General features: G+C 44.4%; 13 protein-coding genes and 1 long non-coding RNA gene across 17 annotated transcripts; 9 read left to right on the forward strand and 5 right to left on the reverse strand.

Annotated features, from left to right (window-relative positions):
* Positions 1 to 983: 983 nt before the first annotated feature.
* Positions 984 to 35,552, reverse strand: ptprq (protein tyrosine phosphatase receptor type Q). The gene is made up of 43 exons (XM_086163701.1): positions 35,477 to 35,552; positions 34,391 to 34,488; positions 33,837 to 34,005; positions 33,495 to 33,691; positions 30,843 to 30,954; positions 30,716 to 30,728; positions 28,753 to 28,872; positions 27,318 to 27,511; positions 27,107 to 27,235; positions 26,849 to 26,995; positions 26,573 to 26,736; positions 26,428 to 26,518; positions 25,591 to 25,752; positions 25,312 to 25,491; positions 24,615 to 24,722; positions 23,982 to 24,263; positions 23,596 to 23,877; positions 23,128 to 23,248; positions 22,883 to 23,037; positions 22,623 to 22,768; positions 22,464 to 22,479; positions 19,824 to 20,114; positions 19,458 to 19,733; positions 19,201 to 19,307; positions 14,316 to 14,450; positions 13,347 to 13,533; positions 13,032 to 13,270; positions 12,879 to 12,948; positions 10,439 to 10,597; positions 9,987 to 10,275; positions 9,835 to 9,908; positions 9,628 to 9,727; positions 8,613 to 8,741; positions 6,962 to 6,988; positions 6,746 to 6,827; positions 6,579 to 6,669; positions 4,847 to 4,923; positions 4,498 to 4,632; positions 4,291 to 4,416; positions 3,169 to 3,314; positions 2,942 to 3,077; positions 1,634 to 1,757; positions 984 to 1,555 (listed from the first exon to the last, which is right to left on the reverse strand). The coding sequence occupies exons 1-43, from the start codon at positions 35,550 to 35,552 to the stop codon at positions 1,518 to 1,520; spliced, it is 6,000 nt and encodes a 1,999-aa protein (XP_086019827.1). The 3' UTR covers positions 984 to 1,517.
* Positions 35,553 to 41,755: 6,203 nt separating this feature from the next.
* otogl (otogelin-like) lies at positions 41,756 to 59,696 on the reverse strand. The gene is made up of 46 exons (XM_086163703.1): positions 59,650 to 59,696; positions 59,435 to 59,580; positions 59,233 to 59,359; positions 58,978 to 59,155; positions 58,767 to 58,891; positions 58,443 to 58,652; positions 58,098 to 58,266; positions 57,593 to 57,667; positions 57,366 to 57,409; positions 57,046 to 57,211; positions 56,456 to 56,563; positions 56,070 to 56,208; positions 55,385 to 55,519; positions 55,090 to 55,236; positions 54,855 to 54,974; positions 54,585 to 54,701; positions 53,146 to 53,302; positions 52,922 to 52,948; positions 52,650 to 52,829; positions 52,285 to 52,563; positions 52,089 to 52,206; positions 51,929 to 52,008; positions 51,734 to 51,816; positions 51,201 to 51,347; positions 50,945 to 51,142; positions 50,480 to 50,657; positions 50,252 to 50,394; positions 50,142 to 50,165; positions 49,951 to 50,043; positions 49,684 to 49,873; positions 49,249 to 49,466; positions 48,864 to 49,005; positions 48,595 to 48,780; positions 48,273 to 48,485; positions 48,051 to 48,155; positions 47,819 to 47,926; positions 47,584 to 47,685; positions 47,399 to 47,503; positions 45,623 to 45,663; positions 45,457 to 45,520; positions 45,182 to 45,360; positions 44,959 to 45,063; positions 44,762 to 44,881; positions 44,593 to 44,638; positions 42,049 to 42,128; positions 41,756 to 41,956 (listed from the first exon to the last, which is right to left on the reverse strand). The coding sequence occupies exons 1-46, from the start codon at positions 59,687 to 59,689 to the stop codon at positions 41,756 to 41,758; spliced, it is 5,958 nt and encodes a 1,985-aa protein (XP_086019829.1). The 5' UTR covers positions 59,690 to 59,696.
* Positions 59,697 to 61,737: 2,041 nt separating this feature from the next.
* LOC147225346 (uncharacterized) lies at positions 61,738 to 65,547 on the forward strand. The gene is made up of 4 exons (XR_015107405.1): positions 61,738 to 61,852; positions 62,175 to 62,434; positions 62,575 to 62,729; positions 65,165 to 65,547. It is a non-coding gene; the product is annotated as an uncharacterized LOC147225346 (long non-coding RNA).
* Positions 65,548 to 66,512: 965 nt separating this feature from the next.
* LOC147225347 (synaptotagmin-1-like) lies at positions 66,513 to 72,189 on the reverse strand. The gene is made up of 9 exons (XM_086163741.1): positions 72,127 to 72,189; positions 70,726 to 70,874; positions 69,471 to 69,643; positions 68,972 to 69,085; positions 68,717 to 68,884; positions 68,208 to 68,375; positions 67,995 to 68,112; positions 67,568 to 67,701; positions 66,513 to 66,936 (listed from the first exon to the last, which is right to left on the reverse strand). Exons 2-9 carry the CDS (start codon positions 70,862 to 70,864, stop codon positions 66,730 to 66,732), a joined length of 1,221 nt encoding a protein of 406 aa, XP_086019867.1. The 5' UTR covers positions 70,865 to 70,874; positions 72,127 to 72,189; the 3' UTR covers positions 66,513 to 66,729.
* A 1,810-nt stretch (positions 72,190 to 73,999) lies between these two features.
* bbs10 (Bardet-Biedl syndrome 10) lies at positions 74,000 to 77,251 on the forward strand. Of its 2 annotated transcripts, XM_086163439.1 has the most exons (4): positions 74,000 to 74,051; positions 74,583 to 74,789; positions 74,899 to 75,870; positions 75,968 to 77,251. In XM_086163439.1, exons 2-4 carry the CDS (start codon positions 74,599 to 74,601, stop codon positions 76,692 to 76,694), a joined length of 1,890 nt encoding a protein of 629 aa, XP_086019565.1. In that variant the 5' UTR covers positions 74,000 to 74,051; positions 74,583 to 74,598; the 3' UTR covers positions 76,695 to 77,251. The 2 variants fall into 2 exon arrangements, with proteins under 2 accessions (XP_086019565.1, XP_086019566.1); XM_086163440.1 differs by having other exon boundaries at positions 74,899 to 75,987.
* A 1,087-nt stretch (positions 77,252 to 78,338) lies between these two features.
* Positions 78,339 to 85,833, reverse strand: cd9a (CD9 molecule a). Of its 2 annotated transcripts, none has more exons than XM_086163441.1 (8): positions 85,621 to 85,833; positions 83,734 to 83,836; positions 82,552 to 82,649; positions 82,074 to 82,148; positions 81,775 to 81,876; positions 79,694 to 79,783; positions 79,291 to 79,374; positions 78,339 to 79,193 (listed from the first exon to the last, which is right to left on the reverse strand). In XM_086163441.1, exons 1-8 carry the CDS (start codon positions 85,687 to 85,689, stop codon positions 79,128 to 79,130), a joined length of 687 nt encoding a protein of 228 aa, XP_086019567.1. In that variant the 5' UTR covers positions 85,690 to 85,833; the 3' UTR covers positions 78,339 to 79,127. The 2 variants fall into 2 exon arrangements, with proteins under 2 accessions (XP_086019567.1, XP_086019568.1); XM_086163442.1 differs by lacking the exon at positions 85,621 to 85,833 and adding an exon at positions 84,308 to 84,541.
* Positions 85,834 to 90,773: 4,940 nt separating this feature from the next.
* Positions 90,774 to 112,944, forward strand: vwf (von Willebrand factor). Its single transcript, XM_086163742.1, has 53 exons — positions 90,774 to 90,915; positions 90,993 to 91,035; positions 91,133 to 91,279; positions 91,427 to 91,529; positions 93,226 to 93,434; positions 93,691 to 93,812; positions 95,109 to 95,328; positions 95,395 to 95,517; positions 95,629 to 95,740; positions 96,158 to 96,204; positions 96,288 to 96,424; positions 96,504 to 96,642; positions 97,716 to 97,816; positions 97,902 to 98,097; positions 98,171 to 98,386; positions 98,594 to 98,840; positions 98,933 to 99,027; positions 99,688 to 99,839; positions 99,930 to 100,033; positions 100,150 to 100,288; positions 100,377 to 100,511; positions 100,720 to 100,866; positions 100,958 to 101,098; positions 101,301 to 101,399; positions 101,494 to 101,650; positions 101,966 to 102,133; positions 102,222 to 102,357; positions 102,472 to 102,781; positions 103,097 to 104,249; positions 104,336 to 104,440; positions 104,550 to 104,693; positions 104,768 to 104,911; positions 105,033 to 105,191; positions 105,320 to 105,366; positions 105,462 to 105,639; positions 105,823 to 106,064; positions 106,140 to 106,329; positions 106,449 to 106,790; positions 106,887 to 107,125; positions 107,310 to 107,412; positions 107,560 to 107,631; positions 108,025 to 108,129; positions 108,257 to 108,462; positions 108,542 to 108,691; positions 108,775 to 108,891; positions 109,054 to 109,234; positions 110,385 to 110,425; positions 110,502 to 110,618; positions 110,894 to 110,992; positions 111,365 to 111,493; positions 111,584 to 111,623; positions 111,707 to 111,804; positions 112,624 to 112,944. Exons 1-53 carry the CDS (start codon positions 90,910 to 90,912, stop codon positions 112,807 to 112,809), a joined length of 8,538 nt encoding a protein of 2,845 aa, XP_086019868.1. The 5' UTR covers positions 90,774 to 90,909; the 3' UTR covers positions 112,810 to 112,944.
* An 817-nt stretch (positions 112,945 to 113,761) lies between these two features.
* Positions 113,762 to 131,511, forward strand: ano2a (anoctamin 2a). Its single transcript, XM_086163743.1, has 29 exons — positions 113,762 to 114,101; positions 117,170 to 117,251; positions 117,353 to 117,525; positions 117,644 to 117,946; positions 119,106 to 119,201; positions 119,299 to 119,471; positions 119,570 to 119,624; positions 119,714 to 119,765; positions 119,906 to 119,961; positions 120,071 to 120,118; positions 120,432 to 120,496; positions 121,323 to 121,457; positions 122,238 to 122,398; positions 122,767 to 122,849; positions 123,293 to 123,304; positions 123,673 to 123,747; positions 123,867 to 123,923; positions 124,775 to 124,849; positions 125,705 to 125,906; positions 126,831 to 126,942; positions 127,052 to 127,109; positions 127,201 to 127,301; positions 127,406 to 127,569; positions 127,705 to 127,857; positions 128,072 to 128,124; positions 128,586 to 128,764; positions 128,911 to 129,016; positions 129,707 to 130,259; positions 130,409 to 131,511. The coding sequence occupies exons 3-29, from the start codon at positions 117,376 to 117,378 to the stop codon at positions 131,044 to 131,046; spliced, it is 3,915 nt and encodes a 1,304-aa protein (XP_086019869.1). The 5' UTR covers positions 113,762 to 114,101; positions 117,170 to 117,251; positions 117,353 to 117,375; the 3' UTR covers positions 131,047 to 131,511.
* Positions 131,512 to 132,345: 834 nt separating this feature from the next.
* On the forward strand, positions 132,346 to 137,010 carry cers3b (ceramide synthase 3b). Its single transcript, XM_086163262.1, has 12 exons — positions 132,346 to 132,389; positions 132,515 to 132,567; positions 133,439 to 133,612; positions 133,784 to 133,901; positions 134,260 to 134,378; positions 134,454 to 134,511; positions 134,675 to 134,725; positions 134,832 to 134,924; positions 135,069 to 135,197; positions 135,954 to 136,060; positions 136,137 to 136,290; positions 136,447 to 137,010. Exons 3-12 carry the CDS (start codon positions 133,440 to 133,442, stop codon positions 136,564 to 136,566), a joined length of 1,122 nt encoding a protein of 373 aa, XP_086019388.1. The 5' UTR covers positions 132,346 to 132,389; positions 132,515 to 132,567; position 133,439; the 3' UTR covers positions 136,567 to 137,010.
* Positions 137,011 to 137,014: 4 nt separating this feature from the next.
* cfap161 (cilia and flagella associated protein 161) lies at positions 137,015 to 141,432 on the forward strand. Its single transcript, XM_086163263.1, has 8 exons — positions 137,015 to 137,686; positions 138,547 to 138,636; positions 138,720 to 138,937; positions 139,016 to 139,097; positions 139,486 to 139,521; positions 140,186 to 140,308; positions 140,447 to 140,520; positions 140,911 to 141,432. Exons 1-8 carry the CDS (start codon positions 137,564 to 137,566, stop codon positions 141,095 to 141,097), a joined length of 933 nt encoding a protein of 310 aa, XP_086019389.1. The 5' UTR covers positions 137,015 to 137,563; the 3' UTR covers positions 141,098 to 141,432.
* A 631-nt stretch (positions 141,433 to 142,063) lies between these two features.
* On the forward strand, positions 142,064 to 155,863 carry LOC147225354 (high affinity choline transporter 1-like). 2 transcript variants are annotated; one of them, XM_086163744.1, is made up of 9 exons: positions 142,064 to 142,252; positions 145,641 to 145,844; positions 145,936 to 146,049; positions 148,585 to 148,740; positions 150,170 to 150,318; positions 150,443 to 150,583; positions 150,840 to 150,993; positions 151,557 to 151,774; positions 151,857 to 155,863. In XM_086163744.1, the coding sequence occupies exons 2-9, from the start codon at positions 145,661 to 145,663 to the stop codon at positions 152,370 to 152,372; spliced, it is 1,632 nt and encodes a 543-aa protein (XP_086019870.1). In that variant the 5' UTR covers positions 142,064 to 142,252; positions 145,641 to 145,660; the 3' UTR covers positions 152,373 to 155,863. The 2 variants fall into 2 exon arrangements, with proteins under 2 accessions (XP_086019870.1, XP_086019871.1); XM_086163745.1 differs by lacking the exon at positions 148,585 to 148,740.
* A 1,753-nt stretch (positions 155,864 to 157,616) lies between these two features.
* On the forward strand, positions 157,617 to 237,678 carry igf1ra (insulin-like growth factor 1a receptor). The gene is made up of 21 exons (XM_086163746.1): positions 157,617 to 158,543; positions 166,567 to 167,130; positions 211,693 to 211,993; positions 213,609 to 213,745; positions 214,868 to 215,012; positions 215,653 to 215,861; positions 215,935 to 216,061; positions 217,354 to 217,589; positions 217,675 to 217,842; positions 218,117 to 218,324; positions 223,049 to 223,326; positions 223,443 to 223,585; positions 224,657 to 224,822; positions 224,941 to 225,043; positions 225,134 to 225,204; positions 225,292 to 225,521; positions 226,155 to 226,259; positions 226,338 to 226,497; positions 226,578 to 226,707; positions 230,061 to 230,195; positions 235,934 to 237,678. Exons 1-21 carry the CDS (start codon positions 158,438 to 158,440, stop codon positions 236,463 to 236,465), a joined length of 4,254 nt encoding a protein of 1,417 aa, XP_086019872.1. The 5' UTR covers positions 157,617 to 158,437; the 3' UTR covers positions 236,466 to 237,678.
* A 13,201-nt stretch (positions 237,679 to 250,879) lies between these two features.
* Positions 250,880 to 258,620, forward strand: synm (synemin, intermediate filament protein). The gene is made up of 4 exons (XM_086163747.1): positions 250,880 to 251,765; positions 253,220 to 253,344; positions 254,467 to 254,540; positions 254,624 to 258,620. The coding sequence occupies exons 1-4, from the start codon at positions 250,977 to 250,979 to the stop codon at positions 256,618 to 256,620; spliced, it is 2,985 nt and encodes a 994-aa protein (XP_086019873.1). The 5' UTR covers positions 250,880 to 250,976; the 3' UTR covers positions 256,621 to 258,620.
* Positions 257,166 to 274,792, reverse strand: ttc23 (tetratricopeptide repeat domain 23). The gene is made up of 11 exons (XM_086163748.1): positions 274,622 to 274,792; positions 274,215 to 274,377; positions 271,285 to 271,408; positions 270,714 to 270,861; positions 270,466 to 270,591; positions 262,924 to 263,095; positions 262,679 to 262,784; positions 262,214 to 262,341; positions 261,167 to 261,316; positions 258,895 to 258,977; positions 257,166 to 258,760 (listed from the first exon to the last, which is right to left on the reverse strand). Exons 1-11 carry the CDS (start codon positions 274,666 to 274,668, stop codon positions 258,685 to 258,687), a joined length of 1,323 nt encoding a protein of 440 aa, XP_086019874.1. The 5' UTR covers positions 274,669 to 274,792; the 3' UTR covers positions 257,166 to 258,684.
* Positions 274,793 to 283,493: the final 8,701 nt, after the last annotated feature.

Genomic DNA, 283,493 nt, shown 5'->3' on the forward strand with positions numbered 1-283,493 from the left:
GCACAGCTCCTTAAAAACTGGGCTACACGGCATGTAATTGTGCCTGTTTCGCAGCATGTTGCAAAGATCATATTTGTAGAAATATATTTTTTAATATAAAGCTGCGACATAATTATTCTTGCTGATCTACAGATAAACTGCAGCGAAAAGTCACGGGGAGGCAGAAAGTACTGTGCCTCACCTGAAGGGGGCGTATGTGAGTCAACAGGTGCTACTAAAGTATCAAATATTTAAGTTAAATACAACAAAATGAGGGTGACTTTTTCCACAAAGCAACAGAGATTTTTGTTAAGAACAATTAGCTCATGGACTTTGTATGTAAATAATGGTAGGACCCCGATATTTTTGGTTTTCTAAAAAAACAAGAGATAAGATAAAGTAGGGTATGGGATACAGTATTCCTATAGGTCATTAAAACTTAGGAGGCCTCTTAGATGTACGGTGAAACGTCTTCAAGTGAAGGAATTTAAGTCCAGCTGCGAAGACAAGAAGATTTGAGCCAAAGTACAAAAAAAAAAGGATTTGAGAAAAACAACATATTATTACCATCATTATTATCATTCTCTTATTTCTCTTGAGGATCTTGTTGTTGATCCTCTCGATGAGCAACCGGTATTAAAATCGATTCAAGCACCACAATGTGAAGTTTTAAACACAACTAGAACTTTAACCAAGGGTCAAAACTGAATTGGTGGTTTTACACCACTCACCACTAGCATTTGTTAAATGACAATGAACTACTTAGAACTCAACCGCTATTCATTGTCTCTTCTCACCATAAAAAAATGTTCTTTCTGGCAAAATACTATATGTTCCTATGTACCGTATGTGTTGCCCTGCGTGAGAGAGAGTGAAGAATGATGATTAGATGGGAAATACCAGTAGTAAATATGCTTGCTGCCAACTGAGTAGGAAATAAGATACTTGGTTGAGTTCTTACAACTTGCGAATTCCACTCCGAGAGTCAGCGCCTCATCGGCCGTGAACCTCGCCGCACGCCACCGCATCATACAGCTACACAGATCAATACTACAAAAACACAAAAGATGCTTTTATTTTCGCTAATCACTCTCGAGAAAGGCTAAACAGGTCTGAAGGTCGGTCCACTCCTCAGTAAAGTCGGGGATACAAAGGGGAAGGTCACCGTTTTGGCCCAACAAGATATCTCACAAAAAAAATAAAAAAAATACATGGAAGATTTGAATAAAAGTAATTACAAAACACGCTGATCTCAGCTTGTGGGAAGTATCTGTCGGCTCATCGGTGTGATACACTTAGATGCTTCTCTGTTATTGTTTCTGAGTTGCTTAGACCCAGGCGTTCCAAAGCGCCCCAAGACGCCGTGGAAGGGAGGAATGCTCGGGCAAGTGGGCAGAAGCGGAGCAACATAGTTTCGCTCGACTGATCGGCCATTCAGTTCAGACGTCGCTGTTCATCTCCTGTTGGTCCTCCTGGGTGGGGGAGGCCAATCCCACTGACCCCAACTTATACTTCGTCCGTAGCCAATCATTTGGGCCTTACATGGTTGTCTCTTCCCATTCCAGTTCAACATCACCTGGAGACCAGTATAAAAAAATGCGGTGAGTCCCAGTTTTTTTTTTTTTGAGGGAGTGTCGAGTAGGATATTGTTTACCTTCCATGGCATCCAGGGAGTCCATCTTCTCCAGTGCAGAGTAGCTGACAAACCAGATGGATTGACTGTTTCCTTTATTATTTAGCAGCTCCAGCATGCTTTGGTGCAGAAAGATGTACTGGGCCTGGGACAAATATGCACATATGATCAAATCCCTAACAAAATCAACTATGAAGAAATTATCTTAAAAGTATCTTAAAAGCATGCTTACATTTGCAAGACATGACTTTCAAATGTACCGCACTTTGTGTGAAAATAAACTATAAATTACCCGAAACAATATCATTGAGACAAAAAAAAAAATTGTAAATATATAAATGGCTTCATAAATATCAAAATCATTCAGGAAAAAAAGGTTCTGAATTTTTTATCAATTTTTATTATAATTTTTTAAAATTATTTATTAATTATCTATCTGTGTGTGTCTTGTGACTGTTATCACTCAATCCTGGGACCTTAAGATACACACACACACACACACACACACACACACACACCCACGAGTATATCGTATGTATTTTATGTATGTGAGTGATTTATGGCAATAGCTTTTATTTTACTGTACAACAATTTATCTGAAAAACATTATTGAGCCAAAAATTAAAATAACATATATAAATGCCTTTTTAAATGTCAAAATAATTTTGGAAAACATTTTATTAACCAATCTGTGTGTGATGTCTTGTGATTGTTCCCACTCAATCTTGGGAGCTTGAGGCACACACACATATACACACACACACACACACACACTAAAGGACTCCATCCTTGCAGTCTTGAAAATGATCCCTCCGTTTAGAGAAATATTTTGCATAAAATAGCAAAGTTCAGTTTGAACTTTTAAGTTTACCCAACTGTTTTGACAGATTGCAAAAAAAGCTGATTTGGGCCTGAACGTCAGCGATGACCCTCGTATCAGCGGCGTGCTTTCTGAGGAGGGTGATCTCAGGCTGGGCTTTTTCAAGAGACGGGGAAATCCTTCACATCACGTAACTTTAATCCACTGCCAGATAACTTTCTTTGTCAAAATGAGACTTTTTCAAATATTTCTGACTGGGGTGAAAATAGGACAGCTACACTACCATTTTTCAAGTCTTTGAAGATTCTTTAATGCATTGGAATAACTTAACCCTCATATTATGTTAAGGGTCAATTTGACCCATTGGGTCATTGGGTGAAATGGGTCAAATTGACCCTTAACATAATATGAGGGTTAAGAAAAAACATTTTACTAAACCACTTTTGTTCATTCTCTCAAAGGGGGGAAAATTAACCGAAGAAGATTATGATGTTTTTACTCGTACTAACCATGTTCTGTACCATACACATCCTCTCGCTGCGCAGTTCTGCCACCAGGCCGTAAATATCTACAAAGTCGTGATCTCGGACGTGCTGAACGAGGTGGTCGAGAGCGATGAACACGCCGGTTCGGCCCACACCGGCGCTGGGGAGACCGAGAGAAAGAACCGTCGAATTTTCACAGCAAACGTTCGCTTTATTCGCGCCGTTTACGGATCGACGAGGTAAAGTTGTACCTGCAGTGCACGGCTATCGTGGCGTTGTCATGCCTGTGCGCTCGGACAGCTTTGACAAACTTGATGAAAGTGCTGCAGGACTCTGGGACGCCGTGTTCGGGCCATGAGGTGTAGTTGAAGTGGCGAACCAAGATGTAGTGGCCATGCTGTGCGGAGGAAGTCACAAAAATGCTCTGTTAATATTTCAAATACACATAAATACTCTTCAACTGCATGTTAATCATAAGACATTTTCATATTTACATGTGTACAGTAGTTCTAGCCTTACTGTCCTTGCTGCTGTTAACAGAATGCATTTCCTGAAACAGTGGGCCGAAATATGATAAAATATAATTATAATAATAAAAAAGTAAACAATAAACAGACTTTAAACAGAGATGCCTCTCAAAAATGCTCGTTATTTGACCCAGTACATCACCTGGGCTCGGGGTTCACCCTGGATCACGGGGGCTCATATCATCCCGAATCTCGAATTAAAAACCTGCTTTTTCTTGGATTGCATGAGGAAACCAGAGAGGAGCATGCAAACTCCACACAATAAACACCCTCTTGCAGAATCTAACCTTCTGGCTATGAGACAGAAACACTCACGACTTCACCACCTTGTACCTTATTTATACAGAACAGCCAAAGCAATAGTAGTATTTTAGTACCTTCTAATGTGTCTGGAGGCTCTCAATCATCCAGGTTATGGTGAAGTCTTGTCGAAATCCTCTCATCGTGGCAGCCGGACTTTAATTTCTTCACTTGAAGACGCTTCACCCTTCATCCAAGAGGCTTCTTCAGTTCAGCTCACAACGCCGGCAGTTATATTTGGAAACTCCCCACAGGTCATTAGAACTGAAGAAGCCTCTCGATTGAGGAGTGAAACATCTTCAAGTGAAGAGAGTCAAGTGCAGTTGCCACAACGAGGAGATTTCAACATTATCTTCTAACTTTTGTCTGAATGTCGACTTGTTCTGTATATCATATTTCAGACACCTCTGAAATCATAAAAACACGCAGCCAACATCTCTATTCGCTTTGCATTTAAAAGCAAGAAACTACACAAGACTTCTAAAAGAGACGTCTTACTCCGCTCTGTAAAGTACGCTGTGCGTGGGTGCGCGGCTTCGTGCATACCTTTTCTACCTTCAAGGTTCTGACGGTCCAATCGGGCAGGATTTCTTCCGACACTTTTGAGATAAGGATGTCGCTGAACACCGACATTGGCTTGTTGTCCTCCGGCCAGTACTTGTGACACCGGATCTGAAAGGAAACCCCAAACGGTTAGACGTTGGTGATGTTGGAGCAGCGGAAGAATCTGACAATTCGTGCGTCCTGACTCACCCTGCCTTTCTCATAACACTGCGTCAGCATGGCGATGGTCCGGGTTCCCGTTTCCCAGATCATCCTCCAGAAATCTGCCACCGTGCCGGGCAGAGGACCCTGGGTGGCGATGAATTCATTGGGGCAAAGGTAACCCTTTGCAAACAGAAGATTAAAAATACCATTTATCACGGGTTATCGCGTGCGCTTGGAAACGAGGCCTCGGTGAATGTCAAGGGGAATCGGCGGATTTGAAGATAACCGCATCGATCTATTTTGGGCCAAACAATGAAAAAGAACAGAGAAGCATCCGGCGCACGGCAATTTTTTTTCTTAATCTGATAATGACTTATAATGTTACGGTACTCACCGAGACAAAGCTGGCGTTGATGTAGTCGGACCCAGCGGTGCCGGCCTCCGACAGCAGCTTCACTCGGTTGTTATTATCTGGACGTAACAGAATGAGAAGACGGTGGCGAAATGTGCGACGTGCAGCTGTGCGTTGGGTTTGTACAAGCGCAATGGCCGAATGATCCCTTTTTAATCTGTTATTCAGATGCACGAGGGGAGGGGGGGGGGCATGTTCAATATTCTTTGCACTATTTTGCAAAAAACAAACGGCTTACTGATATTTCAAAAATTTTTGTCCGTTATATTCAAAAGTTGATTATTGTAGTTTAGAGAGTTTGATGAATCCAGATGTTTTTACAAGCCCTTTTCAGGAACAGCAGACGGCAACGACACCGAAATACTTAAATATGACTTTAAGATTTGTCTTTATTACAGCGGCAGAATATTCAAAATAGTTTTACAGTCTGCTGGTTTTTCAATTATTTGATTTGGTAAAGATACATTTTGGTTTATTAAAGAGTTGTGGTAAATATACAAAAGGGAAAGGTCGATAAGTTTCTCACAATTGCTACTTTTTTATTTTCAGTTATGCTCAATTTAATTTTGGGGGGAAAAAGATTCAAACACACACACTCACACACACTCACACACACAGACACACACACACACGCTGTCAACCTATTCTAAATGCTAATGTCGTTCTTCGAATGCTTAACTGATCATTTCAATTGGCCATTTTGGATTGCAATGTTGCCTGTTTTTGGGAAGTTTTGACAGAAAACTGGAAAATGTTTGTTGGAATTTACAGGTTTTCCAAAATTTAAGGCACACCAACTTATCGCGCAGTTGATTTTTAGACAATCCCTTTGCAATTCAATGCAGATTTGCAAGTGATTTCATAACAATCACAAAAGATGCAATTTACCATTTGGAGAATGATGTTTGTGTGATTTATCTATAATGGACAATTTATCAATCTATTCCAGTGGTTGAAATCCTCATGCCTTAGTGCCGGGCAAAACCGATATTTAGAAATCCTCGCATTTCTGCACTTTTTTAAATCAGGCCAGCGAAGACGTATGGTTTAGAGTCAGTGACGAGAGATGAGAGACGTTGAGGTTTTCTTTGGGAGTGAAGAAGATGGATAGGATCGGGAGCGAGGCCATCAGAAGGACAGCCTGTGTCAGATGTTTTGGAGATAAAATCAGAGCCTTGTACAGCAGAGGGATATCGAAGGTCGGAGGCTGAGCGGAAGAGCCAAGAGGAGATTTATGGATGAAGTTAGTGGGTGTGAGAGAAGAGGATGCAGTGAAAATGATTTGTTGTGATTGGAACAGCAGAGGGGAAAAGAAGATGATATCTGAAATAAAAATCATGCGGATTTGGTGTTACAGATTGACTAATGATGTGGTTTAAAAAACTAAAAGTTTGCCACATGAATATTGTGAATTGTTGTGAATTAGGTGGAGTTTATTTGCAGTTTAACAGGACATGAGCAAGGTGGGAACGACGCTATTGGCCAATGTTTTTTGTTTCGAGCTCGGCACCCATGCTTTTAATTTGAAGGGTGAAAAAGGAAGTAGCCCTGTGTTTTTTTTTACGCTTTTTTTTTGTTTTCCTCTTTAAGTTGCTCTATGCTGAGCTAAGCTACTCATACATAGAGAGAAGCTTCCTCTGGACAAATCAATGAGTAGCTGTATCAGATTTTGAAAGATTTGCTTGCTCCATCTTTTCCGCTCAGTTTTGCTCACATGGTTTGATGTTGGGGAAGCGGTTCTTCGATTTATTCCAGGGAAGATCAGCATCCGTGGTAGCCATGTCCTGCAGCAGCTTCGGGAGCTCCTTAAGAGGTAAGAGGGGAAATGTTTGTATTCACATCAGCTCACAAACCAATGCGTCACACTTCGAGGTCACTCACAGCAAACTCCTCCTGGAACTTTGAGTTGTCATTTGCGCACAGATCCTCCACATGCTGCAGAAAAGACTTCTTGTTGACGGGCCTGATGAAGAAAGCGAGACATACGGACACTGAATATCTTGGGGCTGATGAAAAAAACATATAATTAGCGGTAGAGTGCATATATTTTATATCACGACAACGTGGTGAATTTGTCATTCGCGCAGGACGACTTACTTTAGTGATTTCCTGTAACTGAGGAGCCTGAGTGAAAACAGACACACGTATCAAACAAAACAAAAAAGTTAAATGGGAAGTCACAGCTCGCTGGTATTTCTGTACATCAGAACTCCTTCAATCAGAGAATGGAAAGTATATTGTATTGTCACTTTAACCAAAGGAGGTCTGACCTTTTCTAAAACGATCCCGGTGAATTAAATGTGACAGCGTAACAGTGAGCTTTGTTTCAGAAACAACAGCAGCAAACTTAAATGGATCCTATAGATATTCTTTCTGCATTGCTGATGGAAAGTTATTGATAAAGCATATATTTCACAACCCTCACAATACCAGGCCCTCCATACCAATTTGGAGATAGTCTGCGAGCGAACAAATATAAAAATTCCAAAAAAGCTGCATCCGCTCCCAAAGAAGCTGCCAGGTATGGAGGAATACGAGATGTAAAGTTAAAAAAAAAAACAACCAAAAAACGTAACCCCGCTGATTAAATCAACTGCCAAGCGCCACTTAAAGTTCAATAAACAAAACGGATGATTTATCGCGAGTCTAGGGGGGTTAATCTGATAATCATGCACCATGTGATGCATGTTAAGCGGAAAAGAGCATGCAGCCAAAAAGAAGCACAGCAACCACATGATCTCAACTTACTGGATGACATATATCTCTTTGCGTCTGAAGAAGAAAGAAGAATACCTGATGGGAGAAAAGTGCTCATTGAGAGAAAATCTATGCCTTGCAAAAAAAAAAAAAAAAAAAAAAAGTAAAACGTGCAAATCGATTAATCAAAAGAAAGTGAATACAGCCATTTGGTGACACGTGACAAGCACAAGTGTGTTATTTTATTCGTATTTACCGAAGTCTGAAGTGTGACGAAGGATTACAAAGGGGGTGCGAGCTTACAAAACAGGGATTCAGGCAACATGCAAAATAAACACGGCAGGTAAAATGATCGGAAATCCTTTATGAGGGATCAGTAAAAAAAGACGAAAATCACTTTTGGTATTGAAACCGAATACGTTTTCATACGTTAGAGACAGCTGGAGTCACGTTGAAGCTCTTTCATGTGTTTGGCTCTTTTCTTATGGGCTGCTGTATTTGAGATAATCTTCTTGTTCCTTCAGTTTCATTTTAATATCTGCACTGACCCTTTATTCAGTGGGTGATGGCATTTTTTTGGCATAAAACCCTTCTGTTCTTCTTAAACAAGAATAATAAATGTTGTGGAGATAACATTTATCGTTTTAAAATGACATCGTGTTTTTGAGCCAAGACGAAAAGAATTTGAAATCATACTATTTTCCAGATTTGTACCAGCCAGCAATGACCTTGATGCATAAAACTAGTGAAAAAAAAATTCCAAACAAAGTTTGGAAATGGAGAAACTGCATGATAAGCACTCCGGCAGAACTGTTTAACAACAACAACAACAACATTAAAACCGTAAGAACATGATGAGACACCCGATTTTGTTGATGACATAGGCAAGGAACTGAAAACGAAGGGGAAACCAAGGAACAGAATTTCTGCAACTTCTGTTTTCCGCACTAACTATCCCAACACGAGACAATGAAAGGGCCGACCGGAGCAGATTTGTATTCGTGTCAGGTGACAACTTATAACGACCAAAAAATGAAGAAAGAGAACCAACCGGTTGAGTTTTTCTTGTCTCAACTCCAGATCGGCGACAGCAATCAGCTGATCCAGCTTACACTTGGTCTCTATGATCTCCGCCTCTCTGGGTGAATACGTACCTCCCTCCTTCTTGCGTTGATGGATCCTGAATAGGATGACAAACATTCATCCTCACTACCTCGCCCCGTTCACATGTCACGCCCCAACTCCGCTGTCTATCTTATCTTTGCCGGTCCCAGCCTGCACGCATCCTGCCTATTTTTGTTTGTTTATTTTATTCTTGTCATCGCTATTGTCACTCTGTTTATATTGTACTTTAGTTCTTGTTGCCTATTTTTCACTCTCACTGTCCATTCTTATCGCTGATGTTATTGCTGTTGCTGTTTTCCCTGCTGTCTATTTATTCGTGGATGTCTTGCAGTCTTTGTCTTCTAACCCTCTCTCTATATTTATATTCATATTTATTTTTGACACTATAACTGTTATGCTGATGTGACAAAGGAATTTCTCACTTATCTTATCGTATCTTATCTTATCTTATCTTATCTTATCTTATCTTATCTTATCTTATCTTATGCTTTATTTTGTCTAAAATCCTTTAAAATGCAGTGCGTATTAATCCGTATGTGAATTTGAGTGAATGCTGGGCACGGCGTAGAAATAAGTCAGAAAAGAATGTTAACAAAAACACAAAGAAATTATGTCAACATGGAAACAATTTCAGCTCCACTTTTTTTTCTAATTATTAAAATTTTTTTTTTTTTGGGCCTGTTTAAATATTTGAGTTCAAACATTCATTCATTATCCATTCATCTTATCCCGCACGATCACAGGGACACATATAGAAACATCTCTCATTCTGATGTCGGGGGAAATTTAGGATCTCCAATGAACTTACTGCATGTTATTGGGATTGTGGGAGGAAAGCGCAGACTCGGGGGAGAACGTGCAAATGCAACGCAGCAAAGATCTCCTGGTGGAATCGAACCAACGGCCTCAATATTCATCGCACAAAAAATACAAAGTCTTACTTTACTGATCCGCAAATGACGATGATGAGCAGCACGGCCAAGAAAAAGGAGAGGAGAACACCCAGAATGATCTGCTCGTCTCGAGTCAACAGTCCTTCCGCTAAAGACGATGAAATGTTGCAAATTTGCAAAAAAAGGAGATAATCAGGAAGGGCGGATTATATATAGTATGGGAGTCTTAAGTACCACAGGGTTAAGTTTAGGTACCTGCAGTTTTGACATGGTCGGAGTAGTCCGAGTCCGTGTATTGACCGATGATGTTTGTGGCTCGGAACTTAAACCTGTTTGAGGAACAACGTCAGTCCCCTTTCCCAATTCAATGAGTTGCCGCGTTATCGAATTCCGTGCGATTCACTCACACGTAGACGGTATTGGGTCTGAGCGGTCCGTTGCAGAGAGGCTTCGTCCGATTCTCTTCCGTACAGTCATCCTGTTCTCCGATCACGTACGTCTGTGCCGAGGTGTGATCGCCTTTCACCGCAGGCCGGCGTTCCCCAGACGCGCTGCGACCTTCTCTGATGTGCGTGTCCGAGCGCGACACCTCGTCCGACGCACATGTCGGGTTTGGAAACCCCCCGTCGGTCAGGTAAGGGGCAGGGTGGTCAAAATATGCATTCTTCCAGGTGGTCACATTCATGATGTCCTTCACTGTGACAAAATGAAGGTTGGGCGGAAACAGGAGGCGTGTGATTGCTGAGCAAGTGTAACATTAAGATCGTGCCTGAGGTTTAAAGCTTAAAGCTAAACTCTGACCAATGACTGAGTGTATTCAACGAAAAGTGACAGTGTCAATGTTTTTGAGGCGTCATACCCCCTGACTCGGCCACGATGACCTGAATTTTTGCGATTGGTCCGTTGTCGTCACTATAGAAACAGGCAGGCATGCGGATGGTGATACTCCTGTGGGTAACCATGGCAACCCCTCTATGGCCCAGCACTGCCTGGGGTCTTTGAGTTGGCTTGGCTGGGGCTGAAACACACACGCACACATATACGCGTGCGGATGTAGAGGTGTGCGCACGTGCATGCACATGGATGGAGTCTTTTACATTTGTAAAACCGGTCCGGATGGCGGCAGAGGAGCTGCTCCTCCATAACGTCAAGAGAGATCTGACAAATTTGTCGAGTTTCATTTGCAGCATCAAAACAAGTCCGGGTCACGTATTGCTTTTTCACCGAGCACTCGGACTCCGCAGCGCTCTGTCTTGCGTCCACAGTAGAGGAGCTCTTGAGACGACCACGTCCGCACAAGCCTATGATTGTAATAATGATCCTGTCCTTTGTGATGACTTCATAGGTCAAATGTAGAGGACCAAGCAAAGAATCTTATTATATTAAGACAAGGTTGCCAGAGTGCTACATCAGGAAGAATTAGCTGCCACTCTGGAGCGTCCTACTCTGTGACATTTAGCACAAAGAAGACCTGAAGACTGCGCTGACTGTTTTATAGATCTGTAGTTGACGGACGGGTTGTCAATGTTAGGGGTTGCTCACAACTAAAACAGCTGTAGCTGGCAGTTGATGGGATTACCCAAGAAAGAATTAGAGTTAAAAAAAAAAAAAATTTTCCTTTTGGCTACTCCCTTCTCTCTAGCCTTCTCCTCTGCATCCTTGTCTCTCAGAGTAAAACTAAATTCATGTCCACGTCATCGGTTAAAGTCCTCTTTGGCCTTCCTCTAGGTTTCTTGCCTGGCGGTTCCAACCTCAGCATCCTTCTACCAATTTATTCACTACCCCTCCTATGTACATGTCCAAATCGCCTCAGTTTAACTTTATCTCCGAATCATCTGACATGTGCCGTCCCTCTGATGGACCCGTTCCTTCTCCTATCCATCCTCCTCATCATTTTCGCCCTCTTGTCTTTTTCTTGCCGTCAAAGTCTCCAAACATCGCCGGTCTCACAACTGTCTTCCACACCTCACCTGCCAGTCGGGCTGATGATCTTTTGTCTAAATTACCCCTGACACGCCACTCATTTTAATCTCCTTGAACACATTTTTTCACCTCTTTTCCACCCTCTACACAGCTTTAGATTGTTGACCCTGAGTACTTAAAATCCTCCTCCTTCTTTATATGCACTTCCTGTCGCCTCACCGTTCCACTTGAGTCCCTCTCATTCACATAGGCGTATCCTTTTTCCAGGGCATACCCTCATCTCCATGATATTCCTCCATCTGCTCCCCGTTCTCACAACAGATCACAATGTCATCTGCAAACGTCATAGCCCGTTGTGATTGGTGTATAACCCCATCAGCCCGTCCAATCACCGTTACAAACCGGAAGGGACTCAGAGCTGATCCTTGATTGGGTCCCAACTCCACGTCGAACTCCCCTGTCACCCCGAACGGCACATATCACCCCTGCCGCGCAGCACTCCTTGTTGAGATGCATTTTGTAATAACAGTGCATTTTGTAGTAAACGTCCAAAACGTAATAACTTTTTCATTTCATTTTATAATAAAGTCGCATTTTGTAATAAACTGCCCCAACGCATTTTGTAATAAATTTTGCCGCATTATGTAATAAGTTATTACATTTTGTGAAGATTATTACAAAATGCACTTGCAACTTTTTTATTCTCTAGGAAATGTAATAACATGGAATTTATAGAATATTCTGTTGATGCAACCTTTGAATAGTGTACTGATAGTAATTGCTAAGTACTGCTTCTAGGCTAATACAGTGATACTAATAATAGGCCTAGCTTTTATAAATACTTTAAAGTAAAATGAAATACAATTAACAAACAAATAAACTATGCTTTAGAATTGTTATTACATTACATTACATCACATTACATTTGGCAGACGCTTTTATCCAAAGCGACTTACAATCGAGGACTAGCAAATACAAGATGCACAGGAAATATACAGAACAGTAAGCTGGGGTTAGTTTTTTTTTTTTTACATAATGCACCATGTTATTACATTTCCTAGAGAATAAAAAAGTTGCTTGTAATAATCTTCTCAATATGTTATTACATAATGCGGCAAAATTTATCACAAAATGCGTTGGGGCAGTTTATTACAAAATGCGACAGTTTATTACAAAATGCGTCTTTATTACAAAATGAAATGAAAAAGTTTTTACATTTTGGACGTTTATTACAAAATGCACCGTTATTACAAAATGCGGCTCAACACTCCTGCATGTCCTGCACCACTCTTTACATGCTTCTCTACCATTCCAGGCTTCCTCACATGGCGTCGCGGTTCCAGTTTGAAGGTTTATTACGATATCAGAATTTGTACCTTTGATCCCTGTCGTGATCTGGATCTGTGGGCTGGGTGGACTCCTGCCGGCCCCGTTCTTTGCCGAAATCTAAAAACAGAAGAATAACAAAAAGGGGTTAAAAGTATGAAAAGTCTGACGTGCGCCTCTTTTAGTCACCTTATGCAGCTCACCTGTATGCTGTAGCTGTGACCTCCCTTCAGGCCCTCGATGACGGCGCTCAGCACATTGTGGTCTTTCTCGGTGATGTTGAGGCTGGCATTCTTCACAAAAGTGTCCTTTTCATAGATGTGTACATAATAAGCAGTGATTTGTCCATTGGGCTCCTCTGGCGGGGTGAAGGTCACATGCAAACGGTTGACCTCGTCCGGAATGATGGATATCACCACGTTCTTGGGTGGATCTTTTGGTTCTGAGGATGAAGAAATAAGTATTGATAACCGAGAAAAAAAGTAGTTCGATCATCGATATCAACAGATGTTGCATACCTTCCTCAAGGGTTTGAAACTCAATCGGACCGATGGCCTTCCCATCCCTTTCAGCATATTCCACGTGACCAGTAAAGGCAGTGATGGTTACCAGGTAACGGGTAAAAGCGGTCAAGTTGGTCAAAATGACAGCAGTCATCTCCCCCGGAGCCCGGACAAATGTATGATTCATACCCGGACCTTCCACCTGTACGGCATATAGACTAGAATGTGATTTTTTTTTTTTTATACAGTAATTCTAAGGCCAAAAAAAAAAAAACATCCGCCTCCAGTTCAGCTATTTGTTAAATGTGATCAGTGTGAGGACCTGCACGAGATACGACGTTGGTCCAGCAAGAACAGCCGGGGAGTCCCACGCAATGTGAAAACTACTGGAGGTGGAGGTCACCTTCAGGTTCTGCGGAGGATCATCGGGGTCTGGAGGAATGACGTCAAATATGATGTTTAAACATCTTCACACACCACCAGTGTCGTGACTCGTATGAGGCTGATCACGGACAGAAGCTCAAACAGACCACTTGCTGAATTTCATGTATATAAGTAGCAGCGTCGAATAACGCAAAGCCGCACTTTTTACATGTGTTATTTGAGCAAGCACCATTTTTAGTAAACAAAAAACGCTGCATTAAAAGAAAATATGTGGAACAAATGTAACACTCCCACTGTGTGCACCACTGGAAAAGGTGTTATTTTCAGCTTCCTGCTAGATTTCAATGAAATATGGCTATCATCATTAGATGCTCTAAAAATAAATTAATGAAATGAACCTTTCCTTTTTTTTAGACTGGAAATAACAATGAAATGTCTCGACTTGATTATTGAATATCACACTTGGAGGGGGTCTAACTAATTGGTAGATCCACAGAAACATATTGCAACACACGATGTCATATTCGTGCTGTTCTTACGGCCAGCAAGGGTGCGCGTGTATTCCCACGCCGTATATTCTCCCATTCCAGCCTTTGTCACAGCGGCCACTCTGAAGCGGTAGTATCTGTATTTAAGCAGGGAGTGGAGTGTCACTCCGAGGTTCTCCTCAGCGCCGTACGAAGCATTGACTGACACCGTGATGTTGGAGTCGACACAGTCATCATTTTGGTCCGGCTGCGCGGTTGTTAAAGCGTCTGTCTCACAGACAGTTGAAAGCAGCTGTGCAAAGACGTGGTATTCTTTCAGCACCCCTGGAATGGAAAGCGGCGGGGCCCACCCAAGTGTCACATTGGTAGGTGTGACCTCGGCGATTGTAAGGGAGTGAGGGGCAGATGGGACTGGAAAGAGATACAAGGACGATTTGGATTCATGGAATTTAGCATCGCAAGCACAGTAACCTGTGACTAAAAGATAGGACTCATATATACTGCTCAAAAAAATAAAGGGAACACTTGAACAACACAATGTAACACCAAGTCAATCACACTTCTGTGAAATCATAGTGTCCACTCAGGAAGCAACACAGATTCATTTTGACTTGTTTTAAGGACATTACATCAAAGTTGGATCAGCCTGGAGTTTGTTTTTACACTTTAATTTTGAGTGTGATTCCTAATCAGACCTCCATGGGTTGATACAATTGATTTCCATTGATCATTTTTGTGTGATTTTGTTGTCAGCACATTCAACTGTGTAAAGAGCAAAGTATTTCATAAGAATATTTCATTCATTTAGATCTAGGATGTGTTTTTTAAGTGTTCCCTTTATTTTTTCGAGCAGTGTACATAAGACTGATTACCTGATTCAGATAAAGTGGAAGCAGAGCAGTTTATTCGTTCTCCTGCTCCTGCAGAGTTGATTGCAGCCACGGTAAATGTGTATTCCTGCTCTGGGATGAGCCCCATCACGGTATACTTTGATGTGTTGGCCTGGTGCTCCCTGGATTGCGAGTCTACATCAACTAGAATCTCATAAAAAAGGATCTGTCCATTAGGGTTGGCAGGAAGATCCCAAGACAACTGAACTGAATCCCAGCTCACTCCTAAGCAGGATAGGTTCCCCACAGCATCAGACACTGCATACAAATAGAGAACGGGAGACAGTTATATTGCGGCGCTAAAATTAGCTTCATCTTCTTTCACTCTGGTTCAAGAGCATAAAAACAAATCGAAACAAACTCCTATGGTTATCATTTGTACAAAGGCTGTTGAATTATTTTTACGAGGATTATTGTTTTTTTATTTTTAAATGACGTTATAACAATATAAGTTGGAATAAAATGTCTGTTGAATTATTGGTCACTACTGAGAGAGTAAAAATGGGGATGTGTTATTTTGTTGATATACAGGAAACCCTTCTTTCATCTAATCCACAGACTTTCCAAGTGCTTTTTTCTGGCAGATCGTGCTGTAAAATCAGTTCTTGTAAGACATTTTTGTTGTTTTGGAATTGTCTTGATCTAGTGTGCACATTAGATATTATTGTCACATCTATCGGTCCCTGGAGGACGGTCATAAAGAGATCTATGGAGTCATCTATTTCTATCCCCCATTTAAAGGCTTTTGGGAAAAAATTTTCTCATTTAAAAACAAGGGAATGAGTGCATACGTAGACTTAGGTTGGCTATTGGGTTGATTTTCTGATTTCATTCATTTAATTTCTTTATGCATTTTTTAGGGGACCGTGTACAAAATCATTAGGCATGCGATCAACTTGTCTGGTATGAAAGTTATATGTGACACAAAAAAGGTTGGGGACCACTGATTTAGACTATCCTTTCTAATCAATATAAATACATATTAGTTTATTAATTTGTACTCGTATCATTCACAAGGAAAGGTTAAGCATGGAATTTAAAAATTCATAATATGATCTTCCAGTAGAGTGAGCGATGTCACATGTGGAGTATTGGAGAAACAGCTGCTACTAAAAGTAATAGTCATGGAAGCTATTTTGTGGATATTTGTTTATCGCGGAAAAAGAAAAAGGAGTCCAACACTGATAAATCCTAAAATGATTCTCTTACTGATTCATATGAGAATTATATGAGTTAAGTAACTGTAGTTGCGCTGGGTTTATGTATCACGCTAGCTACTAGCATATCAATATAGCAAGAGTTGTCTCGATGCTAACTCCAAAGTTAGCATCTAGTTGGATTGGTATCTGATGTCGACCACGAAGTTTTATTTTCTGCCTTTTTTTACCCAGATAAACAGACATAAATTCTCATAGAGAAGCAAAAGCCACTTGGGTTTTCTCAATATTTGTTATTTTGACAAAAGTATGATGTTATATTACATTATAGTTATGTAACAATGACATGAACTATCATCAGGTCCAGAAACGAAAACAGCTATTCAGTTACCGTGTCAGAATTGTGTGTTTATGACAGGAATATAATTTAATGTTAAGCTAAAAATGTTGATTCTGAATGCAACACCTCTTTGAAAATACGTTTGTTTGCTGTGACATGCCGCAGATGATAATATTTTGTTTGTGTAATGTTATTTTCTTTTGCTAATGTTGAATAAACATGGCGCCCTAAGTTGGACCCACATTAATAAAATGTTTCTTCCCACCCCACAGCCACTGCAGCGTCGCAGGACAAATTGCTATGGACTCGTATCTTTGGACCTGAGGTAGGTCTGACTATAGTCCTCGCTCGAATGTTGCATTTCTCAGTTGAGAACCGCAGTAAAAGAAATCATTGTTTCAACGTCAAGAGCCATATCACAATTTAAAAAGCTTTCCTTTTGCGGGACTGAAAATACTGAACAAATAAAGAGACAATCAACTTGCTAGCCTTTTCTATCATCCCAGTAACAGACTCAAACGTCACTGAAAATGTACCCTTTTTTGTGGGATTAATGAGTCATAATCACAAACTACTTATTGTGTTAGACTATAGAAAATGAGTTAAGAGGACTATTTCCTCAGCCTGGGTGGGAAAAAAAACTGCCTTGTCGTTTTTTCGACAGGGTAATGGCTAATTGTTAGGGTGGCTGGTGGCTTAAGGATTTTTTGGGTCCGGGCACAGGCACCTCATTTCACTGATGCCACTATCAATCTGTCTGCAGGTACCGGCAATGTTATGTAATGGTGCCGCTAGAACAGTCTTTATCAGTCTGTTTTTTTTCATTCGCTTTATCTGTATGAGTTGCCCTCTTTGCTGCCACAAAAGTGCCATCTGTGATAATCTATTGAAAATATCTTATTCTTTCTTATGTTATTCACCAAAAGCGTTCTCATTATCCACAGTGTGGCCTCAAACAAACCCTGCGGTGCTTCTACATGGCCCTGTCTCTGTAAAATTGATTTAAACAAAATACAGTGTTAAATCCAATCCCCCACAGGGGAATTTTGCGCCTGCATTAGATTGCTGCAGACCTGTTGACAGCACTTTCAGGACCACTGTTATGACAAGTCGTTCTACCGACTGATAACGGTTAGACAAAGTATTTGGTGAGGTTAAAGCAAAAACACTTTTAGTTATCTTTATGAAAACATTAACGGCACGCATCAATGCTATGGTGGTTGCTTGTTTTGAAAAAGGGGCACAAAACCAAACCAAACAAAGCATTTAGTGAAAAAAAATAAAACCTTGGAGGTGTAATCCCATATTGGCAATTGCCCTCTCTGCTCGCAAAGACGAGGGGCTAAGAAGACCGATTTGACTGCTCTTGCCTGGTATTTTTTGTCTCCGTCTTTGCTCCCATTTGATGAAAATGACAAAATGTGTTAACGGGGTATTGCTACGGACTATGAATCGAAGATTCCTTGGGAAATATATCAATTTCTGAATCTCTCTGGAATCGCAATTGCATATGCTGCGGTGTTCGGATTCCCAGACACCTACGACAAAGCCATTCAGCCGCTGCACCTCAGCTCTGCTGCAGCCAGGAGTGTGTTCTGGTGTCTCATTTATTTTAAATCATCAATCAGCTCTTGGCTTTGTTCACATCAAGCAGTTTTTTTTCTATTCCCCTCTCTACAAGACTGATGATTGCTGTGTTCCTAACATTTCTCTCCGTATTAGGGACTGCTGTCATGGGCATGCAGCGTGAGCAAAAAGGCGCTGATCATGACTGTTGAAAATGACTCTCAAGAGATATGAAGACTCATCTTAACCGTACGTAGTTTTTTTCTTTTTCTTTTTGTGCCGTTATCACGTAATTAGCAAAACTGGATCGTATGATACATAGTGGGTGATTCAGCCAGGTCTGGGCGACGGGCTAAAAATAGATGTACCCTAGTTCTCAAGGTTGGTGTTTGTGCAATTGACAAATAACCCGTCTGCATTAAATCAAATAATTCTACAGAAGCCAAGAATTAAACCGCAACGGCACAGACAGAGCTGCAAGAACAGTTCCGAAAAACGCCGGCCCGAGATTTCTCGATAATGTCCTCCGCACCCTCTGGTGTTTTCAATACTACTTGCCTTGTTGAGGGAATCCCTATCCGCATTATGTGTTGTGTAAAGACAGTTGTATTTACCCGATTCGTTTGTTGTGAACGTCACAGGGATGCTGAACTGATTCCCGTGGCCCACTCTGGTGTAACTGCAGACACTGATCTCATAGGAGCTGTGTGGCCTGAACCCCGGAAGATACTCCGTCGTTGACAAACCAGAGGAATTCTACATTTCAGCACACACAAAAATAAATCCCTCCTACATATGAGAAGATGACACATTGGAAATTGGATAATCTAATCCTGATAACAAGTGAATAATGTCATTGTATCAGCGCACATATGTGTGAGTGTGTATGTGAGTGTGATGTTACCGCAGAGTGGTATGTGGAGTGTGAAATTGGAGCCACCATCGGTGTGACAGTATGAATGTTTACCGAGTGGATCTGTGGAGTGTGCTTAAGTGTGTTGCTGTTCTTGTGTAGTAGCTTTTGGTGTGTGAAATTGACGGTACCCGGTGTGTGATGGTGTGTGTGATGAGGTCTTGGATCCTAAAACCATACTGTATCACCACTCCATTGGGCTCCAGCGGAGGCTCCCAGCTCAGCCACACAGACACAGCTGTGTAATTGTATATCGTCAGGTTACGGGGAGGGGACATTGGCCCTAGTGCACAAAGTCGGGCGGATAGAAAAGATGATGGATTAAAACAGATATGGTTCCATAAACAAGTAGCATCTCATAAAACTCTCGCTGAGTTTCCAAACTTACCTCCTTCGTCGGTGTGCAGCTGCAGCTGCAGAACAGGCCCTGCGCCTTTACGTGTTGCAGCGCTAATGGTGAGGTTATACGATGTGTAAGGAAGTAGGTTCATGAGGTTAAACGAGGTGTTCGGGGTATGCGTCGCGTCGATGCCCCCGGGGCCGTACAGCATGAGTATATACTCTGTTATCTCCCCGTTGGCCTCTAGAGGGCGCTGCCAGTCCACCGCGATGGAGGTAGACGACAGGTTCCTGGTGGACACCAGCAGAGGCGTCGAACCCGGGACTAAAGACAAACGCACGTACATCTCGTTGACATGAAATACTTGAGCCGCGTTCCTGCGGCGATTGTAGATCTGTGGATGTGCGGACTCACCGTCGTCGTCCGTTCTTAGGTACATCGTGCTTGTGTGGTTGTAGGCGGGACCGGCTCCAGTTGCCGGGGTAACAGTCAGCACGTAGGGAAAGAACTTCCTGAGTTTGGTGAATAGAAAGACGTTGTCGGTGGTGGTTTGTCTGATTGTCTTGTTGACGACATGTGGCCCTTGGTTGGGTGTTTGCGGGGGGATGCCGGCCTCCTGCAGGGTGAGCAGGTAGTAAGGACGGCCGTTGGGCTCTAAGGGTGGGTCCCAACTTATGATGATGACAGTGGAGCTGAAGATCTGTGCTGTCAGATTGTGTACTGAGTCATTCGGCACTGAAGAGGGAAATAAATGGAATAATGTTACCCTAAATAATCCAACGTTGGATGTAACACATTACTGCGATCATCCTACACTTGTCTGTAACTCAGTTATGTAACACTTTATGGCCGATAATGTGTTATAATGCCAGTGCAGTTAACGATTTTAAAAAAAGCAATCAGTTGCTTTGCTTCGCAACAACTTCTTCTGATATTTATATTGCTTGGTATATTATCCACTGGCTGAGTATTTGTTTGAACTTATGCTACTAGAAATGGCAACATTTGTTAAAAGTTTAAATTTGATTTATGTATATAATATGCAGCAAAATGACACAAGGTTATATTTCAGTATAACTGTCATTTTAATGCATTTAGATCGTTTTAGCGGATATAGACCTCTCTCATTATTGCCACTCTGAAAGATCTTGTTCCAACCTTGGTTTGTTTTATCATCATTATCATTTTTCATTGATAAACGTCCGAATATAAGAGTGGTTGCAAAGTAATCTCATGGTAATGTGAGCTCATTAAAAATGCCTTTCTCAAACAGTGCCTAAACACAGTGACGCTTTACTTGAAGAGTTTTCGCAACTGATTACTTTTTTGAATAATGAACCGACACTTTTAACAACCACTGCCAAATTGATTGAGCACTGAGAGACGTTTTCGCTGTGAGATTAATCAAGCATTAATGTTTGAAACAAGCGAAAAAGGAACAGTGCAGCGGTCGTCGTCATTATTTTCACCAGTCTTGCGGACCAACGAAATCAGTGGCGTTATTGTTCGTCAACATGTAAATAAACACAGCATGAAAACAAAACAGTGGAAGTTGAAGGGTTAAAACGCAGATAAAGAGCATCCGATAGAAGTGTGAAGAAGCAGTCAGAGGGAAAGTCACATAATGATCACTTAAAGGCTTGAACAGGTACTGGAGAAATAGCCAGTCATGTCTCACTCCTCTTTTGCTTTCACTGTTAATATACTGTACATCCTGTGAGAGGGAAACAAGCGGCATTGAATATGGTAGGAGGGAGGGAAAAGAAAAGGGGCAAGGGGAACGTTGATAAATCCATAAGATTGATGAGTGGAAGTGAGGGGCCAGGTGTGTGGGGGTCTGAGCCCAGGGGACTGACCCCCAGCTGGGCTTGGCTGTGCGGAAGAGACAACATGCCCCGGAGGATCCGTAGCTTGGCTGAGAGTGGAGCGGCTAGAGTACAGACAGAGATACAGAATCAATATGAGCAGTAATCAATCAGAAAACGAGAATTCATAACAACACACTTACGAAAACAAAAACCACTACGTTCAAATGTGTCTGAATCTCTGGCAACAGCCTGCGCCATTTTCAGCGAGAATTGTATATGGAGTCTTTCCCTGTCAGTGTCTGACTAAATATTAGATAAAAGCAGGAAAACGTTGGTAGCCATGGCAACAATTCAATTGTGGCAAGAACATGGCAGATATTCCTTCTACGCATGTCATGCGTTACTTCTTTCTCCGTCATCGAATGGTAACTCTTTGTCCGTCCCTTTTCTGTTTGCAATCCCTCAGAACTTGTGTCCTGTTAAGGAAAAAGGAAACCCCAAACTGGTTGCTTCCAAAGCAAAGCTTCACTGACTAAAAAAAAAACAAACTTTGGGCCCTTATTTGCTCGGCTGGCAGTTTTCTCCATTCACTAACAAGCATAACGTTAAAAAATACCGTCTGCTTATGTAATTCCATTTTGTTTTTCTTCATATATAAGCAGGAATCTACAGGGAAGGGGAACAATTTGTATCAATTTAATCTTGCTTCAGCAGCCACAACGCTATTGTTCATCATATGTATGTACAGTATACATATATATATATATATATATATATACAATATCGGGGATATTATTCATCACTGCTATGGGTTATTAAATTCCAAAAAAATGAAATGTATAAATAAGCCAAACATAGCAGAGTGGGAGAAAAAAATAGAAAAGCAAAAAAACTAAAATTACCATGTTTATTTCATTTTCTTATTGAATTTGATTGAATTTCCATAAAAAAATATTCTTCTCCGTAAAACCGAGTACACCATCCATTCTTTTAAATAGCAATCCAGAGTTTTGACCCTTCTTATATGCATGTAAGCACATTTCATCTCATCCCTTTCATTTGTATGCAGCTGTGTGTGTGTCTAACTGACCGTCTTCGGGTAAGAGCAAGGTATGCGGCGTACTCCGGACCCCTCCGTCCCCCTGTGCAGTGCTGGACGTCATCCAAATGCTGTAGTTTGTGCCCCCAATAAGCCCAGTCAGTGTGAAGGAGAGGGCTGAGTTTGCTGTTGTAGACATCGATAAACCTGCAATGGGAACCTTCTGCAGAGAGCGAAGAACGGCGGTGTTTTACAAACACGGTTTCAAACAGACCTGTGACCGACTCTTCGGATGCGTCACAAATCACGAGATGCTGTCATTTAACCGAATGTCTTTACTCTCATCTGTAATTCTGCCCGTCTTACCTGCTCAGTCACGGTGTTATTATGAGAGTAGTAAATGGTGTAATGTATAATCGCGCCGTTGGGTTCGGTCGGTGGGTGCCACAGCACGGTGACAGACGAGGCAGTCAGGTTAGCAAAAGACACGTTCTGCGGGGGGTCGTAGGGCTCTAAGTGACGGGAAAAAAAATGAAAACAATACACAGAGGGATATAAATCTTTTTTTCGGCATGGGGGTGAATGATGATATTAGCAAACACAAAGTCGGTCACATTTATCAGCACCTGCGTCGGCGGTGGTGAAGGTGATACGTGTCCGCATTCCACCATCTCCAAATTTAGTCCAGCTGGCAACTGAGGCTTTGTAATGGCTTTCTGGGTCCACGTTAACGATCATCGACGTCTCAGTTACGTTCTGCCACACATCTGTTGTTTCATTCCTAACAAATAGAACAGCTGCTTATGCTACAAAAAAAGAAAAAAAAACATTTCCTCAAACATGGATGGGAGAGGAAACTCTTTAAACTCACCACACTCTGACAACGTAGTACAGTATGTCTGAATTGCCTTCGAGTGGGGGTTGCCATGACAACTCCACCTCGTAGTCTGACAACTTCCTGGCCAGCAGGAACTGAGGAGGTGTATCTGGAGCTGAGATTCGGGAGAGAAAACTTTCCAGTGACGCAATAGGGGAACGCAAAACTGATTTATCGGGAAACCGAGAAGCCCACCAGGAACGAAAAAAATAAAAGATCCTGCTGCAATGAAAAATAGTTATTTGGTGTTTCTTCCTCCCGCTAAATAGGGGGGAACAAAGTATGTGGCATCAAACACCTGTGATATAAAGCTGTTAGCATGAGATGAGACATGGAAGCTGAAGAGGAAAACACAAAGGGAAAGTATTCAGTATTCCTTTCACCAGTCATGATGTAATCACAGTCTCCTGTCAGGGGCAAAGGAATATGCTTTGTTTTTCTGCCCCTCCCCGTCCCGCTCACCGTCCTCTAGTGTGGTGATGTTGAGCGGCTCACTGCTATAATTTCCCGGCCCGGCTCGCGTGTGCGACTGCACGGTGACCCTGTAGGTAGCGTACTTCCTCAGATGTGCGATGTGGACGGAGTTGGTCGAGGAGGTGAGGTTCAGGTAGTGGGTTGAATTCCAGAGCTGCAAGCTGTAGTAGATAATGACCCCATTAGGCACTGCAGGAGGCAGCCAGGTCACATTCACCTCACTGGGACTGACTGATTCATAAGTGAGGTCGTGCGGAGGACCGCCGGGGACTGGAGTTGAAACAAAAACACGGAGAAGCACGTTTAATCATTTTGAAATTGACCGTAAAATCTATTTGATTTTTTTTTAGCGGTAGTTGCACACTTGAACCCACCGTCCTCTCCGGATAAGAGGTAAAGAGTTTCAGATACTTGGTTGCCGTGGCCGTAACGCGTGTATGCCATCACAGACACGCTGTAGTACGTGAAAGGCTTTAGCTTCGTCAGCGTGGCTCTGGTGACAGAGGTATTCACTGAAGCAGAATATGATTCATTGACATAGAGCACCGTGTAATGCTGGATCACACCATTTGCTTTTTCGGGTGCAGACCAGACCAGCGTGGCGGTGGAGGGGCTGACGTCTTCCACGGTCAGGTTTACAGGTGGGGAGTCTGGCTCTGGAGGGAAGATGGGCAGATATTGATGGCAAGGTCTCATTTTGACTAAAGCTTAGTAAACATCACATTCTATTTTATGGACTTCAGTGAGATTCGGCGTTATATTGATATAAAGCACTAAACAAATGTTAACTGGTTGAACAATAAAGGTTTTTTCACAGCCATATTTCATATCAGTCAGGCAGTCACTGATAAAAGCGATCGTTGCCCACAAAGCGCTCCATCGAACACTACTTCGATCAGTTGAACACATAATAAAACCGATCTCTTATTTTCATTTAAAATATCCAGGAACAGTTAATATGTCTTTGATTGCTGTTTTTATTTGCAGAAATCACGAGCACGACTCACCGTCCTCTAATGTGAAAACGAAGATGTCATCCTTCTCTGACAGCGAGCTCTCACCCACAGCTGTGGATGCAGCCACGCGGACCTTATAACAGGTATATTTGTCCAAGTCTTCATATAAGGACAGAGAAACATATTTTTTTCAGAAAATATGTCTATGCATATTTGTGTTTCATCTTAGAAAAAATGTAAATAACACGATGTGAAATCTGGTGTCTGAGGTATTGATGTGAATAAACCGATATCCGGGAACCAAGTATATCTTTGCAAAGAAAATATAAATAAAATATGTTGATTTTTTTTTTTTTGTTGTACATTTTGATAAAGCTGGTTAATAACTATTTCATTGTAGATCTTTAGAAGATTTATTTTGTTTTATTTCCCAAGGGTGAATCTAGAATTGCTGCAGCTATTCTCATAAATCACAGAACACTATTAGGTGTTCCTTCAGCGACTCTTCAGCCACCCAAGGTTAACAGTGATCTTGCTCTTGCAGAATCATGTCCCCAGAAATCCCCTTATTCACATGAAACCCATTATTTCTTTGATTTAAAATCAATGAGATGCAGTAGAATTTGTTAGCAAACAAAAAAAAAAAAAGCTGTCCTTGATCGTAAATCATCCCTCACGCGTGCACAGTCACACTAAGTGGTTCACTGAGGTCATGAAATGAGATGTGCATGTAAGAGGAGAGTGTTACCCGATATCAGTATGCTGGTAGAGTTAGTAACCCACTTCAGGGTCCGTTCACTGTGCAGTTCGAGGCCATAGACAGTGTAATGCGTGATCCGTCCATTGGGGTTAAGAGGTGGTTCCCAACGCAAAAGGACGGAGGTGGAGCTGATGTTTTGGTAAGAAACGCCACTCACCGAACCAGGAGCTAACGGACAGCACAAAGAACGCAACATTTTCCAGCATCTATAACACAAAGTGTGCCACATTAGCAAGGGGTAATTGCAACCGCAATGTGATCACTCACCCTGCTCTCTGGTCTTCTCAGTGATATCGGTGGCAGGACCTTCTCCCACCGTCGTGGAAGCACTGACCCTAAGTGTGTACTCCGTGAAGGGATTCAGGTCCGACACCAGGTAGGACAAGTCCTTAGACAAAGCATCCAGCACCTCCTCGCGCACTGCTATGTCTGCGGCACACAAGCAAACACACAGCAATCAATATTAATCAATATAGGCTCAGGATTTATACGAAAATGTCCTCCTATCTGTTGTGGTAAGTAAAGCACAAGCCGGAGCTGGAATATTTAAGAGAGGGAGCATTTTCACTTTCCCACCTGTAGTATTGAAAGCCGTGCTACGTGTGGAAAACAACCCTGTAACCAATGCGTGACGTGTGGAGAAGCGGAGCTGGTTTGGGGTCAGAGAAGAACGGGGTGGATCCGATGTTATATCCTTGCTTTTTGAATCCTTTGTTAGCCAGGGTGGAAGTGTAGCAGGGGGCAAAGTGGTCGGAATAAAATCAGGGGTCTCAGACGCCGCAGGAGCAGACCATCGGATTTCGTCAGAATCCGTTACGGTGGGTTTTTCAGCAATTGTGGGGTCAACAGTAGACTTTAGATGCAAGTGGTTGCTGTTAGTGGGATGGTTAACGCTGCTAAGTCCAGAATCTGTGAGGTCGGAGGCAGTTGTGCCAGGATAGTGTGTGGCATCAGAGACGGCGGTGACGAAAGTTGGCAAGGATGCGATCGGACTGAGCTCCGCATTTCTCTTACGCCGCCCTGGGCTATCGTGTTGATCCGGAGGAGGCGTCTCATCCACGTCCAAACCAGTAGCAGTAGTGATGTTCTGATGAGAGAAAATACTTTCGTCACTGCAGGACTTTGTCGATTCCGGTCGGAAATGGACCCTGAAGTTTCTTGCGGGGCAGGTATTGAGGGACAATACGTCTATGACCTAATGAGCATACGTAAGTGTTAAAGGAGTTCAAGTCCAATTGAATAAACTCACCGCTTCTACGGTGAGAATGATGTCCTGCAGTAAGGACTCCTCCTCCAGGACTTGGACTCTATACTGGGTGATCGGACCATTAGGCTGGGCAGGTCTTCTCCAACTGACACGAATCGAAAACGAATCCTCTGAGAGTGCCATCAGGTTCTGAACTGCACCGGGAGCTTCGTAAGCGAACAAACAGTGTTAGGCAAAGATACGCAACAGATGAGTTTGTTGCAGGTGAATTAATGTCATGCATTATTATATTTGCAGATTATTTACAAAAAATTTCACCCTCAGCAGGTGTTATTATGTCATTCTGCGCCGCCGGACCCACTTCTCCTGCAGCTTTTGCCCGCACAGCGACCATGTACTTTGTGTAAGGGGTCAATCCGGTGAAAGAAAATCTCATGTCCCCGGTGTTTTCCTCATACAAATATCCTGAACAAAAGGAAAAGCGCAACGTTTTTGTCCATTTCTGTCAACCGGGAGCATAAGGCTACTCAGCAGAACATGGAAGCGCTCGCTGTTTTGAGGCAATATCTAACAAACCTTTGGGACCATAGAGGTAGACCATGTAGGTGAATTTTCCTGTGATGATCTTTGGAGAATTCCAGGATATGGATATTGATCTTGACGTCATATTTGCTATTGAGAAGTTTTGCGGTGGGTCTTCTGGTGCTAAACACGCAGTCACATAAAAAATAAGTTTTTTACACATGGGTTAGATTACAAGCATACAAATTATGCATCCTTTCCACACCTGATTCGGGCATGCGAACCATAGTGGAAGCTATCTGCCCCTCCCCGTCGGAGGTGAAGGCAGACACTTCGAAGAGATAAGATGTGAAAGGTCTCAGCTGATCAACCCCCACTGATATGGGGACGCTCCACGAGGCTGCAGGGGGCACTGCAGATAGGGTGATGGGCGTGGACGATGCCGTTATCTCCAGAGGACTGAGAGTTGCACGGGAGAGAATATCAGCTGCATCCTGGACACCGCCCGCCCCCCCGCCAAAAAAAAAAAGAAAAAAAAATTGGATAAAAATATTATTTTTACATTTTTTTTTTTTAAATAATGGTGGTTGTAGTATACGGCAGTACATTGCAGTGAGGGAGTGCTCCAGTCATTATATCTTCTGCATTGACCTGAAGAATGCGGACTGTTTGCACCGGGCTAAGGTGTTTAACCTTGATGGCAAACTTTGTGATTAGCCCATTGGTGCGATGGGGTAAGAACCACGTGACCTGGACAAATGTGTGATTCTGCGCCGTGGCAGTCAGAGTGGTCACCAGGCCCGGTGCTGCAAGAGAGCACAAATAAACCCACAAAAAAAAGCATAGAATATTAAAGTACCTGTATAATAATTGAAAACCCAGCTTTCTACATCACTGCTTTCATCGCAGTGTTTGGCTTTGTATACATGGATACCTACGGGACTCAGCAGTCTTTATGTATACGGCTTTACTGAATGCTCCTAAGCCGGCGGGGGAAAAGGCTGCTACCTGACAGGCAAAGGAAAGAGGAAGTTTCAAATGATTGTTTATAATGAGGAAATCATGTCTTTGCACATTGCAGAGACTGTGTGTGATCTCCTACAATTTTCTGAGCGGTAAAAGAACAACGATTTCATGGTTCGCAAATAATATTTGATTACACACAGAATACGCTATCGTTATTTCGGATACTAATAACGAGGCAATATGAAGCAGGGTATCTGTGTGGTGAGTTGCAACATGAGTACTTTGTTATGAGTAACACAAATACATGAAAATTTGTGAGCAAGCAGGATAGAAATGATGTTTCTATTTTAACTATTTCTGAGAAAACATATCACACTTTGCTCATGTACATACAATCAAAGAGCATGTCAGTTTCTTTATATGAAGGCCTTTGAGATATAATGAATCCAAAAACCATTTACCACGATCACATTCATCAGACTCAAAAACAACAGACCATCAGTCTGGGGCCGTGGTTGATCCATAGATCTGTTTACCCGATTAATAATGCAATAAGGATCAATTACCAGAATTTAGAGGGACCAGGTGAATAGTCGGATCCTGAGGGAAGTGACTCTGCCGAAACCCTTTACACGATACGGAAGGGTGACTTTCAGGGATATTTAAGATAGAATGTTTATCGTTTGGCGTGCAGCAACTAAACAGTTTGGAGAGTACAAAACATACATGTGTACGCTACCTGAATGTGGTACGTGGAGCCCGAGGTGAGGTCCGTGAGCAGAGTCTCAGGCGTATCCAGGTGCCTGGTCACCTGTTTGAACTTGGGATCCGGATAGGGACACATTTCTTTGTACCTAAACAAAAAGGGTATAACATCAAAACGTCATTATCTCAAAACATATTAAAGCAGGGGTGGGCAATTATTTTGGCTGGCGAGCTACATTTCTTATTTAATTTGTATGCGTGGGCCAATGAAACTATCATATAAATTGAAGAAAATGAAAACTTCAATTTAAATTTTTTTTTTTTTTTTGCCATTTTATTTCAACTTTAAAACCGTTTATGATCATATAAATGTACCAGCATTATTTTGTATGTAATCATCCATACAAAATTGAGCAAAAGGAAAAAATAAGGAGTTTCTAAATTCAATGTTGATTGAAAATACTTTAAGATATTCAAAGAAAATAGTTTGGCGGGCCGGATAAAAAAGCAAACAGGCTAATCATTAGAAACCAAGAGCACACAGTTTCAAAAAATATTCTAGCTAACAATATTAATCCTAACAAGGAGAAGACAGCATGTAATGTGAGGTTGAAGAATGAATTGCGAAATTAAGTCACTTCAGTTGGGCTACAGTTGGTGTTGCAGAATTACAATTTTGAGCTTGCTGAATCAAATGTTCATTAAAAAGGCAAAACAAAAATATTTAACATTGGTAGACAAAACTGTACTACCTTGAACTTTAGGTGCTCTCTCACACGTTTATTGAAACTATATTTTAGGTCTTGCTTTCATTCATTTTGTAGTTAGAATCTATTTGCGGGATGCAACTATCTAGAATGAAAAAAAACAAAAAATCTGATTATTTAAAAAAAAAAAAAAAAAACAATTCTGAAAAATACCTGATGATATATCTGTCAATATTGTTGAGATCAGGCGGCATGGTCCAGGAGAGCACAATACCGTTTGAGCCCACAGACTTTCCTTTTAATCCTAAAGGTGGACCTGGAACTGTAAAGGAAAGATTATCCTTAGTAACTTGACAGAAAATAATGTCAGTGGTGTTAGCAAAACATTCTTATCTACAGAACTCTGCTTGATTACTAAAATACAAATGGCTGTTACTGATACAGGTGGAAAATGAATGGCGGTCACTACTTTTGGTGGATTCACTCAAAAATTGATCTAATAATGCCTTAAAAAACAATGATTGTGTGTTGTTTGTATATACAGGACTGTCTCAGAAAATTAGAATATTGTGATAAAGTTCTTTATCTTCTGTAGTGTAATTAACAAAACAAAAATTACCTTTTCATGATATTCTAATTTTTTAAGATAGGATTTTTGAGTTTTCTTAAGATACAAGCCATAATCAGCAATATTAAAATAATAAAAGGCTTGCAATATTTCACTTGATTTGTACTGAATCCAGAATGTATGACATTTTTGTGAACTTTATCACAATATTCTAATTTTCTGAGACAGTCCTGTATGTGTGTGTGTGTGTGTGTGTGTGTGTGTGCGTGTGTGCGTGTGTGCATGCACTTGTGATAGTGTCCAATTCAATCTGTCGGCAAACTGTTTCACATCCTTTGATGGAAGATAACCACTGAACATTATAAGACAAAACGACACAGTAGAGGGAGTTGGGGAACAGGGCTGCCGTGCACCGTCCATCCTGCGCACTTTAGTGTGTGTGTGTGTGTGTGTGTGTGTGTGCATGTGCGTCCGCATTTGTCCGCAGGCCAGCCTCTATTACTGTGTTTTAGCCGAGCTGATGAATAAGGCCTCACACAAAAGTGGCATTTCACTGGTATTTGGTGCAAAGCCATTCAGTCTACGATTTCAAAAGCCAAGCCTCAAGTTACCTTAGAGGAATTAAACAGGAAAGGGAGTGTATTCACACACACACACACACACACACACACACACACACACACACACACACACACACACACACACACACACACACACTTGTTCTTCAGTTCTGCAAGTGTTACAGGGAATATGTTAACAGCAGGGGGCACGAGAGAACCTGATGGTAAATAAGTAGTTAACCCAAACCATCAGCAACAACAGACGGTGCATGGACACATCTCACCGCTCTCATTAGTGCTGATTGTGCGGCTGACTCCGGGGCTGAAGTGGGAAGAAGACACGGCTGTGACACTTAGAGTGTACTGTGTCCCCGGGCTGACATTTACAACATCGGCCTGTGAAAAAGCGAAAATACAGGTGTCTTTTAATAACAAACACATTGCATATTCAGGCTCATAAACAATGCACTTTAGCTCGTTTGTTGTACAATGTGGTACTCAGCCTCGGTTATCTTTTGACGTAGAGGAAGAACCCACACGGTGACAAGATCCTTTAAGTTCCAAATCTGTGCTATAAATATAACTCAAATGTAGATTTTTTTTCCCCATGAATATTACATTCACCATCCTAAGTGCATTGTATGGGACTCGGTAAGGTTGGGATAAGTGAATTCCCCTGTCTGTTTTATATATTTTATGTTTATTTTACATATCTTAATATCTAAATCGAATTTCAATAGTGACATTCTTTTTTGGCCAAACAGAAAATCAACAAATGCTTGGAATAATTTACAGATTCATCCATCATTTCAAAAACCCTTGAGATCAGGATGTTACATACAAGTGGTTTTTTAAATTCATGATTTAATACTATTAAAATATACATGTCTTTTTTATAATCGCTGTTACTCCTGAATCTCTGTTGGCTCTCTTTCCTGCCATGTTTTTTCTTGAACTCAAAGGAGCTATATCAAAATAAATAAATAAGGATGAAGGTGCCTGGGATGCATTTATCTTTCTTCAACCAGTGAAAACAACACAGCATGATGGTAAAGATCCCTGTCTAATGGAGCCGGGTACGTTTTGAAATTGGCTTTTAACTTTCTGTTTCAACCTCTTTGCTGAACTGATTTTAAATAGGTCTCAATTTGTTGCAGTTGGTGGTGATTTTTTTTTTCCCGTCCATCTTATAAGCTGAAGCCTTTTGTGAATGTTTAAAAATTTCTCGGTCGCTCCAAAAGTTTTATTGATTGCCAAAAATTCCCTCACATTCCTTTACCACCTTCACAGAGGTTAGAAAAATCCTGTTTTCTAAAATAAAGCACGACAAACTTTATTTAATTTTCGCCCTATCATTTTTATGTATCTGAGCTGGTATAAATATGGTTTTGTTCCGCTAGTTCCTCATATTTATTTTTAGCCCTGCAATTATTAGTCATATTTGTGTAAGCGTTGCAATCTACAATGTCATTGTGCTGTAATTGTTAAACAGAAACTTTCACAGCTTAGCATTTAATATATAGAAGTTACTACAGGTCCACCATCAGAGCTATCAAGGTCATCATTTTGTAACTCAATAACAATTAAACACTATGTGTGCTCAGCATTATATGTCAATACCCTCAATAATTTATTAAATACATCAATGCCATGTGAAAATATATAAAAGCAAAGCAAATATCCCCAAGGTCGCATTTTTTGGTGGGTGACCAAATACTGAAAATGGGATGCAAAAAAATTATATCCAACTCTTGATGGGAAGCGTAAGGCAGATAAAGGTATGGCTGACAAGGGAAGATCCATCTGTGATCAACAAACCCAACAAATCTGGAACCAACGCAATAACTTCGGGGAACCATCTAGTTAATCATTGGAGCTTCAGCATGCTGGGTCCGAATGCAATCGCAAAGACAATGCCCGATTGTCTGTCCACTTCTTACCTGTTCCATACAGAGGGAGAGCAGCAGGATGAGTGAGAAGGCGGCCATGCTCTGTTGCAGGATTAGCAGTTTCGAGGCAACACCAGTATAGTTGCATCCAGGGTTAGCACTCAAGTGTTAGCCAAAGTTCAGCAAGCCACTACAATGCGGTGGTACGACTAATATCCAGCATGATCGAAGGTCATCGGGTTAGTATTCATGCAAAAACTGGAAATCATATCTCGGTCTGGAAGTATTCCAAATATGTTAACGGTTATCCGCCAAGGTCAGCGGTCGCTTTCATTAGCACAAAGCTAACGCTCTTGCTCTCTAGGGAGAGCTGCTTAGGCAAATGAATGATTCAGAGTTGAGCTCATGAGGCCAATTTAATAAATAATGAGATCTATTACTCAAGTCTTTGTTCTGTGTGGCATCTACGTGCATGCGTGCGGTGTGTAAGGTTACATTTCGGGGGTAACTGACACCTGGAAACCGGGAAGAGCTGGGAGAAGGTGGAGCATGCTTGAATGGGAGGAGATATACCGACATCTTGTTTTATTCATTTAATGTAGACCTATGTATCTGATCTTAATAGTACTACATGAATATATTAAGAGGAATGGTCCTCATCTACAGTTGGCTGGATTATTGTTTTTGATTTGGATATACCTGAATATATCCTTCATTTTCAGTGTACATTGTGATGTTTCCATGGTTCGGGAGAAGGTCCACTTGGTAATGATCCACGCACCCCGCCGTCTTCTGCCACCGTATGGAAAAAGCCCGTGCAGACACATTGAAAACACGAACTCCCCGTACACGGGCCGGCACTCGTGAAGAAAAGGAAAGAAATAAATAAAGTCGGGTGGGGCGCCAGGTTCTCCGATTTATTGGAAAGGAGCTCAGAACGGTTGATAACATTAGACCTCTGCAGCTCCCGAAATCGTGTCTACCTGTTGTTATAGCCAAGAAGGCGGCGCTCCCCACTGTCACCCCTCTCACTCTCTCAGCGCTCACGTTGTAACTGCAACCATCCACCAGCCCTGTAACCATGGCAACTCGGTCCTCCTTGGGCACGGTGAGTGTGATTGTGACTGAAATGTTGGTCACGGTGACTCTGTGGAAGTCAAACTCACCAACTGCGTCGCCCCAACTCACCGAGACAGAGGTGGTGTTGATGTGGTCCAAACGCAGGAAACACAATCCCGCTGGGCCTGGAGAATAACGGGGAATAACGGGGAACGTTCGGATCAGTTGGGCCACAGTCAAATAGCATCAGTCGATTGTGACTCGGGAGGCCTAATTGTTCTTTCTACAGAAGCCTTAAATATGAATGTGTCATTTGTGAATAGGTCTTACGAGTGCTGAACACTTTGTGGACCGCTTGACTGGTGCCTGAGCCCCTCACACTCTGAATGTCGACGCCGTAGTCCGATCCGGGGATCAAACCCCTGACGTCAAAACTGGTGCCTTGCGCAATCATCTCTCTCCACGACTTCCTGTCCGAGGACAGACGCCCAAAGACAAGCTGAAGAAAAAAGACACATGAACCTTTAGGTCTTTTCAAAAAACCCCATTACTGCAGTGATTGCATGAACCAGGTCATTGTTTTACCCGCCCTGCTAGTGTTTCACATTTGTGCAAGAATCTGGGTTTGTGACTGAGCAAGTATGTAATGCGTCAGTTCGTTCCTCCTGGCTATGGAACCACAGAGATCATTCATATTTAAAGGGCTAGAAACTGAATCCGTCAAGTGCTGACCGTGGTTTCTAAGTAACCGGCGAGACCAGAAATGTTTTAACATTTTTGTTATTTTTGGCCACCAGAAACACTTGTTTTCATGTAATTTTTGTTTCATATAATCCATTTTGCTGTTAACTCTCACTGGACGGAAAGGCAGAAATACTACTTACCTTATACCCGTCCACTTGTCCTTGTGGTGGTTTCCAGGTGACAAACACGGACGTCACGATGTCCTCTGCAAGGGTAACTTCCCTTGGTATTTCAGGGACTGTAGAGAATATACCGTATTAGCACTAAAGTACAATTGTGGAAACTTTTAGTAACAAGTCTTTTAAGGGCTCATCTAGAAACATTTAAGTGACTTTCAGGAGGAGAGTAATGACATGTAAACAACTGTAGCTTGTTGTACTTTCTCACTGGGATGAAGGATATATAGCGCTGACCTAATGAGTGTTGTATGTGAGTGTTGTACTAAAAAAACATAGATGAATTATTGGATGGACTAGGAATTACTGGAATTATCATATCGTTATGATTACAGTGCACGTGTTATTCCGAAAGGGTGCGACATCAGCTTTACCTAAAATGTGGTGTAAACTGGAAGGTTTTGCACCAATATCTTTCCTACCCACATGTCATTTCCATCCACATGGCTGACAGGATGCATTCAGATGCAAGGGATTTTATAATACCGTAATGAAGGCCAGCGAAAAATATGAAGCCTCTCTTGCTCGAGCACTTGGGCTATAGTTTTCTGTAAATCAATATTTTTCATTTACTCACTGGTACAAGGGTTGATAGATGCAGGTTTACTCCTCCTTTCCCCGCTGGCGCTGATCACTTCAATTGTATATTGGCGTCCCGGAGCGAGGCCATGGAAAGCGTAAGATCTGCGAAGTGACAAAGTATTAGCGTTCGGCCGATCGCAATCCAGGGTGAAGGTCGAAAGTTTTGACCGACGGACCGACTGCGATCTTCGTCTCAAAATTGTCACTGGTTTCTCGACTTTCAAGGATGATACTGACCTGACTTCTGGTTGACAAATGATCCGCTCTTGATACGATGTCATGTTTTGGATCTTCAGGATGAATCCGCTGATTTCCCCCCTCACCACGTTCCACCGGATACATATGGATGATGCGGTTTTATTGAGAAGGGCCACCACTACCGGGCTGGGAGCTGCACATAAAACCCATACGCACCCAGACAAATTAACAATAACAGTTAAAAAATGAGGCAGGTATGTGCCTGTTTACCTGCTGTGATGTTTATGGTGACGGGAGAACTGTCCGCAAAGGACTCCTTCTCCGTTCGTACGGCGAAGTAGAACATCCGGCCTGCAATCAGTCTGGAAAACACCGCACTTTGACCCCGCACCTTCTGCACCTTTAGGATGTAAATACAGCAGCAATAAGCTGACTAGCAATGACCCTTGTGTAACGGCTGCAGTAATAGAGGCGTGTATATGTGATTAGCATAAGTCGTTAGTGCTGCTAAATGGGAAATGGCCGACAGGAAGTCTAATGGGGAAGCAATAAGCCGTAATTCACCTCTGTCTCCTGGCTAAAAGCACACGCATATGGGATCATTTTAATGTTTACCGCGAGTGAACGGTGGCAGTTGAAGCAGACGACCTCATAACTGAGAGCCTGCCCTCGCGCCCGATCCCAAAGCAGCTCGACGGACGACTCGGTCACAGCGCCTTCCCTTACTCCGCCGGGAGGCGCCAGACCTGGAATCAAACAGCAGGTCACACAAACCGCTAAAATTACTCCCTTCACACAGCGTGTACACCTGTTAGCCTTAATTGGTGATAATGCCTTTTGAGCCATGGGGAAATAAAAACAAGCCATGAGACATCGCAGCCCACTCTTGAGACAGGCTCCCCAAAATAGTAAAAATCCTAATCCCCACATGAGGATATATCGGCATCGGAATGGATTAATTTGCCCGAAGTAATTGCTGTAATTTGAAAAACAGAGTGTACCATGTAAAACAAATAACCAATGTTAGATAGGAGATAATTATATAAATGTAATCATGTGGAAAAACTAATTTGTTAAAACAAAGGAACGGGTAAACCTAGGATTAGTTCTTTTTCTTAAATTAGTATTATTATTTCTTTATTTCACCGAGTTATTTTCATGTTGTGGTGAGATCCTGACGGAAGAGATTAACATGCAGAGATGATGTTGATGTCGCAAAAAAAAAATGAAGAAAATAAAGCTGTTTGTGGAAGCCCGACAGGGGAGGGTGGTAATGGACCTTTTTAGTCATGAATTAATTACAGAGGATATGAGCCATGCAATTTTGATGGGGCAATTTCGCTGACACCTGTAATTTAGAACTATGGAGCGTATATTGTCAATGTCTTTCCAAACGCTAGCCCCCATTAGTGACTGTGTTTGTCCTGCTGATTTACTCCCCTTTAGCAGGAGTGACTCACTTGTTTTAAATCTACGCGTGAAGAAAGGCGCTCCCGTCCTGCGCCTGCTGGTGCTGTACACCGCCAGCCGATATTCCCATCCCGAACTGAGATTGCCGAGGGTCAAGACACGATTGCTGGAGTCGATTGAATGCCAGTCACAAGAAAATGTGCAGAATCCCTCACACGGGTGGTCACACACTTCTGGACATGGACACACTTTCACCCCATCGATCACACCCGTCTGTGGAGGCTGGACATAGAGTAGTGCAGAGTTTGTGCCCACCGAAAGAGGGACCGCGATCTGAACCGGCATTGGATCTAAGACAAAAAAAGAGATAATAAATGGACTGTTTTATTTCAGCGAAACGTCACATGCTGTTCCATAGGGAGTTGTACCTGCGGTGTAAAATAAGCTTGTTCTTCGGCTAATGTCGTCTCCTTTAAAAGCAACCGCTCCAACTTCATAGGTTTCCCCCGGTGTAAATCCACCCAGACCGTGACACACTGAATTATTTCCCCATTGCGTATCAGGGCTGGAATCATTTATCCATAATGTAGAAGCCAAAGAGGTTTTGAAGTTATTGAGTGGATGTGCTGTGATATAATATCCATCTGGAGGGTCATCGGGAGGACTAGTCCAACAAACCGTCAGGTTGTCGCTCGTAGCACGCGACACGACCAGACCAGATGGAGACGTCACCGCTGAGAGGTGTAGAAGCAGACGGGTCACAACAATTCGATTAACACGGCAATCGATAGATAATTGCTCTCAAACCATGACAGGAAATGATGAATTTGAAAAGCCTAACTCCAATGAAAAAAAGAAATTAGCAAACAAGCTCAAGGAAAATTTTGCATTCGTAGCCAACAGAGTAAAAATGTGCTAAAACATCATATTGGCCTTGTGTTGTGAAATTTAAAACCAATAATGGAAGATAATTTTAATTGCACGACTTTTAACTGCTGAAATAAACTTAAGTTGCAAATGCTGAATCAGACAAAGTCCAATGTCACAAACACACTCAAGTCATGTTACCTGTCCGTACTGTCAGTGGCGCCTGCTCACAGCTCATAATCCCATGTTGTGTCAGTGTATACACTCCAACTATGTATTTCCTGTAGGACTTGAGGCCACCGATAGTAGCTGTGTATGCATGTAACCCAGGAACTGCTGATGATCTGGAGATGTTTGCCGTTCCTATTGTCCGTTCTTGCATTGTAGATGCGTCTGTATAACGTACAACGAACCGCCATCGAGACAGATGCCGGGAATCTGGAAGCATCCAGCGAAGACTGAACTGACACTCTGTTATGAGGGTGATAGTAATATTTTGCGGAGGAAGGGGTCCTGCAGTAATAATAAAATTAGACTTGTGAACAGATTAGACATTTTGGATTGCTCAGTTGTTTGGCAGTGTCAGTAAACTCACTGGTGTATGCGGTTCGGGTTTGTCCCAGGCTCCACGTGGCGCCGGCGGGGTGTGAGGCTTGCAGGGTGAACGAATAGACGCCTCCCGGAGACAATCCTGTCACATTCACTCCTCTGCAGGAGAGGGCCACGGACACTTCCGCTTGCCTTTTGAAACCGTCAGGCTGGCTCCCATTTCCGTCCTCTATCAAAATCCCGTTACTTTCATCATTTCCCGGCCATCCTTCTTCTGCGTACAGCAGGAAAACCTCAAGGTGTGAATCATTAACTAAGTTGAGGGCGGAGAGGTCAGTCCAGCGAAGTGCTATTTCTTGCTCCGTCGCCTTCACCACCTCCAAGGAGAATAAGGAAAGAACTGGGGGGACTGCAGGGGAGGAAAAAGCTGAATAAAACAGCGACTTGTGAAGGAAATTTAAATAAGTGCTGATAAAGGAAATTTATTGTTGAGTTTTTTGGTCTTGTTTTTGCTTCGGGGAGTTCGGTCATACTGCTTACTCTGGTACTGGCAGATGAAGGGTAGGGGGATGCTACAGAAGAATGGAATTAAAAAGTATCCTGGCACTGTAGCATTCATCTGAAGAGCAAAACAGTTGGCCTGACTTGCTGGAAGTGAGGATGTTTCAGTGTTTGCCAGGTGATTTCTTGAGCCGTCCGTCCACACGGGTTGGTCCTCCGTCTGTGCAGGAAAAGAGGAGCGTCATTGCACGGTAGCTCCTATGTTGTCGATAACAAACATGTTTGCCTCTGTATCTGTGCTGATGTTACTGCTGACGAGCTGTATTATTTTCTACACATACTTTTCTTTCCTCTTTTTGAAAATGTAATGAAATCCTACAAGCAGGATATTTTTTTTCCCTCAAATATTCAATAGCATCACATTATAACTCATGAAATGAAATACAAAATGTCATTCTGTGTTACTTTTTTGCAGGACTTTTTCAAATGAGGATATTCAAGCATAAACTAGATGAAATACTAAGACTGGAGCACAAGCTTTTAACATAGTTAAAATACAAAAAAAAAAGAAAATTCGACTATCCCATATTGTGAAAAATGGGGATTTTTTTCTCTTTAAGTAAATGAACATTTTTTCAAGCCAAGATGAGATATTGTGCAATCTTGAGCAGAATGAAAAAAGCACAGAAAATCCAAGTAACATGATCTACCTGTTGGACACTGAGTCCTGTCCAAAGCAGCAACAGAGTGCCGTGCCTTAGCAGTTGAGAAGTTACAAAAAGCAGATCTTCTTTAGTCTTTAGGTTGGCCAGGTGACTTCCAGCCGCCAATGCGTCGCAGCTCTGCCGGGCACTGCTCCGGGCCAATCCTGTCCTTCGTACAGCGTAGCAGCTTCTTCCATTAGCCCACCAGCTGGCGTGGCAGTTAGCTTGAGGCAGAAAGTCAACATTACCTCACAACCCACTGACAAGATGTTGCGAGAAACGAAAAGGCTGGTATTAGTCCGCAATACCTGTTTTCAGATAAAATCTGAAAATTTGCTTCAAGGTGATGCTTAAGTCTTTTAGAAACGTAGTGATCGTGATATTGCCCTCAAAATGCGTCCCAGGCTGGAGCCCTTCCACCAGGCGCTGGGACCGAGTTTCTGTGGAGTTTATGTTGATGAGACGCGCGAGAGTTCGCGTGCGAGCGTTGTAAAGGCTCAAGGTGGACAGCGATTGTCGTTTTTGGAAATTCCATTTCAGCAAAGCAGTCGTGGCAGTGGTGTAGGTCTGGAGCGAAGAGTGTAAGACTGGAACTGGAGATAAGAGCATGCATGTTAACGTCATCCAACATTTTGAAATCCGTTATGAGCTGGGAAGTGGATTTCAACTTGAAGGGTTTGGACACACCGTAGAGAAACCTTTTTGTCACAAACTCCTCATGCTTTTGTACGGCCGTCAAGGTGATGTTATACCCCCTTGGATCCTCTGGCAGCTGCAGTGAGATTTCGCAGTCAGGAGAACATGCAGAGCGACCAAATGGCTCCACATGCACCTGCGGAGATGTTTTGAAAAATTTGCCCATGTCCCAGCTGTAGGTCTCAAACTCGCTTGAATTTCAGCTCCGTCTCCCGAAAAGTTCTTACTAGATTGTCGCCCGCGACCGAGCACCCGACTGAGAAGCTTTCCGCGTCTCGTGTTGAAGGGAAGGGCCGGAACAAAATTGCTACCTCAATGGGGTTTTTTGGAAGGTAATCGCAGATCAGGCAGACCACCTGAAGAAGAGACGAAGCACGTCTTTAGCTTAAAATGAATCGCGAGAGCCGTGAATATTGACAGCGAGTATCTTATCTCTTACCTGATATACACTAACAAGTAAAAACAGAAGCTTCGCTCCAGCCATCGGGAAAATCAATCCAAATCACCCAACACAGGTTAGAAAAGTCAAAGCTGGGTTTGTCCTTTTGACTCTATTTTGTTCCCAAGAAAACGGTAAATAACTGTAAAACCTTGATAGAATGAGTCCTTTCCTTCCACGTCAAGGCAGGTCACCGAAGTTACGTCCAATATCGATGGAGTGCGGACATATTTTTGGATGAATCGAGTTTTTTAGATCCACTGATTGTTTTCTTCTGTCAAGATCTATCTTGTCTTTGCTGCCATTTCAGAGAATTTACAACTTGAATTTAGTAGTGTCGCTGCTCAATGGCTCCGTCTCAAGTGATGCAAGCCCTTGTGCGAAGGAGCCGCTTCTGGGAGTAGGCTAGGAGTGGGAGACGTACGAGTTCAGCCCAATTTGTTCTGGCCCTTTGTCGTAACAAGAGCGGTTCACCATGGCAACCGCAGGGGAACATGGCCACTCCAGAGATGGGCTCCTGAGGAGACACAGGGAGCTTGGTGATTTGGGGCCATTTAGTTTTTTTTAAATTGCTTTTAAAAAGCGTAGTGGCGGTTGAACTTGGGAGTGGGCTGCGGTGGACACGAAAACGATAGGAGTGCGGGTCCGTCGAGGGGCTTCTACGAAAAAGGTGACTCCTACACAGCAATTATCCATCGGAGATGAAACACAAACACACGTCAGCCTTAAAAGACGCTGAACCAGGATGAAGGTGTGTTTTCGTAGAGGGAAGCAGCATGGAGAAAGCTCATTAGAGGCTAGGAGGACATAGACACCCATCTTATACCGAGGAAAAGAAACACTCTTAAATATTTTATTTACTGATTTACTTCATCATCAAACGAAAACTGGAAAGGGCAAAAAAAAAAATCACATTTCAGAAACTGATTGAATATTTCTAACGGAAACAACTGGGAATAATGATTTATGAAAATAACATATGGTATATTTTTGAACACATCTATACACACAGTTGTTGTTTAGAAAACTAAATCAGTGTTTAAATGACTGAAAAAATAGCATGTTTAAGGATGTCAGTTTGGCAGATAAAGCACTAAAAAGCTGACTGGTTTTGGCACAGTATGTTCCAGAAATTGTAAGAAAACAATTTGCCGTTCGCTATAGCGATGACTCTCTGTCGATTTCGTTGAAAAAAAAAAAAGAAAAAAGTCAAACTGTGAACTATCATTAAAGGACGAAAGAAAAAAAATAAAATGTGTTTGTCCGCGAAGCACATCCCCTTCTACCGCCCCCTCATTTCCACATATTCGCATTAATCCTTCCATTCATACATTTCCAAATCTCTTAATCCTTCAATTATTTCCCCTGTATGCTCCCGCCGGTCTAGTTCCACTGGCAGGAGCAGTCCAGGGGCTCCTGGAAGTTATACTCCACGGCCGTGGCGTTGCGAGAGCAGTAGAGAGTGACAGAACGGGTGTGCAGTCCACTCTCCCTGCAGCATTTACAGAACCTGGCGTGGCTGTTGATGTTGAAGTTGAATATGGTGGCCGAGGGGCATTTCCCATCACAAGAATAGACCGTTACCTGTAAACACAAGGGAGGGGATGATGATCGGCGCGATGAATCCACGTGATGGTTATATTATATTATAATTCATGCTTGCACGTCTTTCTCACAGGTGCATTGCTCCTGCAGTCATCTTTGCGGATGGTGGTCCGGATGGCCACTCGCTTGCATGTTTTCCCGTCCTCTTTACCTAAACACAGGAGGAGGACGGATAAAGAGCACAATAGTCCCTGTAAATCCAGACACACAGCAACCCCCCAGGGCTACAATCGCACAAATCTCTTTTTATTTTAAAAAGTAATTGATACGCTTAATGTTTGACTTGTTTACGTTCGAAAAAAAAAGAGTATTCACAACAGTTTTCCTCATAAAAAACACCTGAAATCTGAACCCAATGTAGAAAAAAAAAACAAATATTTATGATTGAACAATTTGACATTGATAGGATAACAAACTTTTTTTTTCAGGAGGTCAACTCCAGTATGAAATGTCGATCGGCCCCATAAGGCCATAGTCAGCGCTGATTTTGTGCGACGGTGAGCTGAAGAATAGCATTTTTACAAAACGGTTCCAGAAGGCCGTCAAGAAATTCTGCATGACAACATCCGCTTGCCGATCAATCCGCCGACAAATGCATCAGAAGCAGATTGATGGACGCTAATTTTCAAATTAGACGATGCTTAATATTAACTTTTGCGCATTGAGTTAAATCATCCCATCACACAGAAACTGGCAAACGGCGTCATATTCTTTTATGTTTTTGCGAAAGAGACCTGTCAGTCACGGACCCGGAAAGGCCTGTGTGAGCAGGGCTCTTTGTTGCCTAGCAGCAGGAGCTAGCATTGATTGACAAATCAGAGCTCAGTCGTCAAAGCAGCTCTCCCATTGGCTAATCATCTCAACTTACCCTCACTGATAGGTCTGATATTCTATTGGAATGTGGAACAGTTGACGTCTTTTGTAGCAATTCAACAAAACATTTTATCCCATCTGCGATTTATGAAAGGTTAAGTGTCACATTAAACAGGCATGTCGACACAGACATAAAAAATACCGTAATTTCCGGACTACTTTTTGACACGCTGCACCTAATTCACAGATTTTTACAAGCTAATGAGCTTCATGCCACCAAAATATTTCACTTTTGCACACAGAGAGCGACAATGAAAGAGAGACTACTGTAGCGCGTGACGGAGGAATTCTGAGTTGTTTTGGCACCCATGATAAAGATGAAGTTAGCGATCAATGACTTTTCCTGGCAGGCTACTGTATTTTCTATTTTTTCTAACAAGACGTGTTTGGGAAAAAGCATTTACGGTACTTAATTAAAAGTTAAAAAAAAACATTCTGTGTAACATCTTTCTGCGTTAATATCTCAAGTTACAAATGGACACTTGCAGCCGATTAGACAATTGTGGCCTATATACATACAATTGTTTGTTTTCCCATTCAAATTCAGTGGGTGCGCTCAATAGTCCGAAAATGACGGTAGTTTCACGCACGTACACACACATGCCACGAGTCACATGAAATCCATGATGTCATTTAATCTTTGTAAGTGCGAACAGTGCGATGTTATGGTACCTGTGTCACAGTTAGTACTACCAGTGGGGGTTACAGGGTTAATGGTAAATGGTAAAACACCCACTCCAGAACCTGGGAGCATCATCAGGAACACAGCCGTCCATTTCGGGAGAACATACACAAGGTTATGTTTGGTTCAGAGAACAAGATTTAACATTACACACAAAACACATTGGATTGAATCAGTGCTGCCCGCATGCACATGGTTTCCTCCTTATTTTTTCATTTTTTTAATTTTTTTTGGTTACCTCAGGCAGCCCAGCCAATGAACCCAGTCAAATGATGAACTACATAGAGCAGCTGAGCAGGGCAAACTCTAAACCCTGCACCGTCTCGCGTCCTCACCATGGAGCAACCCGATTGGATGAACCGCAAGGTCACTGCTAAAGCAGGCAAGCAGGTGCGGCTAGAAAAGCCAAATCCACAGAGAGAAACAATATAACCATATTTGTTTTATGGATAAACATATTTCAGAGCTTAAAACTAAGAAAACTGAAAACACTTCAACTGTCTGTATGTGAAAGGAAGAACAGCTACATTTTTTTGGTATTGGTGCAGTAGTGTCTACATTTGTCTTCCTTTTTTTCTTTTATAATGACCTTGATTTTTCTTTCTCACCTCAAAGTTCTATAGAAAATTCAGGGAAAGCCAGGGTTTCCGGGACTGCAATAATAATAATAATAATAATAATAATAATAATAATATACCAGCAAAATAATAATAATAATAATAATATACCAGCATAATAATAATAATGATAATAATAATAATATACCAGCATAATAATAATAATAATAATAATAATAATAATAATAATAATAATAATAATAATAATATACCAGCATAATAATAATAATAATAATAATAATAATAATAATATACCAGCATAATAATAATAATAATAATGATAATAATTATAGTAAATAACAGGCTTTTTCACCACCCACTACGACAGGCCGCACCCAAACCACTCAGCCAATAAGCCCATCCACTGCCAGGCAACAAGGCGCTCACCACTTTGATTGATGTTTGAAAGCACAATCAGGCACCAAATTTATTTGACGACTCACACGTCCTGCAGCAGCCGTCCACATAGCTCTGGACCACGCCGCCGTTCTGGAAAAAAAACAGTAAAGCCCTTTGGTGTTAGCATAAATTGCAGACAGTTCAGTCATATTAAAGTGCATAATTAATATTAATAGCATAATCCGTGTCTTAACGTATATCTCAAGTCCTAACCTGAATGCACTCCGTGTCATTGAAAGGCGGGCAAACCACCCCGGAGGCGAGTACCACTGCCCCCACTGCTGTTTCCATGCAATCGTAACGCGTGCAGTTCTCCACCCAGGAGCTTCCTGCCTGCGTGCGCACACAAAATAATCCCGGCGTCTCCAGCGTTCGAACATTTTGACCCACGAGGGCGTGTTTGCACTCACGGCGAAAAGTTCCGCGGTCCCGTTCTCATTGGTGAAGGTGCAGGAGACGTTTTTGCAGGAGCCGCAGCACACCTGAGGGTCCGTGGATGGCTCATACACCTGATGCTAAATTAAAAAAAAGCAATGCGGGAAAGGCTGAATATTGACACTATTTAGATACTTCATATGTTAAAACACCGCCTATTTGATTGGTCAAACTGCACTAAATGTGTTAGACACGTACCGGTCCACATCGTTGGGAACAGTTGACGGAGCTTATTTCCATGGCGTAGAAACCAGTGATTGGATCTTTGTGATGAAGGCAGTGGACGGCGTAACACAACTCTCCCTCAAAGTACTGAACCAGAGACTGGCCAGGCCCGAGAATCGTCACCCCCTGGAAGAGGCAGACTTCTGCCTTCTCTACACATGGGTGCGAAAAAACATATTTATTACTGAATGAAACAAACGTGGAAAATGTGAATGCACAGTTGGGGTAAAAGCTTGCATTGCACATACTGCATATATGTTGAGAGCACCCACAGCTACTGCCGCTGTCTGGGACCTCTAACAGTTCCTCTCCCTGAGAGAAAACAGAATTAACTTTACCAAAGGAGCCCAGTTTTCCTTCCTTCTACCAAAAAACTCGACCAGGCTGGGACTTGGGATGATCTTTCTTACATACCACCTGACAGATGGGGTGAGCGCTTTCATCGCATTGGCATTCTGACAGTGAGAAAGAGAGAGGAAGTAGAAAGGAGAAATGACTTTGAATACAAGACATGCATAACAATTGCAAAGTACAGTTAGGTTGCAAATTCGATACATGAGCAACGTGACTGACTGACTTGAAATATTGGTTAGAGGGCCCAGTAAATATGCGGGGTAAATATAATTAGCATCAAAAATTCATGGTTTGATGTGTGTTGAAGTGTAATTGAACAAGACACTGAACCTCAAACTGCTGGCAGCCGACCGCTGAAGGTTCATCCACGATGGGTTAAATGCAGAGCAGGAATTTCCCCACGTGGGATTAATAAAGTATACATTATTGTTATTGTCATGACTTGTTCCCTCCGCTCTCGTGAGATGCACTCGCATTGACGCTCTCAAGCTCCTGCAACGGCCTTAAGTGTAGTTAGTCTCACATTCCGTTTTTATCCGTTTCAACACCTGTTTTGTGCGCAACATTGTACCTCTCATTACCCGTCTTGTTTACTCCTTTGTCCAAAAGGGACTCTCTATAACCAATAAATTGGAGTCCTGCTGGACGATAAGCAGACACTCTGCTCCCTGTTTACGACCTAACCTCCCGCACTACAGGTCTCATCCGCCATAAACTGGGAGATCTGGACCCTCGCCTTGGACTGAGAGGACGAGGAGGGCCCGTCCTCAACATGAATGATTCCCTGAAATCGACTTGATCCAATTTTGCTAAAATAAGATGTAGCCTATCCTTGGTCGCTCTAGAGATTTCCATTACCGCCCCAGTCTAGATAATTCAGTGTGCCGCGGCAAGAATTTTAATTAAAACCCTCCAAATCTGCTTGATTTAGCTCTGCCTCACTGGCTCTCGTTCCATGTCAGATCAGACTTGAAGTTGATTGTTGTGACTTATAAATGGTTTTTCCCCTAAAATTCATCAGGCTCTTCTTGGAAAGTAGATGCTGGGATGTTCACAAAATTAAAAAGAAAACCAAAAACTCATCCGGTTGCTTCCTCATACGCTGGCCTCAGGAATGACCTGCCTTCTAATTTTAGACAATCAAACTCCTCACAAACATGAACATGTAATTAGTGAGTGATCTTAAAGCGTGTAAAACCACAGGTCACTGATTGTTAAGGCGGGTTAGTCTAAGCGTGTCTTCTTATCCTGTGGGTTATAGTCTGTTCTTCCAATCAGCGCGACTGAGAAAGTGAGCTAATTATCCGTTGCATCAGAAAGCGCTTTCTTTCATGTTTGTAAGTCTCCTCAAGCACCATGGGCTTTTCCCCTTTCCCCCGTCTCTCTCTTGGATCCGTCTTCACGGCAAAGTGGAGGCGGTAGCGGTGAAGACACCCAAAGCTCCTTGGCTTCCTTTGGAAGGACTTTGCAAAACATCCAAGCGGTGAAATCTTTAGTCATGTTTAGTCATGTCTTTTGCCATGTTTAGTATATGTGCATAAATGTGCATTCATTGGTAATCTGTCTATCCCGTGAGAGAATTCCAGCGTCTCTCCTACAGGTTTTTTTTTCACATATTTCTCCCAGTTAAGTTTAATTTGACAGGTTTTACATCCTGCAGTGTAACATCTACAGCCATATGGCATCATACTTTTTTATTGTAAATCCCTTAGGGGCAACTTGTTTTTTTTTTTCGATTTTGAATTAATTGACTTGACTGATTTCAGGAAAGAATGTGGTGCACTATTTGTGTGTGTGTGTGTGTGTGTGTGTGTGTGTGTGTGTGTGTGTGTGTACCACAGTGATACTTTGGGCAGCAACGTCCGGGCACAGAAGTTTCAACCAAAGCGAGACCAGGCGCACAACTCACAGATGATTCACGGCACAGGCTGACATCACACGCTGACGCACATGGGACACCAAAAAATTAATATAAAGACATAAATAATACGCACTTTACCACTTTGACTCTTATCGCTTACCGCAGTGATACTGCGGACAGCAGACGCTGGTGCCATTTACATCGACGGCCAAAATTTCTCCATGTGAGCAAACTGGAATGGGCTCAACGCATGACTCACACACTGCATGGCCCGAAAACACACACGCACACAAAATTTAATGGCACCGTAATAAATAGAATTGTCTGCAGAGTTTCGGCTCCAGGCCAACTCCTGACCTGAACTTTTGAATTATAAACTAACAAAAGATACCTACCGCAAAGGTAAGAGTAGCAGCATGATTTTCCCCCTCTGACCTCTACTAAGAACTGATCCTCCCTACAGTCCGGGGCAGATACCCGGGGGCACGCTGTGGGGTCACATTCTGTAAAAGACAATTATTTTGCAAGAAATGCTTGAGTGAAAGCACAATAGAAGTAGTTTGCAAAGTGGGGAAGAAAAAAAAAAAAAAAAAAAAAAAAAACCTCCATGAGGACGGGCGTGCTCACCGCATCGGTATTCCGGGCAGCAGGACATGGCGCTGTAGCCAATCACGAGGCGATTCTCATTATCGCAGGGGGGAGCTTCGCTCTCACAGATGGTCATGTTGCACTCTGAAAGGGATGACGGAGCAACTAGGGTGAAGATAAATACATTCGGAATGGGACGAAAACTGGCGCGCGATCGTTTAAATCGTAGCTAATTCTCCGTCACGTCACATGTTTACTTACCGCAGATTTTCTTCGGGCAGCAGGCCCCCTCTTCCAGCACATCCAGGACGTACTCGCCCTCCCTCTCGCACAGAGGCGTCGGGACCGAGCCGCAGTCCGGCTCCACGGCAACCACGGAGCCGTTCTCCGCGCACTTGTACAAACAGCAGCCGCGAACGGAGCCGTTCCACACCTCGCCCGGGGCCCGGGGGTTGCCGTCATTATCCGTGCACACTAGATTACCCGGCGCAAGTTAATTCGCAAACATAATTGTGAAGTGTGACTTTGCGAGGGAAAAGACCGAATTCATCATAAGGGTGTGTGTAATTACAATGTCACTCACCGCAGCGATCCTCAGTGACACAGTATGCGGAGTCGGCTCTGTGCAAAATTGTTCCACTGCGGCACACACACTCCTCCCTGATGAAGGAGCAGCTGGTCTCCTCATAGTACTCCCTGTTCAGACAGGTGCGACTGGTGCAGGTGCTCACACACGGTTGATACTCCTTTCCAGGGGGACAGCGAAGAGCTACGGGATGACAGGGGCTTAGATATGCATAAGCAAAGGGGAAACGTGAGTGAGTACATCTGCCCGGGCGCCAGTCTCCTTACGGCAGAAGTTATGTCGTCTCCAGCTGATGCAGACTTGATGTGTGTAGCAGACCGCCACATACGCCGCCAGAAAGTCACACTGGTGATCCTTGTAATGCAGGTCCCCCGCCCACATGATGTCGCAGAACTCCTCCGGGGGCAACTGCAATTACACAGCCAGGCGTGAAGGGCGAGACGTCGCGATTGTTCCGAGTTTTCGTGACACTTTGATAAATTATGAAAGTGGGAGAAAATTGCTGAGCACGACCCCAAAGTCAAAGCTGCTTAATGCATGATTTATTCTTATTAGAGTACCTCCAAATTAAAAAAAAAAAAAATATATATATATATATAACGCTATTTCACTTGTATTAGCCATTTGAAAATCTTTGCAGGGATGATGTACCTTGCTGTGACACGGCTGGAAGGCTCTCTGGTAGAGCATGAAGAGACAGGTGGAGCAGTCGCCGGTGGTGCAGTTGTCTCCGACCCTGCGCGTATGTTCGGTATCATCGGTGGTCTGGACCCTCCATGCTTGCAGGAAAACCATCATGTCTCCCACCCCTCTGACCACTGTGCCGTTGGGCAACTTCAGGTCATCCTCCGGGTTCCCGTCGCAGCAACCTAGAAGGACAGGCAGACGACTTTTTCACCGTGTACGTGCGCGTCGGTTATATTGCTAAATGGAGCAATATAACGGCGGAGTGAGATCGTTTCCTCCTGAAAGCATACTGCCATCACTTTTTAATGACTCCAGTTGAAACAATGCAGATGTTTAGATGATGTGAGGTAGCATTTCGGGCAAATTGAGCTGTTGCCTCGTGCGTCAAGGGAAACTTACCACACAGACCTTGGGTGGGGACAGATTCGTTACCGGGAGCATTGTACTGCATCACGATGATGCCGGTGCTGTGATACCATTGTATGCTGACCCTGCCGGGAGTGTCGATCAAATACATGCTGCCCGTGTCTTCGACGTAGAGCGCGTGGTGAGAGAACGGCAGCCTCGCTGTTCTGTAATTCACTGTCACCTGGACGCAAACGGGCGCAACGAAATGTCGTGACCGATTCGGGACGCTTGCCGGTTTCGCAAGTGTACGAATGGTACCTTTCGTTCCAATCGGTTGATAATGATGCGGTAGGAAGACGTGGTGATGTTTAATTTCTTAAAACACAGACCAGATGTTCCGCCCGTGGGGCTCTGTAGATTGGGGTAATTAAGAGATTTAATCGAACAAAACATTTGTATTCCGTATTTTTCAACTATTGTAAACAACTGTCTGCAGAGACTGTACTCACAGGCCTCCTGATGGAGTTGACACTCTGCACAGAGAATAAAACAATTCAACAAAGTCAGGTTCGCCATTTGAACATAACCTCGGTGGTCCAGTTTTTTCCGTCCCGTTTACCTGACTCGTGGGACATTTCTCCACGGTGGCAATAATAATCTCTCTTGGCAGATTCACAAGGATGTAGGAGCCGTTATCATACAATGCCACATTGTTGCCATCAAACGTGATGACGCGCAGGTCTGACATCACCGTACAGCGACCTGCCAAAAAAAAAGAAAAAAGACGTAAATAACCGAGCGCGCTTTCCGTGCAGCTAAAAGATAGATTTTACCGAGAAAGACTCACATGGACACTGCCACTGCGGACAGCAAGGGTCTGTGTTGACGATGATGGGCAGTCCCAGCAGACTGCACTGGGGCGGCGTGGTGTTGAAGCGACAGTGAAGTGAAGAGTTGTGAAGCAGCAGCTCTCCGTTGAAACAGATGAGCTCTGCACACTCATCTATTCGGTATGAGTATGGCGGCTTAACACACACACACACACACACACACACAGAAAATTCAGATACATAAATGTTGCTAAATTAGGTTGGTATAATTAGTAGTACATATCTTGGAATAGGAAAGACAAATGAGTACATTTGAAGTACCGACTGTCCCTATTACTCACTTATGCGCAGTAATTTACCATTTTCTAGGGCGGGAGGTGGGAGTGGGGAAAGTAAAGGTCAGAACTATTCATGTGATGGCTCCTAAAGATGTATCTCCCAATTGTTTGTGTGGTTGCCCGTGGTGACATAGCAACACTTACTGTACAGGGCGTCGTAGGAAAGAGCAAACGTGTCGTCGCTGACGCTCGATCTGTCACTGCGGAAGGCTCAGAACCCGTGACTATTTCCGCGGTCGCTCGCCCAGAAGTGGACTCGGGAAGTAGAGCCACGGTCGTCACGCCCGGGGTGTCTGCGGTTGCGGAGGTTTCTCGGGCGGTTGTTGTAAACGCCGGCGCAGGCTGAGAAAGACCGGTACCTTCGGCAATCGGGTCAACCACAGGGGAAGGAGATGCGGACGGTGGCGAGGTTGTGACGGGCGAAGTGGGTGGCATCTGTGTGGTGGGGGAGGTTAGCGTAGATGACGTAAGGGTGATGACAGACGGCGAGGCTGGTATTGATGTGCCATCTGCGGTGGAGGAAGACGGGCTGGGCGAAGCGGTGGAGCTAAGGATAGCGGGGGTATGAGGAGAAGAAATGAACAGTGACGTGGTAATGTCAGAGGGCGCAACAGAAGGTGTTGTCGTGACATTTGGCGTTAACGCAGTTCGGGAGGGGGTCGTTTTAGTCGACGTGAGAATGGTGGACTCCGAAGGTGCCGGCGATGTTGCAGAATGAGTAACGGCAGAGGTCAGAGAAGGAGACGGAACAGGTGACCGGGTGAGGTGCTCGGTGGTTGAAGTACGATTACTAGGTGTTGTGAGTCCCGCGGTAGTGGAAGTGGCGGTTGTTGATTTAGTAGTAGAAGCTTTGGTTGAACTCGTAGTTGCGGTCATGGTTGTTGATCTAGTCGCTCTTGTGGGCCTTGCAGCGGTTGAAGCTGTCGTACGAGCCGGAGTTGTTGGCAGTGCTGCTGTTGTCACGTTGGGCCACGTCACGTATGCAAAGGGAGTTGGAGTCGGGGAAAGGGTCACGCCTGAATGAGACAATTTGTAACATCAGTGCACCAAGCATTTCGCACAATGACGGTACACTCGTCGCGACAAGGTCGGATCTATCAAGCGAAAGGTCGCTATCGATTCGCTCACAGTCCTCGGTGTAGACGCATCGTTTCGTGACGTCATCCAGGACCATGTCCTTGGGACAGTGTGGGAAACAGCCTTCAACACTGCAACGTGTAGAAACCGAAATTATCTCGACGAGGCGGCAGTCTTGGTAGCGAATGGTGTCAATGAACGATGCTCTTACGCAGGCAGGAACTGGCAGCGTGTCGCATTTGGGTCACTGCATGTGTGAACGCAGGGGTTGGCGCAGGCCTTGTAGCGCCACTCGCACATTATACGGAAGGGAATCACAAAAGTACTCTCTGCCAGAGGAAAGAACTTAATTAGTTACAATTTATGTGCGTATGCATCGATGCGCGTCGGATACGTTTCTTTCTGACCCTCCAATACGAAGCTGCTGCTGGCCTTGAAGCTGTCGGATGTGTCGTATCTCTGAGCTCGCGTGGCACTTTGCGTCAGTGTCAGAAACACTCCGGGTTTGCTGACAAGTTCGAACGAGGTGTGGCCCGCCAGGAACAGCCCGTGGTGCTTGATAAAAGTCGCCCTGCGACTGAATTCTTCCCCTTGGGTCCAACGCTCCAGCTGCAGACAGCTTCGCCCCGACGTGACGAGGAAGTAGTTCGGCCTCTCTGCGGACTCCAGTGACACGACGGGGATACCTGGAGAAATAAGCCGATGGGTGTCAGGGTTAGAGCTACTCCAAAAAAAATAAGATGTTTGTAATCGTGTGAATGTAGCGGCTCACGCGACGTTCTGTCCTTCAGCAGCCCCGCTGTAACCATGAAGTTGAACAGCAGGCCCGGGGCTGGCAGGTGCCCCGCTCTCTCTCGCACCAGCGGAAACACCGAGTTGCTCGAGCGATTAACCCCGAGCACGGTGTCATTGTAAACAGAACTCACCAAGGAAAAGGGGCCGTCGCCTAAATCTGAAAGACGCGTGGGAATAAATGAGCAACGCTGGCAAAAGCAATGCATCCGTGGAATATTTCTTTGATAACGAAACCGCATGCATAATTACCTTGATTATAGTATTCACAATCATAGGCTGAAAAAGAGCAGTTAGAAGTTAGGATTTCCATACGTCATAAAACGTAATGTAAAGTGTATTACCGATAGTAAATGGATTGCGGATGCTCGCTCAGCAAGGGTCAAGACAAAAAACTCATATCCGATGTGACTTTTGTAAGTATATTTACATTTATTAGTTTTACATCAACCAAGAGAGGAGATTCTTTCACTCACGGCACACAGATGGCGATCTCCAGTGTATCGTGACACCCTGCTGGCAGCATTTGTGAGCGTACGCAGCTATGGACGTGCAGAGACATTCACAGTCTCCACCACGGTTACAATTGCAAGTGTCAGTTAGGCAGTTCCTGTAGAACCAAGCCACGTCCACCTGGAGAATGTATGAATGGACAAGCAGTCAGCATACAAAACGTCCATAAATTAAACAGGGTCTTATCACGGCGGCGGAGTTGGGGATTTGGGTTTTTTTTTTTTTTTTTTTGAATAGTTTTCAATAATTTACATTGAAAGAGAGTGAGGAGATATCAGGAGAAAAAATATGGGTCAAACTTTAACGCAGTAGGAATCACAAGAGCCATGTGAGACAGAGGCAAAATGCATCGGCAATGAGTTGGTCTGTCCGAAGGCATATTTCTCAATGCCTTTTTTGTGTTTTTGCCGCAATAATACAAACACATTATGGGGTGCTGCTTGCGATTTTTAACGCGGTTCATCTAATATTGCAGCAGGAAATATATTGAGTAGTCAGCACGCTACATCCTGGCCAGAGCAGCAGGCTTGGGTTTAATCATTACAAACAGAATTCATGAATGCTAATTTAATTAGCGTCATTAATATACTAATCTAAAATAGGCCTGTGCAAACAGCATCTGTTAAACATTTGCACTACTCTAACACCATGGACACTTTAACTAGAAGAGAGGAAAGCGAGCACGACTAGATCAGACGCAGAATTGCATTTCCACCGAAATTTCTCGGCAGACGCGGTGACACCATCTCTCCGGCTCACAGTGATAAATGAAGAACATGTTTTTTTTTTTCCCGCATCATTATTTAATACCCTCGGCTTCCCTACCAGTGAGACATATGTAAAGTCGCTTGTGTTTTGAAGGCTCTGATATAAACAAACGCAGGTGAGAAATATTCTCCTGGAATGTAAATCTCGGATGGATCGGATTTTTGTTAAAATCCACCAGCAGTCCACAGGATTAAAAAAAAACAAACAAACATTTATTAAACATTTTCAGGCAAATATGAAGAAAAGACAGGGACTTGGATCTTCCACTGTTACCTGAGATTGAATGTGTGGAAGCCTTTTCAGCTCCTCATTACAAATATACATGGCACCATCTACTGGCCAAATATAAACACTATGCAGTAGCGTTTAAAAGTGTGTGTGTCCTTGTGGCTGGCTGGCCATATATTTAAAAGTTGTGTTTCATGGGGTGTTTCATATTTACTGCAGAAATGGATTTGCCCGTGTCACTTAAGAGTCTGGGCTAGAATCTGTCATCAAGTCCTAATCCTCCCATTTCAAGCATGGAAACATCCCGCAGCATTCATAGGATAATAACATAGTGTGTGTGTGTGTGTGTGTGTGTGTGTGTGCGCGTGTGTGTGTGTGTGTGTGTACATTGTTCAGTTACACTCACCATATTATGACAAGGCGCAAAGACATCGCTGTAGAGAAGAGCACACTCCCTCTTGGCATATGGCTGCCTCCCTAAATCCCCTTCACACGGTCGCTCAACTACGTAGTCACTTTCACACTGAAACAGCCCCACACACACACACACACACACATATAGATAGGGGGTCTGATTACTCACCACACACTTAAGGACACAACCACACATAAATCACTGGAGCAACAGAGAGGGAGGAAGGAGTGAAAGTGTGTGTGGAGCTGAACTGATTCATACCTGTCCCAGGGCCCAGCTGTCTCCAAAGGTCTGTGCATTATTGACTTCCATGTGACTGGAAGTGGTCATATCATTCACTGTCACGCTGTCAAAATTGCCACAAAGTCCACTAAGAAGACCCTGGTAATAAAAAAAACAACAACATATAATTATACTTTTTTTTTTTTTTTTTTTTTTTTTTAGGTGAATATTTAAGGACTCGTAAAAGAATGATTCATAATCTGCTCTCTCTGACTTTCCACTGAGGTCCAGCTCTGATGTGGACGGTTGTCTTCCGGTCCCAGAGGACGGTGAGGTCTTGACTGGCGAAGTGGACCACGATGTAGTAACCTGCTTTCCACAGCTCAAAATTGGATTCGGGACCCACGACGGTGGACGGGCTCTGATCCAGGACCATGAAATCGGACGGGCATAAAGATAGTAATGAATATTTGAAGGCATAAAATATGAATCGTTATACAGACGGAGTATTTTATTAGCAGAGAAAAGCACACGATACTACAGAGAGAGCATTATTAATTAGTGCGTACAGGGTTGCCCGAGTTGTCAGTGAAGTAGATTCTGGTGAGTCCCACGTGAATGACCAGAGTTTTCATGCACACAATGCCACTCTCATAGCAGTCCTTGTTTTGGGCGAGAATAGACACCTCGATTTCTCCGGTGCTCTGGAGAGAGGGGGCAAAAAGTAGCGCTGATAAAACACTAATTTTTTAACGCATGACCTTTATAATAAAATTTCAGTTCCAAAATAGATATGAAGAAATACAAGACACTCTGCTCTGACCTCCTTCTTCATTTTTTTTTTTCCCCCGTTTGCATGGTGGCCTGTGATCGGTTGTGTTTGAATAGGATTGTCCGTCGCGCTAATTCTAATTCTATATCCCTGGGAGCCGCCGAGCCCTGGGGTTTGAGGTAGACACAGGTTTCTTTGTGTTGTTACAGCTTTGCACTGGGTCTGCTTGTGTTACCGTGGTGCAAAAACACCAGCGCACACTGACACACCTTAATCTGCCCTAATTTAAAAAAAAACCAAAAAAAAACAAAAACGAATTTTCTACAATGAGAAACGTGCTAAAAATCTCCTCGCTCGGATCAAAATCTGTTTCGATTAGTTTTGGATTGACGACACAACATGCGCCTTACATGTCAGAGCCGAACGTGATTTCATTTTTTATTCTTTTTTGACTTGCAAATTCATCTCATGCATCCACTCACTTTGAGCAGGTAGACCTGACAGTCGGAGTGGTAGTCGTATTCCAGCCCATCAAAGGTGTGGTAATGTCTGTCACTGTAGACAGTGCACGCAGCGGGACATGGCGAATAGCTGCAGTTAAAAAAGCCTCGGTGACATACGCTGAGAAGACACAGACAGACGCACAAAAAAAAAAAAAAAAAGCAGTTCAATCAAAAAAATATTTATTTCATACTTGTAAGCCTAATGTTTTTGACAGTGATTATATATATTGAAAATACCACATGCTGAATGTTGACGGAATTTTTTTTCTGTTTATCAGATCTGCGCTTATTCATGTATTACATATTTTTCAGAGAAGAAAATAGAAATATTAGAGCGGGTGGCAAGAGGAAGGGGAGAACAGTACCATTTATAGCAAGATGTTTCCACGGTTTCTCCGGGCAGATACTCCAGGCCCAGCCAGGAACAGGGACAGTTCTGGGGATAGTAACACTCCCCGTTGTGCAGCAACAGCCTTAATTGGTGAGACACAAGACATTTTAAATATTAAACAGGACGTAACGAGCATGAAATTATGGGACATGAACTGTTCGTGACGTGCGCTACCTTAGATAACCCGCTGCTGTTAGACTTAAAAGTTACTTGCGATACTTCAGCCGAGCACACGATCTTTTACCCATTTTTCAATCTCTCAAAAAAAAAAAAAACAAATGTACTACATTTTTAATTTTTTTTTTTCTAGTCAGCCACATTAGCATTTCATTACACAGCAGTTCCGGGTCGGTGTGGACTTCACCGAGGCAAAGAGAAGAATTACATTGATGAATTGCAGGAAATTAATCAAGTGCTTCAAGTACATTTCAGCGCCGCAGAGTGTAGAAATGAAAAGAAATAAGCATCTGCCCGGAAGGACGAGCAGGTAGTCGGGATTTGCGGAATCAGTCGGACTAGAAAATTGAGAAATATAGTGAAAAACATCATAAAAGGTTTTATTACCCGGGAGGGCACCCACAGCCCGGGATGCACGGAGTGTTTGGAGGGCAAGTGAGGTTTAACATTAAGTTACGGCAGGTTGGTGCACAAGCCATGCCTCCGGTCTGCTCGGTGCAGCTGTGGAAGACTTTCCCCTCTGGACATTCTCTGACCTCCACGCTATCTGGCTCTAGCACAGACAAAGATGTTGGAGTGAATGGTTCGAATTATTGATTTCAACAACCAGTTGCATGGGGAAAAAAAACCTAAAAATCGATGTCAGTGAGAGGAACGCCGCTTAAAAACATTCGAATAAAGGGAAGAGAGTGTGTTATGGGGGTTACCTTGCTCCTCGGGCACACACTCCATCTTCCCGTTTCTGCACAGGCTTGAGGAGGACAGGGAACGGGATATTGAAAAATGGGCACGGGAGAAAAAAAATCTGTAAGTAATTACTTTTCTTCAAGACTGAAAAAGAAACTCGCGTTAGGATGTGAGTCTGTGATCCCCCGTAAGTCGACCTGAGTGAGATTCTGTTTTTCAGTGCAAACCGGAAACGGCTGTCACTCACCAGGGGCCGGAGGCACTGAAGGTCACCTCCCCGGGCTGTGAAACACCTCCAGTGGAATAACAGTGGCACTGAGACCTGCCGATAAACTGACGTTAGTTTAAATAGACTAGCATCGTCTATCTCAACCTTCAAGAAACAGGTAAAAACTGTTCTCTTTCAGGACTTTTTACTGCGCTGATGCCCCAGATCAGGTTAGGCAGCGTGTTAGGCTATGCAGTGTTTGTGTGTGTGTGTGTACGTTTGTGTATGTCTTTGTCAAAAAACAAAAACAAAAAAAAAACTCACTAACCCAAGCTTACTGTTCTGTATATTTCCTGTGCTTCGTGTATTTGCAAGTGTATTTGCAGTCCCTATGTCCTCTATTGTAAGTCGCTTTGGATAAAAGCGTCTGCCAAATGCAATGTAATGTAATGTAATGTAAATTTCATCAACTAACGATGAGACTACACAGCGTTTTTTTTTTGCCGAGCGGCGATTGATGACCGTCGTTGGGTTCGAGTCTTACAGCTGCACGCATCTCCCGCGAACGTCATCGTAGAAACTGCCTTCCGGACAGCCGCACCCCTCGGCGCAGTCGTCGGGGTCACACGTCTCAGAGCTGGACAGGGCGCGGCAGGACCGCCCGCAGGACGACACGCAGGAGTGGTACAGCATTCCTCCGAGACACACCACACCTATACACACACACACACACCATCAGTTGATTTAATGCTGACTACTGCTTAAATAACTCAATGTTTTTCTCAGGTGTTACTCTTAAAAACACATTCAATTTTAGCCATTGAGAGTAAATGTGTTTAAGGTGCAACAAATAACATCCATAATTTTGATGTTTTTTTTAATCGCTCACCACATTCGCTGATGTACGATCTGAAATTGATGTCAATTCCGTGTTTGGAGCAGAGAATGGCGTAGTGTGCCAGAGCTGTGCACAGACAGGAGCTCCCGCAACGACAGGCCTGGTAGCGGCACTGCTGCTGGTAGACGCTTGGACTGACGTAGCCGTGACACGGCGCGAAAACGCTCCCCAAAAGCACCTCACACTGCGACGCGTAGAACACTGGAGCGTGAAGAAATAACTGTTTTATTTTTGAGTTGGCATACTGTGACGTATCGCACAAGTTATCGGCTTGCCTCTGCAAAATGTCATCTTCTTTGTTTGATATTATTTTACCATTGTTTTGACTCATTTCACACGGGTCAACGACGGGTAGGTTAACTGGAGCCACGCAAGCCGAGGACACCTTCCAAGCGTTGGCGTGAAGCTGCGGCGTCCCTTCGATCATACCTGCCGGAGACCTGCACGCACAAACACACATAAGACCTGACTTTTTTTTCTTTTTTTTTTTTTTTTTAAAACGCCAATCTATGAGCGGGAAGCTCACAGGAAGTCATCTCGAAGATTTCCATTGAAGGTCCCACAAAGGCCAAGCGTCAGCCCGCGCCACTGGCTGTCCAGCTGCAGGTAGACCCGCCCCCCTTTTCCGTCGTAATGCAGCCGTAAACCCATTCCTGCTCTCAGCTGCGTGAACACCGAAGTCAACCTCCGCACCTCAAATGCATCTATAATCAACATAGTCAGATATTTTTATCGTATTCCCATTACATACATTTACGAAAACATCAATTTTATCGCCCACCGTCAATATAGGGCAGGACAGGTGCTGGGTTGACGCCAATGATCACCTCCCCCTCTCTCGTCAACGTGATCTGACGCCCGACGTCTTCATCCAAAACCGCCGTCACGGACTGAATACACACCTGCCTCTGCGGACGCACGGAAAACGGGAGGTCAGAAAGGGGCGGGTTATGAGCGAGCGCGGAGGCACGGGTGGCATCTACCTCGGCGCAGGTAGTGTACTGCAGCGTGACGGTGAATCTGCCGCCGCTTCGGCTCTTGGCGAGGACGTATTGGCACGAACCCGGCTGGAGAAACATCCTCCCGTCGAACGTCGTCATGAAAACGTCGCCCGCCACCGAGCACTCGGCTAAGGGGACACAAGACGTCGGGTAAAACGATCTCGTTTTGTTTTAATGGCTTGAAAGGCGGAACTTACCTGTGCAGTTGTTTTCGGTGCAGTTCCACACTCCGCCCATGCAAGCACTACCGGAGATCAACGCAGTAGATTAATAATAACGCGGCGATACATTTCCTGCTCACGGTGGAAAAACCGCTCCGTTCTCACCAAACGCTGCACCCTTGTTGAAGCACATGTCCTTGCACGTACGACGCACCATGGTAAACACAAGGGCACTGGGAGGCGGCGATACATGTACCGTTCTGTAAGATAAGACCTGTGGGACAGATTGGCGAACGACAGGTTCAACTCACCTCTCGTGGGTGAAAAACAAAATTTCAAAATCGAACGGTCGCTTGAATACCATCGGGACAGTAGCAGCCATCGAGGCAGTGCAGATTAGTACCGAGACACTCTTTGTCAAATGTGCAGGTGGGGGGACAGCAGCTGATGCAGTCTCTGTAGACGAAGCTCTCCTCACAGCCGTCGTCTACGCAAAACATCGTCGGCGCGTGTCACGTTTGAGCTTAAAGCGTTTACGTCCGGTTTAAATGTCAGCAGATGTTGTTGAGGATCACTCACTGCACGAGGGGAAGCTGTCTCGCCACTCCCTCACCGGATATCCAACGTGGGAGCAGGCCCGGGTGTACTCGGTCAAAGCGCGACAGAAGGTGTCCTCGTCATCAGATCTGGAAACGGTGATCGAGAAGCAAGTTTTGGATAGACCACGAAGCAGAGGGAGGCGACTTCGAGATCTGTGGATAATCGCCGTAGAGGTTCTGACTCACGCGCAGAGGTCGGAGATGCAGCCGGCCACAAAGGGATTCGGGTCGATGTTTTCGTGACAGGAAAGGAACGGGAAGAAGAGAAGCGCGCTGCATTTTTCCGTGGCGTCCTACGCATGTGAACAACAAAAGAACTCAGTGCGAATGGGATCATAAATGGGATCTTATAGTTTTATCACTTGTTTACTGAGACACTTTATAGTTTCTTTATAGTTTCTTTATAGTTTCACTGAGACACTTCATAGTTTATAGTTTATTTTTATTTCTAATTCTGCCTTTTTCTTTTTATTATTTATTACTGTTATATTTTCTGTAACTCTGGCACAACAATTTCCTTCGGGATTAATAAAGTTGTTCTTATCTTATCTTATCTTATCTTAAAAAAAGCTGTCGCTGCGTCCCATTCGTCGCGAAATGAGAACGTGTTTGTTTCGAACCGCTACACGTTCGACGAACCTGGAGAAACGTCTACTTTCCGCTGCGGTGCCAGAGGACCAACCAGTTTTGCTCATTTCGGACAGAAAGATGCGGAAAATCAAAGAAAATTTCGAGGTTTCGAGACGGATACCGATAGTGACGTAAACATGACGTTACATGACGTGGTTTGTCAAAAAATTACGAGAAACGGGCATCTAATGCGGCGTTCTGCAACCTTTTCCGTACCAGGGACCAGTTTTAAGCATGTTTCCGCGGACCAGGAGCGAATAGTAAGGAGCAAATAATAAAAACTTTAGTCAGTTCACTGTATTTAATCTGAATACAACGATTACACGTTATATTAGGCAATTGCTATATTTTGCACCACAGCTTCATTATCTAGCCATTCATCGCAAATGATGCACAGCAGGTGCGGCGCTTGTGTATCACCTGTTGCGGTGAACCCGTAACTTAGTTCGGAATCTTGATATTTTCTTTTAAATGCAGCTTTCTTTTTGCCGGCAGTCTGCAACACTTCTGTGCTCTCATTGTTTGCTCGTTTCTTCCCAAAAAAACTATCCAGCCTTTGTTTCTGGCTCATTTTTTCAAGGGCTAGCTTGTGGTAGCTGATGTGTGAAATAGCGCGACGGAGTTAAGTGCGGCAGTAAGACAAAGGCGGGAACAGTCGTTTTTCAAAATAAGATCCTGAAGGTCTAGTGAAAAAATTATAATTTGTAACAAGAAAGGTTTTCTTCGCGGACCGCGGATAAGACTGTTTTTCTGCTGCTTACAACCACCGTCCAGTTCGCTGCATGTTTCAATCTTGACCCTTGAGATCGGCTAACTTTGAGAGCAAGTGCATCGATCACATGTTTTTGCACCCGCTGCAGAGCCGTCGCTTACGTCCATGTCCGACTCGGACCGGCAGGGCCCCTTGAAGTCGACGTCCACCGAGGGACAGGCTCTCTCGTGAGGCAGATCCACCGCCCAGCTGTTCCCGAAGATCGCCGGCTCATCCGTCCAAATGCCTGAAATGCACAGTTAAGAAATCAAAAGCGACGGGGACAAACGAATACATATGAATACATGCTAATGTCATACACTTCCTTGCATAAATTGCAGTAGCATCTTCCAAAAAGATTTAAACTACGATCAAGGCTTGTTTGGAATAACAAAGACATGGTTATTACTCTTCTTCTCTCTTCTCAGCTTCGCTCGCACTACAGTTTTCTGCGCAAACACAGGGGGGGATCACAGTTCATATTACCAGTCATTCATTCAAGGACTCTTGCTCCTTCGGGCCATTCAGCTCCCCCCCCCCCCAAAAAAAATCTACCAATTCTCTCCTTCTGGCTGTTTCAGGTCTGAATCGGTGTTGAGTGTAGAACAATAATAACCGAGTTGAGTGGGTGTTGAGAGAAGGGATAAGAGGACGAGGGGCCGGCCGGCCAGCCGGCAGGGCCGGTCTTACCGCGGGAGGTGGTGAGGTCATCGCTCGGAAGGTGGTTGAAATTCCCACACAAACCGCAGGGGGTACCCTGGTGTTCCTCGCTCATCTTGAGGTAGATACCCGAGCCTCCATCCCATGCCAAGGAGAAGCCAAAAACGCTCTTTATCAGCAGGTAATCGGCCAGCCGCTCGATGAACACGCCGCCGACCGTCCGAGGCAGAATTAACCTGACATTGCGCAAAGGCACACCGGGTCTCTCTCTCTCTCTCTCGCCTTCCTCAGAATATTCATATATTCATTATGCATTTTCAGGGCAAGCACACCTGCGACCTCCCTGATGGACCTGATATCCGGAGATGTGGATCTCCTCCTCGTCCGGGAGGAGCAGGCTCAGAGCTCTCGGGCACGAATACACACTCCCGTCGCACGCTCTGCTGTTGTGAACCTGAGCAGAGTACAACAAACGGGTGTGTCACGGGAAGGAAAAAAAAAAACACAAGATGCTATCATGAGTAGTGAGTCTTAAGAGTCGAATTCTAAATGTATGCTCTTACCCACACTGTGTACCGCGGCGTTGGCGAGTGGCAGTCCTGGGCGAGAACGTACGAACACGTCCCGGGAAAGTAGATGTATATTCCGTCAAATGTCTCAAAGTGATGCTGACCCCACGACCTGCAGATCCCGTCACGATCTTGCCCGTGGTTGGGAACTGGAAAGTGAAAAAAAATAAAATAAAAAGGCCATGTCAGCGAGACGGAGTGACAGGGATGCTTGGGCTCAAGTTTGGACTGTTAAGAAAGCCCATCTCCGATACGTCGGAGAGTTGTACGATGTCAACTCTCCGACGAATCGGAGGTGGAAAAGCGATGGACTGAACGAGCACAGGCTCTGCGAATAACCACGGAAAACAGTGGACCGTGGGAAAAAAAGATACTGAAAAATCAACTTTTAGTCTTGGAAATAGTGACCCTGTAAGATTCGGAGTCTTTGTAAAATCTCTGAGACTAGAAAGTCTTAAAAACTTGTCTTAAGACATGAGATGATGGTTTTCCATAAATCTTTTCCAAATCTTTTCTGAGACTTCCGATGTATGGCTAGTTTAAGGGAAGTTTAAGTTTCTCACGATGTGACGAATTCAACATATTTCCTTTTTCTACAGATAAAGAACAATGTTTTTACCTGTTTAATACTTTTTAAGATTCTTTATTGGTCACAAAATGGCAGTAGCCAAACGTCTTCTATGCTACTTAATCTAAGCTCTTTCTATGAGTTTGTATTGTTTTCAATGGCTTGTTTTTTTCCTTATATTTTGAGTATATTTTGATAGCAACTACTTTATGCCAGAGATCGAGCAGTCAATTTAGGGAGAATCTTATCTAAGGGTGAGAAATTTGAAAAAGACGGTGAGAATCAAAATTTTTTTGGGGCATATTTAAAAATCTAAAAAAATGTGAAAAATGTGAAAAAATGTTTGTTTTTGAACCAAACTCGATAATGGAATGCAGAAAAAACAGACACTTTTACTTCTACTATCAAAGAGTTTTTCAAGGCTGGGCTTAGTTCCAAGTCTTTGGAGGAATTATATTATTTCTGACTTGTTTGTACAAATGTAGTTTTAAAATGCATTTCTAATCACTGTTGCTTTCACGAGGAGAAAGCCAGAAATGTAGAAGGTAGGAACTTCATTACTTAGTCTTTTCAATTTGCATTTTAGTCTGTGCGTTACTTTTATACGTGCATGTCTGAGTCAGAAGAGAGAAAAATATTGACGGAAATCTGATAACTAATGTCAGATTGCGTGCGGGCATTATCAATATCCGTTGAGTGACCGAAGAGCGTGACGTGAATGACACACGCTCGCTACGTTAAAAACAACCGTGTGTTTTGTGCGTCGGCCTCCAGGTTGGCGTCCCTTCCGTGACCGAGGCCCGAAACCCGATCGAGATGCACGTCCGCATTACTCACCGATTTGGCAGCGATCCCCCTGCGCCTGGAACTGGGCGCAGTCGCACGTACCGCCATCCTGACACCAGCCGCCATTGAGGCAGCCGCAATATTCTGCGGACACACTCGAGTTCAGCCATACGTAAGGGGAAGGGGGTCGATTTCACATTTCGCGCGACGGCTCCCGTGTACCTGAGGAGGAATCTCTGGACGTGTAGTTGTGTAAGATCCTGCGCGACGGTGTGCCATCTGACAGCAGCGGCCTGTACGTCTGGTAAAATAAGCAGTTAAAACCAAGTTATAACACAACTGGTGACATTATACAAGTAGTGTACGTGCCCGTGGAAATTACAAGTTACATGACGGTGAAGGGGAGACTGTATGTGTGTCTCGGTTTTTACAAAGACCGCTTTGTGCTGGTTTGGGTGTTGTGCGCATGTGGATGCCCTGACCTCCTCCGGTTCTCTTAGGTGTAGTGTACCAACCTCCTCCCCGAGGAGATCCCGTTTCGTCCGAAGTGCATTAGCCCGTCTGCGCGCACACAAACAACGCGCATTAGCGAGGAAGGAATGGATAGTTAAGTGCACTTTACACCACTTTAATTCAGGTCTCCAAAGTTCTTATACCTGGACCCGAACACGTGTGAACACACAGGATGTGTGTCATACACACATACGCCCCAGTGGTAGACACCAGAACTGCACACGCCGTGTCTTATCGCCGGTATCTTGCAAACATTACAACTGAAATGTCTATTATTTTTAATTTGGTCACATGAAAGCTGATGTTTTACCTTTGGCGTTTCGCTTCTGCCGCAGGAAGGTGTGTCTGGGCTCCTTCAAAATAAAATCACAAAAAAAAATAAAAAATAAAAATTAAGTTAAATTTAACATTAAATGAAAAAAAAATTAAATCATGCTCAATTTTTTTTTTTTTTTTTTTCTGCAAAAACTTTCAGACTTACCCTGGAACACCAGCAAGTAGGAGATGGAAACCGTCACTAGAAGAAACCGGTCCACCGCCCGCTTTGAGTTCATCTCAGAGCTCGAAACCGGAGACGCCCCCACCTCCCGCAGCGAACGGACACGTTAACGGCGCATCCCGGCGGCTGGGAGCGGATTCCGGAAGTCTGCGATCGACGTTTGGTGAAACCCACCTGGACACCCGGTGCACGGCGCTCCATCCGCCCTCCGCCCCCCTGAGTGGGCGTGGGGACTCACACACTGTGCGCGTTTTTTTTTGTTTTTTTTTTTCCAGTCATAAGTTCAGTTTCGACGATCGCAGCACGCTTTATTTGTTATTATTATTAGCACTTTTTTTTTAAATATTGATAAGGCATGCCGGAACAAATGACGAGTTAACTACAATGTCATATGTTTATCCAGTGTTTTATAAATAGGTCTGGGTGTGCATGTGATTTTATTGCACATTTTTTAAATTAATTTTCAGTCAACGTTTCAAACATTACAAAAAAAAAAAAAAAAAATGAAAAAAATAGCTTTTGTTAAATGAGAAAACAAATAGATGTTAAAATTGATGTTTTTATGGGTTCGGGATTATGAACTTCACACAGACAGGGTGCATGGTTTTTTTTTTTCCCCATCAAAAGTTCAGTTTTGAGAATCACCAAAAGCTTTATGTGGTTATTATTATCAGTCTTTTTTCTTTTTTCTTTTTTTTTCACTGAAACAAATGACTAGTTAACTACAATGTCATGTTTATCCAGTGTGTTATAAATAGGTCTGGGTGTGCATGTGATTTTAATTGCACATTTCAAAAATTTATTTTCAGTCAATGTTTCAAACATTATGACAAAAAAAATTAAATAAATAAACAAATAAATAAAAAAAAAAAAAGGGAAAGCTTTTGTTAAATGAGAAAACAAAACAATGTTAAAATTGGGTTTTTATGGGCTCTGGATTATGAATTTCACACTGACAGGGTGCACGTTTTTTCCGTCGAAATCACCAAAAGCTTTATGTAGATATCATTATCTTTTTTTTTTTCTTTTTTGAATAAGTGATGACTCATGCTGAAACAAATGACGAGATAACAATAATGTAATATGTTTATCCAATGTTTTATAATCAGGTCTGGGTTTGTGTCTGCACCGCATGTGAGTTTATAACATAGTTTTTATATTAATTTTCAAATGACGTTTTAAACATTACAAAAAAAAAAAGAATTAAAAAATACTTTCATTAAATGAGAAAACAAAATGACGTTAAAATTGTGTTCTTGAGTTCGGGATAGTGATTATAGGTCAATCGTAATGGGAGAGTAGAAGACAAAATATTTAATAAAAAAAAGTTTAATAGGTTTGTACACAGTTCTACACATTTGCACAAGCGAAGCGTCATGAGGGAACAGTGCTGATTTTAGTACTGCATTTGTTAAAAGATAATATCCCGTGTATAATACTCAATGAAGCAGATTGTTTTCTGAAAACTGGGGGGTTTGGAGGGAATTAAAGTTAACACGGCCAGGTTTTTTGCACAACAGCTGCATCATGCAGTACAATGTTCATTTCTTGCTGGAAAGAAGGCCGTGGACTTCTTCCTCCTGTTGGAGGCTGTGCCACTGGGCTATCGGCCTCCGGGGGTTGGCCAGCATATCGGCCCAGTGGCGTTGCTCGGTCCCGGCGCTGGCGGCGCCCAGCAACACCATCCCGATGGCGTCGTTTTTCCCGATCTTGTCGTAGTCAAGAACGGTCACGGCTATCTGCGCCTTCTACGCGATCAACAAACCAACACAGAGAGGGAAACATTTCTGACGCCATACTGAAATTCACTGACGGTCTGACGACCATCATTTGATTCAAACTGACAAAAAAAAAAGGATTGATGTCTCAAGATATGATAAAACAGTTATTATGACATTATATTAAAAGTCTATTCAAATATATGTGTAATTTTTAGATTTATTTTTTCTTATTTTATTGTTTTACCTATCTATCTATCTATCTATCTATCTATCTATCTATCTATCTATCTATCTATCTATCTATCTATCTATCTATCTATCTATCTATCTATCTATCTATCTATCTATCTATCTATCTATCTATCTATCTATCTATCTATCTATCTATCTATCTATCTATCTATCTATCTATCTATCTTCATTATTTTTTTCTAATAGTTTTTAAAATCAGCCGGTTTAGTGACGTTAGAAGTTATTTCTTAAAATTCCTTCATCAAATAGACTCTAAATAATACCTTTTTCATACATTTTCGATATTATTACGCATTTTCTACCTCCCAGTATCAGTATTCGTATTGATTCAGAAAATCCAGCATTGGTCCTGTGTTTTTTTCTCTCATGGTCTCATCGTGTTTATGTGACGTGTTCGTACTCATACCTCGATTTGTTCGCACGGCACCTCGAAGCTGAAGGACTCGTTGTAGTAAGGGTTCAGCGTGTTCTTCTTTATCGTGGTCTTCTTTTTCTTGAGACGTTTCCCATTGAGCATTAAGTGGATCTTCACGTACGGGTCTGACGGCGAGAGAGCCAGAGAGGCATCTCATCACGACGCGATCCACAGTCACAGTGCTGACGCTCACGTATCCTATTATAATATCTATATTTTATATGATATTATAAATAGAACTCGGCATGAAGTAATCATTTATGCACACATTACTCATCAAGTACCGTTCAGATATAAAATTAATATTACATGTTCATTTTTAATCCAATGGAATGCAATTTGGTCAACTGATGGTAGAGATGGTTAAATAATTTCGGGGTTGATTTTGCTTGGGAGTCGCTCACGCTGCCTGACTCACCAGATAATCCACCCACGTCCATTTTTTTCAGGTTTTTGGCCTCCAGGATGACCACTGTGAGTTTCCCCGCGGTGGGGACGTACCTCAAGGACAAACAAATGTCCCCGAGCCGCTCACTCTGACCAAGAGGGGAAAGTTATATTTCAGCAAGACGTCAAAACGTGAATTGGACCGATGCATTAATACGGGTGAAAAATGATGGTGTCCTCCCACCTCCTCCTTCTCCGCCTTCTGCAGGTCCCTCCACTCCTGCAGGGATCGGCTGAAGTCCACGCTGCTCATCGGTATCTTCACGGCTCCGATGGCGTCGTGCTTCGAGAAACGGTCGAAGTCATACACGGTCATCACCAGCGTCTTCCCCCCCAGCTCGGTGTACTGAACCTGCAGACACCAAAAAAAAAATGCAGAAACCTCGGCGCGCGATCTGGGGCGGCCTTCTGCCTCGACCCGTTTAAGGAGAGAGAGATAGGGAGTGATAGAAATAAGTAGCGTTTGAGGTTTGCTAGTCATAGCAACGCTAGCGCTAACAGTTACACGGTTCAAGTTGACGTAATACGGTGATAGCTGTACTATTCACAAAACAACGGTTGCCATGGTTGCAACCTGCCTGGCTTCACTTTCTCTTCAGTTGCCATCCTCATCATCATCATCATCATCATCACTGTGGCAGGTAATGAGCATAAATAAGTATATTTTTGTTTTCCATGGAGTATTTTGTTTACCTTAAATGTGAACGTCTCGTTGAAGTTGGGCTCGAGAGTCTTCCTGTGCACTTTGGTTTCAAATTTTTTCTTTTTATCCGGGAGCAGGTAGAGTTTTACGTAAGGGTCGGAGCTGCCGCCGACGTCCATGGCGGGGAGCTCGGCGGCCTGCAAGATGCCGACCACCAGCTGGGACGTGAAAAAGAAAGTGAATATTTTGGAGAAAAACAAGGCACGGCAGGGCGAAGGAAGCATCACCGAATATCAGCGTCTCACCGTGTTGTCCGTGAAGTTGTAATCTAAGGAGAAATGCAGTCTGCCAAGCTTCACCTCCTCTTTGGGCGCGTTGTCTGACAACTTTGTTTCTTTGTCGCCTTCCACTTTTAGTGGCTGCGCGCAAACAAACACGTACACACAACACACAGTTAAGTGATACGGCTCTACAAGTAATCAATGAAGGGCTTTTGGTGCGGCGTGTGGAGCAGTTTATTTCGCCTGCCAGCTGTGTAGAATTACACGGTCGGAATCAATTAAACAAATATAATGCAACCTAAATCTTTTTTTTTATTGTGTGACTTGCATCCTTGCTGACCGTGAAATCTGAAAAATCTCATCGCCGACCTCAAACTACAACTCTGGCTGACAGTTTTACTTCTCCTGTGATGCATTGATGCCAGGAGTGTGATACATCACATGAATTGTGTGTGTGTGTGTGTGTGTGTGACGGCACAGTTGTTTGTGAGTGTGTGTGTGTGTTTGTGTGTTTGCGGCGTACCTCGCAGTAACCTCCATCCATTTCTGTGTCAAAGTCTGCCTTGCTCTTCCCCTTTTTCTTGTCCTTTTCTTTGTCCTTGTCCTTTTTCACGAACTTCTTCCACATACACACAGCAGAGGAGAACACCACACACACACACACGATACAGAGGGCAGCGACTGCCCATGATGGCACTGCGAACCAACGCAAAGAACACACACACACACACACACACACACACACACACACACGTTTCAATTTTTCAGTTCTGTACAGTTGAGACTCAAGTAGCCTCATTGTAGAAACAAAGATACTATTCCGTCATAAAAATTGATTTTCTTCAATACAATATGCAGGTATTAAAATCCTTGTGGTGCTAAATCAGTGCTTTCCTTGTTTTTGGGTATTATGTTATCTCTACTGTTATCGTGCTTCTTCTGGATGTCTTATGGGCAATATAATACAGAGCTCTTATATCAGATACCCATTTATTTATGTATTTTCATATGCGATTACACTGTAATAGAAAATCTCCACTACTCAGCATTAAAAAATATTTTTGTAGTTTTAATACTTTTTAAGCTTTTATCAAAAATAAAAAGTGTACAATTTTATGCATTTTATATCCTGCATTTAAATTAAACATCACAGTAAAGACAGTAGAGGATGCTAGTCCAGAGAGGTGATATTGACTAAGAGGAAAATAAAGATTATCAGGTGCAAACAAAGATTAGAATTTTTTTGGTAATGTTTTACATATATAAGAAATAAAAAACAACATACAAAGGCAGTTTCAAGAAACTGGAAAGTTAAAATCAGGTAACTGAAGAAATGATTGTAGACACATAAACAGTAAGGAAGGTTCAAAAACCAAAAGCAAAAATAAATAAGTGCATTAAAAAAAAAAATCACGCAAAGCATCACATGGTCATGCAAATAGTCGTTAAAAGGATGAAAAATGGAAATTTAATGCCCTTCAACTTTCTCTTATCAGTGTCACTGCACAGGTTAAAAAAACCAAACCTTTTTGAAAGTTAGAAATTAGAGCATCACTCTGTAACTGTTGCCAGGTTTTGACCCAAATATTCATAAAACCAAGCAGACTGACATTATTAGGAGGGCACTATCCTCATGCCCTCCATCTTTTACCAAAAAGAAAACAAATATGATAAGGGATGAAAACATCTGTCAGGACGTCATTTTGAATTGGCTGTAATATGACTTGAATAACATTTTTTTGTTGTTGTACAAATTCCTCAAGCTATGTTTAACTCACTATGGATGCTTCGCAGCTCGCTCCTGAATTTATCGGGACTGCGGCCGCCTGACAGTTCATGGCTGGAGTTGGCGGCGGCGGTCGGCGAGGGGGAAGCAGCCGCAGGTGTCCCCGGGGCAGATTCATGGCTTCCGGTCATTATGTAACACCTGCGATCGGATCCTGGATTAAACTGGTGTGGAGGTTGGGGTGGGGTTATACTCCTTAACTCAAAGTGGGGGGAGAGGGGGGAAAACGATATTGAACATTATATCAGAGAACATCGGTCAAAAACCTACAATCACACAAGTTAAACTAAACAAACAAAAAAAAAAAGTATGTAATTATTTTACAATTGAGTGGAAGTGGTGGGTGGGCATGCAGACTGACAGCGTCTGACCACCCCTGTCAGAATAACTTCTCCTCTTTCTGCTGGCTTGGCGCTAACTAACGACTGAACCCGGGATATGTAAGCTGCTGTCTGCCAAACCTGCTGACATGGAGGGGAGAGGAAAGGAGGAACGGCATGGAAGAGCGGGGGGGAGGATGATTAGGAGCATCACACACGGACCTCTGCTGGTCCACAGCAGGCTGCCAGAGGTGAGGCTCCTGTGCCAAGGTCACGCTCAGCTCAGGCCAACAAGGTATTACTCCGGTGCCAACACTCAACTCTGATTTGCAAATCTGTTTTCAATGGGTTTTTTTTTTTTCAACCCCACAAAGAACAGCACTGGGAGATAGACGATCTTCTGTTTATTGCGGATGAACAATTTAAACAGATGTGTGAGTTACTTAATAAGCACTCCATCTGTGGAAGATACCTCTCGTGAATGTTTCCACTTGTACAGATATTTTTTTTAATTCTGCAGACGATCCAGATATTGAGTATTGGTTGCGTCAGCATTATCTAATCTCGTTTTTTTTGAACTGCTGTACTTTTGGAAGCCAATGTCAAACATCAGAACAAACGGAATATATCAAGGTTTCTATCGCAGATGCCGAAAAATAATAAGTTTCATTTCTTATACAATTCATTCGTGATTACAGGAATGCTCAAATAATTTGCACACCTCCTGCTTTTTTAAACATTTTCTGCTGAAACTTATGGTGAGGGAAATTCTACAAGCAACTCACAAGGCTGAAAATACACACTCAGGCATATTCTACATCAAGTTGAAAGTTTGGCATCTCAGTCTTGACATCTTTCAAGCATAAAGAAAAGTACTAAACTCAAATGCCAAATTAATCACCATCGCTGTTAATATGTCCCGGCTCGTATTCACCAAATCTAATCACACATCTAATTCATTTTCAAAATATGCCATAAGTTGCATCAAAAACTATCATGGTCAAGTAAGCGAAAACAGAAGTCCTATTTTTTTCGTGCAATGAAGAATAGAACAGGAAACAGAAAAGACCTACCCGCGTTTTGTCGTCCCGGCAGCGACGCTCAGATGCAAGAGTGCTCCTTTTTCCCTAAAGGGAGAAGAGGAGGAGCGGAAGAGATGACAAGACCAGAGAGGAGAGGAGCACAGGCGGAGGGAAAGGCGAGGAAGAATGTCAAATGATTTTCTCCTTTTTTGTTGCCTTTTTTTTTTTTTTTGTTGTGTCTCACCACACATCTAGAGGAAGAATGCGGGTGTCCGAAGCTCGGCTATCATCAACACTATGTTGACTCTAGTTATTTAGGTTCCCGTGGGACCGCCGTTGCTTATTTCTAACGTTTTGGTCTCGTGACCTCTGTCCCATCCTGACAGGTCACCCTCACCAGGCCACCGATAAATATTCATTAATGTAGTGACATGGCTTTTTAAAGGCTCGTTAGCATACTGAGAATTCAGCAATAGAGGGCATTTAAATTCAGAGTGGACAGCACCGTGTGTGTGTTGGCGTGCGCGCATATGGCAGAAACTGCAGAACTGTCTCATATTGTCTATGTATAGATGATGTTGCCTGATATAGAAACTTAGGATGTGGTTTCTGCAGCAACACAGAGATCAAGTTGCGGCTCCACCCTGTTCACCTTGAGGTATCACAGCGTGGCAGAGATACTGTACAGAAGGAGGGGACGGTGGAGGACGGGGCAGAAGGGGGCCTGACATCACTTCTGTCTGTGATATTTAAAAATAGACTTATATTTGAATTTGGCTCAGGAAAAAACTACTTCACATTTATGTTGGTATTATCTGTCTTGAGTCTTTGCACTTAGGTGTAGGCCAGATATTCACTCCAACTACAGTTAGTGTAATTATTGGTACATTTCCTGGAGAAGCCTTTACATCAAGATCTGTTATAAGATAAGATAAGATAAGATAAGATAAGATAAGATAAGATAAGATAATGGGAAATTCCTTTGTCACAGCAGTGTAACAGTGTATAATACAGCAGTGTAACAGTGTACAATATAGTGTATAATGTGTAGCAGTGTATAATGGAAAAAAAGGAAATAAATATGAAGATATATATACACAGAAAAGCAGAAGACAGAAGATAGCAAGACAAAAAAAAATCTAGACTAAATAGACAGCAGATAAATAGACGGCAGACAGCAACATCAGCGACAGTAACATCAGGGATGACAACCGGCAACATCAAAGAATAGTGAGGGAGAAAAATACACATCCAGAACTAAAAAACAATATAAATAGTGTGACAAAAACATAAATAAATAGCAATGAATAAAATGAATAAGCAAAAATAGGCCGGATGACAAACATAGGAATGTATATATATTTTGAATATTGTTTAACGTGTTGCATTTTGACAATAGGTTCAGCCAGAGTTTATATGTCTATAAACAGCCTGGCTTTTATTTGGAACTGCATTCAGTAAGTCACAAAGTCTGCAAAGTGTGTATAATGTGTTCACGGCTGCCATTCATCACTGTGGTGAAGCCCATAAATGACATCCGCGGTTAAAGTTTCAGGCGAGCCACAGTGAGACACCTTGCATGGCAAGCATAATAATTCTGTTACTGGAACAAAAATGAATTTACAATCTCTCATCATTTTGCATTTATCTGTTCTTTTTCTGTCATCCAAAAAGCTTTCCGTAAAAAAAAATATTGTCCTGCAACTTTACCTCTGGACCACCTGTCGGCTCTCTCATGTATCACTATTCATTTCCCAATGTCTGCACACATGCATATAAAACGAAAATTATTTTGGATATAAGCAAAAAGAAATAAGTATTTATTTGTTTTGTGCCATATCGCAGTTGGTTGTTGTTGTAGTTCCGACCTCCCACCACTAGGTGGCGGTCGTGTTTTCAAAACCAAGTCACAGCAGCGCACGAACCAACCGTTTCTAGGTTACGATAGGAAGCTTTGCTGTGCGGGCCGGCTAACGGTAGGCTAATTTTTCTATTTATATGTTTTTACTTTAACCCCGGTAGCGTGTGTTTTGTTGAAAGAACACCCAATGTTGTCCGTGTCCCTCCCGAAAGTGACACAAGCTCAGTCGGAACATCGTCGATATGAGAGCAGTGATTTTAGCTAGCAGAGTAGCTAGCAGATGCTAATGTATTCACTCCCTCGGAATATTAGAAAAGCCAAGTAAATTATAAGTACAATGGTTGTTATGACAGGAATAGGAGCATTTACGAGGGCTCTGCCTACAGGGAAAATGTCATTTTTATTCATATTGCGGTTAAAATTAAAATGAGTATTACAGTTTATAAGCCGGTCCGGATGAACAGAGCATTACAGGTAGCTGGAGTATTACTTTGATCCTGATAGCACCTTGTCAAAACAGACAAGGGTATATTCTTACTTTTAATTCAGCTTTTAGGGAAAAACGGTTAAACTTCACTGATACACAAACACATTGAAACACATGGTATTATAGTTGTTCAAAAATTTGTGCAATCATTTTTTACAGCTGGAAGTTGCCCAGGATGTCATCGGTGGAGCATCTTCATCTTAAACACGTCCTGCAGACCGTGGGTGCCCTGGAGGCCGTCATCCTTCGTAGTTTTGGTCCAGAAGGAGGGCAGGTTCTGTTCACCCGCGACACTGGACAGCTCATGTTGACCCGGAGTGGGACGTCCACTCTCAGAGCACTGCGACTGGAACACCCAGTGGCCCGGTAACACAGACATTTCCTCTCTTATCATTGTCATGTATTTCAGTATTGTTTGTTTTTTTGTGTCTTTTGTGATGTATTGTTGTATTTTTTGTTTTATTTTTCATTTTAGAATGGTGGTAGAGTGTGTTTGGAAGCACACGGCAAAAGTAGGGGATGGATCGAAGACATTTATCCTCATGCTGGCGTCACTTCTACGGATAATTCGTAATACAGCCTTCAAGGAGCTCAATGTGTCTCCTAACTATAACTCAAGGGGAGCCACAGAGGCCAGCACGAGTAAGCGCTTGGCTGAAGAATTGCTGGCATTTGTGCAAGAGAAGCTGGGTGATGTCATTGCTGTCGGAGTGGTCCCTCATGGATACTGTCTTCTGTGGCAGGATGTCACTGCTAAAGCCAAATCTACAGGAACTGACTGTTTACAAAAGTTGCTTGCGTCATTCTTTTACACTCGCCTGGGTCGTAGCCACTGTGACCTTATGGGTGACCTCATCTGCAAACTGCTCGCTTACTGGAAGTTTGAAAAAGATCTGCGTTTCTCATCACTTCGGTTCATAAATGACAACTTTTCTGCTTTGCATACGCCTGTGTCAGGCTTTCCAATTAACTGTTCACGTCTGGTTGAGGGGCAAGTCATCCACAGGGACTTTGCTACACCCTGTCTTCACACTGGCCAACAGCCTGTTAAAGCAGTGGTTTTAACCAGGTGCCTGCAGCCGAAACTACTGAACATGGGAGAGGTGTTGGAGCTTAGAGAGGGGAAGCGATTGATGGAGCAGAACGCAATGAATATGAACAGTGTCGTTCAGTTAAGCACCTGGGCGGAAAAGTCAGTAGAACGCGTTATTGCCCAACTACGAAAACTCGGAGTCTCCGTTCTCCTGTCGGCGGTGAAGCAGTCAGAGGCAGTTTTAGCTTTAGCCACACAGGCTGAGATTTGTGTGGTGGAATGCATCAGTGAGGACGAACTCTCCCTCGTTGCCCACCTAAGTGGGGCCACACCTGTTTGGGACTGCCGGGCGATACAATCGGAAGATGTCGCTACTCTGGCCTTTTGCCGACCGATATTGCTGGGAGCCCATAGGTCTGAAATCTTAATTAAATTTAAACAAACACACATCACAGGGCTTATATGATTTTTATCCACTGACATTTATTTCAAACGCCTATTCTCTTCACAGGTATGTTCATGTGGCTTTCCAGGACTACCAGGAAGATGTGGTAAAACCCTGCAGTGTAATCATTTGTGGGCCAGGTGAAGGGCAGACGGATCAGTATGCAGGTGCATTTCAAGATGCCCTTCGTATGCTGCACGCAGCATGGGAGCCCAGCTTTATGCAGTCCTTCAGTAGCAAACCTGTACACACAGGCAATCAGAATGACGGAGCAAAGTCCCTTTCAACCACAACTTCCCCGCCTCAGAGGTGTGCGTTGGAGCCAGGCTGTGTCATAGGTGTCGGGGGGACATTTGAGTTTCTCTTACATCACGCACTCCTGAAGTATGGGGGTGCTAACCCGGTGTCCAATCACACACATGCAGGTGTCCCTGTTTCCCAGCTCTTAGCGACTGCACTTCTCTGTGTCCCCCAGCAGATTTACTCCCAAAGAACAAGACGTTCCCTGCACGTTCAAACAAAGGTCCTGAGCTCACTTCTGATTCCTCTTCAACCTCCTCCTCCACAATCCGGTGAAACTAGTATGCACTCCTGTAGAGAAGCAACTAAAGATTTGACATCGTCCCCAGGCCTCGAATCGGTAAACTGTAAATATCAGCTGGTTCTGGCTGTGGTTCAGTGTCTCACCAGTCTTCTCCGAGTAGACGCGGTGCTGCACAAACACACCGCCTCATATACGCATGCATGCCAACTTGCAGAGAAGTCCCAAGAGGCCACAGAGGACGACGTGTGAGTGAGACTGTCTTCACATTTTTGTCAAACTTAAAAGGTATTTAATCCTTGAAGGGAATTTGTGCCATTTTACCTTCTCCCAGCATTTTTTACAGCCCCTTTTGCTGATATTCATTGATGGAGTTAACAAAAGTATTTTTGTATGTTGCTATTTATACCCCCACAATTTTCCCAGCTGTTCTACAGCAGCCTGCCCTGAACCTAAATTAGTGATCAAATTAACTGATAACCATAAAGGATATGTGAGATAGTTCAGTGTTTATCACAGAGCAGCACAACACTATTACCCACATACTCCGTTTGATTTCTTTTCATGTTTTTTTTAATAACATTCCTCTTCTATAAATGGATTTTCATTCCCTTGGCTATTCCTCGGTCAGTCCGCATACTGTTGCAATAAAGACAAACAGAAAACAACATACCCATAAATAGACACTTTTTTTTTTTTTTGAGTCAGTGTTATCTCTGTAGGCCAGTTTAGAGGCAACACCCAGCTGTCAACGTGCAAATCAGGGTGCACATTCTTGTGCTGCCAACAGTAAATCCATTTTCCTTAGTACTGAGTCATCTGGCAGTAACTAGTTCCTGCTGTGTGCTTTTAGTTCACAACAAATGTTTTCATAAAATGTGTGGAGATAAATAAGGAAAACATGGACACTTTGTTGCCCTGTTTGTTCCTCTCATCAAACAATATGAGTCACATGTGATTGTGCCACTATCACAGAGATAAGGAACAATTCAGTGTTTGTCTTTGCTTTGAAGAACCTGATTGTTAAGGAACCCACTGTGCTCTGTAAACGCTTTTTCGCCGAATCTTAACATGTTGTTTCTTCGAGCCAGGATAATACTGATGATTTAAAACAAGAGTTCACACTCAACTACCTCAAAAATCTCTTGTCTATTTAAAGCTTAAGAGAGAAACAGTCATGATACCTGTGGTTTTCTGGATAGAACTGAACCGAAATATGTTTTTTTCATGATTAGAATAGTAACATTTAAAACTGAATTGTCAGAAACCAGCTAAAAATCCAGACATTTCTGTTTCTCTGTTCTGTCGATATTTTGAATTGAGAGATAATATTGAGTGAATGGTTGTATCTTTCTATATGATGTAAATGAGGGAGTGAATATTTGAGAAAATAGAATAAGGGAGTGAAATGTTGCTATGTTTCTAAAGATTTAGATCCCAATTCCACGATAAGCATCAGATAATTAATGAATGGATGTCTGTGGAGCTTCTCAGTCATCCAGGTCACAGTGAATTCTTGTCGAAATCTTCTCGTCTCGGCAACTGGACTTGAATCAGAACTGAAGAAGCCTCTCGGATGAGGGGTCAAACGGCCACAAGTGAAGAAATTCAAGTCCGGTCGCAAAGACAAGAAGATTTTGACAATGAATTGATTCAAATGTCACCCGGTTCAGTTGTCTTTGAAAGAGAGTAAATACTGTGCCTCTGAAGAAACATCTCGAAAATTTGGCTCCGCAAACTGACTGTTGTTTAAATTGCACCGTCAGAGACAATTATAAATGTAATAAATGTTTGCCTTTTGAGCACAAGTCAAGTCAACGAACTATTTTACTCTGAAGTGTGTATGTGAGTGATTGTGTTCTGCATTAGGGCACGCTTAAGCAGGAAATGAGCCAGTTTCATTTTATATTTATGTCTTTGTTATTTGTCTGTGTTAACAGAGTGCAAAATGGTACAAATCAAACCAATCTATGTGAAATGAAAATATCAATTTAAAAAAAAAAGAACCCTCAGATGCAATACAATAATCAATTTTTATGTCTAACCTATTTTTTCATAATTAAAAACAACATTTACAGACAGTGTCAAAAATTGAAGGCATATTTTTAAGGTCAAATAAGGAGAAGGGATCAACTGAAACGTCACCAGAGTGACAGCCTTACACACAAACGTCAGTTCGGAGCTCAGCCTTCGATGGGCTCCGATTCATCCCTCCACCGTCTGAAGACGCAGGAATCATAAAATATCAATGGCTACTCTCGTATGAGTGGCTTTTTTGGTTGTGGTTCATCCTCTTGCCAGCGGGTGGCCCAAAGAGCTGGACAGAAATGCGATCGGTATATTATACGATGATCTCTTCTTTAGATAGTGGTCAATTCACAAGCACTTATCCCATTCAAATGATCACAAAATAACACATTTCTGTACTAGATTTCCACTGGAGCACAGATGACACCCATTGTATAGTTGGGCCTAATTACCACATTGTGTATATCTAGTCCAGACAGACGGGGCTAAGTTTCCTGAGTGTATACAGTTAAAACTGATAAACCCAGAAATATCTGTACAACGCTTGACTCGGTGTCTCCTTTAAACAGACAGTGTTTCTATTGGCAGTGGAGAGCCATGTGACTCCAGGAATGACATCATGCAACATTAACAAGGACTCCGTGGCTCGGCGGGGCATCACACCACTTCCCGAGACTTCCTGATGGCGCAGCAAAGGAGCATGCTAAAGATCATCCCGAACACCTGAAAGAGAGCGGGAGACCGGTACATTTCTTTCGTGCCCGCTATGTTTCGCAGATACGTTTTGAGTAGTTTATATCCGTGCAGTTGCAGAACTTACCATAATAATCCCGATGGTCAGACCCACTGCTCCGATGATGTGTAGTTTTGAGTCAAATACCTCATCGATGGCATCGGGACAGCTCTGCCAAACAGAAACTCCTCTTAACTCAAATCTATATGGAGCGTGGCTTTTGCCACAGTTTGTGTGATAAGACTGCACGCAGGCTCCAGTAAACCAATGTTGCCATAGAAACGCTGCAAGGAGGCGGGCCTGCGAAGGCAATACTGATAAACCCCAGACACATCAAACCGTCATTACGCGTTTGACTGGCCCTGCTCTCACTCGGCTGATGCATATCTGACATCTGTTATACCATCAGCCACACATCCGCCACCATCCTTTTCTCCAGACCGAAGCGCCGAAACGTGAACTGCTTGCAAAACGCAAAGGGTTGTCCCACCTTAGTAATGAGCTCCTCTAACGGCTCTCCTCGAGGACACGTGTCTTTGGCGAAATCCTCTACAGTGCCCGTGGGACCGCAACAGTTCAGCTGTAAACGTAAAGAAAAAAAAGCTTTACTTTGAGATGAACACATTTATTTGACAGGAGTATTTAAACTGGTTTACCTACGCAGGGAGAGCAGTTACATTTAGACCCGTTTGTGCAAACATTCAACATGTACAGTAAGAGGTTCAAGGCTTCCAGAAGGGGTATCTTTATTTGTGCAAAGCTTTGCTTTTTCATCTTGCGTTTCATCTTGCGTTAAATCTGCAACCCATTGCACTTGTCATTCGGGCAGCAAAAGGGGTCAAATTCATCGCCATAAACACAGGTCACTGCCATTATGGCTGCAGGTTAACTTGCCTTCTATTAACATGATCTTTGTTTATCTTTTTTTTTGGAAAGTTGTGAAGATGGCTTGTTAGTTGCTATTTTTATGACCGATTTAAGATCCCCCCCCCCCCCAATAATTTTCCATTCTTTTGTAGTCTGAGGGGATTTGAATATTGTCGTCATTGTATAATTTATCGAATAGTCATCATGGCACTTTAGGAGGGACACCAAACAACAGCAGTTAGTGGTTGGAAACTTTTGAATCAATCAATCTAAAGGGATTACACACTCCACAGAAGTACTGCATTTAATAGTTGAACTGCATCTCAATATTCTGGATTGTTTTTCCGTGAAATGAACAAGTGCAATAACATTTAGACGTTTTCCAATTGGAAACATCAACTTCTGTAATGAGAGATCATGTTATTTTTCAGTTATGTGTTAATTTCCCAAAGTCCAGTTGTTACATTTAACCGCATCTCCCATTTTTTTCACAGATGCAACATTTTATAATCATGAATGTGTTTTAAGTTTATACAACAAACACAAACGTAAAGACAAAGACTGGAATATACTCAAGGATTTCCCCCTGAATGTGAAGGTTATGAACAATCCTCGGTTCCTGTCCGTGATTTACCGTGATGTTTTTTCACACTGGATAAGGGGGACAACAATATATTGGATCTGAGTGCTTCTGACCTGCGATGGATTGCAGGATGCAGCGGGTCTTGGAGGTTTCGGAAGTTCAGACCTCGCAAGGTTAATGACATGGGAGCGGCGTCAAACTTTTACTTGTATTCGCTCATTGCAAGCATTTACTCACATACACATAAACAACCCCAGTCACATACAAAATGCTTTTACCTCACCCATAACATAATTAAGCTACATTGTTCTCGAAATCGTTATCATTTTGGATTTTGGCCTGTCTATGATAGAACGATACTCCAAACTTTTGCTGAGATATGGAACGTCATTAGCTGTATGTCTGAACCCAGATGGTCCTGAAGCCACGATATCAGTTAACACCAACAACCTGGTAACCAAATTAGCAAGCAAATGAAAGATAGCAGGTCCAAAGTAATAATACTAGCTGGATTGTGGGCTCCAAAGAAATTAGTGTAGAGGAACCTCGGGGGGGGGTTGCGAAAATTATATAATGAGGGAGAACATTGTACACCATTAAAATAGACTGGTGTATAAAACAACAATACAAAATGAATGGGAAATGTGGCCCCATTAAGAGAAACAGGTTTCCCTAAATAAGTTAAACAAAGCGGGAGTTCACCGAGGGGCCAAACTAAAGTAAAAAATTAAAAAAAAATCCCCATGAGCTAGCAATCGGCGACAGCGGCAAAGAATCCGGGCGGCCTTCGGTCTCAACCAATTGGTGTAGAAATCGAGCAGAACAGAGATGGAAAACAAGAGTGATGGAGTCATTGGTGGAGTGAAAGTTGGGTTCTGTTGACCTACTGCTTGTTTTTGGATCAAACCAGGCAGGGACCTTGTTGCTGTGAGGCAGAAGCAGTACCCTTTGTAACCTAAACTCTTATTCAGGCACTTTTATATTAATCTTCTCCTGGCCAACATGCCGCCAGATCATAAATACATTCATTTTTCAAAAAATACATCCTTACATGCAAAGTTAGTTTGCTTCGGATGCAAATTCAGAGGTGAAATAATTTAGAAATAGCAGAGGTGTCTCACCCCGATTTGAATCACATGCAGCGTCTCTCTGAGACGCTCGTCTTGTTTTTCCTTGTAGTTGTTGTAGGTTTGCAGGTAGAACGTCGTAATATCATTAACCACCTGTCGTAAAAGCAAAGAACACGATTTAATAAGCAGTTAAAAACAAACATTTTGTTCTCAGTTTCCCTTCAGTGCCATTTCACGTCAGTAATTAAGAAGAAATTCTCTATTGCTTCACCTGCGATTTTGTTTTGTTCACTGATCGAAAGGTGCGACAAAACAAAACAATAAAAGAAATTGCACTTTTTTGCATTTACCTTGCTTTGGTTGGAAAATCCCCAGACTCCTGCAGCAACCTCCACAGCAAATATGATTAGCAGGAAGAAGAAAAACTGCACAGAGGAAACACGGGGTTAGGAATATCCAATTTGCACATGCGCGTTTGTGCACGTGTCTTTTAAATACATGCACGGACAAGTACGGTTAAGGTCATCTAAGTGTAGCTCAACCCAATATGTGCAGGTCCCGCCTCCTCGGAGGTTTAGCGCAAGGGGATTAGGGGCAGACGGGAGTGATCAAGTGTTGGAAAATCTAGAGGCCGGCCTTGACACTGTCCTGTAAACACTGGTGAGAACAGGCATCTCATAGTTCTCATCACAGGGTCAGACCGCATTCCATCCGTGGAACGAACACGAGCGCTGAAACCGTGGCCTTTAAAAGCCAAAAGAAGTTCAGGCACCAAAAAAAACAAAACAAAACAAAGCAGGAAGTGCACGGTGAACGCGTCGCACGTACCAGTCCCAGCATACAAGGGGACTCCTGAATTGCCCCGCAGCATCCCAGAAATCCAACCACCATCATCAGGGCTCCAGCTCCGATCAGGATGTAAACACCTACGGGAGTGTGTCGTGAATTTCATGTAAACGCAATGGATAATTACACATATTAAATGATTTGCGTTTTACACGCAGATTTGTACCGTTTGCGTAGAAAATGAGGGAACACCACCCCGCCTCCCTTATTTAAACTTATAATTAGCAACTAACTTAAAATAATCAGCGAGAAATGACCTTAATAAATAGATTAAAACGTTTTTCCGCATTGTTTATTTAGTATGTATACCCGGCATGTGACTCAGCTCATGTGACGGTGTTTACCAAAGAGGATACAGTGTAAATAAAAATACATTTATATATAGAGAGATATAGTTAAATTTCTTTTTAATACTGCTTATATAATTTATAAATAATTATAATTATATATATAATTATAATTATAATTAGCAACTAACTTAAAATAATCAGCGAGAAATGACCTCAATAAATAGATTAAAAATAGATTAAAAATAGATTAAAATAGATTAAAACTTTTTTCCGCATTGTTTATTTAGTATGTATACCCAGCATTTGATTCAGCTCATGTGACGGTGTTTACCAAAGAGGATACAGTGTAAATAAAAATACATTTATATATAGAGAGATATAGTTAAATTTCTTTTTAATACTGCTTATATAATTTATAAATAATTATAATTATATATATAATTATAATTATAATTAGCAACTAACTTAAAATAATCAGTGAGAAATGACCTCAATAAATAGATTAAAAATAGATTAAAAATAGATTAAAATAGATTAAAACTTTTTTCCGCATTGTTTATTTAGTATGTATACCCAGCATGTGATTCAGCTCATGTGTTTACCAAAGAGGATACAGTGTAAGTAAAAATACATTTATATATATAGAGATATGGTTAAATTTCTTTTTAATACTGCTTAAAGATAGAAATTATTTGAGGTTGTCAAACAAGTCTTTGGTTATCATGAGTAAGCTGGGAGATGATTTTGTCTGATTGTACACCCAAAAGAATTAAAAAAAAAAAAATCTAGATAGGCGGAGGGATTATCAGTCAGGACGAAAGCGGTTTCCTGATTTCGAGGAGAACTGGCCCTTTAAGCGCCGAGCCCGTCTTACCTGTGTAAAACACATACGGAGAGTCCGATCCCTCGAACAGCCCCTTGGTCTTGGAATCTAATCTCAACCACAGACCCACGGCAAAGACGGCAGTGCCTGCAAGCTGAAGCAACAACACACAAATGCAGTGTCAGGTGCAGCCTGCGCAATGATCCACAGTTATGTTCACAATCAGGGTCGGTGAATGCAAAAAAAAAAACAAATTTTGGGGCAACAGTTAGTCCTTAAAAACTCAGGTGCCAGATGGGATGGATTTACCCGCGTAGCCTGTCTGAGAGGCAGTGTCTCCCGATGACATTTTTGTCATAGTTGTCGAGGCAAAGCCTCGCCGCAGGCCGCCCGGTAGATCTTGAACATGTTTTAGGAGCGTGGCATGTGTTTTTGCGGGTTAATGTTTAATTCCGCGTACACATGTTCCCTTTTTTCCAGAAAAACAAAACAACACGGCAAATCAAAAGATCTCACAGGGATGGAGGTGGGGGGAAACACCTGTAATACCGGCAGAAGAAATCACCCAACTCTGCTTTTCCTCCAGCAAGCACACCAGGAAGAGACAGAAAATGAAAACACCTACCCAGAAGAAAAAGTTGAAGACAAACATCAGATACTTGACACACTGAATCCCCCCGGCGACGGCCATGCCGATTCCTGTAAGTGAACGCGCCTCTGTGTTGTATTTCAAAAAAAAAACCTGTTCTGGCAAGAGTTTAATTTCTTTTTTTTAAGTAATAATGCTGTCAAGAGAAGAAGCTGTTTGAAAGAGGAAACATTTTTACGCCACGCCTGCTGTCACTTGATCTTATTCTGGGAGTGGCTAACTGACCTCCATTGTATGCTTGATAGGAATAACCTCAGCTTTGCTTCCTCTGTTGGAGAGTTTGGATCCATGAATGCTACACGTGCACAGGCATGCAGCTCGGTTCAGTGTTACTCAGCTTGCAAAAGATCAAATCCTTTCCATGAGCGGCTGCATGGCTTAAAAATGAACTCTGTTGTTACAGAACATCCTGTTTTAATGCTGTTATAACGTTTCCTGTGTATTTTTAATCGCCATCAGATATTCCAGTTGTTACTATATTTCATTTACTATTTTTTATTCACTCTTTGGTTTGTTGGTTCTCCTTCAAACACACACGCACACACACATACACTCTCTCACACGCACACACACACACACACACACGCACAAACAAAGGAACATCCTATAGGCTCGCAAATGCATGGCTCCGCTGGATTGTCTATTTATAGACGTGCAATTTGAAACGATCGGCCGTAAAAGGACGAAACGGTCGTGTGAACACGCACGCACACACGCACATGCACGCACAACTGCAAGACATGGAATATAAACACTTTAGACACACCCTGCTATTCGGAAGAATCTGTAGGGGATTCTATGTATACACTAGTTGTTCCCTGGCGTGCACGTCTCTCTAGAACACGTGATACAAGACGCAATTTTAATTATATCAGTCGCACACGCACACGCACACGCACACACGCCATCCCCGGATGCAGTCCATTAGAATGCCGTGGGCGCACAACTCCAGCGTGCGCGGTGGAACTGGGTCACTTGGCCACCGGGGGATTATCCGGTCCCGTTCAGCCTCCACACGGGCCGGGACAGCGTGGGGGAGGGGTGGCAGGAAGGGGGGGAGGGGGTCCAACCCACCCACCCGGCTCACTCATCGTTGCATGCACTATTCTCCACGCGGGACATTTTCACCAGAGAGGGTTAGGGTGGTTGGATCGTTTCAGCGGGTGAAAGATGCTCGGGTTGGCAAATGCGAACCTTCCCACGCACGGACCGGACGTGCACCCCCTTCCCAATCCCCCCCACACGCTCACACACATCCTTACCCACGCAACCCCACGCTATCAACTCACCCAGAATATGAGGTTGAAGGCAAACATCAGGTATTTCACGCACATCTCTCCTCCCGACAGAGCCGCCATGGTGCCGCTGCACGGCCGTGGATCGCTGCCGCTGCTGCTCCGCCGGCGTGGGCTCGGATCCCACGCAGGAACACGAGATGAGAGCTTTCTTTTTTTTGCTTTTGCCCAACTGCCTGCACGCACAACGAGGTTACCCGCTCACAGACGCGCCGGCGCTGATGCGCGCGTCGTGCCGTGCGCGCCTGTAGTGGTCCGCCCCCCTCCCTCCCGTAACTGGCTGCAAGGCGAAGCTTCCTGTAGTTTCTTTCATTTTTTTCCCCCCTTTTTATTCTTTTTATCAGTCCCACAATTCTGTATTAAAATCCACTGACGAGACGCTTCCCACGTTCACCTAAAAAATTAACCTTATTTTGCTACATTTTAGAATAAAAGCCGAGAAAGACTTCATGTGCGGCCAAATACAAGATCTATTGGAAAATACCAAGAAGTGCACATGTATAGCGGTGACTCAGACCAAAGAGGGGGATATTTGTGTGTATTCGTGTCTGTGTGTGTGTGCGTGTGTGTGTGTGTGTGTGTGTGTGTGCGTGCGGCTTCGAATCCCTGCAGCGCTCTGTGCATTGTGCACCGGGGCGATGACGTCATTATCTCGCAAAAAAAAGAGAAGCGCGTCCAGAGAGGGTTGGATTCTGTGCGTGAAAGGATGGAGGAATGAATGAATGAATGAATGCCGTGCGTGAACGCACGCATCCAGAACGCACCCACTTCATTGAAATCATTTCTTTGCAGGTTCGCATCGAGTCAGGCTGCAGATATTTAGTTTGTCACCGTTGAGTCATATTACTAGTATTATTATTGTTGCTGTTGTCGTTATTGTCGTCCTCACATTATTATTACTATTGTTGTTATTGTTGTCGTTTTCTCATTATTGTTGTTGTCATTATCACATTATTATTGTTGTTGTCATTATAAAAGTGCAATATTTCAGACTGTGCAATATTTCATCTCATCTCATAACAGCTACACTATAATATTCCCTTCTATCATACTATTGTGCACTCCTTACCTCACTTGTTACTAAGACACTTATAGTTTTATCACTGCTTACTAAGACACTTTATAGATTAACTGAAAAACTTTATAGTTTATAGTTTATTTTTATTTCTAATTCTGCCTTTCTTTTATTATTTATTACTGTTATATTTTCTGTAACTCTGGCACTGCAATTTCCTTCAGGATTAATAAAGTTGTTCTTATTCTTATTCTTATTCTTATTATCACATTACTAATATCATTGTTCTTGTTGTCATTATCACACTAGTATCATTATTGTTGTTGTAATTGTTGTCATTATCACATTATTTTTGTTGTTATTGTCATATCCCATTATCAGTATTATTATTATTATTGTTGTTGTTTTCATTATCACATCGTCGGTATTATTACCATCTGAATTATGGAATCAACTGAATTATTGATAATTATGAATTGATATTAATCACTGTATATTTGCTTACACTATTGCTATTTTGTCTGTTACTCTTTATATTGATTGATTGATTGATTGATTGATTTATAGGTAATTGATCGGTTACAATGACGCGCTGCTCTTCTTGATAATACACAGTGTTTCACCTGCTGTCTGGGAGGGAGGCAGGAGTGAGTACGTGGCTGAACTTTTGATGGCCTCAATATATTTAATTCTGATGGTTGTTATTTATTTTGATGTTATGTTCTGCACGTATTCCTGAGTTTCTTATCTTTGCTGTGCCATAAATCCACGAAAAAGACATCTTCCATCTCAGCAAATCTTTTGTTAGCTCGTCTTTCGATGTACGAGACCTATCACCTATCCCAGCCTCTCAGCAACTTGACACTTCCTCCAATCGCTACAATTATTATTATCATTATTATTATGTAAGATTTATTTGACGTTACTGTAGAACTTCTGGGATCATCCATGTGGCAATTCTCATCCTTGTTGGGGTTTGGTGGGTTTCCTCCCTCAGTCCATTGGAGCGCAAGATCAGCACTATCTTCTCTCACTCCGTCCATAAATCTTCTCTTTGGTCTTCCTCGAGACCTCCTACCTGGTAGCGCCAATTCCAGCATCCGTCTACCAATATATTCACTATCCCTCCTTTGTACGTGACCGAACTATCTCTGGCTTCTCTGACCTTCTCTCCAAAACATCTAACATGTGCTGTTCCTCTCATAGACTCATTCCTGATCCTATCCATCCTGGTCACTCCCAAAGAGAGCCTCAACATCTTCATCTCTGCGACCTCCAGCTCTGCCTCCTGTCTTGTGGTCATTGTAACTGTTTCTAGGCCATACAGCATTGTTGGTCCTACCACTGTCTTGTATTCTGGCCGATAGTCTTCAATCCATTCATCTCCATCCATTTCAACCTGCTTGAACCCGTCTCTTCACCTCTTTTCCACACTCTCTGTTGCTCTACACTGTTGACCCCAAGTACCTGATCTCCACTCCCTGTAGCCTCACCGTTCCATCCGAGTTCTTCTCATTCACACACATATATTCTGTCTTGCTGTGACCTCTCTAGATTTTCCTCTACCTGTTTTCTGCTCTCACTACAGATCACAATGTCATCTTCAAACATCATGGTCCATGAAGTTTCCTGTCTAACCTCATCTGTCAGCCTGTCCATCACCACTGCAAACAAGAAGGGGCTCATAGCTGATCCCTGATGGAGTCTCACCTCCAACTTGAACTTCTCTGTTACCCCTACAGTACATCGCACCGCTGTCTCACAGCTAGCATACATGTCCTGCACCAGTCTAACATACTTCTCTGCCACTCCAGATTTCCTCATACAATACCAGAGTTCCTCTCTTGGCACCCTGTCATATGCTTATTCTAGGTCTAGTAAAAAAAAAAAATCAATGCAGCTCCCTCTGGCCTTCTCAGTACTTCTCTATTAGCGTTCTCAAAGCAAATACTGCATTTAACTCAATCCAGAACTTCTTCAAACTCACGTCCCACCTGCGGGTCATAGCCACCAACAACATTTAGCATCACACCTTCAATTTCCAGTTTCAGACTCATAAGTCTATCTGACATTCTTTTCACCTCCAGAACATTCCTAACAAACTCCTCCCTCAAGATAACTCCCACTCCGTTTCTCTATTTGTCTACCATGATAGTACAACTTAAAACCTGCTCCTAAGCTTCTAGACTTACTACGTTTCCACCTGGTCTCCTGGAAACACAGTATATCCATTGTCCTTCTCTGCATCATGTCAACAAATTCTCTACCTTTTCCTGTTATAGTCCCAAAATTCAAAGTCCCTTTTCTCAGTCCCAGACTCTTGCCTTTCCACTTCTGTCTCTGCTTCCAAACACACCCTCCTCCTCTCCTTCTTTGACCTACAGTTGCCCAGTTTGTATTACACACTATACAAATATATGTATGTATATGCATATGTAATGAATGAAATTATTATTTGACAGTTGATTATTATCATCATCACACAATATTTAATCAATTTGGCATTAAAATAAAAGTGTCAGAATTGTCCAAGAGGCTATTCTTCTAATGTTACAAATGGAAAATGTGAAAAGCACAGTTTTGGTTAAAAATTAAATAGTTGGCGGTTTAGCGGTTTGCACATCTGCCTCATGGTTCAATTCCCACAGGGTGCCTTTCTTTGTGGAGTTTCATCTGTTTTCTTCTTTTTTCCCCACAGCCTTAATGCAGGGTTCATTGGTGACCCGAATTTGGCCAATCGTGTGAACTGTCTTGTGCAGTGGCTCTTCAACCAACTGTTGACCAGTCCAAGTTGTACCCCACCTCTTATCCAATGACAGTTGGAATAAGATCCAGCAACCCTGAGTGCATGAATTATTATCATTACTATTAGTAGTATTCCACAATTTCACAATTTCTCTACCCTTCCCCATTCACTACCTCACCCACTCACGTTATGTCCTAACACTGCTGTTTCTCCATGTTTGTCCCAGCCCACACACATCCTGCCTATTTTTGTTATTCTATTCGTTGCTATTCATTTTTGTCAATCTATTTGTATTGTTCTTTAGTTCAAGTTGTGTATTTTTCACCCTCACTGTTCCTTGATGTTGCCCATTGTCATCCCTGATGTTGTTGTTGTTGACATCTATTGTCTTGCTTTATCCTGTCTTCTGCCTTTCTGTTTATATCTATACTTATATTTATATTCATATTTATTTCCTTTTTTTTTCTCTGACATTATGACTGTTACGGCACTGTGACCAAGGAATTTCCTCTATGGGGATCAATAGTTTATCTTATCTTATCTTATCTTATCTTATCTTATCTTATCTTATCTTATCTTATCTTATCTTATCTTATCTTATCTTATCTTATCTTATCTTATCTTATCTTATTATTATGCAAGATTTATTTAACATTTATATAAGAGAGCTGGAATCATCCAAGTGGCAGTTTTCATCCTTGGTCCACAAATGTGCCTTAAAAGCAAAGAAGAAAAAACATTCAAAGGAGTGAAAAGGAATTTGTATTGTTGCTGTTTTTTGGAAGAACATCCTAATCTAAAGAGCTTTTTGATTGGTCAGGATGGCTGTTATTGATACACAACAGGTTGATGGGAAATGAATGGCCTTTGCTTGATGACTCATGTCAAGATTTTCATGTTGATGTTATAATGCAAAAAAACAATGATTGCCAAGATCAACACAATTATGTCTGTCAGGTTGTGAGGAGTGGTTTTCTGAAGGATTTTCAGAGGTCAAAGCACAGTCCCAGCCTAGTGTGTGTTTGCACGCAGTCCGTGTATGCGCGTGGCGCAGATGAGTCATGTGTTTTCTTGGTTCTTCAACGAAAGAACTGTTATTGCGTGAGTTATCTGCAGCGAGAGTGTTTTCCAGAAGAACTGTTTGGGTTGGCACCGGTGCAGATTTGAGAACGTAGACTAATCACTCATGCAGGCGATCAGTGGGCATATCCTGCTATTGTGTTTCTGAATGTGTTTGATGGTGTCAATCTGAAAGCACCGAGTGCTTACACTTCTTGACATAACCTGGTGAGGGGAAGGGGTTTCGTCAGTGAAAGCTGGGCGGGAACGCTTTAGTTCCTTTAAAACGGAGCTTCTGACGCGTTCCATCGAACGTGTTCCTAAACCGCATCTCAGTTTTGCAACCATTCCAGGCAGATCTTCACCACGCGACCATGTGAGGCTGTGCAAGATTTGGGACGGTTTGTTTTTGCATCGTGTTTGCTTTTTCCAGTAGCTCCGTGGTATTTCCGTTCCTGAAGCTATGGAGGTACGATCGGGTATTCTGAATTTTGTTTTGTGTCGCAAACTCGGAAAAACGATGACACATCTGCGTGTTTGTTTCAGATGCGCACGTGGAGCAAAATTTGTATCCTGCTGCACCTGACAGGTAGCCTTCGAACGAGAATTTCCATCTTTTTTATTACATCAAGTGATTTATGTGTGAGTTGACCCGTTGCACGGCGGTGAGATTCCTGTGTGTCCAGTTTGCACGGCAGGTCACCTGACGGGAAGATGCAGTTTGTTTGGAAGGCAAACCATCCACACATTTGACGGGGTCCTGTATGACTTCCCTGGAGACTGTAGCTACCTTCTTGCGGGGGACTGCAACCATCGCTCCTTCACATTGCTGGGTCAGTCACAGTAGGGGACAGAAGATTTTGGATTTGCCGTGCTGATAAAAAATAGACAGAAAAATAAATCTGATTTTCTCAAACCCGGTCAAATAATGAGGTGGAATTAAAAAATCGAAAACAAAATGTGAAATTTTTGGATTTCAGGTGAGTTTGTTGGAGGCAAAAGAACCGGAGTCACGCTGTTTCTGGAGGACATCTATGAGCTGAACCTGTCCGTCGACGGGCTTCTCTCTCAAGGAGAAAAAAGGTAAAGGAGTGCGTCGTGCCTGCCAACGTCCTTCGTCCTCTCATTCTATTCAGCCAATAATCTTGCGACTTGTGAATCACTCCTCTGGCGAGACGCAAAAAACAACCCTCAAGATTGCAGAATGAGTTAAAGTCGCCCCGAGCCTCACAGCGAGAAGGTCGCTGGTTCAATTCTGTCCGGGGCAGGCTTTCCTGTGTGGACTTCCTGCGTCTGTTTAGGTGATCGCTGTGTTCTCCGGTTTCCTTCAACAGTGAAAAAAAAATATGCAGAACGTTCATCGGAGACCCGAAATTGCTGAGAATTTAATGTGGGGCTGCTTTTATGTCTGTCTCCATATGTGCCCAATTACCATAGCAATGTTTGTGCAGTAAAATATCCATCATCCTTCTACTGTATTATATTCTAAATACTGTCTTCTTTTATGTCTTTAAATTCTCTTCATCTCACCTGCTATCATCATCCTGCTATTGTTTGTGTGTTTTTTACTGAACTGCACAGAAACCTCTGCTGCTACTCTCTACATTCAAATGACATTTATGTATTTTTTTGAGTGAAATCTCTGTCATCCTTTCACCTCAGTATCAGTAGATTGTACCTGCATGCTCTTGATAAGTTAAGTTAAGTTGACTAAAGTTGAGTTAAGTTAAGTTAAGTTGAGTTGAGTTGAGTTGAGTTGAGTTGAGTTGAGTTGAGTTGAGTTGAGTTAAGCTAAGTTACTTTGAGCAAAGTTGATTAAAGTTAAGTTTAGTTGAGTTAAGTTGAGTTAAGTTGAGTTAAGTTGAGTTAAATTGAGTTAAGTAGAGTAAAGTTAAGTTAAGTTAAGTTAAGTTAAGTTAAGTTAAGTTAAGTTAAGTTAAGTTAAGTTAAGTTATGATAAGATAGTTACTTTATTGAACCCTGTAGGGGAAAATCGTTTGTCACAGAGGTGCAACAATAACATTATCAATAGATATGAATATAAATATAAATACAAGAGACATAAAAAATAGGAGAAAAAAATGACAAAAACAACAGGAAGGATACAAATGGTAGCAAAATTAAAAAAAAAAAAACAAAGGGAAAAATTGGATAAACAGGGAGAGAATGGAGTGACAACAACAAGGGTGAATGAGTGTGGAAGCGAGGTAGTGGTCGCCCAGATGCACCTCCGGTCAAAGCGCTGTTGGGGCTGCTGTGATACAGACTTGCGTGAGCACAAAGGAGCGTCTGCAGCATCCAGTTCTGTACCGGGGTGGGATGTGCAGTTGGCCGAATGAGCTGCCCATCGGCCCCAGCTTGTCATGCAGGGGGCGGGAAGGATCACCTAGGATAGCTCCCGGGTTTATCCTTCACTCTCTTCACCCCAACCGATGCAAGATCGTCCAACTCCACTCCCACCTCCCAGTGGGCTTTCCTCACCAGCTTGTTGAGCCGTAGAAGAGGGCGCTGGCGACCAAAGACTGGTGGAAGGTCTTGAGGAGCCCGCTACAGACGCCAAACAACCTCGGCCCCCTCAGGAAGAACATCCTGCTCTGACCTCCACACCAGGGCCTTGTACTCGATAGCTTCATGAATATTCTGCACTTTACTGTTAATGTGCATTTTAGCGAGAAATTTCTGCATTTGTGGAGAAATTAACAATAAAGCTGCAAAAATATGCACATGCATGCGCACATTTTGTTAGTGACCGGCTAAAAAAATGTATCTTTTTCGCCAGGCTGTCCCTGCCTTACGCATCTCACTCTGTGTTTGTGGGCACGGAGCTCGGCTTGTACAAACTCTGGAGCGAGGTGTTCGGTTTTGTCGTCACCATCGACAGCGCGGCTAACATCGCCCTGACGCTGAACAAACGCCACGCCAACCGCACCTGCGGCCTTTGTGGCAACTTCAATTCGGCGACGGCCGACGAATACACGGCCCAGGAAGGTAAGCGTGAGCTGAGCGAGTGGCAGGAACATTCGTCTGTTCTGGAATTTAGGAAATGATTTGTGTCAGAAACACTCGGGAACAGGAAGAGTAGCAGCTCGGCACAGGAAAAGATAAAAATGTTTCACACAAGCAAAAGAGAGACCAGTGGTAGGATGAGATTAAGGAGAAATCTGTCAACATTTTTTGTGTGCGTACGTGGGTGTTTGTGTGTGTGTGTGTGTGTGTGTGTGTGTGTGTGTGTGTGTAATCGCAGGGTTCCTGGCAGAGGACAGTTATGACTTCGCAAATTCATGGGCCATGAAGGGAGCCGATCAAGTGTGTGACCGGGTCATGGACCTTGGCATTTCCTGCAACAGTTCAAAGGAGACCTCACTGGTTGGACCCACACACACACACACACACACTCTCACATACACACACACACACACTCACTAAGTTATTAGCTAATTTGGCCACGACTTGATAATGCTAATGGACATTTTTTTGAGGCTCTGTTATTTGCTTTCCTTAAATTTCCAAGATAAAGTTTTTCTCATTTGTCTCACCTTTTTAACCGCATTATAATCAAAAGAAAATTCTGCTTAGCCGTTGCTAATAATAGCAATATATTGGGAATTTATCAGTGAATATATTAATGGTGATAAGACACAGCAGCTGTTTCTATTTTAATACCAAAAATCAAGCTTTTTAGAAATGGTCCTTTTTTTGTGACTTAAGTATTTATTTATTTTTCAATAAATAATACAAATAACCTAAAAAAATATACAACAAAACAAAACAAAACACAAACAGGCAGTCAAAACTAAAATAAAAAGACAATGCCCCTCCTTATTATGTAAATTGCAACGTATCTTTTACATAACTAGCCCTCAATATATAAGAGAAATGAAACTTTCTTTTCATGTTGTCGGTCCTGGCAATCATTTTATTCATAAGATGCAGTCTCTGTCATCAGGTGAATCCAATCTATCTACCAGGTGACAAAGCAATGAATATTCTGGTTATTTTTGTCCCAACCACTCTCCCAGTTTCTTTAATATCACCTTCCAGAAAGGTGCTATTTCTTTTTATTTATTTCCCATTCGAAATCTCTTATTAACCCTCTCAGGCTCAAATTAAGTTGTGGCGTAATTAGCTAAGTAGCATTTAGCTGTCGCAAATCTGCAACATCTGCCTGGAGAGGGTTAAGATTTTTAGTATTCACACTTTGGAATTCTTTTTTATTTTTGTAAAATATTGAGGCACTATGCATTGTACTTCACAACTTAAAAAGGTTTTATATCTTAATAGATTCTTGTATATCTGTTGAGTGGGGACACACTTTGCACACTGCACCTTAGGTTTAGATATTTCCAACATAGATTATTAATCATGCATATATCGTTCCTCTGCAAAATGTCCCAACAAAATGAATGTTTACGTCTCACAAAACCATTTTTTTCTCCTATAAAAGAATAGCCCTGCTTGCATTGTGATTTCCCCATCAACCTATGTTCCTCAGACCAGCCACTGAAAGTGCATCAAAATGCGAATTTTCCCCCTTAATTTTCCACCTTAATCTGAAACAGAGCTTATATTGTAGGCTAAATTTGGAAGACGCCACCATAGAGGGAGCCGCTATGGTCATATCTATCCTTATTTTTCTTTTTTTCACGTGGGTTGTGTTTACAGATTCTGTCCAGCTGTAGCATGTTGCAGACGTCACGCGTGTTCCTGCCGTGTGCTCACCTGGTCTCCACCGAGGCCTTCCTGATGCTGTGTCAGGAGACGGTGTGCCACTGTGACGAGGGCAAAGGTCAAGACTGCTACTGTCCAATCCTGTTGGAGTACGCTCGCACATGCCATGCCCATGGTGTGGTTTTACAAGGCTGGATGGAGGAGACTCAATGCTGTAAGTATGTCAAATTACCTTCAGGGAAGGGGATCATTTAAATATTAAATGTGTGTGAATGGACAGTCCCCAGATGTCCCGTTGGGATGCAGTACAGCGAATGCACCAAGTCCTGCTCCACAACGTGCCATAGTCTCCACATCCAAGAGGTCTGTAAGGAGGAGTGTGTCGACGGCTGTACATGCCCTGGTAACCCACAGACTCTTTTTAGCTCCCGTTTATTCATCCGCAATTCTTGGTCATAACACGGTGTGTGTGCATGTGTGTGTGTGTGTGTGTGTGTGTGTGTGTGTGTTTCAGCCGGCAAAGTTTTGGATGGTAGTCGTTGCGTGGAGGTGTCCGAATGTTCCTGTATTCACATGGGGCGGCACTTCCCTCCAGGATCGTCTATCTCTCTGGACTGCAACACCTGGTAACACTGCCCATACGTCTTACGACCGCTCTGGTGATTGTTTGTCCACCAGGTTTCTTTTTTCCGGTTTTGTTAGAGCTCATCTATTGGTTGTTGTGGTACATTACCGTAAAGACTGAAAGACTTGCGGTAATATTGATATTTGATTCTATCGTAAACCCAAGACCAGGCAAAAACTGATCTACAACCGCTCTTGCACTGTAAGACCACCTTAAACTTAACGATCGAGGTGACAGGTACACGCTGCAACTCCAGTAAGACTTCCTAAAGACTCGTAATATTTCCTTCTGACTTTAATTTTTAAGTCTAGGACTGTGAGAATCCTAAGGTGTAAGCCCAGCGTAAGACGCTCCGAGATGCAAGTATGCACGCTGCACAGATTTATCCAAAATTGCCTTTTTTTTTTTTGTCCCGCAGCGTTTGTCGTCATGGTTCCTGGGAATGCACCAATGAAGGCTGCTCTGGTGAGAGAACCCGGGTCAGAGACAAATTCTTCCATTCACTGAGTCACGGGTCCGATCATTATTCCGTCCCGTCTGGTCTGCAGGTGAATGCCTGGTGGTGGGCCAGTCTCACTTCAAGACCTTTGACAACAAGTTCTTCACCTTCACCGAAATTTGCCAGTATCTGCTCGCGAGGGACTGTGCAGAGAATGCGTTTTCCGTCATTATCGAGAATGTGCAGGTAATTTGAGTTTCTCCCCCAATCATGTCACACACTTTTTTTACTGTTTGTCATTTCGTATGCCTGTCTTGTGTTTCAGTGTGCAGATGACCGGGACTCTGTATGCACACGCTCAGTCACACTCAGCCTGCCCTCTTTCGAGAACATGATTGTGAAGCTGAAGCATGGGGGCATCGTCTCTGTCGATGGCATGGATATCCAGACCCCGATGCATCGTGGTATGCCGTTAGGTAGACCAAAAATCTGTAGTTGCGAGGGCCTCGGGCTGCTGGGAAGACCCAAAATTGAGTTCTAGGAGAAACAATTAAGTCTTCACTCTACTTAGTCTACCCAAAAAGTCTACTGAGTCTGTCTGCAAAGGACTGAGAGAGCAGAACTTGTATGTCAAGAAGAGACTGGATTTGTTCAGACTAGGGTCACGAGAGCAGTCTCGAGAAGAGATGGGACTGAGGTGATGATTTTAACATGGAGATTGAGGAAATGGGAGTGAGGTCATAACTGTGGAGGTTCTCAGTCATCCAGGTCATGGTGAATTGTCAAAATCTTCATGTTGAGGCAACTGGACTTGAATTTCTTCGCTTGAAAACGTTTCACCCCTCATCTGAGAGGTGTCTTCAGTTCTGAACCGAAGAAGTCTCTCAGATGAGGGGTGAAACATCTTCAAGTGAAGCCACACCAAGAAGATTTCGACAAGGACCAAGGTCATAGGTTTGGTCATAGGTCACCTTACAGGAACGGGTAAGTTAGTCGAACTATGTTTTACAGAAGGTGAGAACAACATGGATCCATACAGCATCATTGTCAGCACACAAGCACGATGAAGACAAGACGTTTCTGTTATAGTCTGCGGTTCGATAGACGAAAAATCCATATTTGTGAGGGCCCAAGGTTACTGGAAAGATCCAGAATTGAGTTCTAGTAGAAACAATTTAGTCCTCACTCTACTCAGTCTACCCATAGAGGGTGTAAATGTCTATAGTCTGTCTGCAAAGGACTGAGAGAGCAGAACTTGTATGTCCAGAGGAGACGGGATTCTTTCAAACTAGGGTCAAGAGAACAGCCTCGGGAAGAGGTAGAACTGAGCTGATGATTTTAACATGGAGAATGAGGAAATGGGACTGAGATCATAGGTGATGTCACAGGTCACCCTACGGGGCCAGGAAGAGATGGTCAAACCATGTCTTACAGAAGCTGAGAACAACATGGATCTACACAACATCATAGTCAGCGCTCTAACATGATGACGAGAAGACCATTCCACTACAAAATGCTTGACGTCTAATTCTTGCAGGTCACTTGCTTATCCAGAGATCCGTCCAATCCTCTGTGTTTGTAAAGTTTGGAAATGACTTTCGTCTGGACTGGGATGGAAGAGGCCGCGTGCTCCTGAAGGTTCAATATGAGCAAATGAGTATCTTTATTCAATGTGCTTTTTGGGCCCTTTTTTAAACCCTCACGTCTTTGTCTTTCGGGACAGCTCGGACAACAATGGGCAGGGCGGACATGTGGTCTCTGCGGTAACTTCAATGGTAACCAAGGCGACGACTTCTTGACTGGATCTGGACTGGTCGAGGCGAGTCCTCAAGCATTCGGCCAGTCCTGGAGGATCAGCGCAGACTGCAGAGCCGCTCAGGGACATGATATTGATACATGTGCCATAAACCCCAAAAGAGGTGCAAACGCAACCACGCAGACGCACATGCTCTCAAAAAAGTAACCGGATGTTAATCTGATATGCTCTCTTAGTGCGATTTGCAGAAAAGGGGTGTTCTGCGATGATGTCGGAGCCATTCGGCGCGTGTCACTTTCTGATAAACCCCATTCCCTTCCGCCGCTTCTGCCGTTACGATGTTTGCGCTTGCGCCGATGCCGAGAAGTGCCTATGCTCCGCTCTGGCCACCTATGCGGCAGCCTGTGCTTCCAGAGGAGTGCTGCTAAACTGGAGGTCCCCAACACTCTGCGGTAAATCTCAAAAGTTTTTCCGTGGGAAGTAGCTATAGAAGGGTCAGCTTCAATTCAAGTAGATCATGATTAGCAGATCCATCGATGAGCCTTTATTTTGACACGAGTGCAGAAAACAATAGTTGACAAATATCTGTATCCAGTGGAATCTGTTTGGGTGTTTTTAAAAATAAAAGGCGTGCACTGTATTTGATGTGTTCCTGTCAGAGCTGGAGTGCCCCGAAGGACAGGTCTACGAGGCCTGCGGGAGTGTTTGTGACCGGACGTGTCGCTCTCTATCCGGAGCCGAGGACGGCTGCGTCGAGCAGAGGGTGTGCGAAGAAGGCTGCTTTTGCCCGGCCGGGAAGTACCTCAGTGACTCTGGAGAATGTGTGACGGCAGACCAATGCACCTGCCTGCATGATGGACAGCTGTACCAACCTAAGGACATCTACGCTGATCAGGAGGGCTTCTGGTACGTCGCTTTACAAGCGTCGGGTAAAAAAGCTCCATGCAAGGCGTCATTTTTCATGGCATCCGTGTGTCTGTTTCTTTACTTGTTTGTAGCGTCTGTGAGAACGGCTCCATGCACTGCAGCTCCATTGGAACGAGCAATTTACTCTCTGACCTCTTCTATGATGATGACGTGTCACCGTCCAGAGGTAAAAATGCTTTTATTCTGTGATCCTACCTGGTTGAGAACATTGTGAATCTCTAATCTGATCATGCAAAACTTCTTCTTCTTCTTCTTCTTTCGGCTTTTCCCTTCAGGGGTCGCCACAGTGAGTCAACTTTCTCCATCTAACCCAATTCTCTGTATCTTCCTCTCTCACACCAACTACCTTCATATCCTCTCTCACTACGTCCATAAATCTTCTCTCTGGTCTTCCTCGAGACCTCTTGCCTGGCAGCTCCAATTCCACCATCCATCTACCAATATATTCTCTATCCCTCCTCTGTACATGACCCAACCATCTCAGTCTGGCTTCTCTGACCTTCTCTCCGAAACATCTAACATGTGCTGTTCCTCTGATAGACTCATTCCTGATCCTATCCATCCTGGTCACTCCCAAAGAGAACCTCTACATCTTCATCTCTGCAACCTCTAGTTCTGCCTGCTGTCTTTTGGTCATTGTAACTGTTTCGAGTCCAAACATCATCGCTGGTCTCACCACTGTCTTGTACACCTTTCCTTTTATTCTGGCTAAATCTGATCATGCAAACCGCAATGTGGAAACTTCGGATGAACAGAAAATTCAGGAAGTGATAAGCAGCTTCACCCCGACCCGACAAAATGTCCATGTGCGTGTGTCTTTACGCAGAGCGGCGTTCGACCCGGTGCCTTCCTCCGCTTGTGCAAGCAAAGTGCAATCCAGGGGAAAAAGGTCTGGAGTGTGCTAGAACATGCCAGAACTTCGATCTTCCCTGTGTCTCTCAAAATTGCATCTCAGGCTGCCTCTGTCCACCCGGCACAGTAGGTTGGGGCGGCGTGTGTGTGACGTTCTGGTGTGTGTGTTCCGAGAAAAAAATGTAATAAGCTGATTGATTTCCTAATTGATTTCAGGTACGTCATCACAGAGATTGCATTGTACCGGAACAGTGTCCCTGTTACCATAACAACCGGCCATACAAATCAGGGCAGACCATAACCATGGACTGCAACACCTGGTAAAGACTGTTTAGCATGTACGGGCGAGTGTGTATGTGTGTGTGTGTGTGTGTGTGCGTGTGTGTGTATGGGGGCACCCGCCTCTTGCTTGCTTGATACACTTTCACTTTTACAGCGTGTGCAAGAACAGAAAATGGCGTTGCACCGAGAAGATGTGCGACGGTGTTTGCCGCACGGTGGGGGAGGGGCATTACATCACCTTCGACGGCCTCAAGTATTCTTTCCCCGGTCTCTGCCAGTACGTCTTGGTCCAGGTAAGAAGTGAAGGTCGGGAAAAGTGAGAGGGTTCTATGTTGTAAAGTAGTCATAGAAAAAAAACAACTTCTTTTCACCCTTCCCCAGGATTCGTGCAACGGAGAGGAGTCTCTTTTCCGTGTGCTCGTGGAAAACGATGCTTGCGGAATCTTGGGGCATCGCTGCGCAAAAACCGTCTCAATCTACTACCATGGAGGGTTGATCATAATGCGAAACAGAGAGGTAATGAAAACATGAAATATTAACGATAATGAATTATGCCTTCAACATTCGTGTGCCTGTCGTATGCAGTCATGAGTTACAAATTTATTATGAGAGCACGGCGGCGTAAATGTTCCACGTGTTCTGCTTTCAAAGAAACAACCTCGCTCCATGATATGCAAATGAAAGACCGAGCAAATCCCGTGCCAACGGATTCCTTCTGTTGCAGGTCAGGATGAAGAGGCCGGTGCCGCAGAACTACCAGGTTGAAATTATTCGATCCGGTCAGTTTTACACTCTACTGCTGGGGAAGGACATCTCCATCAGTTGGGACCAGGGAACCCGGCTCCTGGTCCACATGTCTGCGTCATACAGGGTATTGAATATTATATTTACTTTTGTCCAAAGAGTTCCTGTGTGTCTGTCACCCACAGAGCTTTATACTAACCACCTTCATCCGTGAGCAGGGTCGGTTGTGTGGTCTGTGTGGTAACTTTGACGGAAACATCAACAATGACTTAGTGAGCAGCAACAACCAGCTGGAGATCGACTCCTCTCACTTTGGAAACTCCTGGAAGGTCGTCCCCAGCTGTGCAGATGTAGCAGAGGTATAGCTCGGTATTTTATATGATATTGCTTTAGAGTAGGCTGCTATATAAAGTTTTAGACATGCTTTGCAGCCATATCTATAATCACACTATGAACAGCTCAGAGGACTGATTGAGCATTTGTTGCATGACCATTTGGGAACACGATATTCTAATAATGAGTACTCTGAGTTGCAAAGAATTGGTATCCTTGTACATATAGATTCCAGAACCCTGTAACATGGACATTGTCAAACTGGTAATGGTGGAGCAGTCGTGTCATCTGCTCACCGGCCCCCTCTTTGAAGAATGCAACAACCGGGTAAGTCTGTTCGGAACACCCCTTGTATGCCCGATGTAAGAGTTCACATCAGGCACTTGGTGATGTTTCTTCGGTCTACGATGTACGTCTTTAGGTGGATCCGGAGACGTATGTTGATATGTGCGTGACAGCAGCATGCTCTTGTCCCTCCGTGGGAGATTGTGCATGTTTTTGTGACGCCATAGCAGCCTACGCCCAGGCTTGTTCAGAAGCCGGTCTGCCCATCAGCTGGAGATCCAATGATCTTTGCCGTGAGTGTTAAATGTGACTTTATTTACTTGGGCTGATCATCAGCACAATGATTTTTCCTGTTTTTTTGTTACTCTTTATGTGTCTATACATTTATTACTAATAACCAAAGTTCATATTTATCATCTTTGTATGCATCTTTATAAAAATTGTATGGAGATTTTCCACCATCTGACTCAACGTTTCATTTCAACAATCTGTAATGTTCTATAATTCTCCTCCCAACAGTATCTCCAAGAAATTTTACAAGTATTTCTGCGGTCGTGATTATTTGCAGCGGTGAGAATGTTGTTAAATAAATCTGTTTGTTTCCAAAGCCATGAGTTGTGAGGAGCTGAACCCTAAAACCTCAGGCGTAGGAGAGGAGTTATGCCAGTGGAAGTACAACTCTTGTGGCCCTTCCTGTCCTATTACTTGCCAGCACCCAGATCCCCTCCACTGTCCTGTCTCGTGTATGGAAGGCTGTCATTCCAACTGCCCCAAAGGTGCCAAAAGACTTGTACACATGCGATATTTCAAATTATAATTGATGTCTTTTTGCGCAAACTCAAATATCATCATTGCATTTCTCAGGCCAGCTATTGGATGAAGTGACCATGCGTTGCGTCGATCCATCTGAGTGTAAGGTCTGCGTCCACGAGGGTCAGAAAATCTCCCACGGCAACAAAGTTTTTCTCAATCATGACGACCCCAACCGCTGCACAGTATGGTAATACGGGAAACAAGCTCCGCCTTTTTTTTTTCCATTCTGCACAAAGTGATGCCAAGATGTGAAAATTCATTCATCGCGCTTATTTGTTCTGTTGCTCTTCTTTTTTTTAAGTCATTGTCAGAACAATACGTTGAGTTGTGAAGACTGCACCTCACTGAATATGTTTACCACTCCAACGCCGACTCCCACCTGGGCTACCTACACGACCCTGCCTTTCACCACCTTGATGCCAGAAGGCATGTGCGACCGCGCCATGGATCTAGCGTTCTTACTGGACGGCTCAGTAGCATTGAGCGAAGAGGAATTTCTGGAAGCCAAAAAGTTCATACTGAGCATAATTGAACGATTCCGCATGGGCTCGGCGCACACTCGGGCCACAGTGCTGCTTTACTACTCCGGAGTCAAAACATACAGCTTGGAGGTAGATGACATGATGATATTTTAGCATATCAATTCCCCAACATGCACCCTGAGAGTTATGATCAGTCATCCTTTATTGATCTAACTTGCAAAGAATTAGGAAGTAAATTTCTTTTCTTGTCGGGGCAACTGAACTTGAATCACTTCACTTGGACTTGAACTTCTTCACTTCCGCAGAACCGAAGGAGCCTCTCGGATGTGGGGTCTTCAAGTGAAGATATTCAATTGCATTTGCCACGACAGGAGCTCATCATGACCTGAATGACTGTGAACCTCCACGGACATAAATATCTTTATTATTTTGTCATGCTTGTAGGTGCAAAAGTGGTTGTTCAAGAAGACTGTGAATGAGTTGAAATATGCAGGAGGATCGGCAGCCTTCTTGGACGAGGCCGTAAAATATTTGGCGGTCAACATCTACGACAAAAACAAGCGCGACAACGCTGGCCGCGTTGCCATCATCTTGACCGCAACGGCCAACCCTCGCTCTGTGCGTCCGATTGTTAAGATGCTCCACAAGAAAGCCATCACCACGCTGACAATTGCACTTGGTCCAGGAGTCAATGTGGCACAGATTAATGATATTACCAAAGCCAACCCGGAAAATAGGGCCTACATACTCAGCAGTGTATGGGAGTTACCCGACCGATTTTTAGACGTGAACGATTATCTCTGCACGCTGGGGATGGACCCTGAGGAGGTGAAGAGTGTGACATTGTCACCTTTAGGAATCGCCCTCCAAAAGACAACAACCACAAGGCCGATTGTTCTTGCAGAGCCCAACCCCACCCAACACCTCTTCAACACTCCTGCATCCACCGTACCGGCTGGTCCGTCTTTGTTTACCACGTTGCCATCTCCCACCTCCCCGACCGTGGACTTGACATTTATTGTCGAGGGCTCCGATTCAGTTGGGGAGATCAACTTTAATAAGTCGCTCACCTTCGTGGAGGAAGTTATTTCCAAGCTCATCGAGAAGGAGAAGGAGGAGGTCATCCGAATCACTATCATCCAGTACTCGGTAACCGTGACAGTGGAGATCCATCAGTGGGAGCTGAGGCGGCGGAAGACGCTGCTTCTGGAACGGCTGAGGCAGATTCGCTTGAGGGGTGGAAGTAAGACGAACACAGGGATGGCTATCAATAGATCCTATGAAGAACTAGTAAAAGTCCAACCACCGCAGAGTCCCGCACCTCCTCAGCTGGTCTTCCTAGTGACAGAAAACCCTCCTACTGACACAGTCATGCGTCCCCCATCCACAGCAGTCAATACATATACGTATCCCATTGGAGTTGGGACAAAAGTTAACGAGATGGACTTGTCTCCATTCAGCAACCCCCAGAAACCAATAATGATAAAGGACTACGACCACCTGTCGCCACTGGTCGACCGTATTGTCAATATCACGCGAACTAAAATCACACCCCGCTTCCCGACGCTGCCGACCCTCCCGACCCTCCCGCCCTCAGGTACAAAAGACTCGTTCCTTTGGCTCGTTCAGTCCACGTCAAGTCCTCAGCTTTTACTAACTAGTTAAAAACGTGTTTTTGTGCAGTGCCTTGTAAGAAGCCCATGGATGTTTTGTTCCTGCTCAGGGCTGGTGAGCAATTTGAGGATATGAAGACATTTGTCAAAGCTTTCATCAGAGATGCTGACATTGGTAGGTGTTGTCCAGTGCCCTATTGGTTTTTGGACATTTTTTCAGAGAAACCAAAAACTTCTTCTCTGGTTCACCCTCTCTCGTCGTTACTCCTCGGTCATGTGTACAGGTCAGAACGGCACTCGAGTGAGTGTGATTCAGTACGGAGAGCCAAGTGAAGTGGAGTTTACCTGGAATGCGGAAGACAACAAATCAGGCCTCTTGAACCTGGTGGACAGAATACCAAGAAGGGGATCTGCTGCCCCCGCACTCGGTAGTTGACATACAAACAAACATGCACGCTTCTTTACGGATTCATGCAACTTTCCTCCTATGTGCGTTTTGCAGGCGCAGCACTCCGGTTAGCGGTGAACACTGCTGTCTCACCTGTCAGTGGCGGAAGAGTGGGTGTGAACAAGGTTGTAGTGATGCTGGTGACTGACAAGTCCACAGATAATGTCCAAGACGCATCGAATGAGGCTCTTTCAGCAGGTGATTGAGCCACCGCCCAAATCCAAATGGGATGAAAGAGTGCGAGATTGACTCGTTGCTTTCTTAACATCGGTATTCCCTGCCACACCGGTCTGCCATTAACAGTCGTCTTGCTCTTTAGGTGTTTCTGTGTTCCCCATCGGCGTGGGACAGAACTATGACAGCAAAGAGCTTGACATCCTCGGACAAACGAGAGACAACATTCTGCAATTGAACAGCATGGATCAGTTATTGATGTTACTGACTTTGGATCATGGTTACACCGAAAAAATGTGCAGAGGTGCTCAGATGCATTCAAAATAGCTTAACATTACACAAACTCAAATCATTTTTATTGTATTTCTTGAAAAATACGTTATGATTTCATCGTGATAATTGATTGGCTTCTTTGTTTTGGATTTTTTTAAGCTGGTCCACCCCGAGTGTGTGTTGATGATAATGGAAACCAAAGAAAAGTGAGTTTAGCCTTGCAACGCACAACATCGCATAGCATTTACAGCATTACTTGCGTTGAATAACAAATGGTTATCATTGTATATCTGTGCTCAAGCCAGGGGAATCATGGCTGCTGGAGGACGGCTGTCATTTCGTACTGTGCAATCCAACTGGGACCGTAACAGTAGAGAACCACAAAGTCAGTTGTGACAGACTGGAGCCGCCAGCGTGCAGAAACAATATACCGCCTGTCAAAGTCCAGGGGGCCTGCTCCTGCCACTGGGAATGCCCTTGTATGTAGACTGAGACTCTCAAATAGCATACAGTGTTCATAACATTCTGTTTATCTCATGTATTTTAAGCCCACTAATGGGGATGCAGACAGTGTTAAAGCGATACCATTTCCATCTGCTCCTATCACGTAAAGTGTTTCCCATGTGTCATGCTGCCCTCTTGCTGCAATTGTGTTTTTGCAGGCGTTTGTTTGGGGAGCTCTACCAATCATGTGGTGAGATTTGACAGCTTGGCTTTGAGGCTGGATGGGGAGGGTTTGTGCTCCTACACGATCCTCACCGTCAGCAGAAGTGCCAATGAGGGGTCAGAGGTCAGGCTCCACAGTGGACCTTGCGAAGACTCAGCAAATTACAACCACGTTTGCATGAAAGCCATGGAGGTGACACACGGGAAACATACATTGCTGCTGAAGGACGACATGAAGGTAAGCCGGTGATGCATGGGTTTGCGAGGGATCGGGAACTCATGGACCCATGGGTATTTGTTTTTGTTCGCGCAGGCGTATTATGACCAGAAGGAGCTTGCTTTGCCATGGTGGTCTGGTGGCCTGGAGCTGGTGCGTTATGGAGGAGTCATGCTGCAGCTCAAATCGGACCAAGGCTACGTGCTCACATTCACCCCGAAGAGCAATGAGTTCACCATCACGCTGTCCAGTTCCAACGCCGTTGGCCACACCTCTGGACTCTGTGGTAACATAAAAACAACCCGTCTCTTTTAACAACTGCAAGCTAAGTTCGACCTTTCCTCTCACTAGTTTGCCTCGGTCACAAATCCCCCCCCTTCCTGTTTTGGTCAATCACTTCCTCAGGTGCCTGTGAGGAGGAGAAAGCCAACCTTCTCTCTTTGCGTAACGGTAGCTCAACCCCAGACCAGTTCGCCTTCGTCTCTGACTGGACCGTGGCTGAAGAGGGCAGCGCGTGCCTGCCGAAACCTAAGGCCGTGTGTGTACCCGGGGTATTGATGGGATGTCAGGCCTTACGCTCCGAGGTGTTTCGACAGTGTCACGAACACATCCCTGTTCAAGTGTTCCTGGCCAAATGTGAGGAACAGGTGTGCGAGGAATCTGATGTGTGTGAGCTCATTTCCGCCTATGCACGCCTTTGTAGACAGAGGGGTGTGTGTGTCGACTGGAGAAGCCCTCATCTCTGCCGTAAGTTGTTTCTGGTGTGCAGAAACTTGCATGATTCAGAGGGCGATTATTGTTTTTTAACATGTCTAGAAATAAACCTTACCTTCTCTGCTGCAGCGTTTCAGTGCCCCGGCTCTATGGAGTACAATGCATGTCGGACGGGTTGTGTTGACGACTGTGAAGGCTTACAGTCGATGCGAGGTGACTGGTCGGTTGCCCGGGGTAACAATGCATCTTGTATGGACACGCCTACTGAAGGCTGTTTCTGCACTGGAGGAACAGTCATGCATCTTGGAGCATGTATACCGCCGGAAGCGTGCAACGAGTGCGTCGACCAACACGCAAACAGATACAAGGTAGAATACGATATGGAAAAAAAACATGCTAGCGTGTGTGAAAGACGCGTGAAATAAACCCAAGAAGTGAATTCGGTTCGGAGCCGTCTTGTGCAGGCTCTCTATTTAATGTGTGTTGACTGCCCTCTACTGAATTGTTATGCAATAAAACATATAAGTAAGCGCTTTCCTTTTGTTTGTACAGTACATGCAGACTTGGGTACCCAAAGACAACCCGTGTTTAATTTGTATGTGTTTGGACCAACAACGAATCAACTGCACTGCCCGGCCCTGCGATGAAATATCAGGCATGTATTTGCAACTTTTCTACTTTTATGGTCTTTGAATTTTGCCACCATTGCGTTGGGGTGCATCTGTATAGAGATACAATAAAGCGCTTTGTGTGCGCGCGTGTTTTTGTGTGTTTGCGTGTGTGTGTGTGTGTGTGCGTGTAGCTCCAGTGTGCGGACCCTGTGAAATCCTAAAGGAGAAACAGGGATCCAAGTGCTGCCCAGAATATGAATGCGGTATGTGTAACACAATAATCTAATATTATGGTATGTCTATCTTGAGGTAGGCATGACGGCATGGTTTTATCAAAATAATCTTGTAGTAACAAGTTATTGTTTTGGTTTTTTTTTTGCTGAAAATTATGTTCCTCAAGGTAAACTAGGTTGTTCCCGTTCATTTTTATTTACACGATACTGTAACCTATGTAACCATACTGAAACTTTCAAGTATTTGAAGATGCACACACATGTACTATCCATATATCAGTTCAAACTGAAACGTGAAATATCATATTGTATGTTTTTACCAATTTATATCTATAGAACTCATCAGTCAATGTTCACAGGACAACAACGCAGTTACCTATGTCCGGAAAATCAAGCGTAATTTTTCATTTTTGGTATCTTTAGTGTGTGATCAGTTGAACTGCGACCTGCCCGAAGTGCCTAAATGTGAGGACGGCGAGGTAGCGGTTCTGAAAAACCCCGGAGAATGTCAACCTCGTCATGAGTGCGGTAGGGCCTTTGCACAATTCTCCATGACATGGAATCCCTCTGCTGCAGCATTAGCACAGACAGACACCAAGCACGTAATATACATGTGATCTCTTTCCTGTGTTGTCACTTCATCTATTTCCCTTAGTTTGCAAAAAGGAAGACTGCGATCCTCGGGCTCCCCCGCCATGTGTCACACATCGCAAGCTGTCGGTCAGAAAAACGAAATGCTGCGACGTTTATGAATGTGTGTGTAGCTGCCAGAACTCCACCCGCACCTGCCCTTCTGGGTTCATCGTATCTTACTCTACCAACGACTGCGGCTGCACGGAGATCAACTGCCTGCCGGACAATGTGAGTGTGTGTGTTTCTTTGCACCTTTTTTTTCAATCTTAAAACCAGTTGCATTATTTGAAATACCCCGTCTCCGCAGGTGTGCGTGGTCGGCGGCGTGGCTCACGCCGTCGGCAGCGAGTGGGACGAAGGATGTGAGCGGTGCAGCTGCAGTGAGCTGCTGGACAAGGCCACTTCGCTGCACGTTGCTAAGTGTACTCCACCTGTGTGCAAACAGACCTGCCCTCTGGTAAGACGGCTCCACACACACATTCAGAGCCAGGATTGTGTGTCTCCGTCCGCTTATTTGTATACATATTACCTGCATCGAAGGGTTCGATATACACACCGTCGGTTGGGGAATGCTGTGGCAAATGCATCCCGTCCAGCTGCGTGGAGAGAGAGGGACAGCTGCGGGGAGACACGATGGTTGGACAAAAACTCAGACGTGTGAGTGCGTGCACACACTCTTTACATTTACATCATTATTTCTACTTTGTAAAAGTTCATTGAATCGACAGACGCACTGATTTATAATCCAACGGATTTTCATCATCCAGCGGAGGCAACATGTTGCTTACTGCAAGCGTGTTCGATTTGGTGTGTTTATAGGTGGGGGAGGAATGGCGTTCTCCGAGCGATAAGTGCGTGTTGAATCAGTGTGTGAGGGTAAACGACGAGGTGTTCATTTCTGCCACGAACGTCAGCTGCTCCGATATGGATGCTCCATCCTGCCCACTGGGAACTGAGTTACGCTGCGACAAGCAGGACTGCTGCCCCCGCTGCCACTGCGGTAAACACACGTGCACATGCATTGATATTCATGCGAAACTATGAGCGGTAAAATCAATATAAAGTTCAGAGAACACCAGTATCAGCAAGCCTCGAATACATTAGTTATTAAGTGTAGATGGATGGATGGATGGATGGATGGATAGGTAGGCAGGTCGGTCGGTCAATTAATCGATAGACGGATTCTAAATTGAAATGGGAGTTACTTAAAGAAACACTGTGCATATTTAAAAAGAAATACGAAACTTAAAGTATAACTAAGCTTTATATACAGCAAAGGTTGGAAAAGGACAGACCCGTATAAGACCAATGCATATTCATATATATATATATACAATGGATGGATAAGTACTGAATATATACTCTGTAATGTGCATAATATACTGTAAGGTGCACACAGAGCTGGGAATGATTGTATAACAAGTTGTGTCAGGACAGTGACTTGTGTGTTTCCGTGCTGATTTTTCAAGTCTATAGCCATCGAACCCGGGTTATCAAGGTGCATCACCTTTTCATCAAGTAACTTATTCATCTTCATCACCAGTCTCAGTTTCACAAGGCAGATTTTCTCGTAATTCTCTTTCTTATTTTTCCATCTATAACACATTATGGTCTAACTACCCTCTGTTTTCTGGCTGATGTTTCATGACCACAGAATCAGAATCCACCGATCACTTCATGCAATCGATCCTCCGCACCAACTTCTGCTAGTCAGCCCCTTTAATCGAAACTGTATTCATCCATGACACATTAGGAAATATTAAAGTTTCACTTGTTATTGTGTCCTCTATAACCGTCATTTTTCACATTCCCTATTATTAAATGTTTCGATTTTTTCGGTTCACGGTGACGCACATGAAACACTATTTTTACCACAAAGACAATACAAATGAACTGGTGAAAAAAATATTGAAAAAAATGATGGGAAGTTACAATAGATAGATAGATAGATAGATAGATAGATAGATAGATAGATAGATAGATAGATAGATAGATAGATAGATAGATAGATAGATAGATAGATAAAAATTTAAAAAATGCAGTTACATCATCTTTCCAGCAGAGGTCAACCTGTTGTCAATTATTTTAAACTGACCTCTCAAAGCAGGGTTCTTGTACCGCAGTGACCTTTGTTTATCTCCTACCTGCAGCTCCGATGGACGTCTGCATCCTCAACCGCACTTTGATTGGAGTAAGTTTTCTAATTGTACATTTATCTTCTTTCACAAGAGTGTCGTTACACTCGCTCGCCCTTTTCGTGTTTCCAGGCAGGAGAGAGGATGATGGTTGACGCGTGCACGCGCTGCGAGTGTTTGGTGGAGAACGGCGCGATAAAGAGATACAAGCTCTCCTGCAGGAAAACCACCTGTTCCACTTGTGCGATGGTAACCATCCCCATCATCCTCCCCATTACCCTCATCATCATTATCCTCGTTATCATTGTCGCCATTATCATCAATCATTCAGAGATTCATTTAATTCAAATCTGCTTTTCTCGTATCCTCATCATAAAACTACCGGCACATCTTTTTTCTATGATCCGCTCCATCCAAAGAAGTGATCGCCGCATTATTGACTTGCAATCGTCCCGCCTTGTACGCCAATTGCCTTTTTTGTTATTCAACCGTGAACCGACGTGCAGTATGAAAAAATGTTTTAGGGTTACACTATGCAGAAGGAGGCCGACGCCTGCTGCGGCCGCTGCGTCCCCACCGCGTGCATCTTGAAGCGGCCGGACGGGAAGCTGATCAGTCTGGAGGTACTGAACTATCTTTGCAAAGAAGAGGACGTCAGAACGACGAAATTATTTGAGAAATACTGTACCGCACAATATTCCAAATATTGTCGTCCGTTTCCATGGAGCCCTTTAAATAGTGGCGAAAATGTGCTGTTGTTTCGCCTCCCGTTCCTTTATCCGCTACAATTCGAGTTCTCCTGAGGAGCGACACATGCACATAACAAGCTGGGGATTGAACTCCTGACCCAGAACTTAGCAGGAAGACCTGATCTAATTTCCCAGGGAAAGCTACCCATTAAGACTGTGACTTGTATATATCATTTCATGAACGTATATTTATATGCATGTATATTTGAGAGCGTGTGTTTGACATTGTAACACTCACTTTTCTAGGTGAACACGACGAAGGAGGAGGGTTGCAACTTCTATACCTGCGGTGTAAACGATAAAGGAGGTCTAGTCCTGCAGACCAGGATAACCACCTGCCCACCCTTTAATCGACAAGAATGTCTGGATCAGGGGGTACAACTGCGTCACGCCTCACCTTTCTCCTCGGACTTTTCCTTTCTTTTGATGACGTCTCTCTTCTTTCTTTTTTTAATTTCTCCTCAGGGAAAGATAAGCCAAATTGGGACGAGCTGCTGTGAGACGTGTAAGTAGAGGTTTTCTTGTGCTTCTTTTGACCAAACCGGAAGGGTGTGAGTATAACAATATTCCGTCTGCGTTGGTGTGAAGGCACAGAGCCGGAGTGTCGGAGGACGGTGGGGATGCTCAACTACATCAGGGTGGATGATTGCCAATCGGAGCAAAAAATAGAACTGCACTACTGCGAGGTGAGCGACTGAAAGCGAACACGGATTCGTTTCGGCCGCTCCGGTCGGTCAAGAACAGTGTTTCCCAACCTTTTTTGAGCCACGGCACATATTTTACATTAGAAAAATCACACGGCACACCACTCAAAAACATCATTTTTTCACAAATTAGAAGGAAACCGTAGTCTCGATTTACTTAGTGTGAAATCTAATATATCTAATATCTGTTGCAATGCAAGTTGCAATGCAAATTTCCCACTGATGTGCAACTTTTCCAGAAAACTTTTTTCAATGTCCGAAAACATGTCACCAATATGTCTGAAAATTGTATTATTTGAGAGAACTGGCTATTTCTTTATCAACGCCAGAGCAACGCCGGGCATTTCTTCTACAATGATTTTGCCGGCAGGTAGTATTAATGTTTTGCTACGATGTGTGGCCGTTTGGATTTACAGACGAGTTCAGCAACTTTGTAGCAGCTTTCACTGCTTTCTCACTCGTCTTGGTAGTTTTTCAACAACGCTGCCTGTTTGTTTACGCAGATAAAGTACTTTTTATTTTAAAAATATATCACGCAAAGCGTCACTAATCACTCTGATACACAGATGCACAGATTAATTCACTACCCGTTGCCATGGAACGGGCACGCTGCCCACATAGACATAGGAAGACACATTATTCGCGTTGGATAAATAATTTTCGGACCAATCAGGTGAAAGTGGGCATTTTTCCACGGCACACCTGACGATCTCTCCCGGCACACTAATGTGGTTGCGAAACACTGATCTAGAAAGTCTGATCTTGTTTTCCGTGTTCTCCGTCCACCTGTCGATCCATCAGGGCAAATGTGGGAGCAAGTCTATATATTCCATGGAGAGGGACGCCGTCGAGCAGGAGTGTGTGTGCTGTTCTGCGGTGGACACGGCGCCGCTCACCGTACCCGTTCTTTGCGCCAACGGCACTCACGGCCAGCACACCATCATGACCGTCACCGCATGCAACTGTCAGTCCAAACACTGCAGCTAAAAGGAGGAAAGCCCAGGAGCGCGGAAACATCATATACATTATAGCTGAATTGTACGCACGTATCGAAGTAAGCATGTAACCGTATACAACCCATTGCACAAATGACAATAAAACACACCTGCCTTACGACTGAAACGCTTCTGTTGAGTCACGATGGCTGATGTTTCAAAGTGGCGACTGATGGTGTGTCTCGGACCTTCATCGAAATATCAAAAATGTTATCGATACAGTCATTTTAAAGAGAGAGCTATGCAAAATGTAAGCGATGTAATGCAACTCTAAGTGCTTTTACGCCATTCGGAAGAGCTAGTTTATACTATACGTATTGTAGCGGGTCACAAATGTTACATTTGTAATGTTGATGCTTATTTTCTGCATGATTTTGCTGGGAATTATGTAGGTGTGGTTCGGGGTGCTATGAATTTTGATTTTTTTTTTTTTTTTCACCTGAAATTGAGCGGGAACAGTTAGTTGTATCGCAGGCTCGTGTTTTATCATCAGGCTCGTGTTTCTCTGACTAAAACACAACAGTATAAAATATACAAATCATTTTAAATGCATAATTTAGTGTTAAATTCCAATCTTGTCACCTTGACTGACGAAATCTATTCCCTAATGTGACCTTTATTTACTAACCATGAAGTGCTGGAACTAAACGTCTTCCTGACACGTCTAAAACAATTTTGATGAATTCATGTTACTTATTTATTTACTATTAGATTTGTAGCACAGTCAGAATATTTAGAATTTAGACTCAAACACCAGACGAAAGCGACTGCAGTTGCACGATCAGAGAGAGCGGTTGTGCAAAGCGTTGTTATTTATGCTCTATTTTTTTGTGTCTTCCCACAACAGCTCTAATCAATAAAGGTTTATGCATTTCGAAAGATCGATTACAAACTTATCGGTTTATAAAAATAATTCCCTTTTTCTCTGCACTGCTATTCTTTGGTGGGGAGGAATGAAAGAAAGGTTGAGTCTGAAGTCTTGTCACCTGTAATCTCTCTGCTTTACACACGTATCCACGTGCACGCGCGGGCACGCCGTCTCACATACACAAACCGTGGGACGCGCACACGCATCGCGCACCTTCCCTCCCTCCGATCCCGCTGCAGGGAATTAGCGGCCTGGCGCGCGTCCGTGCGCGTGTACGTGTTAAGCCAGGGGTTTGCGGGAGCGCGCCTGGATTGTCCACCATCTCAGCCTGTGGCGACGGACTCGTCGATCCGCCACTCCACGGGGGAAAAGAAAAAAAGAAAAAGAAAATAAGAAAAAGGAAAAGCTCAACACCGGTGAGTTTCACGTCTGTTTCACTTCAAAATAACTTTAAACAAAAGAAAAGGAAAATTAAAACAACGTACTTTTTACGCGTCGTTAGCCCGGAATTTGTTCCGTCCTTGGCTTCTTCCACTCGGGTACTAATTTCTTTTGAAGTTCGCGGAAGGTTACAACTAACATCGTTTGAAGGAATGTTATCATTTTATTTTTTCCTATTTTTTTAGTTTTCTTATTTTTCTTCCATGCAACCGTGCATGCGTGTATCCGACGCGCTAAGTCTATTAATTTCACCCCGTTCCGACTGTTGCGCCCACTTGCGTGTAATAAAACACGGAATCTTTTTGTTTGTTTTATTTTTTTTTAAATCTATCCAATTTTATTCGTAAACTCTATTCATCCGCTTCTCCTAGGTCCTACAGAAGGTCACATGTTAACACACAAAGATTCCCCACTGCTGTTGTTTTTTTTTTATTATTTTTATTTTTTTTTTGTTTGTTTTAACTTTTTTTTTTTTTTTTTTTTTTTTTTTTTAATTTGTTTGGGTGCCGGGAAAAGCAGCTGTTAAATTTAGCGATGTGTAATCTTCTGTCCTCCAGGAGAGACGGTATTAGGTCGCCCCCCGCCTCGGCTCATGTCAGGGTGCAGGTCTGAAGCACTCTGATGCAGAACCGCATGCCCTCTATTGTGGACAAATCAAAATTAAACAAAAAAAAAAATGATAACAACAGTTCAGGTGAAAACTAGCAGTGCTTATGAAAAGCCCAAAGTAGTAGTTCATGAACATCTTAATTCTGTAGAAATGTCTATCTAATTGTTTGTTGGAAATACTGAAAGCTGATTATCTATCTATGATTTGTATGATTGGCAGCTGGGTGTTCGGTCAACAAAAGACATCCGAAATAAAAAGGAAGAAAAAAAAACAATATAATACGAAGTGAATCATCAGACAGTTAATGCTTGACATCTCTCAAACTGTACTGTTTGTCATCAAAAAAAAAAAATAGTTCCGATTTCCAATCTTTTTTTTTTTTTTCATGTTGGACTTAAAACTTGGCCTCGGCTTCACTGCCAGGAGGAGGTGGACAGTGTGAGTCTGTAAAGGGTGAGATTTGTGGCAGTAAAATAGAGTTTAAAAGAGGTTTATACATTCTCCCACTTTCTTTCCGTCCCCACAAGCACCACCAAAAAAAGAGTTTTCTCCGTACGTTATACTGATCTTGACTGTGTCTTAATTTCCCCCCATGTTGCTGCTACTATAATTGAAACTTAATGAAACTCTGAATTATACCCACTGAGTAAATTCTGATAATCAGACAGCGCCCGATTCATTGCCTCCTCGACTGATTTCACGATTCCGTCCTGTTATTAAGGGCGTCTCCAGCAGAGAGGTATCTTTTATAGCCTAGTTTTCCCATAATGGTATAAACAAGCCGACCGTCCGGAGGAACAGAGGAACAGCAGGCTTATGTCACTGTTTTTATCCAGAAAAAGAAACTAATGTTAAATTATTACTTCAGTATTGTGACATTGAGGCACAAAGTGTGTGTGTTTTTGTTGTTGTTTATTTAGGGGTGGTTGCGCCAGAATAAATCTGCCGGATCAAAAGACTTTCTTTTGAGAAGTTACCAAAACAGTGAAAATACAAACCTCCATATCACCGCTTTTTAAATAACGAAAGACGAACAGGTATTCGGACTTGGTGTTGGACATATTCTCAGTTTCCAGTCATCTGTCTGTTTGCCAACACATGCTGAACTGTGATTATCGTAGGCGTGTGTGCGCTACCGTGTAAGAAGATTGACTCCAGGTTTTCTCTCCTGCGTCGTGCAGCGTCTTTGGCCAGTGAGCTTCGGGCCTCATGATGATGTGTGTTTGCCTTTTTAACTTTTTCTTATTGTATCAATGCATATTATATATGTTTCTTACAACCATTGCTATATGCATTGCACATAGAGTGTATTTACATTTTTACGGTATACTTTTTTACTTTTGTGTTAAGTGCGACTGTAGCTTTAGAGTTTTTATATTGTTTACATGAGAGATGTTTTTAGGCGTGCAAAAACACTACAAAATTGCTAAATAATCCCAGTTTCTTCCCCTCCTCGAACAATACTGTCTATGTGAATTTGCAAATATTTCACTCCTCTTCACCGTTGTGTTCGATGTAATTTTTTCAACTGCAGAACCATGAAAAAGGACCCCGAAAGGCTTTAATTTAATCAAACTCACTTTCATCAGTGTCACATTTTCCTATAAATGCTGCAGTGCAATGAAAACCACATTGAACATCATTTTAGAAAAACAGATCAAATGATGAAATCTTCCCTCAAATAAGGAGTTTTTGCAATCGCTGAAAAGAAAAGAGCTTTTCAGAGAGAGAGGCGTTTCATTCTTGCTGGCCGCCGAATGAGCCCACTGACCAAATTACCCCAACAGATTGAAAACTGTGCCGCCTGGAGCGTGATCTTAATCCAAGCTTCAATTGGGCAAAAAAGATGCAAGACAGCTTAACTTTGGCTCAGATGTTACATCTATCACTTTAAAACATGCATGGGGGCCGGGATGTTTTTAACATTTTTACTTAAGGACAAACCGATGGAGAAGCAATCAGACATCGCACAAACATTAACAGCTACTTATCAAATCATAAGAAAAATTCTGAATTTGAAGATACTGTTAATGCGACAGTACACACATACCAGCAAAGGAATAGCTTAGCAGGCTAGCTGCTAAGCTATTCCTTTGCTAGTATGCTATAGAGTCTATAGCATCATTTACAGGATCATTTACTGTCTTCAACATCTTTTTTAATTGAGGAAATCAAATTTGACATATCTGTGTGTGTGTGTGTGTGTGTGTGTGTGTGTGTGTGTGTGTGTGTGTGTGTATGTAAACAAGTTTTTTTTTTTTAATTCTCTATTGCTTATTGTTTATCATTGTTATTTATTTTCTCTACTGATGCCACACTGATGAACTAATACACAAGATATGATGATTAAATGCCTGTATCATTTTAGTCACTTGGTTATTTTGCATTTTTCACCTGACGGCATTTTTTTTTTATTCTTATCAAACAATTTAGGTAAATCCAAACTCTTTATTTGTGGACATTTATCCGGTCATGTGATCGCCCGTGAAACAAACCAGGATGACTTTTCTCGGAGGTATATCCCCATTTAATTTAATAGCATAATATCTCCCCCCACCTGCCAGCAGATTTCTCTATCTTCTTTAATCCTCTTTTTTTAATTTCACGGGCTGACAGAGGGATGAAACGGAAAAGAACGTATGTCCATCGCCACAGCAATGAGTGAGACGTCGTCCATTCACTCGTCAAAGCTGGTTTCATTGGCCCGTTCGATCTCCGGCCTCGGGATCGATGCTGTCAACGGAGGTCCCGTCAGTCCGCCCGACAACGACGACGACCCTCCTCCTCCGGTGCGGTTTTTCCCACAATATTCGACTTTCTGCAGAAACATGTCCACGTGGAAGCGGAAACCTGTCGTTTCTTTGCTCTCAAATCTCTTTCTTTTCATTCAACTCGCTCTGTTTTTAGGAGTCTGGAATCGACCTCGGTCCGGGGCTTTATTTCTCTGACGGGAAGAGGAAAGTGGACTACGTCCTTTGCTACAAATGCAAAAAAAGGAGGGCATCCAAAGGACGCCTTTCCATCGCCTCCAACGGTAGCATACCGTTCCCTATGAGCCGATGGGACCAAGAGCCGGAGTCCGGGGAGGCGGGAGGTCCGGGAGGAGACGTGGAGGAGTCAAAACTGACGGAGGAGGAAAAAGCGTTAATGAGGGAGGAGTTTGAAGCCGGACTGGTGGAAGCTGGATTACAGATAGAGCGCGATAAAGAGGTGCGTACGCGACGGCGACGTTGATTCACCGAAAGCAGTTTTCACGGTTTTAGAGCTTCTTGTCGCTCCTTTATGGTTCAGACTCATCCTAAAGTAATACAAATACAAATCCCGCGATTGGACGGCTGCCAAACAGGTTAAGGATAAGACTCAGCCTGTCCGCTAAAGCCGGAGGACAAGCTTCCACTCTAATTAAAGAGAGAACGTAGCAGCGATACATCATGAGACAATGAGATATAACAACATCCGTCGTACCGTTGATGCACATCTTAATTATATCGTGCCTGTGCGAACGTATGCAAAGTTTTACTTTGCAGTTATATCGCTGTTTATGTGAGGTTGTGCGTGTGTGTGCGTGTGTGTGTGTGTGTGTGTGAGTGAGTATGGTTTTGTCTTTGCGTGTGTTTGTCTCTGTGTGTCTTTGCATTTGGTGGTGAGATAATTGCGTGTTAAATCGGCTGCTGTTTTGGTTGAGGATTAAGACCGCTGACCATAAGTGTGAAGCCAAAGGCCAGATTATAGGGCCTTATTAGAGTTATCCACCTCTCAGAAGTGGAGATGCTTGAACATGAATGCATGTGGAGTGTGAGTCCACATTTTGTCATTTTGTTGATTTCATAGAGGCACGTGTACAATGTATTTTCACCACATTCAGGAAGGGAAGGGTCAAATTCAGTTATTGGTGTCGCGTTATTATATAGACTTCAAAGAAAACTTCCTTTTTTAACGCAACCACGTCACCAAATCACCAATGTAGCCGAATGAGGGATTCGGATATTCAAAGGCTTCGTAATAGCTTGCACTTTTCACGTTTGCTAATCGGCTTCATTATGGTATCTTATGGACGTTCATCCGTGCAGCTAACAGCCATGCGCGCCTATTTCTTGCACTTCTAGGGTGTAGCGATTGAAATAATGAGATGTACCGCAAAAGAGCCTCTTTCTTAGACAAAGTAGCATACTTACAGGTTTAGAGAAAGCTCATCTCGCCGCCCCAGGTCAAGAGGTCACAGCAATTAAATGCAAAGAGGAGGAGCAGATTCGCATACTCCGAAGACGCTTGCGATTACTACCGGACACACTCTTTTTACGGGTGTGTGTGGCTTTTATTTAAGGTAAAGCGTTCAGTGTGTGTGTGCGTGTGTGGTATCTGTCTGCAGAAATCAAATGGCATAAGCTTTATTCGCCTGCATATACCGTGGCCAATACTCAGTCGAGAAGCAGAACTTCAGAAGATCAAGGTTGCCGTGAAAAAGGTCAGCCGCTCGTCGTTATTGACGTTCGGGTGGAAAGTTAACGTTGCCGCTAAATGACATAATAGGTGCCTGATTTAAATATTTCTTCTACGAGCAGAAGTGTGAGTTGCGAAAACGGATGGGCATCGCAGGAGTTTGGGATTCAGTTGCCGCCAAAGTCAACACACCATTTCAACCGGACGTCCCAGATTTTGACATCCAGAAAGACTCGCAGACAGGAGCCCATTTCAAAACCCTCAAACACCCTTTTATCCGAGACAAACTCCATCTGTGCGTATTCTCAATAACACACCGTGATCTTCCCCTTTATTAAGTTGTATCTTTGCCTGTTATTCAAATTGAATTTTCACAAATTGTCTTTTCTGCAGGTATGACATCAAATCGACAGAAACAGTGTTCGACAATGCAACACGCAGCAGGATCGTATGTTTTGAAATTTCCTTCCACTTTTTTTTTTGCTTAAGACACGCTGTGTTTTGATATATATGATAGGTTTTCTGTTTTTGCTTCAGGTGGCAGAGATCATTTCACGAACTACCTGCAGACGGACCTGCCAAACTACAGGTGACGACAAAGTTTTGCAGCAGATGCTTGTTCGTTTTTATCTCTATCTCGTGTGTGTCAGTCGCAGGTCATGCTAGCCGTATGCCGCGCATCATAAAACAAAAATGACGTCGCGCTGCGTCTTCTCTCTGTGTCAAAAGGCATCATGTCATTATTGGCTCGAGGCGTGTACGTCTCTGCGTTTCCTCTGCATGATGTGAGTACATCACAAAAGTCTCATCTCTTTATTGAAGTGTTTGTAAAATGTTTTTGACAGCCTGAAAGTCAAATGTTATCGTATAAACCTTTTTTTTTTATTCTCCCAGGGCTCGTTTACAAGGAGGGGAAGGAAAGATCAGCGTAATGACAGACAGGTGAGTCAAACATGCATAGGTTTGAGACATGAACTGATGAAATAACATAAAAGTTGCGTATTTTGAAATATTTTAATGTTTATCCTTGTAAGACGAAATATCATCGTGTCACCGTCGCTCAATATTCGAGTCGTGTAGCAGAAAGAGGTGAATTGGCTGATAATGTAGATGTAGAATTAGCAAAAACACATTGAGCTTTTCATCTGAACCCAGCGAGCGCAAATGTGAGTTGTATTGCACGGATATGAAACGCAGCAAAGGCTAATTTAAAGTCGTAGTTTATTCTCGTGTCATGAGCTTGCTATCCTTTCAGTTTCTCCACGAAGAATGGGCAAACTATGGAGTCATGCATAAATACCAGCCCGTGGACCTGATCAGGTTAGTATTAAGATGTTGGTATGAACAAAAAAAAAAACAAACGGCGCTAAAGCCTCGCTGTGCAAACATTCTCGGTGGTACAAGAAAGCATGGCTGATCGTGCACTGTCTGATCATTTCTGTCTGTTCTGTCCGGGATGATTGCAGATGAGTTCAGCTGCAGAAAAGCACAGTGACGACCATTAGGTTTTGCAGAGATCTTTGGCAAATGTTTGGTAAAAAGGGCAGAAAAAATAATCACATGAAATCCTCAATAAGGCACAAGATGACGAAAAAATACATGGCCTCAGACCCAAGGATAGATTAACAAGTGACCAACTATAGAGCAAGATACAGGATAAAATAAGAGGAACTCCTTTTAGATTAAAAAATATTGGGGACTTGAGTGTCCAAGGCATAGAGGATCATGAGGACAGTGACTAAATAGACAATGATTATCTAAAGAATGAATGGATCTCCATAGGGGAAATTCTTTGTTCACAGCAGCGAAACTGTTAATATGGCAAAAATGAATATGAATATATATATAAATAGAGAGCGAGTTAGACGACAGAGGATAGCAAAGACATCCACGAATAGAAATAGACAGCAGGGAGAACAAAAACATCAGGGATAAGAACGGACAACTGCATGGAACAGTAAGTGCAAAGCATATTTTTATGATCTCCGCGGGGAAGCGGAACATTTTGACTTCTCCTAAACTTAATTTTGTCATTGTTCTAAAGGGATGAAAAGCTCTAGCGGGCACTTTGAGATCAAATAAGCCGCCTCTTTTATCGACGACAAAACCTTTGCGGGGCGCTAAGACGTGGTTTCTTTGTTTACAGGAAGTACTTTGGGGAGCAGATTGGGTTGTACTTTGCCTGGTTAGGCGTTTATACTCAGCTGCTCATCCCTCCCTCCGTGCTGGGCATCATTGTCTTCCTCTATGGCATATTCACTGTGGACACCAATGTGCCAAGGTAGGCGGATAACATTTTATTTGTGTATTCATCAATTGAAACTCTAGCACCCAATCAATGCACATATTTGGTACTAAAAATTCTGTAGAATTCTATGACGATAAATTGAAGAGATGTCCTAAATCCCCTGTTATTCATGATTATTCTGATAGACATACAGTAGCTTTATTTTTCATTGTATATCAGTCTTATGTCACCATATCTATATGCTGTTAATATTCTTTATGCTGATCGCAAACTATGTTGTTGTTCATTGCTGCCTTTAGTTTCATAGTTTTTACATATGGGTTGTTATTGTGAATGTTTAATCTCATCCTAGCCAGAGAAATCATGATAACTATATTATCAAGATGTGTAAAGAACTTTGAAAGACACTGATCTCAGTCAATCTGATCAAAGTTTAAAATAATTAGTCAGAAAATGTAAATGCAAGAACATGGGACACTGTAGTTCCACCTGTGTATTGCTAAGATAACATTGAATTCATGCACATCAACCATCTTGCGAAACACTTTATAGCCTCGACTTGGACACTTTATAGTTTTATTTGTATTCCTTACTCTCCCCCCCTTTTTTTTACTGTTTATACAATTTCCTACTATTATTTATTATTGTTATGTTGTACTTGAAACTCTGGCACAACCACTTCCTTCAGGATAAATAAAGTTGTACTTATTCTTAAAAGCTAAGCTACTGTTAATATTGACTCGATCATCGCCATATACGTGAATGCACTGTCCTCTTTTTTTTTTTTTGGGGTGTTTTGCATCTGCGCCGCAGCCAGGAGACGTGTGACGACAACCTGAACATCACCATGTGTCCGCTGTGCGATGGAGTGTGCGATTATTGGCGGCTGAGCACGGTGTGCTCGCTGGCCCGAACGTCGTACCTTTTCGACAACGGAGCCACTGTCCTCTTTGCTATTTTCATGTCTTTATGGGGTAACTTTTCCCTCCTGATATTTTCACTTCACGGCTTTTTAAAAGCAACCTTACCCTTCAGTTGACAAGGACAGTCACTGACGTTATAAATGTTAGCCCCCGTTGAGACGAGACAGCATTTGAGACATTTAACGTCAATGTCACCTGATTTTAGTACCACTTTTAGTGTGTTTGTGGTGTCATTTTCATTGCAAAAAACAAAGGATTGAATACGTTGTATGTTGATGAATTCAGTTAAATGAGAAAGGTTTCCTTATAGGAACTTACCATAAAATTATGGAGAATATCATGTTCACCCAGCTGGTCCAAAAATGTACTTTTTTCTATCGTTTATATGTATTATTTACTTTCTCTGTCTCCTCTCTTAGCTGCCTGTTTCCTCGAGCACTGGAAAAGACGACAGATGTGTCTGAAACACACCTGGGACCTGACAAGTTTGGAGGACGAGGAGGTGAATGAATTTAACGCAAACTGTTAAACCGACACACATAACGCACACGTCGATCATATTTATCATATAAATCATTTATAATAATATTAGTTGAGTAAATTAACATCGCAAACGCTTCGATTGACATGACGTTTAGTTTTTTTTGTTTTGTTTATTTTGGGGTAAGGGATATTTTTTCTCCTGCTATAACAAGTCAGTCGGGGTGAGAGTGTTAACCTTAAGACCGAGGTCAGCGATGACGCCGGGGATCAGTTGCGTTGTTGTGTTTGCAGACAAAATGACATGCATGTAAACACGCATGTGCACATGTACTACCATGACTGTTTACACTGTAATGGGATTGGTCTGTTCTTGGAGCAGTCAACTGGCTGGAGAGGGTGACGCAGCACCGTCGCAACTTAAACTATCTCCCTTTTCTCTTTTTCTTTCCCTGCTGGTTGAAGGAGCGAGTCCAGGTGAGTCAGACATCGCCGAAAACAAATGTTACAGTGTAAAGGTACAAATAAAACACAACGATAAAAAAAGCAAAATTATAGAATTAAATGGATGAAAACGGCGAATGAATATGAAGACGGTAAAAGAAAGATTTTTCCAAGAGATATCATGAACTTGACTGCATTACAAAGAAACCGTAAGGCTCTGCTGTGTTGTAAGACAAAATGGTATTCAACTCTGTTATACTGATATCTTTTGGGTTGTAAATTAATTTAAAAACGTACCGTTCTCTAGGCAACCAGTGGATAACGTACAGATACCTTGTCTTGACTTGTGTGTGTGTGTTTGTTTTGAGCATCTGCTTTGTGTGTGTGTGTGTGTATTCCAGGAAGAGCTGAGGCCGGAATATGAAGAGGCTTTACAGGAAAAGAAGGATAAAGTCAAAGCAAAGTCAAAGAAGAAGGTTTATATTAGTGTGTGTGTGTGTGTGTGTGTGTCTTGTGTTCAGGGATTAAATACATACCTTGCAACGGTATTTTTGCTTGTAATTGCTCCCGCTGCCGGTTTTTGATTGTGTTTCAGGTGACACAGAGCGGGGATGGCGTGGATGGAGAAACGGACCAGATGCTGTCCTCCCAGGTATCAGCGTCTGCGCTGCAGAAAAACAAAATGTGGACAGAGTCGCTGAGTAGACGGGGAAAGGGTTGTGTTTAAACTTGCCTTTTTGATCATTGTAACAGATATTTAATGTCTTGAGTGACCTTACACGTTCAGTTAGGAGACGCTTTGTAGTTAATATATATATATATATGGCTCAAAACAACACAATGTAACTCCAAGTCAGTCGCACTTGTGTGAAATCAGTGTCCGCTTGGGATTCATTTTGACTTGTTTTAAGGATATTACAGCCTGTCGTGTGATTTTCCACTTTTATTTTGAATTTGACTCCAAATCCTGACCTCCACCAGCTCATAAATTTGATTTCCATTGATAATTATTGGGCGATTTTGTTGTCGGCACGTTCAACGATGTAAAGAACAAAGTATTTAATAAGAATATTTCATTCAGTCAGATCTAGGACGTGTTATTTTAGCTTTCCCTTTATTTTTTTGTGCAGTGTACATCTTGCAATTCAATTGTTCATAGTCAATTGAATTAAGACCGTCCAACCGCGCGTTGTAGGAGTTTATATCTGCATAAAGAGGAAAACCCCGTCACCTTCTGTGAATGGTTGAGTCCAAAGCTGCTTACCTGCCTGAGATTAGCCCAGATTACTGATGGAGGGAGAAAAAGTGGGAGGGTAGGGAAGAGGGGAAGAGGATTTCTGTCCCTTCAGATGGCAAACACACACCTGCCCAGCAGGAAAGATAATGTGCTCATCATTACTGCACATAACATAATGTGCACAAGACCGTGTGTCAATGTGTTTGTTTGTTTGTTTGTTTGTTTGTGCACCAATATTATTTGTTTTTTTGTTTTTTTTTTGATAGCAGGAACCAGAGTCCCTGGATATTGAGGACCACCTGTCGGGTTACCTCATCAATGTGTCCACGTTACTACTGCTGGTATTACAGTAATACTATTTACCCCCTCTAGTATTCTATTTATTATCCACTTATTTTCACTGCGTTAATACTCTGTGCACATGTCTCAGCTTACATATACTTCACCAGAAGTGAAAAACAATTTCAATTTATGCTGAGAGAATCTGGCTGCATTTAGTCAAAAGTAACATAAGAATAATTATGGAAACAAGATATAACCAGAATTCTATCACATAATGTTTTTTTTTTTTTTTTTTTCCACTTTTCAAATGGTATCTGTCAATAGAAACACAAACCGCCCAGTTTGGTTCTTCCCTCCCTGCTTTGTATCTCCAGACGGCGCCTGCACTGGAGATTTTTTTAAATAACCATCGTCAATGTTATATATTCATCTAACTTTCAATCGGAATGGCAGACATCCACGATAGTAAAGGGAAAAAAATGATCAAAATATAACAAGAACAACAAATTAAAACTCAAGTCAAGATAATTGAGATGAGATGAGAACAACTTTATTTATCCCGAAGGAAATTGTTGTGCCAGAGTTTCAAGTAAAAACATAACAGTAATAGATAATAGTAGGAAGGAGGAAGAATAAGAAATACAATGAAATATAAATTGTCTAATATTAATTGTAAGTATAAATTGCCATCGAATTATTTAATTTTACAACTACTTGTCACCTTAGAGTCGAGCTAAATCCACAAATTCGAATTGCCAGATTAATCAGTATCATATACATGTAGAGACATAAAAATTATCTATGAACAGACATACATTATGAAAACAGACAAACCTTTTTGTAGTCATTTCAAACCTTGTAAAACCTCTGTGTGTGTGTGTGTGTGTGTGTGTGTCCCCTTCATCTGCATTCAGATCTTCGTGACTTTCTCCGCGGTGTTCGGGGTGGCAGTGTATCGCATCTGCATGCTAAGCGTGTGGTCCATGAACCCTGACGCGGAGGCCAAGGCCAGCGTGAGGATGACCGTCACCACCACCGGCATCATCCTCAACATGCTGGTGGTTCTCGTGCTGGAAGAGGTCTACGGCGCCATCGCCGTGTGGCTGACCGAGCTGGGTAACACCTCTCTTTAAAACCTCCCTTGAAAAGTAGTTTTACTGCATCATAAACACACGCAGAGCTTCATTTGATATTTTCATTGAAAAGGCACCGCATTAAATGACAGTTTGAATGACACACACACACGCTCTGTACATAAACAGCATTACGGGCACCAGGAAATCTCACATTTTTGTAGCTGAAGGGTTCCTTTAACTTACACTTGACTTTGTAGACTTTCTTAAGTGGTTTTTGAACACAGTTGAGACAGAGGACAGCCGCCGTGCAGTGGAAAGCGATCTTTCCAACAGACACGTGCACGCCGACATGTCTGGAGATTTAGGGGACACCGGAGGATGCTGTAAATCACATTTTATTTTCTCTCGACGATTCTGTCGAGAAAACCTTATTCTGAAACCCGCAGGCGTTTTTCCTTGTCAAGTTTTTTCCCCCAGCCATCGATTGTAGAGAAAATTCTCCCGAGCTCGCTCGCATAAAAACAAAAGGAAAAAATAACAGGCGACTGTTATTTTATTATAGGTTCAGAAATGGGGTAGATTTTTGAAATACTAGGTCAGCCTGGGTACAGAGGGCTGGTTAGAATATTGTTGCAGATGTTTTTCTGTTCCCAGTGTCACCTTGGTAAGGTTGGGGTTTTTTTTTTTTTGGTGACAATTTGATTGTCCCTCAGCAGTATTATACAAAAGCTGACAAATCTGCTTTTCATGAACCCTGCAGGGAGGGGTGGCGGTGATGTTTGGACAGATCCATTTACCAAAAGGCTTTTTTTTTTTTTTTTTTTTTTTTTCGGACATCACTGCAATCTCTTGGTTTTTGTCTTAATTGTCAGGAACGTTTTTGGAAACAGGACAAGAAAAATAAATCGAAACAGCCAATATTATTCGTATGTGTGACGGTGTGGTTGTCATGGTTGCCCTTCAGAACTCCCCAAGACAAAGGAAGAATTTGAGGAGAGGTTGATCTTCAAATCTTTCTTTCTCAAATCCATGAACACGTTTGCACCCATTTTCTACGTGGCCTTTTTCAAGGGCAGGTGTGTAGCCTTTTGCTCTTTTCCATCACGCACACACACACACACACACTCACACACCACTGCTTGTCCAAATTCATCTGCAACATGCACTGGTTATCTCTCTGCACAGGTTTTCTGGGCGGCCTGGCGATTATGTTTACGTCTTTGGAGACTATCGCATGGAGGAGGTAGATTTACACCTGGACTGTGTTAGCCTGTGTGTGTGTGTGTGTGTGCTGTGGTATGTCCGTGTAACGGTGTGTGCTTTGTATTCCTCAGTGCGCTCCTCCGGGCTGCCTCATCGAATTATGCATCCAGCTCAGCATGATCATGCTCGGAAAACAGCTGATCCAAAACAACGTGTTCGAGATTCTCATTCCGTACGGCGCCTTTCAATACTTGATTAAAAAAAAAAAAAAAAAAAAAAATCAAATACGCCCTCGTTCGACTTGTCTTATGGCATTGTTACGTCCTGCTTTTTCAGGAAATTGAAAAAGATGTACAGAACGATGCAGGAGCAAAAAGGAAAGAAAAGAGCAGCAGAGGAGGAGGACAATTTCACAGAAGAGATAAGACCAAAACAACAATTTGACAAAGATTTTATTCTGGAACCGTTTGAAGGCGTGAGCCCAGAATATATGGAAATGAGTTAGTATTTACTTTTCCTTCCAGTTGTTTTAGCACTGCAATAACCCAGTGATATTTCTAAGAAAATGTTCAAGTCCCTGTGTATGCATGTGTTTGCGTGTGTGTGTGTGTGCTCACTCTCACTCGCATTTACAGTAATCCAGTACGGATTCGTCTCTCTGTTTGTGGCCTCCTTTCCACTGGCACCCGCATTTGCCCTTCTCAACAATGTCATTGAAATTCGTCTGGACGCGGCGAAATTCGTCACCGAGATCCGCCGTCCCGACGCAGTGAGGTGCAAAGACATCGGTAGGGATCACGCAGGACGCCGCCGCCGCTTTTTTTTTTTATCTCCTCTGTGCGAATGTGAAATGAACTCTTAATCGTGCTTTTTGCTGTGTTTTTCCCCCTCCGGCCGTCCATTTTTGTCTTGTCACCTCTGCAAACACACAAACACACACACACACACTCGCTCACGGGTGGACCCCCTCTCTGCCTTTCTTTGTTTGCATGCTGCCGCTAGGAGTTTGGTACAACATTCTCTGTGGGATCAGCAAGTTCTCTGTCATTACCAACGTAAGCGTGTGTTTGTGGGGGTGCGTGTGTTTGTCCTCTTTGCCCGAATCTTCTTTTACGTTTCACCAAAGTCATGTGCACGATAGTTTGTTTTTTTTGGAGGAATCAGCTGATTAAGTTGAAAACATCCTTTGCATTTTTCTCTCACCACTGATAATACTGTGATGTGTGTTTGTAGAGGAAGTTCAATTTTGATATTATTTGTTGTATAATGTGACTTGTTACCAATGACTGATGCGTTTTATATTTCAATTCATATTTTATTGTATTTCTGATTTTCCCCTCCTTCCTACTATTATCTATTATCGTTATGTTTTTGCTTGAAACTCTGGCACGACAATTTTCTTCGGGATAAATAAAGTTGTTCTCATCTCTCTTTATGCCTTATGCATACATGTTTATGCTCTATGAACCTGGTAAAGTGTCTGATTTCAATTTGGATTGATTATTCTCCTTCTCAGGCATTTGTTATTTCCTTCACATCTGAGTTTGTACCTCGAATGATTTACCAGTACATGTATAGTACCAACGGCACCATGAACGGGTACACGGAGCACTCGCTGTCCTACTTTAACGTCAGCGACTTCCCCCGCGGCACCGCGCCCATCACCACCCTCATCGCCGGAGTCTCCATGTGCAGGTCAGACTGACTCATCCCCTTGACCTTTCAGGGTCCCTTAAACCCTTGAGCCCTGCAGATTAACTCTTAACTTACTCTTTAAGTAAATCCTCAAGTTTCCTGAAACTGAAAAGCAGCGTTTCGATTGAATTCTGCGTGTTTATCAGGTATAAGGACTACAGAGACCCGCCATGGTCCGCAGAGGCCTACACTTTCTCCAAACAGTACTGGTCCATGCTGGCTGCAAAACTGGCATTTGTTATATTCTTTCAAGTAAGGAAAGTGATATTTACAACTTGTGATATTATTAGTAGCAGTAGTAGTGCTATGTATTACATTCACATGTTATTGTCTGTCTGAAAACTGTCTCATCTCTGAAGTCTGTCTTTTAAAACTGGGATGCCAAATGTACACTTAAAGGTCTGTTTCAGAAAAATAGAATAGCGTGATAAAGTTCTTTATCTGGTGTAATGCAATTATAAAAACAAAAATGTCATACATTCTGGATTCATGACAAATCAACTGAAATATTGCAAGCCTTTTACTATTTTAATATTGCTGATTATGGGTCACATCTTAAGAAAACTCAAAAATCCTATCTCAAAAAATTAGAATATCATGAAAAGGTAATTTTTGTTTTTTTAACTGCATTACAGAAGATAAAGAGCTTGATCACAATATTCTAATTTTCCGAGACGGTCCTGTATTTTACAAAGCAAAAGTAAACAAACCCATCGCCAGCTGCTTCTTTCGTGTGTTAAAATACCCGATTATATAAATACCCGTGCTGCTATTTAAACCTCGTCAAAATAGTTTTCTAACATGGTAACGCAAAGCTTTAAATTGTGCAGTTGCGCGCTTTCTAAGTCGAACTCTGAATTTGCAGAAATACAGTTAAAAAAAAAATGGTTAAGGGAAAAAATATATCTATATTTTCAAGCAACGCTTTGTATTGCTTTTCAGAACCTGGCCATGTTTCTCAGCATGCTGGTCGCCTGGATGATCCCGGACGTACCGCGGTCGCTCCGCGAACAGCTGAAGAAGGAGAACATGATGCTGATGGAGTTTCTGCTCAATCAAGATCTGGAAGCGCACGTTAAATCTCACGCCTCCAGGCCCTCGAACCCCTGCTTCTCCTCAAATATAGAGATCGTGGTGGAAGCGCCGGCGGAGGAGACGGAGCCGCTGCAGGAGGAAGAGGAGCCGAGTGTCGATATCACACCGGACGAACCGAGTAAGACCGGCGATAGCGATCGTGAGGTCGGAAGGTCGTTTGAGGAAGATGAGAGAAATGCGGCAGAAGATCAGAGATGTGAGGGAATAGAGGAAGAAACGGAAAAGAAAGCGGAGGCAGATAAGTCGGCTGGCGAAGGCGAGACTGAGCAGGGAGACGGAGAGAAAGGAGACAAGAGTGAAATACAAAAAGCGGAGGAAAATTATACCGAAGTGAAAGAAGGTGATCGGGATTCATTTACGGTGGATCTGGACTCCCTCATGAGCCAGTTGGGCCTGTTAGGTGAGCAAAGATGGTTTTTTTTTTTTGTTTCTTTTCTCTGCCTTTCCTGTTACATTTCTAGTTTTGTTTACATCGTCTAGCAAGTTACCGTTTTGCACTTCAAGCAAATATGTCGTAAGTCATACTTTCTTTGCTCTGTTTGGCAGAAGATCCTGAAGTTAAAGAGGCAGCGGTCCCGCGCTCGGGCCCAAAACGTGAAGAACGTGAAACCCGAGAGCTTCCGTCGCACCCGAACCCACCCTCCAAAAGAGGCTCGTCTCAGAGCCTGAAGGGCTCCGGAACAGAATTTCCGACGGCGTCTCCCGACACTCGGGCCTTTGGACTAATCGCCCCTCCTCCCAGAGAGCCGGAGTCCAGAGCGAAGGCCCGCTGCTCCACGCTGCCTTCCCGCCACAGAGGGCCAGAGGCCTGCTACAGCCTGCAACGGCCCAGTACCTCCACCAGCCTCAGCAGGTTCCAGCAGGCTTCTTCCTCCGTCCCCCTCGGTTCTTCACTATCCGCCTCTTCCGACCCGTTCTCCCCCCCGTGCGCGTCTCAGAACCCGGCGGCGTCTCCGTCCGCCAACGCGCAGCCCAAAAACCCCTGCGAACTGTTCGCACTGAAGGGCCCGCCGCCTCAACCGCCTCGCTCCGGGGGCAAAGCCCGATGCTCCACCCTCCCGGCGCGGCAGCGGAGCCGCGGCCCGGAGGTGCTCTCCACCAAGCCTAGCCAATCCGCCAGTTTTACAAAGCTGGGAGACGGCATTCCCCCTTCCCCGAGCGAACTGAGGCGGAACACACCGGTATGAGGGGAACTGGAGTGGAAGAGAAAGGGGACGGAGGAGACAGCAGAGGGAGGGGGGGGGGGAATCTATCCAGATTATCTTTCCCCCGTCTGTGCCTGGAGTCCGTCCTCCCGATCAGCGTACGTCATACCTGGGGTCCGAACGGAGACCGTCCAGATCGACCGAACCCTCTTGATCCTCCTAATTTCCCCAGAGATGTTTCGGGTGAGGGCTCGTCCTTCCAAGGAAAGTCCTGGACAAGTCAGAGAAAGACACCGCTCTTCTCTAGAAGTCATTCACCGTGTGAACATTAACGGTTTTGTTGGGTGGCAAAGCTCTTCTGTTATGTTCATTCCCGCAAACGCAGCAGCGCTGCCTTATTCACCGGTGGAAAGAGGCAAGACATTCGGTACAGCTAGAATCAGTTATGCTTTTAGATCTGCTGTCTATTTCTAGAGGTTTTGATATATAACATTTGTGCAATTACAATAAAAGAAATACATATTTTTGACATCTGTTCTTTCCTTTTATAGTATCAAGGTCATGGCTTGAACATCCGCGCTGCTACTTTCCCACATAAGATTACAGCGTAAAAGCGTGGGACAGTGTGAGCGAATGGTTTTATTTTGTTGCCAGATGGCACATAGCATATTTATATCTAAAGATAACCAGGGAAGGCTGATTACATGAGCCAACAACAACAACAACGACAACAACAACAGTCCTGAGCGGTTGTAGATCACCGAAGGGACTCGGCCACCCCGGCTGCCCGTTTCGTTGTCTCTTCTGTCCCCCTGTGGTTGAAAGTGGAACCGTAAAAGAAAAAAAAAACAAAAAAACACATTTCTATTCCACGTGCAACACCACACGTCGGCGTACGATAGTACATTCGTTATGATATGTACCGCACTCAGGTTTCCTGACGACTGAAATTACCCGCACGCGGTATCCGAACAAATGTGCCGAAATGTCTGTTCTAAAGATCAACTCTTTACAAAGTGTGATGTCTCTCCCTGTGGGAAAGTTCCTTTTTTTTCTCTCCTCTATCCATAATCTGTAGTGGCTCCTCCTCCCCCGTCCCACCAGTGAATGGGGCCTTTGTGGGGGCTTCCCAGCATTCCAAGGGAATTCCTGCAGGTGAAGGTGCGCAAACAATCGTGCGCTCAGATGACTTGCGCCAGCTCCCCATTTATCATCGTCGTAAACGATAAATCCTTGAAGGTCGTCACGATGAGATAACCTCGACAAGCCGCAAACGGCGAGGAGGAGACGAGGAGCGGGAAGGGCGGGATCTCAACCTTTCAATCCAGGTGGGATATCACGTTCAAACCAAAATCACCGGAGCGCGTTGCCTCACACACAATGAGGTTAGTCAGTGTTTGTGTTCTCTTTGTTATGAGGAGCTTCTTCACAATAGAGCTGCCGAATATAGAGGTTCTAGCAGGGTTTTTCTGTTTTCAGGTGTTTGACTGGTGCATTTTATGTTATACAGGCATGGCGGTGCATGGAAAACTCACGGCGTAACACACACTGGCCATTCTGAAGGTGAGTGTGCATATGTGTATCCATACATTTCAATAATAAAGTTCATGCAAATGAAATCATCTTGGAGACATCCTCAGACATGAAGGCTTGGAGTGAAGGTCACATCCAATGCTGCGGGTTTTTGATGGGATCTGAGACAGAATGTCAGTTATATGGACTTCAGGGTCGCACGCATTCTCCGCGTAACCACCTTCTGCCTCGGCTTCCCCCCTCTTCTGTTCAAACTTGTTCGGTATGTACGCTTCTTTCCCCGCGCTGTCTCATTAGTGATAGCTTACCTTAGAGGAACACAATGCGGCGTACATTCTGAGAGAACACAATTCAGGCTTGGAAGTGATTATCGTAAACGTCAACTCCGCCGACACGTTTTGAGTGTTGTTTGTAAATGTTGTGGGTTCATCTGCATTTATGTATTAATCCGGATTTATGGGCAGAGTCCATAAGAGGATGGACTTTACTACTTCATAATCTTTACCGCTGTGAATTGCCGCTCTGCCGCGTTTATCATTTCGCCCTTTGATATCTATTGTAGTCGCTCCATCTACGAGTCACTTGGCGAGAGGGTCGAAAACCGGCGCACAAGTCAGTGGCGACAACGGGAAGATAGCTAGCAAACGTTAGCTTCGAACCCTATAACCAAATGTGAGTTTTCTGTAGACTGACGCTTCTCCTCTCGGGTTTAGGGGATACAAAAACAAAGAACTACTAGCATTGCATTACACAGTCCTGATCACACGAAGAGGATTACAATCAGTCTTCCCATAAGAAACGGAAAGGTGTTCCTTCAACAACAGGCGCCGTCCTTCGAACGAGTGTTTCGCAGACGGAGATGAATCACGATCGCGCGGATGTGTTTCCCGTTTCCCGGCAGAATGTTGCAGACGCTCACTGACTGGCTGTGGTGGGAGCGCCTGTGGTTGCCGGGAAACGTCTCCTGGTCAGATCTGGAAGACGACGAAGGTCGAGTCTACGCTAAAGCCTCTCAGCTTTATGGTGCCTTGCCCTGTGCTCTCTGCCTGCTCCTTCTCAGATATCTGTTCGAGAGGTGAGAATGCGAGGATTACCCAGCAAATCAGCTTGGGGCAACCTCATGATCGCTCCTGCGGTTTTCCAAAGTGCAAGGCGCTTCCTTGATATGTGGTGCTTTGATAAGAAAAATTGAAAAAAATAAAAATACCGACAAACATCGGATGATGTATAACGTTTTTCGTTGCAGGTACGTGGCCACGCCGTTGGCTGATGTTTGGGGAATTAAAGACCGCTTACGTCGCGGGGTCGAACAAAATCCCGTTCTAGAAAGATACTTCTGCAAGCAAGCGCACACTCCATCGCAGGTGTGTGACGGGAACTTTGCGTCAACGCCTCAGTTTTAGCCATTCACATGTTTAAAAACACGACAGGTACGGTATGCGTTTATGTTTCGTCATCGTGTGCAAACTTTGTCCGACCTTTTCAATAAAAACAGAGGAAGCGCTAATACTGAATGACATCGTTCAGAATAATCAGAAACGGAATCTCACATTTTGAGGAAGCACCGCAGCTTTAAACGTCTGGTCACCTCCCAAAATCATGCAATAAATGTGACGATATTAGATGAAATATCGTAGTCAACCGAGTGTTGTATTCCATCACTGAACTTTCATGCCTCCTGGGCCGAAGAAGCGAAACACTTGTCTTTTCCTCTTATCTCAGGCTGATGTCAGGTCTCTGTGTAAGAAGACCAGCTGGCCGGAATGGAGAATACAAGTCTGGTTCCGCAGAAGACGGAACCAGGAGCGCCCGGGGCTCCGCAAGCGATTCTGCGAAGCCAGGTCCGTGTTTTAACGCTTTATTTTATTTTTGTGTTCCCTCTACTGTGTGTCATCATTGTTCTTTTCTGCCTCCAGCTGGAGATGCATCTTCTATTTTTTTGCATTTGTTGGAGGAGTTCTTGCCCTATATGATGTAAGTGCTTTATTTCAAACTCCTTTTTTTGTTGCTCGTGTCAATTCTTTTCTATGGCATTTTTGTTTTCAGCGAAATCTCTCTAAAATCTTCCTGCATGAACTTCTCGCCCTACATTTAACTCACACTCCTCCTCCCCTCTCCATGTTTTTGCTGACCCCAGAAACCTTGGGTTTATGATCTGAAGAAAGTTTGGGAAGGCTTCCCTAAACAGGTATGTCTTTTGTATTTTGACTTCGCTAAGTCAAAATAGCAAAACGCAACGGAACGTAGGCGTGTGTGTGTTTTATGCCGAATGTCTGCTGTGTGTATCGACGCAGTCCATGCTGCAGTCACAGTACTGGTATTACCTCTTGGAAATGGGCTTCTACCTGTCGCTCCTCCTCAGCCTTACATTTGACGTGAAACGGAAGGTAAGCGTGCAGACGTGAGCGCATGAATACAAAGAAATATATTTTTTACCGTCGAACTACCGCATTGCTACACATTGGATCAAATGCACAAATAACCGTAATTCTTAATTCTTCGTTTTCGCCGTTTACCGTGTCCGTGTTTAGGATTTCAGAGAGCAGGTGATTCATCACATAGCGACGCTGACCCTGCTGGGTTTCTCCTGGATTTCGAACTACATTCGCATCGGAACCCTGGTGATGGCGGTTCACGACTCGGCTGACATTCTGCTCGAGGTGAGCAGTTTGCGTCCGTGTGTGTGATACTTTGCATCACATCTCTGCTGTTACGGGTTGGTGCCGCACTTCCACTTTTGAGGTGAAACACGTGGGTTATCAAATGTGGTGTTACGTTAGAACGTAGGTGTCAAACTCTGGCCCGCGGGCCACATTTGGCCCGCGTTGTAATTCTATTTGGCCCGCAAAGCCACACCAAATGGCTATTTGAGCTGGCCTGCTGGTACAGTCTGCAGTGCACGTATCGCTGATTCTACAAATCACAGAATTTCCCTGGTGTTTTGGCACGAAAATCACAACAGGACCCATAAACGCCCTCTCCCCTGTGTGCAGTAGTTATAGCGACCTTGAGCTAATACTGGCACCCTGCTACTCAGGCAGTAAACAGGAAATTTGCATTCATGCAATATTAGTTATATATTGTATAGTATGAAGCTATGCTTGTTCCATATTTAGTTTTTAAGCAAAACTTGTTTTGGCCCATAATAGCTCCATTGTTATATCTGGAGGAAGATTTTTTTCAATAAATATCAATGTTGGGCCGCGACTTTGTCCCAGTTTTGAACTTTGGCCCTCTGTGTATTTGAGTTTGACACTCCTGCGTTAGAATAACTGATAGAGCCATCAAAGTCTAGCCAAGATGACTGCACCCGTGATACGATGGCGAACTATAACTGCTTCTACATGAGTAATAATAAGAAGCCATGCATTTCTGACCATCTGCAAAGCTAAGAACTTTCCTGTTTTATTCCGCAGGGTGCAAAGGTATTTAACTACGCCAAGTGGCACAAGACCGCCAACGGCATGTTTGTAGTATTTACAGTCCTCTTCATGCTGACCAGACTGGTGGTTTTCCCCTTCTGGTGAGTTTGCAATGAGAACGCAAATCGTGTGGACAAAAAAAAAAAGTTGCGAAACCGTCACCGTGATCGTCCGCAGGGTGATCCACTGCACCTGGGTGTATCCGCTGGAGAGGTTCCCTCCCTTTTTTGGCTACTATTTCTTCAACGTCATGCTGTTAGTGCTACAGATGCTGCATCTCTACTGGGCCGTCCTCATATCACGCATGCTTTACAAGTTTATCTTCACCAAGGTATGTTTGGGAGCGTGCCGGAGGATTGCAACCAACTTCATCAACTTCTGGAACTTGCATGTGTTCTGTTGTTTTGATTTCGGTTTATCGTCTTTTCTCACGACTCTACTGTTGCTCCCCCTCCCTCGCGACCTCTTTCCCTTTCCGCACCTGCAGCTGGAAGGAGATGACAGGAGCGACGAGGAAGAGGACGAAAGCGACTCGACGGGGGAGAAAAATCACAAAAGCAGTTGCGGAAGCAGCGCCGGAGCCAGAGGCCGGGCCAACGGACACTGATCCCCGCCGGCGGAGGAAAACGGACGGCAGCTGGCGTTTTGTAGACTGCAGGTGTTGGAATTTATCTGTTTATAAAATACAACTCATGGATACGAATACCTCTCCGAGAGGGAGGAGTGAACACCTTGAACGCAGCATGTTTTTAAAGATCCGTGACAGGTGGGATGAGACCCGGCCAAACGATTCAAAAGAAGGAGAGGAAAAAAAAAAAATGAAACAATCTCACAAACTTCCTTAGTTTACATGATATTGAAGGTTACAATAACGCTGTCTATGATAACCCGCGTGTATGTGTTTGTTTCGACCGTACTTGGATCTGCCGGATTCCAATCCGAAGGCACATTTTTTTTCTGTTTTGCATCATCGGCGTGACGCTTTTTTTTGTCATATTTATCACAGCCAGTGCACTTGTACTGTGTGACGTCACCGTTTCCCATTTGTGAACCCCCCCCCCCCCCCCCCGGCCAACTCACCCTCACGTGCATACGGGGGGAGTGTGGAGTCGTCCACGGCTCGCCACGTGACATCACGTGCGCTGTCAGGAAGGACCCGGGCGAATCTTCATCTTCATCGTCAGTGAAGCAGAACCGTGAGAACGTTTATAGAAGCGGCTGTGTGATATCGCAGGCCGCTTTGACAGCTTCTGTGTGACCTCACACCTTTAACAGTGCAAATCACAGCGACCGCCCCCACCTCCAGCACAGTGAGGAACACAGCTTCCCCTTTCCTCCACCTTCACACACAAAGACAACCTATCTAAATTCATGGATGCGTCCTCTCATCTTGCTAAAACGTCTAAAGGGTCAATATTAGCCCTCGCACTCCCTGCTTCGTTTGTGGAAGCGGCGCTCTTATCACCCCACCCCACAAACACACACACCTTTCCGAGACCTGAGCGGAGGCGCAAGAGCGCCTTCTAGCGACCGAACAGCGTCACGGCGTTTTGGTCGTTTCCATAGAAGCCGATACACAATCGGAGGCCGCCGCGGGACGCAGCATGGACCGGCGCAGAGCCTTGCAGAAGAAGAGGAGGAGGTTCGCATCCTCGTTGCCTCAGGAAAAAACCTACCGGACCGCCGTGAAAATCGGTAACTGGAACGAGGACCTGTGTCTGGAAGAGGTTTGTGATAAAATAAAAGCTTCCTTAATCAGAACGGTGCAGGGTAACCGACCAATTCCTCTGTAAACCCGGTTTCCGTCACTCCTGCAGATGGTAGCAGTTTGAGGGAATAATAAGCGGAGTCGGGTAAATAGGTTCGCTCGCTGAGAGCAAAGCAACATTTTCCCACAGTGTCGAATAAAAGCTGCCGTTTAATAATTAACACACCTCTCAAATTCCATTACACACTTTCACTTGGTGATGAGCTGCAGAAATAAGAGCCCTTGTGATGCCGACGTCTGTCCGCTTTTCTAATGTGAAGACTATTTACATCATTGTACCCTCCTCTGGACGTATATTCACGTTTAAAACATAAATTCAGACACCGATGAAGAACTTTGTAAATATCGGCGGGGTTATTGCAATGATCCCTGTAGGGTTTTCTTTTAAAATGACTGAAAACACATCTATCAGTTAGTAGAGGCTTGCGTATCAAGGTAAAATAAGACACAGCAAGCCTCATTCATACACGTTGATATGATACTACAAACAATGCAGGTAAAATGGATTTTAATCGATACATGCAAAATTAGTTTTTTCATTATAGTGTCAGTTTTACCGTGGCTATATTGGGGATGGACTGAAATGAAAGTTTCTGGGTCAAATAGAGTCCATTAAAAATGTTTTTATTCATGAACTTCCGTGCAGGCGGTGATAAGTGACACCGGAGGAAAAAAAAGAAAGCGGACAATCTTTGACAAAGGAAAAAGAGGAGATCCGTACAAATTCTCAGAACGTGGCTGCAAAAATGATGTTATCGCATCGCTTGGGTGAAATGGTTTTCCGCTGTGCTGCAGTTTTGTGTATCGTTGCATCGGCAGGATCTGAAGAGAGAATACCTGGAGAAGAAGGAGAGGGGTGAGCTCGCTGCCCAGAAGGTGGACTTCCTCAAAAACAACACTTTGAACCCGGTACGATGAAGATAATCCACGCTAATGATGTCACGTTGACATCGACGGCGGCGGCGATAACGTCCTCGTGTCCGTACGCGCAGGTGAACCTCAGCGCCAAGATGGCCGGAGGAGTGCACTTCGGAGACGTCGTCATGTTGGTGAACTTGGGAGGAAAAAACCGAGACAGGAGCGCGCTGAGCATCAACGCCGATGTGGGAAGCATGACGAAGATCCCCTCGCCGAGCCTTCGCTCTCCGTGCGGCGTCAGCGCCGGAAGAGGCACCGACCCCTGCACGCGGACGGCCTTTGTCATCACGAGGTACGAACGGAGGCTCGATTCAAACGCCGACGGTCAGACGGCGTGGATACACTCGTAACGCGCCTTATGTGACCGCAGTGTGGACGGCAGTCCCGGAGGGTCGGCGCTGCACTTCGAGCAAAGTTTTGGCTTGAAAACAACAGGTGACTTTGCTAAAGAAGTAAGTAAAGTATCTCCCCTCGTGTTTTTCGGTCTGATATTCTGATTCCCCGATGAATGTTTTGAAAATATCGCATATTTTTTCACCGAACGTGAGTGACATCTGCCCGGAATCGGGCGGCGATGCATAGGAATGTGGAAGAGCTGTTGCCGTGACAACATGCGCCCTCAACTCCCAATCCATTTGAGGCATCTTGTTCAACTTAAAATCACTAAGGGACGTTCTTATTTCCATGTTGGTGAATATTGTAAAAAACAGTGATATTTTAACTATTAATAATGAATATGTAGCATATTAGCAATAACCAAATATGCTGCTTTTTTTTTGTAAACAGCAAATTTAACCATTTTTGTAACAGTTTGTATTTGACCTTTCTGTCCTTCCACAGCTTTACTTGACAAGTGACACAAAGCGATTTTACAAGGTAAAACCAGTGACTTTTTCAAAAAAATAAAATAAAATAAACCATCATGCGATGACATGTGTAACTGAAACATGCATGTTTTATGCAACACTAGGATTGGAAAAAAAAGTGACTAAATCATCGTGTTGTAATGTTACATCTGTCGTTGCTGCCCGCTAATGATTTGTTTCCCTCCGTGATTTGCCTTAAAACCATTTCTAGTGCGTCAGTGAGATGATAATAACTCCGTGTATGACGTGTTCAAACGCACACACGTTTTTGCAATTTTCGCAGAAATGTCGCAAGCCCGCCTTAGAGACGGCAACACTTGATTTGAACTGCATCATTTATTAAACTGAAATTAAAATTAAACGGTTTCATGCATAACACAACGTAGGTGTGATGCATTAAAAAAACAGACATAGTTGGTCTTTGCTTGAGTGCTAGTAGTAGTTTTGTGCAGTTAAGAGAACAGCATCAGGTTCAGGAATTACAGGATAAATGTATATTATTTGCCCATTACGGGCAGATAACATACATTTATCCTGTAATTCCTACTCGTGGCAGTAGAGGCCACCTTTACCTCTGCAGAGCAGGAGTCCACGTTGATTTCCCACAGTAATAAAAATGTGATTTTATTCAAAGTTGGACCCACAATGATAAAAAATGTTGTTTTTTTTCAAAGTGCGCCAAGAAGTCTCGCCTCCAAGAAGTGACCTTAGATGACAACGAGTCCTTCCTATCGTGGTGGAAGATCGTGTACTTTGACCCCCAAGAGAGGCTTGAATATGAGGGTTTGCCCGTACCTGTAAGCGTATACTCTGTATACTCTCTGGTTAAATATTCCACCTGTTACGACATCGGTGCTCTAACCTGCTTTTTTTCCCAGTAATTTTTCAACGCATCCCACGTATGTGAAGCGCTATCTCGTCTCAATACTTTACAGGGAAACGTGAAAGTGGTGGTCGTTCACTGCAAGACAAACCAGGCTCTTGCTGTTTTGGGTGATCAAGTCCTCTGGTATATTTTCTCTTTTATAAATACACCGAACGGGTGATGATATGCCGGTTACATTATCGGCTTGTCGTTGTTTTCTTTCGCTATTACGCGTGCTTTAAAAAAAACAGATTGTTAAAGACGGACAGTTCTTCCTTACTTTTATCTGGAGGACGGCCTGATAAGGGGCTGTGAAAATCTTAACCGTTTCGTGGCGAACAAAATCGACTGAGAGACACGCTTTTTTTAAAATGTAATATTTACCTTTAAAAAGAGAGAAAAAAAAAAATGCAACATTGCGCAAAAAAAATCAGCATATCCACTCACACACACACACACACACATTTAAAATTGCTTTACAATGCAATACAATGCAGCGCTGTCTACGTGCTTGTAACACTTGCATCTCTGCAGGACGACGTACGGGAAAGAGTACGAGGTGGTTGCCCATACCTTCTTGGATACTCACAGGGCCGAGCAGGACAACAACCACTGGATCCTGTGCACCTCTGACCCTGCACGGCAGGGACTCATATCTCTGAGCCGCCGGGAGCCGGGGGCGAACAGCGTGGAGCTCACGCAGGCAAACACGGCCATCTAAATCTAACCAAACACACCCGTGCGGATAAAAACGGGTCGGGTGTTTTTTTTTCTCTTTTCCAGAGGGATGGCGGTTTGTGATCTACCCGACGTGTGCGGTCGAGACATTTTTATCTATTTAGCTTAAAATCACAAAAAAAAGTTTAGCGCTTTTTTTTTTTTTTTTTTTTTTTTAAACGATCTTTGTAGCAACTCGGAAACACCGAATTGGCAGAAAAAGGAAAAATAAAACATGATATGATACGGGGTGTCAGCTCATCAAATCAACGGGGATCTCGGTCCAAAGTATTTGATATGAGCCTCGAAACAGACCATTCTTTCTTGTTAGGTTTAAGTATAATAAACCCAGTGTGATATTGAGCAGCATGTGGCAAGCTTCCCATGCATTTTGAATAGTTTTTTCCCCTCCCAATATAAATCATACATTAGACACTAATGAGATGAGATACGGGCTTCGTGTGGACCAGCTCTCCTACACCCTCGCCTCCTGCATTTACATTTATGTAACAAAATGTAATGTTTAACTTATTATTACTTGTATTTTTGTGCTACATTGGGTTTCTAGCATGGTAAAGGTAAATGACCCTGGTTGTATTAGAAAGTAAGCTTGAATTTGAATTAAAGTATTTATAGCACTACTTACAAAAAAAAAATAAAAAATAAACAAAAGAGAGCGAGAAAGAGAGATCATCTAACATAAAAAAACAATTTTGTTGAGTTTTCAATTAATTAAATGTCACCAATATTCGTCATCGTCGCGTAAAGGTAAATGGTGCGTTCACGTGATATCAGTCCGCTTTACGGCGGCTGACCTACACACACACACACACACGCACACGCACACGCACACACGCACACACACACACATAAATATAATGGATGCACAGCGTTTTAAAGCCTCGGGTTAAACATTTCCCCGTCGTTATAAGCTGCGTTTTCTGCGTGGCGCAAGACACGTCCGGGAAAGTGGGGCACAAAGTGCGACGCCGTTTTCCGCGCACACGAATCTCGCCGCGCCGTGACGGCACCGGAACGCACCACGCAGTGTCACGTTTCGGAGGGAGACAACAATAGAGAGGAGGCGACCGGCGGGAGGTTCACTCTCATCCAGGCGGACACACCGGCGCGGAAGCATCGGCCCAGAAACACCGCGGAGGTGAGGAACGTTTGTCCTTGTTGGCTTTTATTTCTTTTATTTCATTTCTTTTTTTTTCATCCGGTGTCCGCAAATTACAAAATGGCTGTCGCGCTATTAAAATATTTCATTTACAATATAGATTTTTTTTTTTTTGTATATGTAGCCGTAATGGTTGCATCGCTTTGTGTGTGTGTGTGTGTGCGGTTTTGGAGACGTTTTTCTTTTTTTCTCTTTTTTTTTTTTTGTAACGTTAGCTAACAGAAGGGTCGCATAAACAGCCGCGTCCTATTTCGAGCTCAGCTGCGGGTGTTAGAATAGATTTATTTTTACAAAGAATATCTCACAAATGTCGCATTTGGTTTATCGGCCTCCCCTTTTCAGTAGCATTGAATTAGTCCTCTGCTTCCGTCTCAAGGCTGATTTAAAAAAATAAGCATATTTTCGTATATTATGTGACCAAACGGGGTTTATTTTGCACCCCAGATGTGGTTTTATTTGTATACCTCTTCTTCTTCTGAATAATAATATTATTAATAGTATTTATTATTCTAATCTCTCTCGTCATCCCCATTCAGAATGATTTTTGTAACGATGGAGCAGAGATTTGTTGAGTAACATTCCTCACTGCACTTTTGGCTCAGAGTGGAAACTGATACCCAGTGTGCTTTTAGTCAGGAGTTACACAAGCAGAGGAGAGGAGTAATTGGCTCCAAAAAAGAAATATACACATTAAAAACACTCAAATCACACTGGGTTTTTTATGTATTTAACCCTAAAAGCTGTGTGCATCTTCTCAGATGAATGACATTTATTTCCCCATGAGGACCCACACACTGCATTATTTATATTGGTTTTTCAAATTAGAATCTGAAAAGAAGTGCAAATCAAGAGGTGAAACCAATCGGTAGTTAAACTGCCCCCCCCTCCAGAACTCCCCCGTCCCCTCGTCCGAATAAGAGACGTGAAACTTGTTATTGTTCAAACATAAACATCCCGCTCGGATCCGAATCTGCCAAAGAAGAACAATTAGCTCTGTATCCTCACTCTTTTGTTTTCATGTCCTTGTAGAGGTTATCCGGGGATAAAGCTTTCTTGATTTATTTTTTTTTTTACTCTCAAGGCCTCGGGCTGGTCATCTGAGATTTATTTGCAACCAATCTCTTTGAATTATTTTATTAACTTTTTTTTTCACATAGTTTTACTATTTTTAGCTTGTCTTCATCTCATCACCAAAGTATGTGTGCGTTTTGCCCCGGACGTCGGAGACAAAGTCGGACTCTTTCAAGGCTGAGAAAATGTGTGTTTGTTTCCACACAAACCCTTGCGAGGCTCTACGACCTTGATAAGTTTTTGTTATTAAACCGTTATATAGTTTCTTTGAGACCTGAAAGCACCCAAAAAGTTTCCACGTTGCCTTCATCATTACATCCTGACTGGGCTTAACACCTTATCAGGTTATCTCCAAATTGTTTATGTTTCCCTCTGCTTGGAGGGAAAGATCACCTCTCTGCAGTCAGTCCACCCCCTTACTGTGTGCAAGAGGTCTTTAGAATTTCAATTTCAGTCCAGAACTAGCAGATAATAACTTCTGCTACTTCGTAACCATCAAGATAACGTCTTCTGATGTCCAGAAGGGGAAAATATCTAATTAGCTGGCAGTCCGTTGGGCTTATCCTGCTCACATGTGTGCGGATCTGGCGCCCTGTCATTGCACAAGAGGCAGGTGTACGTGGGAAAAGTACATCACACAGACAAACATCACATTTTTTGTTATTTTAATTTTATATATATATTTATATATATATATACACTGCTCAAAAAACATAAAGGGAACACTTAAAAAACACATCCTAGATCTAAATGAATGAAATATTCTTATGAAATACTTTGCTCTTTACACAGTTGAATGTGCTGACAACAAAATCACACAAAAATGATCAATGGAAATCAATTGTATCAACCCATGGAGGTCTGGATTAGGAATCACACTCAAAATTAAAGTGTAAAAACAAACTCCAGGCTGATCCAACTTTGATGTAATGTCCTTAAAACAAGTCTGAGTGGACACTATGATTTCACAGAAGTGTGACTGACTTGGAGTTACATTGTGTTGTTCAAGTGTTCCCTTTATTTTTTTGAGCAGTATATATGTATATATATATACGGAAAAGGAGAATCAAGGAACTAAAGCTGTTCATTATCGTTATCTTTCTAAGACACTCTCTGGCCATTGACGACTTTATTATTTTAGTTTTAAAGTGATTCATGTAATTTATTATTAACAATGCATTCAACAGTATCAATGTATATCATGTCCAGTTGAGGCTGGCGCGTTCCAGTCCTCACCTAAATCATGCCGTGTCAGGTTACAAGTCTTTATTTTTCAACTAATCTTCAGTGTCACATGATCTGCACACTTTTGATGTTTTATAGCATGCAATATTCCATACTGTGTTTGTGTGTGTGTGTGTATGAAGAACCGGGGGTTATTGAGCTCTGATAGGCCCCATTTAGGATGGGATAGGATGCGATAAGGTATTACTTATTGATCCCCATTGGGGAAATTTGACTCACAAGCACACAGGGCAAGAGGATAGGTACCAGAAGACGTTATCAGTAGCCAGTATATATATAGACATATATATATAAAGACATTAAAAAAGGACAGCGGTGAAAACATCCATCCATCCATCCATCCATCCATCCATCCATCCATCCATCCATCCATCCATCCATCGTCTGCCGCTTATCCTGCGCTCGGGGTCGCGGGGGATGTTGGAGCTTTTGTGGCAAAAACAATAAAAGGATAAAATAAATAAGCAACTGCTGCATGAGAACAGGAGTAAAGTGAGAGTGGCAGGTTTAGGCAAGTAGTACATATGCGAGCGTCTGGTTTGCACCGGGTCGGGATGATGCGTTGGATGATTCCTCCAAATTTGTCCTTCACCCTCCTCTCAGCTGGCTTTCCGGTAGAAGGTGTCGAGGAGTCCATGGCAAACACCAAAAGACCTGGGTCTCCTCAGGAAGAACATCTTGCTCTGACCTTTCAGCTGTGATTCGTGTCCAGTCTCGCTTATCGTCGGTTGGTTTTGGTCTTGTTTTGGTCTTGCCGATACCGAGTTGAAGGCGGTTCCGGGAACTCCACGGGACGACAATCGGTCCTCCGTTCTCCTCCTCCTCATTGTCGTCGATGCATCTGTGGACAAGTCCGAACGTTTGGAGGTGGCAGGAACTCGAGTTGTGGCAGAAGTTGGGGGTGAAGAGGAACTTTGGCTTTGGAGAGCTTTAAATCGACTTTTCGTGCTTTCTGGCAGCGGCTCAGAACAAAGGGACTCTTTAAACCCAAGTTGTTTTTCCCTCAAGATGCCCCTTCATCCAATTTACCGTGTGTCATTTCTGCCGTCAGTGTGATCGATTTTGAAGACCATGGCGGTGGACGTTCCCGGACTGGTGGCCGTGGTCGGCTTTTACATCGTCATCCTGCTGATCGGGATTTGGGCATCTCGAAAGTCCAAGAAAGTGGAGAAGGAATGCGTCGGCAATAAGAGTGAAGTTACAATCGTGGGCGGTCGCAACATTAACGTCCTGGTCGGTGTTTTTACCATGACAGGTAAAACTTTCCTCTTATTTAGTCGTATCTGAAGGCTGTTGCTTTAAATGTTTTTCTATAATGAATTGAATTTTTCTCTATCTTTCTTCAGCTACCTGGGTTGGTGGCGGTTACATTCTGGGAACTGCCGAAGCCGTCTATTCTCCTTCCCAAGGCCTCATTTGGGCTATCGGGCCCCCTGCGTATCTTATCAATTTTATTTTGGGTAAGATAGAGGCACTAAAAATTTCTTTGTGAAGTAAACACATCAGCATAGCAGAAGATTTAAACTGAAACGAAATGTTTTATCGTGCTTAAGGTATTTACGGCGTGTGAAGAGTCATCAGACATCAAAAGTACAGATATTATAATACTGTATTACAATTTTTATTATTATTGTTGTCCTTGCTGAGCACGTGTGTCAGTCAATTCTAGTGCGTTTGGAAAGTGATGGGATTGTTGTATGACAACGCCCGCTTGTCACATTTGTAAAAACAAAAGCAGAGGCACGCGGAGGAAGAAACTCAAATTTGAAACTTCAGTCCCGGACACTGAGTCAAATAGACCGATCACTTCCTGTGCAGAGAAAATACAGCCTGTGTGTCACACACACACACACACACACACACACCGACTGACACTTTGCAGCGTGCAACAATACTATCAACTCTTGATTCCGCCTCAAAAGGCGTAACAATATTTGCGACTTCATTCAGGATAAATCCCATTTTGTGAACAAACGTAGAACACGTGTAAAGATCTCTGCAGCAGTTTCAGTCCGATCTTGCATGAAACCTAAACATTTTCGGATTAATGTGTTTTTTTTTCCCCAATAATTTTCTCTTGATTCACAAAAACTGAGTCAAAGTGCGAATACAAGATCTATTTGTTTTCTTTTCATGACGCACACGACTAAAAATACTTTGCCGCTCTGAGTTCGGGGTACGATTGGGGTACAAACAACACCTATCCAAACTTTCTGAAATAATTTTATTTCCTGGAGAAGAGCATTTTTTTTGAACAGTTTGCCCCGTCGAATTGGTTATATCTGTTGATAAATTACATGCCTTTCAGACCAAAAGCACAAAGATACAACTTAAAGACAAATGAATATTAAATTCCATATTCAATATAAACAGTATGTACTGTCAACTTCTATTTGAAAATTGGCATTTGAAAAATTGAAGGCTTTTCTACGGTTTTCAAAAGAAAAATAATAGCTTTTTATGTGACGTGTCATTTCACATCTCATGAAAGAGCCCGTCGTAAACATCATTAGATATTTTTTCGGCAGTGACAAATGGGCCGATTAACCGTTGGAATACCTTGTCCGTTATCGAGCCCCGGCAGCCTGCACACATAATGATCCTGTTAGCGGGTAGAAATGACATCAGGCCTTTGCCGTCCGCTTGCACGTTGATTATGAGCTACTAGCAGTAGCTGCAGTCTTGGCTAAATTGGCTTTTTTTTTTTCTTTTTTTTTAAATTTATTCGGGGTCGCTCCAACCCCGTCTGCAGGAGCACCTCTAAAGCGAAGCGAGCTCCCAAATGCTCATCCACGGCCGAGGGATGTTTACCGACTCGGTCACATGCACAGTTCACCTACGTGGCGTGCTTCGCCGGGGCTAATCCGGATCCCGACGAGTCCTCGGTCAGGATGGCTCGGCTCCGTGCTCGCTCATATGACCGCGCTTAAAGTCAGTGGGAAAAAAAAGGGGCGGCGGGACTTTGAATGTAAATGGACTCTTTCATGCAACTTAATCAGCGCGCCGTCGTGGCCTTCAGCTATTTTTAGGAACCGCTTTGTCTGCTGGTTGGTCTGTTTTGAAAATTCACCCTCATTTAAACTTAGTACGCGTAAAGTGGGTTGATACGACGGAGCCGGTTATGTAACGGATATACAGGACTGTCTCAGAAAATTAGAATATTGTGATAAAGTTCTTTATCTTCTGTAATACGATTACAAAACAAAAATGTCATACATTCTGGATTCATTACAAATCAACAGAAATATTGCATTTATTATTTTGTTATTGCTGATTATGGCTTACACCTTAAGAAAACTGAAAAATCCTATCTCTAAATATTAGAATACCATGAACAAGTAATTTTTGATTTTTTGATTGCATTACAGAAGATAAAAAACTTAATCACATTATTTTAATTTTCTGAGACAGTCCTGTCGCTGCCGATAATTCTAATGTGTCCCTTCGATAGTATTTCAGCTCATCTTTTAATTCTTTTTTTTTTGGTTTTGCAGACGGAAGTTTGTCTTTCACTTTGGTTCACTTAATCTTTAAGGCCTCGTGTTTTTTTGGACTCTAATTCTAACGCTGCCAGATTGCTAACCGTAACAAAGTTTGCCACTGCGGGACCATCTTTTCTAAATAGCAATGTCATACCAGTATTACATCAGTGATATTTATTTGTATTTTAAACGCACCGGTATGAATGATTATTTGGCTGTAAGGATGAATCGAATGCACAAGTAGCTCCAGCTTAAATCACGCGAGACACCGGCACGAATAATTGCTCCTAAACTTTGGGGTCATCAAACTCTTTGTCCATAATTATTTTGCCAAATTTTCTTCTCATTTATCCGTTATCTTATGGGGGTTCCTTTTGCTCTCCTTCTTTTGTTTCTGTTTAAATACAATTGTTTCTGTGGTTTCATATCTCGGTTTCTTCTGATTACCGATTTTATTTCAAACATGTTTTTTTGGATTGTTTAATTTCTGTTGTTTTGTTGTTTTTTTTTAAGGGGGATTGTTTTTTGCAAAACCAATGAGGTCGAAGTGCTACGTTACTGTATTGGACCCCTTTCAGCATCGCTATGGCAACATGATCACTACTGCACTATTGCTTCCTGCTTTGGTCAGTGATATTTTATGGGTTGCCTGCATCCTTGCTGCTCTGGGTTAGTAACACTTTTTGTTTTTTGCTCTAATGTCTTTGCTTGCTGTATTTTGACAAGGAATGTTCAATTTTGCTGGTGCTAACACAGGTGAACGCTCGAACCCTTTGCATGCGTGGTCGGGACCGGCACAGGCATTTGCAATTTTCTCGGCCATTTATAGCGGCAGCGACAGCCGGGGATGAGTTGGGAAAGAGGGTTAGTGCAACCTCGGAGTTCGGGAAGCTGCGGTAAAGGTATTTTTACCTGAACCGAGCTCTTTCACTTGTTTCCTGCTGTTGTAGATGAGGATAGACGCCGAAGTCCCTCGGAAATAAACGTAACTCCCTCTCCCCCCCCCAGCCAGAAGCATTCGGAGATCAAAAATCCGTTTTAATAAAATTCCCCGAAAAGCATTTACATCTTTAAAAATATTGATGATATGGGAGTGGAAGTAAAGCTGATTTATCTTTTTATATGTGGAGACTAAAAATACAGCCAGTAAAGGTTAATGTGTGCAAATCTTTTCGGTTGCGCCTCTCCTGTGCAATTTAAATATTAATTCATGCTTTAAAATGCAAATTTCTTAAAGGAGTCCGAACAGAAAACAACTTTTAGAGATAAAACAGCACTTCAAGCGTCTTCCTCTCATCTTCAAACATCTTCATCACCGGTTAACTCCACTTCCTGGGCAGAAGCTTCAGCATCTGCTTGGATGGTTGTTTCCTAAAACACAACCAGCAACCAAATATACAATAAATACAGTCAAATTCTAGTTCACAGTTACCGCCTTTTTCAGGCCGAAACCGCTCCTATTTCCCAAATCACAGTTGCAACATCTTCAAGCGTAAGTTAGTCAACTGAGTTAACTATCTAAGTTAACCAACCGAGTTAACTAAGTTAACTATCACTTAGTGAGAACTCTTGGTTGACAGTAGGATTTTTAAAAAGAAATAAAATGCTCCTGACGGCATCCTGGCTAAGAAAACGACTACTGACGCAGCAGCTCTAGTAAGTTGTGCCGGTAAAAGCAACACTAGTCTCACTCCGAGTCGGCCAATCACCTTGATTCGATGTCTAGTTCAAGAATGCTCTGACACGGTTGCCGGAGTAACAAGGTGATTAAACCAGCAAAGTTAAAATGACTAAAGCGTTAGACCTCAATCAAGCCACGTGACGGACGTCTGGCCGCACCTGATTAAATCCAACCTAATCAGTCTGGAAAAACACGTGCGCTTTTATTAATAAATCATCCAAATAGTTGCAGATGCAAAAAAAAAAAAAAAACATCAGCCCGCGCTTTAGGAAAAACCGCAACGTCCGCGTTGGCCGAGAAGCTTGCTTTGTGCCGACGGGCGAGCGGGACGCAAACTCCAGACGCTGTTATTCTGCCTCGCTCTGTTTTGGACTCTTGCATGCCAACGTCCGGATCTTTCTTCTGTGTGATTTCCAGGGGGAACTATGAGTATAATCCTCGGGTTGTCGTCAACCCTCTGCATCGTAATCTCGGCGGCCGTCGCCATCCTCTACACTTTTCTCGGGGGTCTCTACTCCGTCGCCTATACCGACATCGTCCAACTTGCCTTCATCTTCTTCAGCTTGGTGAGAAAATGTGAGACCGCGGGTGTAAAAATTCGTCTCGAGTAGAGGAGGGCGTCTCGGAAAAACGATGAAGCGCATTTGGATAAAAACAGTGTTTTGCTTTACCTTTTTTTTTCTGTTTCAGTGGCTCTGTATTCCCTTTGTGGTGCTCAGTCCTGCGGTCGCTGATTCGACGGCCCCCGTCAACCAGTCGAGTCACAGCCCGTGGACGGGAGAGCTTTCCCTGGCCGATGCTGGAAAATGGGCCGATGAAATGCTTCTCCTGGTCAGACCTTTGTTTTTTTTTTGTTTTTATTTCAACATTTAAAACTTTAAAGTGCACCGTTACACGCCCGCACCCGAATAATGGCCGCGATCTACCATACCCGGACATTCAGAAAAACCTGTTATTGATCCGTAGTAGTTTGTAAGGGTTCCCGCCAGGTCAAGAAATGAAAGAACAGATAAGCGGCCTATGGGACGGCGTCTGTTTGAGTGACGGCTTTTTTTTTTTCCGGTACCTTCTTGTTCGCCCGCCGCAGGCTTTAGGAGGACTGGCGTACCAGGCTCTGCACCAGAGGATCCTCTCGGCGGCGTCCTCCGCTCAGGCTCAGGTCACCTGCTTTGCTTCTGCCGCGGCCATCTTTGTAATCGGGATCCCCTCCGTCGTTATCGGAGCCGTGGCCGCCTCGGCAGGTAAATGCAGCCGCTCGGCGGCGCCAGCGGTCGCCGCGGACGGTCGGGTTATTATCGCCTTGAATTCGCATCCCTGTCCCCGCAGCTCAGGGGTGGGCAATTATTTCGGCAAGCGGGCCGCATTTTATATTTAACTTCTATATCATGTGAATTGAACGATATAAAAACTGTAATTTAAATATTTACATTTTTCGGCATTTTATTTCAACTTAATCATTAATGATCGTATAAATGCACCGACGTTATTTTGAATGCAATCGTCCGTACAAAATCAAACAAAGGGAAAAATATAGGGAGTTTCTGAATTTATCATTGATTGAAAATATTTGTTAAAAATATTCAAAGAGAATTGTTCGGCGGGCCGGATGTGGCCCGCGGGCCGTAAAGTGCCCAGGTCTGCCATAGCTTGTATTTTTTTTTTTTTCAGTTCTTAAATATGATTTGCCGCCATCGACATAATCTTAAAAGCTTCTTCCCCTCCCATTATTTATTTTCCCCCCTTTCGCTGTCTGTCTCTTTTATCCACATCAATCCTCTTCTTTCTTTCTCTCCTTCTCTCTAAGACTGGAACCAGACAGAATATGGTCTCCCCCCTCCTTATGCACGCGGGGAGGCAGGAAAGATCCTGCCACTGGCCCTGCATTACCTCACACCCACCTGGGTGTCAGTGTTAGGCATTGGTACTGTGGCCGCAGCCGTAATGTCCTCTGTGGACTCTGTGCTGCTGTCATCAGCATCCATGTTTACGCAAAACATTTACAAGTCAACTTTGAGGAAGCAGGTGTGTGTGCGTGACTGCGTGAGGAGTGTGTTCGGGGTCGGCATCGTGGCGACGCGATTCACGGCTCTCCTCTTCCCCGCAGGCCTCCGAGCGCGAGCTGCAGTGGGTGATCCGGGTCAGCGTGGTCCTGGTGGGCCTGGCCGGAACCGGGCTGGCCTTCGGAGATGACAGTGTGTTCGCCCTCTGGCTGTTGAGCGGAGACCTAGTCTACTGCATCATCTTCCCGCAGCTCATCTGCGTGCTGTACGTGCGCTGCGCTAATAGCTACGGGGCGATTTGCGGCTACGTCGGAGGGCTGCTGCTGCGCGGACTGAGCGGTGAGCCGTCTCTTGGGATTCCTCCTCTGTGCCTGTATCCTGGCTGGATAGAGGAGGGCGGAGTAGTCAAACAGCACTTCCCCTTCCGGACCGTAGCCATGCTCGTTTCTCTGATGTGTATTATATTAGTGTCCTGGCTGGTGGAGCTCAGCTTCCGCCGTCAACTAGTTCCCCAGTCCTGGGACGTGCTGGGGGAGTTTGAAGTGGAAAAAGAGGCAGAATGGGAGGATATTCCTGTTGTTCATGAGACCACAAACTGTATCCTTAATACAAAATTATAGGCTCTCCGCCAAAGCCCCGCGTATAACCAGTATCTACCAGCCTTGACTACTCACACAACCCCTTAGATGTATCGCGTAAACACATATCTAAAAGTAGACTTTTTATCATTTGTACGCAGTGAACGGTAACCAACGGCGAGGGGGTCTTGGCTCGTAGTCAAGGATTAGCGCCTCACGCCGGCCCCCCGACACCCCACCCTTAGGTTTTAAATCATCGTAAACAAACTTCCCTCTGTGGAAAATCACAGCACACTCGTATTTCCATCATGTTCCCGTCGTGTTGGAAGTAAGTCGATCCTGACCTCAGTGAAGCTTGTATTGAGTCGCAGAAGGCGAGAACCGTTTGCCTGCGAGTAAAGTGTTAACTGTTTTTGGTTATTTTATATTATGACTCTGATCATCGCCGGAGAATCAGCTCGGTATATTTTTATACAACTTGTTTTAATTTTTTTAGACCGGAAGTGTTTGTAAAACATGACCTTCGTACATTAGATGATCTGTGCGCGTGCGTGTGCATGTGTGTGTGTGTGTGTGGCAGTGCAAGAAGTGTGCTATCCGTAAATAAAAAAAAAAAAAAAAAACACCCTCATTATTGTATGGAACTTAGTGACACACTCAATATGAGCTTTTTCATTTGCCTCCGTTCATCTCGACGGTCGCCAGTTTCTTTTACGCAAAAGCAATAATGCATCCGCACTGGCGCCTTTTCAGCAGCAGGGGGCGACACTTGAACACCGAAGGGGCCGCGGCAGCCCCTCCGGAAAGATCCTCCTCAGAAAACAAATCAAAAGCACATCCAAGCGACTCGTGTCGCTCATCGCCAGAGAGACTATTGACTCTTCGCTAGTCGATCATTTTTATTTCGACTCCCCCTAAACACGCGCCGATACTCGGGACCGTAACGGCTATTGGGGGATAACCTTTAACAAACAGCTGAATTTTTATTTCGCTGTTCATTTCGAACCTTAAGCCGGCTTATCGTACCTGTAAAAACAAGGTTTTGTCAATAAAGTAAGAATTCACCATTATTTTCAAAGATAAACACGGCTTTCTCCAGCTAGTCTCGTACGTTCTTATCGGTAGGCGAGTGATTACAGTTAAATATGGATTTTGCACGCCTGCTTCCCTGGGTGTTGGAAGGGCCGAGGCAGCGGCGCCAGGACTCTTGCGGCCAGTTTAGCTCCATGTCATGTTTTCTATCCGACCCGTGTGGACGGAGAGCAGAGTAACCCATGTTACAGCCCCCGAGCACAAATAGACTCCAGTGGTACTCCATGTAAAAGTACTTCTGTTAATTCTAAGCCTACGGTGAGAAGCAAAACAAACGACAAATTAATCATCTCATTAACGTCTCGATCGTTTGTATTAATGGACGTTCACATTTTTGGTTGCTATTATCCAAAGTGTAGTTTTTAGATACTTGTATTTTTCGCTCTGAGCCGGTGCGTGATTCGTGTTTTTCTTTTTTTTCAGAAGAGACAAATTTGAAGGTAGAAGGTTCCAGTTATATAAAAAAAAAAAATTTTAAAAAAATCTGTCAAGAATCCTAAAATAATTTGCACAAAGGCACTGACCTCTGCTCTACTGCGAGGATATTTTCCATTTATGCAGGAGAAAACTTTGGAAAAACACCACTTCCTTAAAGAGACTTTTAGTTGTTTACAACCATAAGAGTAAGTGACCTTTTCCCCTCACATTTTTAAGTCTGCCAGTGTCAAAACAGTGCAGGATCAAATATTTAAACTGTAATTTCAACAATGTCTCACCTCCTCCAGCTATGTACCAAGACTCTTACAAGGGCAAACTTAACGCTGAATTAATGTTTACCATTCTGACTCTTTTCAACCAATGTTGCTTTTTTTTTTTTTTCTCCCCCCCCCCCCCCCACTTTCCTCCCTCCGCCTTGACGAATCAGTCACAAACTCTTGTTCATTGTTAAATGAATTATTCACCTGAAAACAAACAGCGAGACACACACACACGGAAGAAGCTGCGTGTGAACCCAACACACAACATTACCGTTTTAAATGGGCAAAACATTTGCATTCTGCCCTAAACACCCATTTTATGTTTTTTGTTTGCAGCTAAAACAGAATGGCACGGCAGCCGTCCTGGGCAGTGTTTATCTTTTATAAAAATTGATGTACATATATTTATAAACACGGGGTGAACTTCCTGTTTGCTACGTCTTTCTAAAGGCTTTCAAGGTGTGTCTACGGGGGGGAAAAAAAAAAAAAAACGCTTTTCGAAAGGCCAAACGGGAACAGCGGTCGACACCTGACAAAAACAAATCAGTGTGTCACATAACAAGAGTCATGGTGGAGCAGGCACCTCCATGTAGGCTACATGTTTAGCTCCAACCGTTAATATGTCATGCAAACAACATGCCGGTGCTAACGCGCAATTTTAAACCCTGTTCCGACTCCAGCCGGCTCTCCCAACCTTGGTTCGGGTCTCCTCTCTACGGAGGGACCTTCTTATCTCCCTTTATTGCCTTTAAGGGAATATTTGGCTTTGCACCGATCTACCGAATCGCACTCCTCCGGACCCTTTAAAAACCACACCGACATGTGCGAGCGAGAACCAGCAGGCTCTTGAAAACAAAGTATCCCCTTCCACGGATAAGATTTCAGGTCATTTCATCCCCATTCATGCCAAAGATAGTTAACAGGACAGTTAGATAAATGCCACTCCTTTAATTCTGCGCTGATACGTGTCGCTTCCCCCGTCCCGTCCCCCATTGATTTATTTGGATATCTGTTGGCTCACGCTTCCCCCTGTCACAGTCTGCGCAGTCAATAAATTCTGAATTACCGGTATGATTTTACAGGCGCCGGAGCTGCTTGTTTGAACAAGATAAGGGATAAATACGCCGTTCGATATCCGCACTTGTAAATCAGTCGTCCGATGCTTCAACATGGAAGCGCCGCTTCTGCTTTTGTTGACGCTGCTCTCTTGAGATCCGTAGCCGGGCGTCGAAACATCATTCTCCGAAATCCTAATGACCCCGATTGCGTTCTTAAAGTCACGAGAAGTCCCATTTATCTCGTCGGAAGAACACCGAGGACGGTGATTTATTTTGCACTAACAGAAGGTGCACGCTTGCGATTCTTAAGTATTAACAATCATTGTTTAACTTATAAGTCATAAGACCGATCCTGCTTAACGTCTATTTACGTAAGAGATCTTTATTTAAAATAGACTTGGAAAAATGGTCCTATTTAACATTTAGAACAAGCTAAGCAACTTTAGACGAAAGACTTGTCAGTTGACACGTGAACCATTTTGTTTGTATGATTTATGAAACTCTTACCGTCATTTAGTGTTTCTATATGTGTGTGTATGCAAACACACACACACGTACACGCCATTATTTTCCTGACAGATCTTTTTTTTTTTTTTTTCATGTTTTGTTATATATCGGGGCACTTTGAACCCTCCGACTCTCCCCGGTGTGAAGTGTACACGAATAAACCCGCCTTGCTTTGTGAGCGTGTCTGCAGCGTTTTGATTTATGCTTTCACCTACTGGTCGGTAAAATGGCTCCCCGAAAACAAATCCTCACGCGTTCTGGATTCAAAGAAATTATTCCGAATCATCAATTTCTGTATAACTTGACAAGTCTGTTAAAAAAAAAACACATTGGAATGGAATCCATGTTCACATCATATAGAGACCTACCATTCATTCTATCATTCACATGCAGTTTATAGATACATGCGACCTTTCACCCTCTCATTCACACACCAGGGGTGTTTAGGGTCTCCAAATTTTGGACGGCGGGGACGAAATTATGAAAATATGAATCCCCCTCCCCCATCTTGTCGGAATCGAACCAGGTACCGTCTTGCTGAGAGGTGAAAAGCAAGTTCTCAGAAATGCAATTGTTAAAAAAAGGCTTATTTTAAGGTTAATTCTGTTTGAAAAAATTGAAAGAACTACAAATAAAATAAAAAAGATATATTCAAGTATATTGAAAAAAAAGCAAAAAATTATGTTGATGTTTAAGACTGTAAAGACAAAACAACAAGTCTGCAAGGGTAGATAAAAAAAAGATTCATATCCAAAGCGGTAAGGTTTTTTTTTTTTTGTTGTTTTTGATATGAGAGAGTCCCCAGCTCATGAAAAAGCCAGTTCTCAGAAATGCAATTTCAAAAAAAAGGCTTATTTTAAGGTTAATTCAGTTTGAAAAAAAAAAATAACTACAAATAAAATAATAAAAAAATATTCAAGTAAATTGAAAAAAAAAGCAAAAAATTATGTTGATGTTTAAGACAGTAAAGACAAGACAACTAGAAAAAAAAAGGATTTATATCCAAACTGCTAAGGTGAATGTTTATTGTTGTTGTTTTTGTTATGAGAGAGTCCCTGGCTAGTGAAAAAGCAAGTTCTCAAAAATGCAATTCCAAAAACAAAAAAGGGTTATTTTAAGGTTAATTCAAATTGAAAAAAATAAAATAACTACAAATAAAAAAAAAAAAAAATGATATTCAAGTAAATTGAAAAAGAAATGATGTTGAGGTTTAAGACTGTAAAGACAAAACAACAAGTCTGCAAAGGTAGAAAAAAAAAAGGTTTATATGCAAACCAGTTCGGTGATTTCTTTTTTCTTTTTTGTTGTTGTTTTTGGTTACGAGAGAGAGTCCCCGGCTCCGGATCCAGTGCGGGTTTTGCGGGGGGCCCTCGGAGTGCCAACCTTCTCCGTAGCACTATGTGTGTCTGTGCGGGAGAAGCCGACTCTTGTTTACAGCAGAGATTCCGCGGAGGAGCGGAGGGACCCGCAAGCAAGCCTGCGACCGACACACCGAGAGAACCGGAGGCTTCACACGCCGCGCCGCCGGACTCCACCCGCGCCAAGTGGGGGAGGAGGAGGAGGAGGAGGCGGAGGAGGAGGAGGAAGGGAAGAGAGATCTTCTTCTCTCTCAATTTTCATTTTTAAACCTCCGCGATCCACGGGATTAAAAAAAAAAGGCCAGAGGAGAAACACGCTTAAAGGTCAAACTCCCTGAAACGCTTTTCTTCTCCTCTTCTTCTTCTCGCTTCCCACCCACTCCAGCCGAGGTCGTCTCGCCGGAGCACCGTTTTCCTGCGTGGCACAGCTCTTTTTTTTTTCTCTCCCTCCACCACCACCACCACCACCACCACCACCAACCCACAGCTCCTCCACTTTCCGCTGCAAACCCGGAGAGAACTTGGACCGGAGGACATCCATCCATCCATCCACCCCGCTCCACAGCTCGGGAGTGGGGGGGTGCAGCCTGCATGGCATAAGCAAAAACAAAAAAAAAAAGAAAAGAGCAGAAAAAGAAGGGGGTTCATTCATTTTTTTTTCCTCCCCCCCCCTCCTTCTCTCTCTCAGCCACCACCCTTGTGGATCTGGACGTGGTTTCTTGCAACCCACCCCCCTCTTTTCCTTTCCCCACGTACAGTCATTTCACACGGGGTGGGTGGTGGTCGGGGCGGGGGGCTGGGAGAAGATCCGGCTCCGGACGCACCGGGATGCAGCAGCGGCAGCAGCAGCAGCAGCGGCGGCGGCGGCAGCAGCAGCCGCAGCAGCAGGCCCCCCGGTAGGACCATGTGAGCCGGTTGCCGCCGTGTCGTCAACACCGGGCCCGTTTGCATCCGAACCCCCCCCTTCCCCTCCTCCCCTCCCCCGAGATGGAGACCGAGGACGGGGATTACCACCGTTTCAAATCCGGGAAAAGCACCGGCTTGCGGCCGCCGCGACGTTAAAAGTGTGAACTGTTGTAACCTGTTTTTTTTTTTTTTTTCTTTTAAACCCCCACCCCTTTTCCTCCCCATCTCCCCCACCCCCTTCAGAGGAATTCCCAAACAATCCATCCCCCTTCTTTTGTTATTACTGTTTTATTATCTTGTAATAAGCAAGGCTACCGGAGAGGAATCCCCCCTCTTATTTTATTTTGTTTTTTTTGAGGGGCGGGAGAGGGTCTATTTTGTTTTTTTTCCCAAAAAAATTTATCTTCATTTTTGGAGCAAGCGTTTTTTTTTTTCTATTTTTTTTTATTTTTATTTTTATTTTTTTGTGACACCTGGAGAGGTGAAGAATGTCCGGGAGCGTGAGATCAGACGAACAGATGGGAAGCCCGACTTTGTTTTGGGGCGTGTTGCTGACCGTCTCCTCCATCTGCATGTGGTCCACATATGGAGAGAGTAAGTATTTATTATTTTTCATTTTTAATGTGTTATGAATTGTATTTCGTAATGAGTAGCATGCTCGGCACGGCGGTGCTTCACTGCGGCCCACTTCAACTTCAATCTTGTGCCGATCTTCGCTTCGAATTCATGGACGTTCATTAAATATATTTTAAAATGTATTTAACGTGGATAAATATTTAGTAGCTATTGTGAATACAAACCTGCCGAGCTTCCGGTGCAAGCGTTCCTCCCGGAAGAAGGCCATTTGGTCTCCCCGATTTCAGCTCCGCGGGTCCGCCAAAAAAAAAATAAAAATAAAAGAATAAAAACACTTCACGCAGCGACGTGATGACATTTAAAATAAATAAAAAAACGATAAAAATGTAAACAAAAAAAAAATAATAATAATAATAACAACATGGGAGGAGGGGGTGGTTCCCACTGCGCATGTCTCGCGATGATCTCGCCGATTCTCACGCGTGAATCCCGGGGATCTGAAGGTTACTCACTTCGACCATGTGGCCATTTTTTATGCGCGTCTTTCGTGCATGAAAACAACCCCCTCCTCCCCGAAATGAAGAGGAAGAAATAGAGAAATAAGAGGAGAGAGAGGGAGAAAAAAAGAGAGAGAGAGTGAGCGGATGTTGTTGTTTTTCTTCTTCACCTCCCCTCCTTTCTGTAATTGGGATTGGCACGCAATTTTGTGACGTTCAATTACGCTCGGGAATCGGACACCGCGCTCTTTTATCTTCCTCAAACGCACGATTTAGCTTTTCCTCATGATGTTAATAAAACACGACCCGTGTAATAGTCACGCAAAATTAACGAGAGTGAAAATCTGGGTTGTTAGTGGAGGATAAAGCTGCTTATTCTCTATCGAATCTCCCCTTTCCTTGTTTTTTTTTTCCCCCCTCTGGGCTTTGAACGTCTCCCTCAATTTAAACCGGAATCCCTCTTTACATTTCATAAAGTTTAAGCACCTTTTCAAAGTTTCTTACTTAACAAATCTTCTCCGACCCCGTTTTACTGCCATCAAACTTGTATTTCACTGCCCTGGGAAATTTATGATGACGTGTTCTGTGTACATATTTAAATATTTCCCCGTCAGTAATCTTATTTATTCTGCTGTATATTATACAAGAGCAGTGGGAAGCCGGAGAGCTCAATTTTATATATATATTTTTTTTCAATTTATTTTTTTCTCCACCACGGCCAAAACAGAACAAGTGGAACTAGTTAAGTGGGATTTCTCATTTTCATTGGTCATTAAATATAGCCATTAAAAATCATTTCCTCAAAAGTGCTTGATGATCGTAGCTCATAGCTTTTTTTTTTTTTTTGTAGATTTTTCCGCGGAAGTTTCCTCGTTAAGTGAAACGAAAAATTTCTTCAAAAAAAGACGTCGCCATCACATGCATTATTTAGTAAAGCCGGGCTGTTAATCTAATATATTAATACTCAGGCCAGTAAAAAAAAAGAATTTATGACGTTTCCCGATTAAAGAAACAAAGTTGTGTTTTTCTACTAGTTTGCATAAAACTATGTGAGTTCCCTGGTCCGAGTCTTGGATATGATACGATAACCTTCGAGGTCAAACAAGGAGTCGGTGCGAATCGATCCATGATTTACGTCTTCCGCAGCGCGGCGTCGTTTCCGTTAGCTTAGCTTGTGGGTCGGTTGCGAGGCCTTTAGCGCTCAAATTGACCGGTATCACGATCAGTCGGGATAACGGATCGAGGGACGAAGCTTGCGGCGAACATCTCGGCGGGGGCTTTTTTTTTTTTTCCGGCTTATCGGGTCCAACCCACGCTTACTTCACCGGACCGACGTGCCGACTGTATAGAGGGTCAGAATTTCCAGCTTCTGTCATCGCCGAGTGGAAAGTCACAGTTTCGGGGTCGAGCGTTTTTTTTTCTTTCTCTTCGCTCTATTCATTTTGATAATCTGTCCACTCCAATAAAATTGAATTAGGCTCCTTTTAACTCTCGACCACAGTAAACTTTCCACGCCATCGCGTCCAAGTATGCAGCAAACAAGTCTCTTAAAGGGAGAGAGGGAGCATGAGGGAGATAGAGACTTGGTGTTTGGAAATAGAACGTGTAATATTACTCGCTCGCAGAAAACAGGCTCGGTTTTGTCGATTCGGGAAGAGAGGAGAGTTTGCGGACCGTTTAATTGGCTCCCGCTATTCACATGGAGCGGATCCCCGGCACGGACAGATGCGCCCTCTCGCTCAGCTTCATCACTTGGCACCGCTTCGTTCGGTTATAAATAGATACTGTATGTCACCAACAACATTGGCATCGGGGTTATGTGAGTACAGGCGCCCTCTGTCCTGTTCCGTGAGGGCACACCGGTGGTTCTGTTCAATTATTTATGGAAGGATACGCCGCTCCGGAAAACTTGAACGATCGTTTTAAATAATCAAATGTCAGCGCGGTGGTACCTTTGCCGTGCAGCCGTCCTTGTCTTGGGCGGGACAAGAGTCCCAGACACGACTCGCTCCATCTTGCGATCGTCCCGCACGCAACTCCCCGCCTTCCCTTCTCTCGACCCCTCGGCCGCAGGAAGCCGGAATGCGGCGAGCGTTCGTAACCCTGCGAGTGTGTTCGTGGCTCGGCCCTACGACGAAGGGAGTCGCCGCGACGGCATGTGTCGGTAGCGTGCCCCTGTTTAAGGAAAGTGTGTCACTGGGCTAGTTTGCAGGAGTGCAGTCGAAAGGCCGTCCAACAGCTCCTCCGGGCTGCCAGCTAAGGTTTACAATGCTTAATTAAACACTTTATTTTAAGTGGCCCTTCCTTAGATTTAGCTCAAATGCGGTCTCCATCCGGCCGCGTCGCGCGCTCTCATCCGCTTCCGGTTTAATGGCCCGTGGAACAATGGACGATTTGCGAGATAAACGTTAGCCCTTTTTCTCAGAGAACGGCGCGCCGAAGAGCTGCTCGATGGAGCAAATCAGATGGTTCTGAAAATGGTATCCGGCAAATAAAACCAGAAATGAAAAAGCGTACGGACGAATGGAAAAAAAAAACAACAAAAAACAAACACCAGTCCCGTGTGTTGTAATGCCACTCCGCGCCACCGGGGGCGCTAATGAGCCTCCGGAGCTTTGCTCTCCATTAACATTCTCCATTATGTTCCCTTTATTATCACAAACGCAGGGAAGGCGACACTTCTGCACCGTTGTGTGATAAAATCCATTTCATAAACGTGAAAAGAAGGAAATAAAAGATATAGCCGTCACAGTCACAAACACCAGCTACCTGATTTTGTTACTCTCTTTCCCCCACGGGTTGTTGAAAAAGAAACAATCAATAAAATATACAATAGTATCAAATGAATTATATGGTCTCTACTATTATATATCAATATTTTTATTTGATTTTTTTCTTTACGTTATTTCACGCACAAAATTATATTGTCGGTTTTACATTGAGCTTTTGCGCTCACCAGGCAGTGCACTCGGCGGCCGTGAAAACTGGAATTAGAATAAGTCACGTGAAAGAGGCAAATAAAATAATCCGTGTCAACGTTCAAACAATAACAAGGCCTTTTCTCCTGACGCTCACAGCCGGCCTAACACATCACGTCATCGGTGAAATATAAATAAAAAAAGGAAAAGGTCGCGCGAATACTAATTCTCAGGCGTGTCTAAAACGTACGGTGTTTATTTAAAGGATGCACTCGCCGCACGTAAACGGCCGCCTTCCACTCTCGTTCTGACCGGCGGGGAATCTTTTATGCGAGACCGGTTGTGGTGGCGAGGAGGGTCGTGTTACTGTTTGGGGTTTCGGTGATATCCGAGCCACGGCGTTTGAAGTGAGGTCCGCTGAGGGGAAGTGGCCCGGTGGACCGCTGGTCAGATGACTTCCAGTATGCCGGGGATTAGGGCCAGTTGATGTGGCAGGTGTGAGGGGATATGACTGCGCAGATCCCTCTTACTCGGAGGTTTTTACTGGAAGATTTACACAGACGGGGCTTAATTTGGTGAAGAAATAGCCCAAAAAATGTTTTTACGGAGACACAGAGAGAGAGAGGGTTGTTCTAGATGCATCTGTTGGGCAAGATACATTCCTCCCCGCGTCATGTGGTTTTGTTAGTTTTCTTTGTTTTGTTTTTTTTTTTTCCACTTTCCAATCTAATGTCACTTCAGCCATAACCAAAGTTCGTCAGTCTTCGTGCGAATTCTCCGCCTCGCGTCGATCTCTTCAAATCGCACTTGTCGGAGAGGAAAACAGTCAGCGTTGCCATGTGAACGCAGTTTTATTAGCCCCGTGTTAGCACGCCGCTGTAGTGTCCAAAAGCCCTCGTGAACGTGCATCGATGTCTTAGCGACGTAGCGGCTAAGCGGCTATTCCAAGATGCGGGTCGGCCCTAACTGATTGGGCGTCTCAAGGCCGGCCAATCAGAAGAGGGTTTGATCCTACGAAACGTCGCGCTCCATAAATGGACAAGGGCTCGTACCGTGCGGAGCGTGAGCCGAGACGCCATGTTAACTCCAGGATATCATTTTTAAACGGTGAATCATTCGACATGTGGTTTTCCCAAATAACAATACATAAATGGGAACGAGCTCCTTGAAAGACATCCTTATCGAGAGATCTCTGGTGGTCGGTCAGCTTTTTGTCACGCGGGGTAGCACGATATGAGACCGCGAGTCGCAAGGATCTAATCTGGCATTTTGATATATTTTTAATGGGAGGCAGAACGTTTGATTTTTAAATCGCGTACAGTTTATGAACAGAGATCCGGAAGTCGGCCAGAAAAACATCCCGAAGATAGAGGAGGAGGGTGGTATGTGGTGCGCAAACCACCTACTAGGGCCGATTTGGGAAAATTCGGGTGTTTGTAAACCCCGGCCGGGTCCACGCGACTTAAAATACCCCTCTAAATTCAAATTTGTCATGCGTTTTATGTCGGTGTCGTCGCCGCGGGTCCGGCGAGGGCGGGCGGAGACGAATCTCCCTCATAATATATCCAGCGTTTGTATCTGCGTATCTGGAAAAAGATACAATTACGCGTTTTTCTGCAGAAAAACAGAAGCCTCGGCTTCCGAAAACGTCCGACGAGTTTAATTTGAAGTTCAATGCACGTCGGGGTTGCGTTTGACTCACGTGCGCGTGTGCGTGCGATGACATTTCAGCGGAAGGCCGGGGCAAGGTTTATCAATCATAAACATGAGCCGATGGATCCCATTACAGCGTGCAGATATGCGTGTTTGCTCAGCAGTGTGAAGGGGCGACGGAGAGGGAGAGGCTTATCCCCGTCTGTGCACACCGACTCCCAAACCGCCTGGTCATTATTGTCAACACTTTTCGTTTAATTTTTCCACCGCTTACGTAATGATTCGCCGAAGCCTTTGCTTTGTATTTAATTGTTCATCATCACAATAAATGGACGGACTAGTGCAGGTCGACGACCCGGTGGTTTTTCCCTCGATCTTTTTTTTTTTTTCCCCCCCCGTGAAAATAATAGGAATTCCAAGTTGTTAACGCGCTTAATGAGGAGAGCCAGGAAATCGTAAAGCGGCTATCCTTCATCCTATGCATTAGCGCTCCTTTCTTCTGGGATTTTTTTTTTTTTTTTTTTTATTCTTTCCCCCGAAGTAATTCAATTTGGCAGACCACGTGAGACGCACGTTTCCTCTTCTATTCTTTTGGGTGATTTTACACCAGGCTTCAGGTGAAAATGGCTTGGCGGGAGGTTTATCTTTGCAGCGGCCGCCGTGTTTTCGCGTCCCAACCCCCCACCTCACGCACACCATCTCCCATTTTCTGGCCAGACGCCCCCCTGATTTTAATAATGCCCTCATCAGGAAGTGGAGCCTAGAGTTTCTCTTTACTAACAAACAAATTAGCCTTTGTATTGGAGTGGCTCCACGCCTCCCCCAACCCCCCCCTCCGCTCTGGCTGCTGGAGAAACTGGAAGAAAATTCTCAATGAAACAAAGAGGACATGCAGCTCGATGGCTCACAAGTGCAGCCCAGGGGCATTGGTGTTGATGGCTGCGTGCAAACACTGTTTTCCCCGTGCCATAATCGCTTCCGTTTTGAATTCGGAGAAGGGAGACACCTTAACAGAAACAAATATAGCCCATTCATCCCGGAGGAACAATGGCGCTTCTATTTTTGTATCGAATGGCTTAAAGAAGGAACATCAAACATTGCGAGTCTTGTCTCCGCCGGGGTTGTTTTTGCTGGCGGGGGCCTCTCGCACGTACCGGCTGGAGGACCACGTCTGCCGTTTAAGCGCAGTTTTTCTCTTACGCGCCGTATTCTCATTCCTATTTACCATCAGTCATTATGTGAATCCCCGGGTTGTGCGTTCAGGTGGTGTTTAGACGGAGATCACATGCTTATTTTTTATTTTTTTTCCCACCAAGAGAACGTGGCTGTTTGTCTCCCGCAATGGTCTCTTTTGACAGTGTTGCCTGTTGCTTGTAGTGTGCTAAGCCTCTGTAAGAACATAACAGGTTTAACCAAGGAGCTCATACGTCAACGGATTTCCTGTGCTGATTGTTGAACCCTCCTGAGCCCGGTTCAAATATAATCGATCGTTGCAAAAGGTGTCTATTTACAAATTCCCCTAATTGCTGTGCAAACCTTGAAATGTGTTGCTTGGTGGGGGAGGGGCTCGGGATCCCGAGAACTCTCCTCCCCCTTCAGGGTTTTTACACAAAGGCTTCGGCCCCATTGGCAAGCTAGGATAAAGAAATCCATCAATTACAAAAAAAAACCCAATTAATTGTACATTTGTAATTTGTATTATATAATATCATATATATATTTTTTGATTGAGCAGGCATTGATTATAGATTGAAAAATCTATATATCTATATATAATATATATAGGATTTATTGAATGTTTTCCAACATTTATATTAATAGGATAAAAAATCTATCAATTAAAAAAAATCAATAAATTATATGTTATATGATACTATATTATACTATATGTAAAATTTATTGATTGAACAGGCATTGATTATTGATCGGAAAATCTATATAATTTTATATATTATATATAAAATGTATTGATTTATTTTTCAACATATATATATATATATATATATATGTGTATAATTCTTGATCCTACTTTAAGCAGTGAAAGATGTCGAAAACAATTAAAATAAATAATAATAGAATGTATCAGTGACTTCTATCCACTCACTGCGAATGTCATTCTGACCAAGTGTGCGAAACCTGCCCCCTTTTTAGATTTTTATTTAGCTTTGGGATGTTGAAAGGATGAACTAGAATTACTCAAACACATGAAATTAATATGGATTAAAAAAACAAACATTTAGACTTCAAGCGAAAAGTGCGTAAATGTTGAAATGAGCAGGTTTGTTAAGGTCAAAGGTTATATTTTGCAATGCTTTTGCCTCAACATTTAAGTTTAAAGCAGTCATTAAATACTTTAGCATCAACATTTTAAGTTTTTTCAACTCTCAATAACAAACAGCGACATGTAATCCGAGGCGGCGTCTGGTCCCCGAGGGAGCCGGGCCAGGAAGGGGCGTCCCCGCCGGCGTTTATCTGATGAGACTATAATTTCCCGTTAATTCTCGTGTAACCGATCGGCACGTTTAAAGGAAGACCGGGCCGTCGTCAATAATAAATAGCATCTTTGTTGTCCGTGGTTATTGTGTGTGTGTGCGTCGACATTGTGCGCCGCGGTGTCGCAGCACACCTTGGGTTTCAGGTGTATTCAAAAACCGTGGGGTTGTCCGGGGTGACAGACAAAAAGCTTTTTAACAGAGAAAGCGTATCGCCGCGACAAATGTGTCGACCTCCGTTGTAATCTCGCCGTTTACCTACGTCTCTGAGGTCACGGCTCTTCCCGGCGCCAAACATTCACTTCCCGGTTAGATGTGACCCCGTGGGACCTTTGCGACAGCCTGTTTCCCGGCTGCCGAAAACCACCAGATTTGCCATCTTGACTCCCAAGATTGTTGTAATTAAATGGCTTGTATTTGTATATATGTCTTGATGATGGGAGCTGGATTTTGGACGCTCACGTCTCTTTCTGTCCCCCAGTCTGTGGTCCGGGTTTCGACATCCGAAATGAGATCAGCGAGTTCAAACGCCTGGAGAACTGCACGGTGGTGGAGGGCTTCCTGCAGATACTCCTCATCAACGACAAGACCAACAACGCCCACCAGGAAGTCTTCCAGTCGCTCAGCTTCCCCAAGCTGACCGTCATCACCGACTACCTGCTGCTGTTTCGCGTGGCGGGCCTGGACAGCCTCAGCACGCTCTTCCCCAACCTGAGCGTCATCCGGGGGCACAACCTCTTCTTCAACTACGCCCTGGTTATCTACGAGATGACCAGCTTGAAGGACGTCGGCCTGTACAACCTGAGGAACATCACCCGCGGGGCCATCCGGATCGAAAAGAACCCCGAGCTGTGCTACTTGGACTCGGTGGACTGGTCTCTTATTATGAACGCCGAGTTAAACAACATCATCAGTGGGAATAAAAAGGCCAAGGAGTGCGACAACGTCTGCCCGGGCATCATGGAGGTCAACCCCTTGTGCCAGCAGACCATGTTCAATAACAAACAGGAGTACCGCTGCTGGACCTCCAATCAGTGTCAGAAAGGTAAAACCCCGCCGTCCGCTCGTCCGTGCCGAGAAGCGTCGATTCTGAGCGTTTGCTTTAAAAGCGTAACCGTTTGCGTAACTGTTTGTGCCGTCTTCGGGGACGTGCTAGATCTGCTAGATATTTGATCGGAATAGGTGGCTCTGAAAATAGTGATAAATAACTATGTCTGAAGAAACAATATAGACGACACAAATATATGTATATATTCATTATATTCTAAATATATCGTATATAATACATAATTTTATATGTATATAAATTCAAGATTCAAATTGTTTACATTACATTACATTACATTGCATTTGGCAGACGCTTTTATCCAAAGCGACTTAGAATAGAGGACATAGGGACTGCAAATACACTTGCAAATACACGATGCACAGGAAATATACAGAACAGTAAGCTTGGGTTAGTGAGGGGTTTTTTTTTTTTTTTTTGACAGAGACACACAAACGTACACACACACACATACACACTGCATAGCCTGTTTATTGTCATATGTAGTGTGGAAACATGTTTACCCGTGTATATACATATATATAGTTTTTTTTTCTTGGCCCTTATTATCACAAAATGGAAAAAAAAAAAAATCAGTATATATGAAATTGTGCCTCTCCTCGCCCGTGAACAAATCCCATGAAGCCACGCGGTGTTTTTCCTTCATTTCCGTCGGGCTGCAGGATTGTCCACGGGCCAGTGCAAACAACTCCTTTCTGTTCATTATAGGGACCTTGTCTTTAGATCTGGCTATTTATGGAGTGAGGGATGGCTGCAGTATAGAGCACCAGGTATTAGAAAGGCATACTCAGTTGAGGTTAAAGTTGCTCTGCCAAGAAATGAGCTAGTCTACCTGTCTGGACCATGTCAGTTAAATATTTGCCTTAGGGACTTTTTGCGATTTATGAAAAGGGGTGTATTGAAAAATCCCGGGGAGGGTCATCCCTGTTTAACTTTGGCCCGGCAGTCGGGTCATGCAATCGGAAAAACGGTTCAGAAGAGGGTCACGTAATTTATATGTTTAAAAAAAAAAAAAAAAAAAAAATCGGAGTTCCTCTCAAATTTGCGCGTCGAGCGAGTCGGCGGGGGAAATTCCGAGCTTTTGTCTCGTTGCCCTATTTCTCTGCCCTTTGTTTACACGACGGAAGAGCCAAATTATTTCACCTGTCTTCACGTCTGCTGTGGAAAGACCCAGAAGCTGAGAGAAGCCGGTTTCTCCTCTTATAGTCCTGAATCATTCTTCTTGGACAAGGGACTCGCTTCCTCATGCCACACACACACACACACACACACACACACACACACACGCTGCATTTTCCCAAGGTCCAGAGGTCAGTATCATGAAGGATTGGTCAAGGGTGAACGCGGGGTCACATCATTATTTTGCCTTCGACTAAACAAAAAACAAAAAAAAAGTCTCATGGTTGGAATTCCGGCGCGCGAAAACCTCTCGGTCTATCACAATAACTCCCACAATGCAACAAGTCTAAATACACGCGCTTAGCGCTGCTAGCATTTAAAACATATTATGTACGGATAAGCGTGTTAACACGGGGAAGGAGAGAACTCTGTAAACAATGCTCATTACACGGGAGCTACGGTGTAATGAGATGAAATTTGCTGCAGTCGTAGCTAACGTGCGGTGATGAAGATAATTGCGTCGCATAATAGCAAAGACTGTTCTTGATCTTTTTGAAGCGCTTTGTTTTGATGCGGGCGAGACGCCGCCGCCGCCGGCGGAGGGGCTACGGCGTATCTCCCGTATTTGATGTGCGGCGGATTTGCGCTATCCGCGCCGCGACGCCCGTCTGGATAAGAAAACAAGGAACGCCGAAATTGCGGGGGGTTTGGAATCTCTGCTCCTTATCGTCCCCTTATCTTTTGTGAAATAATGGTGGGAAAATGCCGGCTCTATTGAGGACCTGTTTACTGCTCCCATGGTCAGATGGAAGTCTCACACACCCTCCTCCTCCGGCCCCCCCAAGGACCCTCAGAACAAATAGTGGAACTCAAGCTCCGGCTCTTTCCCCAGTGACCGTCTCTGCCTTGGGAGAGCAGCCGTGGTGTTTACTGTCGTCCGTGCCTTTTCCGAAAATTCCCGAATTATCCAATTAAAATTCTAAATTTGGAAAGGTAGACATCTGCCCTGCGAGGAGACACTTTGCGGGGTGTGTGTGTGTGTGTGTGTGTGTTTGTCTCTTGTCTCTTGAGAACCTCCCTTGTTCTGACACGCCGGACTGGAGAGGCAGGGCAGGGAGTATTGTCTGAACCGGTCTGCTTCTCTGGGAGGCCCGGGCCGAGGTCAGGCTAAATGTATTCATCTGTGAGGGCCTTGAAGAATCAAGCCTGCAGATAAAAAGCTGCGGGCGGAGTGACACGGCGGAAACAAATAGAGCAATAATAGGACGGGGTGAAGGTTGGCGGCGGTTGCGACGGCGCCGGTGTCCGCCAGTAAGTCGACGCGCTTTGCGCTTTGGCGTTTTCTTATCCCGTTTCTCGTTTGAGACTCGCTACCTCTCGCTGTCCTACTTGAGATTCCTCTCCCTCCGCCCCCCCGCCCCTCCTCCCCCCCTTCCTGCCCCCCCTCCTGCATAATTGCCTTGTTTTTCTCCAGTACAGATGTTCCTTCAAGGGCACGCAGTGGTTTCTTAGTCAATACAGCCCGGTCTCCTCTTTAATTACACTACATGAAGAGGGAGCGCTGTCTGCCGAGCATACAACTCCGGCCCCCTCCGGGCCCTTTCCTAGCTCTTCACGGCGGACGACAAAAAAAAAAAAAAAAGTCTCGTTTCCACATGTTTGTCCGCTCCCCAGATACCGTTTCCCACAACAGTTCGAGGGGTTTACGAGAACAGCCTCCCCGAGAGGTTAATGTGAATGTATACGGTGTCGGGACACAATAAGCCAGTTTAACGCTTTGCCGTGTGGAAGGGAGTGGGAGTGACCGTGTGGGGAAGTGCAGATTGGAGCAGAGGGTCCGCTTGCCTTTTAGTGGCGGGCAACGATGCGTGGAGGGGCCCTGACCGAGGAGCTGTATGAAGGAGGAGGGGCGTCGAGGGGAAATGTCAGACAAATGTCAAGTATACGAGCTCAATGGTAAACTCTCACTAAAGCGCGGCGCTCGGAGGGTCGCGCCCCGCCAACAACACCGCCGTCCCTTTCCTCCATCTTCACAGTAAATCCTTGTACCCGCCGCGTTTTTCTCCCCATCGCCTCCGATTGTACCCGTCAGTCATTCGGGAAGGGGGGGGTTCCGCCGCTTATTTTCACCTCCAGTTTCTCCGCAGCGCTTATCAGGGGCTGTTAACATCACCGGTTGTCAGATATCTGTCCGCCGTTTACTCCTCGGGAGTCAGTCTCTCATCACCGCCGCCGCCGCCAGCTGGCTCGCTCGACCCCGGCCCTGGATCGTCCCGAACGCCGCGTGCCTTTTTTTTTTTTTTTTTTTTTTTTTTTTTGCGCTTTTGAGTTTTTCGGGGATCCCATGACTAAAAATTACCCGTCCAGCTCCAAATAGCCTCATCAGGTCCTGTTTTTGTTTCAGACAGGCCCGTCTCCAACCCCTGGAGCTCATCCAAAAGCAAATAGACAAGAGGCTTTTACAATTAGAACAGCGGTAGGGTATGCGGCCGTGTCCGGGCTTCGTCTCAGGGCCGGGCTTTCTTTTTAAAGATCCTCAGCGACACACACACACACACACACACACACACGAACACTTGTCGGTTCTCGGTTAGCTCACATGTCTGATTTACGTGTTACAACATTAATTTATGGTATGTTACGCAGCACCGGAGGCCTTAAATCATCCGCCGCCTGTTGCGTGTCATCCACTGTCAAATCGGAGTCCTTTTTGCAAGCATAAGGAAAGAAAAATATGAAAAGCTTGTTGTTTGTCCCACAGTTGCGCGAACGTACGTAGACGTCCGTAAACGACGTAAAAAGGGGGATTTTTTTTTACGAGGCCCGCCGTCCCGTTTCTCTGGCGTGTCCTTGTTCTGAACCCGGGAGAAAACTCAGCAGCGCCGAAGCATTTTGGAGAGAGAAGGACGAGAGAAAGAGTGAGAGAGAGCTTTCCACTGACCTGGGAGGCGTTTGCATTCGAGAATGTTTACTTCCTCTTTGCCAGAGTCTCATTTGATATCTTGGGGCTTGAGTGCTTTGACCTGAGCCCGATCTGCAGCGAGGGCAAAGTTGTTTATTTATTTTAATTTTTTTATTTTTTTTCATTTAATTTTTTTCTGAGGTCGCATTAGTAATGTCAACACAGATCCAGATGTGCGGACAGAAATTGTTTCGTTGTTTTTCACGCAAGTCGGCGCGTCGTATATTTAGGTTTAAAGCGTAAATCTTAACATTGTCTCTCAACTGAGCTTGCAGATCTATAGATTCTCAACCCACGTAGAACATAACACAAGATAAGAGGTGTTTGAATGATGATTAAAATCATCAGCGTTCAAAACATGCGGGTTCTAAGTAATTTGTCATCCTTTTTTTTTTTTAGTTCTCTCTCAGTTTTGCTCGCAGGCAGGAAATAAACAGATAGCAAACCTGTGAGTCATGTACTTCTCTTATGCACCGAGGACTTTGTGCATCGATCTTCTCGGAGCTCCCGCGAATGTCGCAGGTCAATTTGCGAGAGATCAAACTGTACAGAAAGCGACCCCCCGAACCCTTTCCCCGCCCGGCTTTTTTAGCAGATTTGGGTACGAGGGATTTGCGCGAAGCCGGACGGAGGGAGAGGCTGCCCCTTTAAGTATATAAGGTAGAAATTCCTTTTGACTTAGTCATTGCAGTTGTGAGGGGATGAAGAGGGGGGAGCACCGAGCTCGGGGTGTACGTGCAGTCTACATGTGCCGGACCTTACAGAGACCGTTTGTTTGTCGATGTAAAAGAGCAGATCCGGCGACCGCGGGCGTCGGCGGGGAGCAGAAGCGCCCGTTTCATGTTTGCAAATGTGGCCGTCCAGAAGGACTCCAGATGATCGTCTTCTCGATCGTCGGTTCTTTTCGACGAACGTTCGGGTCTCGGGACCCTTTTTTTTTTCTCACAACCGTCCCGAGACGGCAGTTTTAGCCGTCCCGAAATAAACGTAAACCTTCCCTAAAAATCTATATTTTGCGCCCGAACTCTGTTATTATCTATTGTTGCTGGTTGTTAGTGGCATAATAAAAACACCATTAAAATGTCGGGGAAATAGATGGCTGTATTTAAAGTATAATTAGACCGCGTCAAACGTCAAAAATGCCTCGCGCGACGGTCGGGCCGTTTCCCGTAGCGCGCTAGAAACTCAAAGCGGCGTCTAATGTGCTTTAGATGAGATAGTCGGTCCGATCTAGCGTCTTCATTTGTTTACTTATGTCGGCTCTACCGCTGTCTTCAGTCCTTTACTTCCTTCCGCACCTCACAACACACCCTCGAAACTCAAACCGCTGCAGAAACACGACGCGGTGACGTCGTCTGTTGATCTGATGTCATCTTCAGCTGATATAACCACGCGAACGGGCTCGTAAAGATGCGTTTCGGCCCGGCGGCCAATTAAAAATTGTTCTATCGGGCTTTTTTAACGTGATTCTCGATTTGTAGAACCGGGTCGTGCCTATGTAGCCCGCACGGGAAGTGGCATCGAAGTTGACCTCCTCGCAGCGCATTACGATTGCGACCGCGTGAAATTTTTTTTACGCGTCTCTTTCAAGACTCAGCGATAAAAAGCGGTTACTTGAGAAATACCGCCGTGCATTTTTGCACGCTAACAAACATGTCCTCGGGTGAAAACGAATCCCGGCCAAATATTAGCAGGGCGTCATTTCCCGGTTTCGATTTCTGTGACGCAACGCTTTAAACCGAGAGGAGCGAGTAATTAAAGTATTATAAGCGAGAAAAAACACGTTAACCCGTTTTCATCGTCGACTTCCTTCTGCGCCATTTTTCTAACGGACGCTAACATCAAATTACACACATGTCTCAGGATTCTGTGTAAAAAGCGTTTGTTTATGCATGTTTTTCGGCTTTTATTTAGCCAGTACATGTGCAAGTTACTGCCGGTAAAACCCCGCGACTCCTGTTATGGCAACTTTCTCGCTTGTTTTGAGGGATTTACTGTTGTAACGATGGGAAAGGACACGCCTGCATGAGTCCCGTGTCAGCAAATAAATTGCGGTTTACGCGAAAAACACGACACCGACGTAAAAATCGGATTCGTCGTCACTCTCGTCCAGCAACCGCCGAACGGTGGGAGGAGCGATGGCTTCCGTCATCGCCTTCAGCGGGTCGCCGCGACCTCTTTTTAAAGGAGGATACGTGTTCGTTTCCTCGTGTTTCTTCAGATGGAAGTTTAGACCTTGTAAATTCGGGAGTTTAACATAAAACTCAGAATGAGTGTGTTTACGCGCGTTATCTGCCGTACACCCCTGCAGCTCCGCTCCCACCCTTGCTCGGCTTCCGTCAGGTCGTCTCTCCTCTAGGTCGAATTAATAAATTCAATTCTCTTAACTGTTGGCGGCGGATCCTCGCTGGAAGCCGAGACGCTCTCCCAGCTAACAAAAAAATAAATAAAAAAAGCAGGTTTGGTTAAAAATAGCCCGATTTCAAGAGTTGTTTTTGGACTCCGGAGAGCTCAGGAGCGGCGAGTCCGATCGCCCGGCGCCTTAATTTTGTTTGGAGTTCCCGACCGAAAGTCGTAATGTCTCGCGGGCGGGGCGGGGCGGGGCGGGGCGGGGGCGCTCGGCGAAGGTCATGAATAGCCTGACGTGTGGCAACTGCTATTGCTAACCTCTAATATTGGTATAATTTCACTTTGATGGCAAGTCGGGGAATGACTCACGATGGCATAGTTTTACAGTGCGATGTTGTCTATAGATGAACAGCAGGCCTTATTGTCCATTGATGGTCACGTCTACGAGTCCTCAGTGGACCATAAAGGAATCCTCTCAACGCGCTGACAGATTGGCCTCTTTTTTCCTTTACTTTCATAGACTCGATTGACCAAAATAGGAACTGCGTGTCGTGCCGCTCGCTTCCAAAGAGACCGAGCGACACACACACACACACACATGCACAGATCCGCGCTCATGTCCGAACAGGCACGCACACACAAATACAAAATGCATGACGCTCTGGACTGCCGCGGCCCCTGTCGTGTTTGCACACGTGTCCGGGAATGTATATGCGCGTGCCCGAAAGCGCGTCTCTAACCGGTTAGATGCCTATTTGATCCACCCGGTGCCAGCCGGCGCTGATGGGCTGATTTCTAGTTATGCGGCTCGGAAGCTGTGACTCATCCCCCCCCCCCACGTCCTCTCGCCGCTCATTCATAAATCTGCATGAATACTATAACTTCCTCTCGCCGAGCTGTGGGCCCCCCGGCTGTGTGCTCGCCCCCACCGCCCCCCCGCCCCGCTTTCCCCGATCTAAATGGCGGGGAAGGATGAGAGCTCTCTCTGCCTCTCGTCGAAGGTGAGGGAGACAAGTGGCCGTGCACGTCCCCTCCGTGCAAAGCGCGAGGGCCGGACCGGCCATTTACTCACTGGCTCGCCAGTGATTCCTGGCAGATAATGCGCCGTGCCTGCGAGTAAAGCTATAAGAGGAGGGGGTTATTTCCACAGCGAGGGGAGAGGGAAAAAAAAAATAAAAAAAAGAATTCCCCCCGCTGACAAATCTCTCCTGCAGAGGTGAGGATATTTTCTGGCGTACCGCGACCCGGAGAGACCATCCCGAATTGCCAGAATAGCCAGTCGGGTTCAGCGAGGTCACGGAAACAGTGCTCCTCTATTTTCTCCCCCACCTCTGTTCCGTGTGTGGCGGGGAGGTGCCTTCACCTCTGAAATTGTCGGATTGAACGGAAATCCACGTGAAAGAAAAAAAGGGAGTAGTCCTGTTCCGACGCTTTTGCGGGCTCCGCCGGGTCGGCAGGTGCGGAAAGTTTTGAATGGCGTTAAAGTTAAATCAACTGCGGAGGAGTTATTGTTAAGGACAACAGCTTAGCTTAGGATGACTCATGGATCCCATGGGCGTGTTGTCTGTGTGTACACTGTCTATAAAAGAGATATCAGGCAGGCCCGGGCTCGCCAGCTGTGTTTTGCAGTCTCTTCTTTTAAAAAGTAAATAAATAAATAAAAAAAGATTCGACCACGAGCGCAGTCAGGGGATGAAAGGGCATCGTAAAATTACAAGGAAAACGTTGAATAATCCCCCCCCCCCCCCCAAAAAAAAAATCCCCATGTGCCAGACATACACCCTCTACTATAACTCCTCTTTGAGTTCTGCGTGAGCCGGCTGATGTTATCTTGGCTCCCAACAAACTTTTTGATCATGTCAGCTCTTTGCGAAAGCAAGAAAAAAAAAAAAAAATCTTCTCTCGTATAACTCGGCGTCAACAATCCACAAAGCGCTCCGGCTCGTCCGAGGCCATTAGTCTGCGCGCTGTCATCGATTGAAAAATGACCTTGACCCTGCCTCCCCTTCCTCTTTCTCCGCAGCTTGTTTGGGAGCGATCCCCGGGGCCCGGTGCAGTTGTCAGCGCGCGAGCTAATGGGCACAGGTGGCTGGGGCTCCTCGGCCTCCTCCAGCCCCTCTTGGCATTGCTCTCTTGGCAAAGCGGCGGCATCTTGGCCAGCGGCCTCGATAAGCCCCCCGTCCAGCCTTGGACTCCACCAGTTGTTCCTTTGTTAGCGTCGGGGGTGGCCCCGGGATGAAATATGGCCCCTCGACTTTGAAATACGGCTCTTCCAGTCGATTAGCTTTACAGCGACATTGTTCGGTCTTGACGTCGTCGGGGATGCGGACGCGATTTCACGATGACTCACGGAGCGATGACATGTTGCTAGATTATCTCTGGTTACCTCACCGCCGGACAGAGTTTAAGGAAAGCCGGGGGGACGGGGGTCGGGGTCGAGGGGGTTTTTGGATAAAGAGGATCGGTACGGCTGCGTCGCATCGTGCAGCCGTTAAGACGGCGGCTCGTTACTGTGTCGGATAAATATAGCGGTCTCTGGAGCGCCGTCTCCGTCTGCCGCCGCTGAGACGGGGAGGCCGCATCACCTGCGAGACGACCGCCGCCCTCCTTCATCATCCCTGAATTGGCTTTTGACTGTCGGATAGTGTTTTTTTTTTTAAAGTAACCTCAGGAGTCAAGGGTGGTGAAAATGTTCTCCGTGTGTTTTGGCGGAAAGAAAAAATGACTTTGCAGCGTTGACCCCGTGATGAGATCATCAGAGAGGTTGTTGAAAACAAGAGTCGGGCAAAGGGGGCGGGTTTATCGGAGCCCGTATGTGATTTTTCGGGACGAGCGTCAATATTTTTTTTTCATAGCGGATAAAAAAGGAAATGTAATGTTATTCGGGCTGCATTATGAATCAAAACAATTTATATATATGTGTATATATATGAAAAAAAACATTGCATTTCCAATGTGCGGTAAGATAAACAGATATAAACAAGTGAAGGCAACGTATGTAAACGGACAGTGGGCGTTTACGTTATACAGAAATGGGATGTGTATTGAGATGTAATGAAAAATAGTGCGTTCTAGAAATGGCAAAAATAGCAGAGATGCATAATATAAACATACACACACACACATATATATGTGTGTGTGTGTGTATGTTAAATTAAATAGTGTATGTGTTTATACATATATATATATATGTGTGTATGTTTGTATACATTCATATAAAAATACATAAATGCACACCTATAAGTGTGTGTATGTATTCATACATTCATTATCCTGGGAATTAGTCCATCGCCGCTATCATCATATATATATTTATTTTATAATCTTTTACTTAATATTATTTTACTTTTTATTTTTAATTTATTTTTATTTTTTAAACATACCCTGGAAAGTGTTTATTTCATCCCCCGGCTTAATAGCTGTTATTTTAGATTCGTAAACACGCGGCAGACTCAATCCAACGCTGCACCGTCACCTCGTGTTTCTGACCGAATGATCGCATTCCGTGGACCGGAGGTATTTTTATTTTGACTGGTGAGAAAAGGAAAAATGTCGGGATCGTTCGCTGCCTCTCGCCAAATTAATAGTTACTTTACACAGAAGCCACCTGATAAGCTGGGATGTACGTCTCTGTGTGCTGTTACGGGCTGCGCGGATAGTGTTAACAATCGAATCAACGCATGCTTTGCTGGATACATGATGACACGATTTAAAAAAAATCCTTAGAGCACTGTTTTATATATGGTTTCTATTGAAAATATGGGCGACATATTTTGAGGTCCGTATTGGAGTAGAATATTGAGATCAGCCGATCATAACCATACGGGTGGCAGTCGGTCAATACGGTGGGTTTACGATAATATCAAACGTGTTTGGATATTATTGCAAGTTTTTCGGTCTTTACGGCGACATATCACAATCAGCGATCAGTAGATAAATCCAGAAAGAGGAAAAACCCGGTAGCGATCGGCGGCGGGGACGTATTGGTCGCTGTTATGGATGCACAGGAACGGCGATGGACGTCCCGATCATTACGCAACAAAGAATCCAGTTGTAGTCTTTGTAAAATCGCAGACAAGGCCGAGACTTAAGACTCTAAAAACTAGTCTTAAGATGTGACTGGGTGTGAGATGATAGTTTTCCACCGGTCTTTTCCAAATCTTTTCAAAATCCTCTAATGTTATGGTAGCTTAAGCGGTAAGGAGTGCTGTTCGAAGACGACCTTGAACACGCCGACTCCCCGACGCGCACGTGGCCGCTCGCTTTTCCCCGGGTCTGCTGCTGATTTAGCGAAACAGACGGCTGGTTCCGAGTGGATGTCCATTAGCTCCCCTTTAATCTGTCTCATCCCCCTGCGTCTGACGGGAGTGCATTTGTTGATAAGAGTCCAGCAGACCTTTTGAAGTCTGAACCCGTCACCTCTCCCGCTAACTGTTCCCGGCATCGAGCACAAAGACGGGGCTTTCGCGGGGCCTCGTTTGCGACGGCGTGCACGCCGGCGTGTGGCGCGGCCTTAAAAACACCACAACCGTATCCTTTTCATTCATATTAACTCCCCTTAATCCTGTTTGTGCGACCGGCTCGATGAAGGCGGGGCGTGTGCGCCGTCGCTCCGCGGCTGCGTTCGACCCGGAGTCTGCGACGGAGGGTGTTTTCCAAACGTCGTGACCCGACGGTAAACCCGATGTATCCGCCGTTCTGCCGTGATTCACCCGAGGGGGGGAAATGTTTTCCCAAGAACACGCCTGTGTTTTAGCCTTTCCCGGTTGTTAGTCACCGCTCTGTCCCACGCCGACTGTTTTCGAGCCCTTCGGCAGACCAGACATGTACTTGCCTGTAAAAAGGCTTGTTATTGCATTCCACCTACCTCCCCCTGCATAATATGTGGTATTATCTTCCAAACCTCCCCCTCCACCTTCCTCCACCCGTGTGTGGGGTAATGACACTGATGCCTCTGTTCAGGAAAGCCCCTGGAATTTTATCAGCTCCGACCGCGATGTTTTTCATCTGGTACGAGAGTGGCCGTGAAGTGTTCTGTTTATCTGCCGCTCGGCTTCAATACGCCGGCGAAAATAGCAGTTTGGCCTTGAAAAGGGGGAGCGCAAACATCTCGGGTCAAGATTGTTCATGAACGCGCGCCGTTTCACATATTCACGTCTCCATCGACGCGGGGCCCTTTTGCCCCTCCACCCTTATTGTTATTGTTGACGGTCTTTTTCTTTTTTTTCGATATCTTTCATGAAACGAGGTTCGGGAGTCGTCGCCAACGCCGCGTCTCCGTATGTGTTATTTATCGCTGCATCCTTTTCTGCGTCCATTAAGAATAATACAATGTTGGTTGTTGTAAAATATTTACATTCCACACATGCCCGGTCTGTTTATAAAGTCTTATCCAAATCCGATTTGAGTTCATAACTCATATTGAGAGCTCAAACACAAAGGTCTTTTTTTTTTCTTTTTTTTTTTTTGGAACAATGAAAGCACAATCTTTACGCAACAGGAAGTCTGCAACGAAAAAAATAAAAGGGGGTAAAAAAAAAAAGCTCAATTTTTTATGATGTTTACATATTCAAAAACCAACTCGAGATGTGTGTCGTCCCGGAAAAGGCCGAAGCGGAGAGCGAGCGATCCATGCGTGAATGCCTTTTTTTTTTTTTTTCTCTCCCCTGCAATTGTTGCATTCAGAGGGGGGGATGTTATCAGCTTTTTTTTTTTTTTTTTCTATTTTTTTCCTTTTGAGAAATCATCAGATAATAAATCAGATTTGGAATCATTAACTCGCCTGATTGGCTTTCCAAGAAGCGCCTCTACTAACTCATTATTTCCAGTTGATTCAACATTTCACCACCGGCGCTTCGGTTGAATTCCATTTTCCGGTCGATCTGTGACGGAGATACCGACTTGTAATAAAGCCGGCACGGGCTGACGGAAAAACTACGACTGACCCGGTGTGTGTGTGTGTGTGTGTGTGTGTGTGTGCGTAACCCGCCGCTGGGAGCCGGGGATGTGCGGGCTCCGCTATGGATGTTGAGTAGACTGACAGCGTAGCCCGAGGCTGAACATGGAAACGGATGACATCCGCCGTGCCTGATGTGTCCGTGTGTCGACGGGCGGCGAGCGGGCGGTCCGGTCGGAAGTCTCGCGTCACAGCGCTCCCGGACGCACGCAGTTATCGATCAAAGTTTCCCCCGTTCGGAAAAGCCCGTCAGGATAATAGTCGGTAAAATCGGTCTCCAGTCCGTCCCTTGTATTCCAATCACAGGAGTCAGTAATGACTTCAAATCCACCGGTATCTTGTATTTCTCTCCGACCCGAAAACGTCCGCGGGTTTGAGAGCGGCGGAGGAGACCGTCTTTGCGGAAATACAGTACGCCATAACGCGGTTTTACTTTTTACGGTTTCGCTACTTCACGGATTTGCGTCGTGCATTGTGTTCTGCGTTCTGATTGGCTAAAAAGTCCCTCCGCTTCTTCTCTACCTGTGCGTCAATAACGTCGCGGTTTAATATGTACACGTACGTAAAACATCTTGCCAAATTTACGTTACGTACGTGCAAATTCTCTCGCAATTTCGGGTTTCTCTAAAAACCCATCATGTTGACAAAACTCTCTGGACCGACAAAAGGTCCCAAAAGGCAGCGGAAGATGCTATCTATCGCAGATAAAGTTAAACTTCTGGACATGCGAAGGGAAGGTAAAAGCTAAGCGACTGTAGATCGGCATTACGGAATTAATGAATCTTCCGTTCGTTCCATAAAGATGGAAGAAAAAAACATAAGGACGACAGCAGCGATAAGTGTCGCAGCAGCAATAAGGTCGCGCGGTGGGCGGTGCTAATTTGAAGCCTTCTGTTCACATTGATGATTAAATTTATTATTTGACAGTACAGTACAGAAGTTATTTGTTGACGTTTCTAAAGTACAGTACTTGAGCCTGTAAAATGGTGTGTTCTTTCTTTTCAACGTATAATAGAGTATTTAATTGTATGATAATTGTAAAAAAAAAAAAAAAAAAGGTTTCTACTTCACGGATTTTGCCAATCACGGGTTCTTTTCGGAACGTAACCCCCGCGAAAAACAAGGGTTTACTGTATCAGCGCCAGGAATGGCGTAACTCATCTCAAAACGCGCCGATGATTCCTCTGAAAGTACTTGCATCGGATCGTCGCGGAAGGCGGCGGCGAAACCCCGGGATGGTTTTTGGTGCGTTAAAGGACAGTCCTGCGAGTGAATGAGCCCGATTGTGAGCCACCGGATTGGCACGGCTCGCATAACTGGCACATAGATGAGCAATTAGATATGCTGGACTCCGGCCTACTCTCTGTAGCTGTGGTATTATTAGCATGCTGTACCTCCGGAGGCCTCCTGGTTATAAAAACAACCCAGCTGCCCCTCGGCCCGGCGAGGGGGCCGAGCTGCCATATAGAATCACAGACCTGGAATGCTCTTAAAAGTTTTTTACACCTTGTGGTACACTGGCCGATGTTTTAATTAACCGAGCCTTTTAACCGGCCCGCTTTAAAAAAAAAAAAAAAAAAAAAACACACGCGTGTGTTGGTTTAAGTAAAGGAAAGATTTCAGCCCACCAGAGACGCTTTTGACACCGTGACCTTTTTTCGCCGCGTTCAGGAGAAGTGTAAATTTAAAACGCTCGCGCTCTTTAAATATGTTTGTGACACGCGTTTTCAAGGAAACTGCGAAAAAAAGGGATTTTTTTTTTTTTTTTTTTTTTTTTTGTTCTTACCACTCACCTTTTGTGAATTATATATATTTTTTTAAAATATCAAACACAATCAGCGCCGTATCACTCCGCGCGTAAATATGCGCCGCGCTCGACATGCACTTTACCGTCGCCATGGAAACAGACACCTCTACGTTCGGCCCCGTAACTTTGTGCCTGCGGGTGTCAGAAAAATGCTGCGCGCAAGCATATGTTTAAACTCTTGGCTCCAGTGCGGTGGGAGGAAGTGGCCTCTCGGAGCACGGCAAAGAAAGGAAGCACAGCGGCCCCCTTTTAAGTGCAATGACGGAGACGCCGCTCCTGATTTATGGAGTGAGTATGAGCTAGGCGGGTCACGTCCTGCCAGAGAGGCTGGCTACTGGCGGAGGAGGAGGACGAGAGGAAAAACTCGATAGTGGAAAAAAAAAAACGGAGACAAGAGACGAAAGGTGGAAGGGCCGCTATCCCCGCTCGGCCATTAGGTCACATCCACGGTGACGTGTTTGAGCGCGCGATAAATTCGAGATCGGACGAATCTGTCAATTCGGGGATTGATAAGAAATCGCCCGCAAGTCCGATCAATGTCAAGAGCTAAATCCCTCTCCTCCGGCCCGGGCGACCCAGATGGAGAGCGGAGAAAACCTGTTCTTTTACTTTGCTGTAAACAACTTTGGTGGTGTGTGTGTGTGTGTGTGTGTGTGTGCGTGTTGTTTATCCTCGTGTGTGCACGTTGGTGATTGAGTGACTGCGCTGTTGTGTCACGCAGGAATGACACATCGAAACGCCGGTGAAAAGCATCTGTGTTCCGCGTAATTACAACGCGGGCTTTGTGCCGGGATGTGTGTTTGTCCGTGACGTTATTCCTCTCGCTATCCTCGCTTTTTTTTTTTTTTTTCTTCTTTTTTTTTCGGACACACCCTTTCCAAGAATCTCTGGTGGTTTTTTACCGGCTTTAATTTTCTCGGGTAAATACTCAAGCGGCTGAATGGCCCTAATTGAGGCGATGGTGACGGGACGCGGGGATCGTGGCGACGGCGGGGGACGACCCACGGCGAGGCATTTTTCTGATATATGTTTCGTGGTTTTAGAGGAACTCGTGTGTGTGTGTGTGTGTGTGTGTGTGTGTGTGTGTGTGCATGTGGAGGGGTGGAGCCTAAAGAAACAATGGCGCCTGCTTTTGGGTCTGTCGCCTGTTCCCTGCCTTTTGGCAGTAAATTTGATCAGAAGAAAAATACACTCTGACTTTTACAATGCGAGGCTTTGTCTCCGGTCGGCATCGGAACTGTCAACCATTTTGGAAATAGTTTCCAGCTTATTAAAACACTTCCAGACTGTGACTGTTGAACTGGAGAGTTCTCCAGTTAATTGCTTGACATCCTTGGGACTGTTGTTTGCATCCTTGGAGAACGTTCCCTGATTGGGCCTGGAACTGTCATCTCTGGTCGTGAATCCGCAAAAAAAAAAAAAAAAGAAAAAAAAAATGATCTCAACATTCTTTATTGTTTCCAATTCCCCTAAATGTTCCTCCTCTCGACGTATACGCCGACCGAAAGGCGATTCTCAAAACGCGGCAGATGCGCGAATGAAAGAAGAATCGAAAAAAAAAAGAGCCAAGATTTGATCCTTTTTATTCCTTCTCAAGCATGCCTTATTTCATCTGCAGTATTCCAGTGCAAAATATATAATTGAGGTCATTAAATAAAATCTCCCTGTTTATACAGTCTAGTGAATCTCAGGGTCAGCGGCGAGTTAGCCAAGCGAACCCGGCAAACTTCATGCTCCCGTGCTCTGAATTCACATTTTGTTTGTTTTTCTAAATGTTTCAGCTTCCCGGTGCATGTTGTCATGCACGCCGCCGAACATTGTCACGGCCCTAAGCTGCGATCAACGGCGAAGATCAAAAGTTAGTACAAGTTTGGCCCCGGTGACCCTTTGGGTGTCATTGTTCTAACTGAGCTGCGCTGCTCAGCAGAAATGAATAACCCATTTTGTGTCAGATGCCTCGTCCAAATGGCTTTTAATGGTCAGTTAGTTTAGTTTGGACTCTCTTAAACCCCCCTTTTACACACGCAATGTAAACCTGCAATTATTCAGGCTTTACCCCGGACGGGGCCGCGTCGGCGTGAGTCAGATCGGGGCATTAAAAAGTTTTTTTTAACCACCTGGCAGCCTTTTGCAAACTCTTTGACATTGGCAGCGGGGTCCAAATGGGACGATAAACCATCGCTCCGTTAGAAGCACGCGGCGCGGAGAGAGAATTTGCGTAACGGATGCGTACGGAGACACCGAAAATATCGGCGAGGAACCGCAGATTACACGATACTACGATCTGTTTCTCGCCGATCGGGTCCGACGCGGGGCTGACAAAGAAAAGTCAGCGGGGCATTTTCAGCACATTGACCGCAGTTCATGTGTGAAGGCGGGGGGCGTACACATTCGGTAGGCTTGCAGTAAGGTCACCCGGGAGTCGTTTCACTTTTCCTTTGTATAGGAAACTCCGACATCAAGCTGCTTGGAATAACAAAGAGCACCTCATTACTCTCTAAATCGACAGAGAAATTGGGGTTACGGCGTGGGAGTAAGCCGATTACTGTGTTAGAATATGGGCAAGGCGGTGTTTTGGTGAAACGGTGTATCCGTGACCGCCGAAGTAACAGGGCTCTCCGTTATCGGGGCGAGTGCTTTTCGGCGTTCATCGTGGCAGCGTTTGCCGTCCCGTTAGCTCAGGGGTGTCGAACTCATTTTAGCTTCGGGGCAACACGGGGAAAAATCTATTCTAAGGCGGACCGGATCGGTAAAATCATGACATGTGAACTACTGATACATAACTATTGTTCAATTCACTCCTCAAACCTGGTATTTTTTAGCTTTGCGAGCCAGATTTAACCTGTTCACGGTCCTAATCTGGCCTTGAGTTTGACACCCCTGCGTCAGCTTGTCTTTTCCCCCGTTGCCTGATTGAAGTCATTGTACTCGCACCACCTCCAGGTAGAAACTACCAGAAATCAGCCAAAGCGTGCCGACGTCCTCGCCGCGACCGGCTTCTACCGTCGACCGATACCCTGCGATCCGAGACCCTCTCGGGCGTCTCCGACGGGCGCCCGAGATCTTTCCTCATTTCCCCGTCGGACTCTTACCTGATAGAGGAGTTTAAAATGCTTCGCGACCTCTCGGTTAAAGTTTTCCCCGACCGTGTTTGTACTCCGAAAGCCCGAATACCTGAGAGATTGTCAGGCAGGGTCACTTAAGTTCAGTCTCGCGGCGAGTCTCCCTGCTGGCATTCTCACATACTGAAGATTCCTCAGTCCATGAGAGAGATTAGGAGATACAAGGGTAATGAGGATTGGGGGATGCGAAAGGGGGCAGACAATGGGCAGATTATTCTAAACGAGCCACTGGTATTGACTCAGACATACATCCTTTGACCTATTGTCACATTTTTATTATTCACGCGATGATGTCATGTCTGCTCATGAAGATATCTGTTGTTCTTAAAGCCTGACAAAATGCCCTCGTTAAAACTTGTGCGCGACGCAGACAGTACTTTTTGTCGGGCACAGCATGCAGGGTTTGTTCTCTCCACTCCCTGACCCTCGCGGAAGGACTGGAAGAAAACCCATTGTTCCCTTATCACTCGCTTTGCCTGCTAAACTCCAGGCCGATTCTATAGCTGAAAGCTGTTTACACTGTATTACCAACTCTCCTCCCTGTGCTCCCGGCAGATGTGTTCCCCCTCTCCTGTCCGTCTTTGTCCTCCTGCCGCTTTCCACGGCGCGAGGCCACCCCTCGTCCCGGCCAGTTCGTCCGGATCACAAAAAAGCGCTCCTGTCGGGACGCGGGTCGCGTAAAACGACAACGTCCGATTTTCCGGAAAGTTGCCATTTCCTGGACGGGACACGCACCTTTAGATCAGTGTTTCCCAACCACATTAGTGCGCCGTGAGAGATCGTCAGGTGTGCCGTGAAAAAATGCCCGCTTTCACCCGATTGGTCTGAAAATTATTTATCCAACGAAAATAATGTGTCTTCCTTGTCTATGTGGGCAGCGTGTCCATTCCATGGCAACGGGTAGTGAATTAACCTGTGCATCTGTGTATCAGAGTGATTCGTGACGCTTTGCGTGATACATTTTTAAAATAAAAAGTACTTTATCTGCGTAAACAAACAGGCGGCGTTGTTGAAAACTACCTGGACGAGTGAGGAAGCAGTGAAAGCTGCTATAAAGTTGCTGAACTCATCTCTAAATCCAAACAGCCATACATCGTTGCAAAACATTAATACTACCTGCCGGCCAAATCATTGTAGAAGAAAAGCTCGGCTCTGGCGTTGATAAAGAAATAGCCAGTTCTCTCAAATAATACCGTTTTCAGACATATTGGTGACATGTTTTCAGACATTGAAAAAAGTGTTCTGGAAAAGTTGCACATCAGTGGGAAATTGGCATTGCAACTTGACGAATCTACAGATATTAGATATATTAGATTTCACACTAAGTAAAACGAGACTACGGTTTCATTCTAATTCTTTCAAAAATGTTTTTGACATATTTATTTGGTGGTGTGCCGTGTTGTTTTCCTAATGTAAAATATGTGCCGTGGCTCAAAAAAGGTTGGGAAACACCGCTTTAGATCATCCGAAACGGAGTCCGTGCATTTCGTTGCCGCTGTCGCGGGAAGTGTCGCTACCTCAGTGCGACGCCACGGACCGAAGGTCGAGGAGGACATTCGCTTTGCCCTCAACAAACTTTCTCAAGCCACCAACAGTCACCCCGTTGTGGCCGGCGTCCGCTCAGCCTCACTTTTCTTATTAAGCCATTAGAGATTGGTAAAGTTCAACAATGTATGGCAGCGCGCATCCAGGGTGACTCATGAGATTTTCCTTGTGTCGTTTTGTTCCAGTGTACCATCAAGTGGAAAGTATGGATGAGTTTTCGAGGGCTGCTACACTGGACTTTCTTTGTTGCGCTTGGGGGCTTTGTAGCACTGGATGTTTGTCTTCTAGCAACAGAGCCTACATAAATAAATACTTTCTTTTGCACAGGTCAAGCGCCGTCGAACAACGTGTTCCTCAGCATGCCTGCGAGGCCGAACAAAAGAAATCTACATGTAAAGCTTAAAGGAATGCGCGCCGGCGAATGATCGGCCGAAACGTCACTCGGCCCCGAGCTGAGCCTCCGCAGAATGCAGCGCTGAGCCTTTAAGGCCCAAACAAATCGTACTATTTTTAGAAAATTCCACCCACACTTATTCTTCTAACTTAATAGCGATTAGCCAATAAGACATGTTAAGCAGTGTTGTATTATTTGTCGCTACATAGTACGTACCCTTAACGTGTCAATGCCAGTGGAGGTCGGTACGTCGGCGCCGCTCCGCCTGTCTTGCCCTGTTCTTTTGGTTTTGATTCGCGCCGCCTTGTATCCGGAGGGGTTTCGGGCGTCAAAATGAAAAAGGGTCACAGTTTCTGCAATTACATAGAGTCCGAGACGACGAAAGGTCGCTAGAGGACAATCGAGTCGAGTCAGTTCTTCTTTGAAGTGACCTGAACTCGAGGGTGGCCAGGAGTTCTCGGGACCTTCGGTGGTGTTCCGCTAGTAAAGCCGTCAATATCTATTTATTGAGAGTAGTTTGGCAAATAACAGTTTGGGGGACGCGGCACCGGTTTCATCACGATGACACGTCGTCATTGTTTGTCGGTTGAGCCGCAAAAAAATTCCCAACCGTTGCGAGTTATCGCCCCGGCCCTTGGGCGGCGTAGTACCGTAAAGTCGACTACTCAGGTATCTCTTGCAGCCGGTGCCCGGCTCGCTGCAGTTTCCCCACGACAACACAGCAAGTCCTGTGGTGCAAACAGGAAAGAGAAGTTGATTCCTCTCTCCGTCACATTCCTCGCACCACAGGTTTATGTGTTGTTTGTGTTTCATCACAGGATTTGATTAATGGACTGGAAATCAGGTCTACTTGCAGGTCGCGAGCAATTAACTATATTGAATTCCACAAATTTCTCCAAATGTTTGGACTGTTGAACCCTTTGAAGTCCCCGCGGGGAAGCATTTCTGTTCTCCTTGTGATCCAAGGATAAGTGGGATGGATGCCTTGGAACCATTTCCCTTGTTTAAATCTTTAACTGGATTAGCGGTACCCTCTGGAGAAAGGTGCCATAATGATACAGCACTTCTGCAGAAAAACACATGCAGGCGAGCCGTACCTCCGCCTCCTGCGAGTTAATGCCGTGGGTGACTGCTACGTGTACGCCGTCCTGCTGGGCGCGTGTGTTACTCATGCAAAAACAGCTTCAGATCATAAAATTACGGCATTTACTGTCTTTCTTTATTTGGCAGCAAAACTGCAAAATAGAGCCAACATCTGACAAAGATGGCGCCGCTCTTGTGGCAGCATCTCCCTTCGGTTTCCCCTCGGGGAATAATAAATTACTATCATCTGGTAAGAGGAAGGACAGTCAGTCCAGGGGACTAAATCACAATTTAATGATTGCAACATCATCTGCGCGAGAGGCGGCTTCGGGTCGTCTTCCAGACTTCGCTGTCACATTGACGTGACCCTCGCCGGGGTCTCCCCCCACCCTCCTCCCCCCCCCCCCCCGCGAAGCCTCCCATTTACCTGCCGAAAAAAGACGACCGAACGTCCGGGGGGGTGATTTAAACGCCTTTAACTGTCGTTTTTGAAAGGGCGTTTCATTCGGCGTGATAGCGATCAAAGGATGCGCGCGGTCGCCGGTGGATCCCCAGATGTATGGGTGAGGTCGTATATCACGGCCGGACACCTGCGGCTGCTTTGACACAGCTGTTCGTTGCGGAGGCTCCCCACCCCCCACCACCCCCCACCCACCCGCTGCGTGACCACTTCACAGCCTACCTCCCATGGCGAGAAGAAGATAGAGAGGAGAAATATGTGTAGGATGACAGAACGGAGCGCCTCCTCGGCGAAGTGAGGAAACAGGCCGGGGTCCTCCGGGCCTTCCTGACAGCTGCAGCAACGTGAGAGCCCGAGGTAGAGTTGTGGTTTCCCTAACAGGGGCCCGAGAGAGCTGAAAGGAGGCGAGACGCAGTCGTGTGTCCGCCTGACAAAGTGGGGTTAAGAGCTCGCCGTCGCATTATGAGCGTCATTTGAGGGCGGGAGACGAGCGTAGGGATGAATCACCCGTCAAGTGCGGCCCAGATTCTGCAGATTTTAGTTTTGTCATTAAATTTGAATGCCGGGACATTTTACAGACGACCGTAGGCGCTGTTGCAGTCGAAGAAAATAGCGCCGTCTAACACTTGCAAACACGCAAGTCCCCGCCGCCGCCGCCGCCTCGTGCACGCGGGAGATCCAAGAGCTAGCGAGGAAAGACATCGAAAACTGTTGTTTTTACATTACATTACCTTACATTGCATTGGCAGACGCTTTTATCCAAAGCGACTTACAATAGAGGACATAGGGACAGCAAATACACTTGAAAAATACACGATGCACAGGAAATATACAGAACAGTAAGCTTGGGTTAGTAAGGTTTTTTTTTTTTTTTTTTTGGACAGAGACACACAAACGTACACACACACTTACTAGCCTAACTTGCTGCCAACCTGATCTGGGGCGTCAGCGCAGTAAAAAGTCCTGAAAGAGAAACGTTTTTACCTGTTTCTTGAAGGTTGAGAGAGATGATGCTGGTCTTGTTGCTTCTGGGAGTTTGTTCCACCACTGAGGTAGTAGAACTGAGAACAGTTTTGCCTGAGATCGCTTAGAGCGAGCAAAAGGTACTGCTAATAGGTTTTATCCTTTATGGCCTCAAACAAATATAAACTTCTTATCGATGATCCCGGACAGATTGAACAAACTTCAATACATGCATGGCTCGTACCTGATGCGCTTTGCGAGATCGCAAATATTTTTACTCGACAACAAAAGCTTAGGGTTTTGATCGATCTCTTTTGTTTACCCAACACTCCTTTGTGATGCACTTTTTCCTCTCCTCCAAAAAACGGAAACCCGAGTCTTTTCCCCTTTTAGGCGAAGTCGGGTATTTATTCCGATGTAGGTTACGGTAAGGAAATAAATGGAACGGGGAAAAAAAAGGTCATTCACACGTCTGGGCAACTCTCCAATGAACTGACTGCATGTTTTTGGACTGGGGAGAGAACACGCAAAGGCGTCATGTCAGAATCGAACCAGGACCCCACCTCCCAAAAAAAAAAAAAAGCTTATAAAGGAACAAAAAAAATGATAACAATTAGGTTCTAGGAGTTTTTAAAATGATAAGAGTTTTAACATATATATCAACAAAAATACAATACTAATCTTTACTGCTATACCTACTTCTGTGCCATTTGTAAATTAACCCGGACGAGTCGGTGCAACAAAACGTCTATATTTTTTTTCTTTAAACCCGAGAATACTTTACTTTATTGTTGTTTTGTGGCACATTGTGTCTGGACCGCGATGCAGGGGTTGAGAGGGCCTCCGAGCACATGCTGTTTGCTTTTGTTGTGATTTGATTTTGGCGGTTGGTGCAGCAGATTGGAGGGGGTGATCCGGGTGTGTGCGTGCATGTGTGTGTATGTGTGTGTGTGTGTGTGTGTGTCGGGGGGTTCCATTTGGTCCCCCCCCCCCTCCTCAAGTGGGTGTTTTTTTGCATGAGATGCTCTCCAGTCTGTCTTCAGGCAGACAGACAGCTGGTCAAACAGGCTTAGGAGAGCAGTGAGCAGTCTGGGCTTTGACTTAAACCCATTAGGTCGTCTTTACTACTGTTTGGTCAACATCCTCCACTTGGACTGTTTTTATCGTGTTTTTAGGCAGAGCGTCCGACGGAACACTGCGCTCCTTTGACCGCGCAGTCATCTGAAATCTCGCCGTAACTTGTAACGGCAACAAGTTCTCCGAAGAAAAAAAAAAAACACAAAACGCCGACGTTTCATGCTCCGGCCTGTGCCAAAGCGTCTTTAAGTCAGTGTGTGTTGTTGTGATTGAGTCTGATGGAGTGTGCTGAGAGGGTAGGGGCCCCCTTGCCCTGCCGTGTGTGTGTATGTGTGTGTGTGTGTGTGTGTGTGTGTGTGCTGTTGTGTCATGTAGCACGTAGGCTTGTGGAATGCCAGACCGTTCGCTCTCCCCTTGTGGCAGGTGGCCTGGGCGGGCGGAGCCAGAGGAGCGGGTACCGTGAGGGTGCAGGGCAATGCTGGGATCAATGGAATGCACTCTGGAGTCAGTATTAGGGAGGCTGATAGAAAAAGATTAAATTTCACAGGCAAACATTTTTTGAAAACATTTTTAAAAGGGGCCTCTCTCCCAGCACGTTCCATCCAGCCAAATAGATAATTCAGTTAGTTCAACATCAGGATATGATTTATTAGCTAATGTAATTCAACACTGGTCATGGCTTTTCGTTACCGTGACCTGGATGGAAAAAAAAAAAAAAAAAAGCAAATAAAAAAATAAATAAATAAATAACAACACAAGTTTTTCCTATCTCACAAGAAATAATACGGAGTGTTTACTTACACCGAGATCTGATGTTCGTCCAAGGAACCCGTTTATGTAATGTGACGTGACACTGATGCACCTCTGCCGGGTGTAATGATTTTTCTTTTATTGCGTTCTCCTTTGCCATCTGTATCATTTCTCTTTAAACACCAGCCAGCGGGTGCCGGTCAACCAGACAGTGCTATTTTATTTGAACACTGGCCCTATTGTGGGTACTAGGAATGCCTCGGAGTTATTTGAGACCAGACACATAATTATACCATTACAGGAACAGTGATGCTCGCTGTGAAATACTGCGATTTCATTGCTCTTTGCTCTAATCAAAATCTATCTCACGTTGTTTCGGGGGTTCGCAAACGGCTCGCGACGGCCACGGCTTCATTTCCCCAAAAACCCATTCGGCCGCGTGAGCCGGCTCGCCAAAGGTGTCTCGTCAAATGAGCGCATACCGATGTCAGTCCGCGAATTGAAACCCTTCCGCCGATGCTCGTCCCCAGACTGTCACGGCAGGTACGTGCACGTCAGCGCGCACGTACCTGTATCGGCGAACTCGCGCCGGACGGATCGACGGAGCAGGCGAAGCCAAGAGTCGACCGGATCGGCTCGTGGCGTCGTCTCCGTTGTCGCGGCGTCGCTAAGGCAGCGGCGCTAACCGCAACTAGCCGCGGCGAGGGAGAAAGACAATGGACCGATGGTGAGACAAGTTACTCTGTCATTCCGGCTTATTCTGGAAAGATATATCGAGGCTTTTCTTGACCTACCTTTTCCACCTCTTCATCTGGTGGAGCTAAACCCGGCGATTGATGATGTGTCATTGGATCCAAGAGCGGATCAATGGGTCTTAGTCCACCGAGGGGCCGGCTTTTTGCAATCCATCATCGAGGGAGGTTGTGTGTGTGTGTGTGTGTGTGTGTGTGTGTGTGTGTGTGTGTGGAGGGGGGGGGCAACGCATTTAGCGCTGTCTCACGAGCGTTCATTGTCATTCAAGTGCAATGGCCAAGCAGCTGGGAGGAGGAAGGGAGCGAAACCTCCGACGGGAAGGCGACCTTAGCTCAACCGTACCATCTCGATTTGTCTGGAAGGCAACATCAAAATATAAACGGCCGTGTATTCGTACGAATCGTCGCAGGCGCAGCCGCAGAAGGTGTTCTGTCGTCGTGCTCTAAAGGAGAACGCAGTCTTAACGTTTCAGCACAGTAGCTGTACAACAGCAGAACCTCTGTCGGGTCCAGGGCAGCCACCTTTCAGTCGGTCTGCTGTCTGTTACTCTCACATCTGGATCCAATAGGAGCGGCTTCCTCCTCTGAAGGAGGGACACATATAAATAGCCAGGCAGCCTTAACCACACGATGCAGCGCAGCCTGGATGTTAGTTCATTTGTTCGCTCCGCCGGCCCTCTTTTGCGCCGCCGAGCCCAGATACCGCGCAAGACGTCGCTGTTGCCCCCCTCCCTTGCACGTACCCCACCCCCTCCCGCGATCCCCCGACCTCCATAGACTGCGGCTTGACTGACACACGTGTGCCGAACGCTCAGCGCAACGTCCGCTTTGGAAACTGAAAAACACGGGTGGGTGGGTGGGCGGTCGGTTGGCGGGCTGGAGGTGGCCTGCGTGGGCTGAAGCCTGTGGGCTGAAGAAGGGAAGCGATATATCCTAGTTGGAGCTGAACGACCTCTTTTTATTTTTTTCCATTTTTTTTTTTTTTTTTACGAGATATGAATTACAGTGCGAGTACAGAGACCACACCGTCGCATTTGTGCACATCTGTTTGATTTGGTGTCTCCATGATGCCAGATGAAGAGCAGGAGACACGCCGCATGTCGCCGAGTGGAAAATTTTTTTTTTTTTTTTTCAAACTCATCTTACGATCGAAGCATATGTTTGTGCGCTATTTGACCGAACACATGCCCCTTTTGTGTGGCACACGTGTTTGTCCCATCACAGAGGCCCGGGCCCAGCTCCGCCCTCCCAGATTTAAACTCATTCCAGCGAGAGGTGGGTCTGCTCAACTTCAACGCGGCCCCCGCGATCCGTCCCCCACCCCTTCCCCTTCTCCTTCCCCCTTCCCCTCCGCCCGGGTCGGCGTTAGACCAGGCGAGAGAGCGGTTGGAGAGGGGATGGCGGAGGCGGTGGGATGGCGGTGGGGGCGGCGAGCCGAGGCTCTTGCTTGAGTGAGTTTTAATTTGTAATTTGTCTGCTTACAGCAGAAGACGCTGCAGAGTGGCGGTGGCGGCGGGTGGCGGGGAGCAGATGCATTAGCGCCGATGCACTCATTCACCTCAGACGAGAGATACACACACCTCCTCCACACACACACACACACACACACACACATAGTGACACTTATTATTGCACCCCGTCGTGTCGTCTTAATGGCTCCGGCGCTGTTTTGCGCTTTAAGGCCCCTTCGGCCTTTAAGATCTGATCGATCGATTTTTGGGAGGGGGGAAAAAAAAAAACCAACGAGCCGTTCGCTTGTTTGTTTGTTTTTGTTTTATGCCACCTTGCAAAAAATATTTATGCGTAAAAAGTTTTTTCCTCCTATTTCTGGACTACAAAGAGCAGCGTGGGGGGGCAAAAAAAAGGGAAGGGGGCGCAAATGTTACAGCACGGCTCTCGTGTTGCTTTGAAAGCATGCCTCGAGAGGCTGCATGTGTGTGCGTGTGATGTGGTAACTGCAGAAACATGGCGGTCGTGTTCCAGGGGATGGAACTCGAGATTGTCCCCGTTCCCCTCTCGCTGGCCTCTCGAGGAGGAGCCACCGGCTCTCGCTCCTGCCCCGCGCCGCCGCATGCCTGCGCCTCCTCTTCCAGACACATAGCTTCAGATTCCCTCCCAGGCCATGAGGGTATCAGGTTTGTTTTGGGGGGCGGCGGGCGGAGGGGGGGGGGGGGAGCGAGGGGATGAGGAAGGCCGGTATATTGCGAGGGGAGAGCGGGTGGTGGTGGTGGAATCGGGGCAGATCTCCGCACCGGGATAGAAGAAGCGGAGATATGGAAGGGAAGAGGTTTGTGGCTGGAGCGGGGGGTCGAAGCGGATAAAACAAACAATTCCCTCCCGCCCCCCCTTTTACCACCACCACCACCACCCCGACCCCTCATCCATAAATTCCATACCGGCAGCTGGGAGTTTGCGAAGCGGCCATTTTATGAATGAGAGAGAAATGGAGGGATGGAGGGAATTAAGGAAAGAGAGCGAGAGAGGGGGAGGCGGGTCAGGTTGTGTGTTGTGTATATGTGTGGGTGGGTGAGACGCGGCTCAGAGGCGCTTGTGGTGGATTCGGTTATGTGCGCGTGCGCGCGTGTGTGTGTGTGTGTGTGTGTGTGTTCAAGCTGAGGAGGAGCCACGGGTAGGCCCACACACATACACTCTTGCCTCTTCGCAGGCTTTTTTTTTTTTCTTGTGTGTGTGTGTGTGTGTTTGTGTTTGTGTTTTGTTCGTGCCTCTGCTGAGACGCTGTACAGTCTGGAACAAAGGCCCAATTTGGGGCTGCGCTCCTGCCCTGCGACTCCTCGTCGCGCCGCCACAGCGAATCCGTCCCCTCGGGGGAGCGCCAGGCTCTCTGAACGCTCTTATAAAGTGGAGAAAGAGAAAGAGAGAGACTTTATCTACTCAGATGGTTTATTTGTAAAGAAAAAAAAAAACAGAAATTTAAATGTTCCACGTTTGTCCCGGTTGCAGAAAGAATCCACCGGGTGTTTTATTCCCACAGTTTTGCCGAACAAGTGCAAAGTGGCTCCGTGCACTGATAAACTTTCGGTAAATATATACTGCTCAAAAAAATAAAGGGAACACTTGAACAACACAATGTAACTCCAAGTCAGTCACACTTGTGTGAAATCATAGTGTCCACTCAGGAAGCAACACAGATTCATTTTGACTTGTTTTAAGGACATTACATCAAAGTTGGATCAGCCTGGAGTTTGTTTTTACACTTTAATTTGGAGTGTGATTCCTAATCCAGACCTCCATGGGTTGATACAATTGATTTCCATTGATCATTTTTGTGTGATTTTGTTGTCAGCACATTCAACTGTGTAAAGAGCAAAGTATTTCATAAGAATATTTCATTCATTTAGATCTAGGATGTGTTTTTTAAGTGTTCCCTTTATGTTTTTTGAGCAGTGTATATTTTTTTTTCAAAATGCGCAGGTACCTCCTTCCACGCAGCAGGTGTTAGCAAACAGCTATTCATGAATCCACGTGAATAAATAGCAGCACTGTTGGGAGAATTCTTGCTGGAATCTTGTTTTTTTTTTCCCCCTTTTATTTCTTTTCGGTTTCAAGATGCACCAGTCGAAGTTTTCCCCCTTTTTTTTTTTTCTTTTTTTTTTTTTTTTTTCGAGGGAACTGTCACATTCTTTTCTCGCCGTCTTTGAGTGAGTCTTCTGTTCTCCTTTCGCCCGAGAAAAGTATATTACATGGACGCTTCGCGGCACAAGGCGCCGAGCTGCCAAGACGTATCAGTCACTCGCTTTTTTTACCGACGGCCAACTTGTATTTGGCCTTAAACCGCCAACACGACGCTCGCACAGTTGTCCCCGTGCCTCCGCGGGGAGTCCGAAGTGTTTCATGCATGACGGAACCGGAGTCTTGAATGAAGGGAGAGTCGCTGAATGCAATTTCCTTTGAACCCTCCATCCCCTTTCCGAGTAACTTATGACCGTCGGTGAATAAGCCGACAGGGCCTTTTCAGGACAACGAGGGCCGACTAGCGCCGGCGCCGCGCCCGTTGTTTGTATATCGACTGGAATTCTGTTTAATTTCCACTCGCCGTCGTCAATTCCAAACAACGAACACATCCCAGAACCGCAACAGCTCTCATGTGCGTTAACAGGAAGAAATAGAAATACAGTAGAATCTCAACTTATGAATTTAATTTGTCGTTTAACAAACTGATATATTCGCAAATCGAATCAATGTTTCCCGCTGAAATCAATGTCAATCCCATTGATACGTTTCCGATAGGTTTATTTGTGAGAAAAAACAGAAAGGAATCAAGGCTAACATTCATTATCGCCGTGTTTCCGGTGTTCTTTCTCTTCTTGGCAGCACTTGAACCGCGGCATTGCCTTCACTAAATCAGCAAAAGTAAAGCCTTCCCGCTACCGCTATCTCCAGCTACCTGTCGTTCATTAATCTAAGCTAACAATCGTTTTGCTTTGTTAGCGTAGTCGCCCCTTTAGCCCCACCAGCTGCCTTTAGCGCATCTTTTTTTCTTTAATATCGTACATATGGTCGACTTGGCTTAGTTTAGTGTGCTCGGCAAGAACTGTAACACGAACGCAACTCTAACGCCACGTTTAGCTATTATATCCTCCTTCAGGTCGATTGAAATTCTTAACGTCTTCCCACAACGCTAACACTTTTAACATTACATCACATTACAGTCATTTGGCAGACACTTTTATCCAAAGGGACTTACAAGAAGTTTTAACTTATTTTTGAGTTGCGATGTAGGCTAACTTACTGAAAAATCACAGGAAAGTGTTATAACAGGAGAGGCACGACAATGGAAGATGTAAACAACACGGTGTAGCAACGCGTTACGCTACAGCGCCACAAAGCCCGTGAGTGTGTTTGTTTGTAATTCCAGGCGTCGATAAAGCCGAGGTTCTGCTGTATTCAGAAAAGCCACATTAGCCTACATCGGTAAGGTCAGGCAGAGTGCAGCCATTCGCGTCGTCATGGCGATCTCAGCCCCCCCGCGGTCTCCCACACAGACCGCTAGGTAGCAGGTGCCATTAGCCAGTCAGTCACCGGGCCGGCCGCCGCCATGTAACGCCGCAGGTAATCAGAGCTGACACAGAAGCGACGGTGCCTTCGCTGTCGCGGCGGCGGCGGCTAGCGGGGGGCGCAGGGGGGCTTCAGGAGGGGGGGGGGGACACAAGGACGTCCTCTGGTGTTGTTTACCCCTCGTAGCGGCACCTGATCCCACCAGCCTTCTTCTCCTCCTTCCACCCTTCCCCGAGGCTACAGAAAAAAAAGGGAGCAGCCTCTTTCTGGAGATGATTCAAAACTCTTGTTTACACATCGGAACCTGCTTGGCATCCAGAACACATCGGGAACACAGTTTTATGAGCCGGGTGAGCTCATTTGCTCTCAAGGCAACTCGGTGAACTTGTGTGTCTTCAACCCCCCCCCCCCCCGCCGGAGGACATGCAGTAATAACACGCTTCAGGTGCGTCCGCTGTCACCTACATTTAGCAGGAATGCAGCGCCGCAGGCGTGCACGGGCCGCGGCGCCGCCGTTCTCCTGACGTCACGCAAAAAACAATCCTTTCCGAACGTGTATCGGTTATGCCGATAATTTTACACCGACGGATGAGATTTTACAATACGCCCAGCAAATGCAAGGATATGAGAATCAGAATAGGAGGTCATTGTTCGAGTTAGCGCTGGATGGAGAAGTTTTCGAGAAAGGAAAACGCAAATGCCGAACAGGGCCCCGGACGAAATTCCGACCCAGATGAAGGACCCAGTGTGAGTGGTCGACAAAAGAAAAAAAAAGAAGACGGTGAGCTGGAGGCAATACAGCGAAAGCTAACTTTCATTTGGATTCACTTCCACCGGTGTGTGACGAGAAGCTATCCAATAGCTTAGCAAGCAAGCTAAAACGCCATCTCCAAACCAAACCACCTATTTTGTACGCATACGTACAAACAATGAGAAACAGGCGATTTTTTTTTTTTGAGAAAAACCACAAATGTAAACGAGAAAGCCCTCAAAACGAGCTACCTTGTCGCTGAACTCGTAGCTAAATCAAAATTAAAAAACTATATGTATTATATGTATTGTGTTAGAGTGTCATTTTGGTTGATGGTGTGCCCCAGGATTTTGTAAATTTAAAAAATGTGCCGCGGCTCGAAAAAGGTTGAAAATCACTGAATTACTGTACAGAATTGTGTGCAAAGTGTGCCTTTGGTAAGAGACTGTGAGGGAAGCTGCACAAAATGAGCGATCTCCTGATGCGACCCGGGATCTGGCGATTTTTAGGATGGAGGTTTTTTTTCTTATCCTCATTTTCTGCCATTTTGAAGATTGATGTTGGAGATTTTAAACTCTTAAGGCTGTAAAACTTGTTAACTCTTTGACCAGAACTCCCCAGCACTTTTACCTTACAGCACTCCATTTGATTATTGACCTACAATCAGATTCAGGAAATTTTGATTTATTTTCCGCACATTTGAAGGCACAAGCGCTAGCATAACAACCTAGAGCAGATGCAGCATCTATAAATACATAAAATCAGATAAGGTAAAATGAAAATAAAGGGAAATATAAAACAAGAGTAACTGCAATTTCATGTGAAAATTTCCAATATTTCTCATCATCTCTGTTCTCAGTAGAGTATTTATTTTTGTAATATGCTTAAGGAAATCATATATTTGATATGGAAACGAAATGACAAACAAACGGGTTCGTATTTAATGATTCACCGAAAGATGCGATACGCAAACCTTGTGCTTCCTGAGAGACCTCCCGGTAACTTATCGCTGTCTGAATGTAGTTAGGATAGCGATGGCGCAACAGTGTTGCATGGGACGGGGACACACACAAACACAAACACACACACACACACACACACACACACACAACTCCTCTGAGAGGTCAGGGCAGAGTAATCGTAGCTCTAATCAAACCACCACAACACAAAGCAGCGCTTGGAAATTTGGCAATGGAAAAAGGCCCGGAGTCAGAGCCAGCTCTTTGATGGCTTTCTTTTGAGTGGTAGTTAAAGGATATGGTCTCCTGTTTCCTGTGTTTGCTCCGTCTTGCTGTGTGTGTGTGTGTGATTGATGGCTCACTGATTGAGCAGCATGCTCCCATTCCCTCTCACAGCCAGCAATCTGTCCCCTGGCTGTCTGTAGCCAGCCTGCCCAGCGCCGGCTGTTAGACAAACATGAACACACACACAAACACACACACGTACACACACTCCCTAAGTGCATTCTCTGGGAAATCACTGATCGAGCAGGTGTGAATCCTTCCCGTCTCTCGGTCGCTCTGGAAAGAACGTCAGATTGATATCTTGCAGGATTTCCATTTTTTCTTTTTTTTACACGGTTAGGATATTATTCTATCATCTTTAACGCGCGACAATGGGGTCTTTGTGTCACCGTCCGGTCAGAATCGGGGGGGAAGCTAAAACAAGATACACAAGTTTCCTCTGTTTAGCAGGCATGCTGATGTGCGTCTGAACCACTTCCAGATGCAGATGCAGCAGTGAGCAGTAAATATAGCCTCGGGCCCTCCATTTGTTAAAGTTTATGATGTGCAATTTGGCAGCTTTCAGACCAATAATAGTTCACAAGACATTTATGAAATAACTCAGACAAATTATTGCATCTCGGGACAGCGGGGATACGGTAGTTCCCCCGGCAGATATAGAATTTTTTTCATCCGCAGGTTCCCACAGGAATGCCGGGGAAACAGAACGGATCTCCCGACCGCGGAAAAAACAAAAAAATGAAACGCCGTAAAGCGATCTGTTTGTAGAATCCGGCGGGCGGCGAGGAGCCGACGCGAGGGGGGCCGATAACTCCGGCCCGTAAACGAGAGGGAGGTCAGACTGTGAGAACGATCGCTCGGCGTGTTTGTGCAACAGGGGTCGAGCGAAGTGTGCGCTCGGATGTCCTTTCCGTTTCTGTTTATCTTGGTCCGGGACCGATCGGCGCGAGAAGATTAGATCGGCGCGAGAAGATTGAAAAAAAAAAAAAATTGAGACTCGCCGCGGCGTGCACGCGACGCATCGCCGGCGGAGGCCCCCTATCGGCGACCCTCCGTCCCCGTCCCCTCCCCTCCCCCCCCCCGCGGGCTCAGCCCGGATCCGTTGGTTTGTGTGAGGTCTGCGGCGACGGGAAGACAAAGGCATATTTTTCAGAGCGGGGTAGAGGGTTGGGGAGGGGGCAAAGTGGGCCGTGGTGTTCGGCGGCCCCCGTCTACGTCCCAACTGAAGGAGAAAGTTGTCTGTGGCCCCGGAGAGGAGAGCAAGAGGAGGAGGGATATTGCCCACTGTGTTCAAACTGTGTCTTTATGTCTCCCCTGACTGTGAGTGTGCCACGGCATTTCACAATGGAGGCCATTGTTTGTTTGGGTGGGTCGGGGGGGAGAAAAAGCGTGGGTATTTTGTTTCAGTCATTTCTGGAAGTCTTATGTTTGACACGGTGGGGGCTTAGCACTTCCTGCGGTCGGAGGGCTCGCTTGTTCTCAATGCCCGTTTCTCTGCCTCCTCCTCTGGCATCTGTCCTGCCCTCCCTTCTGGTGTCATCTCTTTAATGGAAGGTTCGTTTATTTATTTATTCGTTTGATTTTCGGGTTCACGCCGCGAGAAGCGGGAGGGGAAGGATAGGAGAGGTATTGTGCTCCGCCGCGCCGGCCCGGGTCAAATTTAAAGGTCCGCGCGACATCCTCCCCGACGCCGGCCCCTCCGGTTCCTTCTGGTACCCCGATGACATTTCACCTCTCTGGATGTGTACTGACTCCTTCTTAATCCGACTAAGAGCTAATCTCCCACGGATCCCGGTCTGAATGCTGCATCTGTCGCGTAGCAGAGGGCGATCTGACCGACCGGGGCGGGGTCAACCCGCCTCGCCTCCGGCCCTCCTCGGACACAAGAGACGAAGAGACGATCCCGTGGAAAAAAAAAAAAAGCGACTCTTAATTCGGGTTTCTCGTTTTGCTCCGATTGGCAGACGCGTCGGCGTTGCCCCGGGTCTGCCAGGAAAAAAATGTCAAGTCTAGGCGTTCGAGGACGACACATAACGAAGCGCGACACGCCGATCAAACCCGACGTTAATTAAGAAATATTTGCCCGAGTCAAAACATGTTTATATTCGCGCGGGTTCAGGGCTACCTGTGTGTGTGTGTGTGTGTGTGTGTGTTTTGTTTTTGGTCTTCATGTGCAAACAGACCACACACTGACCTGTTGAAGACCACACGGTGGACATCAGCGCTAACTAATTGTGATGTGGTGGTGGGAGGGTGCTACGAAATGGGGTCTTTGAAAGGTCTGTTGCCCTACATCCCTGCATGTGTGTGTGTGTGTGTGTGTGTGTAACATAACGTGTAGTTTCTACCGAAACAAAAAAAAAAAACACACACCTTCACCAAGGGGAAGAGTGTTCAGTCAAGCTTCTGTACTCGACATGCTTTTATAGTTTCTTCAGTCCTTCTTTTATTCCGTCCGCCTTCTCCTCCCCTCCTCCTGAATAAGGGTGGCCATGTGAGCCGCTGAGGTCCCTAAAAGGGGCAAATGGAGCGGAGTGTTTATGTGTGTGTGATAGAGAGAGCGAAAGAGAGAGAGAGAGAGAGAGAGAGAGAGAGAGAGAGAGAGGAGGATGAAGAACTGAACTCTCCGCCCCCTCAAATGAGGAGGTGAAAAATGGGGATAGAACCATGATGTCACCGGCGTCCAATGGGAAGTGCGGGCTGGGGGACTGTTTAAGGCCTGTCAGCTGTCCCGCTCCGTCCGCACCAACTTCCCTCTGCTGCTGCTTTTGGTGCAGCGTGGAGGGGGGTTGGGGTGTGTTCAGGGTGGGGGTGGGGGTGGGGGTGGGGGGTCCACCCGGTCCACCGGCCGTCGCCCCCCCACCCCCACCCCGCTTCCCCCTCGTCCCGTTTTTTTGCAGCTCGCTTTTTCGTCTCCGTAGCGAGATACCGTTTTTTTTTTTTTTGCCCCCCCCGACCTGAAACCGTGACGTTAAACTAAATATGGCAGAGATTAGATTGGGCGGGCGGGTGGGTGGGTGGGGTCGGTCAGGGGCCGCGGTTTCCACACCGTCGTATCACGAGTGTGCCGAGCGTCTCGAGAGCCGGAGCGCAGGGGGGGCCCTTGCGTCAAGGGCGAAATCTGATTAACTCGTGTTTAACCGCGCAGCTTATGGCTTTGTGCGTGAAACTTACGGAAGGTGACGTAACGAACCCCCACCCCCTCTCCCTTCCCCCCCCCAGATCCCCCGAGTTTCGTTTGTTTTTAAAGAAAAAAACCTTTAACTGCGCAGGCTTTTAGCGCGCTGCCATATTTGGTGCCGTCGTTGCCCAATTATTAATGAGGCCGAGCGTTTACAAAGACGTTTTTACAGCTCCGCCATGGCTCGTTATTGCAATTACATTTTTAGTTCTCGCACCGCAACCTACAACACCTAGGTCACCTCCAACCGCTTGTAATGAAAGACGCTCGACTTTTGTATTCACGCCGTGCCAAGTATGAAAAGGGTGACGTGACTAACCCGGAGTGTATTCCAACGCCGCCAGATAGTCCCCGTTGTTAGTTTTCTGTGGTTTTATCGCCCCGCAAACACAGCGGTAATTTCTCTCCGTGCCGCTCGGTCGTCGAGCAAGTACCTGCGCGCCACATGCGCAGGAAAAGGAAAGGCAACGAAAGATTTCCTAGCAAACTGGATGCGATACGATGCCCTTTTTTCCTTCAGTCCCATCTGGGAATGTGCGTCCGATCGGGCTGTTACTCTTAAAAGGACTGGCCCGGAGTCTCGGGAAAGGCTCTCGAGTCAGAGAGAATACTCCCATCGTGACAGATGTGTCCCCGCTGAACCTGAACCTGAAGCTTTTAAAAAAAACACACACATAAAAGCGTGATAAAAAGCCGCCCCCCCCCCCCCCAAAAAAAAAAAACCAACAAAAAAACGGAGAAATTAATTAAAGGAAAGAGGAAACCGCCCCCGAATCCAGATGTCATTTGAAGTGGCTAATGGGACTTAGCAGAACGTCAGGCTTCGCCGAGGTGGCAGACAATGAGGCGAATGTCCTCAAGAGACGAGGGGTTGCGCGCCAGAGAGACAGGCTTAGCGAAAGCATTTCGCCGCAGTCTGCGCGCCCGTGCCAGCAAACAGCCACTGTCATCCGAGCGACGAGGAAATTTCAGACTGCAGCGCGAGCTATCATGACATGATATACGGTCGATGACACGATTCCCCCCCTTGTACACACTCGCGCACGCTCGCACGAGGGAAAAGGGCCACGCCGCCGGGAAACGGCTTTTCCGTCCCGTCGGTCAACCAATAGCCTCCGCGAGCGTTCCGTCCAACCTGCGAGGAACGCCGACGGGGAACTTATCGGATATTCGGCCCTAGCGGCATTAGGACACCCCGTCGTCGGAGCCGATTGGAAAAAGAAGACGCGTTATTTTGAATAAAGATTTCGCACCGGGGACAAGAATGTATGCCGGACAATGTGCCAGGACGAAGTCTGGGCACAGCGCTCACCGCAAAAGCTACAGATGGTCATCTACAGAAATAGGACTTGGCGTCAGCGGCTCTACTATTCTGACACGATGAAGATGATGATAGACTGAACCCGGTTCGGGCTCCGAGTAGAAATATGACACTGCGGATTGATGTTTGCTTTTCGGCGTTACGGTGGGAAACACCGTGTGAATTTAGGTGTACGAGTCGTCGAAATCCCGGTAACGAACAGACGTCTTTAAAAAAAAAGCACACGTACGAGAAAAACGGTCTCGTCGGAGAACGATCCGGAGGAATAATCGAGGAGGAAGCGGCGGATGGGTGGGCGGAGATCGATCGCTATAGCAACCCCGTCGAGAGAGACGCCGGCGCGTGTTTTTCGATTTGGAAGGTCGTGGAGAAACCGACCAAGTTCCCCGGTTCGATTTCCGCGTGGAGTTTGGACGTTTGCCCCGTGTCTGCTCGGGCTTCCACCTGGTTCTCCATGTTCCAAAAAACATTGCCCAGCCGTATGAATGAGGGAGTGAATGATTGCATGTCGATCTAACGCGCAAATGAGAGTAAATATTTGCGTTTCTCTAAATGTGAATAAGAGGGAGATTGGTTGCATGTCTCTATGCGTCTGTTTGATGTGAATGGTTGCGTGTGAATATAACATGCAAATGAGAATGAATGGTTGCATGTCTCCATATGACATGTGAATGGACGGATGTCTCTATATGACATAAATGGTTGCGTGTCTCTATATGACACGTGGATGGTTGTATATCTCTATGAAATGAATGGTTGTGTGTTTTTATGTGACATGTTGTATGTCTCTATATTTGTTAAATGTTTGCTTGTCTCTCCATGACGCGGCGTGCCCGCTTTCTGCCCACAGCCCGCTCGGTTAGCCTTTAGCTCCCCCCGCCATTTACACAGCAAGAATGATTTACTTCCGAGAGTTTGATGCAAGTTTAAAAACTTAAAACAAACACAGCGCTTTCATGATGGCAGGGGGAATTTGTTTTGAACAGAAAATAAAATAATGGGGAAATAATTTAAACTCCACTTGATGTTGTTTGTGCTGGTGTTCGCCCGCTGGCTTTCTTACTGTTTTCGCCGTTGCATAAATAACCGTATCCCGCCATCGCGGCCCAAATCAGTTGATGTTCGGTTGATTGGGTTCATGATTAGATACACGTTTCCTCTCGAACAGATGTAGCCGGGGGGGATAATCAGATCCTTCAAGGTGGCCCGAGACGCGCCGTTCGCATTCCTCGAAGAACTTCGTCCACATGCGGCGCGGACCGCCTCGGAAAAAACGGGGCCTCGAGTGCAAATCGGACGCGATTTTAACGCCAGGTGTAAAACAGGACGCGGCTGAGATAGCAAAACAACTCACCGACCCGGTTCGCCGGCCGCCCGCTGCCAGGAAACGCGCCGTATCTAATGAAGGAGATCTGGGAAGTCGGCTATTTTTAGACGCATCTTTTAGCGAGGGGGGAAACACCTTTAGATTCCGTCGAGAGGAGAAAAAAAAATGTTTTGAGTTTTCCCCCTCCGGTCGTCTGCGCACCTGGCTGTGTCGTGTGACCGGAATGATAATGTCAGATCGCATCTTTTCCGTAAAGATGCTCCCCTTTTCTCTCAAACGCTGAGATCAGCATGAGAAATTAAGCGTAGCAGGTGAAACGGGGAACGTGCACGCACAGTCGTGGTATTTACGGTGAGGCGAAAATAGTACTTTTCCTGCGAAATGGAGAGAATTATAAAAGGGGGAGTAGGTGAGGGTTTGGGGGTCGCGACCGTAGCGATCTTCAGGAGACAGTTTCTCATCGCGCTGTGGAAGATTGCATTGCCGTCGTTTTTTTTTTTTTTTCTCCAATCATGGCTCCTGGGTGGCGTCTGTCTGGGAATGAGCTGGGACTCTGGGAATTCTGGCCTGCGAGATGTCAGGTCTGCGGGGATCGCCGTGCGACCCAGATCGGGGTTATGGGTTTGACCTCGCATTTTAAGATTCTATGTGCGTTTACTCCTTTTTTTTTTTTTTTTTTTTGCAAATGATCTGACTACGCTGGAGCTTCCTTCCTTTTCAACGCATCTGCCAATTACTCTTTAATACTTTCATTCGGCGTTGCGTAACTCTCACGCGCTACGAAAATATGCCGGAAATATCCAAGTATTTATTTTCGTCGCGTATTTTGATTTACCGGATGTCGGTTTCGGGCCGTCCTCGACCGAAAAGGCCGCGTACCTGTGTCCCGTTAGCGAGCGCGGTCGTCGTCAACAACAACAACAACAACAACAACAGCGGCAGCTGCACTGGGTCGGAGGCCCGAGGGTAGAAGGAAGGGGCGTGTGTGCGTGTTGTTGTGACTGAAGCGAGTGAGGGGAAATGCCACGCATGCCTGAACACACAGACCAGTGCATAGTTGTGTGGAAAATACATTGCTGGTCTTTAGTGGTCACGGGAGTGGAAGAGACCCAGAAACACTGGGACGGCGAGGAATGGGCTCACGCACACCTTTGTGCTGGACTGAAGAGAGATTTAGCCCGACTGTCCTGAGCCAGCTGTCTGCACGAGAAAATCACGTCATGACTCTGTGCGCCCCCCCCGTCCTCCCTCCCCTGCGGTGAAAACCCTCCGATCAGCAGAACCGTCGATCTTGCAGAACACAGAGGTGGAAAAAAAACAACTTTAGATTACGATCGGTCCGTCCTGGCACCGGAGAGCGTATCGCCGCCGGTGCAAGACAAGCGGTGGAATCTCTGATGTGGTTTTGTCTTTGGCCGTGAGCGCAGGAAGCATCCTCTCCCCGGCCGTCTGGGCCGATGCGGTTTAAACAAGTGTCTGGAGCGATCCGCCGGGAGCTCCCGGGGAGGATCGGATTGCCGGATGAGGATGTGGCCTGATAGAGCCCGGGGAGTTTGGGGGTCGGGCCTGCGTTCCAGCGCGGCGGCGGCCCCTGATAGGCCTGCCGTCTGCTACTGTATTCCGGCTCTGCTACCTTACCGCCCGCTTCTGCTCGGCTCCGGTAACCTGAGCTCGGCGGCCCCCGAAAGGCGGCGTGGGAGGCTTCACATCCAGGCGGTGCGGGTCACGCTTTGCTAAATGCAGGGGACGAGGTGCTAGATTTCAACATTTCCCCTTAGATAGAGATAGCTATTACAAAAAAAAAAAAAAAAAAATGCTTTCACTTGAAGCAGTATGAAAATTTGATGTAAAAAAAAAACTCACTGTTTTAAAATCAGGTGCAAGATCTTTTTCACACACCCCCAGCCAAAAAAAAAAACAAAAAAAAAAAAAAACACCAGAACAATCTGGTGTGTGTGTGTGTGTGTGTCGTTTCCCTCCGCCGCTTCGGACCAGGTTTCCTTTAAATTATGGTTTCACTGAATCTGAGGAAAAGCCATACTTAATCACTATGGTTACAACGCCCCCCTCCTATCGCCTGCTCAAGAGAGGACTTGTTTACCATCCTCGCTCCAGACTCAATAACATGTCAATCATCGGGATTAGAACCTCCCCTTCCCGCCTGCCATTGGTCCGTGGGATGGCTCTTGGTTTAACCCCCACCCGCCTGCGCCCCCGCCGCCCTCCTCCCCGCTGAGAATAATGAATGATTTCCCAACTCCCTGTCATGGTTCCCACTTACCTCCAATGACACACAGGAAATACCCTTTTTTTTTTTTTTTTTTTTGTTATCATTTTGCATCTCGATTTACATCACGTGCTTTGCAGAGATTTTTTTTTTTTTTTTTTTTTTTTGTATTTTACTCTGTATTTCTGGGGCAGCGATGGCACGCCGGCGCTAAACATGTCAGCAGTCCTCCCAGTGTAAACACCGTAGTAGTCGACTTCCGTAGCCAGCTCTCTAGCAAACAGGACATGACTTGCATTTGGATGAGAAAGCATTGCTGCACTGGAATCATCTTCCTCACAGGCATTCAGTAAAGCGAGGCATCTGTTCATGCGCTGAATCCTCTCATCCGCCCTCCAACACACACACACACACACACACACACGACACAGCATTTACGGGAAGACATTGTTAAAATCTTTCCAGCTTTTTTTTTTTTTTTTCTTTCTCTTTTATCAGATTAAAGTTTTTTTTTTTTTCCTGTTGTTGATGTGAACTGTGGGTAGAGCGAAGGGGGCAGGACACGGTTTAAGTGCTCGGTGTCACATGACCCCCGCCCCATCCCCTTTGCACGCTCTGCTTTTAGAAAAAAATAAAAAAAAAGAGGCTAGGCCAGCCCGAGGAAGGAATAGATTTGACACCCGCGCTGCTCTGCTGCAGGCTTGCATCTGTTTCCGTCTGAATATGACACTTACATTGTTGCCGCAACCCCCCCCCCCCCCCCCCACAACAACAACAAACCCCTCGCCTCCCTTTCGTGGTTCTTTCTCATCGCCGCGCATCTTTATTCCGCCGTGATCGCGTTTGCGGCTCGACCGGCCCGCTCTTCTCAAGTTTCGGTGTTGTTGTTGCAGCGGAACAAGGGATTAACATTCTCCCCTTGAATCCTCTGCAGCCGGGAAGATTCTGCAGATTCTTCACATATTCTAGTGACTGGATGATACCTTTAGAGCAACAAAAAAAAAATAAAATAAAAAACAAACACAGCGCTCTAGTGTCTTGTCTCCCGGCCTATTAGCGATGTATCTAACGGGCGTCATCGGGATGCACCAGCAGGAAACCCCTGGTTCTGTCATGAAATGAGGTCATGACAGCAACCAGGCCTGAGATGTTCTGCTACGATGACATTCATTTTTTTTTTTTTTTTTTTTATCATTACCGTGTAACACGGGCGTCAATTTCAAACAGCAGAAAATCCTGTTGATTATCGGAGGTGTTTCCTCTCCGGAAGCCCCGAAATGCCCCGAATAGCTGCGCGTGGAGAGCAACATGGCAGAAATAGGGCCGCATTAGGAGAATCTATTAATAGAGAATTGTATCCTTGATACCACGGGTTGTTTGGTCACACAGTGAAACCGGGTCGACTTATATGGATTTAAAGCAGCAACTGCCCTCCCGAAACACACACACACACACTTTCTTCTGATGGAAGGTATGCATGTTTGGAATTTCTCTTCATTGAGGAATCTGTTAAAATGATGTGGAAGAAAGGAACCTCCTCCAATAAAGGCTCATTAGAGTTTGCTTTGGCTGCCCCCTTTTGGTAGGATTCCAAGAAAATGGAGATTTGCTGGTGTTTCTTTTTTTTCCCCCCCCTCTCTCTCTCTTCTTTCTCCCTCCTTCTGCAAGTGCGCAACGCCGATCGGGTTGCTTTAAACGCACTTAAGTCAGCAGTATTTTTACAATCAAATCGTAGCTGTGGTACAAGATCCCTTGCTACGGCACTTTTTTTTTGTTTTTTAGCTGTCGTTTTGAAATTTAAAAAAAAAAAAAAAAAAAAAAAATCCACGCCATTTGTGTTGGTGCAGGTCCAGAGTACTTAGATACAGCATTTGAGAAATTGCTGCAAATGTAGTTACCTGGCAGCGCGAGGCGTGCTCATGTGGCGCACGTGTAGCACGAAGACATATAGTTAAATACACTACTTACTCACGCCATCGTGAAAATAGACTCACACAGAGTTGGTTGTAAAGCCTCCAAGTCTTTCTTATGAGGAAACAATTATGATCATTTACAGAGGGATTGCAGGACATTGAACAATAAAGATATTGTATCAGGTCGACTACAGGCGGAGATGTTTTCTTTTTTCGCTGTATCCTGAATGAATTTTCCAAACAGAGAGTTTCACCTCTTCTGCACGATTAGATCCGAGTGGACGGGAGAAAAAAATGCCAAGTGCGGAGAGGGAACGCTTTTTTCCTTCCACACCCCCTTCTTCCTCGCAAGGTGGAACTAGAAATCTGCGTTTTTGCAGGATGGCTTATTAACCCGCGCGGATGTTTCGTAAAGTTACATGAAACATTCATCGGTAGATTAGCTCGGCGGCCGTCTTTGTTAATGAACTTAATTAATTCAGATGCAAACCGAACAAAACAACGGGCCCTTTTCTTCTCCCCGCGGAAAAAAACATACCGGCATGTCACGCTCACACGCGTGTTCGTTTTTTCCGTGACGGATAGTTCGACGCGGCGGATATAGCTTAGATAATGACACTGAAACGAGAAGGAAGTAATATGGGCGGCATCTCAGTCGTGAAATGATAGCAACACGCCATTAGAGGTGTCAGTGTACATTTATCAGATAGTGAGCGATCACGTGTGTGTGTGTGTGTGTACACGCGAATGTTTCCATCCCTCTCTAGAAGGTGGTTGCCGCGGATGCTGAATTGCCATCCTTCTTATTTCTACTCAGCTTTTTTTTTTTTCAGTGCAGCTTTATCACCCCTGTGGGGAAATTTGTCTTCCTGCATTATGACAATAAAACACTCTTTGGAGGTTCCCAAAAAAAAAAAGGTTTAGAGGTTAAACGGATGAAAATAAAAGCTTCTAAACACAATCGGCAGGTACGCCGCGCTTTTGTCCGAAACTAGGACTCTCGGGATCAGTTGGCGGCCGATTTACATCCGTTTTTTTTTTGTTTTTTTTTTTACACCCGACGTGCCGGCATCACAGCGGTACAGTTTTGAACGTGAAATAAAAAAAAAACGCCTCGGTTTTCCATCTTCATCGGAGACATCGATAATAAAAGTCCGAGACGGATAAACTAGTTGCCCAAGAGGCAGCGAACGCATTTCCCCACGTCTTATCACTCTAAGTCTTCCCATATTGCGTTGTCTTTGGAAAGACCTATTCCCCGGAGATGGAGGCAGATACATTTACGTTCTTTTTTAGCAATTTCAAAAAGATAAATCTGCCAAGCACAGTAACAAAGTCGAGCGCAGAGCGCAATGTGTTATTGATAACACGTTGCCATGAGTCGGGTTCCTCTCTGATGTTCGGCAAACAATAGGAATCTTCTATTAGTCATCTTGCTCTCGCTCATTTAAAACACACACAAAGGCAATAAATCTAGACTTGTTATTTTTTTTTCTTCTACAGGCCACGGAGAGACTGCAGCGGTAATGGGAGGGAAAAGGTTTTATTGTATTTCAGATTATTAATTAAACGCGGGTGAATTTCTCGAACGTTAGTTTTAAAAAGAAGCGATGAGTTTATTTGTTTATCAGCGCGCTGGAGGAAAAAAAAAAAACAAAGTGGCGATATTTGCGCGATGACATCGGCTTCGCATTTCACCGAGAAATCCACCGTCGTGTCGTTTCTTCGAGCCGCTCTGGAACACGAGTTGCTCGGTGGAGCTGCTTTCCAGCTCGGGGTTGTTTTCTATTTATTTATTTGGGTTTTTCGGGACCCACGGGATTCCTGTGAGAATCCCGTGGGATCATTCAATGGGATCCAACTGGAGTTAATCTCCCAGGACCAGAGTGGGAAGGGGTTGGTTGTTATTTTCTTTTCTTTTTTTTTTTTTTTTTTGTTATTTTTCAAAATTCCATCTCTGGGATGGGATGGTGAGGAAAGTGAAAATCCACACTAACTTGGGAGTTACCTGGGATGTCTGTTTTTATGGCCTTCGGTGTGGTGAAAAATGTACTTTAACCCTTAACCGGACCTTTCTGTTGGTCGAAGTGCACTTTTATTTTTAGTTTTCAATCTTATTATTTATTAGCGTAATCGTTGATTTTTTTCTCTGTTTTTTTTTTTTTTCGCATTTTCTGGTGTAAAAAACCCAACACTCTCACTCCCAATGCGTCAACCACCGGACGAATTGCGAAAGTTAGTGTCACACACTGACGCACCTTTTTGCGTCTCCTTTCGGTTACAACACCAGCGAAGGAACGCGATTTCTCATTTACAGTAGAAATATGTGGAAAATACAAAGCCGGCTTTTATTTAGGTTCGGTTTAGATCTAGATGCGGATGTCGATGTGGACATAACGTTCCGGGTTTGGCGAAAAACGGCGAAAAAGGGGTGTCTGGCGCTTCGGTCTGTGACGCCGAGGGAACGTTTGCATTTCGTCAGTCGGTCGACGCACTCGGAATGAGGATGTGTTCGAAACAAACCCGAGGAACAGATTTATCCCTTTGTATATACACTGCTCAAGAAAATAAAGGGAACACTTAAAAAACACATCCTAGATCTAAATGAATGAAATATTCTTATGAAATACTTTGCTCTTTACACAGTTGAATGTGCTGACAACAAAATCACACAAAAATGATCAATGGAAATCAATTGTATCAACCCATGGAGGTCTGGATTAGGAATCACACTCAAAATTAAAGTGTAAAAACAAACTCCAACTTTGATGTAATGTCCTTAAAACAAGTCAAAATGAATCTGTGTTGCTTCCTGAGTGGACGCTATGATTTCACAGAAGTGTGATTGACTCGGAGTTACATTGTGTTGTTCAAGTGTTCCCTTTATTTTTTTGAGCAGTATATATTGTCTCAACAGAATGCGCAAATAACCCCTTGTTTTACCGTCGCTGAGCCGATTTTAACGGCATTTTCAGACGCTCTCCCCGCCGCAGCTGTCTCCTATCATCCGCATTCTAAACGTTTGTTGTTGTTGTTTTTTTTTTTTATTTCAAATTTTGCAAATTTTGGGCCCCGTCGGTATCTGTTTCCCGTCCGTCTGACCCTTATCGTCCTCGGTGTTGTTGCAACACTCGTCCAGCTGTGCAGACTGTTTACGACAACCCAGTGCTGACCTCCCTCCTCCTCCCTCTCCCCCCACCAATCTTTCCCCGTCTCCTCCAGTTTGTCCCGAAAACTGCAGGCACGCTTGTACGGACAAAGGGGAGTGTTGCCACAGCCAGTGCCTGGGCAGCTGCACGGAGCCGGACAACGACATGGCCTGCTCCGCCTGCCTGCACTACTACCACGAGGGGCGCTGCGTTCCCGACTGCCCCGCCGGCACCTACAAGTTCGAAGGCTGGCGCTGCATCACCATGGACTTGTGCTCCCAAGTGCACATCCCGGGCGATGTTCACTTTGTCATCCACGGCGGGGAGTGTATGCTCGACTGCCCCTCCGGCTTCACACGAAACGAGACTAACCGGTAAGGATGTGCCCTTCACGTCTGATAAAAGCTCCCCGCTGAATCGCGGGAGCCGTGACGGACGACGCACTGCATTTAGGAACCCCCCCCCCCCCCAAAAAAAAAAAAAAAAATGAACGCTTTCTTTTCAAGTCACCTGAAATATTGAGCGGCGGTTTAAGTACGCTCGTTTAATGCTCTGTTCTATATCTGACTGAAACGGGGTCATAAAGTTAAGTTTTTATGGGATCATAACCTTATCTTTCTGCTGGCAGAGCAACCACGGGCTTTCTCTTTCCGTCTGCAGCGCTGCTGTTTCTCCGTAGTATTCGCAGACGCTGAAGGCACCTCATGTCCTGTTGTGTACTATTGCATAATTCATCCATTTGCATAAAGCAGCCTTGAGCTGAACTTCCCCCGACCCGGTCCTTCGCATGTTCCTTTTCTTAAAGCGGCTCCCGCAAACTGCGAGTGCTTCGGGCCGCGCGCACGTCCGACTATAAATGATTCAAATTCAGACCTTGCGCTGACAGACGCCCGCGAGGGCTTCGGAGGATCCCGCCACCGACGGATTTTTGCAAATGTATCGACAAGCGCTTTGAAATTTAGCGCCATTCGAAGTGGTTCATCAGAAAATTTTGGTTGGATTTGTAGAAAATCGCCCATTAGGCCATTCAAATCACGACCTCCACCCATAAATCTGGACCACACTCTTGAAAATGATCAACATAAACCCATCAATCTCGATAGTAGCGGTGAAAAATGCTGTCCTGTCCGGACGTGAAAAAGACAGGATTGGTGGCGACGAAATTCTAAAACTCTTTCCTCAACATTTCACCGCTCGAGGAAAAATCCCAGATTGTCGGTAAAGATATAACGGATCTGCATCCACCCCGGTGTGTGACTCGAACACGACCGGACGAGTCTTTGGAAATAAAATGCGGCGTGAACACTTTCGGGACACTTACCGACCCGCTGTCACCGCACTCAGCCGTAGGAAACGGCAGAAAACGTTGTAGTACGTTGTAGACTTAAACACGTCCGTGCAGAGAGACGCTTCCTGTCTCGGCACAACCAGAAACGTCAGCTCTGCTGCGAGTGTAATCATCAACAAGGGCGTAAAATCGAGCATCTTTATTGACCGACGGCAGCCCAAGTACTCCGATGTACCCGAACGTCGGCCATTGTTGTCGTGATCTACCCACCCGGCAACCAACTGCAACCTCAATACCCGTCGTCAAAGTGTCGCGTCTTTCCCGTCTCCACGGAGACACTGTATTGTTGCGTTTCCATCTGTCATCGTGAAACAAAATAAACCCCGCCCTGCCCCCCCCCCCCCAAAAAAAAAAATTCAGGATACGTGGCATTTAACGGGGATGAAAACATCTTTTCCCCTCATTTTGACTCATCAGTTTAATATCTTTCCGCGCCCACTGTGAGGTTAAATCTTGTGAATCACCTTCCCACACAGCGGTCTCCATCGTGAATGGCGAGCGTGTATCTCGCGAGGAATTTGTATCCCTCGGAATGCATCGCGAGCAAAGAAAGTTGACAAATGTCTGCTGGGCGGGCTAGAAAATGTTACCAGTCGATATTGTCCTTCCCGCCTTAACACCGTCCCTCCGACGCTTCGCAGAATGTTATGCAGCGCCTGCAACGGCTTGTGCGATAAGATCTGCTCGTCCCCCACCATCGATTCGGTGGATACCGCTCAGTCCCTGAAGGACTGCACCGTCATCGCAGGCAACCTGGACATCAACATCCGGCAGGGAAGTGAGTGCAGCCACACACACACACACACACGCGCGCGCGCGCACGGGGGAGGAATAAATAAATAAACGGCGCGCTAACAGGAATTTTGACGGAACTTCCGCAGGTCGTTTTTACACGCAGGATTTAAACACACGGATCAGTCAGTCAGAGAAAATCAATATGGCTGACAGTGCAGTGGAAGAAGTGTCAGAAACTGACTCCGCCGCACGTGGGCCGACGTGCACGGCGGAAAAGCAGGGCGTAGGCTGATTCCCAACACCAAAGATCAGCATTTATCAATAACCTTGGACGGGGGAGGAGAGTTTTTACCACGCCAGTTTTGATATCCTTCTTCTTCCAGGCGGAGGTCAGCCAGACAGCCATCTTTTTTTTTTTTTTTTTACATTGTTTTGATTTAAAGTGGTGAGGTTATGTCTGATCTTCTCGAGAAAACCGTGGAAAAAATATAGAATAATTTAGATAAATATACCGCTATCCTTTTGCTGTGTAAGATTTTCCGTGATTTAAAATTTTCATCCTATCCATTTTTAACATTTTCGTTTACCTTTTTGAAATGCCATCGTTATGGTAACGTGCTTTTCCTGCAGCGTGCTAACGCGGCAAACATTTCTCAGAGAGCCAAAGATATACTCCGCTTCTAGGTTTAAATCAGGGGCCGTGAGGAATCTGGGCCGAGAATAAATTGGGACGTGATGTTCAAATTTTAAGGTTCTACTCATTTTCAAGCTGGCATCGTCGCCGAACACTGATCGTACTTTACGCCGGAATCGCTGACATTCGAATGTCATAAGATAATTTTAGCGCGTGGATCCGCTCTGGTTTCTTGCGTCGCGTTGATAAATGAGGGCCATTGTGATGGACCGCAAGTGTGTGCGCAGGGAAGACCGCGAACTTTACATCCGTTAGCCACACTCTCGATTAATGCGCCACGTTTTTTTTGTAATGTTTTTCCGGGACTCAGCTGATTGTCTGGCTCACACACTTATCTCCACATATGATAAAGCTTACACACAATATCGCTCGACAGAATGGGTTTCATAGTCGCAACAGTCCCAGGGGAGTGCTTAATATGGCTTTTAAATGCTGTGTGTGTGTGTGTGTGCGTTTATCTCCTGTCCCCAGATAACATAGAGTCTGAGCTGGAGAGCTTCATGGGATTGATCCAGACAGTGACAGGCTATGTGAGGATTCGACACTCCCACACACTTGGATCGCTGTCCTTCCTCAAGAGCCTGCGTTACATCAACGGGGAGGAGCTCCTGGAAAAGTACGGCCAGTCTGCGCTGTTTGTCTGTGTGTGCGAGCATGTGTGTGTGTGTGGCGGCCGGGAGAATTAGAGGACGCGAGTGAACCGCACAAGCAATGAGCCTGCCACCTACGCACTCACTGTTTGCCCTGGGTGGCAAAACATCTACGTCGGTGGGAAAGGATGAATACAAGCAATATGATTTTTGCGCCTTTTTTTTTTTTTTTTTTTTTTCTTCACAAGCACAAGAAAAAAAAGTACGGAAAACACGTCGACGAGTGAGTCGCCGGGTCTCGGGTTCTTGTCCGGGGCATCAAAAGCAGTCTCGGACACGAGGGGAAAGTTTTTTCAGTATTGGCCAAAGGGGTCATGGGAAAGTCTCTCGCCCTCATGTTGTCATTTCTCCCCGGGTAAAGTTTCACTCTCCGGAATGCCGCTGAGGATGACAGGCATTCCCTTGAATCTTGAGGTGTTTTTGCTGCGTTGCCCCGCCTCGGGCCTGGTAGCGCTCCAAAAAGGCGCTGGCACGACCCGTCGTCACGTCCCCCTCCGCGCGGATTCGGTTCCCCGATCGAGCTCGCGTGACGTTAGCGCTCCGTGCCGCCGCCAGTTGGCCTCCCGCAACTAACCCTCCCCTCCTCCGCGTCGCCGCCGCTTTCAGGATGTACTCGTTCACCGCCGTGAACAACCAGCACCTCCAGTCCCTGTGGGACTGGAACCAGCACAACCTGACCATTCGAAGCGGACGCCTCTTCTTCCGCCTGAATCCCAAACTCTGCATGTCTGAGATTCACAAGATGTGGGAAAAGACCGAGGTGACGTCCAAGCCCGAACCGGAGGATTTCCGCAACAACGGCGAGAGAGCGAGCTGTGAGTGCACTCCGAGAGCGGGTTCGATCGGGATGAACGGAGGCCCCGAGCTGAATAAGCACTCTTCCGACAGGTGAAAGCCACGTGCTGAAGTTCTTGTCGAACGTCACGTCGAGCTACACCATCAAGCTGACCTGGGAGTACTACAGGCCGCTGGGATCCAAGGGTCTCAACAGCTTCGTCGTCTACTACAAGGAGGCGTGAGTACAAAGAGGGAGCAAAGTACTGGGAAGAAACGCTCGCTGGATCTCGGTACTTAGCTCGGTGCACTTCCCCAAACGTGAACTTGAAGAATAAATGTACCGTCTTTGAGACCGTGCGATACTGGTTCACCGTGAAAGGAATACTTTGTAGGTTCGGTCGATGTGATCGGCATGCAGTAGCCGCAGTGCTTAGCGCTTCTGCTTCACCACAGGAAGGTTGCTGGTTGGATTCCAACAGGTGGGGGCTTTTTTACTGTGGAGTCTCCATGTATGCATGGATTTCCATGGATTTCCATGCATACAAGTCCAAAAATATCATGCAGGCGGTTCACTGGAGACCCCAAAGTATGGATGAGTGTTAACAGTTGTGTGTCTCTAAATAACAATATGTAGATTGAATCGTGCGTCTCCGTGTGATGCGTGTCGTTCTCATGGGAATGAGTGAATGTCGCTTGTCTCTATTTCCCGTTTTGCACGATTACGTGTGAATGAATGAGTGAATAGTCGTACGTCTCTACATGAGATGAATGACTGAATGTTCCATATCTTTGTGTGAAGTGTGAATGAGAGAGTGAACGGTGGCAAGTGTATGTGTTTCACTATGTGTTCCATTCATGTGTGAATGAATGAGTGAATGTTGCTCGTCGCTATTTAGTGTTTCACCGCATGATGTCTCTACCAGCTGTGCCAGGGTGTCAGTCCCGATAAGGTCCGGCGTCCCCCGACGACCCTGACCGCTGGATTAGGGGTATAAATAATGAAAGAATGAATGGATGAATTGCCGTTTCATTCAGGTTTGTGTTCAATTGAAAGCAAAGAGCACCGGATCCCCGATCGCCGCCAGGCAGTCAGGAACGCCCGCCAACCCGTAAGCTAATACGAAAAAAATACATTTTTACACGTGAGCTAAAAAAAAAAGAAACAGCCATTCCGATCCTCAGTAGGAGTCGATATAAAAACACCAGTCTCGCCGGATTCCACAAATCAGCAGAGATAAACAACATCAAGTAAATTTAAGGTCATTTGTGTTACATTTTCCGATATTAACTGCACTTGTCCAAACATTATCGCAAGGTCTGGAATGGAACAGAGCGAGCCTGGAAAAAGTTCATCAGGGTAGTTTCCTCGCTACCGCAGAGGTTTGAAAAGATCCTCTGTCAAATGTATTACTCGCTTATGTGTCCGACTTTACACAAAAAAATACTCTCCCGGCTCTTTTTGAAACTTTTTTTTTTTTTTTTGCATTAAATCGAGTAACGATTCGCCGTTTTCTCGTCCGGCTCCGACAGCCCTTTTCAGAACATCACCGAGTTCGACGGGCAGGACGGCTGCGGCTCCAACAGCTGGCACATGGTGGACGTGGACCTCCCTCAGGATAAACAGGAGGACCCCCAAATCAGCCTCCATAACCTCAAGCCGTGGACCCAGTATGCCATTTTTGTGAAAGCCATCACCCTGCCGCTGCAGGATAAGCACATAGCGGGAGCGAAAAGCGACATCATCTACATCCGCACCCGGCCGTCTCGTGAGTTTTTCATTTTATTTCTCAAGGTAAACGCCTTCTCGGACGCCTTTTGACCATAAAACAATGTAACCCGGTGTTATTGCAGTGCCCACCATGCCCAAAGACCCCCGCGCCTTCTCCAACTCCTCAACCGGGCTGCTGGTAAAGTGGTCCCCTCCTCTATTTCCCAACGGCAACCTGACGTACTACCTGGTCCGCTGGCAGCAGCAGCCTGAAGACCGGGAGCTCTACTACCACAACTACTGCTCCAAAGGTCTGGGTCGTATCAACTGAGATTCCACCGATTTAAAACGAAAAAAGAGTTGCGTGACAATGAGATGAGAAGTACCGGGTATCCTGGAACTTTTGCAGTTGTTGCAAAACTCCATTATCCATGCATTATTCGCACCGCAGGCCGTTGAGAAACTTTCACCATTGACACGCTGGCAGAAAGAGTCTATTTCCGCGCATTCAATGTTTATGTTTAACCCGATACATGAATGGCTCTAATCCGGAGCTAAACTCTCCATCTTTTCTCGCAAAAATAGACCTGAAGGTCCCCATTCGGATCCCGGCGTCCAAATTCGCGGACGGGGAAGAGAACACCAAGCCTACCAAGTCCGACCTGGCGGGGGCGGAGAAGGGCCCGTGCTGCGTTTGCCCCAAAACCCCTCAGGAGAAGGACCGGGAAAAGGACGACCGCTTCTTCCTGAAAGTTTTCGAGAACTTCCTCCACAACGCCATCTTCCTGCCGAGGTACGGTCGGCGCGCGTGACGCCGTCATCCCCCCGCCGTCCTGCGAATGTCATCAAAGCTTTCGCGTGGCGGGTCAACATGAGGGATGAGGTAGGCCGGGGTGTAATGACGCCCTTGAGTAATCGGCCGCTGGTTTTTCCCCTCCTTTTGTCCGGTGGTCTAAATGAAGGGGCACGCTGAGCGGGATCCAAAGCCTTCTTAGTGCTCTTGTGGCTTTTTGTTGCCATGGCCACTGTGGCACGGAGTACATTTGGACCTAGCGGGCAGCAATTTAGGCAACACAAACAAACCCAGGAGAGAGGGAGAGGTGATTAAGGAGTCAGAAGGGCCGAGTTCTCCTGCACGTTCGCAGCTGCGCGGGCTTTTGTTCTCCAAAATAACAGAGCCGCGAATCTGCGTTTCATCATTTAAATTCCCCCCGAGGCGAAGGGCACTTAGCTGCTGCCGCGCTCTTCTATAGACAGAAACAAACTATGTAAATTTTTTGATTATGTACGCCGGTTGTTACAAGGAATACCAAACAGGTGTTCTTAAAAAGGCTTTTTTTTTTTTTTTTTTTAAATAAATAAAAAAGAAATTATTTTGAGCCTTCGAAGTTCTCTCAGCACGCCGAGCCGTTTGTAAAGAATAACCTTTAATCGTCAAACAATGGGGGAATTTCAATTCACACAACAGAAAGTGGATAGTGCATTAGGGGTAGTTGAGTCATAAACGCTACAAGTTCAAATAATATCAGAACATATGAAAAATATATTAAAAAAAATATATAAACACTTGTCCAAAAACAACGCAGGTGTTTTGTTTTTTTTTTAATTTAATTTAAATTTTACTCGATCACGACGACAACACCGGCACACTGAGTCTGGATGTATTTTTCCTTCCCACCAGAAAAACACACTCCGATAATGACGACAATGATGCAACGCACGTTTAAAATAGAAAGATACCGATTAGCATTTGAGCCCCATGACCGACGGCCACCCACGATGCTTTCCAATGTATTTTACCGATAATATACATTCGTTCGTTATCTTCACCGCTTATCCTTCACCTTGAACCCGTCGCTAGCCAATCACAGAGCTGCTTATAGAGACGTGCAACAACATTCACATCATATAGAGAAAACTATTCACCGTCAGTCATGTTATAGGGCAGCGGTCGGGAACCTATGGCTCTTCCGGTGACGACGTGTGGTTCCTAGTTAATTTTGAGTTGAAAAAGCAGTTTGGAAGTGAGTTTAAAATACTTGTGATATTTCCTCATGTGTCATTTTAAAGTAAACAGAAATGACTTTTGAAGATAAATTTCACGGGTCACCCATGGGTCGGGTCGGTAACCATCGGCTTCGGAGCACATCCAGGTCATTGTAAAGGTGAAAAAATGAATTTTATCAGATAGCCAACTAGTTAATCCGCGTCAACCCTCGTAATGGAAAAGATGGCGAAAAAGAAAAAAAGAGGAGGATTACCGCGCATATCTCGGTAAATTGCATCTTTGAACAAATCCATCCATTAAAAGTAATACATATTTAATTTATTTTACGTAAAAAATACTATATGGCTCTCGATGAAATATTTGTAAAAATATTTGGCTTTTCTGCCCAGTCAAAAAGGTTCCCGACCCAAGTTACAGAGACATGTAATCATTCATCCTCTCATTTACATATCAAAGAGACATGTAACATTCACTCTCTCATACACACAAGAGATAAAATTATAGTTATTCACCCCCTCATTCGTCATATATTCATAAAACCATTCACTCACCATATGGAGACATACAGCTTTTCACGCTATCATTCAGCCATCATAAACACACACAACCGTTGGCGCGTTCATTCATACATTGTATAGAAACATAAGGATGTGTAACCGTTCGTTCCCATTTGCGGGCAATTTCGACTGTTGTCGTGAAGCTAGAATAATGTTTCGATGGAGAAAGTTTTTTATCGCATTCTCTAAACACATCTTGACTTTACCAGTACAAAAACACGTGGTATCTGTCATTTCCCTCAGGGTCGGTCAGCGAACGCAACAGGAGCGTAAAGGAACGAGAAAGCGTCACGCCGTTCAGTTCCTGTCGATATGAAATATCCGTGCCGGTTTGCGTTGGATGATATCAAAACTTTCTAACTTCATCTATCATGTGTAAAAAGCGCTGTCAAAAAAGGTTTGATAAATCTGATCCCAGTCGATGTTTCAAGTCGCCACCAAAATCCGACGGTCCGGAATCGAAACGTTTTTTTTTTTTTTCCCGATTGGACGTCGACGTTCGGTTTGTGATTGATGTTGGTGTTTGTAAAGAGCACATGATTTTGATTTCCATATAAATCGGGGTCTTTTATCCATCCAACCAAGGTATTTCTGTCGTGAAATTGACATCCAATGCAGCTGGGTGTTACAAGACCCTCCAAGAATGTAACGCAGAAAAAAAGCTTGTTTTTCATGACAACATAAAGTCATCAATAAATATATCAATAAAACAGCTTTTTGCAACGTTTGCACGGGGAGGGCTTGTGTTTTTTTAGGCATTTAATACACTTTTCCGACACGTTCTGAATATCAGCACTTTTATCCATATTTGATTTTTTTATTTTTTATTTTTTTATTCGGAAATATCATCCAAAAATCCAGCATCATTTGGGCTCCAGCTAAAAGACAGGCAGATGGATTTACTGGCGGAGCCCACGATCGCTGCCAATATTCTTTTCAGGAAACCGGGTACAATCCAAAATGTCAGGCCCGACTTTTTTGTAACCGATGATAAAAATATACATGGATTTCTCTCTCGAAACATCTCGCCCGGCGCTCTCCGTGAACTTGCGGTTTCTCGCCCGGCGTGTGCAGCGGAGCGTTGATAACTCCCCCGCCTGAATACGTACGCACGGCTTCCCTCCCTGGATTCCATTACGTAAAGGTATATCTTTTTTTAGGTGAGGTCAGGACACCAGCTGTACAGTAGTATCCCACTTGCTATAAGGTCATGCTTCAGTCAGCTGAGGTGCTTTCTAAATAGCGCGCCGGCTGCCGTCCTTAACCAACTGGGCGAGGATCTTGAGTTCTCCGGCGTTCTCTCGACGTCGCCGCTCCGCTCTTTTCACATCTGTTTTCGCCTCTTATTACCCGACGGCGCCGCGCGAACTTGTCAGAGCGGAATCGCCACTTACGCCGGCCTCGGTTTTATACTTTCGGTGGCCTGTCACTCGTAACGAATAGTTCTCGAGCCGGGGATTGCGCCGCACCAGCTATAACTGTCAGACAGGAATGTTGACATGTCTGTGCGACTGCTCTTTCCCACGGATCGGGCCGTGCTGCTCGGCTCGGCTTGTAGGTGTAGTTCGGATGCTCCGCGAGCCGCTGCTGAGCTCTTAGCGTTTCCAAATCCCGAGCAGGTAGAGAGGCTCGTTCCCGATTATCGATAATAAGAAGTGTTTCCATCCTGTCTGCCACTATTTGCAGGGGGGTTGGACTGTATTAATAATAATTATAACCTTCATTTATACTTGTAAGACCACTGAGGTCTCCCTCATTTTCAGGGTCGACAAGTTTACAAACAAAGCAGAGCACAGCACAACAATAAAATGAGATCAAAATAAAAAACAGGAGATAAACTGAAACAGGTGAAAATGAGATTAAATTAAAGACAGTACGGAAGCAGTAGATAAAACTCGAAACAAGTAAAAAGATGAGATCAAATTAAAAAGTACAAGGGGATGGATAGAACTAAAAACAAGTACAATTGGCAGTACAAATTAAAAAAACAGTAGATAAACTAAAAACAGGTGCAAATGTGATTAAATTAAAGACAGTACGGAAGCAGTAGATAAAACTCGAAACAAGTAAGAATTAGATCAAATTAAAAACTATAAGTGGGGTGGATAAAGCTAAAAACGAGTACAATTGGCAGTACAAATTAAAAAAACAGTAGATAAACTAAAAACAGGTGCAAATGTGATTAGATTAAAGACAGTATGGAAGCAGTAGATAAAACTTGAAACAAGTAAAAATGAGATCAGATTAAAAAGTACAAGGGGAGTGGATAAAGCTAAAAACAAGTGCAATACAGTACATAGATTTGGGGAGTGCATCTAAACTCTCTCTATAAACTCTTAAACCTGTTTCAAACTAAAATGAAAAAAAAACATTTGCACGGAGCGGATGGGAGGGCTTATCGTAATGTTCGGGAACGTGCGACGATCGCTAATTCCTGACATTTAATAGACCAAACATTTAAAATGTGGTCGGTTGCGAGATTCCAAGTTACGCCGTATGAATCATTTGCTTTGCTCGTGTCTGAGAATTTCCTGTTCGTACTTCAAAACCGTTCCGAACGACTCCTAAAACGGCATACGTCGTCGCGGTTATGGCTCGCTCCCGGCTTCGCGTAATATACGGCGCATAATGCGTTTTATTTTTTTATTCAACCTTGTCGTTACTTGGGATCAATACTGTTTTCATTTAACTACTGGCAAGCTTTCTTTTCTTTGCCTCTCTGTATTTTTTTTTTTTTTCCTTATCATATTCTTCTAGCTCATTATCCATCTGACCTCTTGCGCACACTCATCGATGCTCACTCCGCCTAGTCCGAAAAGATTATGTAAAAGTCTTTGGGGACTCTAAACAAGCAATTCTACAATAATATTTCCAGGACATCCTATGTAGCTTTTTTGCATTTCAAACTTAATTACAACCATTGTGTTTTGACGTCATCCCTCCGTGTTACAGACCTCCCGACCGCCGCCGCAGAGATGTCTTTGGCGTGGCGAACAACACCATGCACGAGGCCAGAGGGAACGTGACCCTCGGCCCCGGCGACAACAGCACGGACGGGATCCCTCCCGTCGTGGAGTATCCCTTCTCGGAGGACAAGAGCACGTCGGAAAACATCGAGATCGCTGGCCTGCGGCCTTTCACCGTCTACCGCATCGATATCCACGCGTGCAACGAGGAGGTGGGGCGCTGCAGCGCCGCCGCCTTCGTCTACTCCAGGACCAAACCTGCGGGTGAGAAACACCAGAAATGAACTCCCAAAAAAAAAAAAAAAAAAAAAAAATGCACACTATGGTGTTACATATTTTGGTGGGAATTACATGCGCATGGAATATCGTGTGTTTTCCAGACAAAGCGGACGACATTCCTGGAAAGGTGGTCTATGAGAGGAATGAAAAAGTGGAAGGGTCCATCATTATGCACTGGCCGGAGCCCGTCATGCCCAACGGGCTCGTCCTGATGTATGAAATCAAATTCCGTCTCGGGAACGAGGTACAGTAAACCCTTGTTTTGCGCGGGAGTTACGTTCCAAAAAGAACCCGTGATTGGCAAAATCCGTGAAGTAGAAACCTTTTTTTTTTTTTTTACAATTATTATACAATTAAATACTCTATTATACATTGAAAAGAAAGCTCAAGCCATTTTACAGGCTCAATCATTTGTTTCACAAATACAAGTACTGTACTTTAGGAACGTCAACAAATAACTTCTGTACTGTACTGTTAAATGATCATTTTAATCATCAATGTGAACAGAAGGCTTCAAATTAGCACCGCCCACCGCGACCTTATTGCTGCTGCGAAACTTGTCGCTGCTGTCGTCCTTATGTTTTTTTCCTCCTTCTTTATGGAACGAACGGAAGATTCATTAATTCCGTAATGCCGACCTACGGCCGCTTAGCTTTTACCTTCCCTTCGCATGTCCAGGAGTTTGACTTTATCTGCGATAGATAGCATCTTCCGCTGCCTTTTGGGCCCTGCAAGGTGCTTTTGTCGGTCCAGAGCGTTTTGACAACATGATGGGTTTTAGAGAAACTCAAAATTGCAAGAGAATTTGCACATATGTAATATAAATTTGGCGAGATGTTTTACGTACGTGTACATATTAAATTGCGACGTTATTGACGCACAGGTAGAGAAGAAGCGGAGTGACTTTTTAGCCAATCAGAACGCAGAACACATTACATTACATTTGGCAGACGCTTTTATCCAAAGCGACTTACAATAGAGGACATAAGGACTGCAAATAACACTTGTAAATACAAGATGCACAGGAAATATACAGAACAGTAAGCTTGGGTTAGTGAGGTTTTTTTTTTGTTTTGTTTTTTTTTTGACAAAAACGTACACAAACGCACACATACACACACATACTGTATAGCCTAACTATACACAATGCACGATGCAAATCCGTGAAGTAGCGAAACCGTGAAAAGTAAACCGCGTTATAGCGAGGGATCACCGTATGCTAAAACCGACAAACGAGAATAATACGTCTGGTTTTTTTTGTTTTTTTTTTCTGTTCACCGCACCCGTTTGACGCCGTTTGTTTTTTTTCTCCCAGCCCGAGAAACGCGAGTGCGTGTCGCGGCAGCAGTACCGCGAGCACAGAGGCGCCCGCTTGACCAACCTGAGTCCAGGGAACTACTCGGCACAAGTGCGCGCCACCTCGCTGGCCGGGAACGGCTCCTGGACCGAGACCTTGTCCTTCTACGTGGCGCCGCCTAAAAGTAATTTGGACCCGTCGCTCACGTTCAATTCTATGTACTCAAATTTCCACGACTGCTGGCGATTAATGTTTGACGACTCCCCGAGTGATCATCTCCGTTTCTGTGTTCTGTCCGACAGCAAATTATGATCTTGTGTTCTATTTGGTCATAATAATTCCCATCTTAGTGACGCTTTTCATCGCCGGCCTCACCACAATCCTGTTCTTTGTCAACAAAAAGAGGCGAGTAGCTTTTTTCGCGCTTTGCACGTTGGACGCGTTCGACGACACGACCCGTTCGCGAGGCTAACCCGGGTGGATTTGTGTCAACAGGAACAGTGACAGATTAGGGAACGGAGTCCTTTACGCCTCTGTCAATCCGGAGTACTTCAGCGCCGCTGAGAGTAAGACCAACCCTCTATCAGTCCTCTATCTCCAAATTCCCCCTTCCCTGTGAAATGTGGCGCTGATCTCCTCGTCTGCCGTGTCAGTGTACGTCCCGGATGAGTGGGAGGTTCCCAGGGAGAAGATCACGATGCACCGGGAGCTCGGGCAGGGCTCCTTCGGCATGGTGTACGAGGGGATCGCTAAGGGCGTGGTCAAGGACGAGCCGGATACGCGAGTGGCCATCAAGACGGTCAACGAGTCGGCCAGCATGAGGGAACGCATCGAGTTTCTCAACGAAGCCTCCGTCATGAAGGAGTTCAACTGTCACCATGTGGTAAGGAGGGGAAAACGGCCAAATATGGTAACCGGCGGGCATCTTCGGCCGAGACGGACCGCCGCACCGCTCATCACGTCAGGGTTATAAATAAATCATCCCGCCACGACGAGGAATCCGGTCTCAAAAGAGCGCTCTCGGTTTATCGTTATTTCCCCGCTTATCAGCAGAGATGCAGAGAGAAGGAGGTCAGCGGGCCAGGAGGCTGCGGCGGTCTACAGCGGCAGCTGCGTCCCAGGAGGCGAGCTCAGCTTCCCGCGTTCGCGTGCGCTTTCGCTCGGCGCCGGGAACGCGGCCTCATTAGCTATGTTAAGCGGACGCGCTGACGAATTTTCCCTTGGGGGAAAAAAAAAAAAAAAAAAAAAAAAAAAGCGCGGTGCAACCTCTTTACCGGGCCCGGTCGTGACGGTATGATTTATGTGAGGATAATCAGGGAAAGTAGTCGTAATAACAAGAAAAAAATAATAAAAATAAAAAGATAAACGATGTTAAGGGTCAATTTGACCCATTGGGTCAATGGGTGAAATGGGTCAAATTGACCCTTAACGTAATAAGAGGGTTAAATGCAAAGGGTACAGTTACTCCCTGGTTGCAGTGTCTGGGCGCTCCTAAACTGTGCTGTGATTGGTTCAGGTGCGGCTGCTGGGCGTGGTCTCGCAAGGACAGCCCACCTTGGTGATCATGGAGCTGATGACCCGCGGAGATCTCAAGAGCCACCTGCGCTCTTTGCGCAAAGAAGTAATCGCCCGACGCACGCGTAGTTTCTCGAAACGCCCGCTAGCAGACGCGCTCACCTGCTGGCTCGCTTCTTTGCAGAACGCCACCAGCCAGATCCTGCCGCCGCTCAAAAAGATGATCCAAATGGCGGGGGAGATCGCCGACGGCATGGCGTACCTCAACGCCAACAAATTCGTCCACAGGGATCTGGCCGCCAGAAACTGCATGGTGGCGGAGGACTTCACCGTGAAGATCGGAGGTGAGTCCGAAGCGGCGGCGAGAGAATGCAGAGTGAGCGACATTTCCTGACTTTTCATTTTCTCGTTTAACTCCCCGCAGATTTCGGCATGACCAGGGATATTTACGAGACGGATTACTATCGTAAAGGAGGGAAGGGTTTGCTGCCGGTTCGCTGGATGTCTCCGGAATCGCTGAAAGATGGCGTGTTTACTACGATGTCTGATGTCTGGTATGGGAAAAACACACACACACACACACACCTCATACGCGTATAAACTTGCCCTAATCCGGGGAGCTTTCGAAATATTCCAAAAATGTCAGCATATTGTGCGTTCGCACTGTGGACTCAACGCTATGAAAACATTCAGATTACTTCAGCGCCGGGATTCTGCGACATTCCTCACTTCGCAGTTTGGACGTGCGTTTTACTCTCCTCTGTCTTTTCCGGAGTACCGTGACATCTTCGGAAGATAAATGAAATTCTCCCCGTCTTTCCAGCTGGCCTCCTGGAAATTCCCCGCTTGACACATTTGTATAGTAATATAGTCTTAATTTAAATTCCTCTTGACACCTTTTTTTTCTTCGTCTTTCTATACTTTGGCCAAAGGAACATCAGGAACACGGAGAAATAAAATATTTACAACCTCCCTTGCAAGCTGTTGTTTCACAACACAGAGTGTCCCTCGGGCCGGTCCCTGAGAGTGGGCTTAAACAGCTCCAGATGTTCTCCAATGAGAGGTTGCGGTGCCAGTACAAACCCACCTCCACAAGGCGCACTATATCTTCCCCCGTGACGTCCGTAAACCAGGGTTTACTGTAAGATAAACCTATTCCGGGCCGGCCGGGAACCCGAAAGACGGTGACGTTTTGTTTGATCGGGAAAAGCCGTCAGAATGTGCGGCTTTGTCTGTTAGCAAGCGGGTGTTTCACCCTGTCAGTATACGCCATCCCGTAATAAGGCCGCTATGGAGATGGCGGGGTGAAATACAAGCAAATATTGTGGACTTTGTCAGTCAAGTTAAGAATTTTTTTTGATCCGTAGCTTCACGCCGATCTTTCCGGAGGGCGATTAAACTGAGGTGATGGTTATTGTAAATAACGTGCTAAAGCTGCAGTGGAGATACGCTAACAGATATATTGTTCACAGTATTTATACTGCCAGATAATAATGCAACGGAAAAGTACGGTATCTTCTTTTTTGAGACATGTGTCCGTATCTTGTATCAAAATCCAAAAATCTACTTTCTACTGCATGCATTTTGGTTTGCAAATTTGGACTCATAGGCTGAAAAACAATAATAAAAAATCTTCTTTTTTTTTTTTGTATTTTGTGCGGGTCATCAGTAACTGAATAACAAGCCGCATCCTCATACATTTTTATCACAGAATACCAAAAGAAAAATATATATATATTTTAAATGAACTTAAAAGTGCGTGGGGTTGAAGGCGACCAGTAAAAAAAAAAAGAGTCAGAACCAACGTGTGTTGTGAAAATAATACTCATTATATGCAGAAAATCAACTCAATCAATCAGGATGACTTACGTTAGATTAAAATCAACTTAATTGTCATTACCAGTGGGGGCTCCTGACAAAATGATCAGGGTTGGGCTACTTTTGCAACGATGACTAAGGTGAGGGATTAAATTGGTAACACAATTTCCATTTGTCTTGTCAAAATGACATCGCAATACAACTTGTAACCAATGGGTGGCGAGATAAACACAAAAATCTTCCCTCTAGCTACATAAACTACAAGGAAGTTACATCTGGGTACATCACTAGTCATCCCTCGTTTATCGCGGGGGTTACATTCCAGAATCACTCATGATAAACGAAAATCCACCAAGTAGCGACCGTATTTTTATTTATTCGTTTATATATTTTAATGCTTCGTGACCCTCTTATAAATACATCCAATAAAATGTACACGGACATACGCATAGTAGCGAATGCATGGTATGTGCAGGAAATGATGCGACCGCCACTGAGCCAATCACAGACCGGGATACAGAACGCCATGCTCTGGTTGGCCATCACCCTAGAAAATGCTTACTTTGCCGTAAAGATAATTGAAATAATAAATATTTAAAAATACATTTATACCGCATTTCCGTAATAGTATTTGCCATATCAGATCCCAGCGAAAGTTTGAATTAAGGCGAGGGACTACTGGAGTTTGAAGTGATTCCCTCCCAGAACTCATAGGAACTTTAGTTTTGGGGGGAAAAAAAAAAGAATTTCACATAAAATCTGATTGGATATTATATTAACAGCAACGACAGTAGATTTTGAAAATTCCCTCCTTTTCCGCGCTTTGGTGGTGCATCACCTGGTCATCACACACATACATGAAGTACATGGCAAAGACATGCAGTGTAGCATCTAACCGAAAGAGCAACATTATTAACATATGAAATAAATGAACAATTTGTGCTTGCTCATCTATTCACCGTACCAGCAGTTTGTATCTGCGGGCAATTTATACTTGATACTTTCATTCTGTTGTCCATTCGTACCCATGATGATGATGTCGTCGTTCTCTCTGCTATTTATTTGTGGATGTCTTTTGCTATCTTCTGATTGTCTCTCTATTTATATGTATATGCATATTTATGGACACTATAACTGTTACGCTGCTGTGACAAAATAATCTTATAAGTTTATCTTATCTTATACCTTATAGTTAAAGGTTTACTGTTTAATTTAATAGTGCACTGTTTAATTTGCACTCTTTTACCGTAATTTCCAGACTATTGATCGCACCTGAATATAAGACGCACCGGCTAAAAATAATAAATAAATGTGTACATATAAGTCACACTTTTCTATAAGCTGCAGGTCCATGTTGTAACATGAGGTATTTACACAGAAACTTTTTTTTTTTAGTTTTTTATTAAATACATATCAGTAACATCCACAAATACGCACTGGAAATGCTTTTTTTCCAAACAGTGCCTGTAACACGGCTGATGAAAAAGATGAAAAATAAATAACACAAGGAAAAGTTCATCCATCAATGTATTTTCTATCCCCACTTTAGCCGATCGCTATCTTTATTTTTCCCTGCGTGCTAAATTCTTCTTTGGAATTGACGGCCTCATAATTTCACGGTCATCTCACCGGTCCGATGTGACGAGGGTCAATGTTTTGGCGGCATTTGCCCAAAAAAAAAAAATACATTAATGACCTGCATGACTGTTTAGGCCGCAGTGCTCAAAGCGTGTGAAAAAAGTAGCGGCATTACTATTATTTTGTTAATTTTGTCACCGTGGGATTGTGAAAGACGTCTTCTTGATTCTTCTCATGCAGAAAAATTGACGATAAAGCTGACTACAATGGTATTTTGTAAAAATAATTAACAGGTGGTTTACAGATAGAATACGATGAATGTATAATATAGATGGGTATGGATATATGCAACAAATATTGTAAACTATGCACATAATTTATTGAAAAAAAGACAGGTGCCTGTAATAGGTATTTGTCTCAAATGTTGCACCGATTTAAAAAAAAAAAAAAAGACGTAGCGCGAGATGCATCGCTTGAACACCCGTATCCCCCTCTCCCCGTTTCGCCGCAGGTCATTCGGCGTGGTGCTGTGGGAGATCGCCACCCTGGCAGAACAGCCCTACCAGGGCATGTCCAACGAGCAAGTTCTACGCTTCGTCATGGAGGGAGGCCTCCTGGACAAACCGGACAACTGCCCCGACATGCTGTGAGTCCGGACCTTTCGTCGCCGGCGGCGTCGTATTACCCCGCGTCGGGGGGGGGGGGGGGGGGGGGTTATTGTTCACCCTCCACACCCCTACGCCCGCTATCTTCCTACGCAATTGGCGACCCATTAAAATTTCGCCCGCCGCCTATTTTGAGTTGCGGTTCTAAGTGTCTGAGATATCATATGGTGCGCGTGTGCGCGGACCAGGACCGGCATTAACGTCACGGGTTAAATTCAGTTCATTGACGACATGGGCTCCCGGTGGTCAGCTGCCAGGGAGAAGCCTCCTCAGACATCGGCCTCGGCCCATAGAAGGGATGCCGCGGCATGTGAGTCGGAGATGCCCCCCATTCCTCGGCGGCGCGGCGGCGGGGGGGAAGCGGCGTACGGTCGGCAAAGTGCATGACAGAGACAGAAAGAATTTGTTAACGCACTCGTAATTCGGTAATGAATCACCGCGGTTGTTCGAGGAGAGAAAACAGCGCAGCCTGCTTGTCTACGCTACATATATGCATTTCTCTTCTCCCTCTCTGACCTCAATACGAAGGCATTCTGCTCTCTCCCCTCCCACTCTCCATGGCTGACCTCACCTTAGAACGAGAGCACGAGTAGAAAAAACAGAGAGGGGCCAGTGTTGTGCAGACACAAACCTCCGGTTTCTATGGCAGCCCGGCTGTTTTGTCCTGATTACAGGAGTGTGTGGATTGTATTACAAAGGTGGTGCTGGTGTGTGTGTGTGTGTGAGGGGTGGGGAAGTCAGTCCGTTTCTGGTCGTCTCTCCTTTTGTGCCCTAATGGAGATTTCCAGAAAACCGCCGAGACGCGGTGAGCTTCAAAGTCGGAGGAGGGGCGACGGCGGTCAGGTAGCCGCGGGGGTCACCGATTGGATTCGCCTGCGTTCGGCGCGCAAAAGCGCCATCCCTCCTCCGGGGTCGACGGTATCGAACGTGATTCCTCGCGTCGCAGCCTCCTCCCCTCCCCCCCCCGTTGCACGTCTGGACTTCTGCCGCCGCAAGAAATTCCTGCTCGCTTCTAGTAATCATTTACAGTTGCCGATTATCTCAGTGTAGAGAAACTTCCTATGCGCGACCCTTAGAACTTTGCATTGTTTGCACGAAGAATAACCCAACTTAAAATGCACTTACGAAAAAAAAAAACGTCTGCGCGGACTTCCAGCGGTGTAGAAGTAGAGTTGCAATAAATCCAATCCAGGATTTATTACAAACGAGAGTACACACTCCGGAGCTACAACCCTGGCAGGATACTCACGAGCACTATTGTTGGTAATTTCATGGATTATGCACAGTACAGGTCGACCGTGACAGTGGAGGGAACCCATTGAAAAGTTGACAGTGAGCATTTGATTGGCTAAAAAGCGCCCATGTAATGTTTTGGTTGGCCGGGAAGGAGGGTTTACGGAAGAAGCAGAGCGAGGCGATATAGAAAGTAAATGATTATAATATTAAGTGGCTGTTTTGTTTTTTTTTTTCCACTGGACATTAATCAAAATATCCAAGAATGGAAAATCGTCCGGTTAAAAAAATCAACCTTAAACGTACCCGCCGCTTTATACAAACACCTTTCTTATGAGCCCCTTTCGGACACGAGGGTTTGATCGTTTTCAAATCGTCCGAGTCCTGAGGGATTGTTTTTTTTGTTTGTTTTTTTTTTATGTCGTTGTTGCCATGGTGACTTGAAACAATCCCGAAAACGTCTCTCCGCACTTGGCCCCGATTGAGACATAGGTCTTGAAATATACAGATATATAGTTTTGGTTTTCCGCTAAGCTGCGGGAGGAGGAGCCCACCAAAACATAATTGGAGAATAAAAATATGGGACTGCTTTCTGCACAGAAGCTGCGTAACTGACTGTCCCCAAACTCAGAGCAGGTCCACTCGACTTTTATTTATCTTTCAACCAGGAATCTGACCTATATATAATGTCAATCACAACTATTTTCATGCTTTTGCTCCTCTTTTTAAAATACCCTGTGAATGCGTACGTGTTTGGTTTTTTTTTGTTTTATTGATTTCTTTGTCATCGCTTGTCCTTTTTTGGGGTCCAAGAAAGAAACTAAATGATCGATTTAGGCGATGTTAGCTGCTTTCGGACAGCAAAGTTCCAAGAACGCAGCTCGAAGAGGCATCCAGATCGTATCCCGTTCCAGGAAGTAGCCTCCTCCAGGGGAAACATTTTATTTTTGCATTCTCAGAGGCAGTAAGTGACCACGGTTTGGGGCCGATTTGACATTTTAATCGCCACAACTCAAATAAAACCCCCGTAAACAAGATGAGGAAGACGACAGCATTCATGATCTGCATGGGGTTCTAATGGGGACTACAGATGAAAAATAGCATCTTTGGCTAATTCTGGCTTTTTTACTCATGTTCTATTCATTTTTTTTATGAAATTGCATTGTCCCCTTTTGAAATAAACTAATTTAATTAAAAAATGTTTTTATCTTCCCGTTGCGTTGCGAGGTAAGCTAACTCAGAACTTATTTCCGGCTAAAATATTGACGTCGCGACGCAAACCCTGCAGGCCAAGAGCTCGGACCTCTTTGTCGGGCCATTTCCTCGCCGGTCCTGCCCATTTTGGTGCAAGAAAAAAAACAGCCTATAGTAGTTTTTAAAAGCCATAGTAGTTTTTAAAAGCGCAACTGTTCACAAGAAGCATCCAGTAATGGCTTATGATTTCTACGAAGCACCCATGAGTTCCGACGGAACCGTAAAAACATCCTGCCTCGGCGTAAAATGGTCTCGAATGCACTGAAACACTGCCTAGTTTCTGAAAGGGTTCTAGGAACTGCAAAAAAAAAGGTTCCCACAGTACGCCAAGGGCCTAATATTGAGGATTTATTCATCACATTTCCCAAAGCTTAGCGATGAGCTTCATTGAAAGCACGAGTAAACATTTAGCAACCAATGTCTCCGTGTGTCGACGCTGCTTTCACCATAAAGGTCAAGTGACTTAAGACTGCAAGTCCTCAAAAGACCAGGCGATTGCGTTGTTTTTTTTTCGTTTATTTTACGTTTCAAATAAGTTTATCGATGCCTGCGCATTTTTAAATGAAGCTAATCCAAAAAAAAAAAAAAAAAAAAAAAAAACCCTCGGTGTCGCCCTGAGAACTTTTACATCCGAATTTGTAAAATTGTCGTCGAGGGGAAAGAGTTTCTCGGGCTCCTTTGAGCGCGCCGACCTCCGATCATCGACTGCGAAACACATGCTGCACTGCAGAAAAAGAAAAAAAAAAAAAAAAAAAGCCAGAGCCCCCCTGCTGTTTCAAATTATGAAGTGAGGCGCATGCTTGGGGAAAGCACTACCCATAATCCCTCTGTGCGCCGAGGCGCTGGCACCCGGCTGCAGAGGCTGCTGCAGACGGGCGGAGAAAAACCGCTGGGAGCTAAAGAGACAAAGAGAAAGAGGGGGCGGGAGGGCGGCGAGATGGCCGAGGTGCTTTTGCGGCGGGCCTCACTGAGAATTCCCAGCTTTTTTCGCCATGCGTTTGAAATTGCCGCGTAATAAACCCTTCTTTTTTTTTTTTTTTTTTTTTTTTTACGATGCTGCTTTGAGCGGCGGCTCGGCAGCTGGACGGCTAAAGCAACATTTGACATGTTACTGGATTTACCGTCTGAGGAAGTGCAGGATATTCACCCATTAAACCCCCTCTTTTTTTAAAAAAAAAAAAAAAAAAAAAGAAAAACACAAATTTACTGCTTGTCACTTTAAACCCCAGGAGACAGGTATGCACCGGTACAAAAAAAAAAAAAAGACTAGTTTATAGTTAGTTTTGCAAAGTGACTGTAACATGTTGTGTCTGGAGTTTTCTTGGGTAAACACAGTTAACTGTGTAAGTGACAGGCCAGGCGGGTGGTGGGGGGGCTGGAAGCTCAGTGTCTCCTGCCACCTGCTGGTGAGAAAAAGGCAGAAAAACAACTTTGGTTCTGAACCGCATCTTGAAATCCTCTGGCGCTCTGACCGGAGAGCGTCCGATTATTCTTTTGTTTTGTTTTTTTATTTTATTCTCAGACAGTAAATTCCCCGCTTCTGAACTCGACCGAGACGGAAATCTTGAAAGCTGACATTCAGTGCAGCGAGTCGGTGATTTTTGATGATTTTTTTTTTTTTTTTTACGAACTTTCTTCTGACTCGGGGATCTTAATCTGTGCGTTCGCGACTCGATGTCCCTTTTAATCAGGTCTGCCGAAGAAATGTCAAAGATCAGGTGGATTTGAACACATTACCTCTGTTCTGGCCTCCACCCCCACTTTAAGGCGCTGCTCCTCTATAAAATAGTAAATGGGACTTGGTGAAGCCATACAGGACTGTCTCAGAAAATTAGAATAAACAAAAATTACTTTTACATGATATTCTAATATTTTGAGATAGGATTGTTGAGTTTTCTAAGATGTAAGCCATAATCAGCAGTATTAAAATAATGAAAGGCTCGCGATGGTTCAGTTGATTTGTAATGAATCCAGAATGTATGACATTTTTGTTTTTGCAATTGAATTACAGAAGATGAGGAACTTTATCATGATATTCTAATTTTCTGAGACAGTCCTGTATGCGCCTCAACGGACATTGTCCAACCAAGAGTCCGGAAAAAGACCGTCAGCGAGAGGGCCTTTTCTTTTTCGTGCACCAACATCATGGAATGGTCGACATCGGAAGGGCTCGGCTGCTCTGTTAATGTCCGGAAAGCAAAACCGAAACCCCACTTGTTTGCTGCGTTGGAGTTCTGATGTCGAGCCTCACGACAAGAAGGTTCCCGGTTCGATTTTGCACGTTGTCCACATGCACGCGTGGGATTTCCTGCGGCTTCTCCGGTTTCCTCCTATCCTATCCGCTGGGAGTCACGCATTACAATATAGGCAGGATAAATAAATGAATGGGTGCATCCATTATTTCCATCTTACTTTTAAGGGGATCCTCGCTCATATTTGTTCAATAACCTTCTGTAAAATTGTAAACAAAAAACAACTTTTCACTCTTGGGCTGCCATTTTTGATTTCCGTAATTATATTAAATATATTAGATATAATATACAATATATATTTATATATTTGATATAATTATGGAAATTATATTAACATATATATTATATAATGTATAATATATTATGTATATTTGATGATATATATAGTTATATAGTATATAATATATATTTATATATTTAATATAATTATGGAAATTATATTCACATATATATTATATAATGTATAATATATATATTATATACTATATAACTATATAGTATAATTACGGAAATTATATAAACATACATATTATATAATGTATAATATATAATACATATGATTATATAGTATATAACATATATTTATATATTTCATATAATTACGGAAATCAAAAATGGCAGCCTCAGAGTGAAAAGTTTTTTTTTTTAACAATTTTACAGAATGTTATTAAACAAATATGAGCGGGGATCCCTTTAAAAGTAAGATGGAAATAATAGACAAATATGTCAATAAATTCACAATTTGTGCACGCTCATCTTTCCACCTTACCAGCAGTTTGCATCTGCGCACACCTGAGGTTGTTTTTGTTGTTCTATCTGCTGTCTATTTATTTGTGGATGTCTTCAAATTGTCATTCATTGAAGGCTTTTAGGTGCGCCTTATAATACAAAAAATACGGTAATTTAAATGAGTCTCTGTCGCTAGCAGGTTCAAAAATGTGTGGGACGAGTGAATAAAACGTCATTAAACATGTTTGCAGGTTTGAGCTGATGCGGATGTGCTGGCAGTACAACCCCAAGATGCGTCCCACCTTCTTGGAGATCATCAGCAGCATCAAAGATGAACTGGACCCGCCCTTCAGGGAAATGAGCTTCTTCTACAGCGAGGAAAACAAACCGCCGGACACCGAGGAGCTGGACATCGAGGTAGAAAACATGGAGAACATTCCACTGGACCCTGCATCCACCATGCAGCCCTCCGCCGCCGCCGTCGCCCCCTCGACGGGGTGCGCGGCGGGCACGCCGCCGCCTCCGACCCAGCATTTATCCCCCATGCAAGGCCAGAGCACCCCCTTACTGGGACCCGTGTCTCCCTCCTCCCCGCCGGGCCCCGCGGCTCCGGCCCTGGCGTCCCCGGGCCAGGCTTCGGACAAGCACTCAGGACACGTCGCGGCCAACGGGCCCATGATGGTGCTACGGCCCAACTTTGACGAGATGCAACCGTACGCGCACATGAACGGGGGCAGGAAGAACGAGCGAGCGCTGCCGCTGCCCCAGTCGTCGGCCTGCTGATATCAGCCCCTCGTGGCCGGACCGGCTCCTTCTACACAGGGTAACACGATTTAAAACCTCTCCTCCGTCCCCTCCGGGTCGGGCGGAAGCGAGAGGTAAGGATATGACGTTCTTCTGCTGTGCGCCAGTAGAGGGTCTCTTCGCTCCTTCGAGGTCAAAGGTGAAAAATAAAACTCGAAAACTGAGAGAATAGCACAGAAACCCGCTCGAGGATTCGGAGTTTGGCGGTTTGAGACTCGACACTGTTGAACTCCTTCCTGTGCGGCCCGTATCGTCGTCTTCGTCACGCGCGAGTCCTCCCGAGAAGGAAATCGACACGGGCGCTCGTCCTGTCGTGGAGATATTCGGAAGACGTGGACTTAAAGAAAACCCTTTTCTTTTTTTTTTTTTTTGTCTTTCTTTCTTTTTTTTTTTTTTTTTTTAAAGCATATCTGCCAGCAAATCCAACAGAAGAGCACTTTTTTCCCCCTGATCATTTCAGAGAGAGGATGTTGTGGATATGAGTGTGTATTTATACGAACGTGATTCTCTCTATAATATGGTATAGCACCATTTCTAGAATGACTTTCCATCAAAAAAAAAAAAAAAAAAAAAAAAAAGAAAGAAAAAAAATATATATAGTCTTTTCTCAACGTGAGCCGCGCCGGCTCATGTGAATATGCCTCAATTAGACGTTATACACTATGTTGGAAATTCTATGGGTGTAGATCCAATCAGGAGCGGGTCAGGATGGTGTGTGTGTGTGTGTGTGTGTGTGTGTGTGTGTGTGTGCGTGGGGGGGGGCTACTGTGTATCTGCCAAACTGTTGCCAAATCAAGCTTCTTCTGCCGTTTCGTACGTTTCCGGTTTAAAGGCTGGGGTTCAGAGTTGAGACAGGCATCAACGCTTTTGTTTTTTTTCTCCAGGCCCTGTTGTATATTATTATCATTATTATTATCATTATTATTATTATTATTATTATTATTATTACTATTATTATTATTATTGTCGTTGTCGCTGCAGGCTACTTCCTGGAGCACGGACGCAATGCGAGATCTGCGTTGAAAGGGAGTGAGTCACACCAAAAAAAAAAACAAGCAGAACAAAGATTTGGGAATCTGAAGACAAATCCCTTCACGCTTCAACGCTGATAAACAATCGGGGCCGTTAGAATGAACGTGCGTTCATTTAATCCCACCAGCAATGAGTTGGGTGATTTGTATATTTTTATTTCTCCCTCTCCAAAAAGAGCGTTCTTTACACGTTTGCGCGGCGGCTGAAGGAACTCCCGAAACGGCCAGGTTTTGAGGGAAAAAGCGCGGGTCAGCAGCTCTGAGCCCCGGCCCGAGCCTGCCTTCGTTCTCCGAGAGCCTCCGCTTCCACGCATTTCAAATTTCAAATTTCAAATATTCTTTCCTTTTTTTTTTTGCTTTTTACCCCGAGTGTGCTTTTCACACCGGAGGCGAGCAGAGGTCCGCCCAGACGGAACAGCAGAGCCGGAGAACCCGGGACCCCGGGGTCAGAATCAGTAGCCGAGAGACGATCCGGACGCCGCAGAGGGAGGGAACGGTGTGTGTGTGTGTGTGTGTGTGTGTGTGTGTGTGTGTGTGTGTGTGTGTGTGTGAGGGGGGGGTCCTCTTCTAGATCAGCGTCTCCGCATTTCAAACACATCTTAAGGGTCTTACGGTCGTATTTTAGACTGCGGGATCGTTTTTATACACATCATCGGTTTGTCACTTTTTTCTTTTCTTTTTTTTTTTAAAGAAAAACTTTTTACGGTTCAAAATGTTTGCCTCTATGTCTGTACAGAACAAAGCTGCTATTTTATTCTTTTTTCTCTCTCTCTCTCTTTTGGATGTTATATATATAAAGAAATCCTTCAGGTTTGGTATTTTATGGTCTCCACTGAAGTCCATTTCTTATATCTTTAAATCTGTTTTTAAAAAAGAATTAGTTAAAGAAGAAATACTTTAGTTATAACTTTTATTTCCCTGTTACCCCGAAAAGGTTTTCTGTAACACTACATTTTGTTCATCGTCTTTTAGTTTTGTTTTTCCTCAATGTTTCCGTCTGTATTTGTTTTTTTTTTTTTTTTTGTGGATGTCTATATTATTATTATTGTTATTATTATTATTTGGAATGGACACCTTAGCTCGATGTGTGAGCGTGTACTTTCTGCACCCTTTTTTTTTTTTTTTTTGTACTTGTTGTCTAGCACTGCGCCGAGCATTGCCCTCCAGGCGCGACTCAATCTCAGGTCAAAGTAAAGGCTTTTCTTTCTCCACACATTCTTATGATCGTCCTCTACTTGTCTCACCTCGTGACCCCCCAACCCCGCCTTCGTGTACCCCAGCCGTTCTCCCATCCAGTCTAAAACGTGCCCCCTCTTCCCCTCACCGACCTCCAGGGAACCTTCTCAGATCCCCCTCGGTGCCTCTATATTTTTTTTTTTTTTTTTTTGGAATAGCGAGCGAGATGTCGGAGCCGCGCCGGTTCATTTAAACCCATCGGTCGTCTCGTTCGCCTTCTGTCTTAAAAAAAAAAAAAAAAAAACTTTTTAATTCACGACGACGTCGACGTGAGGTCTTACCGTCGTTGCTCTGGCAAAAAATTAAAAAATAAAAATAAAACCAAATAAAGGATGGGTTAAAGTACCAGGGAAGGGAATGCATTTTCAATGTTTTGGGGGGGAGGTCTTAAAAATAATAACGGGAGGTTCAATTGTCAGGGGAAAAAAAACATATATATATATACATATATATATATATATATATGTATATATAGTTTTTGAAGGATTTCTCCTCATCTTTTGGAAATGTTGCTTGCTGACCCCCCGCCCTCCCCTTCTTTGAAGTTTTTTTTTTTTTTTTCCTTGTAGAAGTGTTATTTATTTATTTTTATTTTTTTTTTAACCTTCCGTCTATTATATCAGTTTAAATCACTGTATAAATGCCCCGTGATTCAGTATAAAGTTTTTTTTTGTATGTATTTTCTTTGGTGTCATGACTTGGGGGGGGGGGGGGCTTTTTTTTTTCCTTCCAAGTATATATATATATTTATATGTGCGTATAAATATATATATATACAGATCTACCTCACTCTTTTTAAATATATGTATGATAACAAAAAAAAAAAGAAAAAAAAATCTCACTTTCTCATCAATTCGCATTTAAAAAGAAATAAACTTTTAAAAGTTCTGCAGGGTTCTAGCTAGACCTCACAAAGCGGGCGAGGGAAGGGGACGCCACCTCTGCGCCGAGGTTTTCGGGTGAGGAAGTCGGGGTCTGGAGAGCAATAACAGAGGCCAGCGCCGGTTTCTGCAGAATCCGTTGAAATTTGTCTCCGGGTTTCTACATACGGGGGGGGGGGAGGATTTTTAAAAAACAACGTCTGCGCCCCCAACCTCTCGACCCGGCCGACCGAAAACCCCTCCATAATCTCCCCTTACGTGTATTCATAGATAAATAAAAACAAAGAACAGGACCCAACAAGTTTGACTCCATCTCCGAAAACTTTTAGTTTTTTTTCACCGTTTACTTTCGACTCCCCGGGGCAGTCGGCCTCTCGACGGGCACCCGCGTGTCACGCGTAGTTGTGGATGTGCACCGTGAATGTCATAGGGACATTTCTGCACCTTCGGTTGCCATTAACTCCATTACATTGGTGTTTTTCGGTCGTAGCTCCTCCTCACCCCCCCCGGATAGGCCTTTTTAAATACATGTCCGGAATAAAAAGCAGCGCGGGACACCTTGTTTTCGTAGGAAATACGAGCCTTTTTTTTTTTTTTTTTTAAATTCCGCGACATCTAATCAAAATTGAAAGAAATTAAATCATTAATCCCTCCCGTTCGTGTCTGCAAGCATCACTCCAGATCCTAGCTCGGTCAGGATCACCTTTCTTTTCAGTGTCTCTTTTTGTTATTTGGAAATAAATTCAACATTTAATGCTACATTCAACAATGCTGCTGGTTCAAGGAGTCACCTCAGTTGATCCCGTACTGTTGTGAAAAAAAAAAAAAAAAAGCATGTAAAGGGGAATTTACATCACGAAGCCGAGGGCAAAGCCGGCTGCCCGCTTTTTTTTTTTTCTTTTTTTTTTTTTTTTAATACTCAGAGGAATAATATAGTTTTGTTGAAATTACCACCAAAGCAATAAACCGGGATGGGATCACGAATAGGCCGCCGGGTGACTCCGAATGTGAAATTTTAAGGTGCTCAATCGAGGGGTCCGCGCACGATTTCAGAGACCACCAACTGAAGGGACGTCATCTTTTGGTTGAAAATAACAAAAAAAAAAAAAAAAAAAAAAAAAAAACTGTCAGGTTGCTGCTGAAAATCACATAGGTACAGAAGTCAACGTTATGTAGCTACTTAACATATCTGCGCATTTCTTTTTTTTTTTTTTTTGTTTTCTCTGGATAATTTTGATTCGTTTTAGTTTGGATGTATGTGATTGTTAAATAATTTACGATCTATTTAAGCTTTTTCGGTTCTTGGAGTAGACACTACATCGACTTGTTGTGAGGTGAACTACTAGTAACCTTTAGATCACACGACTGTCAAGAAAGCATTTATACACAGACGGGATGGTATATAGAGGACAGGGTTGTTGCCTAGATTACGGGTAGTCATTGTCATTGTCAAGGGTAAACAACATGACTAGATTAAGTAAGTAGGCTAACGTTTACAGCTTTACATGCTTCTTTTTATTTTTGCAATCACCATACAATTAACTAACTGAAGCCGGAAGCGTCTTTTTATCGTTTGGGATTCAGCGGGAACCTTTGTGAGAACCTCTGGTTCGACCGCGTCGCTGCGGTGGACCTGCAATAATTGAGTTTATCACCACGCCGCCGTTTTTTTGTTTTATTATTTGCATTCCTTTTAACTTCAGAGGGGGCCTTGGACTACTACTACTACTACTATTACTTTCGCAAAATATCTGTGTTCATCTCCTGACTGGGGTGAGAAATAATCAAAAAAAAAAAAAAAAAAAAAAACATTCTCTGTCTTCTTTCAACTTCTGTATTTTAAGGCCTCAGAGTTTGTTTTTGTTTTTTTTGTTTTTGTTTTCCCCCAACCTTTAGCTGAGATGGTATTTTTATTTTAATTTTTTTTTTTTTTGACGTGCCATCTCCAAATGTGTATCTTGAGAATTTCTTGTATTTTCTTTTCTTTCTGAAATTTTGAATAAATAAATAAATAAGGACAGAGCTGTTGTGGCGTTTCCCTACCTTTTGATACCCACACACACACACAGACACACACACACACACACACACACACACATTGATCCGAGGGATGCACAACCTCTCTTTGTTCAAGTGTAGGCTTAAAACCTGTTTTGAGAAAGCTTACAGTTTTACTATCATAGGCTTACTCTGCTGAGGCATATCCCATAATGCACCTCTCATTCTACTGCAGTGTCTCGCCAGATGTCCATCATTGCGACTTCTTTTATTATTTTAAAGCTATTTTAGTATCATTTCAGCTGGATCAATGGGATTTCAGAGAGTGGTGGGATGCCTGAGGAACAGAGAAGAAATGTGATGGTGCCCATTTTTAAGAATAAGGGAGATGTGCAGAATTAAAGGGATGAAGTTGATGAGCCATGCGCTCAAGTTATGCAAAAGAATAGTGGAAACTAGACTGAGCGGAGAATTCCGCTTTTGGGAGCAGCAGTTTGGTTTCATGCCTAGTAAGATTACTGCTGATGCAGTATTTGCTTTGAGAGTACTGGTAAAGAAGTACAGAGAGGGTCAGAGGAAACTGCATTGTGATTTTGTAGACCTAGAAAAAGAGCACAGAGGGATGAACTATGATATTGTAAGAGGAAGTCTGGAGTGGCAGAGACGTACTGTATGTTAGACTGGTGCAAGACATGTATGCTCGCTGAGAGACAATGATGCGGTGTGCTGTAGGTGTGACAGACAAGTTCAAGGTGGAGGTGGCACGACATCAGCGATCACCTCTGAGCCCCTTCTTGTTTGCACTGGTGATGGACAAGCTGACTGATGAGGTTAGACAGGAACCTCCATGGACCATGATGTTTGCAGATGACATTGTGATCTGTAGTGAGAGCAGAAAACAGGTGAAGGAAAATCTCAAAAAGTGGAGGTATGATCTGGGGCGGCGCCGAACATTTCTGGTACGATTCCCGCCTCCTCCTAGCCAGTTGAAGTAAAGTTTAGCGCGAAACTGAACTCCTACCTGCTCCTTAGCTCATGGTTCATCCATGATGTTCAGCTGTATGTACAACTGAACGTGACAATCAAGGTATTTCTAATAACATTTAGTCGCAGCAAGACAGAATATATAGGTGGATGAGAGGGACCCAAATGGAACGGTGAGGTTACCAGGAGTGGAGCTAAAGAAGGTAGAGGATTTGAAGTACCTCAACAGTCCAGAGCAATGGAGTGAGTGGAAAAGAGGTGAAGAAACATGTTCAAGCAGGAACGGGTGGTAAAAAATTGTCAATGTGACAAAAGAACATCAGCCAGAATGAAAGGAAAGGTGTACAAGACAATGGCGAGAGCAGCGATGTTGTATAGTTTAGAAGGAGAAGACAGGAAGCACAGCCGGAGGGCGCAGAGACGAAGATGTCGAGGTTGTTTTTGGGGGGCGACGAGGACGGAAGTAAAGCCAGACTGAGACGGGATAGTGAATCTATCGGTAGACGGATGCTGGAGGCCTGGAGGAAGACCTGAGAGAAGATTTATGGACGTAGTGAAAGAAGACATGAGGCTAGCTGGTGCGTGAGAAGAGGATACAGAGAATACGGTTGGTTGGAGGAGGTTGATTCGCTTTGGCGACCCCTGAAGGGAAAAGCCGAAAGGAAAAGAAGAGGAAGATAGTATCATTTCAGCCATTACCACCGGTCTGTCGGGGTTTCTGGTTCCCCCGAACCTCGACCGCCCTCACCCTTTTCTTTTTACCCCAACCAGTTGTGGCAGAAGGTCGCCCAAATCGATCTTGGATCGGTCACAAAGGTCCCTCCCGCGGCTTTCCCTCGCCGCTGTCGCCGAATTGCGGGTTTATTTTAAGAGCGCGGTCCTGTTCTACATGTAAAGCGTCATGGGACGATATAAATAAAATACGATTTGGCTCGACTTGACACGCATTATTTCATGGAGGAGCTGCTGTGAAAAGTCTTGGTGGCGGTGACTGCGCTCTGCAAGCGAGGTACCCGCCGGTTAGCAGGAACCCCAGGAGGGTAAACAGCTTTACCCCATGATTATCACTTCTTTATATTCTTACGAAACGCCGCCCTCTCGCATTCTCTCGGATGAATGGCGACTTGTTTTCAAAACCGCCTCAGGAGGGTTCTTGTGTTTACCTGACCTGAATCTGAATCTTCACGAATGTGTCACCAGTGTGTGTGTGTGTTGAAGAGTTCTGGGGAGTTGAAGAGTTCATGTGATATTAAATATTACCACGGGGTTGGATTTTATAATCTGATTTCTGAATGTATCTTTTTTTTTTTTAAACACCCTTCCCCCTTTTTTTTTTCCCCCTTCCTGACTCAGCATATCCCTTAGATTTTAATTTCTAAATTTTTTTGTTTTCAGTTGAAAGTGACAAATTGGCTTCACGGAGAAAACACAGACGTGCGTGTTTTCCCTGCGTGGGTTTGGACGCATTTGGCGCAGCTCCTCGGTTTGTCCGCTTGGTGAAGCCGAACTCCGGAAAGTAACGGGGAGGGAAAACGTTGCGTTCAAGTGCCTCCGGTCATTTGTAAACCTCATCTTGTTTCTTCTATTCCGTGCGCGTACGTGCGTGATTAATAGTGTAGTGTGTGCTGCAAAGGATCAGTTTTTGGATAATCACATTATAGCAATGTGATTTTCATGTAGACATTTGTTGTCATTGAGAATTTTAATAGTTTGAGTCAAGTTTGATGTGTTTGTTCATTGATCACCATGACTGGGATTGAGGTGCAACCAAGTCAGGTGTGTTTCAAATTTAGGAATTTTTCTTTTTTTATTTGGTTATTCTGAAACCTGTGGTCGTGCGGTGTAAGGGACAGCAGCAAAACTTTGTTTGAAGAATTTTTTTTTAATGTTTCACGACTTTTCTTCAGCTATTTGTGCATCTAGATTGGTTCTTTTACCGATTCAGGTTGGTGAAACGCTCAAGGAATGTTTTCCTTATAGTTTTTTGGGTGATATTTAATGAAATATTGACATGGGATGTTTCTGACACTGAGCATGTTTTAATCCAGATCATTGCTTACGATCGCATTTTCAGTCCTGGGCTGTAAAAAGTTATTATCAAAAGTGAAATTGATAAAATGTACTTGTGTCACAGGAGCGACTGACCAACCTGTGACACAAAGTAAAGTCATTTTTTTGGGACAGGAGGCATCATTTTGGGGGAAAAGAGCATAATATATTTGATTGATTTATATTAAAATAAAATTAGAGCATTCATTTTGTGTTATCTGTGTTAAAACATTCAAAATGTTTTCCTTTCTGGTAATATTTCTCAGTTTATTAGGCCTTAAAGTTGAGTCTTTGGTGCTTCGGATCTGTGGAATTTGTGAAAAGCACCAAGTTCCTGAGGGAGCGTCCTTATCGGTTTGGTATGGAAGTTGCCCAAATAGCTGACCGGAAGGCCCGACAAAGGGTGGTGAGACCAGCGGAGAAGATCACCGGAGCAGCCCTACCATCCATCCGGGACCCTTCCTCAAGAGAGCGACGACTATCACCCCATGTTTCACCTTCTGACTCATTTGGCGACACCCTTTCACATTTTAATCCAGGTAAAAGCTCCTTTGTCCCCATCGAAGGACATTAGCCATTAGCACAACGACCCCCTTTGACCTAGTTTCTGCTGAAATTCATTTGCATAACAACTTAGCCCCGAACGCAACCCTGGCAGTTGTATTTCGGAACCCCGGCCCTCTTGGATGAGGGGTGAAGAAATTCAAGTCCAGTTGATATGACAAGAAGATTTTGACAAGAATTCATCCCGATCTGGATGACTTACCATCTAGCATGCGCTGTAAAGTTAGACTCAGCAAGTTAGGCTATGCAGTGTGTGTGTGTTTGTGTGCACGGTTGTGTGTCTCTGTCCATTAAAAAAAAAAAAAAACCCTCACTAACCCAAGCTTACTGTTCTGTATATTTCCTGTGCATCGTGTATTTGCAAGTGTATTTGCTGTCCCTATGTCCTCTATTGTAAGTCGCTTTGGATAAAAGCGTCTGCCAAATGCAATGTCATGTCATGTGAGACCTCGGCCCCCGGACGACTCACCTCACTTTAGAAAATTCCTTAAAAATGACAACTGCGGCACTCGCAATGCACTCCCCCTTTGTATATTGGACTGTTAATTTATCACATCCCCAAAAACGACAACAACGACGTTCACTTGGAATATTTGTTTTCCCTCAAGCTGGACTCCGAATCAACTGGCTGGGAGTGACGTCACCTTGAGAGGACCAGGTTGGAGGAGGCATTTGAGCAGAAGAGGGTCAAGCGTGAGGAACTCGGGGGTGAGTGCCGGCGCGACGGGCGGAGGACTCAACGCAACCCCATCGAGGTCGGATACCCTCGGTTCGCAGGGCGGTTTCTCCGCAGGGCTCTGAGCGTGTCGGGACTAAAGGGGTCAAGACCGACGTGGATCAAGATTGGGACTGATCATCCCCAGCTGGGTCGCCCGGTCGGGGTGTCTCAGGTTAAAAAAACCAAAACGCCCGATGACCCCAAGTTGCGCACTTATCGTACGTCTTTCGTCGCAGACTAAGAACCAACGATTTCCATCGTCAAAGAAAGATAGTAATCTGAGCGGTTTCAGATCAGTCTTTTCCTAGTCTTGGGCTTCCGACAATATCAAAGTGTTTGTCTGTTTCCGGTTTTATCCATTGGATGCCGATTGTGTTACGTCGCCGTAAAGACCGAAAGACGAGATGATATTTATTGGGGATACGGATGAATGGAAAAAGGCGAAGGTCGTCCCGTTCATTAGGGACCCTCAAAAAAGAGGAATGGATGGCGGAGAACTCGGAGAAGGAAAAGCGATAGACTGAATTTGTAAGGCTCTGCAAAAACCCAGTGGGACAAAAACCCTGAAAGAATCTAGTCGGGAGTCTTGTAAATATTCACCCTGTAAGATTCAGTCTTGATAAAACTCAAATGGAAGCTAAAAACTCTTAAATCTTGTCTTTAGATGTCAGATGCTAGTTTTCCAAATGTTTTTTCAAAGTCGTCTGACGTACTGGTAGTTCGAGTTGTGCATTAAACCTCTTACCGCAGATTAGAGAACGGGGGGGAAACGCAAAAACATCGATCCTCCTCACAAACCGCACTGTCCGACCGACAATAAAGTTCACTCGCATCCGTGCGGCCGGAAGTTGAGATTCCTCGTCAATTTATCATAGCGAGTCACGGATGTTGGGGTTTACGTCGATGCTTGTTTTGTGTGGGAAAAAATTCTGTTTTGTTTTTGGCCTGGAATAGAGCGGGAACAGTTAGTTATATTGCAGGCTCGTGCAGGCCTGACAACAGCTATTCCTCATTAAACAGGCATTTTACCGTCTCCCGGGTGTTTCCCTGACTAAAACGATACATTATTGAAATATTAAAACGCGCTGCAGGAAGACGGGCCAGATGAACCTTCCCAGCATCCTCTGCTGTAACAATTAGAACTTTGTGCGCAGGTACAGCTTAATGCTAAAATACCCATGCGGGTGTTGTGATGCGCTAACCCAGGGGTCTCAGTCTCCCTCGGGACAATATTTTGTGGCCCCCTGCCTGAAATCAAATGTTTTTGTTAGTGCAGCCCGTGCCTTTTTTTTTTTTACGCCTGCATCTGGGGGGTTACAAAAGATGAAAAAGTAACTTTGAAATTATTTTTTGCTTCAAAATTTGAAAACAAAATTATTTTTTTGATGGGGGAAAAAAAAAAACATCCAGTGTCAATGTTAAAAGGATCTTTTCTTTTTTTTTTTTATTTCTATAAAAGTCACAAAAATGATAAAAAAAAATGGGCAAAATTAAAAAAGAGATTTAATAACCAGAATAACCACCATTAGCCTTGTAAACATTATTCCTCCTCTTATACATGCTACCAATCCATTTTCTAATAAATTCTAGTGGGAAATTTTCCCACCGTGACAAGATTATCTCTTATCTCTACAATATTTTTAGGGTGTAATTTCGTCAATTCCTTTTTAATATTCATTCATGTATTTTTTAGAGGAACAGTTCATTACATATTGTAGCGAGTCACAAACGTTGGGGTTTATGTTGATGCTTGTTTTCTGTGTGATTTTGGAGTTGCTGGGAATTTTGTGGGTGAGGTTTGGGGCACAAGAAATTCTGTTTATTTTTTATTTTTTATTTACTTGGAATTGAGCGGAAACAGTTAGTTGTTTTGCAGGTTTGTGCGGTGTGACTGTGGGCAACAACAGCTATTGCTTATTAAACAGACGTTTTACCATCAACCAGGTGTTTTCTCTGGTCAGCAAAATAAAATAAAATATTTTTAAAATAAAATATTAAAAAATATATATTTTTTTTATTCTTTCATCTTATTGAAAACAAAATATTTTTCTTTTTTTTTATAAAAATATAAAGATTTTTATAATTCACCTGTTTGTCTCCTTTACACTAAAACAAAGGAAAAATTTGGACTTTGCAACTCCTAGGTCAGGGGTCGGCAACCCGAGTGGTTTAGGAAAATAAATTATAAGTATTTAATTGATTTAATTGGTTCCTTTTTTTCATTTTAGTCCTAAATAGGAAGATTATTGTGATCTTGAAATATGAAAATAAAATCATATTTATTATTTTTCGACGCTCAAAATAAACGTCACACTCGCGGAAGCTGGTATACCCACCAAAACGCCGTCAGTTTGTTGAGCCTTTCAACCCCAGGTAAGCAAAATATGGAGAAATGTGAGACCAGAAAAATATTTGAAGAAAATAGAACATTTAATGAAGCTTGGACAAATTCATTTGCATATACATCTGCCAAGAGTGGCCTACCAGAGGAGAAAAACTGGCTAACAATGAAAAGTCAAATGTCGCAAGACATTTCAAAAATACACACAGAGCTTTTGCTGAAAAACTTCCAGAAGGAGAAGAGGGAAAGAAAGTTGTTTCGGAACTGATGCGGAAGGCTGATCAGACGAAAAATCTATTCAAGAAGTGGGTGAAATCTGCAAATTCGACGACATATCCAAGTTTTGTGGCCGCTCAGGAAATAGTCAGGCGTGGAAACCGTTTACGGATGGGGAATATATGAAAGAGTCTTTCATTACAATTTCAGAAAACCTCTTTCTGCATTTTTAAAACAAGCGTGAAATTGTGCAGAAAATCAGAGGGATGCCTCTATCCACTATTCTTTTTTCAAGAATTCAAACTGTTCAAATGTGTTCATTACATAAATAAAATGTAATGTTCTCTGTAGCACTTTGTGGATTTCATAAGCAACACACAGTTGTTATTTATACAAAGTGTAAAGGTAACAAAAAGCAATACAGGACTGTCTCAGAAAATTAGAATATTGTGATAACGTTCTTTATCCTCTGCAAGTCTTTTATTATTTTAACACTGCTGATTATGGCTTACATCTTAAGAAAACTCAAAAATCCTATCTCAAAATATTAGAATATCATGAAAAAGTAATTTTTGTTTTTTTAATTGCATTGCAGGAGATGAGGAACTTTATCACAATATTCTAATTTTCTGAGACAGTCCTGTATAACCACCGGTACCTTTTTATTTTAGATGTCAAAAAGTAATCGCGGCTCCCAGCGTTTTCTTTAGCGTGGAGACCAGGTCCAAATGGCTCTTTGGGGGCGTTAAAGGTTGCCGACCCCTGTTCTAGATCATGATTTTACCATTCCGGCCCCCTGAACATCAAGTTTGGCCTCCGTACCAAAATAAGTTTTGCACCCCTGCACTAACCAGTGCTGTATTCTGGCATAACGGAGAAAAAAACTGGAGGCCCAGTAAGCAGAACTGTGCTATCTTGAAACTGGCTATCGGTCTTTTTAATTCCTCTCCCTTCAGCTGCAGGGAATCTCAAAATCTTAAACCATAAAAAAAAACAAAAAAAAAAAACTCACCCACTTACTGTAAATCGTGATAATTTATCTGTATATATATTCCTAACTGTGCAATATTTCATTTCATAACAGCTGCATGTGCAAGATTTTTTCATACTCTTGTGCACTCCTACTTAAGACCTTAAAACGCTTTAAAGCCTTGACTTGTTACTCAGACACTTTATAGTTTTATTTGTATTTCTTACCCCCCCCCTTTTTTATACTGTTTATACAATTTTCTACCATTATTTATTATTGTTATGTTTGCAGATGACATTGATCTGTAGTGAGAGCAGAAAACAGGTAGAGGAGAATCTAGAGAGGTGGAGGTTTGCTCTGGAAAGTTAGTCGCAGCAAGACAGAATATGTGTGTGTGTGAATGAGGGGAACTCGGGTGGAACGGTGAGGCTACAAGGAGTGGAGATCGAGAAGCTGGAGGATTTCAGGTACTTGGGGTCAAAAGTCCAGAGTGATGGAGAGTGTGGAAAAGAGGTGAAGAGACGGGTTCAACCAGGTTGGAATGAAAGGAGAAAAGTGCCAGGGGTACAAAGAGATAGAAGACAAAGATCAGAATTAAAAGAAAGGTGTACAAGACAGTGGTGAGACCAGCGATGATGTATGGACGAGAAACTGTTAGAGTGACCAAAGGACAGCAGGCAGAACAAGAGGTTGCAGAGATGAAGATGTTGAGGTTCTCTTTGGGAGTGACCAGGATGGAGAGGATCAGGAATGAGTCTATCAGAGGAACAGCACATGTTAAGATGTTTTGGAGAGAAGGTCAGAGAAGCCAGACTGAGATGGTTGGGTCATGGACAGAGGAGGGAGAGTGAATATATTGGTAGACGGATGCTGGAATTGGAGCTGCCAGGCAAGAGGTCTCGAGGAAGACCAAAGAGAAGATTTATGGATGTAGTGAGAGAGGAGGATACGGAGAATAGGGTTAGATGGAGAAGGTTGATTCGCTGTGGAGACCCCTGAAGGGAAAAACCGAAAGAAGAAGAGGAACTTATTATTGTTATGTGGTACTTGAAACTCTGGCACAACAATTTCCTTCGACATATATAAAGTGGTTCTTATTCTAATTCTTATTCTTAAATATCCCCCCCTAGATTTTCCCTTGTTGTTGCCTTCAATGACCTTTTATTTCAATAACACACTCCAGCCCGGTCGTCTAAGAGAGAAAGAGGGAAACCAGTCGTGCGCGATTGTCCGAGGCAAAAGTGTCGAACCTCAACGCTTCTTCCAAGATGTTATAATCGGGCTGTAAAAGCGGGAGTTTCTCCAATGGCTGGACTTTTGTCGGACGGACCCTGAACGCAGCGCAAACATCTGCCAAGGGGGGGTTCGGACCCGCCCTCCCGCCGCACTTGTCAAAGGCCGGCGGATGAGCCCGCAAGACGCACTCGACCGTCGCGCAAAGACGCCCCGAGAACCACCGGAGCCCCGATCCGACCTCCAGAAAGTCCCCCCTCGATGCCGAGATGTTGCCTTTCCGGAGATCCTTCGACGGCGAGAAGCAGCAGCTGCAGCAGCTCAACGGCAAACTGGCCCAGTACCTGACCCGGACCCGCCAGCTGGAGCGGGACAACGCGCGGCTCCTGGCCGAGATCGAGCAGCTGAGGCGGGCGCGGATGGCGGAGCCGGACGCGGGCCGCAAAGCCGAGCTGCGGGATCTGCGGCGGCAGGTGGAGCGGATCTCGTTGGAGAAGTCCCGCGCGGAGGTGGAGCGGGAGAGGCTGTTGCGGGAGCTGCACACGACGCGGGATCTGTGCGGTCGACAGACCGAGGCGTGCCGGGGGGTCAGCGGGGAGCTGCACGGCTGCGAGGAGGAGCTCCGGTTCGCCCAGCGGGCCAACGGTGAGCTCCAGCGGCGGCTGCTTCAGCTCCAGGACGAGTGCGCACGGCTGGAGGACGCGCACCGACGGGAAACCGACAGCCTGCGGCGGCAGGTGGAGGCGCGGCCGGCGGCCGTCGTCTACCGGGGACCCCCCGCGGCCTCGCCGGAGGAGGTGCAGGAGTTCGCCCGCGGGGTGTCCGACGGCTGGATCGAGACTTTGGAGATGTACCAGCGGAAGGTGGAGGAGATGGAGAAGTCCATGACGGCCGACCGCGCCATGCTGGGCGACCTGCAGCGGGAGAAGATGCTCTACGCGTCCGAGCTGGAGAGACTGCGCTCGGAGGCGGAGAAGCAAAGCCGGGTCCAGATGCAGCTGGAGGGTCGGCTGAGCCAGATGCAGGAGAACTTCAACCAGGACTTCGGCCAGTACCAGGTCAGACGCCTGACGCACGGAGATCGGGATTGCTATTGTTTTTGTTTTGTTTTTTTTGCAGCTCCCTGCCACTCCCTGCCCTTGCAGTGCCACACCCATGTTGCTTAAAAGCTGCAAAAGCACCAAATTACATCCCCCCCCTACACACACACACACATACACACACTCTTGTGCGCAGCAGTAAGTCAAGTCAGTCAGATTTTATTTAATACCGGCGCCAAATCACAACACAAATGTCTTGTGACACTTTTCACTTTTCAAATGATTTACAGAAAGCAGACATCCCCATGAGCGAGCGCGAAAATGAATGTCACGTCATAAATATTGTGCGTTTATTTATTCAGTTTTACTTTTAAGCCTTTTATTGCTTTTATATGTGCGAGTATCTGCATGTCCGACTGTCAAGTGAGGCACCTTAAATAAAATGTATTGTTAGTATTATTGGTCAAGTCAGATTTTATTCGCAGCAGAGGTGTCTTAGGGAACTTTACACGCAGAGCAGGTCTGCAGATCTGGACCACAGTCTTCGAAATAATTCGCAGAAAACCAACATTGCCCAGCGATGAGGCGAGGACGCGGGCGGCCTTCTGTCTCGACTGATCGGCGTAGAAAGAGAAAGCAACGGCGCGATAGAGTGCTAGTAACAAAGTTCTGGTTATATCGTACAGTAATGGCTTCAATATTCCCGGGCTCCTGGCAGGAACGCCGCAGTCGATGGCTAACCAGATTAGTGAGGTATATTTACATCGGCGACACTACAACTCTGTTATGAGATCGCCGGCGTGGCGAGATGCCGGACAAGTGTATCGTGCAACGTTTGACCTTGGGGTTTAAAAAAAAAAAAAAGGTTGGTAAAGCTAGAAGCGTTTTACCGCCGCTGGTACTTTGAGCGAGTCTGCAGCTAGATTACCGACGACACTTAATCCAATTAGCCGTCAGACTGACAAATCCTCATTAGCCTCCTAAAGATGGAGCCCTGAGCGGGTCAAACAGTTGCCAGTGACATTCTGAAGGACCGCCTTTGAAACGGCGAGACGTTTTTCCTGGACGGCCGGAATTTAGAACAGGGCTCAGCGCATGCTGCGGGACATCAGACGCTACCCCCTAAAATGCCCCCGGACGTCCAGATCCGGAGGATTAGGAGGTCCGAACGATTATCGCAGTCTGTTACCGGGATCAGACTTGATTTGGGAAAGAATGCTCAGCCAAATCTTCCCCCATTAGAATTCGACGAAACAAAGATTTAAAGTCTTAGAGACTCTAAATCTCTCCACCCCAGCGACGGTGCTTATATATAACCGTGGTTAAACACTGAACGGGCGTAAAGTTTTACAGTTTTCGGCGTCTTTTAGAAATGGATCAGTGGGGATAAAAAATAAAAAATAAAAAATAAAAATTCAGACATGATGCTGTTTGCAAAGTGAAATTCACCCCCACTTCCCCTCTCATCCCAGATGATCATCGAGAAGCTGGAGCAGGATAGGGCCACCATGGCGGGCGCTATCGAGGAAAAGATGCAAGCGTACGAGCAGCTCCTGCAGGTCAAGATGGATCTGGGAATGGAGGTGGCTGCATACAGGTGGGGATGAAAGATGATTTCAATCTTGAATTAAAAAAAAAAAAAAAAAAAAAGAGGGGCCCTGCATCTTCTCTGGGGGGGGGGGTGGTAGGGGTTATTAGATGAGCTGAGGGACAGGAAATGAATTTCATCAAATACACAAGGCTGCTGGATGTTCTCTTTCTTCGGGGCGGATGAACTGAAGATCATCCGTTTATTTTGTGTCCGGGGCGCTGCAGCCTATCCTAGCCGTCGCTGAGCTAGCTCCTCCTGGACCGCTCGCCAGACAATCACAGTGGGCGGTATTTAGTTACTCAGATGAACCTACCAATTTTTGGACTGTGGGAGGAAGCCGGAGGCCCCCGGGGGACCCGCTCAGGCATGTGGGAAGAGTCTAACCATTGCGAAGATCGTTTTAGTTTGCTTTACTAAAATGCGAAAGCGGCACGCCAAATACCGCTGTTTGAATGGCTCTAACTCATTTCCACTGATTGTACACGAAGCAGGACGAATCCCGTGTATTTCAGTGACGGCATGACGTTCTCTTCACGCTTCGTGATCGCATCGCGACGGGATTACGTCACGCTTCTTCGACTTCCTCCTCCACGTGCGCGCATTTATCTTTTTCTTTCCCCAGGACCACCGTTTAGCCTTAATCGCAGCTGTGAGGGAACCCTTTTATTTGGATCCGTCCGCCTCCTAATAAGGTTGTTATGTAAGTCAGGGTGTCTCCAAATAGGTTGGACACGCTATGTTTATTTAGAATATTTCAAATGGACAGAATGCCTTTTTAAGCGATGTGTCCGTGTCACAAGCGCTGACTGTCTCCGTGGTTTATAGGAAAGTGTGGGAAGCCCGGCCTTGTGGCGGTTATTTTTAGGCCGGTGTTTCACGAGCTGTTGTTTTCGGGGAGAAAGGTGAGCTGACCTCCGCGGGATACTTCTTGAATTAAGCGATTTGTTTTTTATGTCCACTTCCCTATATGGTGTTCCACAACTGAATGATGGATTAGTTATTTGCTAGAGGGGGTGTTTTTTTGTTTTTTTTTTCCAAGTGGGGAAATCAAGTCGAAGGGACAGAGAGGCGATTTACAGTGAGTTATTTGTCTTACTAAAAGTATTTTGTGATTTCCTGTCCGTTTAGGGCTCTTTTGGATGGCGAGAAAGTGGGTGTGCAGAACCGCAGAGTGGCTCCACATCAACGAGAAAGAATAATAGGTACTAATATTGAAAGATTTGTACCTTTTGTTACACACTGAGCACCAGGGCACTATAGAAAAGATAATAATTCTCTGCCTCAGATATAAAGGTGTCCGGCCAACCCTACACCAGAAGACCTCAGCCCTCCATCAGACAGCATACGGATATCAGATTCGCATCGCAGGTTTCAGCCCCGAGAAGATCTCCCGTGCCTTACACCCGCTCAAGAAGTCCCTCTCGGGTCATTCCCATTTCATATGCCGCCAGAGCCCAGTACGAGAGTCCCGCATCCAGGAGGGACATGATCTCCTTCACCAAAGCTCGGGCCGCGGCTTCTGCCCAGGTTCCCGCCACATCGGAAGATAAAGAAGTGGACCGGGGAAACAGAAATGCCGGCCAGGATGTGCAGAAGACGCAAGCGAAGGTCAAACAGGAGAGCCAACGGAGCGCCGTCAAGTCCGCTGGCGTCGACGTCAAGCCGCTCAAAGTGGTGTCGCCGCCGATGATGAGCCTGCGCGCGAAAACCGAGACGGAAAGGGAAACCAAAGCACCCGTAGAGAAAACGAAAGAAACGGCACGTGATCGCGAGGTGAAAGAGAAGGCGGGAAGTGTGATCGAGCCGGCGGAGAAAAAGGTTTTGGACTCCGTGTCCGTGGAGGAGATAATTGAGAAAGTAATAAAGCCAGCTGGTTTGGAAGCTCAAGCGTGTTCCTCCGGAGAATCAAAAGTTACTTATCACGTGGAGAGAAGCCAACAAGAGGACGGCTCCACCAAGACTCAGATAGTGCTGGAATCCAAGGTGGAGGAGGAGCTGGATGTGTCGGAGGACGCCGACCTGGACGAAGTCCTGGGTCAAGGGGTGAAGAGGGTATCTCTGGAGAATATCAAGGACACGGCCACGGGGAGCATGATCAAGAACCTTCTCAGCAACCTGCAGGGAGACGCGAGTCTGCAAAATAAGTCCGTCAGCGTCGAAATCATCGAGGAGCCTGTGGAGTCTTTCGGCGACGAGGAGCTCCGAGCCGAACGCGAGCCCAGAGCGAGCGCTCGAGAGCCCGCCTCGGCTTATTTTCAAATTGAGGAGCTAGACAATATCTCTCACGTCGGTCCCGTTCAGAGGAGCGATAACCATGCCGAGGCCACCGTCTCGCCCGATTCTAAGTTCGGATCCGTTCAAGTTCGGGAGGTTTTTCGGGAGAACGAGCCCTCCTATTTCTCTCATGACCAAGAGCATCACGAGTACTTCGTGTCCACACCGGATGATAACCTCTCCGAACCAGAGGAAGGCGTCGGCATAACCTCATACGGGCATTACGGCATCGTGGATGACCTGTCGGACGAGAGGTACTACCAAGACGACGGTCTCCCGCTAAACAGGGCGGTCATTGAGGAAACCAAAGAGTACAGGTTCGCGTCAAGCGATCATCCCTCGGCCAAAGACAGTTTTCCCGAATGCATCATTGAAGAGGAGGTTCGTGTTTCCCCTATAGTGCAGGAGTCAGTGCTTGAGTTTCTACGAGAAGATTCCCTGGAGCCAAAAGAGCAGCTGAGGGGAGCTTTGGAGAAGCTACAAGGCTCGGTGTCAGGCCCGCTGAGGGAGGAGTTGGCCTTCCTCACCAAAGTGAGCAATGAGAGTCCGCAGAATGTGGCCGTCGATGTCAAAAAAGTGCAGCAGACGAGCGGTAACGGAACCATGACGATAGTCGCCGAGCTGAATGTCTCGCAAACCCTTGAGGAATCCGGGCTACTGAAGGGAGAAGATTTATCCGAAGACCAGATCGTGGCGGCTTTGCAGTCCTACGGCCTCGAGAAAGCCGTTCAGGACGGTGCCGAAGGAGGGTACACTTTCAAAGTCACCCAAGAAGAAGCCGGGGCCGGGGAAGAGTTCGAGAAATTCTCTGCTGAGGGAGGATCCACGTCCAAAGTAACTGAGAAGTACATCAGGCTGGGGCCTTCGGAGACGTCTTTCACCTTCAGGATGGAAGGCGACACCGAGGCCGGGACACATCAACAGGCACAATCGCATATTCTGGAGAAGCCGGTGAAGATCGAGAAGAGGGTTGCCACCGTTTTCCTAGAAAGCCCCTCAGACAACTAAGAAAAGAAGATACCAAATAATCGGCAATGTATTTCTAGGATGCGTATAAAGAGGTTGCAGCGATCCCATGACACACCGCCTTAGCGTTGATAGCTAGACACTCTAGCTATACACTCTGGAAAAAAAAAAAATCAGTTTTTATAAGCAACACACCAGATTGACTGCGGTTTGCAAAGTTGTTCCTTCTCGTATTCCAACAATCGGAACTGCAACCGATGAGTCAAGAAAAGCTCTGACCGAGCTCAACTCGTCCGCTCGTTACATATTTAACATTATTCGCTGGGTGTAAAGTCGATAAATGCGCCAACTAATAGGCCCGTTCTTGTGCTGGGATTGCAAACGTGTGGGCTCGGCTGGTTTTGTTAATTCTTAGATTAGCGTTTTGTTTTGTTTTGTACTAACCTACGCTATTTACTGTGCCACATCACCACCACTGTCCGAGCTTTGTCAACCGGGCGATCAGGGCGAGTTCACGCTAAAACCAGGGGCGTCACCAACTGCAGCGTAGGTACGGAATTTGCAGGTTGTGAAGAGTTGGGTTTTAATTTTTGTATTTTTTTTTTTTTTTATAGATTCGGATTGGGGAGGTTACGCGGTAATTTGTCTTAATACATGCTGTATTGAAAAGTAAAAGTACAAGAAAATACAGCGATAATGCAACTAAGTGTGGCAATGAAATGCGGCTGTTGTAGCAATTTTTCTTAAAGATTTCATCCTGCTCACTTTTTTACTTACTTTTTACTAACTACTGACTATACTTTTTAAAAACAAAAAGCAATACACTCTATATGTATAATAAATAAGCTTGAGAAATATATTAGTGCATGTTTTAAGTGTACGTTAGCCTGTGGTCTACCTTCAGATTAAAAATGTTTAGCTCCTACAGTAGATAGTGTAACTTCACTATGTAGTGATGTAACACAAAAAGGCTGCTTTGACATTCACTCATTTATTTTTATTTTTCCCATTGTAACTCAAGAGAACCTGACAGGCAGGAAGCGCAATATCACAAATAATTTGGCGGCCCACACAGGAGACAGGGAAACACGAAACCACTACGTCCCAAACACACACACACACACACGCGTGCACACTCGGAGAGCGAAAGCGACATCGGTGTCGGAGACATTATGGATACAGCAGTTTAACCTGCTAAAAAAAATCATTTTGCGTATTGTTCGGCTTTTTTCCATATTTTTTGAGGCTTAGATATGTGTGAGGAGAGAATGCTTTTGAATGTTTGACAAAGCAGAAAATAAATCAGACATGCTGTTGTAAGTCGTGAAGTAAATAGAAGCGGAGCGCTACTGAAAGTAAAGGAAAATAAAAAAAGGTTTTGTTAAAGGAAATTATAGAAATCAAGCAGGAGCGCACTGTAAGTCTCATCCCCGACACTGGTTTATCCGTATCGGCAGGAAGGAATTACCTGGATTCTTACATAAGATGCGCCGTGTGTTCAAAGGACGCAACTATTTTTTGAACCTCAGCTTAGTGACACCGGGTGTTTACAGAACTTCGTTGTCTTGCGGATCGCTTGTTAGAGATGGTCGAGTATTGTGATAACAGCCAGGACACACGTTTTCCCGGGGTGGCCGTATCATTAACGTTACGTGCAGTTGAACGTAGTCTTTCCAAAGCGCTTTTTTGACCCACATGCCGTGCAAACCCTGAAATTATATGCTGCGAATGTAGGGACTTAGATCCACAAGATTCGGGTCTGACACATTTTGGCATTATCCGGTAAATTTACATTTTGCTGCGTTGTATTCCTGTTGGTTTCTATGTGCACAGTGTTTTCTGATTTATGTGTCCTTTCATAGCAAAAGTATAATTTTGTTAATCAGCGATCAGAAAGTCACTGAATGAAGACATGTTTGTTGAATCGATGTTCATGATTTATTCGCACCATATCCGAACTACAACTTTTGCTTTTGTTCTCATTAGGCAATGGACCTTTACACTTAAACTTTATCAAAATTAAATATTCTTGCGGTTATGTTTACAGAGTGTCGCGTATTTATTCGCAGCGAAACGATCGCCCTCGACGTGGTGCGTTACTTTTTGTCACTGAACGGGATGGGAGTGGGTTTGTGACTTCTTTGTGCTTTGCTTCTGGAGTCTGTCCACCACCTCCGGAGCCCTGGTGGAAAAAAAAAAAAAAAAGTCGAAAAATCGCATCCTCAAACTTTCCGTTGGCGGTTTCTTACTAAATGAATGAAATGTCATAACGCGAAAAAAGCGATGCGATAAAACTCGGCATTCTGCACAATTTACCGAGCCAGCATGTCCACGGCTTTCTGCGTTGTTTTGGTCTTCTTGTGCTTCGGGCCGAACAGCAGATGCTGGATCTCCAGGCACTAAGATTAGAAAAAAAAAATTATCATGGAGTGAGTGGCTGGTGGAAGATGAGAGGTGCAAGTTATATTCATAGGAGGGGGGAAATAACACTTCATAGCAACATGTGAATGGACCAAACATCCAAAAATAACCGAAGTAGCGGTCAAAGGTTTAGATAACACCTGTGCTGACCGCTCGTAGATGCAAGCCAACAAATGGGGGGAGATGGGGGGGGGTGTTCTGTTTATTTTGAGGCACAGAAACCGCGAAGGCGGGAATCTGAGGTAATAAGCTCAATAAATTTAACACATGTTACTTTCATCTTTCAGCTCTGCAGTCAAGCAGGTTACAAACTGCAAACACATGTATGAACACGCACGCTGAAAGGAAGAAGACACGTCAGAAAATCCTACAAAACACAAAAAGCGTTGTTTTTCCCTTTTTTTTTTCTTTTCTTTTTTTTTTTTACAGTAAGGAAAGATGGAGCTAAATCTTTCCCCCTCCGCCGGGAAAAGAAAAGAAAAACACTATGTAATCTGGAAAGGATCCATCTGGCGGACGGGATGTTTTCACCGTTGCTAAGGTTGATGTAATGGAAAGCCTTTCTTTTTTTTTTTCGAAAATGTCAGCGTCCGTGTGTAGCATTGTTTCTCGTGGAAAAGTCCTTCCTTGTGAAAAAAAAAAAAGCATATATTGCACAATCGGTGTGCGCGGGTGGTGTCGAGTGTGCTGAATGCACCCCGTCGAGCCCCGACCCCCACTCTGCCCTTAGATGCAATAACACAGCAACATAGCAACCGGGCTCCTTTGCTTTTGGGGCATGACGGCCCTCCCTCGTATGAGGAAATCCCCCTTTACGCTTGTGCGCTTCAGTCCGCTTCATGTTTCGGCAAAGAAAACCCGACAGCCCTGGACAAAAGGAGTCACGTAACAAGCGTGGTGATAGAGAAGGGACATCGGCGAAAGCTTAACTTGATGTGTGCCGAAAGACACCGGAATATAACTCCTGTTTCAGAGGACGGGGTGGCATTCTTTGCTAACTCGGGTCAGTGTTGTCTTCTGCTGGGCCTTAAGACTTTGAAAAGATTTTGAAAAGACTCGTGTAAAACTATCATCCCACACCAGCTAACATCTAAAGTTCAAATTAGTCTTTATTAGTTTTTAGAGTTTCAAGTCTCAACCGACTAGGCTAAGACTTTAAATCTCAGTGGATCTCACATCTGGAAACTGAAAAGATTTTGATGACTTGTTGAAAACTACAACTTAAGTCTTTCAGCAATTTTTTCCACCATGCTTTGTTTTCACCAGATATTTACAGAGCCTCTGCTATTTCTGTCCGTCTCTTTTCCGTCTTCACTCGGTCGCGACATGTTAGAGAGTTGACATCGTGCAAGCTGGGGTGTTCTGCAGCTCCACCGTCCGCTCCTCTTTCTGTACGGTCCATATTGATCGTCTTACCCATTCATCTATCCCGCAAAGAAATACTGTCCCTGCTGCTAATACCGCTGTGGCGATTGTTTGTCTCCCGGGTCTCCTTTCACAGTTTTGTTGGAGCTCGTCAATTGGTCGTTGATTCAGTCTTTACGGTGACATAACACAAAGACTCGGGATAATATCAAACATGTCGCCGTCACCCCAAGACGAGGCAAAGACCGAGTAACGACCGCGCTAAGTCTGTAAGACCTCCGGCTTACACTTATCGAGATTACGGGAGCACGCCGTGACTTCAGTAAGACTCCCGCAAGACTCCCGCAAGACTCTTAAGATTTCTTTCTGACTTAGTTTTAAGTCTGCAACTGCGAAAATCGTAAGGTGTGAGCCCGGCAGTGCCCACCCCCAGGACTGTCAGCCACCGACCCAAGAAACAAAGTCACTCCATGTGATATTTTCAACCATAGAGGGCTACGTTGCCCACTCACCTTTCCAAGATTAGCATGTGACTCTGACAGCAATGGGCCTTGGAGAGGATGGTAGAAATAGCTCATCTAAATGTGACAGGGACTCTTTGTGAACATATTTTGATTGAGCCCCTCGCACCGCAGCTACGTGACCGTTGTGGGTGGAAATATCTTGTGACTTGCGGCCTTCTGTTTAAAGCCTTCTGAGCACTTTGCCGGGGATTGCCCTTTCAGAGTCAGGTTTGATTACATAGCTGCAAAGCGCAACATTTCCACTTCGGGTTAAGACGTTGGCGCCGAGACGCTCTCACCTTTGCCATGTATCTGTGGGCCTGGTACATCCTCCCGTTGGTCATTTCTACGCTCCCGATCAGCTGGAGCGTGTCGGCCACCTCTGCGCTGGAGTCACCGAACGCGGACCTCTTCGACGGGAGGGAAGCTCTCTGGATTTCAACACATCTCTGAGATAATGCATTAAAAAGAAAAAAAGAAAAGAATTTAAAGAGTTTAAACAGATGGAGGGAATTCTTTCACAGTCACCAGTGATGGTTCCGTTGTCATCAAAACAGTGATATAATAACCTAAAAACCAACCAAGAGACAAAATACGGCCCTACTTTCGCTTACCTTTTTTTTTTAATAACAACTTTGTCCAAAACTACAGTTTGTATGCTGTTATCTGCTAACTCGCAGCGGATTCCTAAAAAAAAAACATCAAGGGCCCTCTTGTGACCTCTCTCAGCTATTTTTTAGGCGGTAAGGGGTCTACGGAAAGCAGATTCATCTTAATTCGGTGCAAAAGGCCAAAGCAACCTGTTTTGAACCGCTCTGTCCGATAACAATTTATCATGGAAGCAATGGCCGGCAGCCTGAACCTGCTAATATCCATGGTGCTGTCTGATTCTTGTCTGTTGTTTGTCAGTCGAGAACATCCTGTCGTCTGTAGGCTACATATACTGAGTAGCCTCATAGTCTGCCTCCTTTACCATGTGAGCATTTCCCGGACGTCAGTCCCCCCCCCGCACATTCTACGACATGCATTAATATCTGCGACTGAGTGAGCGATTGTCACCGACTTTTGCGTTTTTGACCTCGCCTTGGCCTGCCGCCAGCACGTGGGAGTTTTCCCGGCTGTAGGTTTTTAATTTAGCTCTGCTCCATTGTACGCCTTATTTAACACCAACACAATCTGGGAGGATGATTCCACTTTAGGGAGGCTGGAGTACATTCCTAATGAAAATTATGAATTGCAGCTAATTGGATGTATGCTTCCAAATTGAATTAAAAAATATGTAACACTGGGGTTGGAGAAATATCACTAATGTGGCTTCTTGTTTTGTTTTTTCGTGGTGGAATAACCTCTTCGTTCCCAGTGAGGAGCAGGAATCGACAGAAGTCATCCTGGGCGGTGAGAAATTCTGGATCCTGTGGGCCGGCAGCATTCTTGTATGAGATTAGACTCTGCTCGAAGTAGTGACCCGCAGAGTCTAGAACAGCATGGGGAAAAATGACTTACTCCATAATTGCTTCCAATTCAGAAAACAGTTTTCATCAAAACAGAATCCTAATTCCCCCTAATTTGGAAATACACTGTTTCAATTACCAGACACATATTTGCCTTTGACACTGGTGTCATGGTTCAGTCCAGTCGGTCAGAGCTTAAACTTATCTTCCGTAAGGTTTACCAACGGGGTTTGGTTTCGGCAGAGCTATCTTAAAGATTTCTGATAGATTGGAAAACCTGGCAAGAATGAGACAGCCATTTCCAAATTAACCCCTTGTGTCTGTTGCTGAGGCTCTATGGACGTCACTCCAGAGACTTACCACTGTGCTGTGGCTGTGCTGCAGCCGAAAGGATGAGGGCCAGGGTATGGGCGATCTGAGCCCCCTCCAGCTCCATTGGGCTGTGACTCATAGCAATGGCATGAGCCTAGCAGAAACACCCACGTGAAATAAGACGGATCAAATACCACCAAAAGGGAGGTGTGGGAACATTATATAACAACACATGCGATTATGCGTGTTTTATTTGTGCTCCATAGGATGTGTAAATGATACCCCCCGCCTGCCTTGGAGAGATGTGCCACGGCTCCGTCCAAATTGCCTCTGTCTTGCTCAATGGCTGCCATCGCCCTGTAAACGGAGCACTCCTTCTCCGGTTTATTGAAATCCCTCAACAGCTGAAGAGACTTTTCGCACTGTTTCAATGCCTCTTCCAGTCTGTTGTGTCTCTTATAGACCCTGTAGCACAAACAAAACATGCAAAAGGGCAGACAGTCAAGAGTGTAGGGAAGGTGGGGGCACAAATACAGTCAGTGACCAGTCTGGTCCAAATAAGGCAGCAAGGCAGAGTAATCATGCAATAGCTTATCCCTTAGGTGCTTTCTCTTTTTGAAGAACATTACAATATTGGCCCAATATATCTGCAATATGCTTACGTTTTGGGTTTTCTTGACAGCAGAGGTGGGAAAGCTCCATCCAGCATTTTCCAGGTATTTACATTAACAACAATCTTTTGATTTATCTAACTGCACCTGTTCCTCCTGAACCTCTCACCACCCCTGGTTTCTATCTCTCGGTCCTTCCCCCTCGCTTTTTCTACCGCGACCGGTCGAGACAGAAGGCCGCCCGTGTCGAGCTCGGATCTGTCGAAGGTTTCTGCCCGGTAAAGGTCAGATTTTCCTCGCCACGGTCTCCTAGCGCTTGCTCATTGTGGAATGTTGGGGTTCTGTGAATCATTTTGAAGAGTGCGGTCCAGACACGCTCTACATGTGAAGTTTCATGGGACAACTATACTGTGATTGGTGCCATATAGTAGCATGGCGCGGGGACTGGCCAGCGGAACCCCAGAAACCTTTGCGAATTATGATGACGATGATTGTTGGGACTTTCTCTTGGTTCTATGTTAAAGAACTCCGCGTTTGAATAATTGTAAAATGTTGTGTTCAATGTGTGACAAAACCTGCGCCATTAGTTACTATGACAGGGGAGTGCATCCTCTGGCTAACTGTTAGCGCTGAGAGAGACACCTCCTGGGTTTCTACTGTTTGTTGTCTGTTAAATTAACACCATCTTCCAAAGAGCAATTTATCCTTGATTATTGCTTTGCTAAACCCCAGCTCGCCACAATATAAATAAAAGCCAGTGGCGGGCTGTGCATTTCACACCTTGGCCTTTAGTGGTGCTCCAAATCAATCCACCCCCCAATAATTAGTTTATGGCTATGAAAAAACATCTTATTATGCAGTATAAAGAGAGGTGCATCGCAGATAGATAACTTGTGTGGCCGCAATAAATGCCTTTATAGCAAACAGCTGCAACACATAAAAAGCATCAATAATAATCTTATAAACTTACAGTATCATTTAGGAAAATAGCAGCATTTTACTCAACAAAAATTCTGATCATTTGTTGACAAAATCCATCCTCCTTTCTTTCCACAAAAAGAGTTCAATTATTCTGTCGTACAGATTATCTGTATGCTTCAGCTCCATCAAGAAGTCCTTTTCTCCCACCATTGAAGCTAATGCTGAAAGTCGAGCACTCCCTGTCGTATTCCTGGCGTAAGTTTTAATTCGTTTTAGGGCTGAAAATGTCCGCTCGACAGAAGCAGTGGACACGGCAGGCAGCGGTGGTCCGGCAGTGCTTTGGTGTCTCGCTGCTGTCTTGCTTAGGCAAGTCAGATTTGCAAACCCAGTGTGTACCATCTCAATCAGAGGCAAATAACAAGCACTCCCAGCAATACAATTTGCAGTGTACCTCTGAGCCTGTGAGTCAGGGGTACTGGTCATAGTTCATGGCTTGAAAATGTCGGACAAATCCTTTTCCTGGTTGTGACTGGTTTGCTAGTTTAGGAGTTGCCCGGCTTTTCGTTACGATGTCCAGCTTTTCTTCAAATTCCATCTAGAAAATGGCTTTAACAATATATTAGCAACTAAATCAGTTTCTTCTCCTGCAGCCATTGTGGGTTGACAAAACCTGATTCTAAACAAACACAACTATATTTCTGTCGGCAGCTCGCTCGTATGATTCCCTCGCTAATACACTTGTCCACGTTGACTATCCAATCAGAGGGTGTGAATACCCTGACGTTGCTGTAGCCTGCTAGAAGGCTTTGGATGTCGCCAACTCAAAATCTGATTGGTTGAAGCAACAGCGTCATCAACACTTATTTTTTTACGTAAAGGGGTAGCAGATCTGATAGTGCAGCCCCACCATCCAACAGATTTCGCTGACTTTGACCCTGCCTGGCAACAGATGATGGCTGAAATGTGATTGGTTAAACGCTTTGACATGAAAATGCATGTCCGGAAGCGGCACAACCAGGGGAAAAGCTATGAAAGGATGTGAACAGACCATTTGGAATTATTTAAAAGGTATGGACAAAATATAATTGACATCTGTAATTCAGATATTTTTGTTAGGCAAGCAAAGAAGGCCTTGCAAGTCCTGACGGCCCACCACTGATAAAATCTGACTAAATGTATAACACTACATTATTGCGGCACCGCCAGCTTTCACCAATCTCGAGTGACTCTTCTCCCGACCGTTTTTTTTTCGTGTGCGTCAGCGTTCACAGCAGAACGAGCGGATAAATACGTCAAAAAGAAAAATAATGATAAGTATGGAGTGTTTCGGGATTTTTTACTTTTTTTTTCTCACTTGTTGAGAAGCGTTTATTAGGAATTCATCGCACCGAGTGAGGAAGTCATGCTAGCAAGTTTCTCATCTGAGCAAGCTAACGTCGCAAAGTTAGCAGTCAACTTACAGGCTGAGTAAAACTTTTTTTTTATTGAATAATTAATAAATGTATTTTTAATTTTTCAGTCTACTTGTCAAGCCCTCACCACAGGAACAATTCATCTCCAAATTGGCAGAAATAAAAGGTTGACCAGAAACGCCGTTGCTGTTAAAACCATCAATGGTGAGTTGTTTTTTGTTTTGTTTTTTTTTTTAGAAAAAAAAAAATCATTAATTTATAAAAAGGGAAAAGGAAATAGATTTCACATTAATTTCATGCTTTATGCTCGCTTATTTTTCCACCTCATCTACTTACTGTCCGCCCCGACGTTTGGTTTATTATAAACAGATGTGCCCAAAGGCTTGCCCACCACTGCTTAAGAGGACCCAGAAAGGATCCAATAATATAAACTAGAGCAACTGTGGTGCCACCCCCCATTATCCTCAAACTGTTTTAATGCACTGTATTAGCTCTATAAAGAACATAACTGGTAAACTAATTACTAATCACTTCTTTGCTTTAGAGCCATGGCCAAAACTGGCAGAGCGGTTGAGTCTTTTATGGCTCCAGCTGAAACCCGGTGGAGTGCAGGCTATAATAGGGAAGGCTTGCAGATTGCCCTTTTATGCATCCCTTCACAAGTCTGTCTCCTCTGGGACCGAAGCTTCCTGCCGCCTCTCACCCTTGCAGTGCAACTGCAGCCTTTCACGGTCTGAAAAGCAGCTCACGCGTTCAGGTCGCTGGTGAAATCTGAGTTTGTATCCCCCCGTAACTTCAAATTCAACATCAGGTTGAAAATTAAAAGCAGAAAGAAATGCATGTGTTGTCACCAAAGTACACGAGGGCATGTAGATTTCTATGTGTGTGTGTAAGGGAGGGGAGGGGGGGCATTACAATGCTTTAAAGAGACACCAGAGCAGCGAACTCTAAAAGAACCTGAATAGCTGTGACAGATTTAGCTTCTTTAAGAGGGTGTACAGATCCAGCTCTTTATCTTATATCATAGGGTGATGGAGAGTGAGAGAGGGAGCCATGTTGCTATGAATCAACATCTTCCGGCCTTCTAATGGACTCTATATTTAATACAGACACACTCAGAGGACACTACACTCATGATTATACCAAGCAATATGGGTAGACAGCAGTATAATAAAGATCTCCCCTCATCCCACTCTTCATGTGATGCCACAGATGGGTGATAAGGTATCTGTATATGACGGAAAAACTCCCAATCGTCCTGTTTCTGCAAGGCATTTAATCCAAAGTTTATTTCACTAATCATGACTATCAGGGATTTCGGCAAGCGCTGCCTCCCTTGGAACCGAACACTGCTGACCACATGACGTTTGGGCTTCGGTGTTCAGTAATTAAATGCAGACAGCCAGGGTTAAAGAAACATTTTGAAGACTATTTTCTTCAGAAATTTCCATGAATGCAAGAATATCCAAACACTGCTTCATGTATAGAGAAGAGTCTTCCACTCTCCCACAGGAGTTCATAAGCAGCAGTAATAGCTGGAGCGCAGCTACATTCCATCCGGCCTTGAGTCCTGCCACTCGGCGTGCATGGACAGACAGAGACAATGCCAGTCTATCCTCTCATTCACTCTGCGTCCTTACGCACTTCCTGCCAGTGTTAATGTTACATATCCCACTGAATTACTCTAACTATCCACAGGGTGGGGAATTAATATAATTAAGGATTTCTAGATGGGTTTCCAAGCAAGCCAAACAGCCCTCTTTTGTAAACATTTCCAGAACACGGCTGACGCAATTCTGCTTTTGGGCTTTCACTTGGAAAATGATACAGTAAGGCCATGCAGAAGTGAAAACGGGGGACTGAAACATAGCAGCCCGCTCCAAAAAAAAGTCTAATGCTTTAAACTGTCTGAGTAACACTCAGCCAGGAGGATCTTTTCAGTAAGTGTGCTCCAACTGGAGTGAGGTCAATTTGTAAATTATAGAGTATGGGCAGGAATACTAATGTCGTGGCTGTGCCTTTCGATTGTAGTTTTCTGCTGCAGAACACCCTCTGGTTTAATTTCATCCGTCCAATCAATGACACAAGTGGAAACTGAGGTATTTGAATGTAGAGGGGGAAAAAGCAATATGGCCAAAGTCTCTACTTACTGGTTTATGAATCAAAACCATCATCTATACATATACAGGAGTGGGAGGGTGGGGGCTCTGATAATCTTAACAGATTATCCTGCATTGGTATCTTACCTTCTTATCTAAAGCTTACAGTATACGGTGTCGATTATCTACAAAATTTATTAAGGTTGGAGTGGGTAAAGTATGGAGCCATTTATGTTTTTTTTTTTTTTTTTTTCCTTTGGACAAGAACAACAACAGGAGATAAATCTTCAGTTAAACTTGATGAAATCCAGAAACTGATATGCATTTTAGAAGCGGGAGCATAAAAATGTCACTGGAGCTGCCATGGCAAAATATATAAAAAGCACGTGTGCAATATGATTACGTGTTTGAACCACAGTCCGAATCACTTGAATAAGCATTTGTAGGCTTCCATCCATCCATCCATCCATCCATCCATCCATCCATCCATCCATCCATCCATCTTCTACTGCTTATCCTGCACTCAAGGTTGCGGGGGATGCTGAAGCCTAGGCAATAATATATATGTAATCCAAATATCTTATTATGGAGCTTTTTAATAATGTAATGATATTTTTGCTGTAGTTGCAAAATCTAAAAATCATTACCTCAAAGTCTTTTCTCTTTGTAAAAACTACCAAAAACATCAGCTAGAAAGGAGCTAGAAAATCCTGCAAATGTATGTGGTTTTATTCCTAAAAAGCAAGAATTGGTTGGTCGGTTTCCAACATTAGGAACAAAACCTTGCCTAATTAAGCAGGACAGCCTTGTTCAAATTATTCGTGATGTAATCTGACAGAAGACTTTCCAGACTTGAGCAAATAGCTTCAAAAGCAGAAACTGGGCCTCAGAATACAGCTCTTTTCATATTTTTTCTAAATTCCAACACAGCCCAGCCTTTAATGATTCATTTTGCAAAATATCTGCTCTGGCTGATTGTACATCTGCACCTTGAGTGAGAACCTGAACCCAGAATGTTTGGACCAGGTTCTAGAAGAGAGCTGAGCTTAATTTATTGTTCCAGGCTTTGGTGGTAACATTCCCCTCGATCACAACAGTGTTGACTGACAGAGCTTTAGAGGCATGCCAAATTCTTAGTCACCACCTAACAAAAGAGATGTTGCAAGCTTACACACACCAGCCAGTGTCTGCACATTTTTTCAATTATGCATATCATGTCAACAAAGTGACTGTCTAAAAAAAAAACCCAGGCTAAGATAGTGTCATCTGCAAATTCCTTTTGTGTCGCTCAACCCCGTCTGCTGATAAGGCTTCTTTAAACTCTGCACCGCTGCTAATCTTTACCCCCCAACAGGATTTGGAAAACATTGGGAGCCGCTTTGTTTCTTACAGCCCGGGCTTTAGTTTTGTTTCATAATTTAACTAAGCATATTGAATTGATTTTTATTTATTTTTTTCATCAATGTATATTAGATAAATACAATACCATTGTTTTCTCTTCCTCATCTTAATTATGTAGAAAGTAAGCTTTATATTTAGTGCTGACTGTCCCTTCTTTACACTCGTAAGACTATACATACATTCCTGATTGTGTTTCAGTGGTTGCCCCGAGACAATCCTAGCCTCTTTTATTCATGTTGCCAGGCCACAGTTCTCCTAACAGGTTATCAGTCAGTGCTTGGTCTTAATGTCTTTGCTTGGCTCCTGCTCCACGATCCTCTAATTCTTTAATCTTTCCTTAAGCACCCTTGGGACCTTTGTTGTCAATATCCGCCATTAGGTTACAACGGCACGCCCCAAAAGGGCAAAACAAATCAATAGTCGGGAAATGGGAGTAGGTGTGAAATAAATAAAGTGACTGACAGTTCTTTTCTCAGCAGCGAGAGAAAGGCACGCTGAGAAAAAGGAAGCTGGATGCATCTTTACATGGGGAAACCACACCCCTCAGGTCCATAAGCAATATTACAAGAACACCCTGCCGGCACAGAGCGGACTGCATCGCGGCTGTGGGGTAGGGAGTTCTGATCCACTACACAGTGGTGTTTTCACAAGTCCAAAATGATGTGTCAAGTGACAGCAAAAATAACTAAGGAAAGGATCGTGTTTTTTGTTTCTTAACAAAGGAACGTAGTGCCACCTTGTGGTCAAACTGTAAATCTAAATATCTATGTGTACTGCATATTTACTTGACTACTTTAAGGGGTTTTTTTGCAGTGTTAAGAGGCTTTTTTTAATGTATTTAATGTATTTAAGCACAGATTTCAGAAGAAATGCCGTAAAATGGAATCTGTAACTTAAATATATATATCTCAGTTCTACTACCTCAGTGGTGGAACAAACTCTCAGAAGCAACAAGACCAGCATCATCTCTCTCAACCTTCAAGAAACAGGTAAAAACGTTTCTCTTTCAGGACTTTTTACTGCGCTGACGCCCCAGATCAGGTTGGCAGGAAGTTAGGCTATGCAGTGTGTGTGTGTGTGTGTGTGTGTGTGTGTACGTTTGTGTGTCTCTGTCCAAAAAAAAAAACCCTCACTAACCCAAGCTTACTGTTCTGTATATTTCCTGTGCATCGTGTATTTGCAAGTGTATTTGCTGTCCCTATGTCCTCTATTGTAAGTCGCTTTGGACAAAAGCGTCTGCCAAATGCAATGTAATGTAATGTAAATGGTAAAGCTCTAAGGCTTTTAAAAAGTATAAACAAAACAGAATAGTTAGATACTTTGTCAAATAACCTTATTTATGATTTCAAAGTTAAGTATGAAGGAATATTACACGTTCATCATCAATGCACCTTGACAGACCGGAGAAGATTTCCAGCTCAGTCTCTATCCGCTCATCCGGGCTGCTACCTGGAATTTGGAGAAGCTCGTCGATAACTTGTTTCGCCTGAAGATATGAAGACTCTGCTTCCTCCAGCGTTGAAAAGAGTGAAGGATATTCATGTGTTACAACAAAATCAGACCCCCACCACTCATTTAGCTGGTAAGCAGAATTGATAGTACAACTTGAATTGCACATTTTTATTGACCAAAAGGATATTGAGCTATAAGCAGCGCAGCAGCTCCATGAGTAAGGTGTACACTCAGGAGAACTTCTAGTTTTTCATCTCTCGAGCGGCAGCCGGTGGAACAGAAAGCCAACATCTCCCTGGCCAGGGATGTATGTTCATGGGCTTGCAGGCCCCACCCTGAAAACGAAAAAAGACAATTTAAACTTTATAGTAACAAAGTATTGCCAGTGTTGCTGTAAATCAGCCAGCAAAACTGGAATCCTGCAGGCCTGATCTGTTGATGTAAAGCAAAGTTGCCAATTCACATCATTGTTGTTGCATTTAGGATATGAGTAGAGTAATTTATTTATGTTCACTTTTTATTGTGATTGCGAAACATTACACCCCCCCCCCCCCCCACACACACACACACACACACACACACACACACACACACACACAGGTAGCATAGTGGTTAGCACTTCTGCCTCCCAGTATAATGATTCCTAGTTTCTCCCTGGTTTTGTCCCATGGTCCAAAATGCAGTGGTAACCTCACCGCGTGTCAGGCAGCAGCTGATGAAAAAAGAAATTGAAAATAATGTTATTTCCTTAAAATAACCTTTAAACTGGAGGTATGCTTTCGCCAGTCGAGCATGGGCCTGGGCTAGCTTCAGATTGTCCTCCCCATGTGCCAACCTCGTCAGGGCTACGCAGCGCACCAGGTCTTGGAGGCAAGCGTCAAACTGAATCAAAAGAAAAACACATCAGATGGCTGATTTAATGAAAGTTACATTACAGTTAGTAAACCCTGTACCATGCTTTTTTTAACCTTTGAAAAGATTGAGGAAAAACGTCTCAAGTGGAACCTCAAGTTACTTCTACAAGTGTGTGATGATTTTTTCTATGAGCCGAAAATAAAGGAGAGACATCAAGATTAAAAAAGATGGAATTTAAGTACTGATTTTTTTTCTTTTTTCTTTTCATTTTGCCTAACCACATATGTAAAGATTTTACAGTCAAAATAGGAATGTTATATGACCATCTTCTCTTCCTTCTCGTTTGTATATACAGGACGGTCTCAGAAAATTAGAGTATTGTGATAAAGTTCTTTATCTTCTGTAATGCAATTAAAGAAGCAAAAATTACTTTTTCATGATATTCTAATATTTTGAGATAGGATTTTTGAGTTTTCTTTAGATGTAATCCTTAATCAGCAATATTAAAATAACGAAAGGCTTGCAATATTTCAGTTGATTTTGAATAAATCCAGAATGTATGACATTTTTGTTTTTGTAATTGCATTACAGAAGGTACTCTTCAACTGTGAGTGATGGAATCTAAAACAAAAATCCAGAAAAGCGTATGATTTTTGAGTACTTAATTTGCTTTTTATTGCATGACATAAGTACTTGGTACATCAGAAAAACAACGTCATATTTGGTACGGAAACCTTTGTTGGCAATTACAGAGATCAGATGTTTCCTGTAGTTCTTGACAGGTTTGCACACACTGCAGCAGGGATTTTGGCCCATTCTTCCATACAGATCTTCTCCAGATCCTTCAGGTTTGAAGGCAGTCGCTGGGCAATACGGACTTTCAGCTCCCTCCAAAGATTTTTTTATTGGGTTCAGGCCTGGAGACTAGCTAAGCCACTCCAGGATCATGAGATGCTTCTTACGGAGCTGCTCCTTCGTTGCCCAGGCTGTGGGATTCAGGTTGTTGTCGTGCTGGAGGGCCCGGCCAGGACCCATCTTCAAGGCTCCTACTGAGGGAAGGAGGTTGTTGGCCAAGATCTTGCGATACACGACCCCATCCAACCTCCCCTCAATACGGTGCAGTCGTCCTGTCCCCTTTGCAGAAAATCCCCAAAGAATGATGTTTCCAACTCTATGCTTCACGGTAGGGATGGTGTTCTTGGGGTTGTATTCATTCTTTTCTTCCTCCAAACACAGTGATCGGAGTTTAGACTAAAAAACTCTTATTTTTGTCTCATCAGACTACGTGGCCTTCTTTCATTCCTCCTGTGGATCATCCAGATGGTCACTGGCTAACTTCAGGCGGGCCTGGACATGTGCTGGCGTGAGGAGGGGGACCTTGCGTGCACTGCAGGATTTTAATCCATGACGGCGTAATGTATTACTAATGGTTTTCTTTGAGACTGTGGTCTTAGCTCTCTTTAGGTCATTGACCAGGTCCAGCCATGTAGTTCTGTGCTGATCCCTCACCTTCCTCATGATCACTGATGCCCCGCCAGGTGAGTTCTTGCATGGAGCACCAGACTGAGGGAGGTTGACCATCATCTTAAACTTCTTCCATTTTATTATAATTATGCCAACAGTTGTTGCCTTCTCACCAAGCTGCTTGCCTTTTGTCCTGTAGCCCATCCCAGCCTTGTGCAGGTCTACAATTTTATCCGTGATGTCCTCACACAGCTCTCTGGTCTTGTCCATTGTAGAGAGGTTGGAGTTTGTTTGACTGAGTATGTGTCAAGGTGTCTTTTATTGAGGTACTGGGTTCAAACTGGCGCAGTCAACGGTTGGGAGAGGATCAAATACTTATGTCATGCAATAAAATAAAAATCAATTACTTAAAACTCATACAAATTGTTTTTCTGGATTTTTGTTTTCGATTCCATCACTCACAGTTGAAGAGTACCTATGATAAAAACTGCAGACCTCTACATGCTTTGCAATCGAGAAAAGCTGAAAAATCAGCAGTGTATCAAATACTTGTTCTCCCCACTGTATATATGTGTATGTATACACACATATATCTATATAGCTCTCTCTATGTATAAATATATATACATATACATGTGTGTGTGTATATAAATAAATCACTAAAGAATTGTTCAAATTGTCAAAATTGTAAGTGGGCTTGTTCTACTTTTATATAATAAATATATCATGAGCATTACTCTCGGCATGGGAGATGAGGTTCGAACGGTTTTCCAGTTATTTTGGAGCAGACCAAGGTGACGCGCTCCAGTCAATTCCTGTCATGTTGGGTGATAGAATGGAACCAGCAGGCGAAGCAGAAGATTATTACGTTCTCAATAAAGGCTTCATAGAACGTGGTCAGTAGTTGTGTTGCGAACCTCAAACGACCTCAGCTTCCTGAGCAGGTACTGCCGCTGGTGACATTTCCCGATGATCTCCTCAGTGTTCAAGGAGAACTTCAGGGGGTTGTCAAAGACAGGAGAATGCCTATTGGAGAATGTGATGACCTTGGTCTTCTTCACCCACATCCTTAAATCTCCATTTCGGCCTCCTGCCTGGCAGTTTCAACCTCAGCATCCCTCCACTAAAATATTTAGCACATGTCCAAACCATGTCGGTCTGGATTTATCTCCAAACGTGCTGTCCTTCTGATCCTTCTTATTCACTTCCAAAAGAGAACCTCAACATCTTCATCAATGCTACCTGTTGATTCCTCTCTTTGCCTCCTCACCTTTGTCTCCTTCTCACTTGCACCCGTTTCTTCCACCTCTTTTCCATACTCTCCAAAATCTCTGCAGATTTCTGCAGTTGCATGTGAGTTCCCACTAACCTGGTCATTTTCTTCACGGTCCTGAGCTCGCCTTTCGTAGTAAGTCAACTTTTCCTGCGGGGGCATCGCTGCGGGCTCCCCCGGGCCGCACCCGCTCCGTGAAGGGCTCGTCACATCTGGCTCACACGGTGATGCGTTCACGTCCCCGTAGAAGCTTTCCATCCTTTCAGAACATTCATTAAAGTTAGCCCAAAAGACTTTAACGTCACCTGTCAATATATATATATATAAAGTGATTTAACTGAGCAGATGTGGATGGGGGTAGTTTTAAAAAAGCTAGCAGTAGCTGGAAACCAATTTCAAGTCCAAAGCGTATCAGGAGTCGAAGTTTGCGTTGCCGTGGATACACAAGGCGTGCTAGCTGCTAGCGTGCCCGATGATAGCGGCTATCGCTACGTTAAAATTACCTTTCCTGCGCTTCTTTTTCAGCCTCGACGTCCGAAATAACTGACATGTCGGAGTGAAGCGCAACAAAAAAACATATTCTACGGCCGTGTAGGAAGGCTGTCCAAGGCAAGATCCGGAACAAACCCCGTTGTCAACACAGGTTGGTGCTAGCTAACCTACCCGAAGGTGGCAGTGCGTAGACGGAAGAGGGGCGCATTCAAGAAACACCAGTCGTAAAAGATGTATATTTTTCACAACAAAACGAGATAGAAACACCAAAGTTGTCCCTGCGAAATGTCTACATGGACAAAGTTTCACCATTTAAGGCGTTTATTGTCATATGTAAGTCTGGAAACGTGTTACTTTGTACAATGAAAGTCTTATTTTGCTATCTGCACTGAAGCCAAATAGGTAGCAAGAAATAAATAGTTAGCACTCTTGCAATTAGATGTAAACCGTGCAGAGAAATGTGAACAATATTATCTCGATGTGCAAGTTGAAAGCAACCGTGCAAATTGAAACGTGAAAAATGTGTAATACAAGTGTTAAAGTAAGCATTAAGCGTTTTATCTTTTTTTTTAATACCGAATTGTGTCAACACAGCCAGGTTAGTAGAGCTGACCAAGGTTTTTTATCACAGGGTCCCTCTATAAAGAAACTTAACTTTCATGAACCAGCTGAGGTTTTTTGCATTATTGGCCATTTTCATTGCTATTAGTGTGTTTAATCAAACTGGTGGCCAATATATTTGTAGGATTGCACATGCTCCCTTCTTGTCCTTAAAACACGCATCCATTTTCTCCCTTAAAACATCAATATTCAGATGTGGAAAATGCATCTAAAATGTAAGAAAAATACATCTCCTTTTCATCCTGATAAAACCACGAATTCCAAAAAAAGCTGTGGCAATGTGTAAAATGTTTAAAAACAGAATGCAGTGATTTGCAAATCTCCTAAACCCATATTTTATTCCCAATAAAACAAGCATTACATCTGATTGCAGTTTAATTTCTCAAAAACAGGGCGTTGACTGACACTGTGTTGTATCTTCTCTTTGTTTAACAACTGTTTGAACATCTGGGAGGCAAGGAGACCTATTCCTGGAGTTTTCTAGAGAAGTGTTGTCCCATTCTTGTCTGTTGCAAGATTCTAGCTACTCAAAAGGCCTTTGGTGCCGGATTTTTTCATTTTATGATGTGCCAAATATTTCTACTGGTGGAAGGTCTGGACTGCAGGCGGGACAGTTCTTCTGTGAAGCTATGCTGTTGTGATGGATACAGTATGTGGTTTAGCATTGTCTTGCTGAAATATGCAAGGCCTTGAAAGAGATGTTGTTGAGATGGGAGCATGTGTTGCTCTTAAGCCTTGATATACCTTTTTGTGTTGACGGTGCCTCCACAGATGCGTGACCTGCCCACGCCTCAGGCACAAATGCAACTACACAACATCAGAGATTCAGGCTTTTGAACTGTCCGCTGATAAAAACCTAGAGGGTTCCTCTCCTTATTAATCCTCAGGAAACAGCATCCATGGTTGCTGTTGACAGAATTTCAAATTTTGTTTCGACTTACCACAGAACAGTTCTGCCCTCAGACCATTTTGAATGAGCTTTGGCCCGGAGAAGACAGAGACATTACTGGAATGTCTTCAAAAACGGCTTCTTCTTTCCATGATACAGCTGTCACTTGCATTTGTGGATTACATGGCGAACTGTGTTCACAGACAGTGATTTCTGGAAGTGTTCCTGAGCCCACGCAGTGATGTCCTGTAGAGAAACACGACTGTTTTTAACGCAGTGCCGCTTCAGGGCCCGGAGATCACAAGCAAACCTCGGCCTTGTCCCTTTCGCACAGAGATTCCTTCTGATTCTTTCATAATCATATTTCATGTAGATGATGGCTTCTTCAAAGTCTTCTTGATCTTTGAATTTAGGAACATTTTTCTGAAATTGTCCCACAATATGTTAAAGGAAGTTTGTCGCAAATTGGTGAACCCTTGCCCTGCTTCTCCAAAATATTTCTTTTGAATCCAGTCATGTTACTGACCTGTTGCCGGTTAACCAAATTAGTTGTCAAATGCTCCTCGAGTTGTTTTTGATTTTAGCCAATTACTTTTCGAGTCGTTTGTTGCCTCTGTTCCAACTTTGTGTTGTGTTGTGTTGTGTTGTGTTGTGTTGTGTTGTGTTGTGTTGTGTTGTGTTGTGTTGTGTTGTGTTGTGTTGATGCCGTCAACTTGAAAATGAGCTCATGTTTTTCAATGACATGGTAACATTTCCGTTTCAACATCTTATATATCGTTCCTTTCATTGAGAATAAAATATGGGTGTATGATATTTGCTAGTCATGGCATTCTGTTTTTATTTACATTTTATATGCCGTCACAACTTTTTCAGAATTGGGGTGTGTAACATCAAAATCATTTTATTCTGCCATTTCACTGCCAGCGCTCCCAAAATCAGGTTACATTACCTTCCAATGTTCTAATGATAATAGTCCAATGGTCTAATTTTTGTCTATGTTGTCAAAATGTGTACGATCAAACCCTCTCTTGTCACACCAACTGGACTGTCAATGAAACTGTCCAAGAAAATCACGTCAAGGGATAAAGAAAAAAGAAAAGGGAATCCTCAATGCTGTGCTCCACATAAGTAACGCGTTCCCACTGGGTTATGGGACTAATGCAAGCCAATCATTTGATTGCCTCATGACCCCCACAGCTTAATCAGGCCAGGTGTCAAAGGTTGCTTTACTTGAGGGAAAACACGGGGTGGTCCCGTCTTTTCTTGTAGTGTCAGGGCTGAAATACTCGGTAAAAGAAGGGGTGCCCTTGTGGTTCACTGATGAACGTGACTGAATTAGGACTTCCTTCTCTTAACGGCACATCAATCTGCAGTTTTACTCAGCCTGTGTTTACATAGAAACATAGGTGTGGTAATATTCTCTTCCTGCCATAAGATGTCAGTATAGTAACACAAGTCTTTCCCCATATGATCTATATGCTCTTGAACTCATGGGATTACCATGGTATTCTTGTGCTCTTTTCACAAGTGATGGCTGGGATCCAGCTCCCAACTCTCCCCACCTATTTGGAGTGTGAAAGTGAAAATATGCAAACCTCATAGCCATCCTGCCCCCGGTCTTTTCCAAACTGCGTTCCCTGTGTGTGTGTGTGTGTGTGTGTGTGTGTGTGTGTGTGTGTGTGTGTGTGTGTGTGTGTGTGTCTGACACTATGTTTTCTCAGACATCTATTCCTGGACATGCCATAGGAATGAAAAGCATGTTGTGTATCTTGTTTGATGTGTGCTTTTTTTTGAGAGGTACTTTTACGCCTTAATCAAAAGTATCCTCATGAACTGGAGGACAGTCCGAGCATTGACACTCGAATTTGAACCACTGCAAAATGAAACTTGGCTCGAACATGACAAGTTTCTGTAATGCACAGGTTTCATTCAGATAAAATGGGCAACATTGACCCGAAAAGAGATTCATTTATATTTTTAACTCCAAAATGTATCTCAAGTGTGTGCGCACATTTTCCCTAGAAAATGTTGGTAGATAGATGATACTTTTATATCGGGTCTATTTCATGTCCACACAAAGATGAAGCCGGTCTCCTTCAGCAGTGTGCTTCTTTTGCCTGCCACCTACTTGCATGTCAATAAGATGCGTCATGACATGGAAGTCTGTGATTTCAAGTGAAGACGGACTTTGGTAGCATTTGCGGATTTTTTTAACTTGCAGCGGAACTTGTTTTAAAACCACAGATAAGGAACGCCTGTTTTTCGCACCATTCGGTGTCATCACGAGCACAAGCGCTTTTATGGCAATGGCAAGAAGAGGAAATGTACATTTCCTTGTGAAAATATCCTTTCTTACATCAGTGCCCAACACCGGTGCCAAATAAACACGAAGTAATGTCTCTGTGGCGGCTTTGAGAAATTGGTCTCCAGAGACAGCTTTCTAGGTTAATTTATTCTGTATCGGGCAGGCAGTGTGTGTACTGTCACCACTGTTAAACTCACGGCGGGGCACATTTTATGTGCTAGGCTGCCTAAGATAACTTCTCGTGGCTCCTTGGGATGGCTACTGCCGGTTGATTCTGGCAGGCCATGAGACAACCCGTTTATTTGTTTGTCCCGTGAGTTTTTGGCTGGCCATTCAGGGCTCTCTTTGGCCTGGGTCCCCGTTGGGCTTCTATTTCTGAAACCCAAGTGGCTCGTAATGAAGCTGGTAGGATTGGCATGGTCCCTCAGCAAACCCAGGCCTGATCAGACCCTTCTTCTTCTGCCTTGGCAGCCACACTCAATTTGCTCCCTCTGGCTTCCTAATTTAGTAACGGTGGGTAAAAATATGTGCTAACGAACAAGGTCTGGTATGTCAGGCTGGCGTCCAGAGAAGAGGGAGGGAGGGAGGGAGGGGAGGAGGGTGAGGAAAGCGGAGGTGGGGGGTGTTTTCGCAGGAGGCACCCAGTGACAGGGGTAGAGTCTCGCAGACCTCTCTGACATCCGTGTGTTGACGTGTTCGCGTATGTGCGTGCGTGTGCGTGCAGACAATCAAGCGAGTGTGTGTGGGGGCGGATGATGAGGGAGAGCAGTAAATATTTCTCACCCTTGCCAAACTCCATTTGAACACTTCTAATCACTTCTCCTGTTTATTTCAGCGACACCGTTCGGGTGAGATTCAAACGCGTGACGCAGAAAATCAATCTCGAGTATTACACACTTCGACGTATTACCGCAAGTGACGCAAACGTTTCTATGGAAAGTTACGTGAAAATATGTCCTTCCCTGCGAATCTACCGTCACGGCGAGAATCCAACAAAGCTGTCAAAAGTCCGCTTATTTCATCCATGGCTTGCGTTTTAATTCCCCCCTTCCCTCAGCAGGACATTCTTGACCACTGTATCCTCTCTTAATTCAGCAGGGTGGCCTGTCAAATGGAAAGTCACTCCACCAGGTAGCCCCTGGAAAAAAAGGACTCCGGTAACCACAATTAAATCGGTAAAATAATACCTCTGACACGTTTTAAACTATGACCCGAAGCTTTATGAATACGGCTTTTGAGTCGATGCCATCGATTATCGTCGCTCTTTACCACCTAAAACCATATATTTATACTAAATCCTTTACATAGCACACAGGGTGTACCGTTGGTTTGCAGTATCCGTCCAGACAGAGGAAGGAAAACATGTTTTAATGTGTGTTTACACTATACACCTCAGACCTTCAAAGCTCTCCCATTTTCCATGGAGCCAATCACCCAAACGTCAACAGGGAGCAGCTTTATGAAGCCCACGTTTGAGGGGAAACACAGGAGAAGTGATACCATCAAATGTTTCCTTCTTATATTTGATACAGTCTGCTTTTCAATTAAATAAAACACCCTGTTGTAACTGATACCGTCTTTTGATGGTTTTTATAGTTTAGAGGATACTGATCATAGGCCCGTGTTTTTTTTTTTTTTATATCACTCAGGGTACCTCTTAATGCTTGGCACGGTGACAGAGGTCCGCGTTTCAGCACTTGCATTTCCTGTATGTTGTCTAAAGGCAGTATCGTGAGCCAGACCCTGCAAAGCCAAAGCTTTACATGAAAAGCAGAAATCTCTACCGTAGCAACGGCGGTAAAGAATTTTCCGAAAGGCCCTCCAGCTGCACCGTTGACCTATCTATTACGTGATATTAAGAGAGAGGAAAAGTTTTTTTTTTATCTTTTTTTTTTTAAATGATCATCACAGGCTTATTCGTGAGAGCATTCGTGGTTGCATAAAGCGGCTGACGCACAAGAGATGGAGCGCAGGCTTGTTATAGGTGACAACCCTCCTCGTCTCCGGGTTGAACCTGAAAAAAGATGTGAGAATGGGCACGATTGTCTGCAAAAAATTCTGCCCAGCGTGGCTGAATAAGGATGAAGAGATCCATCGCATTCTTAGAAGCTTAGATTTATACAGGCGTCTCTTTTTATCTTATGGTTTAATATGAGTTGCCACCCAACCCCGTGAAGAATTGCAAACTATTTATGTTTATTGTGATCTCACAATTCCTGTGATCGCAGGGCTCTCGATCTGACGTCTTTCAATGCTCAAGTCTCCCGACTCCAGCGCTTCACCGGCTGGCATTACAAATACATTTCCTTTGCACGTCCGTCCATGTGTGTTACATTAATGTAATGTAATTCAATCTAAAATCGTCAGTCATTTTACACACCTTTGTGGAGATATGTATCAGTTATTTGTTCAAACCACAAACGAGCACCTAGAATTTATACAGCTGTCCCCACTTCCTGTGTTGTTAGCCCACAGGCACCAAACCTACCGGAAAGAAAACGAGACCCTTTTAATCGTTCGTAAAAGACGCGTAGGTGCACGACGAGTGCTGATATCTGTCTGTAAAGTATCTTATTGGGTTATGATAAAGTTACAGGAAAGTGCTTAATTCCTGACGTTGGGCTTTTTCCGAAAACAAATGCCATACAACATTTCCCCGTCAGACCGGCTTCTTTGTGTATTTGAGAGCAACTTTTGATTATTTTTTTACCTGAAATTATAAAAAAAAAAAAAAAAAAAAAAAAAAAAAAAAAAGAAGCTGGCACAATTCTACAGCTGTTAAACTGCCTGAGTGGTTTACCACTTTAACAAAGGTAGCATATTCTGACTCACAGCAAATATGCTAATGTCCTCACAGCTGTTACACTTCAGATAAACCCTGTTATTCACCCATAAAATACAGAATGTGTTTGCGCGCCATAACTGAAATATTTGTGCGAGTGATGCTGCGGCTGAGAATTTGAAACAAAGCAAGACACTTGAGCCAGGCACCTTTTCCTTTGAACCGACAGAAGCTGTCCACAGCAAAAGACGTGATAGTTACAGGATGATAAGATAAGCTCTTTTTCCATTCAGCGGCATCTCTCCCTGCCGGTTCTTTGTTGAACAATAGTTTTGCATTCAAATTTAAATGGTTCCCTGCCGTGGCAAAGACTCAAAGTGGCTTAAACTTGTGTTTATCCTCACCCAAACCTTGGCCTAATTTGAGGCATATAGAGAAAATAAATCTGCCATTGTTTCAGCACTAATGCTTCTTTCTTCCCCCCCTTCTATTCAGTGTCAAAATCAAAGCTTTGGAGGTGATGTTGACGGTCTTTTGTCAAGACAATGCCATGCTAAACCAATAACTGTGTTTTGTGAGTGCGGACAGCATGTACATCCCTTCATAATTGCAGTTTTAAGTGCATTGTGAAAAAGGCGCATGTTGGCGCGTTGATCTCCTCCCGGTTGCCTTTATTTGCGACAAGACCATCAGATCAGTTTGTAAAAACGACGTCCGTAGAGCTTTTCGTATGTTGCGCCAAAATTCGTGAAGGAAGAAACTCCCAACGATGAGGGGAAGGTGCAGCGCTTCGTCCTCCCCTTTGCATATCACAGCCAAGCCTTGCACCTGCTACCAACTTGGTGTTCAACTGGGGAAATGTGCAAATACATCCCTGCTTAAGCGATTCTGCTTTTATATTTCACAGTCATGAAATATGAGTGATACTTGTTTGATGTCCAAAAATAATGCCCCCCTCCCCCCGATGTCCCATTTAAAATCTATTATACGATTGATTTTACAGCATCAGGTTGAATGTAAAAAGAAATGTTCTCCTGCCAAAACTGGACAATGATTCGCTCGCTCTTAAATCCCGACGAGCGCTTCGTCCGAAACCTTTAATCCCATTTATATACGTCCGGCGTGAACGGCACACAGTAAATTATGTTTTTTTTTTGATCACTTATGCTTGCCTGTGAATGAGAGGGTAAATGCCTGCCTGTGGTTCTGTGACCTTTGTGGCTCCTCTGCCGACTTGGTTCAGGTAAGTGCAGGCTGTGTGATGCAGGGGTATCAATAATGAAAGAAAGGCAATCCCCTCCCTGTGGCAGCTATGTGGGTCAGAGAAGGCTCCCAGTGGATAGAGGAGATTGATGAAGAGTACCAGGGAGAGCATCGGAGCACCTACCTCACAGTGGTGCAACGCAAACCGCACCCCCCGGTCTGCCAGCCCCCCACATCCCAGCCCTTCTCCCTCAGCTGCATTACATGCTGCTCTTTAAATGACCTTCAAATTAGCCTTATTTTTCAAGGCTCCGAAACCCTCGGCGGGCAGAATTCTTACGCGCTTTCACGTCATTTATTTATTTATTTTTTAATTTTATTTATTACATATTGACATCAGATGAGGTAGACTAGTAGCATGTGCAAGCCAGAGGTTATTTACATACCTTTTTGTGTCTTTGTAATGTTCTGCCACAAGTTGGAAGCCGCCTTCTCCCAGATTCGCAGTTACAAATCACAGAAGCAAATGTTCTTTCTCAGTCAAAAATAACACTGCCGTAATTTGGCAATTTTTTTTATGTACTTATTGTATGAGCGTGTGTGTTTACATGACAGTGATCAACTAGTCTGACGGTGTACTTTATATGCACACGGTAGGTCAAGGCGGTCCCATTCAGGCCTGACGAGGAAAAATGCCTCATTCACAAATAAGCCACAGTTTATCTGTATTTTCCTATCATGAAGTTTTAAGAAAGATTTCTAGACAATTTTATGTTGGTCTCGTGAAACAATGGCCTCGACACCATCCATCAGCGGTTGTGAGAAAAAGAGTAAAAAAAAACAACAAAAAACATCTCTAGGCCGACTCACCTCACCAATTACCGGCAATATGTGGTCAGTGATAGACGCATAGATGGTGCTCAGCTAATATTTTAAATGTGCCACCTGTACAAACCAGTGTAGGACGGCAGCCTGTAAGGTGACCTTGTTGCACAGCACATGTTGCATCCTTTTGGGAAAAGCTTTGACTTTTGTTTCATTTTATTACAAGGGGATGAAGTCTTACCCCAAAGAAGTCTTCCA

Source organism: Fistularia commersonii, chromosome 17 (genome assembly GCF_037954325.1).
Source record: "Fistularia commersonii isolate RoL2024-O1a breed Wild chromosome 17, RoL_Fcom_v1.0, whole genome shotgun sequence".
NCBI lineage: Eukaryota > Metazoa > Chordata > Actinopteri > Syngnathiformes > Fistulariidae > Fistularia > Fistularia commersonii.

Excerpts from the sequence above, each read along its gene's own strand:
- ptprq (XM_086163701.1), bottom strand. The coding sequence starts at position 35,552 with ATGTTCTACTTCGCCGTACGAACGGAGAAGGAGTCCTTTGCGGACAGT. Across the intron at positions 23,249-23,595 it reads CATCACCACACTAGAGGACG|CTCCAGATACACCTCCTCAG; the intron begins GTGAGCGGGACG and ends CCCGAATCTCAG. Across the intron at positions 23,038-23,127 it reads TACTACGTTGTCAGAGTGTG|GAATGAAACAACAGATGTGT; the intron begins GTGAGTTTAAAG and ends TCTATTTGTTAG.
- otogl (XM_086163703.1), bottom strand. The coding sequence starts at position 59,689 with ATGGGCGGAGTGTGGAACTGCACCGAAAACAACTGCACAG. Across the intron at positions 58,653-58,766 it reads TGAAATGAGTCAAAACAATG|TGTTCTACGCGTCGCAGTGT; the intron begins GTAAAATAATAT and ends TTCACGCTCCAG. Across the intron at positions 52,009-52,088 it reads CGCTGCCAGTTCCTGCCTGC|TGTTGAAGGCTGTTTCCCAC; the intron begins GTAAGAGCATCG and ends TACACGTTGCAG.
- LOC147225347 (XM_086163741.1), bottom strand. The coding sequence starts at position 70,864 with ATGACCGGAAGCCATGAATCTGCCCCGGGGACACCTGCGGCTGCTTCC. Across the intron at positions 69,644-70,725 it reads CGAGCTGCGAAGCATCCATA|TGCCATCATGGGCAGTCGCT; the intron begins GTGAGTTAAACA and ends GTTGGTTCGCAG. Across the intron at positions 66,937-67,567 it reads TGCCGTGCGAACAAATCGAG|AAGGCGCAGATAGCCGTGAC; the intron begins GTATGAGTACGA and ends TTGATCGCGTAG.
- bbs10 (XM_086163439.1), top strand. The coding sequence starts at position 74,599 with ATGTCATCGGTGGAGCATCTTCATCTTAAACACGTCCTGCAGACCGTG. Across the intron at positions 74,790-74,898 it reads CTGGAACACCCAGTGGCCCG|AATGGTGGTAGAGTGTGTTT; the intron begins GTAACACAGACA and ends TTTTCATTTTAG. Across the intron at positions 75,871-75,967 it reads ATATTGCTGGGAGCCCATAG|GTATGTTCATGTGGCTTTCC; the intron begins GTCTGAAATCTT and ends TTCTCTTCACAG.
- cd9a (XM_086163441.1), bottom strand. The coding sequence starts at position 85,689 with ATGGCGGCTCTGTCGGGAGGAGAGATGTGCGTGAAATACCTGATGTTT. Across the intron at positions 83,837-85,620 it reads CCTTCAACCTCATATTCTGG|CTTGCAGGCACTGCCGTCTT; the intron begins GTGAGTTGATAG and ends TTGTTGCTTCAG. Across the intron at positions 82,650-83,733 it reads TCCGTATGTGTTTTACACAG|GTGTTTACATCCTGATCGGA; the intron begins GTAAGACGGGCT and ends ACACTCCCGTAG.
- vwf (XM_086163742.1), top strand. Across the intron at positions 100,512-100,719 it reads TCATAATGCGAAACAGAGAG|GTCAGGATGAAGAGGCCGGT; the intron begins GTAATGAAAACA and ends CTTCTGTTGCAG. Across the intron at positions 104,250-104,335 it reads CCCGACCCTCCCGCCCTCAG|TGCCTTGTAAGAAGCCCATG; the intron begins GTACAAAAGACT and ends GTTTTTGTGCAG.
- ano2a (XM_086163743.1), top strand. The coding sequence starts at position 117,376 with ATGTCCATCGCCACAGCAATGAGTGAGACGTCGTCCATTCACTCGTCA. Across the intron at positions 117,526-117,643 it reads ACGACGACCCTCCTCCTCCG|GAGTCTGGAATCGACCTCGG; the intron begins GTGCGGTTTTTC and ends CTCTGTTTTTAG. Across the intron at positions 128,765-128,910 it reads GCCGGAGTCTCCATGTGCAG|GTATAAGGACTACAGAGACC; the intron begins GTCAGACTGACT and ends CGTGTTTATCAG.
- cers3b (XM_086163262.1), top strand. The coding sequence starts at position 133,440 with ATGTTGCAGACGCTCACTGACTGGCTGTGGTGGGAGCGCCTGTGGTTG. Across the intron at positions 134,512-134,674 it reads GAGTTCTTGCCCTATATGAT|AAACCTTGGGTTTATGATCT; the intron begins GTAAGTGCTTTA and ends TGCTGACCCCAG. Across the intron at positions 135,198-135,953 it reads CGGCTGACATTCTGCTCGAG|GGTGCAAAGGTATTTAACTA; the intron begins GTGAGCAGTTTG and ends TTTATTCCGCAG.
- cfap161 (XM_086163263.1), top strand. The coding sequence starts at position 137,564 with ATGGACCGGCGCAGAGCCTTGCAGAAGAAGAGGAGGAGGTTCGCATCC. Across the intron at positions 138,637-138,719 it reads AAAACAACACTTTGAACCCG|GTGAACCTCAGCGCCAAGAT; the intron begins GTACGATGAAGA and ends CCGTACGCGCAG. Across the intron at positions 139,098-139,485 it reads CAGGTGACTTTGCTAAAGAA|CTTTACTTGACAAGTGACAC; the intron begins GTAAGTAAAGTA and ends GTCCTTCCACAG.
- LOC147225354 (XM_086163744.1), top strand. The coding sequence starts at position 145,661 with ATGGCGGTGGACGTTCCCGGACTGGTGGCCGTGGTCGGCTTTTACATC. Across the intron at positions 146,050-148,584 it reads TCTTATCAATTTTATTTTGG|GGGGATTGTTTTTTGCAAAA; the intron begins GTAAGATAGAGG and ends TTTTTTTTTAAG. Across the intron at positions 148,741-150,169 it reads CTGCATCCTTGCTGCTCTGG|GGGGAACTATGAGTATAATC; the intron begins GTTAGTAACACT and ends TGTGATTTCCAG.
- igf1ra (XM_086163746.1), top strand. The coding sequence starts at position 158,438 with ATGTCCGGGAGCGTGAGATCAGACGAACAGATGGGAAGCCCGACTTTG. Across the intron at positions 217,590-217,674 it reads CATCCGCACCCGGCCGTCTC|TGCCCACCATGCCCAAAGAC; the intron begins GTGAGTTTTTCA and ends GTGTTATTGCAG. Across the intron at positions 217,843-218,116 it reads CCACAACTACTGCTCCAAAG|ACCTGAAGGTCCCCATTCGG; the intron begins GTCTGGGTCGTA and ends TCGCAAAAATAG.
- synm (XM_086163747.1), top strand. The coding sequence starts at position 250,977 with ATGTTGCCTTTCCGGAGATCCTTCGACGGCGAGAAGCAGCAGCTGCAG. Across the intron at positions 253,345-254,466 it reads ATGGAGGTGGCTGCATACAG|GGCTCTTTTGGATGGCGAGA; the intron begins GTGGGGATGAAA and ends CTGTCCGTTTAG. Across the intron at positions 254,541-254,623 it reads TCAACGAGAAAGAATAATAG|ATATAAAGGTGTCCGGCCAA; the intron begins GTACTAATATTG and ends TCTCTGCCTCAG.
- ttc23 (XM_086163748.1), bottom strand. The coding sequence starts at position 274,668 with ATGTCAGTTATTTCGGACGTCGAGGCTGAAAAAGAAGCGCAGGAAAG. Across the intron at positions 274,378-274,621 it reads GAAAAAGAAGCGCAGGAAAG|GATGGAAAGCTTCTACGGGG; the intron begins GTAATTTTAACG and ends ATGTTCTGAAAG. Across the intron at positions 270,592-270,713 it reads GCTGCGCTGCTTATAGCTCA|GCTGGAGGAAGCAGAGTCTT; the intron begins ATATCCTTTTGG and ends ACTCTTTTCAAC.